This window comes from Hypanus sabinus, chromosome 22, assembly GCF_030144855.1.
Source record: "Hypanus sabinus isolate sHypSab1 chromosome 22, sHypSab1.hap1, whole genome shotgun sequence".
Classification (NCBI taxonomy): Eukaryota; Metazoa; Chordata; class Chondrichthyes; order Myliobatiformes; family Dasyatidae; genus Hypanus; species Hypanus sabinus.
Genome location: NC_082727.1, coordinates 66,047,272 through 66,321,968, shown reverse-complemented (window position 1 = coordinate 66,321,968; position 274,697 = coordinate 66,047,272). Strand labels below are relative to the sequence as shown.

At 45.4% G+C, this 274,697-nt stretch overlaps 1 protein-coding gene across 1 annotated transcript; it reads right to left on the bottom strand.

Annotated features, from left to right (window-relative positions):
• Positions 1-118,489: 118,489 nt before the first annotated feature.
• On the bottom strand, positions 118,490-271,081 carry LOC132379723 (uncharacterized). Its single transcript, XM_059948011.1, has 10 exons — positions 271,025-271,081; positions 208,661-208,753; positions 182,897-183,004; positions 181,793-181,942; positions 168,741-168,866; positions 160,842-161,019; positions 156,880-156,948; positions 156,720-156,772; positions 134,276-134,409; positions 118,490-118,529 (listed from the first exon to the last, which is right to left on the bottom strand). Exons 3-10 carry the CDS (start codon positions 182,897-182,899, stop codon positions 118,490-118,492), a joined length of 753 nt encoding a protein of 250 aa, XP_059803994.1. The 5' UTR covers positions 182,900-183,004; positions 208,661-208,753; positions 271,025-271,081.
• Positions 271,082-274,697: the final 3,616 nt, after the last annotated feature.

Sequence of the window (274,697 nt, the reverse complement as noted above, 5' to 3'; positions counted from 1 at the left end):
TTAATTGGCTAATGTAAATTGGCCCTAAGGTAGGTGGGTGATAAAGGAGATATGGGTTTTAATTTTGAGATTAATCAGAGATGCGACAGGCCATTCAGCCTATGTTGTTAAAATTATGGGAAGTGATACAGATGGACAAATAAAAATAGCTGCTACATTTTATTAATTACAATGTAATTATACATCAGTAGAGTACTCTCATGAAAAAAAACCTGAAATCTTTTACTTCTATTTCCACAAAATTGATATGACCAGTAAATATTTCCAATATATTTTATTTTATTTCACTTTAGTTTACATGGAAGAAAGTCTTCATTCTATTTGAATCCGGTTCTTGGAGGTGAAAAGCAAGTGTCAGTATTAACCAATCGCTGTGTCTATTTCTAAATGCAGCTGGGATATTGATCCGCAAACCTGTGGTGTTTACACCTTGGCATTGCCTATTCTGGGCACTGTGGGACTTTAATGATAAGAAATGCAAATATTATGAATCATATGACACTGTGGTCCTGGTAAGGAATTGATTATTTTCCCACTTTGTTTTGAGGTAGAACATACAACTGTTACACTTTGTCATCCAGTCTAATGATTGGTCACTGGAAGTTACCAGAAGTTCAAGTTCAAGTTGAATTGTCATTCACCATACATAAATATAACAAAATGAAGCAATGTTCCTCTGGGACCAAGGTGCAAAACACATTACCAACAGTACATAGCACACTACAAATAACACATGTGGTTACAATTTCAGAACAACATACAAAGAAAAAATATATACAGTCGGCCCTCCTTATCCGCGAGTTCTGCATGCACGAATTCAACCAACTGCGAATCGAAAAAACCCAGAAGTGCTCTTCCAGCACTTGTTGTTCAAGCATGTACAGACTTTTTTTACTTGTCATTATTCCCTAAACGATGCAGTATAACAACTATTTTACAAAGCACTTACATTGTATTAGGTATTATAAGTATTCTAGAGGTGATTTAAAGTATACGGGAGGATGTGCGTAGGTTATCGTGGATCGGGATCATAAAAAACAAAAGTTCTCATACTAAGTAAGTCGGAACAGGTACATCCGGTATTATTTAGCGTCAGTTAGTCAAACGTTTGTCTTAGTATATAGTATATATTTTACCTTTCTATGCATATAAAACACTTACGTAAGTTTCAGCGCCGGGCTCGGGAAGTTCCCGAGTTCGATCCAGTGACAGATCGCTCCTGAGCACGCTGTCCATCCATGCCGGACTGATGTGGAGGATCAAAAACCCAAAACCCCAAAGCCCAATAACTAAACCACTGCGTCGCTTAGTAATAATTGTAGCTTTCCTCGGGGCAGGGCCTTTCTCACTTTATCCTTTAAAATTGTTCCGATCGTTGACCGACTGTAGCCTAATGCTTTTCCAATGACCGATGGTGTTTCACCTCTTTCCAATCACCTTATTATTTCCACTTTATTTTCAATCATGATCGTGATTATTTTCGTGAACAGAAACACTGTGGATTCAGAGCTCTGCTGCTGGGTCCTAATGACCACCGCACTGAGACAGGTTAAATAAGGTCTGGGGTTCTGCTGGATCCTAAGGTCCATCGCATTGAGATAGGTTGAATAAGAGACTTGAACATCCGTGTTTTTTGGTATCCACGAGGGGTCCCAGAACCAATTCCTCGCGGATTAGGACTGTAGTCTCAAGTCCCTGAATGTCCAGCTTGTTCTTCCACCACATGAACACCAGAGGGCGGCACCAAGCAAGCACCGGAGAGCAGTCTGTAGAATTGACTCCCCTTCTGAGTGCAGCAAACCTTTCTATTGCCTTCAGGGCAAGGTTCATGGGGTAATGGAATACTATTCCCCTGCTGGGATAAATGCAGCTTCAATAGTCGTGAGACCTGGTACCATCCAGGACAAAGCAACTCCACACATTTAAACATTCACTTCCTCCACTTCTGCCACAACAACTTCTTCCACTCTGCCATCCGATTCCTAAATGGACGTTGAACCCTTGAACACTACCTCACTTTTTTAATATAATTTCTGTTTTTGACTGAATTTTAATCTATTCAATATACATATACTGTAATTGATTTACTTATTTATTTATTATTATTTTTTTTTCTTCTATATTATGTGTTGCATTTGCTGCTAAGTTAGCAAATTTCTTGACATGCCGGTAATTGATTCTGAATAGCTGCAGTGTATACTAGAGAGTGAGCTACAGAAGCTTGCCTTGGCTTTTTTGAGAGCTCCTCCAAAGTTAGAGACTTGTTCTATCCAGTTGGACAATGGCCGCAGTGAATCGGAATCGTCATCTGACTTCCTTTCAAGTTGGTTACCACACTGTATTTGAAATGTGTAAGTTTCCTAACCTGTCAATGGGTCAGCTCAGGTCTCAGCCCAAAATGGCAACTATTCGCTTCCCTCCATAGATGCTGCCTGACCTCCTCCAGTATTTTGTGTCTATTGTTTTCTACTTAACAACAGTTTCTATTTTTCAACCAGCGCACAAAGGAATTTAATGTGCACACAAAAGGTTAGTTACTTAAAATAATGTAGTAATTAATAATTATACTTATTGAAAATCCTCTTTTAGCTAAATGTTTCTGTTAACTGAGTGACTTAAATATGTATATTATTTTGTTCTGTGCAGTTTTATGTAAAGTATTTTGTAAACCTACTCATACTGTGTCATGTGTGCATTCAGTGCGCACATACTTTTGTCACAGGAAAAAAATTTGCACAACATAAGATTTTTGCGCACACTGACTACTAAAAATTAGAGGCAACATTGTTTGGGAGTACTTCCACTATAAGGACTTCAGTGTTCAGGGAAGTCACAGGTCACTACTTAAAGGGTAATTAAAAATTGTCATTTAATTTAATGGTTACATTTCATGTCTATAATAAAGCATCATTTGATTTTATGGATGCCAGTCTTTTTAGGGACCAACCTACATAGAATTATTGTGTTCACCTTGTGCAATGCTTTCTCATTCCCCAAAACATCCTTCCTATCCAGCTCAAAGAGACAGAATTTAATACAAACCTGCTATTCAGTTTACGGGAAAATAAGATGCTTTGGATCACAGTAACTTAAAGTTCTACGGGGTGATGTATGAAATGTAACCCACATATAACCTGTTCATGAAGCTTTGTGATTGATGATAAAATACATCGTTACCACTTGCTGTTGTATCTAAATTTATTGCTCTGGAGTCTAAACCTTATTGCTGTAAATCTATCAGTGACCCATGATCATTTTGACTGTTATGAGGGGTCACAGTTTAAGAATAAAGGGAAAGCCTTGTAGGACCGAGATAAGGAAAAACTTCTTCACACAGAGAGTGGTGAATCTGTGGAATTATCTGCCACAAGAAACAGTTGAGGCCAGTTCATTGGCTATATTTAAGAGGGAGTTAGATATGGCCCTTGTGGCTAAAGGGATCGGGAGTATGGAGAGAAAGCAGGTACAGGGTTCTGAGTTGGACGATCAGCCATGATCATACTGAATGGTGGTGCAGGCTCGAAGGGCCGAATGGCCTACTCCTGCACCTGTTTTCTATGTTTCTATGTCAATGAGGTAGTTATTAAGTTTTTTTATGTAACACAAAATGCTGGAGGAACTCAGCAGATCAGGCAGCATCTATGGAAAAGAGTAAATAGTCAACATTTTGTCCCAAGACCCTTCATCAAAACCTGCAGAAACTCTTGTGTTTATTTATTTTTCCTTATGTAATTGCTGGTACATGTTTTTTTCCATATTTGGAATGGAGAGAGAATTGTTTTCATTCTTGATCAGACTGTCAGACCTTCTGCAAAAGTGTTCCATCTGGAAACAGAAAGAATTGCAGTTTTCTGGCTTTTATTTGCATAATACAGCCTTGTTAGTTATCAAATATCAGCCTCAGTGGCAGCTGCGAAAAGGGTTTGTGGCCTTGTGTTAGAACCACCTACAGGGCAGTTTCAAATGGGAGAAAATGAGATGAAAAACTTTCGGATAAATACCCTTTACTGCAAGGATCTAGTTGAAGGGATTACACATTTCATTTTCTTCCAGATAACGGAAGACCAAGTAATCTCAATGTTAGCAACTTGTCTTCAGAAGGTGGTGTATTTTCTTATAGCGACATCCGTGCAAAACCACCGTGATTATTTCTTACAGCGACCTCCACACAAAACCACCCCGATTATTTCATACAGAAATCCGCACAAAACCACCCTAATTATTTCTTATAGCGGCAAATACACCAAACCACCATGATTATTTCTTATAGCGACATCCACACAAAACCACTGTGATTCTTGGGAACTCACCTCTTTGCTGATAATCTTATAAATGGTAAAGTAATTACTGAAAAATATTTTTGAAGTAATTCTTAATTAAGAGTCAAGAACAATGTCATATTTGCATGCTGAAGTCAGATTAATAACTAGATATATAACATGGTACTTCAAATCTCAAATATTGTACAAAATCAGTCAATTATATTTTACTTAAATTATGATAGAACCCTCAAAAAAGGGGGATATAAGTCCTATTAATGATTAACATTACAGATTCTGGTACATTTTATCCAGTGTGAATGATGACTTATGTTACAGGTGATAATGGTGCCACAAACAGGATAGACTGAGTTTGCAGTGCAGTGGTTGAGTAGTGCATGGTAATAAGAAGAGGGCATGTCCCGGATGGTGAGGTCCTTAGTGATGGATGCCTCCTTGGGCACCATCTCCTGAAGATGTCCTCAACTGTGGAGAGGATCGTGCTCATAGTGGATTAGGAGCTGAAGTGCATGCTCTTTACACTGCTTGCTCATGGGCTCTATGTTAGAGAAAATCAATGCTTTCCTGCCATTTACAGCTATGGTGAGCAAGCAATTCCTGAGTCAGGATGGAAGTCTCTATTTTTTAACTGAGGTTTTGAGGACACCTGTGAAGCATTTTGTCTGTCCTTTTGAAATTTGCTGATGACACCACTCTTGAAAAATCTCAGATGTCAATGAGGATGCGCACAGGAGTGAGATCGATCAGCTGATTGAGTGATGCAGCAACGACCTCGCACAGTATCAGCTAGATCAGGCAATTGATTGTGTACTTCAGGAAGGAGAAGTCAGGAGAACACACACACCGGTCCTCTTTAAGGGGGTCAGTGGTGGCAAGGTGAGCAGCTTCAGGTTACTGGGTGTCAACATTCCAAAGGATATGGTCTTGGCCCAAATATTAAAAGCTCTGCGCCTGTATTCTGGAATTCAGAAAAATGAGGGGTGACAGAATTGAAACCTATTGTAAGGTGACAGGCCTTGTTAGTGTGGATATGGAGAGGATCTTTCCTATGGTGGGAGAGTCACAGTGTCAGAATAGAGGCATTCCTTTTAGAATTAATGTGAGGAGGAACTTCTTTAGCCAGAGAATGGTGAATCTGTGGATTTCATTGCCATAGACAGATGTGGGGCTAAGTCTTTATCTATATTTAAGGCAGAGGTTGATAGATTCTTGCTTGGTCAAAGCATGAAGGGATACAGGAAGAAGGCAGGAGACCGGGGCTGAGGGGAACATTGGATCAGCCTTGATGATATGGCAGAGCAGACTCGATGGGCCATATCGCTTAATTTTACTCCTATGTCATAGAGGCTGCAGAGGGTTGTAAACTCAGCCGGCCCCATCGTGACCACAATCCACCATCAAAGACTTCTTTAGGAGATGGTGCCTGAAGAAGGCAGCATTCATCACTGGGAACATGCCTTCTTCTCAATGTTACCATCACAGCCTAAAGTCCCAAACTACATGATTCAGAAACATCTCCTTTCTCTCTTCCCTCAGATTTCTGAATGGACCATGACGTATGAACACTACCGCATTGTCCCTTTTCTTTTGCACTATTTACTTATTTTGTAATTTCAAGTAATTTTGCATCTTTGCAATGTACTCCTGCTGCAAAAACAACACATTTCTTGACATATAAGATGGTAATATTAAACCAAATTCTGCTTCACTGGCCAAGACAGAGTACAAAAGTTCTTCAGACGTCTGGTGCAAGGGATGTAGATAATGTGGCCCATCATGAAAGCTGATAGTCCTCAATATCAGGAATATTAACCCAGTAGAGAAGAAGCTATCATGATTGACCTAATGACATAGCAGATCAAAACCAGTCCTATTAAATTTGCACTTTAAATAAAGAGAGAACTTGACTATTTGCATAGAACATAAATTCTAATTACTGTTACACATGATTTCCTTTTAATGTAAGATTCATGCCAGGGTATGCATAGGTAAGATTGCAGTTTTGTTGATGTAGGATAATATGTTGAATGCCATGTGGGGTTAATTGATTAACTTGAGAAAAATTTTATTCCATTGATTTACACCTGCAAGTTTTACAGAGTAAAATAATGTACGAGTGGATATAATGTTCGGGTGTTACAGCACTCCAAGTTTTGACAGCTCCAGTTTATAGTGCAGTCTGTGGCAAATTACATGGTGGAATTACATCTTCTAAATACCCCAGGCATTTTTCAGTTTCTCAACACACTGCTATATTTCTCTGACAATACTGACAGCCTGCTAAATTACAGTAGAAATGAATAATATTTTTTTTCACAAGGAAAGTGCAATCAATCTTACATAATTCTGGAATAAAGGAGGGGTTCATACAATTTTAAATGGAGTCTTCCAAATGTTCTAATAGAATTGTATGTTTTTGAGGTAAGTAATGTGTGGATATATATTTAATGTTCACATTTAACAGTTTGTAAATTTTCATGTTGCAGACTGTGCCTGCAATGATATCACTCCTCACTCTGTCAATCAGCATGCTTGCGCTCTTCCCCATGAAGGAAAATAGTCGGTGAAACAAATCAATATATAATCCAAAACAAAATTACTGTAATTGCTAGAAATGCTTGGCTTTCCAGGCAGCATCTATACAGAAGGTTCCAATTTGATAGATCCACCATCAGAACTGGGAAAAGATTAGAAATCAGAGAAGTTTTATATTACAGAAAATGTGGAGCACAGAGAACAAATAGAGAGGTCTATGAACTAACACACTGATCTGTGAACAACCAGAGAGGTCATTGGCTGTTTGATGGGAGGCAGGGAGTGGGAATAAAAGGATCTGTTTCTAGTTGGCTGCCAGTGACTAGTGTTGTTCTCCAAGGGTCGGTGTTGGGACCGCTTCTTTTTATGCTCTCTATCAATTATTTAGATGATGGCTTTGTGCCAAGATTGCAGATGATATGAAAATTGGTGGAAAGGCAGATAGTGTTGAGGAAACAGGTAAGCTGCAGAAGGATTTAGATTAGGATAATGGACAAGAAAGTGCAAATGAAATATAATATTAGAAAATGAATGGTCATGCACTTTGGTAGAAGAAGTAAATGTGCAGCCTACTTTCTAAATGGGGAGAAAACCCAAAACTCAGATGGTTCACAAGGATGATTCTGGGAATAAAAGGATTGTGATATGAGGAATGCTTGATAGCACTAGGTCTGTACTCACTGGAATTTAGAAGGATGAGGGGGGATCTCATTGAAACCTTCTGAATGTTGAAAAGTTAGGCATGGTAGATGTGGAAAGGATTTTTCCCATGGTGGGGTGTTTAGGACAAGAGGGTACATTTAGGATATAAAGGCATCCATTTAAAACAGATATGTAGAGTAATTTCTTTAGCCAGAGGGTGGTGAATTTGGGGAATTAGTTATCATAGGCACCTGTGGAAGCCAGGCCATGGGGTGTACTTAAAGCAGAGCTTCATAGTTCTTGTTTGGTCATGACATCAAAAGTTATGGGAAGAAGGCTGAGGGGAGGGGCTGAAAATGAGAAAAAAAAGATCAGCCGTGATTGAATGTGGGAGCACACCTCAATGCACCAAATCACCTAATACTGCTCCTATGTCTTAAAGTCTATGATCAAATGCACCAATCTATAAACAAACGGAGAGGTCTATGAACAAACGGAGACATCTATGAACAATTGGAGAGGCCTATGAACACACAGATCTATGAACAAACAGGGAGTGCTATGAACAAGTGGAGAGGTCTGTGAGAGAAGAAACGGAGAGGTCTATGAACAGTCAGAGGTCTGTGAACAAACAGAAATCTATGAACAATCAAAAAGGTCATAGGACACATGGAGAGGTCTGTGAACATGGAGAGATCTGTGAGAGAACAGAGAGGGCTATGAACAAACAGAAGTCTGAAAATTTAAAGAGTAGGAGATATCTGGCACAAATGATGAATTTACTTGCTGAAAGAATTGACTTTCAGGCCTATCTGATGAGGGTGCCAAACGGAGGAAATAGATATTGTAGAGTTTAGCACAAGCGATTGGAGTTCAATTCCTGCTGTTGTCTGTAAGGAGTGTGTACATTCTTCCCTTCACCACAGCAGTTTCTTCGGGATGTTACAGTTTTCTCCCACATTTCAAAGACATACAAGTTAGGGTTTGACTGTGAGCATGCTGTATTGGCATTGGAAGCATGAGGACACTGCAGGCTGCTGCCAACATCCTCACAATGCATTGATGGTTGATGCTAAACAACATTTCATTGCATGTTTTGATGTACATGTGACAAATGAAGCTGATCTTTAAAACTTGAAATGCAGGGAGAGGGGGAAAAGGTGGAGACAGAATCAGATAAGGAAGGAAGGAACGTGATAATGGAGAAGTGAATCCAAAGGAAGAAAATGTGTTGTTAAGTAGGTGGATGGAAGCAGTAATTTTGATACAGAGGAAGCCATCCATCTTGTAGAGGATTGGTGCATTTCCAACAACGCGATTGGAGCTGTAAAGCAGCAGTTCTACCTGCTGCACCACCGTGTTGCACTCAGTACAAGATCAGAGAGACAGAAGCCTATACAATACTAAGCTGGTTAAGGGACGTTGACATTGAACAATAATTTTTGAGGTGCATATACAGGGATAATCCCTGAGAACAGTAATAAGACTAGTGATCCTTTTGAAGTAATAAGCTAAACATGTGCATGGGCTGTAATTTCAAAGTTTGCAGAAGTAGTAAACATCAAAGATGATATTACAAGCCTCATGAAGGCACAGACTGGTGAAAAGGCAGATGAAACATGGCAAATTAAATTTAAGACTGGCAAGCTTGGATTCATTTTGACTGAATGAGAGAAGGTGCAACTTTTAAGAGAGTTTCAGAAATGGAGACCAGTATAAACACATAAATCTTTGATGGAACATGTCAGATTGAAAAAGCTGTTATAAAAACAAACATACAGAAACTCTGATTTTATATAGGGATGTAGATTACAAAAACAAAGTAATTATTCCATATTTTTGTAATGGCTGGCTAGACCTCAAATGGAATATTAAGTTCATTTCTGCAATTTGAACTTTATGAAGAGTGAAGTGCAGTCAAATTTACCAGGAATGATGACTATGGGGAAACCAGTGAAGCTGAGTTTATTCAGCTTGGATGAGAGAATGTAAAGCGGTGATTTCATAAAATTGTTAAAAAGTAGAAAGAATTTTGTTTGAGAGAGGGAGTGATAGGTTACAAATTTAACATTATAGGTGTGTGGGAATAAAGGGGGCCTTTTCTGGTTGGCTGCCAGTGACTAGTAGTGTTCTGCAGGGGTCAGTATTGGGACCGCTACTTTTCACATTGTCAGTGATTTAGTTAATGGAATTGATGGCTTCTTGGCAAAGCTTGCAAATAATACAAAGATAGGCGGAGGGCTAGGTAGTGCTGAGAAAGCAATGTGATTCCAGGAATTTGACAAATTGGAAGAATGGGCAAAAAAGTGGTAGATGGAATACAGTGTTGGGAAATGTATGATAATGCATTTTGTTAAAAGGAACAATAGTGCAGACTATTATCTAAATGGGGAGAAGGTTAAAGCAACAGAGGTGCAGGGGGACTTAGGAGTCCTCGTGCAAGACTCCCAGAAGGTTAATTTTCAGGTGAGTCTATGCTAAAGAAGCCAAATGCAATGCGTGCATTTATTTCAAAGGGATTAGAATATAAAAGCAAGGAGCTAATGCTGAGCCATTATAAGACACTAGTCAGGCCAATAGTCACACTTGGACTATTGTCAACCGTTTTGGGCCCCATATCTCAGAAAGGATGTGTTGTCATTGGAGCGAGTCCAGAGGTTGTTCACAAGGATGATTCGGAAATGAAGGGGTTTACATGTGACGAGTGTTTGGTAACTTTGGGCCTGTACTCACTGGAATTTAGAAGAACATGAGGGAATCTTATTGAAACCTACTGAATGTTGAAAGGACTAGATAGGGTGGATGTGGAGGGGTTATCCAGAACTAGAGGGCACAGCCTTAAAATTGAGGGGTGAGCTTTTAGAACTGAGATAAGGAGGAATTTTTTTAGCCAGAGAGTGGTGAATCTGTGGAATGCTCAGACACAGCCTTTGGTGGAGGCCAAGTCAATGCGTATATTTAAAGCAGAAGTTGATGGTTTCCTGATTGGTCAGGACATCGAAAGATATAGTGAGAAGGTGGGAATATGCGGTTGAGTGGGATCTGGGATCAGCCATGGTGGAATGATGGAGCAGGCTTGATGGGCTGAATGATTTAAATCTGCTCCTCTGACTTATGATCTTACGGACAAGCATAGAAAATACTTTTTTATGGGGCGGAACAGTAGTTCATTAAAACCTGTGTGGATGAGTGTGTGCCTACAGAGACTTACTGTACATTTCCAAACCAAAAGCTGTGGATGAACCAGGAGGTACGTCATCTGCTGAAGGCTAGATCTGTGGCATTCAAGTCTGGTGACCCAGGTCTGTACCAGAAAACCAGGTATGATTTAGAGGGCTATTTCAAGGGCGAAAAGACAATTGTGACCGTGGTTGGAGGTGACATCAGATGTACGACAACTCTTACTTCCTTCAAAGCAAAACCCAACAATGTGAATGGCAGCGATGCTTCACTACCAAATAAATTCAATGCCTTCTATGCCTATAACCACAAATAAAGACAGTGACTATACTTCATTAGGAGCTTGAAGTGATTTCATATGTCAAGAAATACACTCAAAAACTTCTATGGATGTACCATGTACTGTTTTGTGCACTTTATGTAATCCCGTGTAGGTCTGAAGTCTAATGTAGGTTTGTATTGTTTCATGTAGCACCATGGTCCTGGAGGAACGTCGTTTCATTTGTTCTGTGTACTGTACCAACAGTTATGGTTGAAATGACAATAATAGCGACTTGACTTGACTGCATCACTGTCTGGTATGGTGGGGGGGGGGGCACTACTGCACAGGACTGAAAGAAGCTGCAGGGGGTTGTAAATTTAGTTGGCTCCATCTTGAGCACTAGCCTACAAAGTACGCAGGACATCTTCAAGGAGCGGTGTCTCATTATTAAGGACCTCCAGCACCCAGGGCATGCCCTTTTTTCACTGTTACCATCAGGTAGGAGATACAGAAGCCTAAAGGTACATGCTCAGAGATTCAGGAACAGCTTCTTCCCTCCTGCCATCGATTCCTAAATGGACATTGAACCCTTTTACACTACCTCACTTTTTTGCACAATTTTAATCTATTCAATATATGTATACTGTAATCGATCTACTTATTTATTTATTATTATTATTATTTTTCTTTCTGACATAAATAAGAGCAGGAGTAGACCATTTGGCCCTCCAAGCCTGCTCCACCATTGAATAAGATCATGGCTGATCTGGCCATGGACTTATTTCCACCTCCCTGATTTTTCCCTATAACCCGTAATTCCCCTACTATGCAACAAATATCCTACCTTGTCTTAAATATATTTACTGACGTAGCCTCCATTACTTCATTGGGTCGAGAATTCCACAGATTCACCACTCTTTAGGAAAAGCAATTCCTCCTCATCTCCATCCTAAATCTTCTCCCCCGAATCTTAAGGCTATGTCTCATAGTTCTAAACTCACCTGCCAGAAGAAACAACTTTACTGCCTCTATCTTATCTATCCCTTTCATAATTTTATATATTTCCATAAGATCTCTCATTCTTCTGAATTCCAGCAAGTATAGTCTAAGGCGACTCAATCTCTCCTCATAGTCCAACCACCTCATCTCTGGAATCAACCTGGTGAACCTCCTCTGCACCACCTCCAAAACCAGTACCCTGTACAGTGGAAGCATAGTCTACCTGCTCTTAAATTCAATTCCTCTAGCAATGAAGGCCATCATTCCGTTTGCCTTCTTGATAGCCTGCTGCACCTGAAAACCAACCTTTTGTGATTTCTGCACAAGCATTCCCAAGTCCCTCTGCACAGCAGCATGCTTCCATTTTTTACAATTTAAATAATAATCTGCTCTTCCACTTTTCCTTCCAAAGTGGATGACCTCACGTTTATCAACATTGTACTCCATCTACCAGACCCTTGCCCACTCACTTAACCTATTTATATCTCTCTTCAGACTCTCTGTATCTTCTGCACAATTTCCTTTTCCACTCAGTTTAATATCATCAGCAAACTTAGATACACTACACTCAGTCCCCTCTTCCAGATCATTAATGTATATCATGAACAGTTGCGGGCCCAGCACTGACCCCTGCGGCATACCTCTCACCACTGATTGCCAACCCAAGAAACACCCATGTATCTCAACTCTCTGCTTTCTATTAGTTAACCAAACCATGCTAATATATCACCCCCAACTCTATGCATCCTTAACTTAAGGATGTCTTTTATCCAGCACCTTATTGAATGCCCTCTGGAAATCCAAGTAAATAATGCCCATCTATTCCCCTCTATCCACTGCATTCATTATGTCCTCAAAGAACTCCATTAAGTTTGTCAAACAGGACCTGCCCTTTCTGAATCCAAGATGTGTCTTCCTGATGGATCCATTTCTTTCCAGATGCCTCGTTATTTCTTCTTTAACAATAGCTTGATGAGACCTATCATAAACATTGATGAGACCCATCATAAATTGGGGGACTGCTTCATCAAGCACCTCTGTTCCATCTGCCAAAAGCTGAACTTCCCGGTGGCCAAACATTTTACATCTGATTTCCATTCCCATTCTGAGATGTCAGCCCGTGTCCTACTTTTGACCCACAATGAAGCCACCCTTGAGGTGGAAGCGCAACAACTTATATTCCATCTAGGTAGCCTCCAACCTGATGGCATGAATATTGATTTCTCCTTCAGGTAAAAAAAAATCCCACTTCTATTCCGCACACTTGCCTCATATCTTTTCTCACCTGCCTATCACCTCCCTCTGGATCCCTTCTTCCTTCCTTTTCACTATGATCCACTGCCCTCTCCTATTAGATTCCTTCCTCTCCAGCCCTTGACCTTTCTCACACACCTGGCTTCACCTATCACTTTCTAGTTATCCTTCCCCTTTCCCACCTTTTTATTCTTGTGTTTTCTCTTTTCTATTTCAGTCCTGAAGAAGGGTGTTGGCCGGAATTGTAGTTATTCATATCCATAGATGCTGCCTGACCTGCTGACTTCCTCCAGCATTTTATGTGCAGACACCAGGATTGGAGGCATGGTGGACAGTGAGGCTTTCATGGCTTGCAGAGGAATCTGCATCAGCTGGAAAAGTGGCTGAAAAATGGCAGATGGAATTTAATGCAAACAGGGGATGTCAGGGGTAAGTTTTTTATGCAGTGAGTGCTTGGAATGGGCTGCCAGTAACGGTGGTGGAGGCAGATACAATAGGGTCTTTTAAGAGATTCATTGAAAACCTACTGCACAATACAGGCCCTTTGGCCCACGATTCTGTGCCAAACGTACTTACTTTAGAGATTACCTAGGGTTATCCATAGCCCTGTATTTTACTAAGCTCCATGTACCGACCCAAGAGTCTCTTAAAAGACCCTATCGTATCCGCCTCCACCACCGTCGCCAGCAGCCCATTCCACACACTCACCACTCTCTGCATAAAAAACTTACCCTTAACATCTCATCTATATCTACTTGCAAGCACCTTAAAACCGTGCTCTCTCCTGTTAACCATTTCAGCCCTGGGAAAAAGCCTCTGACTATCCACATGATTAATGCCTCTCATAATCTTTCCACCTTATAAGGAAAGATTAAACAGGATAGGACTGTATTCTTTATAGTATAGAAGACTGAGAGGATATTTGATAGAGGTATACAAAATGAAGAGGGGTATATATAGGGTAAATGCAAGCAGACTTTTTTTCCATTGATGTTGGATGGGACTATAATGAGAGGTCATAGGTTAAGGGTGAAAAGTTAGAAGTTTAAACAGAACATGAGGAGAAACTTCTTCACTCAGTAGGTTGTGAGAGTGTGGAATAAGCTAACAGCACAAGTGTCCATGTGAGCTCGGTTTCATCATTTAAGAAGTTTGGATAGGTACATGGAGAGTAGGGATATGAAGGGAAGTGGTCTTGGTGCAGGTCGATGGTAGTAGGGAGTTTAAATGGTTTTGGCATGGATTAGATGGGCTGATAAGAACCTAAGAACAGAAGAAATAGGAGCAGGAGTAGGCCATCTGGTCCATCAAGCCTGCTCCTCCTCATCTCCATCCTAAATCTACTCTGCCGAATCTTGGGGCTATGTCCAACTGGCCCGTTTCTGTGCTGTACTTCTCTATGACTCTGTGGGTTACAGAGTAATAACTGGTTATTCCTTCTCACTGCTTCCTGTTTGCCAGCTCTTTCCAATTCATGGCAGCATTTTATTCTCAGCTTCTTGTTTATGCCTGTATTAGACCTTCAGAACATTCAATTAATCACATCTTTTATCCAATTTGCCAGTAATATTTCCAAAAAAGTTGCAGCTTTGATAACCATGATTTCCTTTTACTAACTCTATTTTTAGACTATAAGACCTAGAAGGAATATTAGGCCATTTGGCCCAACTGCTCCGCCATTCCATCACAGCTAATGTATTATGCCTCTCAACCACATCCTCCTACCATCCCCCTGTAGCCTTTGACACCCTGATTCATCAGGAGCCTATCAACCTCTGCTTTAAGTATATCCAATAACTTGGCTTCCACAACTGACTGTGGCAATAAATGGACGTCCCTCTATTCTGAGGCTGTGTCCTCTGGTCCTAGACTTCCTCGCTATAGGAAACACTCTCCCCAGATCCACCCTATCTAGGCCTTTCAATATTCAATAGGTTTCAATGACATTTCCCCTCATTCTAAACTCCACCAAGATCAGGCCCTGAGCCATGAAACGCTCATCGTATGTTAACACTTTCATTCCTTGGATCATTCTGAACCTCCTCTGGACCTTCTCTGATGCTCATATATTCTTTCTTAGATAAGTGGTCCAAAATTGCTCACAATACTCCAAGCACTGTCTAAGAATTTCTAATATTTCAGTAGAGAATCTAACATTTTCCCTACTTCTGATGTTAAGCTGAACAGTTTGTGGTTCCCTGCTTTCTCTCCTGAAAATTAATGAAAACTGTTTCGTCAATGATGGACTGTTATACAAGTAGAGATCTGATGGACCAGGCCTCTATTGAGAGATAGAAGATGCCAGCAAAAGTTACAAAATTATGACAAGTTGTTGTAGGGAGGATATTTCCCCTGATTCAGGGGTTGGATGTGGTTAGAAGCAGTGCCCTCCATTCAAGACTCAAGATTATTCATTGACATTCTTCAGTACATGAGTGTAAAGGAGAACAAAATTATTGTTTTATTATGCGGCATAAAAACACAGTGAGCATGAAGAACACAATCAAAAACAATAAATAGAAATATAAAAACAATCCTGTAAAACACACTGTACAAGTAACTTATACACTGTTCATAAAGCGGCACTAGGTGATGTGTATGTAGTGGTGGTTGGAGTGGGTTAAAGGGTGGAGATGTTGATCAGCCTGATAGCTTGGGGAATGTAACTATTTTTGAGTCTGGTGATCCTGGTGTGGATGCTGCATAACCTCCTCCCTGATGGGAGTGGACAAACAGTCAATGAGCAGGATGGGTGGAATCCTTTATGATATTGCTGGCCTTTTTGTGATTATTGTAATTCTGCAAGGTGATACCTAATCCATGTTCACCTTGGCAAAAGAGTGAGAGATGAGATGAGGTTTTATGTAACAGTGATCTAACATGCACCAACTATAAGGCTTAATGTCTTCTACACCCAGTGTGATGCGCAGAACAGAGTGCACCCTCCCCGCAGGGGAGCAGACACTTCGTCTAGCTGAGGCTGAGGTGGGGAAGACCCAGGCAGAGTCAGCCCACCAAAGCTGCAGGGCCCAATAATATACCAAGCCAGGTTCTGAAAAGCCATGCAGCAGAGCTGACAGATATACTTAACATCTCTGTGGAGCAATCCATTGTCCCCTCAGTTTTCAAGGTGGCAACCATCATTGCAGGGCCAAAGAAAGCAACAGTATCTGGCCTAGTAACTATTGTTCGGTGGCATTAACATCAACCATTTTGAAATGCTTTAAGCAACTGGTCATGGAGCACATTAAAACCTTTCTCCTGGATACACTGGACCCTTTCCAGTTCACTTATCGCTCAAATTGATCCACTGAAGATGCAAAAGCCTTTGCCCTCCACTCTGTCTGTCTCACCTGGAAAATGAGGAATCAAATGCCATTTATAGACTTCAGTTTTGCATTCAACACCATCAATTGTATGGGACTGTTATGCAATTGGGTCCTGGACTTCTTAACAGTAAGGCCACAGTCAGTCCGTGTGGGCAGCAATTCCTCCCATTATGCTATCACTGGTGCTCCCAAGGCTGTGTGCTCAGCCCGCTGCTGTTCACACTGCTGATGCATGACCGTGTCACAGGATCCAGCTCAAACCATGTCATCAAGTTTGTAGATGACACAACAGTGGTTGGCTTTATCAAGAACGATGATGAGATGGAGTATAGAGAGGAAGTGGAGTGGCTGGTGGATTGGTGTGAGAAGAACAACCTAAGCCTGAACATGGAGAAGACAAAGGGAATCATTTGGACATCCCACTCTGCGAATACATGGCTCTTCTGTGGAGAGAGTGAAGTGAACCAGGTTCCTGAAAGTTCTCATCATGGATAACCTCACCTGGTTCCTTAATATCACCTCCCTGAGATGAACAAGAAGGTACAGCAACACCTTCTTAAGAAGATTGAGGCAAACAAGACTCCCCCCACCCCATCTTAACTGTGTTTTACAGGAGCACCATTGGGAGCATCCTGACAAGTTGCATCTCTTTGACTTTCTACCTTCAGGCAGGAGACGACGATGCATTAAAACAGGAATGGTCAGGATAAGAAACAGTTTCTTCCCATTAGGCTTCTGAACACCCAGCTGCATTGTAATTGAAGAGTCACTAGTTAATCTTTTTTCTTCCTTGCAATATTTAATATTAATGCAGTTTTTTGTTATTTATTGGGTACAAATGCAGACAGCAAAGAGTTAAATTGTACCACAGAGGCAAAATTTAAAAGGGCAAAAAATGCGGGATTGAAGATGCTGTACTTAAATGTGTGCAGCATTCAGAATAAGGTGGATGAATTCATGGTACAATTTAAGATTGGTCAGTATGACGTTGTGGGCATCACTGAGTCATGGCTGAAAGAAGGCCATAGTTGGGAGCTTAACATCAAAGCATATACTTTGTATTGGAAAAGAGCGGTCAATGTTTCAGTCTGAGACCATTGATCAGGCAAGCCTGTAGCAAGCTATACCCATCTACATCCAGGATACATCCCATGTCCTCCACCTCTTCAATAACTTCCAGTTCCCCGGTCTCGACTGCTTCATATTCAATATGGATGTCCAATCCTTATACACTTCCATTCCCCATCAAGAAGGCCTCAAAGCCCTTCGCTACTTTCTTGACAATAGACCTCACCAGTTCCCCACCACCACCACACTCCTCCAGTTGGCAGAACTGGTACTCACACTTAATAACTTCTCTTTTGGCTCTTCCCACTTTCTTCAGACCAAGGGTGTAGCTATGGGCACTCGCATGGGCCCTAGCTATGCTTGCCTCTTCGTTGGTTATGTGGAACAGTCTATGCTCCAAATCTATACTGGTACTGCTCCCCAACTTATCCTTCACTACATTGACGACTCCATTGGTGCTGCTTCCTGCACCCATGCTGAGCTCGTCAATTTCATCGACTTTTCCTCTAACTTCCACCCAGCCCTCAAATTCACTTGGTCCATCTTGGGCACTTCTCTCCCCTTTCTTGATCACTCAGTCTCCAACTCTGGAGACAGACTGTCCACTGCCATTTCTATAAACCCACTGACTTTCATGACTACCTCAACTATACCTCTTCCTACCCTGCCAAATGCAAAATTGCTATTCCCTATTCCCAGTTCCTCCATCTCCGCCGCATCTGTTCCCAGGATGAGACTTTCCATTCTACGACATCTCAAATGTCCTCTTTCTTTAAGGATCGTGGTTTCCCCCTGACGAAGGTTCTCGGCCTGAAACATTTCCATGGATGCTGCCCGACATGCTGAGTTCCTCCAGCTTGTTGAACATGTTGCTTTGACCCCATCATCTGCAGTGTACTTTGTGTATATTTTGTATTGAAAGGACGGGCAGGAAGGCATAGATGGTTGTGTGGCTGTGTTGGTAAGAGATGGAATTACATCTTTAGAAAGAGGTGACATAGGGTCAGAGAATGTTGAATCTTTGTGGGTGGAGTTATGAAACTGCAAGGAAGAGAAAACTATTAAGGGAAACATATTGGCCTCCAAATAGTAGGCAAGATGTCAAAGGGAGCTGGAAAAGACATGTAATAAGGGTAATAAGGGTAATAATACAGTTGTAATGGGGGACTTCAAAATACAAGGGGATTGGGAAAATTAGGTTAGTGTTGGATCGCAAGAGAGGGAATTTGTTGAATGCCTACAAGATGGCTTTTTAAACCAGCTTGTACTTGAACCGACTAGAGGAAGGCTATCTTAGATTGGATGTTGTGTAATAACCCAGATCTCATTAGAAAGCTTAATGTAAAGGAATCTTTAGGAGACAGTGATCATAATATGATTGAATTCAAACTGCAATTTGAGAGGGAGAAGCACAAGTCACATGTATCAGTATCACAATGGAATAAAGGGAATTACAGAGGCATGAGAGAGGAGCTTGCCCAGGTGGATTGGAGGGGGATACTGGTGGGGATGATGGCAGAGCAGAGATGGCTAAAGTTTCTGGAAATATGTAGTTCACAAGTCGCAGGATAGATATGTCCCACAGAGAAAGAAGTTTTCAAATGGCAGGGGTGGACAACCATAGCTGACAAGGGAAGTTAAGAACTACATAAAAGTCAAGGAAAGGGCATAGCAGGTAGCAAAAGTGATTGGAAGTTGAATGATTGGGAAACTTTTAAAATCCACCAAAAGGCAACTAAAAAAGCTGTAAGGAGGGAAAAGATGAAATATGAGGGCAAACCAGCCAATAATATAAAGCAGGATACCAGAAGTTGTAAACACGAGGAAATCTGCAGATGCTGGAAATTCAAACAACAACACACACAAAATGCTGGTGGAACACAGCAGGCCAGGCAGTATCCATAGGGAGAAGCGCTGTCGACGTTTCGGGCCGAGACCCTTCGTCAGGACTAACCGAAAGGAAAGGTAGTAAGAGATTTGAAAGTAGTGGGGGGAGGGGGAAATGCAAAATGGTAGGAGAAGACTGGAGGGGGTGGGATGAAGCTAAGAGCTGAAAAGGTGATTGGCGAAAGTGATACAGAGCTGGAGAAGGGAAAGGATCGTGGGACAGGAGGCCTCGGGAGAAAGAAAGGAGGTGAGGGGGAACACCAGTGGGAGATGGAGAACAGGCAAACAACTAAATATGTCAGGGAATGGGAATGGGACGTGGAATTAAAATGTGTGGCCACTGGAAGATCCTGCTTTTTCTGGCGGACACGTTCCATTCCCATTCTGATATGTCTGTCTATGGCCTCCTCTACTGTCAAAATGAATCCAAACTCAGGTTGGAGGATCAATTCCTTATATACCGGCTGGGTAGCCTCCAACCTGATGGCGTGAACATAGACTTCTCTAACTTTCGTTAATGCCCCTCCTCCCCTTCTTACCAGCATTTTGTGTGTGTTGTTGTTTACCAAAAGTTGTTTTCAGTAATATAAAGAGTAAAAGGGCAGTGAGGGTTAATATTAGACCACTGGAAAATAATGCTGGTGAGGTTGTAATGGGGATACAAAGAAACAGCAGATGAACTTGATGGGTACTTTGCTTCAGCCTTCACTGTGGAAGACACTAGCAGTGTGTCAGATGTCCGTCAGGGAGCAGGAGTGAGTGCCATTGCTATTACAAAGGAAAATGTGCTAGGCAAACTCAAAGGTGTTAAGCTGGATAAGTCACCTGGACCAGAAGGACTACATCCCAGTGTCCTGAAAGAGGTTGCTTAAGAGATAACAGATGCATTAGTCATGATCTTTCAAGAATCCCTTGATTCTGGCATGGTCCCAGAGGAATGGAAGACTGCAAAAGTCACTCCACTCCTTAAGAAGGGAGGAAGGCACAAGAAAGGAAATTATAGGCCATTTAGCCTAACCTCAGTGGTTGGGAAATTGTTGGAGTCTATTATTGAGGTGACTTTTCAAGCTCCTTGGCAACTAATGATAAAATAAGTCAAAGTCAGCATAGTTTCTATAAAGAGAAATCTTGCCTGACAAATCCATTAGAGTTCTTTGAGGAAGTAACAAGTAGGATACACAAAGGAGAGGTAGTGGATGTCATTTACTTGGATTTTCAGAAGGCATTTAATAAGGTCCCACACATGAGCCTGCTTAACAAGATAAAATGCTATTGTGATACAGGAAAGATACTGGCATGGATAAAGGAATGGCTGACAGGCAGGAGGCAGTGAGTGGGAATAAAGGGGCCTTCTCTGGTTGGCAGCCAGTGATAGTGGTGTTCCTCAGGGATCAATATTGGGACTACTTTTCACATTGTTTGTCAATTATTTGGATAATTGAATTGATGGCTTTGTGACGAAGTTTACAGATGAAACAAAGATAGATGGAGGGGTAGGTAGTGCTGAGGAAGCAATGCGATTGTGGCAGGACTTTGAAAGAATTAGCAAAAAAGGTGGCAGATGGAATACAGTGTTGGGAAATGTATGATAATACAGTTTGGTAAAAGGAACAATAGTGTGGACTGTTATCTGAATGGGGAGAAGGTTCAAACATCAGAAGGGCAGAGGGACTCGTGCAAGACTCACAGAAGGTTAATTTACAGGCAGAGGTTGGGGTAAAGAAGGCAAATGCAGTGTTGGCATTTATTTCAAGGGGAATAGAACATAAAAGCAAGTAAATAATGTTCAGCCTTTATAAGACACTAGTCAGGCCACACTTAAAGTATTGTCAACAGTTTTGGGCCCCATATCTCAGAAAGTATGCTTTGTCATTGAAGAGACTTCAGAGGAGGTTCATGACGATGGTTCCAGAAATGAAGAGGTTAGCATATGAGGAGCGTTTGGCAGCTTTGGGCCTGTACTCACTGGAATTTAGAAGAATGTGATGAGGTCTCATTGAAACCTATCAAATACTGATGGGACTAGATAGGATGGATGTGAAGAGGATGTTTCCTATAGTGGGGGTATCAAGAAATAGAGGGCACAGCCTCAAGATTGAGGGGAAACCTTATTGAATAAATCTATGGAATGCTCTGCTGCAGACTGCGGTGGAGGCAAAGTCTGTGCACATATTTAAGGCAGAAGTTGGTGACTTCCTGTTTAGTCAGGGCATCAAAGGATATGGTGAGGTGTATGGGGTTGAGTGGGATCCAGGATCAGCCTTGATGAAATGTTAGAGCAGACTCAATGGGCTGAACGGCCTAATTCTGCTTCTATGTCTCATAGTCTTATGGTCTTATTTAGGTGTGATTCATCTATATATTTTATCTTTACCTTGTCTTAATGTGTATGCCTGTGCTTTACACCTTGGTTTGTAGAAATGTTGGCTATGTTTCTATATGTATTATATGGTTCTGTATGTTACATACATGTATGCAGTTAAATGACAATAAACTTCACTTTTTCTGGGATCATTCCTTAATTAATGTAATTCTGTAAGATGACAGCCAATCCATGTTCACCTTGCCAAAAAAATGAGAGATGAGATGTGTAACAGTGATCTAACATGCATCAATTGGAAGAATGGTGAAAAGAGAGAAATAGCTTACAAAAACTATTTTGATAAATAGCAAAGAGGTGAAGCCTTGGGGAAGAGTGAGGAAGAGCAATGGATGAGGGAACTCTTTGGAAATGTGGAGATCTGAACAAACCAGCTGTGCAGCACAATCCAATGATAATAAGGATTACTTCAGAATCTGAGCAGAGCCTGTCATGATTTCTTGATTGGACATTTTGATAGATGTCTGTATGTCCAGATATTGGCTTATTATTGTCACTTGTACCAAAATGCAGTGAAAAGCTTGTCTTGCATAATGTTTATACAGATCAAATCATTACACAGTGCATGAAGTCCCTGAGACCAACATGCAAGCAGCCTTCAGAAGGGTGAACCCACGAAAAGCATCTGGCCCAGACGAGGTACCTGGCCAAGTACTAAAAACCTGTGCAGATTAGCTGGCTGGAGCTTCCACTGAGATCTTTAACCTCAGTGAGGTACACCCCTGCTTCAGGCAGACTTCAATTAGACCAGCACCCGCCTCAATGACTATCATCCAGTAGCACTTACATCCACACTGATTAAGTGTTTTGAGAGAAAACCCAAGAAAAGAGAAGTTCTCAGTTAAGGTGTTTTTTTCTTTCCCTTCTTTATGTCTGCTCAGTTAGGACAGAAGAGATGCCAGGCAGGATAGTGGAATGTTCATCCTGCAGGATGTGGGAAAACAGGGACCTTCAGTGTCCCTGACAACTATGACTGTGACAATACACATTAAGGAGTTGTCGATGGAGCTGGTTGAACTCTGGATCTTTGGAGATGTTGAAGAGCTGAAAGATAGGACATATAGAGAGGTAATTACACACAAAGTGCAGGTCACAGGAAACTGTAACAGTCAGGAAAGGGAAAGGGGTTATGGAGCCAGTGCAGAGTATCTCAGTGGCTGTCCCCCTCAACAACAGGTACTGTGTATCACTTTGAATACTGACACGGGGATGACTTAACAGAGGAAAGTCACAGTGGTCGGGGCTCTGGAATTGAATCTGGCTTTGTGACTCAGAAGGGAAGGGGGTAGAAAAGAGCAATGCTCTGGTGATAAGCATTTCGTTAGTTAAGGGAATGGACAGAAGGTTCTGTGGGCGAGAACAAAATTTCCGGATGGTATGTAGCCTTCCAAGTGCCAGTGCCCAGGAGATCTCAGACAGAGTCCTCAGCAACTGGGAAGATGAACAGTCCGAAGTCGTGGCCCATGTCGATGCCAATGATATGGGTAGGAGGAGTGACAAGGTTCTGCATAGAGAGTACAGAGAGTTTGGTGCTAGGCTAAAGGGCAGGAGCTCCAGGGCTGTGATCTCAGGATTGCTACCCATACCACATGCTAATTAGGCTAGAACGAGAAAGATTACACAATTTAATACATGGCTAAGGGTGTAGGAGGGAAAGCATAAGCTCTCTTCCAGGGAAGATGGGACCCGTACAGAAAGGACAGTTTGCACCTGAACTAGAGGCAGACTAATATCCTAAATGGAAGGTTTGTTAAAGCTGCACAGTGGGGTTTAAACTAGAGTTACAGGGGGGTGGGAACCAGAGTGCCGGAACAGTTAGCAGAGAGATTGTGGAGGCAGATGTTGGTAAGACCCCAAAGTCAGGAATAAAAGGTTGACCATAGTGTGACTGGTATTCTGAGCTGCCAATATTTCACTGCAAGAAGTATCGTAGGAACAGTGGATGAGCTCAGGGTATGGATCAACATTTGGAATTATGATGCTGTAGCCACCAGTGAGACTTGGTTGCACGAGGGGCAGGACTGGCAGCTCAATATTCCGGGGTTCTGTTGATTTAGACATGACAGAGCAGGAGGGATTAAAGAAGCAGGGTGGTGTTATAAATTGGGGAAAATGTCATGGCAGAGCTCTGTTAGAACAGACTGAAGAACTCAACTATGAAGACATTATGGGTAGAACTGAGAAAGGCATGACCACATTAATGGGGCTATATTACCAACAACTCAAGTCTGAAAGATTTAGAAGAACAAATTTGTAAAGAGATCGCAGACTACTACAAGAAACATAAGTTGTTATAGTAGGTGAATTTCCACATATTGACTGGGAATCCCATTCTGTAGAAGTACTATGTGGGATAGAGTTTGTCAAATGTGTTCAGAGAAGTTTCCTTTATCAGTATGTAGAAATCCCAATGAGAGAGAGTGAGATACTTGATCTGCTGTTAAGGGAATGAGACAGGGCAGGTGACAGAAGTGTGTGTCGGAGAACACTTTGCATCCAGTAACCACCATGTCATCAGCTTCAAAGTAAATAATGCAAAAATATAGGTCTGGTCCACAGGTTGAGATTCTAGATTGGGGAAAGGCCAATTTTAATGGTATCAGAAATGATCTGGCAAGTGTGAATTGGGACAAACTCTTTTCTGACAAAGGTCTACTTTGAAAGTGGGAGGCCTTCAAAAATGAAATTTCGAGTGTACAAAACTTACATGTGCCTGTCAGAATAAAAGGTAAAGTTAACAAGTGTAGGGAGCCTCAGTTTTCAAGAAGTATTGAGGCCCTGCTTAAGAGAAAAAAGAAGGTACATAACAGGTATAAGCAAGTAGGAACAAATTATGTGCTTATGGAGTATAAGAAATGCAAGAGATCACTTAATAAATAAATTAGTATGGCTAAAAGAAGGCATTAAGTTGCTCTAGAAGACAAGTTGAAGAAGAATCCTAAGGGATATTTTAAGAGCAAAAGGATTGCTGGGGCCAAAATTGGTCCTCTGGAAGACCAGAATGATAATCTATGTGTGGAGCCAAATCAGATGAGGGAAATCTTAAATTAATTCTTTGCATCTGTATTTTCTCGGGAGATGGATACAGAGTCTGTAGAATTGAGACAAAGTAGCATCAACTGCGTGGACCCTGGTGTTCCCTGGGATCCTTTGGGAGGTAAGTGCAGAAATTGCTGAGGCCTGAGCAGAGATATTTAAATCATCCTAGGGACAGGAGAGGTACCAGAGGATAGCCAGTGTTGTTCCACTGTTTAAAAAAATGCTCTTACCAGAAACCAGGAAATTATAAGCCAGTGAGTCTAACATCAGTAGCAGAAAAGCTATTGGAAGGTATACTGGTTATATAAGTATTTGGATAGACATGGACTGATTAAGGATAGTCAGCATGGCTTCATGAGTGGTAGGTCATGTCTAACCAATCTAATGGAGCTTCTCAAGGAAGTTACCAGGAAAGTTAATGAAGAGAAGTCCTGGTCGCCTCACTACAGGAAGGACATGGAACCCATCGAAAGGATTCAGAGGAGATTTACAAGGATGTTGCCTGGATTGTGGAGCATGCCTTATGAGAATAGGTTGAGTGAACTCGGCCATTTTTCCTTGGAGCGACAAAGGATGAGAGGTAACCTGATAGAGGTGTATAAGTTGATGCGAGGCATTGATCGTGTGGATAGCCAGAGGCTTTTTCCCAGGGTGGAAATGGCTAGCACAAGAGGGCACAGTTTTAAGGTTCTTGGAAATAGGCACAGAGAAGATATCAGGGGTAAGTTTTTTAGGCAGAGAGTGGTGAGTGCGTGGAATGGGCTGCCGGTGATGGTGGTGGAGCTGGATACGATCGGGTCTTTTAAGAGACTCATGGACAGGTACATGGAGCTCAGAAAAATAGAGGGCTACAGGTAAATCTAGGCAATTTCTCAGGTAAGGTCATGTTCGGCACAGCTTTGAGGGCCAAAGCACCTATATTGTGCTGTAGGTTTTCTATGTTTCTAAGGTAAGGCAGTGGATGTCGTCTACATGGACTTATCAGGCATTTGACAAGATCCTGCATGGGAGGCTGGTCAAGAAGCTTCAGTCGCTCGACTTTCAGGATGAGGTAAGAAGTTGGATTAAACATTGGCTTTGTGGCAGAAGCCAGAGTGGTAGTAGAGGGTTGCTTCTCTGTCTGGAGGCCTGTGACTAGTGGTGGGCCACAGGGATCGGTACTGGGTCCATTGCTGTCATCTATATCCACAATCTGGATGATAATGTGGTTAACTGGATCACCATATTTGTGGATGACACCAAGATTGGGAGTGTAGTGGACAGTAAGGAAAGCTATTGTGGCTAACAGAGGGATCTGCATCAAATTGTAAAATGGGCTAAAAAATGGCAGATGAAATTTAATGCAGACAAGTGTGATGTTTTGCATATCAGTAGGACCTACCAGAGTAAGTCTTCCACAGTGAACAGTAGGGCACTGAGGAGTTCAGGTAGAATAAAGGGATTTGGGAAAACAGGTCCATAATTCATTGAAAGTGGTGTCACAGGCAAATAGGGCCCTAAAGAAAGCTTTTGTTACATTGACCTTCATAAATCAATATATTGAGTACAGAATGTGGAATGTTATGTTGAAGTTGTATAAGATGTTGGTGAGGCCTAATTTGGAGCTTTGTGTGCAATTTTGGTCACCTACCTACAGGAAAGATATAAACAAGGTTGAAAGAGTACAGAGAAAATTTACAAGGATGTTTCCAGATCTGGAGGACCTGAGTTATAAGGAAAGAATGAATGGGTTAGAAATATATTCTTTAGAAGGTAGAAGATTGAGAGGAGATTTGATAGAGGTGTACAAAATTAGGAGGGGTGTAGATAGGGTAAATGCAAACAAGAGAAAATCTGCAGTTGCTGGAAATCCAAGCAACACCACAAAATGCTGGAGGAAATCAGCAGGCCAGGCAACATCTACGGAAAAGAGTCCAGTTGATGTTTCAAGCTAAGACCCTTCAGGAGTGCTGGAGAAAAGAAGATGAAGAGTAGATTTAAAAGGTGGGGGGAAGGGAGAGAGAAACACCAGGTGATATGTGAAACTGGGAGGGGAATGAGTGAAGTAAGGACTGGGAAATTGTTTGGCGAAAGAGATACAGGGCTGAAGAAAGGGGGGCCCTAATAGGGGAGGACAAAGGCCATGGAAGAAAGAAAAAGAGGGAAGATGACCAGATGGAGGTGATGGGCAGGCAAGGAGGTAAGGTGAGAGAAGGAAAAGAAGAGGGAATGGTGAAGGGGGGGCATTACCAGAAGAAATTGATGTTCATGCCATCAGCTTGGAGGATACCCAGACAAAATATAAGGTGTTGCTCCTCCAACCTGTGTGTGGCCTCTTTGTGGCAGTAGAGGAGGCCATGAATTGACATATCGGAATGGGAATGGGAAGTGGAATTAAAATGGGAGGCCACAGGGAAATTCCTCTTCTTCTGGACTGTAGGTACTTGGGAAAGCAGTTTCCCAATCTATGTCGGATCTCATTGATATACAGGAGGTCACCCTGGGACCACCAGACACAGTATATGACCCCAACAGACTCACAGATGAAGTGTTGCTTCACCTGGAAAGACCGATTGGGGCCTTGAATGGTAGTGAGAGAGGAGGTGAAGGGGCAGGCATAGCACTTGTTCCGCTTGCAAGGATAAGTGCCAGGAGGGAGATCAGTGGGGAGAGACGAATGGTCAAGGGAGTTGCGTAGGGAGCAATCTCTGTGGAAAGCAGTAAGTGGGGTGGGGGGAGGGAAAGATGTGCTTGCTGATGGGATCCCGTTGGAGATGGCAGACGTTCCAGAGAATTACATGCTGAGCGTGGAGGCTGGTGGAGTGGTAGGTGAGGACAAGAGGAACCTTATTGCTGGCAGAGGTGGTGGGAAGATAGGGTGAGAGCAGACATGCGTGAAATGGAAGAGATGCGTTTGCGGGCAGCATTGATGGTGGAGGAAGGTAAGCCCCTATCTTTGAAAAAGGAAGACATCTCCATCATTTTGCAATGAAAAGCCTGATCCTGAGAGCAGATGCAGCAGAAATGGAGGAATTGAGAGAAGAATAAATGTAGACTTTTTCCACAGAAGTTGGATGGGAATACAACCAGAGGTCATGGGTTAAGGATGAAAGGTGTTAAGTTTAAGGGGAACATGAGGGGAAATTTCTTCATTCAGTGGGTTGTGACAGTGTGGAATGAACTGCCAGCACACGATACATGCAAGCTCGATTTCAAGTCTGGGGAGGTACATGGATTGTAGGGATATGGAGGGCTATGGTCCCAGTGCAGGTTGTTGGGAGTCGGCAGTGTGAATGGTTTTGGCATGGACTAGATGGGCCAAAGTGCTTTTTTCAGTGTTGTACCTCTCTACGACTGTATGAGAGGTCGGTGATGAAACATGTCAACTGCCTGAGAAGCAGCTTGGATTCTCTCCAATATGGCCACCGGAGCAACAGACCTGCCGCAGATGCCATGTCACTGGCTCTTCACTCAACCCTCAAACATCTAGGCAGCAAAGATGCTCTTTATTGATTAAACCTCAGCATCCAATACCATAATCCCCTGAAAACTAATCAATTGGAATTGTTGCCTTTTGCACACTGGTTGAATGCCCAAGTTGGTGCGGTCTTTCTTTGATTCTATTATGGTTGCTGTTCTATAATGGATTTATTGAATATGCCCACAAGAAAATGAGTCTCAGGGTTGTATATTCTGTTATAGACAATAGACAATAGGTGCAGAAGTAGACCATTCAGCCCTTCGAGCCTGCACTGCCATTCTGAGATCATGGCTGATCATCCACTATCAATACCCGGTTCCTGCCTTGTCCCCATATCCCTCGATTCCCCTATCCATAAGATACCTATCTAGCTCCTTCTTGAAAACATCCAGAGAATTGACCTCCACTACCTTCCGAGGCAGTGTATTCCAGATCCCCACAACTCTCTGGGAGAAGAAGTTTTTCCTTAACTCTGTCCTAAATGACCTACTCCTTATTCTCAAACCATGCCCTCTGGTACTGGACTCCCCCAGCATCTGGAACATATTTCCTGCCTCTATCTTGTCCAATCCCTTAATAATCTTATATGTTGCAATCAGATCCACTCTCAATCTCCTTAATTCCAGCGTGTACAAGCCCAGTCTCTCTAACCTCTCTGCGTAAGACAGTCTGGACATCCCAGGAATTAACCTGGTGAATCTACGCTACACTTCCTCTACAGCCAGGATGTCCTTCCTTAACCCTGGAGACCAAAACTGTACACAATACTCCAGGTGTGGTCTCACCAGGGCCCTGTACAAATGAAAAAGGATTTCCTTGCTCTTGTACTCAATTCCCTTTGTGATAAAGGCTAACATTCCATTAGCCTTCTTCACTGCCTGCTGCACTTGCTCATTCACCTTCAGTGACTGATGAACAAGGACTCCTAGATCGCTTTGTTTTTCTCCCTTACCTAACTTCACACCATTCAGATAATAATCTGCCTTCCTGTTCTTACTCCCAAAGTGGATATTCTCACACTTATTGACATTAAACACCATCTGCCAAGTATCTGCTCACTCACTCAGCCTATCCAAGTCACCCTGAATTCTCCTAACATCCTCATCACATGTCACACTGCCACCCAGCTTAGTATCATCAGCAAACTTGCTGATGTTATTCTCAATGCCTTCATCTAAATCATTGACTTAAATCGTAAACGGCTGTGGTCCCAATACTGAGCCCTGTGGCACCCCACTAGTCACCACCTGCCATTCCGAGAAACACCCATTCACCATTACCCTTTGCTTTCTATCTGCCAACCAGTTTTCTATCCATGTCAATGTCTTCCCCCCCAATGCAATGAGCTCTGATTTTACCCACCAATCTCCTATGTGGGACCTTATCAAATGCCTTCTGAAAATTGAGGTACACTACATCCACTGGATCTCCCTCGTCTAACTTCCTGGTTACATCCTCGAAAAACTCCAATAGATTAGTCAAACATGATTTGCCCTTGGTAAATCCATGCTGGCTCGGCCCAATCCTATCACTGCTATCTAGATATGCCACTATTTCATCTTTAGTAATGGACTCTAGCGTCTTCCCCACCACCGATGTTAGGCTGACAGGATGATAGTTCTGTTTTCTCCCTCCCTCCTTTCTTAAAAAGTGGGATAACATTAGCCATTCTCCAATCATCAGGAACTGATCCTGAATCTAAGGAACATTGGAAAATGATTACCAATGCATCCACAATTTCCAGGGCTACCTCCTTTAGTACCCTAGGATGCAGACCATCTGGACCTGGGGATTTGTCAGCCTTCAGTCCCATCAGTCTACTCATCACCGTTTCCTTCCTAATGTCAATCTGTTTCATTTCCTCTGTTACCCTATGTTATGTATGTAATTTGATAATAAGTTTTCTTTAAACTTTGAACCTTGAGCTAGAACAAGGTGAAGAATAACAATGTAGATTAAAGTGCAAAAGCTACTGAAAAGTGCAGTGCAGGTAAACAATAAAGTGCAAGATCATAACGAGGTACATAATGAAGCCAAGACTCCCTCTTAGCATAATTTTAGAATAGTACGTTCACAACACAAGTAAGACATTTTGTCTTAACGACCTCTAAGTCTGAAGTCTCAGTCTGTTGATGAATTATTTTGCAATCCAGATGAGTTTGTTCTCAACTGATGGGCATCATATAATTTTTATTGAAATGCTAGCTAACATTTTTTGCTAGTTCTCAAAGGTAAGTAGAATTTTTATCTAGGATCAACAGTTTGTGATTCCTGAACTAGCAGAGATTAGCACAACGTTTTACAGTAAAAGCGAACCATGTTCAATTCCTGTTGCTGCCTATAAGAAGCTTGTACGTTCTCCTCGTGGGTTTCCTCCAGATGTTCCAGTTTTCTCCTGCAGTGCAAAGATGTACCAGTTGGTAGGTTAATTTGTCACTGTAAATTGTCCTGTGATTACACTAGGATTAAATCGGGGGTGGGGGGGAGGTCGCTGGGTGGCTGGTTCGACGCAGTATCTCAGTAAATAAAACTATTAATAATCAAGCTCATTTAGTGTAAGAGCTGAAGAAACAGAATCAGAAATAGACTATTTGGTCAATTGCACTTATTCCATAATTCAATAAGATTAATGCCGCATAACTGCACCAAACCCATGTCACTTGATTCCCTCAATGCCAAAACATCTTCTGACCTTAGTCTTAAAAAGTGCCATGGCAGCTTAGCTTGTTAGCTCAACACTATTACAGGTTAGGGCATTGGAGTTTTGAGTTCAATTCCAGCATCATCCTCCCCGTGGGATGCATAGGTTTTCTGTGGATGCTCCAGTTTCCTCCTACAATCCAAAGATGTACCAGTTAGTCAGTTCCAGAGGATTGGAGGGTAGCTAATGTTATCCCACTTTTTAAGAAAGGAGGGAGAGAGAAAACAGGGAATTATAGACCAGTTAGCCTGACATTAGTGGTGGGGAAGATGCTGGAGTCAATTACAAAAGATGAAATAGTGGCACATTTGGATAACAGTAACAGGATCGGTCTGAGTCAGCATGGATTTACAAAGGGGGAATCTTGCTTGACTAATCTTCTGGAATTTTTTGAGGATGTAACTATGAAAATGGATAACGCAGAGCCAGTGGATGTAGTGTACCTGGACTTTCAGAAAGCCTTTGATAAGGTCCCACACAGGAGATTAGTGGGCAAAATTAGGGCACATGGTATTGGGGGAAGGGTACTGACACGGATAGAAAATTGGTTGGCAGACAGCAAACTAACAGTAGGGATTAAAGGGTCCTTTTCAGAATGGCAGGCAGTGACTAGTGGGGTACCGCAAGGCTCGGTGCTGGGACTGAAGCTATTTACAATATACATTAATGATTTAGATGAAGGGATTAAAAGTAACATTAGCAAATTTGCAGATGACACAAAGCTGGGTGGCAGTGTGAAATATGAGGAGGATGTTAGGAGAATGCAGGGTGGCTTGGACAGGTTGGGTGAGTGGGCAGATGCATGGCAGATGCAGTTTAATGTAGATAAATGTGAGGTTATCCACTTTGGTGGCAAGAACAGGAAGGTAGATTACTATCTGAATGGTGTCAAGTTAGGAAAAGGGGAAGTACAACGAGATCTAGGTGTCCTTGTTCATCAGTCACTGAAAGTAAGCATGCAGGTACAGCAGATGGTGAAGAAAGCTGATGGTATGTTGGCCTTCATAACAAGGGGAGTTGAGTATAGGAGCAAAGAAACATAGAAACATAGAAAATAGGTGCAGGAGTAGGCCATTCGGCCCTTCGAGCCTGTACCACCATTCAGTATGATCATGGCTGATCATCCAACTCAGAACCCTGTACCTGTTTTCTTTCCATACCCCCTGATCCCTTTAGCCACAAGGGCCATATCTAACTTCCTCTTAAATATAGCCAATGAACTGGCCTCAACTGTTTCCTGTGGCAGAGAATTCCACAGATTGAGTATAGGAGTAAAGAGGTCCTTCTGCAGTTGTACAGGACCCTGGTTAGACCACACCTTGAGTATTGTGTTCAGTTTTGGTCTCCAAATTTGAGGAAGGAAATTCTTGCTATTGGGGGAGTGCAGCGTAGGTTCACGAGGTTAATTCCCGGAATGGCCGGACTGTCATATGTTGAAAGATTGGAGCAACTGGGCTTGTGTACACCAGAATTTAGAAGGATGAGAGGGGATCTGATTGAAATGTTTAAAATTATTAAGGGATTGGACATGCTAGAGGCATGTTGGGGGAGTCCAGAACCAGAGGCCACAGTTTAAGAATAAGGGGTAGGCCATTTAGAACGGAGTTGAGGAAAAACTTTTTCACCCAGAGAGTTGTGGATCTATGGAATGCTCTGCCTCAGAAGGCAGTGGAGGCCAATTCTCTGGATGCTTTCAAGAAAGAGTTAGATAGAGCTCTTATAGATAGTGGGGTCAAGGGATATGGGGAGAAGGCAGGTACTGATTGTGGATGATCAGCCATGATCACAGTGAATGGCAGTGCTGGCTCGAAGAGCCAAATGGCCTACTCCTACACCTATTGTCTATAGGTGAATTGGCAATTGTAAATTGTCCTGTGATTAGCTAAGCATTAAATCAGTGATTGTGAATCAAGTGACTTTGACTGTGGAATGATCAGTGGAGCCAGATGAGGTGGTTTGAGTAGCTCAGAAACTATTGATCTTCTTGAGATTTTCAAGCACAACAGTCTCTAGAGTTTACAGAGAATGGTGGGAAAAATGTTTAAAACTCCAGTGAGCGACAGTTCTGCGGGAGAAAAGGCCTTTTTAATGAGAGGGGTCAGAGGAAGATGGCCAGACTGGCTCAAGCTGACAGAAAGGCAACAGCAACTCAAATAACCACACGTTACAACAGCGGTGCATAGCAGAGCATCTCTGAATGCACAACATGTTAAACCTTGAAGTGGATGGGCTTTATCGCAGAGCACGTTTTACAATGAGTTCTCCTCTTCCCTGGTCCCTCCACACCAGCTCCATAGCAAAGAAAGCCCAGCAGCGTCTCTACTTTCTACGAAGGCTGAGGAAAGTCCATCTCCCACCCCTCATCCTCATCACATTCTACAGGGCTTGTATTGAGAGTGTCCTGAGCAACTGCATCACTGCCTGGTTTGGAAATTGTACCATCTCGATCGCAAGACCCTGCAGCAGATAGTGAGGTCAGCTGAGATCATCGGGGTCTCTCTTCGTGCCATCACGGACATTTACACTACACGCTGCATCCGCAAAGGAAACAGCATTATGAAGGACCCCATGCACCCCTCATACAATCTCTTCTCCTTCCTGCCGTCTGGGAAAAGGCTCCGAAGCATTTGGGCTCTCACGGCCAGACTATGTAACAGTTTCTTCCCCCAAGGTATCAGACTTCTCAATACACAAAGCCTTGACACCTTGCCCTTTTGTCCTGTTTATTATTTATTGTAATGGCTGCACTGTTTTTGTGCACTTTACGCAGTCCGGAGTAGGTCTGTAGTCTAGTGTAGCTTTCTCTGTCTTGTTTTTTTTTACGTAGTTCAGTCTAGTTTTTGCACTGTGTCATGTAACACCATGGTCCTGAAAAACGTTGTCTCATTTTTACTATGTACTGTACCAGCAGTTATGGTCATAATGACAAGAAAAGTGACTTGACTTGAGGTGGAGATGAGTCCACGGCCAGATCAGCCATGATCTTAATGAATGGGGGAGCAGGCTTGACAGGCCAGATGGCCTACTCCTGCTCCTATTTCTTTTGGTCTTATGTTCTTATTGATGGAAGTGGTACAGCTTCAGAGGCAAGAGTGATCTATCCCTGCACCCCTTATATTTTCTGATATCTCTGACAGGATAGACAGAGGCTGTTTCGCCTGCCAAGTCCATCCTGGTTCTCAGAGCAGTCTTATGTACCGTGGAGAGCTCTCTATCTGGCTGCATCACCATCTGGTATTGGGGGGGTGGGGGGGGGGCGCTACTGTACAGAATCAAAAGAAACTGCAGAAAGTTGTAAACTCAGCTGTCTCCATCATGGGCACCAGGCTCCCAACATCCAAGGCATCTTCAAGGAGCAAAGCCTCAAAAAGGCAACATCTATTATTAGGGACCCCCCAACACCCTCTTGTCATCCCTACCATCAGGGAGGGGGCACAGGAGCCTGAAGGCACACACTCAATGATTCAGGAATAGCTTCTTCTTCTCTGCCATCCGAATTCTGAATGGACATTCAACCCATGAACACTACCTCACCACATTTCTTCTCCTTTTGCGCTATTTACTAGATTTAACTTTTTAAAATATATATATACTTACTGTAATTTACAGTTTCTATTATGCATTGCAATGCACTGTTGCCACCTAACAGCAAATTATTCAAAATATGCCAGTGATATTAAACCTGATTTTGATCAGATATTTCCTTGTAATCCATTACCTCTGATAAGGCCATCAACTCCACCCGAACACTTGGCTTGCTTTACTGTAGCGAAATGATTGTTAGAAATGATCAGCCTTGTTTGTTTCACCACCACTACAATTCAGAAATGTGATATCGACATCTCTGCTAAAGCTTATAATCCTTTCATTAAATAGTAATTTCAGAATGATTTATGAAAATACATATCTTAGTAAAGGTCTAATTGTCCTCAGTCACTCTGTCACAGCTGTAAGCAGTAAGTAGTCTAGGGCACAGTACGACACTTGTGTCAAATAACTGTGTTTTGTAGCTTCCTATTGCTAATCAAGTGCCACTTTTTACTTCAAAATACTTCAGTAGTCACACATCATTTATTGTATGATGAAAGCATGAAAAATTGCATTGCCATGGAAACGGGATTCAAAACATTCATATACATGTCGCTGCAAATGTTTCATTTAATTTCCTTGCACTTTCCTTAAGACAGTGAAGAAATTCATGCAGCAGATGTAAAGAGTGCACTTACAATGACAAAATGGAGCATTTTCTCATTGCCAGAAACAAAAAAGGCTGGAATAACGAGCTCAAGCAAAGAAATGTCCACTGACATTTTAAATGAAGGTGTAGACTAGAAATGACATTCTGTGTGTAACTCTTCAGCTTGCCTTTGCTGAGACTATTTGCCATGTCTGGTCCCTGTCTCCACCTCGCCCTTTATGGTTTGGACCCACAAATAAATAGAAAGGCAAGTATTCTATTTTGATTTTGTTCCAGGGTCAGCATGCACATCAAGTACACTTTCAAAAGGTGATGCTTCAACAAAGCAGCATCCATCACTAAGGATGCCCATCTCACAGAACATGCCCATTTGTTTCCCTTTTTCTGCTCACTGTCTGCACGACTTATTCAATTCAATATTTATTTATTTCTATAATTTATTGCTTTTTAAAAATTATTTGTATTGCAATATACTGCGGCCGCATAAGGACAAATTTCACAATGTATGCCAGTGATATTAAACCTGATTCTGATTCACATTCTGATTTTGACTCTGACCCTGATTCTCACTACTATTCAGAAGCACCGCATATTAGCTTGAGAAGTCATTGCCAATAAACCTTAGCAATGGTTAATTCACCTTTCAAACAAAATCAACAGAGAAAGATTATTTGAATATTATAATTGCACAAGTGAAGTAGAATAATGCTCTTTTGCCAAAGAAAACATAAAGATGCAAATAATGCTAAGCACTAGGTTGTAAAATCAACATACTAAAATACAGCCAGTTTCTTACATTTCTAAATGGTGAGAATGTCCTTTGAATCATGTCATTATTGGTATACAGAATCCATATTATTTTCCTACAAGAACATATTTGGTCTGCAAAAATCATTCATCTTGAGTCAGTCATGCTTGTTTAAAGGTTTGTCTGTGTTAATTCTTCTCTCCATCAGCCCAAAAACTTCCCAACTACAGAGTCCCCACCAACCCACCAACTCCCCCAGTACAGAGTCCCCACCAACTCACCAAATCCCCAGTACAGAATCACCACCAACTCCCCCAGGACAGAGTCTCCACCAACCCACCAACTCCCCCAGTAAAGAGACCCCACCAACTCACCAAATCCCCCAGGACAGAGTCTCCACCAACCCACCAACTCCCCCAGGACAGAGTCCCCAACAACCCACCAACTCCCCCAGTAATGAGTCCCCACCAACTCACCAACTCACACAGTACAGAGTCTCACCAACTCACCAACTCCCCCAGTACTGAGTCCCCACCAACTTACCAACTTCCCCAGTACAGAGTCTCCACAAACCCACCAACTCCCCAAGTACAGAGTCTCCACCAACCAACCAACGCCCCCAGTACAGAGTTCCCACCAACTCCCCCAGTACAGAGTTCCCACCAACTCCCCCAGGACAGAGTCTCCACCAACCCACCAACTACCACAGTACAGAGTCCCCACCAACTCCTCCAGTACAGAGTCACCACCAACTCCCCCAGGACAGAGCCTCCACCAACTCCCCCAGGACAGAGTCTCCACCAACTCCCCCAGGACAGAGTCTCCACCAACTCCCCCAGGACAGAGTCTCCACCAACCCACCAACTCCCACAGTACAGAGTTCCCACCAACCCACCAAGTCCCCCAGTACAGAGTCTCCACCAACTCACCAACACCCCCAGTACAGAGTCTCCAACATCACACTAACACCCCCAGTGTAGAGTCTCCACCAACTCCCCCAGTACAGAGTCTCCACCAACTCACCATCTCCCCCATTGCAGAGTCTCCACCAACCCATCAACTCCACCAGTACAGATTCTCCACAAACTCCCTAGTACAGTGTCCCCACCAACCCACCTACTCCCCAGGTACAGAGTCTCACCAACTCACCAAGTCCCCTAGTACAGAGACTCCACCAACTCACCCCAGTACAGACGACCAACCTACTCACCAACTCCCCCAGGACAGAGTCTCCGCCAACTCCCCCTGCACAGACTCCCCACCAATCCACCAAGTCCCCCAGTACACTGTCTCCACCAACTCACCACCTCCCCCAGTGCAGAGTCTCCACCAAACCAACAACTCCCCCAGTACAGACTCCACCAACCTACCCCAGTACAGATGACCAACCTACGCACCAACTCCCCCAGGACAGAGTCCCCACCAATCCACCAACTCAGCCAGTACACTGTCTCCGCCAACTCACCATCTCCCCCAGTGCAGAGTCCCCACCAATCCACCAACTGCCCCAGTGCAGACTCCCCACCAACTCACCAACTCCCCCAGGACAGAGTCTCCACCAACTCACCACCTCCCCCAATACAGAGTCCCCACCAACTCACCAACTCCCCCAGGTACAGAGTCCCCACCAACTCTCCAACTCCCCCAGTACGGAGTCCCCACCAACCCACCTAATCCCCCAGTACTGAGTCTCACCAACGCCCCCAGTACAGAGTCTCCTCCAACTCATGAACTCAACCAGTACAGAGTCTCACCAACCCACCAACTCCCCCAGTACAGAGTCTCCACCAACTCACTATCTCCCTCAGTACAGAGACTCCAACAACTCACCAACTCCCCAGGTACAGATACTCACCAACTCCCCCAGTACAGAGTCACCACAAATACACCAACTCACCAAAGGCAGAGTCACCACCAACACACCAACTCCCCCAGTACAGAGTCCCCGCCAACCCACCAACTCCCCCAGTACAGAGTCCCACCAACTCCCCCAGTACAGAGACTCACCAACCCACCAACTCCCCCAGTACAGAGTCCCCACCAACTCACCAACTCCCCCAGGACAGAGTCCCCAACAACTCACCAACTCCCCAGGTACAGAGTCCCCACCAAGTCTCCAACTCCCCCAGTACAGAGTCTCACCAACTCACCAATTCCCCCAGTCCAGAGTCACCACCAACCCACCAAATCCCACAGTAGAGAGTCCCCACCAACCCACCAACTCCCCCAGGATAGAGTCTCCACCAACTCACCATCTCCCCCAATACAGAGTCTCCACCAACTCACCAACTCCTCCAATACAGAGTCCCCACCAACTCACCAACACCCCAGGTACAGAGTCCCCACCAAGTCTCCAACTCCCCCAGTACTGAGTCTCAACCGACTCACCATCTCCCCCAGTGCAGAGTCTCCTCCAACCTACCAACTCCCCCAGTACAGAGTCTCAACCAACTAACCATCTCCACCAGTACAGAGTCCCACCAACTCCCCCAGTACAGAGACTCACCAACCCACCAACTCCCCCAGTACAGAGTCCCCACCAACTCACCAACTCCCTCAGGACAGAGTCCCCACCAACTCACCAAATACCCCAGTACAGTGTCTCCAACAAATCAACAACTCCCTCAGGACAGAGTCTCCACCAACTCACCAACTCCCCCAGTACAGAGTCTCCAACATCACACTAACACCCCCAGTGTAGAGTCTCCACCAACTCCCCCAGTACAGAGTCTCCACCAACTCACCATCTCCCCCATTGCAGAGTCTCCACCAACCCATCAACTCCACCAGTACAGATTCTCCACAAACTCCCTAGTACAGTGTCCCCACCAACCCACCTACTCCCCAGGTACAGAGTCTCACCAACTCACCAAGTCCCCTAGTACAGAGACTCCACCAACTCACCCCAGTACAGACGACCAACCTACTCACCAACTCCCCCAGGACAGAGTCTCCGCCAACTCCCCCTGCACAGACTCCCCACCAATCCACCAAGTCCCCCAGTACACTGTCTCCACCAACTCACCACCTCCCACAGTGCAGAGTCCCCAACAACCCACCAACTCCCCCAGGACAGAGTCCACGCCAACTCACCAACTCCCCCAGTGCAGAGTCTCCACCAAACCACCAACTCCCCCAGTACAGACTCCACCAACCTACCCCAGTACAGATGACCAACCTACGCACCAACTCCCCCAGGACAGAGTCCCCACCAATCCAGCAACTCCCCCAGTGCAGAGTCCCCGCCAACTCACCAACTCCCACAGGGCAGAGTCTCCACCAAACCACCAACTCCCCCAGGACAGAGTCTCCACCAACCCACCAACTCCCCCAGTGCAGAGTCCCCGCCAACTCACCAACTCCCACAGGGCAGAGTCTCCACCAAACCACCAACTCCCCCAGGACAGAGTCTCCACCAACTCACCAACTCCCCCAATACAGAGTCCCCACCAACTCTCCAACTCCCCCAGTACGGAGTCCCCACCAACCCACCTAATCCCCCAGTACTGAGTCTCACCAACGCCCCCAGTACAGAGTCTCCTCCAACTCATGAACTCAACCAGTACAGAGTCTCACCAACCCACCAACTCCCCCAGTACAGAGTCTCCACCAACTCACTATCTCCCTCAGTACAGAGACTCCAACAACTCACCAACTCCCCAGGTACAGATACTCACCAACTCCCCCAGTACAGAGTCACCACAAATACACCAACTCACCAAAGGCAGAGTCACCACCAACACACCAACTCCCCCAGTACAGAGTTCCCGCCAACCCACCTACTCCCCCAGTACAGAGTCCCACCAACTCCCCCAGTACAGAGACTCACCAACCCACCAACTCCCCCAGTACAGAGTCCCCACCAACTCACCAACTCCCCCAGGACAGAGTCCCCAACAACTCACCAACTCCCCAGGTACAGAGTCCCCACCAAGTCTCCAACTCCCCCAGTACAGAGTCTCACCAACTCACCAATTCCCCCAGTCCAGAGTCACCACCAACCCACCAAATCCCACAGTAGAGAGTCCCCACCAACCCACCAACTCCCCCAGGATAGAGTCTCCACCAACTCACCATCTCCCCCAATACAGAGTCTCCACCAACTCACCAACTCCTCCAATACAGAGTCCCCACCAACTCACCAACACACCAGGTACAGAGTCCCCACCAAGTCTCCAACTCCCCCAGTACTGAGTCTCAACCGACTCACCATCTCCCCCAGTGCAGAGTCTCCTCCAACCCACCAACTCCCCCAGTACAGAGTCTCAACCAACTAACCATCTCCACCAGTACAGAGTCCCACCAACTCCCCCAGTACAGAGACTCACCAACCCACCAACTCCCCCAGTACAGAGTCCCCACCAACTCACCAACTCCCTCAGGACAGAGTCCCCACCAACTCACCAAATACCCCAGTACAGTGTCTCCAACAAATCAACAACTCCCTCAGGACAGAGTCTCCACCAACTCACCAACTCCCCCAGTACAGAGTCTCCAACATCACACTAACACCCCCAGTGTAGAGTCTCCACCAACTCCCCCAGTACAGAGTCTCCACCAACTCACCATCTCCCCCATTGCAGAGTCTCCACCAACCCATCAACTCCACCAGTACAGATTCTCCACAAACTCCCTAGTACAGTGTCCCCACCAACCCACCTACTCCCCAGGTACAGAGTCTCACCAACTCACCAAGTCCCCTAGTACAGAGACTCCACCAACTCACCCCAGTACAGACGACCAACCTACTCACCAACTCCCCCAGGACAGAGTCTCCGCCAACTCCCCCTGCACAGACTCCCCACCAATCCACCAAGTCCCCCAGTACACTGTCTCCACCAACTCACCACCTCCCACAGTGCAGAGTCCCCAACAACCCACCAACTCCCCCAGGACAGAGTCCACGCCAACTCACCAACTCCCCCAGTGCAGAGTCCACCAAACCACCAACTCCCCCAGTACAGACTCCACCAACCTACCCCAGTACAGATGACCAACCTACGCACCAACTCCCCCAGGACAGAGTCCCCACCAATCCACCAACTCAGCCAGTACTCTGTCTCCGCCAACTCACCATCTCCCCCAGTGCAGAGTCCCCACCAATCCACCAACTGCCCCAGTGCAGACTCCCCACCAACTCACCAACTCCCCCAGGACAGAGTCTCCACCAACTCACCACCTCCCCCAATACAGAGTCCCCACCAACTCACCAACTCCCCCAGGTACAGAGTCCCCACCAACTCTCCAACTCCCCCAGTACGGAGTCCCCACCAACCCACCTAATCCCCCAGTACTGAGTCTCACCAACCCACCAACTCCCCCAGTACAGAGTCTCCACCAACTCACTATCTCCCTCAGTACAGAGACTCCAACATCTCACCAACTCCCCAGGTACAGATACTCACCAACTCCCCCAGTAAAGAGTCACCACAAATACACCAACTCACCAAAGGCAGAGTCACCACCAACACACCAGCTCCCCCAGTACAGAGTCCCCGCCAACCCACCAACTCCCCCAGTACAGAGTCCCACCAACTCCCCCAGTACAGAGACTCACCAACCCACCAACTCCCCCAGTACAGAGTCCCCACCAACTCACCAACTCTCCCAGGACAGAGTCCCCAACAACTCACCAACTCCCCAGGTACAGAGTCCCCACCAAGTCTCCAACTCCCCCAGTACAGAGTCTCACCAACTCACCAATTCCCCCAGTCCAGAGTCACCAACAACCCACCAAATCCCACAGTAGAGAGTCCCCACCAACCCACCAACTCCCCCAGGATAGAGTCTCCACCAACTCACCATCTCCCCCAATACAGAGTCCCCACCAACTTACCAACACCCCAGGTACAGAGTCCCCACCAAGTCTCCAACTCCCCCAGTACTGAGTCCCCACCAACCCACCAACTCCCCCAGTACAGAGTCTCAACCGACTCACCATCTCCCCCAGTGCAGAGTCTCCTCCAACCCACCAACTTCCCCAGTACAGAGTCTCAACCAACTAACCATCTCCACCAGTACAGAGTCCCACCAACTCCCCCAGTACAGAGACTCACCAACCCACCAACTCCCCCAGTACAGAGTCCCCACCAACTCACCAACTCCCCCAGGACAGAGTCCCCAACAACTCACCAACTCCCCCAGTATAGAGACCCCACCAAATCACCAACTCCCCCAGTACAGAGTCTCTACCAACCCACCAACTCCCCCAGTACTGAGTCAACACGAACTCACCAACTCCCCACCAACTCACCAACTCCCTCAGGACAGAGTCCCCACCAACTCACCAAATACCCCAGTACAGTGTCTCCACCAAATCAACAACTCCCTCAGGACAGAGTCTCCACCAACTCACCAACTCACCCAGTACAGAGTCTCCAACAAATCACCATCTCCCCCAGCGCAGAGTCTCCACCAACCCACCAACTCCCCAGTACAGTGTCCCCACCAAACCACCTACACCCCAGGTACAGAGTCTCACCAACTCACCCAGTACAGAGACTCCACCAACTCACCCCAGTACAGACGACCAACCTACTCACCAACTCCCCCAGGACAGAGTCTCCACCAACTCCCCCTGCACAGAGTCCCCACCAATCCACCAACTCCCCAAGTACAGAGACTCCACCAACTCACCCCAGTACAGATGACCAACCTACGCACCAACTCCCCCAGGACAGAGTCCCCACCAATCCACTAACTCCCCCAGTGCAGAGTCCTGCCAACTCACCAACTCCCCCAGGACAGAGTCTCCACCAAACCACCAACTCCCCCAGGACAGAGTCTCCACCAACTCCCCCTGCACAGAGTCCCCACCAATCCACCAACTCCCCCAGGACAGAGTCTCCACCAAACCACCAACTCCCACAGGACAGAGTCTCCACCAACCCACCAACTCCCCCAGTGCAGAGTCCCCGCCAACTCACCAACTCCCACAGGACAGAGTCTCCACCAACTCACCATCTGCACTAGTACAGAGTCACCACCAACCCACCAAATCCCCCAGTATAGAGTCCCCACCAACCCACCAACTCCCCCAGTACAGAGACCCCACTAACCCACCAACTCCCCCAGTACAGAGTCCCACCAACTCCCCCAGTACAGAGACTCACCAACCCACCAACTCCCCCAGAACAGAGTCCCCACCAACTCACCAACTCCCCCAGGACAGAGTCCCCAACAACTCACCAACTCCCCCAGTATAGAGACCCCACCAACTCACCAACTCCCCCAGTACAGTGTCCCCAACAACCCACCAACTCCCCCAGTAGAGAGTCCCCTCTAACCCACCAACTTCCCCAGTACAGTGTCTCCACCAACTCACCAACTCCCTCAGGACAGAGTCCCCACCAACTCACCAAATACCCCAGTACAGTGTCTCCACCAAACCACCAACTCCCCCAGGACAGAGTCTCACCAATCCACCAACTCCCCCAGTACAGAGTCTCCACCACCTCACATTCTCCCCCAGTACAGAGTCCACACCAACTCCCCCAGTACAGAGTCTCACCAAACCACCAACTCCCCCAGTACAGAGTCTCACCAACTCACCCATTCCCCCAGTACAGAGTCACCAACAACCCACCAAATCCCCCGGAACAGAGTCCCTACCAACCCACCAACTCCCCCAGTACAGAGACCCCACTAACCCACCAACTCCCCCAGTACAGAGTCCCACCAACTCCCCCAGTACAGAGACTCACCAACCCACCAACTCCCCCAGAACAGAGTCCCCACCAACTCACCAACTCCCCCAGTACAGACTCCACCAACCTACCCCAGTACAGATGACCAACCTACGCACCAACTCCCCCAGGACAGAGTCCCCACCAATCCACCAACTCAGCCAGTACACTGTCTCCGCCAACTCACCATCTCCCCCAGTGCAGAGTCCCCACCAATCCACCAACTGCCCCAGTGCAGACTCCCCACCAACTCACCAACTCCCCCAGGACAGAGTCTCCACCAACTCACCACCTCCCCCAATACAGAGTCCCCACCAACTCACCAACTCCCCCAGGTACAGAGTCCCCACCAACTCTCCAACTCCCCCAGTACGGAGTCCCCACCAACCCACCTAATCCCCCAGTACTGAGTCTCACCAACTCCCCCAGTACAGAGTCTCCTCCAACTCATGAACTCAACCAGTACAGAGTCTCACCAACCCACCAACTCCCCCAGTACCGAGACCCCACTAACCCACCAACTCCCCCAGTACAGAGTCCCACCAACTCCCCCAGTACAGAGACACACCAACCCACCAACTCCCCCAGTACAGAGACACACCAACCCACCAACTCCCCCAGAACAGAGTCCCCACCAACTCACCAACTCCCCCAGGACAGAGTCCCCAATAACTCACCAACTCCCCCAGTATAGAGACCCCACCCACTCACCAACTCCCCCAGTACAGTGTCCCCAACAACCCACCAACTCCCCCAGTACAGAGTCCCCTCTAACCCACCAACTCCCCCAGTACAGTGTCTCCACCAACTCACCAACTCCCTCAGGACAGAGTCCCCACCAACTCACCAAATACCCCAGTACAGTGTCTCCACCAAATCAACAACTCCCTCAGGACAGAGTCTCCACCAACTCACCAACTCCCCCAGTACAGAGTCTCCACCAACTCACCATCTCCCCCAGCGCAGAGTCTCCACCAACCCACCAACTCCCCAGTATATTGTCCCCACCAAACCACCTACACCCCAGGTACAGAGTCTCACCAACTCACCCAGTACAGAGACTCCACCAACTCACCCCAGTACAGACGACCAACCTACTCACCAACTCCCCCAGGACAGAGTCTCCACCAACTCCCCCTGCACAGAGTCCCCACCAATCCACCAACTCCCCAAGTACAGAGACTCCACCAACTCACCCCAGTACAGATGACCAACCTACGCACCAACTCCCCCAGGACAGAGTCCCCACCAATCCACCAACTCCCCCAGTGCAGAGTCCCCGCCAACTCACCAACTCCCCCAGGACAGAGTCTCCACCAAACCACCAACTCCCCCAGGACAGAGTCTCCACCAACCCACCAACTCCCCCAGTGCAGAGTCCCCGCCAACTCAACAACTCCCCCAGGACAGAGTCTCCACCAACTCACCATCTCCACTAGTACAGAGTCACCACCAACCCACCAAATCCCCCAGTATAGAGTCCCCACCAACCCACCAACTCCCCCAGTACAGAGACCCCACTAACTCACCAACTCCCCCAGTACAGAGTCCCACCAACTCCCCCAGTACAGAGACTCACCAACCCACCAACTCCCCCAGAACAGAGTCCCCACCAACTCACCAACTCCCCCAGGACAGAGTCCCCAACAACTCACCAACTCCCCCAGTATAGAGACCCCACCAACTCACCAACTCCCCCAGTACAGTGTCCCCAACAACCCACCAACTCCCCCAGTAGAGAGTCCCCTCTAACCCACCAACTCCCCCAGTACGGTGTCTCCACCAACTCACTAACTCCCTCAGGACAGAGTCCCCACCAACTCACCAAATACCCCAGTACAGTGTCTCCACCAAATCAACAACTCCCTCAGGACAGAGTCTCCACCAACTCACCAACTCCCCCAGTACAGAGTCTCCACCAACTCAACATCTCCCCCAGCGCAGAGTCTCCACCAACCCACCAACTCCCCAGTACAGAGTCTCCACCAACTCCCTAGTACAGTGTCCCCACCAAACCACCTACACCCCAGGTACAGAGTCTCACCAACTCCCCCAGTACAGACGACCAACCTACTCACCAACTCCCCCAGGACAGAGTCTCCACCAATCCACCAACTCCCCCAGTGCAGAGTCCCCGCCAACTCACCAACTCCCCCAGGACAGAGTCTCCACCAAACCACCAACTCCCCCAGGACAGAGTCTCCACCAACCCACCAACTCCCCCAGTGCAGAGTCCCCAACAACTCACCAACTCCCCCAGTATAGAGACCCCACCAAATCACCAACTCCCCCAGTACAGTGTCCCCAACAACCCACCAACTCCCCCAGTACAGAGTCCCCTCTAACCCACCAACTCCCCCAGTACAGTGTCTCCACCAACTCACCAACTCCCTCAGGACAGAGTCCCCACCAACTCACCAAATACCCCAGTACAGTGTCTCCACCAAATCAACAACTCCCTCAGGACAGAGTCTCCACCAACTCACCAACTCCCCCAGTACAGAGTCTCCACCAACTCACCATCTCCCCCAGCGCAGAGTCTCCACCAACCCACCAACTCCCCAGTATATTGTCCCCACCAAACCACCTACACCCCAGGTACAGAGTCTCACCAACTCACCCAGTACAGAGACTCCACCAACTCACCCCAGTACAGACGACCAACCTACTCACCAACTCCCCCAGGACAGAGTCTCCACCAACTCCCCCTGCACAGAGTCCCCACCAATCCACCAACTCCCCAAGTACAGAGACTCCACCAACTCACCCCAGTACAGATGACCAACCTACGCACCAACTCCCCCAGGACAGAGTCCCCACCAATCCACCAACTCCCCCAGTGCAGAGTCCCCGCCAACTCACCAACTCCCCCAGGACAGAGTCTCCACCAAACCACCAACTCCCCCAGGACAGAGTCTCCACCAACCCACCAACTCCCCCAGTGCAGAGTCCCCGCCAACTCAACAACTCCCCCAGGACAGAGTCTCCACCAACTCACCATCTCCACTAGTACAGAGTCACCACCAACCCACCAAATCCCCCAGTATAGAGTCCCCACCAACCCACCAACTCCCCCAGTACAGAGACCCCACTAACTCACCAACTCCCCCAGTACAGAGTCCCACCAACTCCCCCAGTACAGAGACTCACCAACCCACCAACTCCCCCAGAACAGAGTCCCCACCAACTCACCAACTCCCCCAGGACAGAGTCCCCAACAACTCACCAACTCCCCCAGTATAGAGACCCCACCAACTCACCAACTCCCCCAGTACAGTGTCCCCAACAACCCACCAACTCCCCCAGTAGAGAGTCCCCTCTAACCCACCAACTCCCCCAGTACGGTGTCTCCACCAACTCACTAACTCCCTCAGGACAGAGTCCCCACCAACTCACCAAATACCCCAGTACAGTGTCTCCACCAAATCAACAACTCCCTCAGGACAGAGTCTCCACCAACTCACCAACTCCCCCAGTACAGAGTCTCCACCAACTCAACATCTCCCCCAGCGCAGAGTCTCCACCAACCCACCAACTCCCCAGTACAGAGTCTCCACCAACTCCCTAGTACAGTGTCCCCACCAAACCACCTACACCCCAGGTACAGAGTCTCACCAACTCCCCCAGTACAGACGACCAACCTACTCACCAACTCCCCCAGGACAGAGTCTCCACCAATCCACCAACTCCCCCAGTGCAGAGTCCCCGCCAACTCACCAACTCCCCCAGGACAGAGTCTCCACCAAACCACCAACTCCCCCAGGACAGAGTCTCCACCAACCCACCAACTCCCCCAGTGCAGAGTCCCCAACAACTCACCAACTCCCCCAGTATAGAGACCCCACCAAATCACCAACTCCCCCAGTACAGAGTCTCTACCAACCCACCAACTCCCCCAGTACTGAGTCCACACGAACTCACCAACTCCCCACTAACCCACCAACTCCCCCAGTACTGAGTCCACACAAACTCACCAAGTCCCCCATTACAGTGTCCCCAACAACCCACCAACTCCCCCAGTACAGAGTCCCCTCTAACCCACCAACTCCCCCAGTACAGTGTCTCCACCAACTCACTAACTCCCTCAGGACAGAGTCCCCACCAACTCACCAAATACCCCAGTACAGTGTCTCCAACAAATCAACAACTCCCTCAGGACAGAGTCTCCACCAACTCACCAACTCCCCCAGTACAGAGTCTCCACCAACTCACCATCTCCCCCAGCGCAGAGTCTCCACCAACCCACCAACTCCCCAGTACAGAGTCTCCACCAACTCCCTAGTACAGTGTCCCCACCAAACCACCTACACCCCAGGTACAGAGTCTCACCAACTCACCCAGTACAGAGACTCCACCAACTCACCCCAGTACAGACGACCAACCTACTCACCAACTCCCCCAGGACAGAGTCTCCACCAACTCCCCCTGCACAGAGTCCCCACCAATCCACCAACTCCCCAAGTACAGAGACTCCACCAACTCACCCCAGTACAGATGACCAACCTACGCACCAACTCCCCCAGGACAGAGTCCCCACCAATCCACTAACTCCCCCAGTGCAGAGTCCTGCCAACTCACCAACTCCCCCAGGACAGAGTCTCCACCAAACCACCAACTCCCACAGGACAGAGTCTCCACCAACCCACCAACTCCCCCAGTGCAGAGTCCCCGCCAACTCACCAACTCCCACAGGACAGAGTCTCCACCAACTCACCATCTGCACTAGTACAGAGTCACCACCAACCCACCAAATCCCCCAGTATAGAGTCCCCACCAACCCACCAACTCCCCCAGTACGGAGACCCCACTAACCCACCAACTCCCCCAGTACAGAGTCCCACCAACTCCCCCAGTACAGAGACTCACCAACCCACCAACTCCCCCAGAACAGAGTCCCCACCAACTCACCAACTCCCCCAGGACAGAGTCCCCAACAACTCACCAACTCCCCCAGTATAGTGACCCCACCAACTCACCAACTCCCCCAGTACAGTGTCCCCAACAACCCACCAACTCCCCCAGTAGAGAGTCCCCTCTAACCCACCAACTTCCCCAGTACAGTGTCTCCACCAACTCACCAACTCCCTCAGGACAGAGTCCCCACCAACTCACCAAATACCCCAGTACAGTGTCTCCACCAAACCACCAACTCCCCCAGGACAGAGTCTCACCAATCCACCAACTCCCCCAGTACAGAGTCTCCACCACCTCACATTCTCCCCCAGTACAGAGTCCACACCAACTACCCCAGTACAGAGTCTCCACCAAATCACCAACTCCCCCAGTACAGAGTCCCACCAACTCACCAATTCCCCCAGTACAGAGTCACCAACAACCCACCAAATCCCCCGGAACAGAGTCCCTACCAACCCACCAACTCCCCCAGTACAGAGACCCCACTAACCCACCAACTCCCCCAGTACAGAGTCCCACCAACTCCCCCAGTACAGAGTCTCACCAAACCACCAACTCCCCCAGTACAGAGTCTCACCAACTCACCAATTCCCCCAGTACAGAGTCACCAACAACCCACCAAATCCCCCGGAACAGAGTCCCTACCAACCCACCAACTCCCCCAGTACAGAGACCCCACTAACCCACCAACTCCCCCAGTACAGAGTCCCACCAACTCCCCCAGTACAGAGACTCACCAACCCACCAACTCCCCCAGAACAGAGTCCCCACCAACTCACCAACTCCCCCAGGACAGAGTCCTCAACAACTCACCAACTCCCCCAGTATAGAGACCCCACCAACTCACCAACTCCCCCAGTACTGAGTCCACACGAACGCACCAACTCCCCACCAACCCACCAACTCCCACAGTACAGAGTCTCACAAACTCACCAATTCCCCCAGTACAGAGTCACCAACAACCCACCAAATCCCCCGGAACAGAGTCCCTACCAACCCACCAACTCCCCCAGTACAGAGTCTCAACCAACTCACAATCTCCACTAGTACAGAGTCACCACCAAACCACCAAATCCCCCAGTATAGAGTCCCCTCCAACCCACCAACTCCCCCAGTACCGAGACCCCACTAACCCACCAACTCCCCCAGTACAGATTCCCACCAACTCCCCCAGTACAGAGACACACCAACCCACCAACTCCCCCAGAACAGAGTCCCCACCAACTCACCAACTCCCCCAGGACAGAGTGCCCAATAACTCACCAACTCCCCCAGTATAGAGACCCCACCCACTCACCAACTCCCCCAGTACAGTGTCCCCAACAACCCACCAACTCGCCCAGTACAGAGTCCCCTCTAACCCACCAACTCCCCCAGTACAGTGTCTCCACCAACTCACCAACTCCCTCAGGACAGAGTCCCCACCAACTCACCAGATACCCCAGTACAGTGTCTCCACCAAATCAACAACTCCCTCAGGACAGAGTCTGCACCAACTCACCAACTCCCCCAGTACAGAGTCTCCACCAACTCACCATCTCCCCCAGCGCAGAGTCTCCACCAACCCACCAACTCCCCAGTACAGAGTCTCCACCAACTCCCTAGTACAGTGTCCCCACCAAACCACCTACACCCCAGGTACAGAGTCTCACCAACTCACCATCTGCACTAGTACAGAGTCACCACCAACCCACCAAATCCCCCAGTATAGAGTCCCCACCAACCCACCAACTCCCCCAGTACGGAGACCCCACTAACCCACCAACTCCCCCAGTACAGAGTCCCACCAACTCCCCCAGTACAGAGACTCACCAACCCACCAACTCCCCCAGAACAGAGTCCCCACCAACTCACCAACTCCCCCAGGACAGAGTCCCCAACAACTCACCAACTCCCCCAGTATAGTGACCCCACCAACTCACCAACTCCCCCAGTACAGTGTCCCCAACAACCCACCAACTCCCCCAGTAGAGAGTCCCCTCTAACCCACCAACTTCCCCAGTACAGTGTCTCCACCAACTCACCAACTCCCTCAGGACAGAGTCCCCACCAACTCACCAAATACCCCAGTACAGTGACTCCACCAAACCAACAACTCCCCCAGGACAGAGTCTCACCAATCCACCAACTCCCCCAGTACAGAGTCTCCACCACCTCACATTCTCCCCCAGTACAGAGTCCACACCAACTACCCCAGTACAGAGTCTCCACCAACTCACCAACTCCCCCAGTACAGAGTCCCACCAACTCACCAATTCCCCCAGTACAGAGTCACCAACAACCCACCAAATCCCCCGGAACAGAGTCCCTACCAACCCACCAACTCCCCCAGTACAGAGACCCCACTAACCCACAAACTCCCCCAGTACAGAGTCCCACCAACTCCCCCAGTACAGAGTCTCACCAAACCACCAACTCCCCCAGTACAGAGTCTCACCAACTCACCAATTCCCCCAGTACAAAGTCACCAACAACCCACCAAATCCCCCGGAACAGAGTCCCTACCAACCCACCAACTCCCCCAGTACAGAGACCCCACTAACCGACCAACTCCCCCAGTACAGAGTCCCACCAACTCCCCCAGTACAGAGACTCACCAACCCACCAACTCCCCCGGAACAGAGTCCCCACCAACTCACCAACTCCCCCAGGACAGAGTCCCCAACAACTCACCAACTCCCCCAGTATAGAGACCCCACCAACTCACCAACTCCCCCAGTACTGAGTCCACACGAACTCACCAACTCACCACCAACCCACCAACTCCCACAGTACAGAGTCTCACCAACTCACCAATTCCCCCAGTACAGAGTCACCAACAACCCACCAAATCCCCCGGAACAGAGTCCCTACCAACCCACCAACTCCCCCAGTACAGAGTCTCAACCAACTCACAATCTCCACTAGTACAGAGTCACCACCAACCCACCAAATCCCCCAGTACTGAGTCCCCACCAATCCGCCAACTCCCCCAGTGCAGAGTCCCCGCCAACTCACCAACTCCCCCAGGACAGAGTCTCCACCAAACCACCAACTCCCCCAGGACAGAGTCTCCACCAACCCACCAACTCCCCCAGTGCAGAGTCCCCAACAACTCACCAACTCCCCCAGTATAGAGACCCCACCAAATCACCAACTCCCCCAGTACAGAGTCTCTACCAACCCACCAACTCCCCCAGTACTGAGTCCACACGAACTCACCAACTCCCCACCAACCCACCAACTCCCCCAGTACTGAGTCCACACGAACTCACCTAGTCCCCCATTACAGTGTCCCCAACAACCCACCAACTCCCCCAGTACAGAGTCCCCTCTAACCCACCAACTCCCCCAGTACAGTGTCTCCACCAACTCACTAACTCCCTCAGGACAGAGTCCCCACCAACTCACCAAATACCCCAGTACAGTGTCTCCAACAAACCACCAACTCCCTCAGGACAGAGTCTCCAACAACTCACCAACTCCCCCAGTACAGAGTCTCCACCAACTCACCATCTCCCCCAGCGCAGAGTCTCCACCAACCCACCAACTCCCCAGTACAGTGTCCCCACCAAACCACCTACACCCCAGGTACAGAGTCTCACCAACTCACCCAGTACAGAGACTCCACCAACTCACCCCAGTACAGACGACCAACCTACTCACCAACTTCCCCAGGACAGAGTCTCCACCAACTCCCCCTGCACAGAGTCCCCACCAATCCACCAACTCCCCAAGTACAGAGACTCCACCAACTCACCCCAGTACAGATGACCAACCTACGCACCAACTCCCCCAGGACAGAGTCCCCACCAATCCACTAACTCCCCCAGTGCAGAGTCCTGCCAACTCACCAACTCCCCCAGGACAGTGTCTCCACCAAACCACCAACTCCCACAGGACAGAGTCTCCACCAACCCACCAACTCCCCCAGTGCAGAGTCCCCGCCAACTCACCAACTCCCACAGGACAGAGTCTCCACCAACTCACCATCAGCACTACTACAGAGTCACCACCAACCCACCAAATCCCCCAGTATAGAGTCCCCACCAACCCACCAACTCCCCCAGTACAGAGACCCCACTAACCCACCAACTCCCCCAGTACAGAGTCCCACCAACTCCCCCAGTACAGAGACTCACCAACCCACCAACTCCCCCAGAACAGAGTCCCCACCAACTCACCAACTCCCCCAGGACAGAGTCCCCAACAACTCACCAACTCCCCCAGTATAGAGACCCCACCAACTCACCAACTCCCCCAGTACAGTGTCCCCAACAACCCACCAACTCCCCCAGTAGAGAGTCCCCTCTAACCCACCAACTTCCCCAGTACAGTGTCTCCACCAACTCACCAACTCCCTCAGGACAGAGTCCCCACCAACTCACCAAATACCCCAGTACAGTGTCTCCACCAAACCACCAACTCCCCCAGGACAGAGTCTCACCAATCCACCAATTCCCCCAGTACAGAGTCACCAACAACCCACCAAATCCCCCAGTACAGAGTCCCACCAACTCCCCCAGTACAGAGTCTCACCAAACCACCAACTCCCCCAGTACAGAGTCTCACCAACTCACCAATTCCCCCAGTACAGAGTCACCAACAACCCACCAAATCCCCCGGAACAGAGTCCCTACCAACCCACCAACTCCCCCAGTACAGAGACCCCACTAACCCACCAACTCCCCCAGTACAGAGTCCCACCAACTCCCCCAGTACAGAGACTCACCAACCCACCAACTCCCCCAGAACAGAGTCCCCACCAACTCACCAACTCCCCCAGGACAGAGTCCCCAACAACTCACCAACTCCCCCAGTATAGAGACCCCACCAACTCACCAACTCCCCCAGTACTGAGTCCACACGAACTCACCAACTCCCCACCAACCCACCAACTCCCCCAGTACAGAGTCTCACCAACTCACCAATTCCCCCAGTACAGAGTCACCAACAACCCACCAAATCCCCCGGAACAGAGTCCCTACCAACCCACCAACTCCCCCAGTACAGAGTCTCAACCAACTCACCATCTCCACTAGTACAGAGTCACCACCAACCCACCAAATCCCCCAGTATAGAGTCCCCTCCAACCCACCAACTCCCCCAGTACCGAGACCCCACTAACCCACCAACTCCCCCAGTACAGAGTCCCACCAACTCCCCCAGTACAGAGACACACCAACCCACCAACTCCCCCAGAACAGAGTCCCCACCAACTCACCAACTCCCCCAGGACAGAGTCCCCAATAACTCACCAACTCCCCCAGTATAGAGACCCCACCCACTCACCAACTCCCCCAGTACAGTGTCCCCAACAACCCACCAACTCCCCCAGTACAGTGTCTCCACCAACTCACCAACTCCCTCAGGACAGAGTCCCCACCAACTCACCAAATACCCCAGTACAGTGTCTCCACCAAATCAACAACTCCCTCAGGACAGAGTCTCCACCAACTCACCAACTCCCCCAGTACAGAGTCTCCACCAACTCACCATCTCCCCCAGCGCAGAGTCTCCACCAACCCACCAACTCCCCAGTACAGAGTCTCCACCAACTCCCTAGTACAGTGTCCCCACCAAACCACCTACACCCCAGGTACAGAGTCTCACCAACTCACCCAGTACAGAGACTCCACCAACTCACCCCAGTACAGACGACCAACCTACTCACCAACTCCCCCAGTACTGAGTCCACACCAACTCCCCCTGCACAGAGTCCCCACCAATCCACCAACTCCCCAAGTACAGAGACTCCACCAACTCACCCCAGTACAGATGACCAACCTACGCACCAACTCCCCCAGGACAGAGTCCCCACCAATCCACCAACTCCCCCAGTGCAGAGTCCCCGCCAACTCACCAACTCCCCCAGGACAGAGTCTCCACCAAACCACCAACTCCCCCAGGACAGAGTCTCCACCAACCCACCAACTCCCCCAGTGCAGAGTCCCCGCCAACTCACCAACTCACACAGGGCAGAGTCTCCACCAAACCACCAACTCCCCCAGGACAGAGTCACCACCAACCCACCAAATCCCCCAGTATAGAGTCCCCACCAACCCACCAACTCCCCCAGTACAGAGCCCCACTAGCCCACCAACTCCCACAGTACAGAGTCTCACCAACTCACCAATTCCCCCAGTACAGAGTCACCAACAACCCACCAAATCCCCCGGAACAGAGTCCCTACCAACCCACCAACTCCCCCAGTACAGAGTCTCAACCAACTCACCATCCCCACTAGTACAGAGTCACCACCAACCCACCAAATCCCCCAGTATAGAGTCCCCTCCAACCCACCAACTCCCCCAGTACCGAGACCCCACTAACCCACCAACTCCCCCAGTACAGAGTCCCACCAACTCCCCCAGTACAGAGACACACCAACCCACCAACTCCCCCAGAACAGAGTCCCCACCAACTCACCAACTCCCCCAGGACAGAGTCCCCAATAACTCACCAACTCCCCCAGTATAGAGACCCCACCCACTCACCAACTCCCCCAGTACAGTGTCTCCACCAACTCACCATCTCCCCCAGCGCAGAGTCTCCACCAACCCACCAACTCCCCAGTACAGAGTCTCCACCAACTCCCTAGTACAGTGTCCCCACCAAACCACCTACACCCCAGGTACAGAGTCTCACCAACTCACCCAGTACAGAGACTCCACCAACTCACCCCAGTACAGACGACCAACCTACTCACCAACTCCCCCAGTACTGAGTCCACACCAACTCCCCCTGCACAGAGTCCCCACCAATCCACCAACTCCCCAAGTACAGAGACTCCACCAACTCACCCCAGTACAGATGACCAACCTACGCACCAACTCCCCCAGGACAGAGTCCCCACCAATCCACCAACTCCCCCAGTGCAGAGTCCCCGCCAACTCACCAACTCCCCCAGGACAGAGTCTCCACCAAACCACCAACTCCCCCAGGACAGAGTCTCCACCAACCCACCAACTCCCCCAGTGCAGAGTCCCCGCCAACTCACCAACTCACACAGGGCAGAGTCTCCACCAAACCACCAACTCCCCCAGGACAGAGTCACCACCAACCCACCAAATCCCCCAGTATAGAGTCCCCACCAACCCACCAACTCCCCCAGTACAGAGCCCCACTAGCCCACCAACTCCCACAGTACAGAGTCTCACCAACTCACCAATTCCCCCAGTACAGAGTCACCAACAACCCACCAAATCCCCCGGAACAGAGTCCCTACCAACCCACCAACTCCCCCAGTACAGAGTCTCAACCAACTCACCATCCCCACTAGTACAGAGTCACCACCAACCCACCAAATCCCCCAGTATAGAGTCCCCTCCAACCCACCAACTCCCCCAGTACCGAGACCCCACTAACCCACCAACTCCCCCAGTACAGAGTCCCACCAACTCCCCCAGTACAGAGACACACCAACCCACCAACTCCCCCAGAACAGAGTCCCCACCAACTCACCAACTCCCCCAGGACAGAGTCCCCAATAACTCACCAACTCCCCCAGTATAGAGACCCCACCCACTCACCAACTCCCCCAGTACAGTGTCCCCAACAACCCACCAACTCCCCCAGTACAGTGTCTCCACCAACTCACCAACTCCCTCAGGACAGAGTCCCCACCAACTCACCAAATACCCCAGTACAGTGTCTCCACCAAATCAACAACTCCCTCAGGACAGAGTCTCCACCAACTCACCAACTCCCCCAGTACAGAGTCTCCACCAACTAACCATCTCCCCCAGCGCAGAGTCTCCACCAACCCACCAACTCCCCAGTACAGAGTCTCCACCAACTCCCTAGTACAGTGTCCCCACCAAACCACCTACACCCCAGGTCCAGAGTCTCACCAACTCACCCAGTACAGAGACTCCACCAACTCACCCCAGTACAGACGACCAACCTACTCACCAACTCCCCCAGTACTGAGTCCACACCAACTCCCCCTGCACAGAGTCCCCACCAATCCACCAACTCCCCAAGTACAGAGACTCCACCAACTCACCCCAGTACAGATGACCAACCTACGCACCAACTCCCCCAGGACAGAGTCCCCACCAATCCACCAACTCCCACAGTGCAGAGTCCCCGCCAACTCACCAACTCCCCCAGGACAGAGTCTCCACCAAACCACCAACTCCCCCAGGACAGAGTCTCCACCAACCCACCAACTCCCCCAGTGCAGAGTCCCCGCCAACTCACCAACTCACACAGGGCAGAGTCTCCACCAAACCACCAACTCCCCCAGGACAGAGTCACCACCAACCCACCAAATCCCCCAGTATAGAGTCCCCACCAACCCACCAACTCCCCCAGTACAGAGACCCCACTAGCCCACCAACTCCCCCAGTACAGAGTCCCACCAACTCCCCCAGTACCGAGACTCACCAACCCACCAACTCCCCCAGAACAGAGTCCCCACCAACTCACCAACTCCCCCAGGACAGAGTCCCCAACAACTCACCAACTCCCCCAGTATAGAGAACCCACCAGCTCACCAACTCCCCCTGTACTGAGTCCACACGAACTCACCAACTCCCCACCAACCCACCAACTCCCCCAGTACAGAGTCTCACCAACTCACCAATTCCCCCAGTACAGAGTCACCAACAACCCACCAAATCACCCGGAACAGAGTCCCTACCAACCCACCAACTCCCCCAGTACAGAGTCTCAACCAACTCACCATCTCCACTAGTACAGAGTCACCACCAACCCACCAAATCCCCCAGTATAGAGTCCCCTCCAACCCACCAACTCCCCCAGTACAGAAACCCCACTAACCCACCAACTCCCCCAGTACAGAGTCCCACCAACTCCCCCAGTACAGAGACACACCAACCCACCAACTCCCCCAGAACAGAGTCCCCACCAACTCACCAACTCCCCCAGGACAGAGTCCCCAATAACTCACCAACTCCCCCAGTATAGAGACCCCACCAACTCACCAACTCCCCCAATACAGTGTCCCCAACAACCCACCAACTCCCCCAGTACAGAGTCCCCTCTAACCCACCAACTCCCCCAGTACAGTGTCTCCACCAACTCACCAACTCCCTCAGGACAGAGTCTCCACCAACTCACCAACTCCCCCAGTACAGAGTCTCCACCAACTCCCTAGTACAGTGTCCCCACCAAACCACCTACACCCCAGGTACAGTGTCTCACCAACTCCCCCAGTACAGTGACTCCACCAACTCACCCCAGTACAGACGACCAACCTACTCACCAACTCCCCCAGGACAGAGTCTCCACCAACTCCCCCTGCACAGAGTCCCCACCAATCCACCAACTCCTCAAGTACAGAGACTCCACCACTCACCCCAGTACAGATGACCAACCTACGCACCAACTACCCCAGGACAGAGTCCCCACCAATCCACCAACTCCCCCAGTGCAGAGTCCCCGCCAACTCACCAACTCCCCCAGGACAGAGTCTCCACCAAACCACCAACTCCCCCAGGACAGAGTCTCCACCAACCCACCAACTCCCCCAGTGCAGAGTCCCCGCCAACTCACCAACTCCCACAGGGCAGAGTCTCCACCAAACCACCAACTCCCCCAGGACAGAGTCACCACCAACCCACCAAATCCCCCAGCATAGAGTCCCCACCATCCCACCAACTCCCCCAGTACAGAGACCCCAATAACCCACCATGTCCCCCAGTACAGAGTCCCACCAACTCCCCCAGTACAGAGACTCACCAACCCACCAACTCCCCCAGAACAGAGTCCCCACCAACTCACCAACTCCCCCAGGACAGAGTCCCCAACAACTCACCAACTCCCCCAGTATAGAGACCCCACCAACTCACCAACTCCCCCAGTACAGAGTCTCTACCAACCCACCAACTCCCCCAGTACTGAGTCCACACGAACTCACCAACTCCCCACCAACCCACCAACTCCCCCAGTACAGAGTCTCACCAACTCACCAACTCCCCCAGGACAGAGTCCCCAACAACTCACCAACTCCCCCAGTATAGAGAACCCACCAGCTCACCAACTCCCCCTGTACTGAGTCCACACGAACTCACCAACTCCCCACCAACCCACCAACTCCCCCAGTACAGAGTCTCACCAACTCACCAATTCCCCCAGTACAGAGTCACCAACAACCCACCAAATCACCCGGAACAGAGTCCCTACCAACCCACCAACTCCCCCAGTACAGAGTCTCAACCAACTCACCATCTCCACTAGTACAGAGTCACCACCAACCCACCAAATCCCCCAGTATAGAGTCCCCTCCAACCCACCAACTCCCCCAGTACAGAAACCCCACTAACCCACCAACTCCCCCAGTACAGAGTCCCACCAACTCCCCCAGTACAGAGACACACCAACCCACCAACTCCCCCAGAACAGAGTCCCCACCAACTCACCAACTCCCCCAGGACAGAGTCCCCAATAACTCAACAACTCCCCCAGTATAGAGACCCCACCAACTCACCAACTCCCCCAGTACAGTGTCCCCAACAACCCACCAACTCCCCCAGTACAGAGTCCCCTCTAACCCACCAACTCCCCCAGTACAGTGTCTCCACCAACTCACCAACTCCCTCAGGACAGAGTCTCCACCAACTCACCAACTCCCCCAGTACAGAGTCTCCACCAACTCCCTAGTACAGTGTCCCCACCAAACCACCTACACCCCAGGTACAGTGTCTCACCAACTCCCCCAGTACAGTGACTCCACCAACTCACCCCAGTACAGACGACCAACCTACTCACCAACTCCCCCAGGACAGAGTCTCCACCAACTCCCCCTGCACAGAGTCCCCACCAATCCACCAACTCCTCAAGTACAGAGACTCCACCACTCACCCCAGTACAGATGACCAACCTACGCACCAACTCCCCCAGGACAGAGTCCCCACCAATCCACCAACTCCCCCAGTGCAGAGTCCCCGCCAACTCACCAACTCCCCCAGGACAGAGTCTCCACCAAACCACCAACTCCCCCAGGACAGAGTCTCCACCAACCCACCAACTCCCCCAGTGCAGAGTCCCCGCCAACTCACCAACTCCCACAGGGCAGAGTCTCCACCAAACCACCAACTCCCCCAGGACAGAGTCACCACCAACCCACCAAATCCCCCAGCATAGAGTCCCCACCATCCCACCAACTCCCCCAGTACAGAGACCCCAATAACCCACCATGTCCCCCAGTACAGAGTCCCACCAACTCCCCCAGTACAGAGACTCACCAACCCACCAACTCCCCCAGAACAGAGTCCCCACCAACTCACCAACTCCCCCAGGACAGAGTCCCCAACAACTCACCAACTCCCCCAGTATAGAGACCCCACCAACTCACCAACTCCCCCAGTACAGAGTCTCTACCAACCCACCAACTCCCCCAGTACTGAGTCCACACGAACTCACCAACTCCCCACCAACCCACCAACTCCCCCAGTACAGAGTCTCACCAACTCACCAATTCCCCCAGTACAGAGTCACCAACAACCCACCAAATCCCCCGGAACAGAGTCCCTACCAACCCACCAACTCCCCCAGTATAGAGTCCCCACCAACCCTCCAACTTCCCCAGTACAGAGACCCCACTAACCCACCAACTCCCCCAGTACAGAGTCCCACCAACTCCCCCAGTACAGAGACTCACCAACCCACCAACTCCCCCAGAACAGAGTCCCCACCAACTCACGAACTCCCCCAGGACAGAGTCCCCAACAACTCACCAACTCCCCCAGTATAGAGACCCCACCAACTCACCAACTCCCCCAGTACTGAGTCCACACGAACTCACCAACTCCTCACCAACCCACCAACCTCCCCCAGTACAGAGTCTCACCAACTAACCAATTCCCCCAGTACAGCGTCACCAACAACCCCCCAAATCCCCCAGAACAGAGTCCCTACCAACCCACCAACTCCCCCAGTACAGAGTCTCCACCAACTCCCTAGTACAGTGTCCCCACCAAACCACCTACACCCCAGGTACAGAGTCTCACCAACTCACCCAGTACAGAGACTCCACCAACTCACCCCAGTACAGACGACCAACCTGCTCACCAACTCCCCCAGGACAGAGTCTCCACCAACTCCCCCTGCACAGAGTCCCCACCAATCCACCAACTCCCCAAATACAGAGACTCCACCAACTCACCCCAGTACAGATGACCAACCTACGCACCAACTCCCCCAGGACAGAGTCCCCACCAATCCAGCAACTCCCCCAGTGCAGAGTCCCCGCCAACTCACCAACTCCCACAGGGCAGAGTCTCCACCAAACCACCAACTCCCCCAGGACAGAGTCTCCACCAACCCACCAACTGCCCCAGTGCAGAGTCTCCACCAACTCACCAACTCCCCCAATACAGAATCCCCACCAACTCTCCAACACCCCCAGTACGGAGTCCCCACCAACCCACCTACTCCCCCAGTACAGAGTCTCACCAACTCCCGCAGTACAGAGTCTCCTCCAACTCATGAACTCACCCAGTACAGAGTCTCCACCAACCCACCAACTCCCCCAGTACTTAGTCCCCACCAAACCCCCAACTGCCCAGGTACAGAGTCTCACCATCCCACCAACTCCCCCAGTAAAAAGTCTCCACCTACTCACCCCAGTACAGATCCCAAACAAATCACCAACTCCCCCAGTACAGAGTCTCACGAACTCACCAATTCCCCCAGTACAGAGTCACCACCAACCCACCAAATTCCCCAATATAGAGTCCACACCAACTCCCCCAGTATAGAGTCCCCGCCAACTCACCAACTCCCACAGGGCAGAGTCTCCACCAAACCACCAACTCCCCCAGGACAGAGTCTCCACCAACTCACCAACTCCCCCAGGGGAGAGTCCCCACCAACTCACCAACTCCCCCAATAAAAAGTCCCCACCAACTCACCATCTCCCCCAGTACAGAGACCCCACCAACTCACCAACTGCCCCAGTACAGAGTCTCTACCAATTCACCAACTCTCCCAGGGGAGAATCCCCAGCAACTTACCAACTCCCCCAGTACTGAGTCCAGACGAACTCACCAAGTCCCCCATTACAGTGTCCACACCAACTCACGAACTCCCCCAGTCCAGACTCCGCACCAACTCACCAATTTCCCCCAGTACAGAGTCTCCACCAACTCACCAACTCCACCAGTACAGAGTCCCCACCAACACCCCAGGTACAGAGTCTCACCAACTCCCCCCGTACAGAGTCTCACCAACTTCCCCAGTACACGGTCCCCACCAACCCACAAACTCCCCCAGAACAGAGTCCCCACCAACTCAGCCCAGTACAGACTCCCCAAAAACTCACCACAGTACAGACTCCCCACCAACTCACCAACTCCGCCAGTACAGAGTCTCAGTAACTCACCAACTCCCCCAGTACAGAGTCCCCACCAACGCACCAACTCCCGCAGTACAGAGTCCCCACCAACACACATACTCCCCCCAGTACAGAGTCCCCACTAACCCTCCAACTCCCCCAGTACAGAGTCTCCACCAACCAACCAACTCCCCCAGTACAGAGTCTCACCAACCCACCAACTCCCCCAGGAGAGTTTCCCCACCAACGCACCAACTCCCGCAGTACAGAGTACCCACCAACCCACATACTCCCCCAGTACAGAGTATCCACCAACTAACCAAATCCCCCAGTACAGAGACTCCACCAACTCACCATCTCCCCCAGGACAGTGTCCCCACCAACCCACCAACTCCCCAGTACAGAGTCTCCACCAACTCACCCCAGTACAGACGACCAACCTACTCACCAACTACCCCAGGACAGAGTCTCCACCAACACCCCCTGCACAGAGTCACCACCAATCCTCCAACTCACCAACTCCCCCAGGACAGAGTCTCCACCAAACCACCAACTCCCCCAGGACAGAGTCTCCACCAACTCCCCAGGTACAGAGTCCCCACCAAGTCTCCAACTCCCCCAGTACTGAGTCCCCACCAACCCACCAACTCCCCCAGTACAGAGTCTCCACCGACTCACCATCTCCCCCAGTGCAGAGTCTCCACCAACCCACCAACTCCCCCACTACAGAGTCTCCACCAACCCCCAACTGCCCAGGTACAGAGTGTCACCATCCCACAAACTCCCCCAGTAAAAAGTCTCCACCAACTCACCCCAGTACAGATCCCCAACAAATCACCAACTCCCCCAGTACAGAGTCTCACCAAGTCACCAATTCCCCCAGTACAGAGTCACCAACAACCCACCAAATCCCCCAGAACAGAGTCCCTACCAACCCACCAACTCCCCCAGTACAGAGTCTCAACCAACTCACCATCTCCACTAGTACAGAGTCACCACCAACCCACCAAATCCCCCAGTACAGAGTCCACACCAACTCACCCAGTACAGAGTCTCCACCAACTCACCATCTCCCCCAGCGCAGAGTCTCCACCAACCCACCAACTCCCCAGTACAGAGTCTCCACCAACTCCCTAGTACAGTGTCCACACCAAACCACCTAAACCCCAGGTACAGAGTCTCACCAACTCACCCAGTACAGAGACTCCACCAACTCACCCCAGTACAGACGACCAACCTACTCACCAACTCCCCCAGGACAGAGTCTCCACCAACTCCCCCTGCACAGAGTCCCCACCAATCCACCAACTCCCCAAGTACAGAGACTCCACCAACTCACCCCAGTACAGATGACCAACCTACGCACCAACACCCCCAGGACAGAGTCCCCACCAATCCACCAACTCCCCCAGTGCAGAGTCCCCGCCAACTCACCAACTCCCCCAGGACAGAGTCTCCACCAACCCACCAACTCCCCCAGTGCAGAGTCCCCAACAACTCACCAACTCCCCCAGTACAGAGTCTCTACCAACCCACCAACTCCCCCAGTACTGAGTCCACACGAACTCACCAACTCCCCACCAACCCACCAACTCCCCCAGTACTGAGTCCACACGAACTCACCAAGTCCCCCATTACAGTGTCCCCAACAACCCACCAACTCCCCCAGTACAGAGTCCCTTCTAACCCACCAACTCCCCCAGTACAGTGTCTCCACCAACTCACTAACTCCCTCGGGACAGAGTCCCCACCAACTCACCAAATACCCCAGTACAGTGTCTCCAACAAATCAACAACTCCCTCAGGACAGAGTCTCCACCAACTCACCAACTCCCCCAGTACAGAGTCTCCACCAACTCACCATCTCCCCCAGCGCAGAGTCTCCACCAACCCACCAACTCCCCAGTACAGAGTCTCCACCAACTCCCTAGTACAGTGTCCCCACCAAACCACCTACACCCCAGGTACAGAGTCTCACCAACTCACCCAGTACAGAGACTCCACCAACTCACCCCAGTACAGACGACCAACCTACTCACCAACTCCCCCAGGACAGAGTCTCCACCAACTCCCCCTGCACAGAGTCCCCACCAATCCACCAACTCCCCAAGTACAGAGACTCCACCAACTCACCCCAGTACAGATGACCAACCTACGCACCAACTCCCCCAGGACAGAGTCCCCACCAATCCACTAACTCCCCCAGTGCAGAGTCCTGCCAACTCACCAACTCCCCCAGGACAGAGTCTCCACCAAACCACCAACTCCCACAGGACAGAGTCTCCACCAACCCACCAACTCCCCCAGTGCAGAGTCCCCGCCAACTCACCATCTGCACTAGTACAGAGTCACCACCAACCCACCAAATCCCCCAGTATAGAGTCCCCACCAACCCACCAACTCCCCCAGTACAGAGACCCCACTAACCCACCAACTCCCCCAGTACAGAGTTCCACCAACTCCCCCAGTACAGAGACTCACCAACCCACCAACTCCCCCAGAACAGAATCCCCACCAACTCACCAACTCCCCCAGGACAGAGTCCCCAACAACTCACCAACTCCCCCAGTATAGAGACCCCACCAACTCACCAACTCCCCCAGTACAGTGTCCCCAACAACCCACCAACTCCCCCAGTAGAGAGTCCCCTCTAACCCACCAACTTCCCCAGTACAGTGTCTCCACCAACTCACCAACTCCCTCAGGACAGAGTCCCCACCAACTCACCAAATACCCCAGTACAGTGTCTCCACCAAACCACCAACTCCCCCAGGACAGAGTCTCACCAATCCACCAACTCCCCCAGTACAGAGTCTCCACCACCTCACATTCTCCCCCAGTACAGAGTCCACACCAACTACCCCAGTACAGAGTCTCCACCAACTCACCAACTCCCCCAGTACAGAGTCCCACCAACTCACCAATTCCCCCAGTACAGAGTCACCAACAACTCACCAACTCCCCCAGTATAGAGACCCCACCAACTCACCAACTCCCCCAGTACAGTGTCCCCAACAACCGACCAACTCCCCCAGAACAGAGTCCCCACCAACTCACCAACTCCCCCAGGACAGAGTCCCCAACAACTCACCAACTCCCCCAGTATAGAGACCCCACCAACTCACCAACTCCCCCAGTACTGAGTCCACACGAACTCACCAACTCCCCACCAACCCACCAACTCCCCCAGTACAGAGTCTCCACCAACTCACCATCTCCCCCAGCGCAGAGTCTCCACCAACCCACCAACTCCCCAGGTACAGAGTCTCACCAACTCACCCAGTACAGAGACTCCACCAACTCACCCCAGTACAGACGACCAACCTACTCACCAACTCCCCCAGGACAGAGTCTCCACCAACTCCCCCTGCACAGAGTCCCCACCAATCCACCAACTCCCCCAGTGCAGAGTCCCCGCCAACTCACCAACTCCCCCAGGACAGAGTCTCCACCAAACCACCAACTCCCCCAGGACAGAGTCTCCACCAACCCACCAACTCCCCCAGTGCAGAGTCCCCGCCAACTCACCAACTCCCACAGGGCAGAGTCTCCACCAAACCACCAACTCCCCCAGGACAGAGTCACCACCAACCCACCAAATCCCCCAGTATAGAGTCCCCACCAACCCACCAACTCCCCCAGTACAGAGACCCCACTAACCCACCAACTCCCCCAGTACAGAGTCTCACCAACTCACCAATTCCCCCAGTACAGAGTCACCAACAACCCACCAAATCCCCCGGAACAGAGTCCCTACCAACCCACCAACTCCCCCAGTACAGAGACCCCACTAACCCACCAACTCCCCCAGTACAGAGTCCCACCAACTCCCCCAGTACAGAGACTCACCAACCCACCAACTCCCCCAGAACAGAGTCCCCACCAACTCACCAACTCCCCCAGGACAGAGTCCCCAACAACTCACCAACTCCCCCAGTATAGAGACCCCACCAACTTACCAACTCCCCCAGTACAGTGTCCCCAACAACCCACCAACTCCCCCAGTAGAGAGTCCCCTCTAACCCACCAACTTCCCCAGTACAGTGTCTCCACCAACTCACCAACTCCCTCAGGACAGAGTCCCCACCAACTCACCAAATACCCCAGTACAGTGTCTCCACCAAACCACCAACTCCCCCAGGACAGAGTCTCACCAATCCACCAACTCCCCCAGTACAGAGTCTCCACCACCTCACATTCTCCCCCAGTACAGAGTCCACACCAACTACCCCAGTACAGAGTCTCCACCAACTCACCAACTCCCCCAGTACAGAGTCCCACCAACTCACCAATTCCCCCAGTACAGAGTCACCAACAACTCACCAACTCCCCCAGTATAGAGACCCCACCAACTCACCAACTCCCCCAGTACAGTGTCCCCAACAACCCACCAACTCCCCCAGAACAGAGTCCCCACCAACTCACCAACTCCCCCAGGACAGAGTCCCCAACAACTCACCAACTCCCCCAGTATAGAGACCCCACCAACTCACCAACTCCCCCAGTACTGAGTCCACACGAACTCACCAACTCCCCACCAACCCACCAACTCCCCCAGTACAGAGTCTCCACCAACTCACCATCTCCCCCAGCGCAGAGTCTCCACCAACCCACCAACTCCCCAGGTACAGAGTCTCACCAACTCACCCAGTACAGAGACTCCACCAACTCACCCCAGTACAGACGACCAACCTACTCACCAACTCCCCCAGGACAGAGTCTCCACCAACTCCCCCTGCACAGAGTCCCCACCAATCCACCAACTCCCCAAGTACAGAGAGTCCACCAACTCACCCCAGTACAGATGACCAACCTACGCACCAACTCCCCCAGGACAGAGTCCCCACCAATCCACCAACTCCCCCAGTGCAGAGTCCCCGCCAACTCACCAACTCCCCCAGGACAGAGTCTCCACCAAACCACCAACTCCCCCAGGACAGAGTCTCCACCAACCCACCAACTCCCCCAGTGCAGAGTCCCCGCCAACTCACCAACTCCCACAGGGCAGAGTCTCCACCAAACCACCAACTCCCCCAGGACAGAGTCACCACCAACCCACCAAATCCCCCAGTATAGAGTCCCCACCAACCCACCAACTCCCCCAGTACAGAGACCCCACTAACCCACCAACTCCCCCAGTACAGAGTCCCACCAACTCCCCCAGTACAGAGACTCACCAACCCACCAACTCCCCCAGAACAGAGTCCCCACCAACTCACCAACTCCCCCAGTACAGTGTCCCCAACAACCCACCAACTCCCCCAGTAGAGAGTCCCCTCTAACCCACCAACTTCCCCAGTACAGTGTCTCCACCAACTCACCAACTCCCTCAGGACAGAGTCCCCACCAACTCACCAAATACCCCAGTACAGAGTCTCCACCAACTCACCATCTCCCCCAGCGCAGAGTCTCCACCAACCCACCAACTCCCCAGTACAGAGTCTCCACCAACTCCCTAGTACGGTGTCCCCACCAAACCACCTAAACCCCAGGTACAGAGTCTCACCAACTCACCCAGTACAGAGACTCCACCAACTCACCCCAGTACAGACGACCAACCTACTCACCAACTCCCCCAGGACAGAGTCTCCTCCAACTCCCCCTGCACAGTGTCCCCACCAATCCACCAACTCCCCAAGTACAGAGACTCCACCAACTCACCCCAGTACAGATGACCAACCTATGCACCAACACCCCCAGGACAGAGTCCCCACCAATCCACCAACTCCCCCAGTGCAGAGTCCCCGCCAACTCACCAACTCCCCCAGGACAGAGTCTCCACCAAACCACCAACTCCCTCAGGACAGAGTCTCCACCAACCCACCAACTGCCCCAGTGCAGAGTCCCCAACAACTCACCAACTCCCCCAGTATAGAGACCCCACCAAATCACCAACTCCCCCAGTACAGAGTCTCTACCAAACCACCAACTCCCCCAGTACTGAGTCCACACGAACTCACCAACTCCCCACCAACCCACCAACTCCCCCAGTACTGAGTCCACACGAACTCACCTAGTCCCCCATTACAGTGTCCCCAACAACCCACCAACTCCCCCAGTACAGAGTCCCCTCTAACCCACCAACTCCCCCAGTACAGTGTCTCCACCAACTCACTAACTCCCTCAGGACAGAGTCCCCACCAACTCACCAAATACCCCAGTACAGTGTCTCCAACAAATCAACAACTCCCTCAGGACAGAGTCTCCACCAACTCACCAACTCCCCCAGTACAGAGTCTCCACCAACTCACCATCTCCCCCAGCGCAGAGTCTCCACCAACCCACCAACTCCCCAGTACAGAGTCCACACGAACTCACCAACTCCCCCAGTACTGAGTCCACACGAACTCACCAACTCCCCACCAACCCACCAACTCCCCCAGTACAGAGTCTCACCAACTCACCAACTCCCCCAGTACAGAGTCTCCACCAACTCACCATCTCCCCCAGCGCAGAGTCTCCACCAACCCACCAACTCCCCAGTACAGAGTCTCCACCAACTCCCTAGTACAGTGTCCCCACCAAACCACCTACACCCCAGGTACAGAGTCTCACCAACTCACCCAGTACAGAGACTCCACCAACTCACCCCAGTACAGACGACCAACCTACTCACCAACTCCCCCAGGACAGAGTCTCCACCAACTCCCCCTGCACAGAGTCCCCACCAATCCACCAACTCCCCAAGTACAGAGACTCCACCAACTCACCCCAGTACAGATGACCAACCTACGCACCAACTCCCCCAGGACAGAGTCCCCACCAATCCACTAACTCCCCCAGTGCAGAGTCCTGCCAACTCACCAACTCCCCCAGGACAGAGTCTCCACCAAACCACCAACTCCCACAGGACAGAGTCTCCACCAACCCACCAACTCCCCCAGTGCAGAGTCCCCGCCAACTCACCAACTCCCACAGGGCAGAGTCTCCACCAACTCACCATCTGCACTAGTACAGAGTCACCACCAACCCACCAAATCCCCCAGTATAGAGTCCCCACCAACCCACCAACTCCCCCAGTACAGAGACCCCACTAACCCACCAACTCCCCCAGTACAGAGTCCCACCAACTCCCCCAGTACAGAGACTCACCAACCCACCAACTCCCCCAGAACAGAGTCCCCACCAACTCACCAACTCCCCCAGGACAGAGTCCCCAACAACTCACCAACTCCCCCAGTATAGAGACCCCACCAACTCACCAACTCCCCCAGTACAGTGTCCCCAACAACCCACCAACTCCCCCAGTAGAGAGTCCCCTCTAACCCACCAACTTCCCCAGTACAGTGTCTCCACCAACTCACCAACTCCCTCAGGACAGAGTCCCCACCAACTCACCAAATACCCCAGTACAGTGTCTCCACCAAACCACCAACTCCCCCAGGACAGAGTCTCACCAATCCACCAATTCCCCCAGTACAGAGACCCCACTAACCCACCAACTCCCCCAGTACAGAGTCCCACCAACTCCCCCAGTACAGAGACTCACCAACCCACCAACTCCCCCAGAACAGAGTCCCCACCAACTCACTAACTCCCCCAGGACAGAGTCCCCAACAACTCACCAACTCCCCCAGTATAGTGACCCCACCAACTCACCAACTCCCCCAGTACTGAGTCCACACGAACTCACCAACTCCCCACCAACCCACCAACTCCCCCAGTACAGAGTCTCACCAACTCACCAATTCCCCCAGTACAGAGTCACCAACAACCCACCAAATCCCCCAGTATAGAGACCCCACCCACTCACCAACTCCCCCAGTACAGTGTCCCCGACAACCCACCAACTCCCCCAGTACAGTGTCTCCACCAACTCACCAACTCCCTCAGGACAGAGTCCCCACCAACTCACCAAATACCCCAGTACAGTGTCTCCACCAAATCAACAACTCCCTCAGGAGAGCGTCTCCACCAACTCACCAACTCCCCCAGTACAGAGTCTCCACCAACTCACCATCTCCCCCAGCGTAGAGTTTCCACCAACCCACCAACTCCCCAGTACAGAGTCTCCACCAACTCCCTAGTACAGTGTCCCCACCAAACCACCTACACCCCAGGTACAGAGTCTCACCAACTCACCCAGTACAGAGACTCCACCAACTCACCCCAGTACAGATGACCAACCTACGCACCAACTCCCCCAGGACAGAGTCCCCACCAATCCACCAACTCCCCCAATGCAGAGTCCCCGCCAACTCACCAACTCCCCCAGGACAGAGTCTCCACCAAACCACCAACTCCCCCAGGACAGAGTCTCCACCAACCCACCAACTCCCACAGTGCAGAGTCCCCGCCAACTCACCAACTCCCACAGGGCAGAGTCTCCACCAAACCACCAACTCCCCCAGGACAGAGTCACCACCAACCCACCAAATCCCCCAGTATAGAGTCCCCACCAACCCACCAACTCCCCCAGTACAGAGACCCCACGAGCCCACCAACTCCCCCAGTACAGAGTCCCACCAACTCCCCCAGTACAGAGACTCACCAACCCTCCAACTCCCCCAGAACAGAGTCCCCACCAACTCACCAACTCCCCCAGGACAGAGTCCCCAACAACTCACCAACTCCCCCAGTATAGAGACCCCACCAGCTCACCAACTCCCCCTGTACTGAGTCCACACGAACTCACCAACTCCCCACCAACCCACCAACTCCCCCAGTACAGAGTCTCACCAACTCACCAATTCCCCCAGTACAGAGTCACCAACAACCCACCAAATCACCCGGAACAGAGTCCCTACCAACCCACCAACTCCCCCAGTACAGAGTCTCAACCAACTCACCATCTCCACTAGTACAGAGTCACCACCAACCCACCAAATCCCCCAGTATAGAGTCCCCTCCAACCCACCAACTCCCCCAGTACAGAAACCCCACTAACCCACCAACTCCCCCAGTACAGAGTCCCACCAACTCCCCCAGTACAGAGACACACCAACCCACCAACTCCCCCAGAACAGAGTCCCCACCAACTCACCAACTCCCCCAGGACAGAGTCCCCAATAACTCACCAACTCCCCCAGTATAGAGACCCCACCAACTCACCAACTCCCCCAATACAGTGTCCCCAACAACCCACCAACTCCCCCAGTACAGAGTCCCCTCTAACCCACCAACTCCCCCAGTACAGTGTCTCCACCAACTCACCAACTCCCTCAGGACAGAGTCCCCACCAACTCACCAAATTCCCCAGTACAGTGTCTCCACCAAATCAACAACTCCCTCAGGACAGAGTCTCCACCAACTCACCAACTCCCCCAGTACAGAGTCTCCACCAACTCCCTAGTACAGTGTCCCCACCAAACCACCTACACCCCAGGTACAGTGTCTCACCAACTCACCCAGTACAGAGACTCCACCAACTCACCCCAGTACAGACGACCAACCTACTCACCAACTCCCCCAGGACAGAGTCTCCACCAACTCCCCCTGCACAGAGTCCCCACCAATCCACCAACTCCCCAAGGACAGAGACTCCACCACTCACCCCAGTACAGATGACCAACCTACGCACCAACTCCCCCAGGACAGAGTCCCCACCAATCCAACAACTCCCCCAGTGCAGAGTCTCCACCAATCCACCAACTCCCCCAGTGCAGAGTCCCCGCCAACTCACCAACTCCCCCAGGACAGAGTCTCCACCAAACCACCAACTCCCACAGGACAGAGTCCCCACCAATCCACCAACTCCCCCAGTGCAGAGTCCCCGCCAACTCACCAACTCCCCCAGGACAGAGTCTCCACCAAAGCACCAACTTCCCCAGGACAGAGTCTCCACCAACCCACCAACTCCCCCAGTGCAGAGTCCCCGCCAAATCACCAACTCCCACAGGGCAGAGTCTCCACCAAACCACCAACTCCCCCAGGACAGAGTCACCACCAACCCACCAAATCCCCCAGCATAGAGTCCCCACCAACCCACCAACTCCCCCAGTACAGAGACCCCACTAACCCACCAAGTCCCCCAGTACAGAGTCCCACCAACTCCCCCAGTACAGAGACTCACCAACCCACCAACTCCCCCAGAACAGAGACCCCACCAACTCACCAACTCCCCCAGGACAGAGTCCCCAACAACTCACCAACTCCCCCAGTATAGAGACCCCACCAACTCACCAACTCCCCCAGTACAGAGTCTCTACCAACCCACCAACTCCCCCAGTACTGGGTCCACACGAACTCACCAACTCCCCACCAACCCACCAACTCCCCCAGTACAGAGTCTCACCAACTCACCAATTCCCCCAGTACAGAGTCACCAACAACCCACCAAATCCCCCGGAACAGAGTCCCTACCAACCCACCAACTCCCCCAGTATAGAGTCCCCACCAACGCTCCAACTCCCCCAGTACAGAGACCCCACTAACCCACCAACTCCCCCAGTACAGAGTCCCACCAACTCCCCCAGTACAGAGACTCACCAACCCACCAACTCCCCCGGAACAGAGTCCCCACCAACTCACCAACTCCCCCAGGACAGAGTCCCCAACAACTCACCAACTCCCCCAGTATAGAGACCCCACCAACTCACCAACTCCCCCAGTACTGAGTCCACACGAACTCACCAACTCCCCACCAACCCACCAACCTCCCCCAGTACAGAGTCTCACCAACTCACCAATTCCCCCAGTACAGCGTCACCAACAACCCACCAAATCCCCCAGAACAGAGTCCCTACCAACCCACCAACTCCCCCAGTACAGAGTCTCCACCAACTCCCTAGTACAGTGTCCCCACCAAACCACCTACACCCCAGGTACAGAGTCTCACCAACTCACCCAGTACAGAGACTCCACCAACTCACCCCAGTACAGACGACCAACCTGCTCACCAACTCCCCCAGGACAGAGTCTCCACCAACTCCCCCTGCACAGAGTCCCCACCAATCCACCAACTCCCCAAGTACAGAGACTCCACCAACTCACCCCAGTACAGATGACCAACCTACGCAACAACTCCCCCAGGACAGAGGCCCCACCAATCCACCAACTCCCCCAGTGCAGAGTCCCCGCCAACTCACCAACTCCCCCAGGACAGAGTCTCCACCAAACCACCAACTCCCCCAGGACAGAGTCTCCACCAACCCACCAACTCCCACAGTGCAGAGTCCCCGCCAACTCACCAAATCCCACAGGGCAGAGTCTCCACCAAACCACCAACTCCCCCAGGACAGAGTCTCCACCAACTCACCAACTCCCCCAATACAGAGTCCCCACCAACTCTCCAACTCCCCCAGTACGGAGTCCCCACCAACCCACCTACTCCCCCAGTACAGAGTCTCACCAACTCCCGCAGTACAGAGTCTCCTCCAACTCATGAACTCACCCAGTACAGAGTCTCCACCAACCCACCAACTCCCCCAGTACTTAGTCCCCACCAAACCCCCAACTGCCCAGGTACAGAGTCTCACCATCCCACCAACTCCCCCAGTAAAAAGTCTCCACCAACTCACCCCAGTACAGATCCCAAACAAATCACCAACTCCCCCAGTACAGAGTCTCACGAACTCACCAATTCCCCCAGTACAGAGTCACCACCAACCCACCAAATTCCCCAATATAGAGTCCACACCAACTCCCCCAGTATAGAGTCCCCGCCAACTCACCAACTCCCACAGGGCAGAGTCTCCACCAACTCACCAACTCCCCCAGTACAGAGTCTCCACCAACTCACCATCTCCCCCAGCGCAGAGTCTCCACCAACCCACCAACTCCCCAGGTACAGAGTCTCACCAACTCACCCAGTACAGAGACTCCACCAACTCACCCCAGTACAGACGACCAACCTACTCACCAACTCCCCCAGGACAGAGTCTCCACCAACTCCCCTTGCACAGAGTCCCCACCAATCCACCAACTCCCCAAGTACAGAGACTCCACCAACTCACCCCAGTACAGATGACCAACCTACGCACCAACTCCCCCAGGACAGAGTCCCCACCAATCCACCAACTCCCCCAGTGCAGAGTCCCCGCCAACTCACCAACTCCCCCAGGACAGAGTCTCCACCAACCCAGCAACTCCCCCAGTGCAGAGTCCCCGCCAACTCACCAACTCCCACAGGACAGAGTCACCACCAACCCACCAAATCCCCCAGTATAGAGTCCCCACCAACCCACCAACTCCCCCAGTACAGAGACCCCACTAACCCACCAACTCCCCCAGTACAGAGTCCCACCAACTCCCCCAGTACAGAGACTCACCAACCCACCAACTCCCCCAGAACAGAGACCCCACCAACTCACCAACTCCCCCAGTACAGAGTCTCCACCAACTCACCATCTCCCCCAGCGCAGAGTCTCCACCAACCCACCAACTCCCCAGTACAGAGTCTCCACCAACTCCCTAGTACAGTGTCCCCACCAAACCACCTAAACCCCAGGTACAGAGTCTCACCAACTCACCCAGTACAGAGACTCCACCAACTCACCCCAGTACAGACGACCAACCTACTCACCAACTCCCCCAGGACAGAGTCTCCTCCAACTCCCCCTGCACAGTGTCCCCACCAATCCACCAACTCCCCAAGTACAGAGACTCCACCAACTCACCCCAGTACAGATGACCAACCTATGCACCAACACCCCCAGGACAGAGTCCCCACCAATCCACCAACTCCCCCAGTGCAGAGTCCCCGCCAACTCACCAACTCCCCCAGGACAGAGTCTCCACCAAACCACCAACTCCCTCAGGACAGAGTCTCCACCAACCCACCAACTCCCCCAGTGCAGAGTCCCCAACAACTCACCAACTCCCCCAGTATAGAGACCCCACCAAATCACCAACTCCCCCAGTACAGAGTCTCTACCAACCCACCAACTCCCCCAGTACTGAGTCCACACGAACTCACCAACTCCCCACCAACCCACCAACTCCCCCAGTACTGAGTCCACACGAACTCACCTAGTCCCCCATTACAGTGTCCCCAACAACCCACCAACTCCCCCAGTACAGAGTCCCCTCTAACCCACCAACTCCCCCAGTACAGTGTCTCCACCAACTCACTAACTCCCTCAGGACAGAGTCCCCACCAACTCACCAAATACCCCAGTACAGTGTCTCCAACAAATCAACAACTCCCTCAGGACAGAGTCTCCACCAACTCACCAACTCCCCCAGTACAGAGTCTCCACCAACTCACCATCTCCCCCAGCGCAGAGTCTCCACCAACCCACCAACTCCCCAGTACAGAGTCTCCACCAACTCCCTAGTACAGTGTCCCCACCAAACCACCTACACCCCAGGTACAGAGTCTCACCAACTCACCCAGTACAGAGACTCCACCAACTCACCCCAGTACAGACGACCAACCTACTCACCAACTCCCCCAGGACAGAGTCTCCACCAACTCCCCCTGCACAGAGTCCCCACCAATCCACCAACTCCCCAAGTACAGAGACTCCACCAACTCACCCCAGTACAGATGACCAACCTACGCACCAACTCCCCCAGGACAGAGTCCCCACCAATCCACTAACTCCCCCAGTGCAGAGTCCTGCCAACTCACCAACTCCCCCAGGACAGAGTCTCCACCAAACCACCAACTCCCACAGGACAGAGTCTCCACCAACCCACCAACTCCCCCAGTGCAGAGTCCCCGCCAACTCACCAACTCCCACAGGGCAGAGTCTCCACCAAACCACCAACTCCCCCAGGACAGAGTCACCACCAACCCACCAAATCCCCCAGCATAGAGTCCCCACCAACCCACCAACTCCCCAAGTACAGAGACTCCACCAACTCACCCCAGTACAGATGACCAACCTATGCACCAACACCCCCAGGACAGAGTCCCCACCAATCCACCAACTCCCCCAGTGCAGAGTCCCCGCCAACTCACCAACTCCCCCAGGACAGAGTCTCCACCAAACCACCAACTCCCCCAGGACAGAGTCTCTACCAACCCACCAACTCCCCCAGTACTGAGTCCACACGAACTCACCAACTCCCCACCAACCCACCAACTCCCCCAGTACTGAGTCCACACGAACTCACCTAGTCCCCCATTACAGTGTCCCCAACAACCCACCAACTCCCCCAGTACAGAGTCCCCTCTAACCCACCAACTCCCCCAGTACAGTGTCTCCACCAACTCACTAACTCCCTCAGGACAGAGTCTCCACCAACTCACCAACTCCCCCAGTACAGAGTCTCCACCAACTCACCATCTCCCCCAGCGCAGAGTCTCCACCAACCCACCAACTCCCCAGTACAGAGTCTCCACCAACTCCCTAGTACAGTGTCCCCACCAAACCACCTACACCCCAGGTACAGAGTCTCACCAACTCACCCAGTACAGAGACTCCACCAACTCACCCCAGTACAGACGACCAACCTACTCACCAACTCCCCCAGGACAGAGTCTCCACCAACTCCCCCTGCACAGAGTCCCCACCAATCCACCAACTCCCCAAGTACAGAGACTCCACCAACTCACCCCAGTACAGATGACCAACCTACGCACCAACTCCCCCAGGACAGAGTCCCCACCAATCCACTAACTCCCCCAGTGCAGAGTCCTGCCAACTCACCAACTCCCCCAGTACAGAGTCTCCACCAACTCACCAACTCCCCCAGTACAGAGTCTCCACCAACTCACCATCTCCCCCAGCGCAGAGTCTCCACCAACCCACCAACTCCCCAGTACAGAGTCTCCACCAACTCCCTAGTACAGTGTCCCCACCAAACCACCTACACCCCAGGTACAGAGTCTCACCAACTCACCCAGTACAGAGACTCCACCAACTCACCCCAGTACAGACGACCAACCTACTCACCAACTCCCCCAGGACAGAGTCTCCACCAACTCCCCCTGCACAGAGTCCCCACCAATCCACCAACTCCCCAAGTACAGAGACTCCACCAACTCACCCCAGTACAGATGACCAACCTACGCACCAACTCCCCCAGGACAGAGTCCCCACCAATCCACTAACTCCCCCAGTGCAGAGTCCTGCCAACTCACCAACTCCCCCAGTACAGAGTCTCCACCAACTCACCATCTCCCCCAGCGCAGAGTCTCCACCAACCCACCAACTCCCCCAGTGCAGAGTCCCCGCAAACTCACCAACTCCCACAGGACAGAGTCTCCACCAACTCAACATCTGCACTAGTACAGAGTCACCACCAACCCACCAAATCCCCCAGTATAGAGTCCCCACCAACCCACCAACTCCCCCAGTACAGAGACCCCACTAACCCACCAACTCCCCCAGTACAGAGTCCCACCAACTCCCCCAGTACAGAGACTCACCAACCCACCAACTCCCCCAGAACAGAGTCCCCACCAACTCACCAACTCCCCCAGGACAGAGTCCCCAACAACTCACCAACTCCCCCAGTATAGAGACCCCACCAACTCACCAACTCCCCCAGTACAGTGTCCCCAACAACCCACCAACTCCCCCAGTAGAGAGTCCCCTCTAACCCACCAACTTCCCCAGTACAGTGTCTCCACCAACTCACCAACTCCCTCAGGACAGAGTCCCCACCAACTCACCAAATACCCCAGTACAGTGTCTCCACCAAACCACCAACTCCCCCAGGACAGAGTCTCACCAATCCACCAATTCCCCCAGTACAGAGTCACCAACAACCCACCAAATCCCCCAGTACAGAGTCCCACCAACTCTCCAGTACAGAGTCTCACCAAACCACCAACTCCCCCAGTACAGAGTCTCACCAACTCACCAATTCCCCCAGTACAGAGTCACCAACAACCCACCAAATCCCCCGGAACAGAGTCCCTACCAACCCACCAACTCCCCCAGTACAGAGACCCCACTAACCCACCAACTCCCCCAGGACAGAGTCCCACCAACTCCCCCAGTACAGAGACTCACCAACCCACCAACTCCCCCAGAACAGAGTCCCCACCAACTCACCAACTCCCCCAGTACTGAGTCCACACGAACTCACCAACTCCCCACCAACCCACCAACTCCCCCAGTACAGAGTCTCACCAACTCACCAATTCCCCCAGTACAGAGTCACCAACAACCCACCAAATCCCCCGGAACAGAGTCCCTACCAACCCACCAACTCCCCCAGTACAGAGTCTCAACCAACTCACCATCTCCACTAGTACAGAGTCACCACCAACCCAGCAAATCCCCCAGTATAGAGTCCCCTCCAACCCACCAACTCCCCCAGTACCGAGACCCCACTAACCCACCAACTCCCCCAGTACTGAGTCCCAACAACTCCCCCAGTACAGATCCCAAACAAATCACCAACTCCCCCAGTACAGAGTCTCACGAACTCACCAATTCCCCCAGTACAGAGTCACCACCAACCCACCAAATTCCCCAATATAGAGTCCACACCAACTCCCCCAGTATAGAGTCCCCGCCAACTCACCAACTCCCACAGGGCAGAGTCTCCACCAAACCACCAACTCCCCCAGTACAGAAACCCCACTAACCCACCAACTCCCCCAGTACAGAGACACACCAACCCACCAACTCCCCCAGAACAGAGTCCCCACCAACTCACCAACTCCCCCAGGACAGAGTCCCCAATAACTCACCAACTCCCCCAGTATAGAGACCCCACCAACTCACCAACTCCCCCAGTACGGTGTCCCCTCTAACCCACCAACTCCCCCAGTACAGTGTCTCCACCAAATCAACAACTCCCTCAGGACAGAGTCTCCACCAACTCACCAACTCCCCCAGTACAGAGTCTCCACCAACTCCCTAGTACAGTGTCCCCACCAAACCACCTACACCCCAGGTACAGTGTCTCACCAACTCACCCAGTACAGAGACTCCACCAACTCACCCCAGTACAGACGACCAACCTACTCACCAACTCCCCCAGGACAGAGTCTCCACCAACTACCCCTGCACAGAGTCCCCACCAATCCACCAACTCCCCAAGTACAGAGACTCCACCACTCACCCCAGTACAGATGACCAACCTACGCACCAACTCCCCCAGGACAGAGTCCCCACCAATCCACCAACTCCCCCAGTGCAGAGTCCCTGCCAACTCACCAACTCCCCCAGGACAGAGTCTCCACCAACTCACCAACTCCCCCAATACAGAGTCCCCACCAACTCTCCAACTCCCCCAGTACGGAGTCCCCACCAACCCACCTACTCCCCCAGTACAGAGTCTCACCAACTCCCGCAGTACAGAGTCTCCTCCAACTCATGAACTCACCCAGTACAGAGTCTCCACCAACCCACCAACTCCCCCAGGACAGAGTCCCCACCAATCCACCAACTCCCCCAGTGCAGAGTCCCTGCCAACTCACCAACTCCCCCAGGACAGAGTCTCCACCAACTCACCAACTCCCCCAATACTGAGTCCCCACCAACTCTCCAACTCCCCCAGTACGGAGTCCCCACCAACCCACCTACTCCCCCAGTACAGAGTCTCACCAACTCCCGCAGTACAGAGTCTCCTCCAACTCATGAACTCACCCAGTACAGAGTCTCCACCAACCCACCAACTCCCCCAGTACTTAGTCCCCACCAAACCCCCAACTGCCCAGGTACAGAGTCTCACCATCCCACCAACTCCCCCAGTAAAAAGTCTCCACCAACTCACCCCAGTACAGATCCCAAACAAATCACCAACTCCCCCAGTACAGAGTCTCACGAACTCACCAATTCCCCCAGTACAGAGTCACCACCAACCCACCAAATTCCCCAATATAGAGTCCACACCAACTCCCCCAGTATAGAGTCCCCGCCAACTCACCAACTCCCACAGGGCAGAGTCTCCACCAAACCACCAACTCCCCCAGGACAGAGTCTCCACCAACTCACCAACTCCCCCAGGGGAGAGTCCCCACCAACTCACCAACTCCCCCAATAAAAAGTCCCCACCAACTCACCATCTCCCCCAGTACAGAGACCCCACCAACTCACCAACTGCCCCAGTACAGAGTCTCTACCAATTCACCAACTCTCCCAGGGGAGAATCCCCAGCAACTTACCAACTCCCCCAGTACTGAGTCCAGACGAACTCACCAAGTCCCCCATTACAGTGTCCACACCAACTCACGAACTCCCCCAGTCCAGACTCCGCACCAACTCACCAATTTCCCCCAGGTACAGAGTCTCACCAACTCCCCCCGTACAGAGTCTCACCAACTCCCCCAGTACACGGTCCCCACCAACCCACAAACTCCCCCAGAACAGAGTCCCCACCAACTCAGCCCAGTACAGACTCCCCAAAAACTCACCACAGTACAGACTCCCCACCAACTCACCAACTCCGCCAGTACAGAGTCTCAGTAACTCACCAACTCCCCCAGTACAGAGTCCCCACCAACGCACCAACTCCCGCAGTACAGAGTCCCCACCAACCCACATACTCCCCCCAGTACAGAGTCCCCACTAACCCTCCAACTCCCCCAGTACAGAGTCTCCACCAACCAACCAACTCCCCCAGTACAGAGTCTCACCAACCCACCAACTCCCCCAGGAGAGTTTCCCCACCAACGCACCAACTCCCGCAGTACAGAGTACCCACCAACCCACATTCTCCCCCAGTACAGAGTATCCACCAACCAACCAACTCCCCCAGTACAGAGACTCCACCAACTCACCCCAGTACAGACGACCAACCTACTCACCAACTACCCCAGGACAGATTCTCCACCAACACCCCCTGCACAGAGTCCCCACCAATCCTCCAACTCACCAACTCCCCCAGGACAGAGTCTCCACCAAACCACCAACTTCCCCAGGACAGAGTCTCCACCAACTCCCCAGGTACAGAGTCCCCACCAAGTCTCCAACTCCCCCAGTACTGAGTCCCCACCAACCCACCAACTCCCCCAGTACAGAGTCTCCACCGACTCACCATCTCCCCCAGTGCAGAGTCTCCACCAACCCACCAACTCCCCCACTACAGAGTCGCCACCAACCCCCAACTGCCCAGGTACAGAGTGTCACCATCCCACAAACTCCCCCAGTAAAAAGTCTCCACCAACTCACCCCAGTACAGATCCCCAACAAATCACCAACTCCCCCAGTACAGAGTCTCACCAACTCACCAATTCCCCCAGTACAGAGTCACCAACAACCCACCAAATCCCCCAGAACAGAGTCCCTACCAACCCACCAACTCCCCCAGTACAGAGTCTCAACCAACTCACCATCTCCACTAGTACAGAGTCACCACCAACCCACCAAATCCCCCAGTACAGAGTCCACACCAACTCACCCAGTACAGAGTCTCACCAATCCACCAACTCCCCCAGTACAGAGTCTCCACCACCTCACATTCTCTCCCAGTACAGAGTCCCCACCAACTACCCCAGTACAGAGTCTCCACCAACTTACCATCTCCCCAGGTACAGAGTCTCACCAACTCACCAACTCCCCCAGTACAGAGTCCCACCAACTCACCAATTCCCCCAGTACAGAGTCACCAACAACCCACCAAATCCCCCAGTACAGAGTCCCACCAACTCCCCCAGTACAGAGTCTCACCAACTCACCAACTCCCCCAGGATAGAGTCTCCACCAACTCACCATCTCCCCCAGTACAGAGTCCACACCAACTCACCCAGTACAGAGTCTCACCAATCCACCAACTCCCCCAGTACAGAGTCTCCACCACCTCACATTCTCCCCCAGTACAGAGTCCCCACCAACTACCCCAGTACAGAGTCTCCACCAACCCACCAACTCCCCCAGTACTTAGTCCCCACCAAACCCCCAACTGCCCAGGTACAGAGTCTCACCATCCCATCAACTCCCCCAGTAAAAAGTCTCCACCAACTCACCCCAGTACAGATCCCAAACAAATCACCAACTCCCCCAGTACAGAGTCTCACGAACTCACCAATTCCCCCAGTACAGAGTCACCACCTACCCACCAAATTCCCCAATATAGAGTCCACACCAACTCCCCCAGTATAGAGTCCCCACCAACTCACCAACTCCCACAGGGCAGAGTCTCCACCAAACCACCAACTCCCCCAGGACAGAGTCTCCACCAACTCACCAACTCCCCCAGGGGAGAGTCCCCACCAACTCACCAACTCCCCCAATAAAAAGTCCCCACCAACTCACCATCTCCCCCAGTACAGAGACTCCACCAACTCACCAACTGCCCCAGTACAGAGTCTCTACCAACTCACCAACTCTCCCAGGGGAGAATCCCCAGCAACTTACCAACTCCCCCAGTACTGAGTCCAGACGAACTCAACAAGTCCCCCATTACAGTGTCCACACCAACTCACGAACTCCCCCAGTCCAGACTCCGCACCAACTCACCAATTTCCCCCAGTACAGAGTCTCCACCAACTCACCAACTCCCTCAGGACAGTGTCCCCACCAACTCACCAAATTCCCCAGTACAGTGTCTCCACCAAATCAACAACTCCCTCAGGACAGAGTCTCCACCAACTATCCAACTCCCCCAGTACAGAGTCTCCACCAACTCCCTAGTACAGTGTCCCCACCAAACCACCTACACCCCAGGTACAGTGTCTCACCAACTCACCCAGTACAGAGACTCCACCAACTCACCCCAGTACAGACGACCAACCTACTCACCAACTCCCCCAGGACAGAGTCTCCACCAACTACCCTTGCACAGAGTCCCCACCAATCCACCAACTCCCCAAGTACAGAGACTCCACCACTCACCCCAGTACAGATGACCAACCTACGCACCAACTCCCCCAGGACAGAGTCCCCACCAATCCACCAACTCCCCCAGTGCAGAGTCCCCGCCAACTCACCAACTCCCCCAGGACAGAGTCTCCACCAACTCACCAACTCCCCCAATACAGAGTCCCCACCAACTCTCCAACTCCCCCAGTACGGAGTCCCCACCAACCCACCTACTCCCCTAGTACAGAGTCTCACCAACTCCCGCAGTACAGAGTCTCCTCCAACTCATGAACTCACCCAGTACAGAGTCTCCACCAACCCACCAACTCCCCCAGTACTTAGTCCCCACCAAACCCCCAACTGCCCAGGTACAGAGTCTCACCATCCCACCAACTCCCCCAGTAAAAAGTCTCCACCAACTCACCCCAGTACAGATCCCAAACAAATCACCAACTCCCCCAGTACAGAGTCTCACGAACTCACCAATTCCCCCAGTACAGAGTCACCACCAACCCACCAAATTCCCCAATATAGAGTCCACACCAACTCCCCCAGTATAGAGTCCCCGCCAACTCACCAACTCCCACAGGGCAGAGTCTCCACCAAACCACCAACTCCCCCAGGACAGAGTCTCCACCAACTCACCAACTCCCCCAGGGGAGAGTCCCCACCAACTCACCAACTCCCCCAATAAAAAGTCCCCACCAACTCACCATCTCCCCCAGTACAGAGACCCCACCAACTCACCAACTGCCCCAGTACAGAGTCTCTACCAATTCACCAACTCTCCCAGGGGAGAATCCCCAGCAACTTACCAACTCCCCCAGTACTGAGTCCAGACGAACTCACCAAGTCCCCCATTACAGTGTCCACCAACTCACGAACTCCCCCAGTCCAGACTCCGCACCAACTCACCAATTTCCCCCAGGTACAGAGTCTCACCAACTCCCCCCGTACAGAGTCTCACCAACTCCCCCAGTACACGGTCCCCCCCAACCCACAAACTCCCCCAGAACAGAGTCCCCACCAACTCAGCCCAGTACAGACTCCCCAAAAACTCACCACAGTACAGACTCCCCACCAACTCACCAACTCCGCCAGTACAGAGTCTCAGTAACTCACCAACTCCCCCAGTACAGAGTCCCCACCAACGCACCAACTCCCGCAGTACAGAGTCCCCACCAACCCACATACTCCCCCCAGTACAGAGTCCCCACTAACCCTCCAACTCCCCCAGTACAGAGTCTCCACCAACCAACCAACTCCCCCAGTACAGAGTCTCACCAACCCACCAACTCCCCCAGGAGAGTTTCCCCACCAACGCACCAACTCCCGCAGTACAGAGTACCCACCAACCCACATACTCCCCCAGTACAGAGTATCCACCAACTAACCAACTCCCCCAGTACAGAGACTCCACCAACTCACCCCAGTACAGACGACCAACCTACTCACCAACTACCCCAGGACAGATTCTCCACCAACACCCCCTGCACAGAGTCCCCACCAATCCTCCAACTCACCAACTCCCCCAGGACAGAGTCTCCACCAAACCACCAACTCCCCCAGGACAGAGTCTCCACCAACTCCCCAGGTACAGAGTCCCCACCAAGTCTCCAACTCCCCCAGTACTGAGTCCCCACCAACCCACCAACTCCCCCAGTACAGAGTCTCCACCGACTCACCATCTCCCCCAGTGCAGAGTCTCCACCAACCCACCAACTCCCCCACTACAGAGTCGCCACCAACCCCCAACTGCCCAGGTACAGAGTGTCACCATCCCACAAACTCCCCCAGTAAAAAGTCTCCACCAACTCACCCCAGTACAGATCCCCAACAAATCACCAACTCCCCCAGTACAGAGTCTCACCAACTCACCAATTCCCCCAGTACAGAGTCACCAACAACCCACCAAATCCCCCAGAACAGAGTCCCTACCAACCCACCAACTCCCCCAGTACAGAGTCTCAACCAACTCACCATCTCCACTAGTACAGAGTCACCACCAACCCACCAAATCCCCCAGTACAGAGTCCACACCAACTCACCCAGTACAGAGTCTCACCAATCCACCAACTCCCCCAGTACAGAGTCTCCACCACCTCACATTCTCTCCCAGTACAGAGTCCCCACCAACTACCCCAGTACAGAGTCTCCACCAACTTACCATCTCCCCAGGTACAGAGTCTCACCAACTCACCAACTCCCCCAGTACAGAGTCCCACCAACTCACCAATTCCCCCAGTACAGAGTCACCAACAACCCACCAAATCCCCCAGTACAGAGTCCCACCAACTCCCCCAGTACAGAGTCTCACCAACTCACCAACTCCCCCAGGATAGAGTCTCCACCAACTCACCATCTCCCCCAGTACAGAGTCCACACCAACTCACCCAGTACAGAGTCTCACCAATCCACCAACTCCCCCAGTACAGAGTCTCCACCACCTCACATTCTCCCCCAGTACAGAGTCCCCACCAACTACCCCAGTACAGAGTCTCCACCAACCCACCAACTCCCCCAGTACTTAGTCCCCACCAAACCCCCAACTGCCCAGGTACAGAGTCTCACCATCCCATCAACTCCCCCAGTAAAAAGTCTCCACCAACTCACCCCAGTACAGATCCCAAACAAATCACCAACTCCCCCAGTACAGAGTCTCACGAACTCACCAATTCCCCCAGTACAGAGTCACCACCTACCCACCAAATTCCCCAATATAGAGTCCACACCAACTCCCCCAGTATAGAGTCCCCACCAACTCACCAACTCCCACAGGGCAGAGTCTCCACCAAACCACCAACTCCCCCAGGACAGAGTCTCCACCAACTCACCAACTCCCCCAGGGGAGAGTCCCCACCAACTCACCAACTCCCCCAATAAAAAGTCCCCACCAACTCACCATCTCCCCCAGTACAGAGACTCCACCAACTCACCAACTGCCCCAGTACAGAGTCTCTACCAACTCACCAACTCTCCCAGGGGAGAATCCCCAGCAACTTACCAACTCCCCCAGTACTGAGTCCAGACGAACTCAACAAGTCCCCCATTACAGTGTCCACACCAACTCACGAACTCCCCCAGTCCAGACTCCGCACCAACTCACCAATTTCCCCCAGTACAGAGTCTCCACCAACTCACCAACTCCCCCAGTACAGAGTCCCCACCAACACCCCAGGTACAGAGTCTCACCAACTCCCCCCGTACAGAGTCTCACCAACTCCCCCAGTACACGGTCCCCACCAACCCACAAACTCCCCCAGAACAGAGTCCCCACCAACTCAGCCCAGTACAGACTCCCCAAAAACTCACCACAGTACAGACTCCCCACCAACTCACCAACTCCGCCAGTACAGAGTCTCAGTAACTCACCAACTCCCCCAGTACAGAGTCCCCACCAACGCACCAACTCCCGCAGTACAGAGTCCCCACCAACCCACATACTCCCCCCAGTACAGAGTCCCCACTAACCCTCCAACTCCCCCAGTACAGAGTCTCCACCAACCAACCAACTCCCCCAGTACAGAGTCTCACCAACCCACCAACTCCCCCAGGAGAGTGTCCCCACCAACGCACCAACTCCCGCAGTACAGAGTACCCACCAACCCACATACTCCCCCAGTACAGAGTATCCACCAACCAACCAACTCCCCCAGTACAGAGTCTCACCAACCCACCAACTCCCCCAGGACAGTGTCCCCACCAACCCACCTACTCCCCCAGTACAGAGACTCCACCAACTCACCCCAGTACAGACGACCAACCTACTCACCAACTACCCCAGGACAGAGTCTCCACCAACACCCCCTGCACAGAGTCCCCACCAATCCTCCAACTCACCAACTCCCCCAGGACAGAGTCTCCACCAAACCACCAACTCCCCCAGGACAGAGTCTCCACCAACTCCCCAGGTACAGAGTCCCCACCAAGTCGCCAACTCCCCCAGTACTCAGTCCCCACCAACCCACCAACTCCCCCAGTACAGAGTCTCCACCGACTCACCATCTCCCCCAGTGCAGAGTCTCCACCAACCCACCAACTCCCCCACTACAGAGTCGCCACCAACCCCCAACTGCCCAGGTACAGAGTGTCACCATCCCACAAACTCCCCCAGTAAAAAGTCTCCACCAACTCACCCCAGTACAGATCCCCAACAAATCACCAACTCCCCCAGTACAGAGTCTCACCAACTCACCAATTCCCCCAGTACAGAGTCACCAACAACCCACCAAATCCCCCAGAACAGAGTCCCTACCAACCCACCAACTCCCCCAGTACAGAGTCTCATCCAACTCACCATCTCCACTAGTACAGAGTCACCACCAACCCACCAAATCCCCCAGTATAGAGTCCACACCAACTCCCCCAGGAAAGAGTCTCCACCAACTCACCATCTCCCCCAGTACAGAGTCCACACCAACTCACCCAGTACAGAGTCTCACCAATCCACCAACTCCCCCAGTACAGAGTCTCCACCACCTCACATTCTCTCCCAGTACAGAGTCCCCACCAGCTACCCCTGTACAGAGTCTCCACCAACTTACCATCTCCCCAGGTACAGAGTCTCACCAACTCACCAACTCCCCCAGTATAGAGTCCCACCAACTCACCAATTCCCCCAGTACAGAGTCACCAACAACCCACCAAATCCTCCAGTACAGAGTCCCACCAACTCCCCCAGTACAGAGTCTCACCAACCCACCAACTCCCCCAGTACAGAGTCTCACCAACTCACCAATTCCCCCAGTCCAGAGTCACCACCAACCCACCAAATCCCCCAGTAGAGAGTCCCCACCAACCCACCAACTCCCCCAGGATAGAGTCTCCACCAACTCACCATCTCCCCCAGGATAGAGTCTCCACCAACTCACCAACTCTCTCCAATACAGAGTCCCCACCAACTCACCAACTCCCCAGGTACAGAGTCGCCACCAACCCACCAACTCCCCTAGTACAGAGTCGCCACCAACCCCCAACTGCCCAGGTACAGAGTGTCACCATCCCACAAACTCCCCCAGTAAAAAGTCTCCACCAACTCACCCCAGTACAGATCCCCAACAAATCACCAACTCCCCCAGTACAGAGTCTCACGAACTCACCAATTCCCCCAGTACAGAGTCACCACCTACCCACCAAATTCCCCAATATAGAGTCCACACCAACTCCCCCAGTATAGAGTCCCCGCCAACTCACCAACTCCCACAGGGCAGAGTCTCCACCAAACCTCCAACTCCCCCAGGACAGAGTCTCCACCAACTCACCAACTCCCCCAGGGGAGAGTCCCCACCAACTCACCAACTCCCCCAATAAAAAGTCCCCACCAACTCACCATCTCCCCCAGTACAGAGACCCCACCAACTCACCAACTGCCCCAGTACAGAGTCTCTACCAATTCACCAACTCTCCCAGGGGAGAATCCCCAGCAACTTACCAACTCCCCCAGTACTGAGTCCAGACGAACTCACCAAGTCCCCCATTACAGTGTCCACCAACTCACGAACTCCCCCAGTCCAGACTCCGCACCAACTCACCAATTTCCCCCAGGTACAGAGTCTCACCAACTCCCCCCGTACAGAGTCTCACCAACTCCCCCAGTACACGGTCCCCACCAACCCACAAACTCCCCCAGAACAGAGTCCCCACCAACTCAGCCCAGTACAGACTCCCCAAAAACTCACCACAGTACAGACTCCCCACCAACTCACCAACTCCGCCAGTACAGAGTCTCAGTAACTCACCAACTCCCCCAGTACAGAGTCCCCACCAACGCACCAACTCCCGCAGTACAGAGTCCCCACCAACCCACATACTCCCCCCAGTACAGAGTCCCCACTAACCCTCCAACTCCCCCAGTACAGAGTCTCCACCAACCAACCAACTCCCCCAGTACAGAGTCTCACCAACCCACCAACTCCCCCAGGAGAGTTTCCCCACCAACGCACCAACTCCCGCAGTACAGAGTACCCACCAACCCACATACTCCCCCAGTACAGAGTATCCACCAACTAACCAACTCCCCCAGTACAGAGACTCCACCAACTCACCCCAGTACAGACGACCAACCTACTCACCAACTACCCCAGGACAGATTCTCCACCAACACCCCCTGCACAGAGTCCCCACCAATCCTCCAACTCACCAACTCCCCCAGGACAGAGTCTCCACCAAACCACCAACTCCCCCAGGACAGAGTCTCCACCAACTCCCCAGGTACAGAGTCCCCACCAAGTCTCCAACTCCCCCAGTACTGAGTCCCCACCAACCCACCAACTCCCCCAGTACAGAGTCTCCACCGACTCACCATCTCCCCCAGTGCAGAGTCTCCACCAACCCACCAACTCCCCCACTACAGAGTCGCCACCAACCCCCAACTGCCCAGGTACAGAGTGTCACCATCCCACAAACTCCCCCAGTAAAAAGTCTCCACCAACTCACCCCAGTACAGATCCCCAACAAATCACCAACTCCCCCAGTACAGAGTCTCACCAACTCACCAATTCCCCCAGTACAGAGTCACCAACAACCCACCAAATCCCCCAGAACAGAGTCCCTACCAACCCACCAACTCCCCCAGTACAGAGTCTCAACCAACTCACCATCTCCACTAGTACAGAGTCACCACCAACCCACCAAATCCCCCAGTACAGAGTCCACACCAACTCACCCAGTACAGAGTCTCACCAATCCACCAACTCCCCCAGTACAGAGTCTCCACCACCTCACATTCTCTCCCAGTACAGAGTCCCCACCAACTACCCCAGTACAGAGTCTCCACCAACTTACCATCTCCCCAGGTACAGAGTCTCACCAACTCACCAACTCCCCCAGTACAGAGTCCCACCAACTCACCAATTCCCCCAGTACAGAGTCACCAACAACCCACCAAATCCCCCAGTACAGAGTCCCACCAACTCCCCCAGTACAGAGTCTCACCAACTCACCAACTCCCCCAGGATAGAGTCTCCACCAACTCACCATCTCCCCCAGTACAGAGTCCACACCAACTCACCCAGTACAGAGTCTCACCAATCCACCAACTCCCCCAGTACAGAGTCTCCACCACCTCACATTCTCCCCCAGTACAGAGTCCCCACCAACTACCCCAGTACAGAGTCTCCACCAACCCACCAACTCCCCCAGTACTTAGTCCCCACCAAACCCCCAACTGCCCAGGTACAGAGTCTCACCATCCCATCAACTCCCCCAGTAAAAAGTCTCCACCAACTCACCCCAGTACAGATCCCAAACAAATCACCAACTCCCCCAGTACAGAGTCTCACGAACTCACCAATTCCCCCAGTACAGAGTCACCACCTACCCACCAAATTCCCCAATATAGAGTCCACACCAACTCCCCCAGTATAGAGTCCCCACCAACTCACCAACTCCCACAGGGCAGAGTCTCCACCAAACCACCAACTCCCCCAGGACAGAGTCTCCACCAACTCACCAACTCCCCCAGGGGAGAGTCCCCACCAACTCACCAACTCCCCCAATAAAAAGTCCCCACCAACTCACCATCTCCCCCAGTACAGAGACTCCACCAACTCACCAACTGCCCCAGTACAGAGTCTCTACCAACTCACCAACTCTCCCAGGGGAGAATCCCCAGCAACTTACCAACTCCCCCAGTACTGAGTCCAGACGAACTCAACAAGTCCCCCATTACAGTGTCCACACCAACTCACGAACTCCCCCAGTCCAGACTCCGCACCAACTCACCAATTTCCCCCAGTACAGAGTCTCCACCAACTCACCAACTCCCCCAGTACAGAGTCCCCACCAACGCACCAACTCCCGCAGTACAGAGTCCCCACCAACCGACATACTCCCCCCAGTACAGAGTCCCCACTAACCCTCCAACTCCCCCAGTACAGAGTCTCCACCAACCAACCAACTCCCCCAGTACAGAGTCTCACCAACCCACCAACTCCCCCAGGAGAGTGTCCCCACCAACGCACCAACTCCCGCAGTACAGAGTACCCACCAACCCACATACTCCCCCAGTACAGAGTATCCACCAACCAACCAACTCCCCCAGTACAGAGTCTCACCAACCCACCAACTCCCCCAGGACAGTGTCCCCACCAACCCACCTACTCCCCCAGTACAGAGACTCCACCAACTCACCCCAGTACAGACGACCAACCTACTCACCAACTACCCCAGGACAGAGTCTCCACCAACACCCCCTGCACAGAGTCCCCACCAATCCTCCAACTCACCAACTCCCCCAGGACAGAGTCTCCACCAAACCACCAACTCCCCCAGGACAGAGTCTCCACCAACTCCCCAGGTACAGAGTCCCCACCAAGTCGCCAACTCCCCCAGTACTCAGTCCCCACCAACCCACCAACTCCCCCAGTACAGAGTCTCCACCGACTCACCATCTCCCCCAGTGCAGAGTCTCCACCAACCCACCAACTCCCCCACTACAGAGTCGCCACCAACCCCCAACTGCCCAGGTACAGAGTGTCACCATCCCACAAACTCCCCCAGTAAAAAGTCTCCACCAACCCACCAACTCCCCCAGTGCAGAGTCTCCACCAACCCACCAACTCCCCCACTACAGAGTCGCCACCAACCCCCAACTGCCCAGGTACAGAGTGTCACCATCCCACAAACTCCCCCAGTAAAAAGTCTCCACCAACTCACCCCAGTACAGATCCCCAACAAATCACCAACTCCCCCAGTACAGAGTCTCACCAACTCACCAATTCCCCCAGTACAGAGTCACCAACAACCCACCAAATCCCCCAGAACAGAGTCCCTACCAACCCACCAACTCCCCCAGTACAGAGTCTCATCCAACTCACCATCTCCACTAGTACAGAGTCACCACCAACCCACCAAATCCCCCAGTATAGAGTCCACACCAACTCCCCCAGGAAAGAGTCTCCACCAACTCACCATCTCCCCCAGTACAGAGTCCACACCAACTCACCCAGTACAGAGTCTCACCAATCCACCAACTCCCCCAGTACAGAGTCTCCACCACCTCACATTCTCTCCCAGTACAGAGTCCCCACCAGCTACCCCTGTACAGAGTCTCCACCAACTTACCATCTCCCCAGGTACAGAGTCTCACCAACTCACCAACTCCCCCAGTATAGAGTCCCACCAACTCACCAATTCCCCCAGTACAGAGTCACCAACAACCCACCAAATCCTCCAGTACAGAGTCCCACCAACTCCCCCAGTACAGAGTCTCACCAACCCACCAACTCCCCCAGTACAGAGTCTCACCAACTCACCAATTCCCCCAGTCCAGAGTCACCACCAACCCACCAAATCCCCCAGTAGAGAGTCCCCACCAACCCACCAACTCCCCCAGGATAGAGTCTCCACCAACTCACCATCTCCCCCAGGATAGAGTCTCCACCAACTCACCAACTCTCTCCAATACAGAGTCCCCACCAACTCACCAACTCCCCAGGTACAGAGTCGCCACCAACCCACCAACTCCCCTAGTACAGAGTCGCCACCAACCCCCAACTGCCCAGGTACAGAGTGTCACCATCCCACAAACTCCCCCAGTAAAAAGTCTCCACCAACTCACCCCAGTACAGATCCCCAACAAATCACCAACTCCCCCAGTACAGAGTCTCACGAACTCACCAATTCCCCCAGTACAGAGTCACCACCTACCCACCAAATTCCCCAATATAGAGTCCACACCAACTCCCCCAGTATAGAGTCCCCGCCAACTCACCAACTCCCACAGGGCAGAGTCTCCACCAAACCACCAACTCCCCCAGGACAGAGTCTCCACCAACTCACCAACTCCCCCAGGGGAGAGTCCCCACCAACTCACCAACTCCCCCAATAAAAAGTCCCCACCAACTCACCATCTCCCCCAGTACAGAGACCCCACCAACTCACCAACTGCCCCAGTACAGAGTCTCTACCAATTCACCAATTCCCCCAGTACAGAGTCTCCACCAACTCACCATCTCCCCCAGTACAGAGTCCACACCAACTCACCCAGTACAGAGTCTCACCAATCCACCAACTCCCCCAGTACAGAGTCTCCACCACCTCACATTCTCCCCCAGTACAGAATCCCCACCAACTACCCCAGTACAGAGTCTCCACCAACTCACCAACTCCCCCAGTACAGAGTCTCACCAACTCACCATCTCCACTAGTACAGAGTCACCAACAACCCACCAAATCCCCCGGAACAGAGTCCCTACCAACCCACCAACTCCCCCAGTACAGAGTCTCAACCAACTCACCATCTCCACTAGTACAGAGTCACCACCAACCCACCAAATCCCCCAGTATAGAGACCCCACCAACCCACCAACTCCCCCAGTACAGAGACCCCACTAAACCACCAACTCCCCCAGTACAGAGTCCCACCAACTCCCCCAGTACAGAGACTCACCAACCCACCAACTCCCCCAGAACAGAGTCCCCACCAACTCACCAACTCCCCCAGTACAGAGTCTCTCCAACTCACCAATTCCCCCAGTACAGAGTCACCAACAACCCACCAAATCCCCCAGCACAGAGTCACCACCAACCCACCAACTCCCCCAGTACAGAGTCTCAACCAACTCACCATCTCCACCAGTACAGAGTCACCACCAACCCACCAAATCCCCCAGTATAGAGTCCACACCAACTCCCCCAGGATAGAGTCTCCACCAACTCACCATCTCCCCCAGTACAGAGTCCACACCAACTCACCCAGTACAGAGTCTCACCAATCCACCAACTCCCCCAGTACAGAGTCTCCACCACCTCACATTCTCCCCCAGTACAGAGTCCACACCAACTACCCCAGTACAGAGTCTCCACCAACTTACCATCTCCCCAGGTACAGAGTCTCACCAACTCACCAACTCCCCCATTACAGAGTCCCACCAACTCACCAATTCCCCCAGTACAGTCACCAACAACCCACCAAATCCCCCAGAACAGAGTCCCTACCATCCCACCAACTCCCCCAGTACAGAGTCTCAACCAACTCACCATCTCCACCAGTACAGAGTCACCACCAATACACCAAATACCCCAGTATAGAGTCCCCACCAACTCACCATCTCCCCTAATACAGAGTCCACACCAACTCACCATCTCCCCCAGTACAGAGTCCCCACCAACACCCCAGGTACAGAGTCTCACCAACTCCGCCCGTACAGAGTCTCACCAACTCCCCCAGTACAGACTCCCCAAAAACTCACCACAAAAAGACTCCCCACCAACTCACCAACTCCGCCAGTACAGAGTCTCAGTAACTCACCAACTCCCCCAGTACAGAGTCCCCACCAACGCACCAACTCCCGCAGTACAGAGTCCCCACCAACCCACATACTCCCCCAGTACAGAGTCCCCACTAACCCTCCAACTCCCCCAGTACAGAGTCTCCACCAACCAGCCAACTCCCCCAGTACAGAGTCTCACCAACCCACCAACTCCCCCAGGAGAGTGTCCCCACCAATGCACCAACTCCCGCAGTACAGAGTACCCACCAAGCCACATACTCCCCCAGTACAGAGTATCCACCAACCAACCAACTCCCCCAGTACAGAGTCTCACCAACCCACCAACTCCCCCAGGACAGTGTCCCCACCAACCCACCTACTCCCCCAGTACAGAGACTCCACCAACTCACCCCAGTACAGACGACCAACCTACTCACCAACTACCCCAGGACAGAGTCTCCACCAACACCCCCTGCACAGAGTCCCCACCAATCCTCCAACTCACCAACTCCCCCAGGACAGAGTCTCCACCAACCCACCAACTCCCCCAGTGCAGAGTCTCCACCAACCCACCAACTCCCCCACTACAGAGTCGCCACCAACCCCCAACTGCCCAGGCACAGAGTGTCACCATCCCACAAACACCCCCAGTAAAAAGTCTCCACCAACTCACCCCAGTACAGATCCCCAACAAATCACCAACTCCCCCAGTACAGAGTCTCACCAACTCACCAATTCCCCCAGTACAGAGTCACCAACAACCCACCAAATCCCCCAGAACAGAGTCCCTACCAACCCACCAACTCCCCCAGTACAGAGTCTCCACCAACCAGCCAACTCCCCCAGTACAGAGTCTCACCAACTCACCAATTCCCCCAGTACAGAGTCACCAACAACCCACCAAATTCCCCAGAACAGAGTCCCTACCAACCCACCAACTCCCCCAGTACAGAGTCTCAACCAACTCACCATCTCCACTAGTACAGAGTCACCACCAACCCACCAAATCCCCCAGTATAGAGTCCCCACCAACCCACCAACTCCCCCAGTACAGAGACCCCACTAACCCACCAACTCCCCCAGTACAGAGTCCCACCAACTCCCCCAGTACAGAGACTCACCAACCCACCAACTCCCCCAGTACAGAGTCTCAACCAACTCACCATCTCCACCAGTACAGAGTCACCACCAACCCACCAAATCCCCCAGAATAGAGTCCACACCAACTCCCCCAGGATAGAGTCTCCACCAACTCACCATCTCCCCCAGTACAGAGTCCACACCAACTCACCCAGTACAGAGTCTCACCAATCCACCAACTCCCCCAGTACAGAGTCTCCACCACCTCACATTCTCCCCCAGTACAGAGTCCCCACCAACTACCCCAGTACAGAGTCTCCACCAACCCACCAACTCCCCCTGTACTTAGTCCCCACCAAACCCCCAACTGCCCCAGTACAGAGTCTCTACCAACTCACCAACTCTCCCAGGGGAGAATCCCCAGCAACTTACCAACTCCCCCAATACTGAGTCCAGACGAACTCACCAAGTCCCCGATTACAGTGTCCACACCAACTCACGAACTCCCCCAGTCCAGACACCGCACCAACTCACCAATTTCCCCCAGTACAGAGTCTCCACCAAATCACCAACTCCCCCAGTACAGAGTCCCCACCAACACCCCAGGTACAGAGTCTCACCAACTCCCCCTGTACAGAGTCTCACCAACTCCCCCAGTACACAGTCCCCACCAACCCACAAACTCCCCCAGTACAGAGTCCCCACCAACACCCCAGGTACAGAGTCTCACCAACTCCCCCTGTACAGAGTCTCACCAACTCCCCCAGTACACAGTCCCCACCAACCCACAAACTCCCCCAGAACAGAGTCCCCACCAACTCAGCCCAGAACAGACTCCCCAAAAACTCACCACAGTACAGACTCCCCACCAACTCACCAGCTCCGCCAGTACAGAGTCTCAGTAACTCACCAACTCCCCCAGTACAGAGTCCCCACCAACGCACCAACTCCCGCAGTACAGAGTCCCCACCAACCCACATACTCCCCCCAGTACAGAGTCCCCACTAACCCTCCAACTCCCCCAGTACAGAGTCTCCACCAACCAACCAACTCCCCCAGTACAGAGTCTCACCAACCCACCAACTCCCCCAGGAGAGTGTCCCCACCAACGCACCAACTCCCCCAGTACAGAGTCCCCACCAACACCCCAGGTACAGAGTCTCACCAACTCCCCCTGTACAGAGTCTCACCAACTCCCCCAGTACACAGTCCCCACCAACCCACAAACTCCCCCAGAACAGAGTCCCCACCAACTCAGCCCAGAACAGACTCCCCAAAAACTCACCACAGTACAGACTCCCCACCAACTCACCAGCTCCGCCAGTACAGAGTCTCAGTAACTCACCAACTCCCCCAGTACAGAGTCCCCACCAACGCACCAACTCCCGCAGTACAGAGTCCCCACCAACCCACATACTCCCCCCAGTACAGAGTCCCCACTAACCCTCCAACTCCCCCAGTACAGAGTCTCACCAACCCACCAACTCCCCCAGGACAGTGTCCCCACCAACCCACCTACTCCCCCAGTACAGAGACTCCACCAACTCACCCCAGTACAGACGACCAAACTACTCACCAACTACCCCAGGACAGAGTCTCCACCAACACCCCCTGCACAGAGTCCCCACCAATCCTCCAACTCACCAACTCCCCCAGGACAGAGTCTCCACCAAACCACCAACTCCCCCAGGACAGAGTCTCCACCAACTCCCCAGGTACAGAGTCCCCACCAAGTCTCCAACTCCCCCAGTACTGAGTCTCAACCAACCCACCAACTCCCCCAGTACAGAGTCTCCACCGACTCACCATCTCCCCCAGTGCAGAGTCTCCACCAACCCACCAACTCCCCCACTACAGAGTCGCCACCAACCCACCAACTCCCCCAGTACAGAGTCTCAACCAACTCACCATCTCCACTAGTACAGAGTCACCACCAACCCACCAAATCCCCCAGTATAGAGTCCCCACCAACCCACCAACTCCCCCAGTACAGAGACCCCACTAACCCACCAACTCCCCCAGTACAGAGTCCCACCAACTCCCCCAGTACAGAGACTCACCAACCCACCAACTCCCCCAGAACAGAGTCCCCACCAACTCACCAACTCCCCCAGTACAGAGTCTCACCAACTCACCAATTCCCCCAGTACAGAGTCACCAACAACCCACCAAATCCCCCAGCACAGAGTCACCACCAACCCACCAAATCCCCCAGTATAGAGTCCACACCAACTCCCCCAGGATAGAGTCTCCACCAACTCACCATCTCCCCCAGTACAGAGTCCACACCAACTCACCCAGTACAGAGTCTCACCAATCCACCAACTCCCCCAGTACAGAGTCTCCACCACCTCACATTCTCCCCCAGCACAGAGTCCCCACCAACTACCCCAGTACAGAGTCTCCACCAACTTACCATCTCCCCAGGTACAGAGTCTCACCAACTCACCAACTCCCCCAGTACAGAGTCCCACCAACTCACCAATTCCCCCAGTACAGTCACCAACCACCCACCAAATCCCCCAGAACAGAGTCCCTACCAACCCACCAACTCCCCCAGTACAGAGTCTCAACCAACTCACCATCTCCACCAGTACAGAGTCACCACCAATCCACCAAATACCCCAGTATAGAGTCCCCACCAACTCACCATCTCCCCTAATACAGAGTCCACACCAACTCACCATCTCCCCCAGTACAGAGTCCCCACCAACACCCCAGGTACAGAGTCTCACCAACTCCCCCCGTACAGAGTCTCACCAACTCCCCCAGTACACGGTCCCCACCAACCCACAAACTCCCCCAGAACAGAGTCCCCACCAACTCAGCCCAGTACAGACTCCCCAAAAACTCACCACAGTACAGACTCCCCACCAACCAACCAACTCCCCCAGTACAGAGTCTCACCAACCCACCAACTCCCCCAGGACAGTGTCCCCACCAACCCACCTACTCCCCCAGTACAGAGACTCCACCAACTCACCCCAGTACAGACGACCAACCTACTCACCAACTACCCCAGGACAGAGTCTCCACCAACACCCCCTGCACAGAGTCCCCACCAATCCTCCAACTCACCAACTCCCCCAGGACAGAGTCTCCACCAAACCACCAACTCCCCCAGGACAGAGTCTCCACCAACTCCCCAGGTACAGAGTCCCCACCAAGTCTCCAACTCCCCCAGTACTGAGTCCCCACCAACCCACCAACTCCCCCAGTACAGAGTCTCCACCGACTCACCATCTCCCCCAGTGCAGAGTCTCCACCAACCCCCAACTGCCCAGGTACAGAGTGTCACCATCCCACAAACTCCCCCAGTAAAAAGTCTCCACCAACTCACCCCAGTACAGATCCCCAACAAATCACCAACTCCCCCAGTACAGAGTCCCACCAACTCACCAACTCCCCCAGTAGAGTCCCCACCAACTCACCAACTCCCCCAGTACAGAGTCCCCACCAACCCACCAACTCCCCCAGGACAGAGTCTCCACCAACTCACCATCTCCCCCAGTACAGAGTCCACACCAACTCACCCAGTACAGAGTCTCACCAACTCACCCACTCCCCCAGGACAGAGTCTCCACCACCTCACATTCTCCCCCAATACAGAGTCCCCACCAACTACCCCAGTACAGAGTCTCACCAATCTACCAACTCCCCCAGTACACTGTCTCCACCAACTCACCATCTCCCCAGGTACAGTGTCTCACCAACTCACCAACTCCCCCAGTATCGAGTCCCACCAACTCCCCCAGTACAGAGTCCCACCAACTCCCCCAGTACAGAGTCTCACCAACCCACCAACTCCCCCAGTACAGAGTCCCCATCAACTCACCAACTCCCCCAGTACAGAGTCCCCACTAACCCACCAACTCCCCCAGTACAGAGTCCCCACCAACTCACGAACTCCCCCAGGGGAGAGTCTCCACCAACTCACCATCTCCCCCAGTACAGAGTCTCACCAACGCACCAACTCCCCCAGTAGAGTCCCCACCAACTCACCAACTCCCCCAGTACAGAGTCCCCACCAACCCACCAACTCCCCCAGGACAGAGTCTCCACCAACTCACCATCTCCCCCAGTACAGAGTCCACACCAACTCACCCAGTACAGAGTCTCACCAATCCACCAACTCCCCCAGTACAGAGTCTCCACCACCTCACATTCTCCCCCAGTACAGAGTCCCCACCAACTACCCCAGTACAGAGTCTCCACCAACTTACCATCTCCCCAGGTACAGAGTCTCACCAACTCACCAACTCCCCCATTACAGAGTCCCACCAACTCACCAATTCCCCCAGTACAGTCACCAACAACCCACCAAATCCCCCAGAACAGAGTCCCTACCAACCCACCAACTCCCCCAGTACAGAGTCTCAACCAACTCACCATCTCCACCAGTACAGAGTCACCACCAATCCACCAAATACCCCAGTATAGAGTCCCCACCAACTCACCATCTCCCCTAATACAGAGTCCACACCAACTCACCATCTCCCCCAGTACAGAGTCCCCACCAACACCCCAGGTACAGAGTCTCACCAACTCCCCCCGTACAGAGTCTCACCAACTCCCCCAGTACACGGTCCCCACCAACCCACAAACTCCCCCAGAACAGAGTCCCCACCAACTCAGCCCAGTACAGACTCCGCAAAAACTCACCACAGTACAGACTCCCCACCAACTCACCACAGTACAGACTCCCCACCAACTCACCACAGTACAGACTCCCCACCAACTCACCAACTCCGCCAGTACAGAGTCTCAGTAACCCACATACTCCCCCAGTACAGAGTCCCCACTAACCCTCCAACTCCCCCAGTACAGAGACTCCACCAACCAGCCAACTCCCCCAGTACAGAGTCTCACAAACCCACCAACTCCCCCAGGAGAGTGTCCCCACCAATGCACCAACTCCCGCAGTACAGAGTACCCACCAACCCACATACTCCCCCAGTACAGAGTATCCACCAACCAACCAACTCCCCCAGGACAGTGTCCCCACCAACCCACCTACTCCCCCAGTACAGAGACTCCACCAACTCACCCCAGTACAGACGACCAACCTACTCACCAACTACCCCAGGACAGAGTCTCCACCAACACCCCCTGCACAGAGTCCCCACCAATCCTCCATCTCACCAACTCCCCCAGGACAGAGTCTCCACCAAACCACCAACTCCCCCAGGACAGAGTCTCCACCAACTCCCCAGGTACAGAGTCCCCACCAAGTCTCCAACTCCCCCAGTACTGAGTCCCCACCAACCCACCAACTCCCCCAGTACAGAGTCTCCACCGACTCACCATCTCCCCCAGTGCAGAGTCTCCACCAACCCACCAACTCCCCCACTAGAGAGTCGCCACCAACCCCCAACTGCCCAGGCACAGAGTGTCACCATCCCACAAACTCCCCCAGTAAAAAGTCTCCACCAACTCAACCCAGTACAGATCCCCAACAAATCACCAACTCCTCCAGTACAGAGTCTCACCAACTCACCAATTCCCCCAGTACAGTCACCAACAACCCACCAAATTCCCCAGAACAGAGTCCCTACCAACCCACCAACTCCCCCAGTACAGAGACTCAACCAACTCACCATCTCCACTAGTACAGAGTCACCACCAACCCACCAAATCCCCCAGTATAGAGTCCCACCAACTCACCAATTCCCCCAGTACAGAGTCACCAACAACCCACCAAATCCCCCAGTACAGAGTCCCACCAACTCCCCCAGTACAGAGTCTCACCAACCCACCAACTCCCCCAGTACAGAGACCCCACTAACCCACCAACTCCCCCAGTACAGAGTCCCACCAACTCCCCCAGTACAGAGACTCACCAACCCACCAACTCCCCCAGAACAGAGACCCCACCAACTCACCAACTCCCCCAGTACAGAGACCCCACTAACCCACCAACTCCCCCAGTACAGAGTCCCACCAACTCCCCCAGTACAGAGACTCACCAACCCACCAACTCCCCCAGTACAGAGTCCACACCAACTCACCCAGTACAGAGTCTCACCAATCCACCAACTCCCCCAGTACAGAGTCTCCACCACCTCACATTCTCTCCCAGTACAGAGTCCCCACCAACTACCCCAGTACAGAGTCTCCACCAACTTACCATCTCCCCAGGTACAGAGTCTCACCAACTCACCAACTCCCCCAGTACAGAGTCCCACCAACTCACCAATTCCCCCAGTACAGAGTCACCAACAACCCACCAAATCCCCCAGTACAGAGTCCCACCAACTCCCCCAGTACAGAGTCTCACCAACCCACCAACTCCCCCAGTACAGAGACCCCACTAACCCACCAACTCCCACAGTACAGAGTCCCACCAACTCCCCCAGTACAGAGACTCACCAACCCACCAACTCCCCCAGAACAGAGACCCCACCAACTCACCAACTCCCCCAGTACAGAGACCCCACTAACCCACCAACTCCCCCAGTACAGAGTCCCACCAACTCACCCAGTACAGAGACTCACCAACTCACCATCTCCCCCAGTACAGAGTCCACACCAACTCACCCAGTACAGAGTCTCACCAATCCACCAACTCCCCCAGTACAGAGTCTCCACCACCTCACATTCTCCCCCAGTACAGAGTCCCCACCAACTACCCCAGTACAGAGTCTCCACCAACTACCCCAGTACAGAGTCTCCACCAACTTACCATCTCCCCAGGTACAGAGTCTCACCAACTCACCAACTCCCCCAGTACGGAGTCCCACCAACTCACCAATTCCCGCAGTACTGTCACCAACAACCCACCAAATCCCCCAGAACAGAGTCCCTACCAACCCACCAACTCCCCCAGTACAGAGTCTCAACCAACTCACCATCTCCACCAGTACAGAGTCACCACCAATCCACCAAATACCCCAGTATAGAGTCCCCACCAACTCACCATCTCCCCTAATACAGAGTCCACACCAACTCACCATCTCCCCCAGTACAGAGTCCACACCAACTCACCCACTCCCCCAGGACAGAGTTTCCACCACCTCACATTCTCCCCCAGTACAGAGTCCCCACCAACTACCCCAGTACAGAGTCTCACCAATCTACCAACTCCCCCAGTACACTGTCTCCACCAACTCACCATCTCCCCAGGTACAGTGTCTCACCAACTCACCAACTCCCCCAGTATCGAGTCCCACCAACTCCCCCAGTACAGAGTCCCACCAACTCCCCCAGTACAGAGTCTCACCAACCCACCAACTCCCCCAGTACAGAGTCCCCATCAACTCAACAACTCCCCCAGTACAGAGTCCCCACTAACCCACCAACTCCCCCAGTACAGAGTCCCCACCAACTCACCAACTCCCCCAGGGGAGAGTCTCCACCAACTCACCATCTCCCCCAGTACAGAGTCTCACCAACGCACCAACTCCCCCAGTAGAGTCCCCACCAACTCACCAACTCCCCCAGTACAGAGTCCCCACCAACCCACCAACTCCCCCAGGACAGAGTCTCCACCAACTCACCATCTCCCCCAGTACAGAGTCCACACCAACTCACCCAGTACAGAGTCTCACCAATCCACCAACTCCCCCAGTACAGAGTCTCCACCACCTCACATTCTCCCCCAGTACAGAGTCCCCACCAACTACCCCAGTACAGAGTCTCCACCAACTTACCATCTCCCCAGGTACAGAGTCTCACCAACTCACCAACTCCCCCATTACAGAGTCCCACCAACTCACCAATTCCCGCAGTACAGTCACCAACAACTCACCAAATCCCCCAGAACAGAGTCCCTACCAACCCACCAACTCCCCCAGTACAGAGTCTCAACCAACTCACCATCTCCACCAGTACAGAGTCACCACCAATCCACCAAATACCCCAGTATAGAGTCCCCACCAACTCACCATCTCCCCTAATACAGAGTCCACACCAACTCACCATCTCCCGCAGTACAGAGTCCCCACCAACACCCCAGGTACAGAGTCTCACCAACTCCCCCCGTACAGAGTCTCACCAACTCCCCCAGTACACGGTCCCCACCAACCCACACACTCCCCCAGAACAGAGTCCCCACCAACTCAGCCCAGTACAGACTCCGCAAAAACTCACCACAGTACAGACTCCCCACCAACTCACCACAGTACAGACACCCCACCAACTCACCACAGTACAGACTCCCCACCAACTCACCAACTCCGCCAGTACAGAGTCTCAGTAACCCACATACTCCCCCAGTACAGAGTCCCCACGAACCCTCCAACTCCCCCAGTACAGAGACTCCACCAACCAGCCAACTCCCCCAGTACAGAGTCTCACAAACCCACCAACTCCCCCAGGAGAGTGTCCCCACCAATGCACCAACTCCCGCAGTACAGAGTACCCACCAACCCACATACTCCCCCAGTACAGAGTATCCACCAACCAACCAACTCCCCCAGTACAGAGTCTCACCAACCCACCAACTCCCCCAGGACAGTGTCCCCACCAACCCACCTACTCCCCCAGTACAGAGACTCCACCAACTCACCCCAGTACAGACGACCAACCTACTCACCAACTACCCCAGGACAGAGTCTCCACCAACACCCCCTGCACAGAGTCCCCACCAATCCTCCAACTCACCAACTCCCCCAGGACAGAGTCTCCACCAAACCACCAACTCCCCCAGGACAGAGTCTCCACCAACTCCCCAGGTACAGAGTCCCCACCAAGTCTCCAACTCCCCCAGTACTGAGTCCCCACCAACCCACCAACTCCCCCAGTACAGAGTCTCCACCGACTCACCATCTCCCCCAGTGCAGAGTCTCCACCAACCCACCAACTCCCCCACTACAGAGTCGCCACCAACCCCCAACTGCCCAGGCACAGAGTGTCACCATCCCACAAACTCCCCCAGTAAAAAGTCTCCACCAACTCACCCCAGTACAGATCCCCAACAAATCACCAACTCCTCCAGTACAGAGTCTCACCAACTCACCATCTCCACTAGTACAGAGTCACCACCAACCCACCAAATCCCCCAGTATAGAGTCCCCACCAACCCACCAACTCCCCCAGTACAGAGACCCCACTAACCCACCAACTCCCCCAGTACAGAGTCCCACCAACTCCCCCAGTACAGAGACTCACCAACCCACCAACTCCCCCAGAACAGAGACCCCACCAACTCACCAACTCCCCCAGTACAGAGACCCCACTAACCCACCAACTCCCCCAGTACAGAGTCCCACCAACTCCCCCAGTACAGAGACTCACCAACCCACCAACTCCCCCAGAACAGAGTCCCCACCAACTCACCAACTCCCCCAGTACAGTCTCACCAACTCACCAATTCCCCCAGTACAGAGTCACCAACAACCCACCAAATCCCCCAGCACAGAGTCACCACCAACCCACCAACTCCCCCAGTACAGAGTCTCAACCAACTCACCATCTCCACCAGTACAGAGTCACCACCAACTCACCATCTCCCCCAGTACAGAGTCCACACCAACTCACCCAGTACAGAGTCTCACCAATCCACCAACTCCCCCAGTACAGAGTCTCCACCACCTCACATTCTCCCCCAGTACAGAGTCCCCACCAACTACCCCAGTACAGGGTCTTAACCAACCCACCAACTCCCCCTGTACTTAGTCCCCACCAAACCCCCAACTGCCCAGGTACAGAGTCTCACCATCCCATCAACTCCCCCAGTAAAAAGTCTCCACCAACTCACCCCAGTACAGATCCCAAACAAATCACCAACTCCCCCAGTACAGAGTCTCACGAACTCACCAATTCCCCCAGTACAGAGTCACCACCAACCCACCAAATTCCCCAATATAGAGTCCACACCAACTCCCCCAGGACAGAGTCTCCACCAAACCACCAACTCCCACAGGACAGAGTCTCCACCAACCCACCAACTCCCCCAGTGCAGAGACCCCGCCAACTCACCAACTCCCACAGGGCAGAGTCTCCACCAAACCACCAACTCCCCCAGGACAGAGTCTCCACCAACCCACCAAATCCCCCAGTATAGAGTCCCCACCAACCCACCAACTCCCCCAGTACCGAGTCCAGACGAACTCACCAAGTCCCCCATTACAGTGTCCACACCAACTCACGAACTCCCCCAGTCCAGACTCCGCACCAACTCACCAATTTCCCCCAGTACAGAGTCTCCACCAACTCACCAACTCCCCCAGTACAGAGTCCCCACCAACACCCCAGGTACAGAGTCTCACCAACTCCCCCCGTACAGAGTCTCACCAACTCCCCCAGTACACGGTCCCCACCAACCCACAAACTCCCCCAGAACAGAGTCCACACCAACTCAGCCCAGTACAGACTCCCCAAAAACTCACCACAGTACAGACTCCCCACCAACTCACCAACTCCGCCAGTACAGAGTCTCAGTAACTCACCAACTCCCCCAGTACAGAGTCCCCACCAACGCACCAACTCCCGCAGTACAGAGTCCCCACCAACCCACATACTCCCCCCAGTACAGAGTCCCCACTAACCCTCCAACTCCCCCAGTACAGAGTCTCCACCAACCAACCAACTCCCCCAGTACAGAGTCTCACCAACCCACCAACTCCCCCAGGAGAGTGTCCCCACCAACGCACCAACTCCCGCAGTACAGAGTACCCACCAACCCACATACTCCCCCAGTACAGAGTCTCACCAACCCACCAACTCCCCCAGGACAGTGTCCCCACCAACCCACCTACTCCCCCAGTACAGAGACTCCACCAACTCACCCCAGTACAGACGACCAACCTACTCACCAACTACCCCAGGACAGAGTCTCCACCAACACCCCCTGCACAGAGTCCCCACCAATCCTCCAACTCACCAACTCCCCCAGGACAGAGTCTCCACCAAACCACCAACTCCCCCAGGACAGAGTCTCCACCAACTCCCCAGGTACAGAGTCCCCACCAAGTCTCCAACTCCCCCAGTACTGAGTCCCCACCAACCCACCAACTCCCCCAGTACAGAGTCTCCACCGACTCACCATCTCCCCCAGTGCAGAGTCTCCACCAACCCACCAACTCCCCCACTACAGAGTCGCCACCAACCCACCAACTCCCCCAGTACAGAGTCTCAACCAACTCACCATCTCCACTAGTACAGAGTCACCACCAACCCACCAAATCCCCCAGTATAGAGTCCCCACCAACCCACCAACTCCCCCAGTACAGAGACCCCACCAACCCACAAACTCCCCCAGAACAGAGTCCCCACCAACTCAGCCCAGTACAGACTCCCCAAAAACTCACCACAGTACAGACTCCCCACCAACTCACCAACTCCGCCAGTACAGAGTCTCAGTAACTCACCAACTCCCCCAGTACAGAGTCCCCACCAACGCACCAACTCCCGCAGTACAGAGTCCCCACCAACCCACATACTCCCCCCAGTACAGAGTCCCCACTAACCCTCCAACTCCCCCAGTACAGAGTCTCCACCAACCAACCAACTCCCCCAGTACAGAGTCTCACCAACCCACCAACTCCACCAGGAGAGTGTCCCCACCAACGCACCAACTCCCGCAGTACAGAGTACCCACCAACCCACATACTCCCCCAGTACAGAGTCTCACCAACCCACCAACTCCCCCAGGACAGTGTCCCCACCAACCCACCTACTCCCCCAGTACAGAGACTCCACCAACTCACCCCAGTACAGACGACCAACCTACTCACCAACTACCCCAGGACAGAGTCTCCACCAACACCCCCTGCACAGAGTCCCCACCAATCCTCCAACTCACCAACTCCCCCAGGACAGAGTCTCCACCAAACCACCAACTCCCCCAGGACAGAGTCTCCACCAACTCCCCAGGTACAGAGTCCCCACCAAGTCTCCAACTCCCCCAGTACTGAGTCCCCACCAACCCACCAACTCCCCCAGTACAGAGTCTCCACCGACTCACCATCTCCCCCAGTGCAGAGTCTCCACCAACCCACCAACTCCCCCACTACAGAGTCGCCACCAACCCCCAACTGCCCAGGTACAGTGTCACCATCCACAAACTCCCCCAGTAAAAAGTCTCCACCAACTCACCCCAGTACAGATCCCCAACAAATCACCAACTCCCCCAGTACAGAGTCTCACCAACTCACCAATTCCCCCAGTACAGAGTCACCAACAACCCACCAAATCCCCCAGAACAGAGTCCCTACCAACCCACCAACTCCCCCAGTACAGAGTCTCCACCAACCAACCAACTCCCCAAGTACAGAGTCACCACCAACCCACCAAATCCCCCAGTATAGAGTCCCCACCAACCCACCAATTCCCCCAGTACAGAGACCCCACTAACCCACCAACTCCCCCAGTACAGAGTCCCACCAACTCCCCCAGTACAGAGACTCACCAACCCACCAACTCCCCCAGAACAGAGTCCCCACCAACTCACCAACTCCCCCAGTACAGAGTCTCACCAACTCACCAATTCCCCCAGTACAGAGTCACCAACAACCCACCAAATCCCCCAGCACAGAGTCACCACCAACCCACCAACTCCCCCAGTACAGAGTCTCAACCAACTCACCATCTCCACCAGTACAGAGTCACCACCAACCCACCAAATCCCCCAGTATAGAGTCCACACCAACTCCCCCAGGATAGAGTCTCCACCAACTCACCATCTCCCCCAGTACAGAGTCCACACCAACTCACCCAGTACAGAGTCTCACCAATCCACCAACTCCCCCAGTACAGAGTCTCCACCACCTCACATTCTCCCCCAGCACAGAGTCCCCACCAACTCCCCAGGTACAGAGTCCCCACCAAGTCTCCAACTCCCCCAGTACTGAGTCCCCACCAACCCACCAACTCCCCCAGTACAGAGTCTCCACCGACTCACCATCTCCCCCAGTGCAGAGTCTCCACCAACCCACCAACTCCCCCACTACAGAGTCGCCACCAACCCACCAACTCCCCCAGTACAGAGTCTCAACCAACTCACCATCTCCACTAGTACAGAGTCACCACCAACCCACCAAATCCCCCAGTATAGAGTCCCCACCAACCCACCAACTCCCCCAGTACAGAGACCCCACCAACCCACAAACTCCCCCAGAACAGAGTCCCCACCAACTCAGCCCAGTACAGACTCCCCAAAAACTCACCACAGTACAGACTCCCCACCAACTCACCAACTCCGCCAGTACAGAGTCTCAGTAACTCACCAACTCCCCCAGTACAGAGTCCCCACCAACGCACCAACTCCCGCAGTACAGAGTCCCCACCAACCCACATACTCCCCCCAGTACAGAGTCCCCACTAACCCTCCAACTCCCCCAGTACAGAGTCTCCACCAACCAACCAACTCCCCCAGTACAGAGTCTCACCAACCCACCAACTCCACCAGGAGAGTGTCCCCACCAACGCACCAACTCCCGCAGTACAGAGTACCCACCAACCCACATACTCCCCCAGTACAGAGTCTCACCAACCCACCAACTCCCCCAGGACAGTGTCCCCACCAACCCACCTACTCCCCCAGTACAGAGACTCCACCAACTCACCCCAGTACAGACGACCAACCTACTCACCAACTACCCCAGGACAGAGTCTCCACCAACACCCCCTGCACAGAGTCCCCACCAATCCTCCAACTCACCAACTCCCCCAGGACAGAGTCTCCACCAAACCACCAACTCCCCCAGGACAGAGTCTCCACCAACTCCCCAGGTACAGAGTCCCCACCAAGTCTCCAACTCCCCCAGTACTGAGTCCCCACCAACCCACCAACTCCCCCAGTACAGAGTCTCCACCGACTCACCATCTCCCCCAGTGCAGAGTCTCCACCAACCCACCAACTCCCCCACTACAGAGTCGCCACCAACCCCCAACTGCCCAGGTACAGTGTCACCATCCACAAACTCCCCCAGTAAAAAGTCTCCACCAACTCACCCCAGTACAGATCCCCAAGAAATCACCAACTCCCCCAGTACAGAGTCTCACCAACTCACCAATTCCCCCAGTACAGAGTCACCAACAACCCACCAAATCCCCCAGAACAGAGTCCCTACCAACCCACCAACTCCCCCAGTACAGAGTCTCCACCAACCAACCAACTCCCCAAGTACAGAGTCACCACCAACCCACCAAATCCCCCAGTATAGAGTCCCCACCAACCCACCAATTCCCCCAGTACAGAGACCCCACTAACCCACCAACTCCCCCAGTACAGAGTCCCACCAACTCCCCGAGTACAGAGACTCACCAACCCACCAACTCCCCCAGAACAGAGTCCCCACCAACTCACCAACTCCCCCAGTACAGAGTCTCACCAACTCACCAATTCCCCCAGTACAGAGTCACCAACAACCCACCAAATCCCCCAGCACAGAGTCACCACCAACCCACCAACTCCCCCAGTACAGAGTCTCAACCAACTCACCATCTCCACCAGTACAGAGTCACCACCAACCCACCAAATCCCCCAGTATAGAGTCCACACCAACTCCCCCAGGATAGAGTCTCCACCAACTCACCATCTCCCCCAGTACAGAGTCCACACCAACTCACCCAGTACAGAGTCTCACCAATCCACCAACTCCCCCAGTACAGAGTCTCCACCACCTCACATTCTCCCCCAGCACAGAGTCCCCACCAACTACCCCAGTACAGAGTCTCCACCAACTTACCATCTCCCCAGGTACAGAGTCTCACCAACTCACCCAGTACAGAGTCCCACCAACTCACCAATTCCCCCAGTACAGTCACCAACCACCCACCAAATCCCCCAGAACAGAGTCCCTACCAACCCACCAACTCCCCCAGTACAGAGTCTCAACCAACTCACCATCTCCCCCAGTACAGAGTCACCACCAATCCACCCCAGGTACAGAGTCTCACCAACTCCCCCCGTACAGAGTCTCACCAACTCCCCCAGTACACGGTCCCCACCAACCCACAAACTCCCCCAGTACAGACTCCCCAAAAACTCACCACAGTACAGACTCCCCACCAACTCACCAACTCCGCCAGTACAGAGTCTCAGTAACTCACCAACTCCCCCAGTACAGAGTCCCCACCAACCCACATACTCCCCCAGTACAGAGTATCCACCAACCAACCAACTCCCCCAGTACAGAGTCTCACCAACCCACCAACTCCCCCAGGACAGTGTCCCCACCAACCCACCTACTCCCCCAGTACAGAGACTCCACCAACTCACCCCAGTACAGACGACCAACCTACTCACCAACTACCCCAGGACAGAGTCTCCACCGACTCACCATCTCCCCCAGTGCGGAGTCTCCACCAACCCACCAACTCCCCCACTACAGAGTCGCCACCAACCCCCAACTGCCCAGGTACAGAGTGTCACCATCCCACAAACTCCCCCAGTAAAAAGTCTCCACCAACTCACCCCAGTACAGATCCCCAACAAATCACCAACTCCCCCAGTACAGAGTCTCACCAACTCACCAATTCCCCCAGTACAGAGTCACCAACAACCCACCAAATCCCCCACAACAGTGTCCCTACCAACCCACCAACTCCCCCAGTACAGAGTCTCAACCAACTCACCATCTCCACTAGTACAGAGTCACCACCAACCCACCAAATCCCCCAGTATAGGGTCCCCACCAACCCACCAACTCCCCCAGTACAGAGACCCCACTAACCCACCAACTCCCCCAGTACAGAGTCCCACCAACTCCCCCAGTACAGAGACTCACCAACCCACCAATTCCCCCAGTACAGAGTCACCAACAACCCACCAAATCCCCCAGCACAGAGTCACCACCAACTCACCAACTCCCCCAGTACAGAGTCTCACCAACTCACCAATTCCCCCAGTACAGAGTCACCAACAACCCACCAAATCCCCCAGCACAGAGTCACCACCAACCCACCAACTCCCCCAGTACAGAGTCTCAACCAACTCACCATCTCCACCAGTACAGAGTCACCACCAACCCACCAAATCCCCCAGTATAGAGTCCACACCAACTCCCCCAGGATAGAGTCTCCACCAACTCACCATCTCCCCCAGTACAGAGTCCACACCAACTCACCCAGTACAGAGTCTCACCAATCCACCAACTCCCCCAGTACAGAGTCTCCACCACCTCACATTCTCCCCCAGCACAGAGTCCCCACCAACTACCCCAGTACAGAGTCTCCACCAACTTACCATCTCCCCAGGTACAGAGTCTCACCAACTCACCAACTCCCCCAGTACAGAGTCCCACCAACTCACCAATTCCCGCAGTACTGTCACCAACAACCCACCAAATCCCCCAGAACAGAGTCCCTACCAACCCACCAACTCCCCCAGTACAGAGTCTCAACCAACTCACCATCTCCACCAGTACAGAGTCACCACCAATCCACCAAATACCCCAGTATAGAGTCCCCACCAACTCACCATCTCCCCTAATACAGAGTCCACACCAACTCACCATCTCCCCCAGTACAGAGTCCACACCAACTCACCCACTCCCCCAGGACAGAGTCTCCACCACCTCACATTCTCCCCCAGTACAGAGTCCCCACCAACTACCCCAGTACAGAGTCTCACCAATCTACCAACTCCCCCAGTACACTGTCTCCACCAACTCACCATCTCCCCAGGTACAGTGTCTCACCAACTCACCAACTCCCCCAGTACAGAGTCCCACCAACTCCCCCAGTACAGAGTCTCACCAACCCACCAACTCCCCCAGTACAGAGTCCCCATCAACTCACCAACTCCCCCAGTACAGAGTCCCCACTAACCCACCAACTCCCCCAGTACAGAGTCCCCACTAACCCACCAACTCCCCCAGTACAGAGTCCCCACCAACTCACCAACTCCCCCAGGGGAGAGTCTCCACCAACTCACCATCTCCCCCAGTACAGAGTCTCACCAACGCACCAACTCCCCCAGTAGAGTCCCCACCAACTCACCAACTCCACCAGTACAGAGTCCCCACCAACCCACCAACTCCCCCAGGACAGAGTCTCCACCAACTCACCAACTCCCCCAGGGGAGAGTCCCCACCAACTCACCAACTCCCCCAATAAAGAGTCCCCACCAACTCATTATCTCCCCCAGTACAGAGACCCCACCAACTTACCAACTCCCCCAGTACCGAGTCCAGACGAACTCACCAAGTCCCCCATTACAGTGTCCACACCAACTCACGAACTCCCCCAGTCCAGACTCCGCACCAACTCACCAATTTCCCCCAGTACAGAGTCTCCACCAACTCACCAACTCCCCCAGTACAGAGTCCCCACCAACACCCCAGGTACAGAGTCTCACCAACTCCCCCCGTACAGAGTCTCACCAACTCCCCCAGTACACGGTCCCCACCAACCCACAAACTCCTCCAGAACAGAGTCCCCACCAACTCAGCCCAGTACAGACTCCCCATCAACTCACCAACTCCGCCAGTACAGAGTCTCAGCAACTCACCAACTCCCCCAGTACAGAGTCCCCACCAACGCACCAACTCCCGCAGTACAGAGTCCCCACCAACCCACATACTCCCCCAGTACAGAGTCCCCACTAACCCTCCAACTCCCCCAGTACAGAGTCTCCACCAACCAACCAACTCCCCCAGTACAGAGTCTCACCAACCCACCAACTCCCCCAGGACAGTGTCCCCACCAACTCACCAAATCCCCCAGTATAGAGTCTCACCAACTCACCAACTCCCCCAGTACAGAGTCCCCACCAACGCACCAACTCCCGCAGTACAGAGTCCCCACCAACCCACATACTCCCCCAGTACAGAGTCCCCACTAACCCTCCAACTCCCCCAGTACAGAGTCTCCACCAACCAACCAACTCCCCCAGTACAGAGTCTCACCAACCCACCAACTCCCCCAGGACAGTGTCCCCACCAACTCACCAAATCCCCCAGTATAGAGTCTCACCAACTCACCAACTCCCCCAGTACAGAGTCCCCACCCACCCACCAACTCCTTCAGGTCAGAGTCTCCACCAACTCACCAACTCCCCCAGGGGAGAGTCTCCACCATCTCACCAACTCCCCCAATAAAGTGTCCCCATCAACTCACCAACTCCCCCAGTACAGAGTCCCCACTAACTCACCAACTCCCCCAGGACAGAGTCCCCACCAACCCACCAACTCCCCCAGTACAGAGACCCCACTAACTCTCCAACTCCCCCAGTACAGAGTCCACACCAACTTACCAAGTCCCCCATTACTGTGTCCACACAACTCACGAACTCCCCCAGGACAGAGTCTCCACCAACTTCCCCAGTACAGGCCCGCCACCAACTCACCAACTCCCCCAGTACAGAGTCCTCGCCTGCCCACTAGCTCCCCTAGTACAGATTCGCTTTGTTTTTAAAAGGATAGCAAAATATCAGTGAGATGTTGTGTTAATGGATCTCCTGTGGTATGCCAGTGGAAAATAGAACTATTGTCTGAACAGACAATGAACCTATGTACAGTACCTCTCGATTTCAATATGCTAGTGATATTAAACCTGATTCTGATTCTGAAAAGATCAATTTGTCAGCGCTGATTTGGAGAGTATTTGGGTGCATTTTCAGGCCCTGCTGCACTTGAATTGAATGATTGCATTTGTTGTCAGATGTGAGCAACATTTGTGACAATTACATAAGTGGCTATTTATTGGGAAAATCTAATTGAGACACCTGCAGGCATGTCAACTTAGAGATTACTTAAGGAGGGATTGGTGTACCTAGAACAGTCATGACAGTTGGAAAACTATGTGGGAAAAATTGTGAGATAATCTGGTTTGGTGAGCAAAAATAGGAAGGTGGAGTAATTTCTAACCAGTGAGAGATTGAAAGCAGCCATGCAGGTTCTACAAGTAAACAGCAACAAATGGTTGAAATGTTTAACTACTCCTCACAGACATCCACGAAAATCACAGGAGATCTGCAATATCTGAGATACTCAAACCACTCCATCTGCCAACATCAATCGTTCCCCCGACAAAGTTGCTGAGATCACATTCCTACCCCATTCTAATGTTTGGTCTGAACAACAACTGAACCTCTTGACCATGCCTGCATGTTTCTCTGCATTGATTGGCTGATTAGATATTTACATGTATGAACAGGTGTATCTAATAGAGTGGCCACTGAGTGTAGATTTCAGCAATTTTCCCATATTGCTAGATTTCCTTCTCATCCAGAAATTTATTCATCTCCATGTTGAATGGACAAAATGATAGTGCCTCCCCAATGGGCAGAAGTGTGGAACTCCTAAGGTCCAGCATTCTCTGACTGAGGGAAATTCTTCTGCCATAAACAGCCTATCCTTTATTCTAAAACTGTGTTGCGTGATTATCAGGTGATGAAATACCTTCCAGTCCAGCCTGTAAGAATACTACAAGTTTCAATGAAACCTCCTCTTATTCTTCTATACTCCAAAGAATACAACATCAGTCTACCCAACCTCTTTTTATAGAGCAAAACAATTATCCCTTGAATAGGCCTGATAAGTCTTCCCTGCACTCCCTCTGTGGTGTGGTAAGCTGTGCACAGTTTTCCAGGTCTGGTCTCACCTATACAGACATTTCCTCTTTCATCAAGCTCAGAAGACAATAGGCCAGCATCCGATAGAGAATTTCTTCCAATCTTAAGATATTGTACCAACATGGTCAGAAATGATCAAGATGTTGGAAATTAGTGCTCAGTTAACTACTGTAACAGATATTTATTGATAGCCTCAAGCCACTGTGACAAATTAGCAATGAATTGGTTATTACACTATTCAGTATTTCAGCCTCAAGATACAAAGACATCCATTTAGAACAGAGATGTGGGGGATCTTTTTAGCCAGAGGGTGGTGAATTCATTGCCACAGATGGCTGTGGAGGCCAAGTCGTTGAGTCAATTTAAAGCAGAGGTTGATAGGTTCTTGATTAATCAGGGCATCAGAGGTCATGGGAAGAAGACAGGGAAATAAGGTTGAGAGGGATAATAAATCAGCCATGATGGAAGGATAGAGCAGACTCGATGGGCCAAATGGCCTAATTCTGTTCCTACATCTCATGATCTTATGGCCTTTTATGAGAATAAATGGCTGCTTTATGTTATTTTCACTTCCATGATGTGTTTTCTCAGTGTTCCTCTACATCGGACTTTGTTCCTAGGTTTGAAAACAATTAACTCATAAACACGAGAGGTTCTGCAGATTCTGGAAATCCAGAGTAACACACACAAAATGCTGGAGGAACCCAGAGAGTCAGGCAGCATCTATGGAAATGAATAAACATATTTGTAGGCTCACTTAATATCAAAGCTTATTATCGAAGTGCATATACCTCACCATATTCTACCCTGAGAATCTTTTTATTGCAGGCATTCACAGCAGAACAGAGATATCCAATAGAATGAATGAAAATATGGCATTATTGCTGCTCACCAGACATAAGGAACAAATTTGATCTGGCTCATGCTAACTGATGGGTTAATTTCACCTTCTAATCATGTCCAACATTCAGGATTCCAGCAGTGAGGGATAACTTCCAAAAATGTAAATGCTGTTCAGTAGTAGGAGTTCTGAATCTCTTCAGCTGATGTGACTAAATTATTCTGTTTCGTTTGTGTTACAGCTTTAACTGATTCGAACAACTATAAACAGTCTGAATCAAGTATCAATGTTATGGAAAATGCAGTAAAATCATGGCAGCTGTATTTGAGATATCTAAATTGGTTGATATTATTTGAAATTGGACACTATTGTTTGTCAAATTCAATAATAACCTTCCAAAATTATCTAAAACCAGAATTTGGATTTGAGGCAGGTGTATGAGGCAATTTTATATCTAAGTTGCATGTAATTGGCAGTAATGGAGACTTCAATATTTTAAATGTTTTGCTAAATATTATAAAAGAGGGGTATGTGAGTTCAGTTTAAAATATTATAACAGATAGCTGATAGTTCATTAAAAAGCATCTTCCTGCATTGTAAAATACTGCCAATATTTCACTCCTTTAAAGATTGGAAGTAAATGCAGGCTATTATCGCTGGATCTAAGCAGACAGTCATAACATTAATTAAGATTCATTACCAAGGTAACAAAATAAAAAATAGAAATGTTCCATTATATATCTTGTTGGCTTTCAATATGTTGAGGAAATCACAAACATGTTGTACAAATTGCAAAGCTTTTTATCAGTTTCATTTCAAGTGCAAGACAAATACTCCACTGCGCCAGTCTCTAGCATTTCATCACATTCCCAAATTCTATTAAAAAGATGAAAGCTATTTTTGAAATTTGTGGTCCCGTCATTGGCGAGTTTAGAGTTTGGGGCCTGGAGTTTGGTGTGCAGTCCTCAACAAGTCCTGAGGTCAAAGATCGGAGCCCAAAGATCAAAGACCGAAGTCTGCAAATCTGCAGTCTGTGGCCCGATGGCCGAAGTCTTGGGTCCAGGGAAGTCAGAAGCCTGATGACTGAAAGTTTGCAAGTGCCCTGGAGGATGGAGGCCAGGAGGCACCTGAGCTGGATTTTGCAGGCTTTTTTTTGTGAGTTTGGAAGGAGGAAAAGGGTTGGTTTTGCTGTTGTTGTTTGATGCTTGGTTGCACAGTAGTGAGCAGTTAGTGAAATTCTTAAACAGTGTCAGCTTTAAGAAGGAATTATTATCAGCCATGATGGAATGGCAGAGAGACTTGATGAGCCAAATGGCCTAATTCTTCTCCTGTGTTTGATGGGACTGAACCCCCACTGCTGTTTGTTAAGAGTTTGATTGTTCTCCCCAGTTTCACCCACAGTCCAGCATACAAAAGTTAGGATTAGTATATGGCTTGCTATTTTGGTGCAGGCAGCATGGTGACACTTGCAACTTCCATCAACACATCTTGGTCAACACAGACAATGATTTTCACTGTACATTTGACAAATAAAGCTAATCTTTATCTTTACTGTTTCTGTTGTCATTGCTGGTGTTCTGCTGAACATGGTGGACATGCTACGTTGGTGCCAGAGTGTTTGATCACACTTGTGGGTTGCCCCCTGCACATCCTTGGGTTGCATTAGCTGTTAACATAAATGACACTTTTCGTTGTATGTTTCAATGTACATGTGACAAATAAATGAATCTGAATTACTTAGTACCATTTCTCTCTCAAAGTCTCAATAACCCCTTATCCCAAAATTGAACAAGGAGACTGCTTAAGCCTTCATTGGCATCATTTTCTGTTGACCTTGTTTTGACAGCATTAGATCTTGCCTGTCTTTTACAGTCCAAGGTGGTGCAGACACAGGTGGAGCATTAGACTTTTAAACTGAGACTCCAGGGTTCAAGTCCCTGTTCAGGCACTAGTTTGAGCAAAGGAATATTAGAAGTGACTTGATAGAGTTGTATAAGATGATAAGAGGCATTGATAGAGTGGACAGTCCAGGGCAGAATTAGCAAATATGAAGTACTTAGTTTTAAAGTGATTAAGGGGAGATGTGGGGACGTCAGAGGAAGGTTTTCTGCACAGGAAGTGGTAAATGTGTGGACCACACTGCAAGGGGCAGTGGTAGAAGCAGATACATTAAGGAGATTCACATCAACACATAGCTGACAGAAAAAGGGGAGACTATGTGGCAGGGGGTAATTAGATTGACCTTAGAGTAGGTTAGAATGTCAGCACAATATCGTGGGTCAAACAGGCTGTACTGTGCTGTAGTGTTCAGTGTTCTTTGTTCTAAATGTCCAATCACACATTAAATGTAATACACAATAGGTAGTTAAAATAATAATTTGCGGCAAATACATAAGTTATATTCAATATCTTACAATGTTCCTGCAGTTGCTGTGGATTGACAAGAACCAACTGGGTAGAACACCCAATGGGAAATCCACTGAATAAAACTTCCACCAATACCAGGAAAATCATGCATCAAATTTACAAAAGGCATTTTAGAAACTCTTAGAAAGGCATATGGATGATAGAAAAATAAAGGGTTAGGAGTAAATGATTAGATTAATCTTAGAGTAAGTTAAAAGGTTAGCACAGCATTGTGGGCTGAAGGGCCTGTGCTGTGCTGTTTTAAATCTTTCCCAGATTTACATTGTTTTTAATAGATTTATTAGTAAATTAATGTTAATAATCAATCTGTATGACTGAAATATTCTTAGACACAATGGAATTAAGCTTCTTTGGAGCCTTTAAGTAGTTGCTTAAGGGTTTTTTTATTTCTGAGATTTTGTATGATTAAAACTATAGTTTGCTCATTTCACTAATAAGTGGTGTAGCCTATGGACAAGATTTACTATCTTTTTGGACAAAAGTTTGCGGGCCTTCACGCCTTGTTGCCAGATTGTGGAGGTTATGCTTGGCTAATGCTATTGGGGATTAAATTTCACCGTTATTGTTTGCCCTTTCTTGGATTGCTTCCAGTTTCTTTGTATGCACCTGTTTAATCTTAAATGTCTGCTCCAGACATGTCCTGATTATGGTTGGAGGGAGATTGTTGGGGGGAGGTAATGGAAAGAGGAGGAAAGGAGATCAATTTTGTTTAGATTGACAAACACAGGGAAACTACTTCAGATGACCAGAAAATGATTGTCCACTGAATTTAGGAATTTATCCCATTCTTCTCCCAGTTCTTTTTGCCTTTGGAATTTATTTAGAACCTAGCAATTTATTGTCCCACTACAGGCATGCTCTGATCCAGAGATTAAGGCAAGAGGTCCTGGACATAGCACAATAGATATTGCTGATAATCCTTGAAACTTTCTGTCAGATTGCCTGTAATTCAGCAAACTCAAGGAGAACTCCTGTGGGATGTTTTTAACTTTGTTAAGCAGATATTTCTTTGTTGTTTATACCCCACAGTGTTAAATACTAGCAAAACCACTTCTGCAGCTGCAATTGCTGATACGGCCTACAGCAAAAATACCACAAAATTAGAGCTGGCTAGCTATCAACTGCAAAAAAAATACTGTTCCGCCTGACATATGCCAACACTAAAATGCATAAAGGAAGATTCAAATATAAATGATGATTATGATAATATTGTCAAAGCATTTTCCTTTTTGCTGTTTTTTTTTAAATACCATCAGCCTGTGTTGTCATTACTAAACTATGTTGGTAAGCACTCCAGTAACAATCTCCGTTGATATTCATTCAGAGTATCACTGCAGATGACAGAGGTTACTTCCACAGGGTCAGTGTTTTCACCTTGTGTAACCATTAGCTAGTTGCAACAGAGGATCTGGGCCAATGTGCGTCAGCAATGTGATGACAGATTCACTATACCTAAGCATCTCATGTTCTCATGCCCTTATGAAATTATAACTTTAGGCTTATATTTGGTTTGCCATAAGCCAATCCAAATTAACCATTGCAAAACAAAGACAAACTTATTAATTCATTTTCATTATGGATACTTTGAGTAAAAAGGCACATTTTCTTGGACACCAATTAACTTCCTATGCCTCTTGTCACCTTTGTATGGTGAAGAAGAGTTTATAAAAGGCATTTTGGTATTATACGGATGGAGTATGTGACATTTCAACAACTAAACTATAACCTCATCTCATATTAGATCTTGGTTGTAGTGGATACCTCCTAAACCAGTCTGAAATAATGATAAAAGTTGATCATTGTACCATATTTTGAGAAAAGGGTGATCAAGTTCCAGTTTAATTATCATTCAACCATACATAAATGTAGCAAAACAAAACAACGTTCCTCTGGGGTCAAGGTGCAAAACACAATACCAACAGCACACAGCACACTGTACATAGCACATGGCACAAGCAGTATGAATGGTTATGATTTCAGAAAAAATATACAGTCAATATGGTATACAATTTTGATAATAAATGCTCTTTGAACTTTGAACATGTATACAGCTAAACGAAATATCATTTCTCTGGGGCCAAAGTACATATAGTCACACACAGCGCATATAGTTACGATAATGCACAATACAGTCACCAAATAATATTAGCATAAGTCCCTGAGTGACATGGCCTGAAGATTGATGGTGCAGGGGCTGTTGTCCTGGAGCCAGGTTTCTGCAAGAACAAGCCCGCAGTATTCTTGTTGCCGTGACTCTGTGCTGGAGGAATAAGCAGGTGGCAGATACTGAGCCCCCTCAACAGACCACCCTGACAGCTTTTGACGGTTTGATCTTTAGAGATGTTAAAAGTCATTCAAGTGGCTTGTTAAAAATTAAAATAAAATAAATGTAAATAAAACAGCCTCAAGTGATATAATTTAATTAATAACATGAAGTAAAAATAAAAAAATATACATATCTTCTCTTAGCTTTTCAATCTAGGTCTTCGAGCTCTTTCCACAGTATAGAGTGAGAGGTTGACATCTGTCGATCTCTTCACATTCTGCACTTCCAGCTAAATATAATTTGAACTGGTCATGTTTAAAGTGGGAAAATTGGAGGAAGCTTCTAAGCAGAGATTTTGTGGCACTTTATGACCTTCCCTTTGCAAACATGCTCTGTAATAGTTGAGAGAAAACATCTACATGCAAGATTAAGTGATGAGATTCATTTCAGTCATATACTTACGTCCAGGTCTTAACTAGAATCATTTTGATAGAACATGTTTGGACAGATGGGAAAAAGCTCACAATCATAAAAAGCATGAGGTAAGTATTAGCAGTGAAAATCTTTCTATTTGCTGTAAAAACAATTATATACGGACTTTATGACACATGTAATTCATAACGTTGCTCCTTTATAGAACTATTCATCCAAAATAACAGATCAGCATCCTTAGCTGTACACCTGACAACCTTGCCAATAACTCCTATGGTAAACTTCTCAGAGGCAGTAGGATGCATTTTTAATGCCACCATATAATATACACTCAATGGCCACTTGCTTATTAATGCAGGTATTGAATCAGAAAATCAAGTGGCAGCAACTCAATGCATAAAAGCATGCAGACATGGTCAGGAGGTTCTGTTGTTCAGATCAAACATCAGAATTGGGAAGAAACACGATCTAAATAACTTGACCATGGAATGATTGTTGGTGCCAGACGGATGGTTTGAGTATCTTGGAAACCGCTGATATCCTGAGATTTTCATGCATAACTGTCTCCGGAGTTTACAGAGATTGGTGTGAAAGGCACAAACATCCAGTGAGCAGCAGTTCTGTGGATGAAAATGCCTTGTAATGAGTGATGTCAGAGGAAAATGGCCAGACTGGTTCAATGTGACAGGAAGGTGACAGTAACTCAAATAACCACGCATAACAAGAGGAGTGAGCCGAAGAGTGTCTCTAATGCACATGTTGAACCTTGAAGTAAATGGGTTACAGCAGCAAAGGACCACAAAGATAAATGCAGTGACCACTCTACTAGCTACAAGATCTTGCTCATAAAGTAGCCACTCAGTATATTTTACATTAATGTTGAAAATTAAATTCTTCTTTACCCAGTTGAAAGAATAACGCTCATATTGTTCCATGTGAGTAAGTAAAACGATATACGCACCCATGTTCCATCATGTAACAATAGTGTCTGAACCTTTATTTGATAGAACATGGTTGTTCAACTTGGTGCTACACTAAAGAGCTTGAAACTCTTGTAGAATGGCAACAATTCTAGGAAGGTATCAACCTATGGATACATATCAGTGCATGGGAATTTCTGTGATGCAGGAGATGAGGGGACTGCACTTAAATAAGAATAAGCTTCGTTCTGTACTGTTAATTTGCTGTATAGCATTGCAATCTTCCTCTTCTGTGTGTTCCAGTTTGTGATTATTAATGCCCTTCTAAATATGCAACATAGTGTGACATAAGACCATAAGACATAGGAACAAAATTAGGCCACTTGGCCCATCGAGTCTTTTCTGTCTTTCCAGCATGCCTGATTCACTATCCTTCTCAAACCCATTCTCCTACTTTTCCCCATAGCCTTTGATACCATAATTAATCTCCATGTTAAGTACCCGCAATGCCTTGGCTTCTCCAGCCACCCATGGCAACAAATTCCACTGATTCAACCCCTCTGGCTAAAGAAATTCCTCTTCATTTCCATTTTAGATGGACATTCCTCGATTCTGAGGCTGTACCCTCTGGTCCTAGATTCACCAACAATGGAAACACTTCACATACTCTCTACCTAGCCCATTCAATGTTTGATAGGTTTTAGTGAGATGCATCCATCCTCCTTCTAAACGTCGGTGGGTACAGGCCCAGAGCTGTCAACTGTTCCTCATACATAAAGCCCTTTGTTCCTGAAATCATCTCATGAACCTCCTCTAGAACCTCTTCAATACTAGCACATCTTTTCTTTGATAAGTGGCACAAAACTGCTTATAATATTCCAAGTGCAGTCTGACCAATGCCTTATGAAGCATCAACTCACATCATTGATATTATATTCTAGTCCTCTCAAAATTCATGCTAACGTTGCATTTGCCTTCCTTACTACTGACTCAACCTGCAAGTTAACCCAAGGGAATCCTGCACAAAGACTCCCAAGTCCCTTTGCAGCTCTGATTTTTAAATGTTCTCCCTGCTTAGAAAATAGTCCATGCTTTTATTCATCACCATACACTGTATTCCATCTTTCACTTCTTTGCCCATTCTCCAAATCTATCCAAACCCTTCTGCAGACTCCCTGCCCCCTCAGTACTACCTGCCCCTCCACCTATCATTATCAAACGTGGCCACAAAGCCATCAATTCTATCATTCAAATTGTTGACATACAATATAAAGTGAAAAGAAGCAGTTGCTATACTGACCCTTGCAGAACACCGCTCGCCACCAGCAGTCGGTCAAAATAGGCCCAGTTTGCTCTGATTCTATCCATGCTAGTACTTTTTCCATAATACCATGGGCTCTTAACTTTTTAAGCAGTCTCATGTGTGGCACTTTCTTAAATGCCTTCTGATCAGAGGGATCTTGGGGTCTGAGTCCATAGGACACTCAAAGCAGCTGCACAGGTTGACTCTGTGGTTAAGAAGGCATACGGTGTATTAGTCATCATTAATCATGGAATTGAATTTAGGAGCCGAGAGGTAATGTTGCAGCTATACAGGACCCTGGTCAGACCCCACTTGGAGTACTGTGCTCAGTTCTGGTCATCTCACTACAGGAAGCATGTGGAAGCCATTGAAAGGGTGCAGAGGAGATTTACAAGGATGTTGCCTGGAGTGGGGAGCATGCCTTATGAGAATAAGTTGAGTGAACTCGGTCTTTTCTCCTTGGAGTGACGGAGGATGAGGGGTGACCTGATAGAGGTGTACAAGATGATGAGAGGCATTGATCATGTAGATAGTCAGAGGCTTTTTCCCAGGGCTGAAATGGTTGCCACAAGAGGACACAGGTTTAAGGTGCTGGGGAGTAGGTACAGAGGAGATGTCAGGGGTTAGTTTTTTACACAGAGAGTGGTGAGTGCGTGGAATGGGCTACCAGAAATGGCATTTGAGGTGGATATGATGGGGTCTTTTAAGAGACTTTTGGATAGGTACATGGAGCTTAGTAAAATAGATGGCTATAGGTAAGCCTAGTAATTTCTGAGGTAGGGATGTGTTTGGCACAACTTTGTGGGCCGAAAGGCCTGTTTTGTGCTGTAGGTTTTCTATGTTTCTATGAAAATCCAAGTAAACAATATCTATTAACTCTCCTTTGATTATCCTGCCTGTTATTTCCTCAAAGATTTCAACAGATTTGTCTGACAATATTTCACCTTAAGGAAATCATGCTGTCTTTGATTTACTTTATCATGCACCTCCAAGTACCCTGAAACTTCATCTTAATTGGGAAGGTTTTTGGGATTGGGAAGTTTTTAAAAAATCTACAGAGAGCAACTAAGACATTTATTAGAAGGGAAAAGATAAAACATGAAAGCAAGTCAGCAAATAATATCAAAATAGATAGTAAAAGGTTTTTCAAGTATATTAAAAATAAAAGAGAAATGAAAATGGATATAGGACTGCTAGAAAATGAGGCAGAAAAATTAATAACAGGGGACAAGGAGATGGCAGATGAACTAAATGAGTATTTTGCATCAGTCTGTACTGTGGAAGACACTAGCAGTGTGCCAGATGTGGTAGTGTGTGAAGGAAGAGAAGTGGGTGTTGTTATTGTTACAAGAGAGAAGGTGCTCAAAAAGCTTAAAGACCTAAAAGTACATAGTCACCTGGACCAGGGGAACTGCACCCTAGGGTTCTGAAAGAGGTAGTATTAGAGATTGTGGTGGCATTAGAAATGATCTTTCAAAAATCTTTGGACCCTGGCATGGTGCCAGAGGACTGGAAAATTGCAAATATTACTCCACTCTTTAAGAAAGGAGGAAGACAACAGAAAGGAAATTATAGACCAGTTAGCCTGACCGCAGTGGTTGAAGATGTTAGAGCCAATTGTTAAGGATGAGGTGATGGAGTACTTTGTGACATAGGACAAGATAGGACAAAGTCATGGTTTCCTTCAGGGAAAATCCCACCTGAAGAACCTGTTGGAATTCTTTGAGGAGATTATAAGTAGGATAGATAAAGGGGATGCAGTGGATATTTTATATTTGGATTTTCAGAAGGCCTTTAACAAGGTGCCACACATGAGGCTGCTTACTGAGTTAAAAACCCATGGTATTACAGGAAAGTTACTAACGTGGCTAGAGCATTGGCTGATTAATAAGAGGCAGTGAGTGGGAATAAAAGGATCTTTTCTGGTTGGCTGCCAGTGACTAGTGATGTTTCACAGGGGTCAGTGTTGGGGCCACTTCTTTTTATGCTGTGTATCAATGATTTTGATGATAGAGTAGATGGCTTTGTTGCCAAGTTTGCAGATGGTACGAAGATTGGTGGAGGGACAGGTAGTGTTGAGGAAATGGGTAGGATGCAGAAGGACTTAGACAAATTAAGAGAATGGGCAAAAAAGTAGCAAATTAAATACAATGTTGGAAAACCATGGTCATGCACTTTGGTAGTAGAAATAAATGTGGAGACTATTTTCTAATCGGGGAGAAATTCTAAAAATCTGAGATGCAGAGGGACTGGGAGACCTTGTGCAGAACACCTGAAAGGCTAACTTGCAGGTTAGGTCAGTGGTGAGGAAGGCAAATGCCAAGTTAGCACTTACTTCAAGAGGTCTAGAATACAAGAGCAGGGATGTGATGCTGAAGCTTTATAAGGCACTGGTGAGGCCTCACCCTAAGTATTGTCGATGGTTTTGTGCCCCTCATCATAGAAAAGATGTGTTGGCATCGAAAAGGGTCCAGAGGGGGTTCACAAGGACGATTCCAGGAATGAAAGGGTTATCATACAAGGAATGTTTGATGGCTCTGGGTCTGTACTCACTGGAATTCAGAAGGATGAGGGGGGATTTATTGAAACCTTTCAAATGTTGAAAGGCCTAGACAGAGTAGATGTGAAAAGGATGTTTCCCATGGTGGGAGAGTCTAGGACAAAAGGTTACAGCCTCAGGATAGTGGGGCATCCTTTCAAAACAGAGATGCAGAGAAATTTCCTTAGCCAAAGGGTGGTGAATTTGTGGAATTTATTACCACAGGCAGCTGTGGAAGCCAGGTCGTTGGGTGTATTCAAAGCAGAGATTGATAGGTTCTTGATTGGACATGGCATCAAAGGTTATGGGGAAAAGGCCGGGAACTGAGGTTGAGGAGGAGATAGAAAAAGTGGATGAGCCATGATTGAATGGCGGAGCAGACTCAATGGGCCAGATGGTCTAATTCTGTTCCTATGTCTTATGATCTTAATAATGGACTCTAACATCTTCCCAACCACTTAAGTCAAGGTGACTGGCCTATAATTTTCTTTCTTTTGCCTCCCTCCTGTCTTAAAGAGTGGAGTTACATTTGCAATCTTCCAGTCCTCCAGAACCATTCCAGAATCTAGTAATTCTTGAAAGATCATTACTAATACCTCCACAATCTCTTCAGCCACCTCTTTCAGAACTCTGGGGTGTAGATCATCTGGTCAAGATGACATATCTACCTTCAGATCTTTCAGCTTCCCAAGCACCTTCTCCTTAGTAATAGTAACTACACTCACTTCTTTCCCCTTAAACTCAAATGTCTGGCACACTACTAGTGTGTTCCACAGTGAAAACTGATGTAAAATATTTATTAAATTCGTCTGCTATTTCTTTTCTTGAGCAGCCTTTCTCAACATTTTTGCCTTGGAAGAACCCTTGAAGTAATTTTCAGGTCTCAGAGATCTCCTGCATAAAAATTATTATATCTACAGCTCATGATATACTAGCATGATCAGTAAGTTGTATATATAATAATCCAGAAATAATTGTCAATGCTCTTTTGAGTAGAGAATGAATTTTTAGCCAACCATTCTTGAAATTAATCACTTTCTTTCCCTTTCATAATTATAAAAACTCATAAGACAAACATAATAAATTTCTATTAAATAACTGGCTTAAGCCAACATGGGATTTAGTTTTTCTAAAGGTAGGCTCAGTAGATTAATTTAAATAAAGGTTGTAAATTGAAGTTAATTAATGCTATTTACAACTTGAAAATTTATTGACAATGTTGAATAGTAAAGTTACTAAAAACTACCACAATATGAAGAAAAATATAGCCTAAGACACAATTTTATGCAAGACTTTGAAAAAACACTTTCTTTCTAAATGATATAATCAAGCTCAAATACAGGCCTGGTGTGTGAAAACTGTGCCTGTTTTTTTTTGCTGCACAAATACTCAATTCTGGATCGAACGTGATAAGTACACATAGGTATCCCCTTCAACTGAAATAAGATTAATTCTATTGTTGCTCTTTATGCTTGTTAAATAAGAAAAAGTTTGCTCACACGTAAGAAGTTGAAATTTGCAGCAAAATGCTCATGGCTTTCCTATGAATGGCAAGATAGTCTTCTTTCACAGAAATGCAGAACTTGTCTAGGGGCAGGTCAGTAAATCTCATCTTGAGTGCATGATCAGACTGCAGCTCCCAAAAGCAGGTAAGCAGAAGTTAGGAGAGGTAATTTGGGTAGGAGAGGATGGTGTCACGGCACAAGTTGGGCAAATATATTCAATGCATGGAAAATGCAGTTCACACTCCTCATCAGCGTTCTATCCTCCCCTCTGTGTAATACAGCACTAGCCAATTACCAACAGCCTCCCCTACCTCACATCAAAAACAGAGAATGGACTGGAACAAATAAACAGGGTCTTGCTGCACACTGTCATGCTGGTCTGAGAGACCACTGAAGGGATTGCTAATGGGTCTGCTCAGTTACCGCTCACCACTGCGAGTGCTTGCATTGTGTGTTGCACGAAGTTCCAAAAATACAAGCCTGATTGAATTTTTTGAGGATGTGACTAAACACATTGATGAAGGTAGAGCAGTAGGTGTAGTGTATATGGATTTCAGCAAGGCATTTGATAAGGTACCCCATGCAAGGCTTATTGAGAAGGTAAGGAGACATGGGATCCAAGGGGACATTTTTGTGGACCCACAAAAGGCAAAGAGCGGTTGTAGATGGGTCATATTCTGCATGGAGGTCAGTGACGAGTGGTGTGCCTCAGGGATCCGTTCTGGGACCCCTACACTTCGTGATTTTTATAAATGACCTGGATGAGGAAATTGAGGGATGGGTTAGTAAATTTGCTGATGACACAAAGGTTAGGGGTGTTGTGAATAATGTGGAGGGCTGTCAGAGGTTACAGCCGGACATTGATAGGATGCAAAACTGAGCTGAGAAGTGGCAGATGGAGTTCAACCCAGCCAAGTGTGAAGTGGCTCATTTTGGTAGGTCAAATATGATGGCAGAATGTAGTATGAATGGTGAGACTCTTGGCAGTGTGGAGGATCAGATGGATCTTGGGGTCTGAGTCCATAGGATACTGAAAGCTGCTGCACAGGTTGACTGTGTGGTTAAGAAGGCACATGGTATATTGGCTTTCATCAACTGTGGAATTGAGTTCAACAGCCGAGAGGCAATGTTACAGCTATATAGGACCCTGGTCTGACCCCACTTGGAGTACTGTGCTCAGTTCTGGTCGCCTCACTAGAGGAAGGATGCAGAAACTATAGAAAGAGTGCAGAGGAGATTTACAAGAATGTTGCCTGGATTAGGGAGCATGCCTTATGAGAATAGGTTGAGTGAACTCAGCCTTTCCTCCTTGGAGCAACGGAGGATGAGAGGTGTCCTGACAGAGATGTATAAGATGATGAGAGGCATTAATCATGTGGATAGCCAGAGGCTTTTTCCCAGGGCTGAAATGGCTAACATGAGAGGGGAGTTTTAAGGTGCTTGGAAGTAGGTACAGAGGAGATGTTGGGGTAAGTTTTTTTACACAGCGGGTTGTGAGTGTGTGGAATGCTCTGCCAGCGAAGGTGGTGGAGGTAAATACGACAGGGTCTTTTAAGAGACTCCTGGATAGGTACATGGATCTTAGAAAGATAGAGGGCTTTGGGTAACCCTAGGTAATTTCTGAAGTAAGTATATGTTCGGCACATCTTTGTGGGCCGAAGGGCCTGTATTGTGCTGTAGGTTTTCTCTGATCTATGTTCCAAATGATGTTTTTTTTTAATCATGATCTCTCGCAGAACCCTGGTTGAGAAACCCTGCTCTCGAGTAATTTTCCAGCAGCTTGATACCCATTCTTTCCTCTTTTTTATTCTTAAATCTCTGAGAAAAACTTATCATATCCTCTTTGATAATTTTGCTAGCCTATTTTTATACTTCATTTTTGCTCTCTTTATGTTTTTAGTTGTCTTCTGTTGGTTTTTGAACTCTTCCCAATCCTCCAACTTCTCACTAATTTTGCTCTATTATATGTCCTCTGTTTTGCATTTATGTTGGCTTTGAATGAATAAATGAATGAATTGAATTAATTGACTTTATTTCTTACATCCTTTACATACATGAGGTGTAAAAATCTTTACGTTACGTCTCCATTTAAATGTGCAATGTGCAATCATAGTAGTTTATAATAATTTATATTAGATAGTGCAGTCAATGAAACATGGAAATACACTCAAATCAATGTGAGTTAATCAGTCTGAAGGAAGAAGCTGTCCCGGAGCCTGTAGGTCCTGGCTTTTATGCTGTGGTACCATTTCCCAGGTGGTAGCAGCTGGAATAGATTGTGATTGGGGTGACTTGGGTCCCCAATGATCCTATGGGCCCTTTTTACACACCTGTCCTTGTAAATGTCCCTTGTCAGCCACAGTTGCTTCATTCTCCCTTTAAAGTACGTCTTCTTCAGTGGAATGTATCAATCCTGCACCTTGCTGTTTGCTCCCAGAAACTCCAGTCATTGCTGCTCTGCCATCATCTCTGTTTGTGCCCTTTGAATCATCTTTGACCAACTCCTCCCTCATGCCTCAGTAATTCCCTTTAGTCCACTATCATACTGATACATCAGATTTAATCTTCTCGGTCTCAAGCTGCAGTGTGAATTCTATCATATTATGATCACTGCCTCTCAAGAGTTCCTTTACCTTAAGTTCCCTATTCAAATCTGGTTTATTACACAACACCCAAATCAGAATTGTCTTTCCCCTAGTGTGCTCAACCACAAGCTGCTCTAATAAGCTATCTCACAGGCATTCTGCAAATTCCCTCTCTTGGATTCAGCACTAGCCTGATATTTTCCCAATCTACTTGTATATTGAAATCCCCTAAGACTGTCATAATATTGCTCTTTTTGCATGCCTTTTCTATCTCCTAATGAAATTTCTAGCCCACGTCCTGGCTACTGTACAGAAGTCTATCTATACCCTGACAGTTTCTTAACTCAATCCACAAGATTCTACATCTTCTGATCCTATGTCACCTCTCTCTAAGGATTTGATTTCATGTTTTACCAAAAGAGGCATGCCACCCCTTCTACCCACCTGCCCACTCTTTTAATACAATGTGTATCCTTGGATGTTCAGCTCCCAACTATAAGTTTCTTTCAACCATGCCTCAATGATGCCCACAATGTTGTACCTGCCAATCTCTAACTACATCTACCTTATTCTGAATACTACGTGCATTCAAATATAACACCTTCAGTCCTTTTCGATTTTGCCTCATTTTACACTTCACCTCATTCTACTGACTGCAATTCGGTCCTATCATCTGCTTGTCCTTCCTAACAGCCATGCTACACACTACCTCTGCTTGTATACCAAGTGCCCCACCCACAGTCCTGTCACTTTGCTTCCCAGTCCGTCTCCAGCAGCTCTAGAAAACCTGCCTGCAAAGATATAGTCCCCCTTGGGTTCAGATGTAACCAGCCATCAATATTTTAATCATCTTTTTATAAAACGCTTTACATTAATTTTAATTCCAAGATACAATATGAAGTGGTACAGTGATGCAGTATGTAGTGCAGAGGTCTCTCAGCTCCTGAGCCTCTGGATCAATTCTGAATAGAAATGCAGTATGGTAGCCAGGTTCCATTCTGAACCTGGTACTATTTGTGTGGAATTTGTACATTCTCCCTGGGACTGCATGCATTTACCTTGGGTCTCCTGATTTCTAATATCACAGAGATGTTATAGTTGGTACCATCTGGCTACTATCTTTCTCTATTAAGCAGGTGGTATGTGAATTAGGGTGGGGATAATGCCCTTTTTTGAGGGCAAATTGTAGGGAGGATGGAATCAGATTGTTGGGATTACTGCGATATCTAGAACTATTCTGATGGATCAAATGGAGTTCTTTTATGCCACTTTAAAAATGAGAATAGTACTAAAATCAGAATCATAATATTAAAATTAGATATGCCTGTACACCTGCTCAGGCAAATATCTAATCAGCCAAAAGAATGCAGATATGGTCAAAACGTTCAGTTTTTGTTTAGATCAAGTATCAGAATGGAGAAGAAATGTGATCTATGTGATTTTGACCATGGAATGATTGTTGGTGCCAGACGGGGTGGTTCAAGTCTCAGAAACTGCTAATCTCTTGGGAATTTCATTCACAACAGTCTTTAGAGTTTATAGAGAATGGTGCAGAAACAAAAAAATACATCCAGTGAGAGCGGTTCTGTGGGCAAAAATATCTTGTTAGTAAGAGAGGTCAGAGGAGAATAGCCAAACTGGTTCAAACTGACAGGAAGGTGTCAGTAACTCAAATAACCACACGTTACAACAGTGGTGTGCAGAAGAGCATTTCTGAACACAGAGCATATTGAATGTTGAAGTGGATGGACTACAGCAGCAGAAGACCACAAATCTACACTCAGTGGTCTCTTTATTAGGTACAGGCCTATCGCCACAATAGGTCAACAGCAGACGCAGTCTCAATAGTTCTTCACTCAGCCTTAGAACACCCAGACAACTCAAACAGCTATGTCAGGATGCTGTTCATCGACTATAGCTCAGCATTTAACACCATCATTTCCACAATCCTGAATGATAATTACAGAACCTGGGCCTCTTACCTCTTTCTGCAATTGAATCCTCAACTTCCTAACCAGAAGACCACAATCTGTGCAGATTGGTGATAATATCTGCTCCTTGCTGATGATCAACACTGGTGCACTTCAAGGGTGCATGCTTAGTCCACTGTTCTATTCTCTCTGTGCCAATGACTGTGTGTTTAGCCACAGCTCAAATACCATCTATAAATTTGCTGATGATACAACCATTGTTGGTAGAGTCTCAGATGGAGACGAGCAGGCATACAGGAGCAAGATATGCCAACTAGTGGAATGGTGCCGCAGCAACAACCTAGCACCCAACTAGGTTGTTGCTGATTGTGGACTTCAGGAAGGATAAGACGAAGGAACACATATCAATCCTCATAAAGGGATCAGAAGTGGAGGGAGTGAAGAGTTTCAAGTTCCTGAGTGTCAAGATCTCTGAGGATCTAATCTGGTCCCAATATATCGATGCAGTTATAAATAAGTCAAGACAACGACTATACCTCATTTAGAGTTTGAAGAGATTTGGTATGTCAACAAAAACACTCAGAAACTTCTATAAATATACCATGGAGAGCATTCTGACAGGCTGCATCACTCTCTGATGTTGTCTGGAGGTGGGGTGCAAGGCACAGGGCTGAAAGAAGCTGTGGAGGGTCATAATTTTAGTCAGCTCCATCTTGGGTATTAGCCTACAAAGTACCTAGAACACCTTCAAGGAGTGGTATCTCAGAAAGGCAACGTCCATTATTAAGGAGCTCCAGCACCCAGGACATGCCCTTTTCTCACTGTTACCATAAGGTAGGAGGTACAGAAGCCTGAAGGCACACACTCAGAGATTCAGGAACAGCTTCTTCCCATCTGCCATCCAATTCCTAAATGAATATTGAACCCGTGAACACTACCTCACTTTTTTAATATATATTATTTCTGTTTTTACATGATTTTTAATCTATTCAATATACATATACTGTAATTTATTTATTATGTATTGCACTGAGCTGCCACCGCTAAGATAACAAAGTTGATGACATATGTTGGTGATAATAAACCTGATTCTGATTCTACAGGAGGTACTACTGAGTACCTATTGGAAGAACATGGACTTTCCCGCTTTACTGGGAGGTGTTCCTCTTTCTTCAGAGGGTGACAACAAGAAACTGGTTATAAATACAAGAGATTCAGGAAATGCAAAGGAACACGCATAAGATACTGGAGGAACTTAGCAAGTCAGGCGGCATCTGTGGAAATGAATAACCAGTCGATGATTTGGGGCTGAGACGTTTCATCAGGACTGAAAATGAAGGAGGAAGATCCAGAATAAAACATTTTGGGAAGGGGAAGAAGGATATCTATCTAGACTCCTTCCCATCTCTCACCTTATTATTCTGCTGTCTTCCCCCTCGCCCTGTAGAATAGTCTCGGCTCGAAACGTCAACCGTGTATTCATTTTCATAGAAACTGATTACCTAGTTTTCTGTTGTGTTGCTGTCTGCCTCTATTGCATACATAACATTAGCTAACAATAATTCCCCATACAAAACATTTGGAAATATCTTGACTAAAGCAGGTAGCAAGGACTGACATTTCTTTCGATTACAGCAAGTTAGCGCTTTTCCCTCTTTGAACTTCCCTAATTATTGTCAGTCTGTTTTTTTTTGCTGACTCGTCTGAACGTCAAGCAGCTTACATATTGAGAATGATAGCAATGAGCTTGCACGGCACTCTATTTTGTTTTTACAACTTTAAATAGATTGACATTTGTAACAGAAGATACACACCCACAAAAGGCTGAAATAGTGTGTTATGTGTCATGTCATTAAACTAATTACCACTTACAAAGTATTAGACCTTTGCGTGCAGAAGCCACCATTGCCAGAGGGTTAAAACAGAGGAATTCATTGTCAACTTGATACAACACATTATTCGAGGGTGTGTGCCAGACTACAATAATTGAACTCTTTGTACACTATTTTTTGCAAGAGGAACAATAAAAAATAAGCAAATAAAATGCTTAATTAGCTATCTATATTTCAAGTGAAAGACATTAAATTGTATCTGTGTCTTTGTCTTTATACACATTGTGAATTAATTCTAAATGCCTGCACAGATTGGATAGATTTAGTCATTTCAATAGGGCTACTGATGAACTGCCTTCACAAGCTAAATATTCCTCAAATTGATATCTAGTGATCAAATGATATGCAAATTCCTAGGTCTTTGTTCCAATGCATAATTGTCCCTTCTGTGTAAATGAATCTTCCATCACACAAAAAAACATTTGAATTTATGCTTGACTTTATTACTTGAGGCATTGAGCTCCAAAGTGGTAATGTTATGCTGCAGCTTTATAAAATTCTAGTTCGGCTGCATCCGGAGTATTGCAAAGAGTTCGGGTCACCCCGTTATAGGAGGAATGTTGAGGCTTTGGAGAGGGTGCAGAAGAGGTTTACCAGGATGCTGCCTGGTTTAGAGCGAATGTTCTGTAATGAGAGTTTGGACAAACTTGGGTTGATTTCTCTGGAATGCTGGAGGCTGAGTGGAGATCTGATGGAGGTTTATAAGATTATTACAGGCATAGTGTTCTGAAGACTGCTCGAATTGACATCACACTTCCACCTCTTTTTAAATTGTGCTGCCAAGTTCACACGAAGCACTTTTCAATACTACTACTCAGAAATGTCAAGTTACGTCTGTGCTTTCAGGCATAATAAACGGCTAGTTCAAACAGACTTTATTTTAAATATTTAGACATACAGCAGGGTCACAGGGCCTTCTGGCCCAGTGTGTCCTTGCCTCCCAACTAAACCCATGTGACCAAGCCACCTATGTGACCCTACCCTAGAACAACTTACAATGACCAATTAATCTACTAGCTGGTGCATCTTTGGAATGTGGGAGGAAACCAACATGGTACAAACTCCTTACAGACAGCAATGGGAAATAACATGGGTCAATGGCACTGTAGTTGCACTAGCTGTTATACTACCACACTATCCCAAGGCAAAACCTTTAATTCTTCTTCAAAATTACTACAATTTCTAGTGAGAATATTCATAAGTGTAACCCTCAGGTTCAGCTAGTGGCTTAATCTAGGGGAAGACAACTGTCAACCCGGCCAAACTTGAGAAATCTTGTTTGGATAGATGCTGTGTGATGTGTCCCCTGTTACAAATACCACGAAATAGCAAACAGTACACAATATGCGATTAAATGATTGAGCTTTCTTCATTTGACTATAGGGTTAGTGAAGAAACAAAAAAGGGACCCATTCTCATGAAACAGTCTAATGAACAACATTGGAGCAAACTGTTTTCCTGTCTGTTCGTTCTCCATCGATGTCCCTCTGGTGGTCAACTCCCGACCCCAGTCCAAGTCCACTCCGTCCTGCAGACTGACATCTTCTCCCTGCATCTTCTGCTGAACAAAAGCCCGTGAAACCTTCTTCCGGGTACACAAGAAAGAAAAACACGCATCTCATTGGATGGCACACGGTCCAAAGCCTCCGTTATCTCTAGTCATAACCCAAGCACTGCTGCTACAGAGAAACCATTTCATTAGCAGTGAAACACTACAGAGCGTTACATAAGCGTAAAGCAAACACTATCTAGAGTAGGTCAGGATCTACACCGGATGCCTTTTGTTTTATAAAGCATTTATCTAATTATTCAAGACATTCTTTTCTCAAAAATATTGATAAAACATATGTAAACAAAAATAAATTAGTTAGTACTGAATTAAACTAAGCTCCCATATCTTGGTAAATTCGTCCCTATTTTATATCCCAGAACTACCATTCACTTAAATCAGCCAAGCATTTTGTTAGGATGTGGGAGTTGAGGGGCTTGTCTGCCGTAGGGAGGGGTGGATTTTGGGATAAAAGTCAGAAGCATTTACTGTAGTTCCAGCACGTTATGTAAGCAGATTATGGAACAGATTCATCAAAATTCCATGGAGAATACAATCCCATAATCATCAACAGCCCATAGTGTGGAATGTTTAAACATTGACAATTAAAATCTCAACACTGACTTCATTTTCTGAACTGTTGGTTAATCTTCATATTTGAAGTTGATACTGTGTGTGTAGTCCTTAACCTAATAATGTACACTCATTATACACCCAAAGCCAACCTGGCAAGCTTCTTCCCTAAAATTAGCCTCAGACTGTCTTAAAAGTTTAGCTCACAACATTACTTCTTCTACTTGTGTGAAAAACTCACTCTGTTGGCCAAAATTATTATATATAATATAATCGGCAGAATACTTTGTATCAACTGTAGACATGTGTTTATGAACAATTAAGTTATTAAATAAAACTATAGAACTGTAGGGCTCCAAATGATTGCAAAGAGTTTCCTAAATCTTCATAGCAGGATCTGGACCATATACATCTGGGAGCACTATATAAAGACACGAGATTTTGCAGATGCTGGAAATCCAAAGCAACACACAAAATGCTGGAGGAATTCAGCAAGGCAGGCAGCATCTATGAGAATGAGTAAACAGTTGAAATTTCAGGTCAAAACCCTTCATCAAGACTGGAAAGGAGAAGGGGAAAATGCCAGAATAAAAAGGTGGGGGGGGGGGAAGGGAAGGAAGATAGCTCGAAGGTGATAGGTGAATCCGATGGGTGGGAAAGGTAAAGGCTGGAGAGGAAGGAATCTGACAGGAGAGGAGAGTGGACCATGGGAGAAAGGGAAGGAGGAGGGGACCCAGGGAGTGGTGATATGCAGGTAAGAAGAAGAGGTTAAAGACCATCACAATAGGTTCTGTGGTGCAAAAAGCAAAGATAATTCTGAAAAATCAAAAACTGCAGATGCTGCAAATCTGAAATAAATACAGAAAATACATAAAATATTCATCATGGCTGCTTTTTGTGGGAGAAGTGCAGAGCTAACATTTTTGAAGAGGAGATTATGAGGTGGCACATTGGCATAGTGAGAGGAGCTGCTGCCTCACAGATACAATAACCTGAATTCAGTTATCACCTCCGGTGCTCCCCGTGAAGTATTCAACTTTTCTCTTTGAATGTCTGGGTTTCCTCTGAGTGCACCATTTTCCACTGACATCGCAGAAGTGTGCAGGTCAGCAGGTTAACTGGAATATATAAATTGCCCGAGTGTGTAGCAAGTGGTGAAATCCGGGGGAGGAGTTAATGGGAATGTGGGAGGAATAAATTGGGATTAGTGTAAGTGGGTGCTTGCCAGTAGTTGTAGCATGTCTCAATGCCTCGTATCGGGACTACAGAAATCACGGCACATGCTAGATTTACTTGCAGCGAATGAGCACCGGAGAAAGGAAAGGTAGAGACCAAAGTGACCCAGGTTTCACCAAGTCTCTGTTTTTCACAAAGATACCCTTTTCACTCTCCAGTGTTCTTCCCCTTTTTCTATTTGTTGTTAAATTCATTCAAAAAAACTTTTTATTCAATGCTGTTTTAATGAAATTCTTTCAAGAAGATGAATGAGGCTTGTTGAAAGAATTTAATAAAAACAAAGAAAAAGACTGGAAGTGTAAGAGATAGAACAAATGGATCATAAACACAAGAGATGCTGGAAATGCAGAGTTACACACACAAAATGCTGGAAGAACTCAGCAGGTCAGGCAGCATATATGGAAGGGAATAAACCCTCAATGTTTCAGGCAGAGATTTTTTTAGCCAGAGAGTGGTGAATCTGTAGAATTCATTGCCACAGGCAGCTGTGGAGAGCAAGCCTTTTTGTATATTTAAGGCAGAGTTTGATAGATTCTTGAATGGTCAGGGCATGAAGGGATACAGGGAGAAGGCAGGAGATTAGGGCTGAGAAGGAAATGGTTCAGCAGTGATGAAATGGAGGAGCAGATTCAATGGGACAAATGACCTAATTCTTCCTATGTCTTATGGTCGTATCAGGACTGTAAAGGAAGGGAAAGACACCAGAAGTAAAGGTGGGGGTGGGAATGAGGACTAGCTAGAAGGTGACAGCAGATGCTGGAACTGTGGAACAACAGATCAGACAGCAACTGTGAAGAAAAAAAAACTGAGCCAAAATGAAAGCTCTAGCAACAAAAATGGCAAGTCCTGACACAAAGAGGAGAAGCTGATTATCTGATACTGTTTAGCTCTGGTGAATCATTATGGTGGCCATATTTTGGGACTCATTGGAAAACTGTAGGAGAACATCTTCAAAAGGTAAGGTGTCAGAGAGTTGTCGGCCATCATTAAGAACCCACATCACCTAAGGTGAGTTCTCTTCTTATTACTGCCATCAAAGAGAAAGTACAGGAGCATGAAGCAACATACTCAATATTTGAAGAACAGCTTCTTCCCCTCTGCCATTACATTTCTGAATGGACAATCAACCCACTCATGAAAACTATCAGACTAATTTTGCTCTCTTTTTGCATTACTGTACTTATTTAATTTAAGTTTTAAATATAGTATTTCCAATTGTATTGTACTTCCACCACATAAGAATAAATTTCACAATGTATGGCAGTTATATTAAACCTGATAGTGATTCTGAAGCTAAAACCATAGGAGTAGAGAGGGAATGTGATGGAGAATTAAAGAGGTAGCTGTTGGAAGAAAAGTGGTTCCTGTATCTGCAGATGGTTTCCCCAATGAATGCCCTTTAGATTGGAAGAAGCACGTGGATTTAATGGTCCCAGTCCATACACTTTCAAAGTTCAATGTAAATTTATTATCAAAGTACATATCTGTCACCATATAACATTCATTTTCTAGCAGGCATTCACAGAAAATACAAGAAACACAACAGAGTGAATGAAAGACGGCACCCAACAGGATGGACAAATAATCAATGTGCAAAAGACAGCAAACAATGCAAATGCAAAAAGAAATAGTAATAGCAAATAAATAAGTAATAAATATCAAGAGCAAGAAACTTCTCCTCATTTCTGGTCTAAATGGACATACTTCTATTCTGAGGCTGTGCTCTCTGATCCAAGACTCGTCTACTATAGGAAGTATCCTCTCCACATCCACTCTGTCTAGGCCTTTTAATATGCTATAGGTTTCAAAAAGACCACCCTCATTCTTCAGAACTCCATGGAGTACAGATCCACAGCCATCAAACACTCCTCACACATTCCTGGATGCAGAAGCTGGGAGAACGGATCCTTACAGGAGGGATGGTGGGTGGATATTTATTTGAAAAGCTGTGGAGATCTGTGGGCTCGACATGAATATTAGTCATGAGCCCTACACATGAGATGGAGGCAGAGAAGTCAAAGGTTGGTTAAAAGTCAGACATGGAACACATGAAAGGTTACGGGGAGAAGGCAGGAGATTGGGGCTGAGAGGGAAATGGTGGAGCAGACTCGATAGATCAAGTGGAGTAATTCTGCTCCTACATCTTATACTCTTAAGGAAAGGGAAAGCAGGATGGAAATTAACAACAAGAGTACTGAAAATAACAAAAGACAGTTATAGCATATGTGTAATGCACACCAGGTTCTTTAGGAGTTAATTCATATTGATTCAAAGCAGACTCCGGGAGAAAAAAATATACAGAAGAGATCATTAATTAAAAGCTAAGGGTATTAACAATTCATACCTTTTTAATTGGCATTATCAGAGATAATTTGTTCTTGTTGAGAACATTATCCTTGAATTTCCAAAGCTTGTGGAACCAACCATTAGCAGGAGAGACAATATCAGCAATATCAGCAAGTTTCTGAGGAGTGGCAAGTTTATGAGTGCATTTGCAGGAGTGGGAATGGGGAGTGGATTGTAACTACCCTGATATTAACCGGGACAGAAACAGTGATGCAGAATTGTTAAAGTGCATACAAGGGAAAATGCTTCAAGCTCAAGTTTCTGGGAATAATCTGATTGGGTTAAAAGAGAGCACTCTGATGTCAATAATAATTATTCAATTAGATCTAGCAGAATTATGAGAAAAGACAAAGATAGACAGTAACAAACATTGTCAATTAGATCAGTTTTATATGGCAGAGATTTGACTTGGCTAGAGAGGATTACAAACAGCTACCTGAAGGTCGATTGTCAGAACAAAAGATAATGAAAAGCAAATTTATTCCCACTAAACAGAAGAGACTGAAATCTGGAGCCTCTTCTAAGCTTCAAATACTGAGAAGCATACAGGCAGATTAATATCAGATCCACCTATTCGCTGTCTCAAAGATGTGCGTGGCGGGTTAATTACCTACTGTAAAATACCAGAGTATAGGAATGGGGCAAGGGAATCAAAGGGGAGTTGGTGGACACATGAGAAAGAATACAATGCAAGGGTACAGGGAAGATAAGGAAAAGGAGGAATGGGACACATTGGATTGTCCTGATGGGAGGAATCGTACCAATGGGCCAAATGGTCTCCTTCTGCATTACATTATGTAGTTGACTTTACTGAAAGGTCAAGACTAGTAAACAAAGAAAAGTGCAAGACTGTGCACTGGTGAGAATAGGAGACTGGTTTGTTGCAAGTGAAAATATATTGTCAGTTAAGATCAAGAAAAAACAAACTTCAAAGTTCAAAATAAATTTTATTATCAGAGTATAATCTAACTATTTAATATGCATATACTTACTGTAACTTATTTATTTTTTCATTTAGTTTCCTTCTATATTATCATGCAAACCAGTGATAACAAATCTGATTCTGATTTACAAACTCTCTCTGCTCCATGTAGACAAATATAGTAGTGTGTAAAAGTCTTAGGCACATTAGTTACTGTATATATATATGTGCCCAAGACTTTTGCGCTGTACTGTATATAAAAAATTAAGAGAGTTATTAATAGACCACACTCAGGAACCTTTTCACCTTATCAAAGGTGAATAAAACTAGAGGATTTAGATTTAAGGTTCGAGGGGATATGATGGGGACTTTATTCACACAGAAAGTGGTGAGTACTTGGAATCCACTGTCGTAAAGAGTAACATAAATAACATTATTTACAATATTTAAGAAGACTAACACTTCATGTGCCTAAGCATAGAAGGCTATGGGCCAAGTGCTAGAAGATGGAATTATTATGGTGGATGTCCACTGGTTAGAATGGGCACAATTGACCAGGTGATCTGATTCCACGAGATTAGGACAAGATAGAGGTGGTTGCAAGTGGAAGAAGACTGGCTATAGGATTGCTTCAAGTCGATGGACTGGACTGTGTTCAAGGAGTCATCAGAGGATTAGACAGAGGATCAGAGGTTGTCACGGCTTTTATAAAAACAGTCATAGATGAGTGTGTCACCACAATATCATTCAGTCTTTCCTAATCAGAAGCCCTGGATGAACACGGAATCTGGAATCTGCTGAGAACCTGGCATTCAGGTTTGGCAACCAAGTTAAATACAAGGGGTCCAGGTACAATCTCTGGAAATCATTCATGGACAGTGGCAATTCTGGATCAAACTTGAGTCACTGGGGGATGCTCAACAACTGTGATAGGGCTTGAATGCCAGTAATATCACCTCTTATAAAGATGAAACCAAGCGACATGGGTGACAACAATACTTCGCTCCCAGATGAGCTCAATGCCTTCTATGCTTGCTTTGACCGTCAAATCATGGAGGTACCTTGGCAAACTTCCACAGCCCCCGATTACCCTGTGATTTCAGTCTCTGAGGCTAATGTAAAGTATCCTTCAGGAGGGTGAACCCACGGAAAGCATCCAGCTCAGTTGGGGTACTTGGCTGAGTACTAAAGACCTGTGCTGATGAACTGACAGAGTGTTCACTGATATCCTTAACCTCTCGCTTCGACAGTCTGTGGTATTCACGTGCTTCGAGCAGGCTGCAGTTATATCAATGCCTAGGAAGAACGTGGTAATCTGCCTCAATGACTATCATCCAGTGACTTTTACTGTACATCCATTCTGATGAAGAGCATTGAGAGGTTGGTGATGAAACGTATCAACTGCTCCCTGAGAAGCAGCTTGGTTCTGCTCCAGTTTGCCTCCTGGAGCAACAGGCCTACCACAGATGCCATTTCATTGTCTCTTCACTCAAGTCTGGAATGCCTGGACAGCAGAGATATATACATCAGGACATTCTTTGTTGATGACAGCTCAGCATTCAATACAATCATCCCATCAAAGTTAATCAATAAGCTTCAGGACCTTGGCCTTAATACCTCCTATGCAACGAGATCTTTGATTTCCCCACTTGCAGAACCCAGTCAGTTCAGACTGGCAACATTTCCTCCACGATCTCCATTAGCACAGATGCACTGCAAGACTGTGTGCTCAGTCTCCTGCTCTACTCATTTTACACTTCTGGCTGTGAGGTTGAGCACATTTAATGCCATATTTAAATTTGCTGATAACACCACTGTCATTGGCCAAATCAAAGGTGGTGATGAATCAGTATATAGGAGGGAGATTGAAAACCTGGCTGAGTGGTGCCGCAACCTCTTACTCAATGCCAGCAAGACCAAGGTGTGTGCCTGTACACCAACATATCAATTAAATAAAAGCATGCGTGTGGGAGGTGGCTTTAATTGCTGTATTCACATTGCAGAGAGAGAAAACAATGCACGTCAGGAGGCAACAGATCAATACGTAGAGCTCGGGGGAGGCATTGTTCTAAAAGAATAAATCCATACATTACACTACTTCCCCTTTAGATTAATGCAACATAAAATTCTTTATGTACAAAACATTCAACTTCCCTTTCATAGAGCATATTCCAAACAAACATGCTTTCACAATAATGAAATCAGTAGTGTTTTCGACAGTCCCTGTCACTTCCTTTAAATGATTTGCCTGTTCTTCCCCAGTACCTTTGATTCCTCCCCATAACTTGTAACATGTTGAGAAACAAAGGACAGTACAGCTTCTCCATTCATCCACCCCTCCCCCAACCAGCTGGCAGCACCCTGCACCTTCTATTCCTTCTTGTTCACTCCTTCATCTTTCCAACTATCACCTCCCAGCTTCTCCATCCATCCCTCTCCCCCAACCACCTTTCACCTCCCAGCTTCTCCATCCATCCCTCTCCCCCAACCACCTATCACCTCCCAGCTTCTACATCCCTCTCCCCCAACCACCTATCGCCTCCCAGCTTCTCCATCCGTCCCTCTCCCCCAACCACCTATCACCTCCCAGCTTCTCCATCCATCCCTCTCCCCCAACCACCTATCACCTCCCAGCTTCTCCATCCATCCCTCTCCCCCAACCACCTATCACCTCCCAGCTTCATCCATCCCTCTCCCCCAACCACCTATCACCTCCCAGCTTCTCCATCCATCCCTCTCCCCCAACCACCTATCACCTCCCAGCTTCTCCATCCATCCCTCTCCCCCAACCACCTATCACCTCCCAGCTTCTCCATCCATCCCTCTCCCCCAACCACCTATCACCTTCTACTCCTTCTTCTTCACCCTTTCCACCCATCCCTCAGCTTCTCACTTCATCCTCCCCCACCCCCTTCACCCACACAGCCTTCCTTCCCCCTCATCTGACTTCACCTATCACCTTCTAGTTTGCCCTCCTTCCCCTCCTCCCACCTTCTTATTCTAGCTTCTTCCCCCTTCATTTTCATTCCTGATGACGGGTCTCTGCCCAAAATGTCAACTGTTTACAGATGTTGCCTGACCTGTTGAGTTCCTGCAGCATTTTGTACATGTTGCTCAGAAAAAAACATCTTGTTTATTTATTTCAACACAACCAGCAATCATTTCATCCATTGGCATCATATAGGAACACAATGAAATGACTATATTTGAAACTTGGCCAGCTGGTCTAACTCCGGATATCTTATTACTACTAGCAATTGAACAGACTGTTCCATGGAAATCGCTTTTATGCTCCAGTGTTAACTCTAACCTTTGTTGCAACAAGACAGCTTTGGAATCTTTCTTTAGATTATCAACTTTTGGAATCTCATTGAAACTACAGTATGAATATTGTCTTCTGTATTTTTTTCACTATACAGGAATAAGCCCTCACAAGTTCACATCAATATTTCCAGTAACCTTGTTATTTTTGGTTACAAACAGCAGTTTGAAAGATCTGTAAGGAGCTTATACATTCTCTTCGCCACTGCAAGGGTTTTCCTCTGAGTGCTCTGATTTTCTTCCATGGTCCAAAGACATACTAGTTAATAGGCTAATTGGTCATTGTAAACTGCCTGTGACTAGGCTAGGGTTAAATAGGTGGGTTGCTAGATGGTGCAGCTTGTTGGGCTGAAGGGCCTGTTCCATGTCGTATCTCTAAATAAGTAACTAAGTAAGATTAAACAACCCTTAATGGTAATCCAACGTGTTACGTTTTGTAACCTCAAAACATTAAACTAATTCAAAGAAAGACTTGGGAGTCCAGGGATCCTCTTCATCTTTCCTTTAAGTGAGGTATGCATAGTAGTGCCATGACATATGCAATGAACGTATTTTACATAATCCATAATTAATTATTTAAATGAACAAGAATGCTTTATCAAACAATATATGTATATAAGATCATTCAAATTTTACAGAAATATTAAATGCACAACACCAGGACCAGGTAATACTTATGGGAATTGACCTTTCACAAAACATAAGTGTTAAAAAAATTTGGTTGCACAGAGCACTTAACCCATATTTACAATATCGATCTGTGATTAGTTATCTTTTTATCTACCCATGCACTTCCACATATATAAACCGTAATTCTTTATTCATTCCATTTATCTGTGAAGCTAGTTTATTTCAGTTATCTTTGATAGATAACTCCCAGAATCTCTGAAAGTCCATTTCCTGCATCTCTGATAGTTCATTCTTATCACCTCCAGTAATTCATTCCCACCATCTCTGATAGTTCCTTCCCCACATCTCTGATAGTTCATTCCCACCATCTCTGATAGTTCCTTCCCCACATCTCTGATAGTTCATTCCCACCATCTCTGATAGTTCCTTCCCCACCATCTCTAATAGCTCCTTCCCCACCATCTCCGATAGCTCCTTCCCCACCATCTCTGATAGTTCATTCCCACCATCTTTGATAGTTCATTCTCACCATCTCTGATAGTTCATTCCCACAATCTCTGATAGTTTATTCCCCATCATCTCCGATAGTTCATTCCCACAATCTCTGATAGTTCATTCCCCATCATCTCTGATAGTTCATTCTCACCATCTCCAGTAGTTCATTCCCACCATCTATAGAATTGTACAACACATTACTGGCCCTTTGGCCCACAATGTTGTGCCAACCCTCAAACCCTGCCTCCCATATAACCCCCCCCCACCTTAAATTCCTCCATATTCCTGTCTAGTAGTCTCTTAAACTTCACTAGTGTATCTGCATCCACCACTGATATAGGCAGTGCATTCCACGCACCAACCACTCTCTGAGTGAAAAACCTTCCTCTAATATCCCCCTTGAACTTCCCTCCCCTTACCTTAAAGCCATGTCCTCTTGTACTGAGCAGTAGCGCCCTGGAGAAGAGGCGCTGGTTGTCCACTCTGTCTATTCCTCTTAATATCTTGTACACCTCTATCATGTCTCCTCTCATCCTCCTTCTCTCCAAAGAATAAAGCCCTGGCTCCCTTAATCTCTGATCATAATCCATACTCTCTAAACCAGGCAGCATCCTGGTAAATCTCCTCTGTACCCTTTCTAATGCTTCCACATCCTTCCTATACTGAGGCGACCAGAACCAGTACTCCAAGTGTGGCCTAACTAGAGTTTTATAGAGCTGCATCATTACTTCGCGTCTCTTAAACTCTATCCCTCGACTTAAGAAACCTAACACTCTATAAGCTTTCTTAACTACCCTATCTACCTGTGAGGCAACTTTCAGGGATCTGTGGACATATACCCCCCAGATCCCTCTGTTCCTCCACACTACCAAGTACCCTGCCATTTACTTTGTACTCTGCCTCAGAGTTTGTCCTTCCAATGTGTACCACCTTACACTTCTCTGGGTTGAACACCATCTGCCACTTCTCAGCCCACTTCTGCATCCTATCAATGTCTCTCTGCCATCTTCGACAATCCTCTACACTATCTACAACACCACCAACCTTTGTGTCGTCTGCAAACTTGCCAACCCACTCTTCTACCCCCTCATCCAGGTCGTTAATAAAAATCACAAAAAGTAGAGGTCCCAGAACAGATCCTTGTGGGACACCACTAGTCACAACCCTCCAATCTGAATGTACTCCCTCCACCACGACCCTCTGCCTTCTGCAGGCAAGCCAATTCTGAATCCACTTGGCCAAAGTTCCTTGGATCCCATGCCTTCTGACTTTCTGAATAAGCCTACCGTGTGGAACCTTGTCAAATGCCTTACTAAAATCCATGTAGATCACATCCACTGCACTACCCTCATCTATATGCCTGGTCACCTCCTCAAAGAACACTATCAGGCTTGTTAGGCACAATCTGCCCTTCACAAAGCCATGCTGACTGTCCCTGATCAGACCATGATTCTCTAAATGTCCATAGATCCTATCTCTAAGAATCTTTTCCAACAGCTTTCCCACCACAGACGTAAGGTTCACTGGTCTATAATTACCTGGACTATCCTTACTAACGTTTTTGAACAAGGGGACAACATTTGCCTTCCTCCAATCCTCCCGTACCATTCCCGTGGACAACGAGGACATAAAGATCCTAGCCAGAGGCTCAGCAATCTCTTCTCTTGCCTCGTGGAGCAGCCTGGGGAATATTCCGTCAGGCCCCGGGGACTTATCCGTCCTAATGTATTTTAACAACTCCAACACCTCCTCTCCGTTAATATCAACATGCTCCAGAACATCAACCTCACTCATATTGTCCTCACCGTCATCAAGTTCCCTCTCAGTGGTGAATACCAAAGAGAAGTATTCATTGAGGACCTCGCTCACTTCCACAGCCTCCAGACACATCTTCCCACTTTTATCTCTAATCGGTCCTATCTTCACTCCTGTCATCCTTTTGTTCTTCACATAATTGAAGAATGCTTTGGGGTTTTCCTTTACCCTACTCGCCAAGGCCTTCTCATGCCCACTTCTTGCTCTTCTCAGCCCCTTCTTAAGCTCCTTTCTTGATACCCTATACTCCTCAATAGACCCATCTGATTCTTGCTTCCTAAACCTCATGTATGCTGCCTTCTTCCTCCTGAGTAGATTTTCCACTTCACTTGTCACCCATGGTTCCTTCACCCTACCATTCTTTATCTTCCTCACCGGGACAAATTTATCCCTAACATCCTGCAAGAGATCCTTAAACATCGACCACATGTCCATAGTACATTTCCTTGCAAAAAACATCATCCCAATTCACACCCACAAGTTCTAGCCTTATAGCCTCATAATTTGTCCTTCCCCAATTAAAAATTTTCCTGTCCTCTCTGATTCTATCCTTTTCCATGATAATGTTAAAGGCCAGGGAGTGGTGGTCACTGTCCCCCAGATGCTCACCCATTGACAGATCTGTGACCTCATCCAGTTTGTTACCTAATACTAGATCTAGTATGGCATTCCCCCTAGTCGGCCTGTCAACATACTGTGACAAGAATCCATCCTGGACACACTTAACAAACTCTGCCCAATCTAAACCCTTGGAACTAATCAAGTGCCAATCAATATTAGGGAAGTTAAAGTCACCCATGATAACAACCCTGTTATTTTTGCAGCTTTCCAAAATCTGCCTCCCAATCTGCTCCTCGTTATCTCTGCTACTGCCAGGGGGCCTCTAAAATACCCCCAGTAGAGTAACTGCTCCCTTCCTGTTCCTGACTTCCACCCATACTGACTCAAAGAGGATCCTGCTACATTACCCACTCTTTCTGCAGCTGCAATAGTATCCCTGACCAGTAATGCCACCCCTCCTCCCCTTCCCCCTCCCTCTCTATCCCTTTTAAAGCACTGAAATCCAGGAACATTGAGAATCCATTCCTGCCCTGGTGGCAGCCAGGTCTCCGTAATGGCCACTACATCATAATTCCATGTATGTATCCAAGCTCTCAGTTCATCACCTTTGTTCCTGATGTTTCTTGCATTGAAATACACACACTTTAGCCCTTCTACCTTACTACCTTTACACCCTTTATTCTGCTGCTCTTTCCTCAAAACCTCTCTATATGTTAGATCTGGCTTTACTCCATGCACTTCTTTCACTGCTCTATCGCTCTGGGTCCCATCCCCCTTGCAAATTAGTTTAAACCCTCCCGAACCATGCTAGCAAACCTACCAGCAAGGATATTGCTCCCCCTCAAGTTCAGGTGCAACCCATCCAATCTGTATAGGTCCCACCTTTCCCAGAAGAGATCCCAATGGTCCAAAAATCTAAAACCTTGCCCCCTGCACCAACTCCTCAGCCATGGATTCAATTGCCATCTCCTCCAATTCTTACCATCACTATCACATAGCAATCCTGAGAACACCACCCTTGAGGTCCTGTTCTTTAGCCTTCTGCCTAGTTCCCAAAACTCACACTTCAGGACCTCATCCCTCTTCCTGCCTATGTCGTTGGTCCCATCATGTATCACGACTTCTGGTTGCTTTCCCTTTCGTACCAGGATGTCATGCACCCGGTCAGAGACATTCCGGACCCTGGCACCCGGGAGGCAACAAACCACGCGTGTTTCCTTCTCACGTCCACAAAATCCCCTGTCTGCTCCCCTGACTATAGAGTCTCTGATGACGACAGCTCTCCTCTTCTCCGTCCCATCCTTCTGCACCACAGGGCCAGACTCAGTGCCAGAGACCCTGCCACCGTGGCTCACACCTGGTCAGTCATCCTCACCAACAACATCCAGGACGGTAAACTTATTATTCAGGGGAATGGCTACAGGGGTGCCCTACACTACCTGTCTACTCCCCTTCTCTTTCCCCCCTCGGACTGTCACCCAACGACCTGCTTCCGGCAGCCTAGGTGTGACTATCTCCCTGTAGCTCTCATCTATGACTGCCTCATTCTCCCTTATGAGTCGAAGGTCATCCAGCTGCTGCTCCAGATTCCTCACACGGTCTTCCAGATCGCCCAGCCGCAAGCACTTCTGGCAGATGTGACTCCCACCATCTCTGATAGTCCATTCCCACTATCTCTCATACTTCATTCCCCACCATCTCTGATAGTTCCTTCCTCACTATCTCTGATAGTTCATCCCACCATCTCTGACAGTTCCTTCTGCACCATCTCTGATAGTTTATTCCCCACTATCTGCAATACTTCATAGCCAACCATGACTGATAGTTCATTTCTGCCATCTTTGAAAGTTGATCCCATCACATCTGATAATTCACTCTCACCTTCTCCAATAGTTCATTCCCACCATCTCTGATAGTTCATTCCCACCATCTCTGATAGTTCCTTCCCCACATCTCTGATAGTTCATTCCCACCATCTCTGATAGTTCCTTCCCCACATCTCTGATAGTTCATTCCCACCATCTCTGATAGTTCTTTCCTCACATCTCTGATAGTTCATTCCCACCATCTCTGATAGTTCCTTCCCCACATCGCTGATAGTTCATTCCCACCATCTCTGATAGTTCCTTCCCCACATCTCTGATAGTTCATTCCCACCATCTCTGATAGTTCCTTCCCCACATCTCTGATAGTTCATTCCCACCATCTCTGATAGTTCCTTCCCCACATCTCTGATAGTTCATTCCCACCATCTCTGATAGTTCCTTCCCCACATCTCTGATAGTTCATTCCCACTATCTCTCATAGTTCATTCTCCACCATTTCTGATAGTTTATTCCTACCATCTCCAAGAGAAAATTCCCTATCTTCTCCAATATTTCATTCCCACCATCTCCTATAGCTCATTCCAATCATCTCCGATAGCTCATCTTCAGTATCTAGAACAGTTTATTCCCCACTCTCTAAGACTGTTCATTCCCCACCATCTCTGGCAATTCATTCTCCACAAGGACAAGACCAACATAAGTATATTGCAGCTCACAGAAGCTTTTGCAGCTGGCTGCTTTTTATAGAAGTAGACTACCTTATCCCAATGTCTGTACATCATCTCCTTCACAGTATATTATAGGTTTTAAAATAAAAGCGTGCTGCAGCATTGGGTTAACCTATAATTATCAGAGCTTTCAATATAAAGGTGAGTAAATGGATCTCAAAATAATGTTATACATTGGCAGATAGGTTTGATCTTCTGTCTAATTTGGTTTAAGTGACCTTTTGAAATGACATTTCATTTATCAGAAAGAGTATATTTAATTTTCATTAGAATGAAAAATGTTAATCATGTCACAGTTTGCCCTATTCACACTGAATACTAAATATTACAACTGAAAAGGCATTCAGTGGATGCAGATATTTATTTAGAGATTCTTATAAATCAGTGTTAATACAGAAATGATTAAGAATGGAAGACTTGAATTGCTTTAGTTTTCTAAGGAATAGTGATTACTTAATTATTAATTAAGAGTCAATTACATCAGCTGTTCTTCATAGAAAAGATATATGCAGCTAATGCTTCTTAAAATCAAGGATATTTTGTTCAAGAAAAAATATATAGGAATTCATGTTCCTAACTCTCCATTTGTTTTTACATATAATTAAAATATAATTAAGAAAAATGTGCCATTGAATATAAAAATTTACCCATTACACAGAAGATTACAGGAATAATGAGTTTCTATACATATTAATGTAACGGTGTTTACTAATGTTCATTGTTATACAATGGCTTATCAGACACAAATCTATGGGAGGACAGGGTTTACTAGTACAGTAAAATTGGGGTTTAGTCTCTTGTTTCACTATTTCTTGTCAGTATGTCAAGACAATTGACCAATTTTCAGAACAGAATTCTGGAGGAATTTCTTTAGCCAGAGGGTGGTCAATTTGGAATTCATCGCCACAGATAGCTGTGAAGCGCAAGCTAATGGGTACATTTAAAGTGGAGGTTGGTAGATTCTTGTTAAGTAAGGACATCAAGGGTTATGGGGAGAAGACAAGAGAAAGGGGATCAGAGGGATAATAAATCAGCTATGATGGAATGGGCGAGCAGACTCGATGGGGTGAAGGGCCTAACTCTGCTCTTATGTCTTATGGTCTTAAATGGGATGCTTGCTACTGATGTGAATTATAACATTTCATGACAATGAGAATCACTTGCCAATGGTTCAATGGTTCCATTTAATATCAGAGAATGTATACAATACACAACCTGGAATTCTTATTCTCTGCAGACATCCACAGGAACAGAAGAGAACCCCAAAGAATGGATGATAGAAAACATAAGAATCCCAAAGCCCCTCTCCCCCTCCTAAGCACAGACAGCAGCAAAGGATCAACCCTCCCCTTCCCCCACTTATTTTAGCAGAAGGCATCCGCACCCACCACCCACCCACCAAGCAAGCAATAGCAAAGCCCCAAAGATACAACTGAGTTGTTACAGAGTTTCTGTGAATGGAACTTAGTTTTGGTTGGTATGGTTTGTGATGAATTATTGAGTTTCCATCCTCAAAAAAGATTAAATTGAAGATCCATCTCTGCCATTCAATTTTAGCACTCACGCTCCAGGATTCATTAGGTTTAAATTGGGGTGGAAAGCAGGCTTAATATGTGAGGAAGGTAAATGCAATGCTTGCATTCATTTCAAGAAGACTGGAATATAAATGCTAGGATATAATATTGAAGCTTAATAAGGTACTGGTGAGGCCTTACTTGGAGTATTGTGAGCAGTTTTGGACCATTTATCTAAGAAAGAGTCTGTTGACATTGGGGAAGGTTCCAACGAGGTTCACAAAAATTATTCCAAGAATGAAAAAGTTATTGTGTGAAAATCGTTTGACAGCTCTGGGCCCATATTCTTTGGAATTTAGAAGAATGAGGGGAGATCTTATTGAGAATTACTGTACAGTGGATGTGGTGAAGATGCTTCCTATAGTGGGGAGTATAAATCCAGAAGACAAAATCTCACAATAAAGGGCCATCCATTTAGAATGGAGGTGAGGAGGAATATCTTTAACCAGAGGGTGGTGAATCTATGGAATTTGTATCTATTAGTAACTGTGGAGGCCAAGTCATTGGGTATACTTAAGGTTGACAGGTTCTTGATAAGTCAGGGCATGAATGATTGCAGGGATAAGGAAGAAGAAATGGATCAGCCATGATCAAATGGTGAAGCTGAGGCCTGTCTGGTTCATACCAACTACGAATCCCTTCTAAAATTGTTCACTTGCCTGCATTTGGCCCAACCTGAAACATCGACAGTTCCTTTCCTTTGTCCAACCCCCCAAACCCACTAGGGTCAAAGAGTCGTAGAAAAGTACAGCCCAGAAACGGGTCCTTCAGCCCATCTAGTCCATGCCAAACCCTTCAAACTGCCTATGGTCTTTACACGTGGTCCAGGAGTGATGATTTTCAAAATATTCATCTTGAGGTCAATGGCGAATGATCTGACAAATGCACATTCCTTCTTCAGTTAGATTTTATTAGATTGTTGTGATTTTATCTTCTCCTCATAACTCATAACTCATCTCCTGCCTTAGGTCACAAACTTATCAATCACCCCGATGAGTTATTAACTTCACGCTTTCTGCATAATCACTCAGAGTTGAACTGCATGTGCATGTAACGAGAGCTGTATAACTCATCTCCTTCTACCTTAGGCCACAAACTTATCAATCACCCCTGCTGTGGACACTTTCTGGAGGTTCAAGATCCGTATGCTCCATGACCGCTGGACCAAGTGTGTAAATGTAGGAGGGGACTATGTTGAAAAATAAATGTAGTAGGTTTTCTAAAATTGACTCCTTCTAGCTTAGGTCACGGACTTATCAATCACCCCTCGTATTATTGGGCACCCCCTGAACCTAATAAAATAGCCACCAAGTGCATAATCATGGTCTTCTGCTGCTGTCGTCCATCCACTTCAAGGTTTGATGTGCTGTATGTTATCTTCTTCCCCATTCTGATGTTTGGTCTGAACAACAACTGAACCCCTTGAACATGTCTGCATGTATGAGCTGCGTCCACATGATTGGCTGATTAGAGATTTGAATTTACGAGCAGGTATATAGGTGTACCGAATAATGTGACCACTGAGTGTAGTACAGAAAAAGTGCAGAGCAGGTCGACAATAAGTGGCAAGGTCACAATGAGGTAGATTGGGAGGTCAAGAGTTCAAGTTATCATACTAGGAGAACATTCAATAGTCTTATAACAGCTACCCTTGATCCTGGTGGGACGTGGTTTCAGATTGCTTTTAAATGTGAAAGAAATCATGTTCTAAATACAGATGTACTGGATGTGATCCAAGAATCTTCCACAATCTTTAATATTCAAATGGGTGTTAATGTACGTCAGTTATCGGTGGTGGGTATAAGGAATGTAAGCACATCTGTTCCATCATTCAAACTCAGCAGAAACCTCAGAATAAATTCCAGTTTCTCACCTGGCTCCCTCAGTCATAATTTCTCCAGAGCCCAAACGTCTATTATTGAATATATTCAACAAACAAACAATCCAGATCTAGGATATTACGGATATTTATTGTTTTTATTTCGGGATAGAACATGGTTAACAGGCCCTTTCGGTCCAATGAGCCAGCGCCTCTCAATTACACACATGCGACCAATTAACTAACTAACCTGCACAAGAAAACTGGAGCACCCAGAGGAGCCCTATGCAGTTACAGGGAGAATGTACAAACTCATTACAGACAGTGGAGGAATCGAACCGGGGTTGCTGGCACTATTACAGCTAACTGCGACACCACCATGCTGCTTTAAATGGTTTCATGATATGGTGTTTTGTCAAACAAATAAAGCCTGCTGAACAAAACTGTCTGATAAATTAAGTAGTTCTTTTCCTATTCCAGTAGGCCCTCATTTCCTTAAATAATTTGAACAGTTTATAACTTAGTGTTGCTACCTGTCAGAAGGACAATTACAAACTGAATAGGCTAAGTAGGAGTTCCACTTTTATCTGTGACTTGAGGGGGATATTCTGCAAGAGTATTCCTCAAACCAGTTTTTCTTAAAAATGGATGATTGAAAAGTGCTGTCAAAGAAACCTTTTCAAGTTGTTGCATTTGTTGAGGATTTAATGTTAAGCTTTTATATACTTTATCTTTGCCATTGAAAACATAATATACACATTTTCTATATTAACTTCAATCTAAGTAATAACTGAAATATCAAATGAATTCTATTTGCTGTAGCATCATACTCTACCTGGCAATGTTACTGGCCAGTAGTTTTAATCTGGACATGGTAAGGAGATGTCCATCCTCTGGCACAACTTCTCTAGTCCATTCCAAGGAGCGTTCTGCAGGCAGGAAAGTAAGTGCTGGTTTCAGAACTTCTTTCAGTCATTCAAAGCATCTGGATTTTTCTGGAAAACTCTTCCAGCAACGTAGAAGTAATTATTGCCAGTTCTAATTTCCCTTGACTGGGTGGTACTGAGCTAGTGCCTTCGGACTATTGTGAATGTGGTGAAGGTATTCTCACTATACTTCTAGTGTTGGATCTGGAGCATTTAATGGCGTGGAGATGTATTTTCTGGAATTTAGAAAAATGAGGAGGGAACTACCAAATATTGAAAAGCCGAGATAGAGTGAACATGGAGAGGATGTTTCTATAGTGGGAGAGTCTAGGACCAGAGGGTACATCCCTTTAAAACAGAAATAAGGAGCAATTTCTTTAGTCAGGGTTTGGTGAATCTGTGGAATTCATTGCCATAGCTGGCCATGGAGGCCATATAGTTGGTTACATTTAAAGGGGAAGTTGATAGGTTCTTGATTAGTAAGGATTTCATTGGTTATGGGGAAAAAGCACGGGAATGGTGCTGAGGAGGAAAATAAATCAGCCACAATCAAATTGTTGAGCAGACTCAGTGTGACAATAGGTGTAATTTGGCTTTTGTCTTATGGTCTAAAAGCCTACTAACAAAGTGGACTATGTTAGTCTTTGGAGATTAAGAATGAGGCATAAATCTTGTGGTTAGGGTTGTTTTATTAGGTGTTTATACCTCAGAAATAACAGTTAACAACTGAAGGAAGAAGACAAAGCAAAGACAAAGAACAGACAATTTATGGTCATCTTATCCTGCAAACTGGTTCAAACTGGGGAACTAAGGAATCCCTTGAGAAGAGCATCCATGAAACAGTTTTATTTATGGCATAGCATATGCTGCAGAGTTACAAAATATACAGAACCACCAGCTTTACTGCAAATGACTAAAAATCTACAGACCACTCACAGGTGAGCAGGTGATTATACAAACATATAAGCAAGCATGAAGAAGGTTAAATGCAAGAAAACAGTCAATATAGACTGTAATTCAACATTTGTGATTAGAATCTTGGTTGAAGGATATTAACTATTCTTGAACCTGATGGTGTGGGATTTCAGGTTTCTGTACGTCCTGCCTGATGGTAGCTGTGAGAAAATGACATGGGCCAAATGGCGGGGACCTGCTTGTGCCAAAATATTGTTCAGGTCTTATTGTACGCAGGCTCAAGCAGCATCATCTCATGAGAAACTGATGAAGGTTCTCAGCCCAAAACATTGACGGTTTATTTCTCTCCATAGACGCTGCCTGGCCTGCTGGGTTTCTCCAACATTTTGTGTAAGTTATTCATGATTTCCAGCATCTGTTTATCATTACATGAGGAGCTGTGAATGGAACTGAATATGTCACAATCATCAATGACAATTTCTACTGCTGATCTTCCAACAGAGGGAAGATGTTCAAGTGGATTGGACCTAGACTTCTATCTGCAGTGATACTATAATCTATGGTAATGCTTTAGAACAAAGAACTGCAGGCCTTAATTGCTGGGTAAGTATTTAAGCTTTCTGAATGAAATATTAATGAGATGAACTATTTTGTTTGTGTTGTTTGAAAACCCATTTGCAGCTCATTGCTTAAATCTGTAGTCAGGGAAGGTAACATGTTATATTGCAAATTTTTATAAGTGATAGAAGGAAGCCACTCTGCCTATTGAGTCAATGCTAGCTTTCTGAACAATCCCATCAATCCTGCTACCCATTTATTTCCTTATAATTTATTTGGTCACACATGTCCTTTAAGCCCCTTCCAATTCTCCTGCCAACATTCTAGACTATGGGCAATTAACCCACACATTCTGGGACGTGGGAGAAAACCGGAGAAGCCAGGACTAATTCCAGCTGTCACCAGGAGAATGTGCAAATCCCACATAGACTGCATTAGAAGGCAGAGTCCATCTTGGGTTGCTGGGTAGCTGCACTACCAGCAGCAGCTCTGCAAAACAGAGACACATGTTTACCTGGAGATAGTCCACATTGAATGAAGCTGAGTTATCACCTGCTCTCCTTGTACCTGATTTGGAAGATTCATATTGGTGAGCCTGAATAGCTCTTGTTTAACCTTGGGTCATTAGAAGTGTGTTTACTGATATAAATTTTAAAATTTGAGGTTCAGTATTGAACTGAAGCTAAAAATGTATAATATTTATAGGTAATCCTATGTTAATATATACATAATTATTGAAATCTCTCATTGTGCACATTGACTAAAACCTTAAAATCTAATAACTCTGTCCCAATTTACATAAACCAATCAAATTAATTGTGGTGTCAATCGGTGAAAAACATTAAATATGTGCTGCCACTTTAAAGAATTTTCTCTACTGAACTTTTATTCTTGTTATCCAATTTGTTTCAAGCATTCTTAACTCGATGGACAAAGGAAATTGAGGATATTAATGTGTGTCTGTCCACCTAATTCAAGCTCTGTGTGAAATGACATTGGGAAGTCAGCAATATCGTATCATCTCTTGGGTTTAAACAGTGACAGCAATCTTTTGTAAATGGACACATGTGACATATTGATAAGAATAGTGAAAGCATGTTTAACAGGCATAGAGATAGTGTGAGAATATGTCATGTTAATCTGAAGCAGCGTCTCTTGGTCATATTTTTCCGTGCTTGTTTGAGGCTAAAGTTTTGTGTTCCAACTGGGATTAACAGTTCCGCAAACCCAGCAGAAGAATCCACATTTTATCTTACTCTGGACCATCTCCAGGCCAGTAGTGATTACCCATTCTAATTGTTACCTGGCATGTGCCTATGTTGTACTAGTTCTTTGTGTTATTTCTAACTCTAGTCTATAAAAGAATTCTCTTTAAGCAGTCTAGATTCTTTGTATCATTAAAATGAAATATTCTTCTTGTTTAAAATCTAGTATTTATTATTAACATTTCTAGTTTAAGAATTTAACTTGTTATCTTTTAGGATGACAAGTATGCATTTCTCATTATAACATTTTCCTGATTTATCTCATGACCTGGTTAAGTGCAGAACTAATTGCTACATGGTAGCAGAGTAGTTAGTATGACACAGTTACAGCTTGGGGCGTCACAGTTTGGAGTTCAATTCCAATGCAGTTTGTAAGGAGACTATACATCCTCCTCTTGCAATGTGTAGGTTTACTCTGGGTGCCCTGGTTTCCTCCCACAGTCCAAAGACGTACCAGTTGGTAGGTTAATTAGTCATTGCAAAATGTTAGAGTTAAATTATGGGTTGCTGGGCAGCACAGCTTTAAGGGCTGGAAAGGCCAATTCTGTACTGTATCTTAATTAATAAAAATAATGAATTGAGATGGTGATTACTGGCTGGCAATGGTAATAATGTTTAGTCAATATCCAGAGTCACACAAATGATTTTGAGTCCATGAGAATCTGTGAAACTGAGTGTCAATCAAATCTCGTGTTAATAGCTTTAAAACCGAGTTACAGCATAAAAGGATGCCATCTATTCAACTACTAATGATCTCTTCTGATATCATTCAATTAATATCACCTACTTCAAACTATTTATTACCCAAAGTCACACAGCACAATCATGTCTCTTACCTGCTCAAGGAAGCCATTGTTTCCCTTCTCAAACCTGAGCAATTCGGCAGATGCTGGAAATCCAAAGCAACACAAACAAAGCACTGGAGGAACTCAGCAGGTCAGGCAGAATGTATAGAAAAAAGTCCAGGGACCTGAACCATTACATTGTTTCCCTTACCTGGTTGAGCATGGAGATGTTCTAGATGCAGTTTTAGTTGCTGTAGCAGAATCAGATATGAAGTAATCTCTGGTAGATCATTGTTAAGAAAATTATATATGCACTAATAAAAATTAATATTAGCACAATTCCTTATTAAATATATACAGAAAGTCTCTGGACAAATGTAAGTTATTGTTTCTTACAAGGAGATTCTAAATGCATCTTCTGAAAGTAACAATCATAGCTATAGTACTACTATACCTGATTTTTGTTCTTGCATCTTGACTATTCTAGTCCAAGTTTAGACATCTTGCTAAAACACTGTGAATTTTTAACATACATTTGTACATGTTCTTCAAACTACAGCTCTCCATTGGCTATGCACATTTGCTAAGCTTCTGATTATAACACTTGTGCAGATCAAGATGTCAATGCCCGCACTGAATCCAAGGCTGTTTAGGTGTCAAATGAATATTTAAGGAATCAGAATCAGGATTTTTCAAATATATTTTCTCAGAGCAACACACACAAAATATTGGAGGAACTCAGCAGGTCGGGCAGCATCTATGGAAATGAATAAACAGTTAACTTTTCATGACTGGAAAGGAAGGAATCTGATAGGAGAGGAGAGTAGACCATAGGAGAAAGGGAAGGAGGAGAGGCACCAGGGGGAGGTGATAGGCAGGTGAGAAGAGGTAGGAGGCTAGAGTGGAGAATAGAAAAAGAGGTTAGGGGGAGGGAAATTTCTTTTATTGAAACAATAAATCAATATTCATGCCATCTGGTTGGAGGCCACCCAGAAGAAATGTAAGGTTTTCATCTTCCGCCTTAACATTGGCCTTGGCACAAGAAGAGGTCATGGACTAACATGTCAGAACTGGAATGCGAATCAGAATTAAAATGTTTGGTCACTAGGAAGTTCCACTATTGACAGATGGAGCAGAGGCGATTGACAAAGTGGTCCCCCAATTTACCACAGGGTCTTACAAATGTAGAGGAGGCCACATCAGAAGCACCAGAACTCCAGCAGATTTTAAGTTGAAGTGTTGCCTCACCTTGGAGGACTGTTGTCTCAGAAGTATTTTACCAAAGATGAATTCAGATCATAAAGTATCCTAATTGGCTCACTTTCTGTACATACTTGAGTTTGTATTTATTAAACATCTGTCGCACGGATGTAATCAGGCTGAATGGGTTCATGGACCATGTTGTACTTCAAATTAAAAAAAAATAATTTACATAAAAATGGATATAATACTGCAGGTGAGGCCTCACCAACATTTGTTTGCAACTGCAACATAACCTCCTAACCCCCTTACTCAGTAACCTGACAGATGAAGATTGATGTGTCAAATACCTTCTTCACCAGCATGTGAGGCCTGCTGTGTTCGGGAGTCTAACATCCTGACAACCATACATGCAGCCAAATTGACAGGTGAAGTTAAGGGTAGACTAGCAGTCTAGAAAATTGAAAATGGCAGGTGGTTTGGTGGTGGATTTGGTGGCAGTCAGGAGGCAGGATGGATTGCATTTGAAGCCATCATCTTCATTTGTCTTGGTTGGAGCTGGTGTCTCTTAAGAAAATTGGTTGTTACTGATAGGGAGAGATGTTAACGTATCTAGGTTGAAGCCATTTTCCAACTTCATCGTCTACAAAGCTCATCAACAATGAAAACCGATGCCAACTTTACAAGCTGACCTCAGAATTAGCAGAAGTTTTTTTTATGTATTCTTTTAAAAGATGTAGACATCATTTGCAACAGAAGCATTTATGTCCATGCTTAACTGCTCCTGAGTTGTAGAGGCAATTATGGGTTAACCAGCTGTGTTGGTCTAGATTTCATGACCATAAGACATAGGAGCAGAATTAGGCCATTCATCCCATCGTCCGTTCTGCCATTTCATCATGGCTGAACCATTTTCCTCTTAACCCCAATCTCCTGCCTAATCTCCATAACCTTTCATGCTCTGACTAATCAACAACCTATTAAACTCTGCCTAAAATGTATCCAGTCACTTGGCCTCCACAGTTGCCTGTAGCATCAAATTTCACAGATTCACCACCCTTTGGGTAAAGAAATTCCTCCGCATCCCAGGACCAATCTGATGGGCAAACATGAGGAAATCTGCAGATGCTGGAAATTCAAACAACAACACACAAAATGCTGGTAGAACACAGCAGGCTAGGCAGCATCCCTATGTACCAATCTGATGGGTTTTGTGGTGACTATTACTGATACTTTCCAATTCCAGATGTATTTCTAATCATCTTAATTTAAATATTCCAACTACTATGGTTGGAAACACACTTTGATCAATGGTCAAGCCACTTCATGCAAGGTCTTTAACTAAAGCATACAGTACAACTATTGATAGCATTGGTGACACAAGTGGGTAGGGTGGTGAAGAAGATATTAGACATACTCACCTTCATCTGACAAGGCCATGACTTAAGTTGGGGCATGAAGTTACATCTGTGCAAGATGTTGGTGAGTTTGAGTACCTACTGTGTGCAGATCTAGTCAGAGAGATTTTGGAATGATATCATTAAGCTGAAGGAAGGTGAAGGAAAAGTTCATCAGGAGGTTACTGGGAAAGGAAGGCTTGAGTTGTATCAAGAGACTGGGCAGGCTGAGACCTTTTCCCCTGGAGCATAGGAGGCTAGGAAGCTGAGGAGTAATGTTATAGTTATAAAATCTTGAGGTATGTAGGTAGGATGATGGTTACAATCTTTTTTCCAGGGTAGGGCACGAAAGGGCATAGATTCAAGCAGAGAAGGGAAAGGGACCTGAAAGACAGCTTTTCACACAAAGGGTGGTGGATATGTGGAACAGAACAAGCTGCCAGAGAAGATGGTAGAGACAGGGTTGGAACAAATGTAACTTGCAAAGTGACTTAGGCTTTTGGCTGGTACAGGGACAGGCAGGGTGAAGATACATCTCTACCAAATGAAGTGTAAGGCATTCCTTCCCTACACTGGCCTTCAAGTCACCCTTGGGCAAGGTGTAGCATCTGCTTAGCCACCTGATCAAGGTCACGTGAAACCATAGGAGCAGGTGGTGGATGGTTGTATGAGCAGCTGGTGCATATCACAAGTCCTGGTTATGCGACCACTGATGCCAGGCAGACAATTCTGAAGAGTATTGATAATGGCTGGGGTCACTCATCTTGTAAAGACACTGCCCAGGAGAAGGCAATGGCAAACCACTTCCACAGAAAAATTTGCCAAGAACAATCACGATTGTGGAACAACCACGATCATTCACCTCATATGACCCAATAAATAATGGATGAATGCACAGCGGCAGGAAAGGTTCAGTAGGATATGGAGCTAATACTGGTAAATAAGATTAGCCCAGCTGGGCAACTTGGTCAGAATGGAAGAGTTGGGCTGAAGGGCCTTTTTCTGTGCTGTATGACTCTGACTCACTACTGGTCTACACAGGAGATTTTGACCAATGACAGCAACTCTTACTGGAAAGCAGATTTGAGCTTGCCACCAGATATAAACAGATTTTAAATTAAATAACTAAACAATACTCAACTCATTATTCACTGGCCTTCTCTCAGATTCAGAGTTTCTTTTAATTGTATTCCTAAGTGGTGTTGTAAAGGAACATTAACATATTTCTCAAAATATACATGCATTTCCAAGCAAAATCATTTAAGAAAATCCATTAGGGCTTCTGGGAGCTATAATTATTGTTGTACTTCAGAACTATTTCCCAGTAGTAAGACAGTTGTATATTAATTAATCTGAATACCAAAACCCCATTTACAAGACAATGATTAGGAAGCTGGCAGTCAACCATCTTTGTGCTGAGAATTGAGACCAATTAATATTTCTCTTGAACTGCTTTGTTTTATTTCTGAAGGACACATGTAAAGATGAAAGATTTATAAAGTTAACAACTAACATCAGTGATAATTTTATGAGTTAGTGATTGCAGGAGAGCAATAAAATTGATTCTGTAGGATACGCGCAGCACTTGACAGAGAGATGGAAACACTTTGCTTGGTGGCAATGGATTGTTCAACCAAGACATGGCTTACTTTTGTATTGCAGACTGGTGCTATTGTCTCAATAGCCAGTTCAAATTCTGCACTTGATAGATAACCAGGCTCAGTTCCAGAAAGCTGCAGAAGATTGGCTTCACACTGAGGAATGCACAGGTAGTATTCAAAAAATAATGAAATCTCATTAATTGTGCTTTAAAGTGTAAATTAAAACAAAAATTACTCTATTCATTTAAGGTGTTAAAATATCTAAATAGTATTTAATCTCCAGATTTTTTTGTTTCAATTCAAATGATCTTGGCTTCAGAACACATATTCTTTCTGAATGCGCTGAAATTCTTTGATATGCCTGGGCTAATTATTAAATGAAGCTGAACAAAATGATGTAGGGTAGTCTGGTAACTCTGTTTTTAAGAAAGGCTTTTCATAATCCTCTGCCCTGCCTGACCTTTGAAATCTGACAGTCCTATTTCTGATAAGTCTTTGCTAAATTTGTTTCATTTTAAACAGGTTCCCTTTCCTTCTAAAAATTAACATTTTCCCTTATCTAACTAATTATACTAACATAACTTTTTTAATGATCGAGGTGGTTGTGGTTTGAGATCTGCACCTGTTTGGAGGGATATTAATCTGGCATATTCAAATTATACTGCTGACTCTGTAACAGTCCCCAGTCAAGGAAAACAGAATAGACAAAGGAGGGAGGAAGGCAGAAGAAAGGAAATTATAGACCAGTTAGTCTGACCTCAGAGGTTGGGAAGATGTTGGAGTCCATTGTTAAAGATGTGGTTTCGGGGTACTTGGAAGGACATGATAAAATAGGGTGAAGTCAGCATGGTTTCCTCATGGGAAAATCTTGTCTGGCAAATCTGTTGGAATTCTTTGAAGAAATTACAAGCAGGATAGACGAAGGAGATTCGATTGTGCACTTGGATTTTCAAAAGGCCTTTGACAAGGTGCCACACATGGGGCTGCTTAACAAGATAAGAGCCCATAGTATTACAGAAAAGATACCAGCATGGATAGAGCATTGGCTGATTGGTAGGAGGAAAAGGGGAGGGGGGGAATGAAGGGAGCCTTTTCTGATTGGCTGCCGGTCACTAGTTCTGCAGGGGTCTGTGGTCAGTGTTGGCTCCACTTCTTTTTATGTTACATGTCAATAATATGGATGATGGAATTGATGGCTTCCTGGCCAAGTTTACAGATGAAACAAAGATAGGTGGAGGGGTAGGTTATGTTGAGGAAGCAGGAAGGCTGCATATGTACTTACATAGATTAGGAGAATGGGTGAAGAAGTGGCAGTTAAAATTACAGTGCAGGGAAGTTGTGCATGCACTTTGGTAAAAGGAATAAAAGCATAGACTATTTTCTAAATAGGGAGAAAATTCAAAACTCTGAGGTGCAAAGGGACTTGGGAATCCTCATACAGGAGTCCTTGAAGTTTAATTTGCAGGTTAAGTCAGTGATGAGGAAGGCAAGTGCAAAATGAGAATTCTTTGCAAGAGGACTAGAATATATAAGCAAGGATATAATGCTAAGGTTTTATAAGGCACTGGTGAAGTTTCATTTGGAGTATTGTGAACAGTTTTCAGCCGCTTATCTAAGAAAGGAATTTGCTAAGATTGGAGAGGGTTCAGAGGAGTTTACGAGAATGATTCCAGGAATGAAAGGGTTATCATATGAGGAGCATTTGATGGCTCTGGGCCTGTGCTCACTGCATTAGGGTTAGGGTTAGGGTTCAGAAGAATGAGGGGAATCTCATTGAAATCTATCAAAAGTTGAAAGGTATAGATAGAGTAGATCTGGTGAGGATTTCCTATATTGGGGGAGCCTCAGAATAGAGTGGTGTCCATTTAGAACGGAAATGAGGAGTAAGTTCTTTAGCCAGAGGGTGGTAAATCTGCAGAATTCATTACCACAGGCAGCTGTGGAGGCCGTCATTGGGTGTGTTTAAGGTGGTGTTTGATAGGTTCTTGATTAGTCAGGGTGTGAAAGCTTACAGATAGATTGGGGTTGAGACTGAAAATGTATCATGAAAAGGTGGAGCAGACTCGATGAGCCAAATAGAAACATAGAAAACCTACACCACAATACAGGCCCTTCAGCCCACAATGCTTTGCTGAACATGTACTTACTTTAGAAATTACCTCGGGTTACCCATAGCCGTCTATTTTCCTAAGCTCCATGTACCTATCCAGGAGTCTCTTTAAAGACCCTATCATATCCACCTCCACCACCGTCACCGGCAGCCAAATGGCCTAATCCTGCTCCTAGATCTTATTATCTAATGGAAAGCAGTGCGTTAAACGTGCCCAAGCATATTTGCAAAGCCTTTAATTCATAAACAACTGCTTTTATTTAACATTCTCAAGAATGCAACTGAGCATTAAGGGTTAGCTGGGCTTGAGAGTTCACTTTGAATTGAAGGTTAAAGTTACCGGTTCTGGGCCCACTTGAGACATTTAAATCACAGTCCTAAAATATTGTTTGTACAATGTTGTAGTTTTCAATATCTGAACATTGAAAATGACCAGAGGAAATGCTTGCATTTCACGTTAATGCAGAAATTCAATTTGGTGCAAATTACCCTTACTCCTTGATTTGATATCTTGCAGCTAGAGCATGAGAAATAATATTATTCATCTGTACTGTGCTTTTTTGTGGAGCACTTGGACAATATTGTCCTGCATCATCTGTGAATGGCCATTCCTGGGACAATCTCAGTGCAGTGCCAGACTATGATGTTTGCCAGATAGATAAACTGCAGAGCTTCATCTTCCAAGTCACAACTCAAGTTCACTTCTGATCCCTGATTCCTCAAGTTCAAATCCTTGATCAGCCAGGGTAGAGTGCACTAGAATTTCCAGTCCAAGTTGGCTTTGAGTGAGAATTACATCTTCACTCACCCATTTCTCACATGAACCATTACAACAGGAGCCTATAAAGTATCTTTTCAAGTAACATAGAAGGTCCCAAGGCAGCATTAGTAGAAGGACTTAGGAGCTCAATGGAACAATAAGTATTCTTGTATCAAAGAGAAAAGCAACGCCAATGACTGTGTTCACATAAGTGACGTGCAATATTTGTCTCATCCATACCTACTGCACAACTGACATAAAGACAGTAAATTGTTTATTAATGCCATACCTGTAATGGGGAGATCAGAAGACCATGAGGTATAGGAGCAGAATTAGGCCATTTGGCCCATTGAGTCTACTTAGCCAATTCATCATGGCAGAACCTGTAATCTTTGATGCCCTGACTAATCATGTACCTATCAACCTTCACTTTATATATACCCTTGACTTGGCCTTCACAGTGTCTGTGGCAATGAACTCCATAGATTCAATACCCTTTGGCTAAAGAAATTCTTCCTCAGCTTTGTTTTAAATGGACATCCCTCTATTCTGAGGCTATACCCTCTTACACTCCCCCATGAAAGGAAATATCCTCTTCATGTCTATTGTGTCTGGGCCTTCCAGTGACACACTTCTGATCCCCTCTCTCAGTGCCCTGATTCTCTTTCCATTAGCTCTTCATTTCATGGAATGAGTGATTATATTGGAACAGCTCAATCAGCGGTAGGAGCAGGCCATAGCAACGAGATTGCTTACAGGTCGGCAATGCTTGTTTAAAAATAGAGAAGGGACAAGCGGGATGGCCATTGTTGGAAGTAGGCCAGTGGTGAGAGTAGGAGTGTCAGCTCAAAGGAGGCTTCAGCTCAAAAGAGGCGTTGGCCCTGGTTAAGCTTCTGTTAAGGTTCAGTTTTTTTCTTTTTTACTGTACCTAGTGTAGCAAATGGCTGTTGTGTGTTCCTTATGACAGATGTTGGAGTCCTGGGAGACCCAGAGTCTCCCGGGGAACTACATCTGCCTCCAGTACATCCAGCTGCAGCTACTTGAAGATTGTGTTAAGGATCTGGGCAGCAGGTAGATGGTCTTTGGTTTATATACGAGGGCAAGGAGATCATCGTTTGGAGTTACAGGGAAGTAGTCACCCCTAAGTTTCAGGACGCAGGTAGCCGGGTGACTGTCAGGGGAAATGGAAATATGAATAGGCAGTTAATGCAGAGCACCCCTGTGGCCATTCCTTTCAATAATAAGTATACAGGTTTGGATACTGATGTGGGGGGAATGACCTCCCGGGGAATGCCACGGAGACTGGGTTACTGGCACCGAACAAGATCCATGGTGCATAAGGGAAAGAGGGAGAAGAGGAGAATGGTAGTGATAGTCAGAAGAACAGACAGGAGATTCTGTGGAGATGGTATGTTGCCTCCCGGGTAGGGATGTCATGGATCATGTCGACAGCATTTTGGAGAGCGAGGGAGAGCTGCCCGATACCTTGGTACATGTTGGTACCAATGACATAGGAAGGAAAAGCAAAGCGGTCCTGATAAGAGAATTTAGAAACCTGGCAGAAGGTTGAGAAGCACACCCTCGAGGATAGTAATTACTTGATTGTTGCTAGTGTCATGCACCAGTAAGAGTAGAAACAGGATGATTTTGTAGATAAATGTGTTGCTGAGAAGCTGGTGCAGGGGGCAGGCTTCAGGTTCTTGGATAATCGGGATCTCTTATGGGGGAGGTATGACCTATTGAAAAGTAATAGGTTACACATGAACCTGAGGGGGACCAATACTCTTGCAGGAAGGTTTGTTAGAGCTGCTGGGGAGGGTTTAAGGTAATTTGGCAGGGGGTGGGAACTGGAGAGAAGGGACTCAGGATAGGACGGATGGTAAAAAACAAAGATAGCATGCAGTCAGACTGTCAGGAAGATCAGGCAAATGATAGGACAAAATTGCAGCCAGCAGGGTAAGTATTAGTGCATTGGGGGTGCAGAATCAAAAAGGGTCGCAAATATAGTACTCAAAGTGTTATATCTCAAAGTACCGAGTATAAGAAATAAGGTGGATGATCTTGTTGCACTATTACAGATTATTAGCTTTGATGTTGTGGCCATCACTGAAACATGGCTGAAGGATAGTTGTAGTTGGGAGCTGAATGTCAAGGTTATACATTGTATCAGAGGGATAGGACGGTAGGCAGAGGGGATAGTGTGGCTTCATTGGTATAGCATAGCATCAGATCAATAGAAAGATATGACATAGGATCAGAAGATGTTGAATCTTTGTGGGCTGAGTTAAGAAACTGCAAGGATAAAAGCATCCTGAATGGCAGTTATATACAGCCTCCCAACAGGAGCTGGAATGTGGACCACAGATTACAATGGGAAATAGAAAAGGCATGTTAAAAAGCAATGTTATGGTAGTCACGGGAGATTTCAACATACAGGTCAATTAGGAAAATCAGGTTGGAAATGTATCTCAAGAGAGTGAGTTTGTTGAATGCCTATGGGATGGCTTTTTACAGCAGTTTGTCATTGAGCCTACTAGGAGATCAGCTATACTGGTTTGAATTATGTGTAATGAACTGGAGGTGATTAGGGAGTTTAAGGTAGAAGAGCCCTTAGGAGGCAGGATCACAAAATGATTGAGTTAAACTTGAAATTTGATAGGGAGAAACTAAAATCTGATGTAACAGTATTTCGGTGGAGTAAAGGAAATTACAGTGGTATGAGAGAGGAGTTGGCCAAAGCAAATTGGAAAGAGATGCTGGCAGGGTGCAGGATAGATGTATTCCAAAAACAAAGAAGTACTCAAATGGCAAAACAGTACAACCATGTCTGACTAGGGAAGTCAAAGCTAATGTAAAAGCAAAAGAGAGGGCATACAACAAAGAAATTAGTGGGAAGACAGAGGATTGGGAAGCTTTTAAAGCCCTCCAAAGTGACAGGTACCCCGCCTTTGTCCCTCCTCCTGTCAGTAGAAACAGGCTTAGTAGCTAAGCCACACGTGAAGGCCAGGTGCCGGACTTAGTGGTCAGAGGCTATTTGAGACGCACACCATTGGAAGCATTTAATAGTAGTGTGAACTTATCCCCACTACCCTCCCCCCACCAGCTTAACAACGTTAGAGAACAGTACAAAACAACAACATCAAAACAGGCCACGTTACTTCTAAACATGGGCAGTCATACAACCCCGGGAAGTGGATGGAAGTGGAGTTAAGTTTACTTAGAGAGTTGCTGGAACCACCAGAAGCCAGGGTTTTGTCCCCTTACCTGTTTTTTAAAACTAATTTTCTAAACTGAATTTTTGATTTGCCTGTTTTTTAAAAAGTACTATTTCTGACAAGTGGCTGAAATACTTGGAGATAATGGGCTCTCAAAGCTCTGTGTTTGATTGACATGGATGAAATGAAGAGGGAAGCACTAGCCACTGAAGAGAGGATTGAGACAGAGATTCAGAAGTGTGGAAGTGAATAGAGAGAGGATGAGCATCACACTGAGCTGGAAATATGGTTTAAACAGTACAGGGGTTGATATATAATGTAGCTAAGGCAGCAGGGATAAAAAGAAGTGGAGCTAGAAATAACCTTGAGTAGGTGTGGTCTTTCATTGAGTCTACTGTGTTTATTGAATGAATCTCAGGGTTGTATATGGTGACATAATGTACTTTGATAATAAATTTACCTTTAACTCTGAACTTTAATAACACATGGAACTGTTATGAAGTGTAACTGAAAGGAAATTCACTACTTTATTCCTCCTCAACCATATCAGAACATTGATGGAATTTCCCAGAGGAAAATGGTGACAAATTGCATGTCAGTGACAGCCATTTCCAACCTCAAATAGAAACACAATCAGAGTTCATTCATTACACATGGTTGTCACAGGCCCAAGATTATCACATGGTTTTCATACTGTTTATTTCAAAGAAACATGCTGATAGATTTGAGTCAGCACTAACATTCTTCCTAAGGCTCCTTTTTACCTCAACCTACCAATAAGGAAAGCACAGTAGTGTAACACTATTATAGTGCCATCCTGTCGCCATCTGTAGGGAGTTAGTACGTTCTCCCTGTGACCGGCAGCACTATATCTCTAAATAAAATCTCTTGCAGTACTTTCTCCGACATTTGGCAATCCTGCTTTCCTTTAGATGTGTTTCTGTTTATTATCTTCAATTTAGCAAGTTCCACTCTCTGATTAACAACATTTTTCCTGAACTTTACACTATTTCAGGTTGTGATTATTGTACTAATGGCTCCAATTTCTGTTCTCCATTCTTAAGTGGAAACATTTTTCCTACATCTAGAAATTCAAGCTCTCTGATAATCCAATCAGTTGACACAAATTCATCCCATCAAGTCAACAGTAACACCTGGCAAAGAACTTTAATTAGACATACTCTCTGCCATTAGCACTACAAATTATTTTTTCTCCAAAGCTTGTCTTTATTTTGAAATCACTGTTTGATTCTGTTTCCTTCCCTCTAACAAGTAACTTTTCTTTTGAAAAAACAAAGCAATATCTGCAATGCAGATGGTAATCTGACTCTCTTTAATGAAGAATTACAGTAAACTAGAGTGTTTGGCAGTAGTGGGATGAGCATGGGTGATGGTGAGACAGGATTCTATAACAGTTGGAAATTATACTTGCAATTTTCAAATGAAGCGATAACAAAAAATATTTTGGCAGCTTGATTTGAAATATGACAAAACAGCGAGCCACCAAATGACTGAACAACACTATAAAACGATGAAGACAGTTGGTGATAATAAGAATAATTCTATCAAGATGCAAACAAATTTGGAATGTGTTGCATCCTGTAAAGAAAAAAAATAAATTGTCTGATCTTCTACACACAATGAGCATATCAGATTTACTGAGAAACAAAATTCCTTGTGATTGTTTTGTACAGTGAATTTGTGAATATGTTTTCTGCTGTTTTGCTGGAGTCAGCTTTATAAGATGGTTCACAAACCATAATAATTAGACATGGCTGACTGTCCTTACCTTCTTAAACAGTGGTTCAGCACCTGTTAAGATGAGATACAGAATATATTCCATCACCAGTGTTTTTGAAATGCATCTCTCATTGAGGCCCAAATATCCCATCATCATAGTCTCCACTTCATCTTCCTATAAACAGCACAAAAGGAAAAACAATTGCCAACATATGGGACTTGCAAAAGCAGAAGCAAATGTAAAGTTACTGCTAAAAAGCTGGTAAATTATCAGTTCTTGTTCTCCACCTTGTAAAAACATCATAGGATCGCAGAAATCTACAACATGTAAAGTTCAAGTAAGAAATTGTCATCAAGAAGATGGTCCATGCTGACCAGAATGTCCTATTTGGGTTAATCCTGCTTGCCAACTCTGTGGGGACTGGAACACACACAAAATGCTGGTGGAACACAGCAGGCCAGGCAGCATCTATAGGGAGAAGCGTTGTCGACGTTTCGGGCTGCCTGGCCTGCTGTGTTCTACCAGCATTTTGTATGTGTTGTTGTTTGAATTTCCAGCATCTGCAGATTTCCTCGTGTTTGCTGTGGAGACTGGTGAGCTTTCTGCAGGATCTGCAGGCTACTGCAGAATGGGGTATTCCCACATTCATGTTTGCTTCCAGGTGTCTCTTTGGCAACCTTTTTGTCCCAGTTTTCCAATACTTGGGTCAGGGGTTTCCAGAAGTCTACAAGGATGTCCAACTGCCGCCAACTGGGCCAACCACCGCCACTGGGCTATAAACGTGCAGGAGCAATGTGTGGTTAAGTGCCTTGCTGAGGCTCGAACTAACAACCTTCAGATCACCAGCCCAAAGGCTTAACCACTTGGCCACATGCCAACACATGGGTAACTCTAGGTAATTTCTAAGGTACATGTTCGGCACAGCTTTGTGGGCTGAGAGCCTGTATTGTGCTGTAAGTTTTCTATGTTTCTAACTATGTATTTATAATGTAACATGTTTTCTAAATATGCTTCAAGAATATTCTTGAAGTCTTTTCTTTACCTGCCTAGAAGTAGCTTGCCATGATGGAGCTTAGAGTAGAATAATTATGGGTTGTTATCAGGCGGGTAAAATGGGGGGCCAGCCTTTGAGATTTGGCTGAGCCTTGATGCTGCTGTTGTTGACATGGAACAGAAAAAAGACATTCCTCTGCCTATCCTGCCAATGGATTGGAGTAAACGAGGAAACAGCTTCACTAAAACTTCGAAGTGATTTGAGGCATCTACTGCAAGATGTGCATGTCTGTGAAGCACACAAAAGATCAGGGACCTCAGTGCTCAATAGACCATAGGTTTGGTATCAAGTTGGAAGCTTTGGTCTTCCACCATCTTTTCCTCTGGTAATGAAAATGGTACTGGGGTACTTGAGCTAGTCATAGATTTCATCAGAAAGTCTGCCCTCACTGAAGGTGGCCACTGAAGTAAAGAAAGTGATTCAGAGAGCAAATACAAAAAAAAATTGAGGCACAAAGGAACTTGGGAGTCCTTGTGCTGGATTCCCTAAAGGTTACTTTGGAGGTTGAGTCAGCGATGATAAAGGCAAATGCAATGTTAGCACTCATTTCAAGAGAACCGGAATAAAAAAGCAAGGATGTAATGTTGAAACTTTATAAAGCACTGGTAAGGCCTCACTTGGAGTATTGTGAACAGTTTTGGGCCCCTTATCTTGGAAAAGATGTGCTGAAACTGGAGAGGGTTCAAAGGAGGTTCATGAAAATAATTCCAGGATTGAATGGCTTGTCATATGAAGAATGCTTGATGGTTCTGGGTCTGTATTCGCTGGAATTCAGAAGAATGAGGGGTGACCTCACTAAGACCTCTAGAATCGTGAAAGGCCTTGATAGAGTGGATGTGGAGGAGATGTTTCCTGTGGTGGGAGAACTTAAGACCAGAGGACACAGCCATAGAATAGAGAGGTGTCCTTTTAGAATGGAGATGAGGAGAAATTTCTTTAGCCAGAGCAAGGTGAATCTGTGGAATTCCTTGCCACAGGCAGCTGTTGAGGCCAAGTCTTTATGTATATTTAAGGCAAAGGTTGATGGATTCCTGACTGGTCAGAGCATGAAGGGATATGGGGAGAAGGCAGGGGATTGGTGCTGACAGGGAAAATAGATTAGCCATGATGAAATGGCAGAGCAGACTCGATGGGCCAAATGGCCTGATTCTTCTCTTACATCTTATGGCCTTATGGTCATTATTTTGTTATGGATTTATTGAGTATATCCACAAGAAAAGGAATCTCAGGGTTGTATATGGTGACATATATGAACTTTGATAATAAATTTTCTTTGAATTTTGAACTTCGTAGCATGTGGCCCAGAAACGTGGCCATACATATCCATGCAAGGATGCAGTAAAAAATTGTCATCAATTAGATTTATATCTAATGTTGAATTGCTGGTGGTAATCAGATAGCCTCTGAGTTAAAACTGGTGGGACTCCATGGGGCAGGACTACATCGGCGAAGTACTTCTGTTTACATCTTCATCCTACTGTGGCACCATATTCAGTTTCTTTCAGTGACCCTGGTTTGATTCCCCTGCCTTGTTACAGTCTGTCTGGAGTTTGCATGCTCTCTCTGTGACTTTGTGAGTTTCACCTGGTTCTATGGCCTCCTTTCAATGCTATCTGATAGGTTAATTGAAAACAGTAAGTTGTGGATAGGAGAATGATAGACATGTTAATGAAACAACACACACAAAATGCTGGTGGAACACAGCAGGCCAGGCAGCATCTATAAGGCGAGGCATTGTCAGGGTCTCGGCCCAAAATGTCGACAGTGCTTCTCCTTATAGATGCTGCCTGGCCTGCTGTGTTCCACCAGCATTTTGTGTGTGTTGTTTGAATTTCCAGCATCTACAGATTTCCTCATGTCTGACATGTTAATGAATGTGCGTGAGAAAAGGTTGTTGGGAAAATACGTGGAGAAAAGAAGAGACTGCTTTGTGAACTGATATAGAGTTGATGGGCTGTATAGTCTCCTTCTGCATTGTAAGGAAATGCGAATAGTTCATTCCCACCCTCATTCACATTGTATCCTGTCTGCTTTGGCTGCTTTGTTTTTCCTTCTTGAGGACTATAGAGATTCTAAAGAAAGCTGACATCCAGAGATTGAAACTGTTTCCAAAAACAAGCACATCAGAATGCAGGGAGAAAATGGCTCCAACAGACATCAACTCATCATGGGCATGGGCACATACTAAAGTTTGTCACTTATGCAATGAGGAAGGTAAATCAAAGATATCTGTGTCTCTGTGGTATGATCAACTGGCCAAGTTTCTGGAAGAGAAGTGCATCCTGACCAGTGTAGCGCTTCAGTTTGGTAGACTGTACCAGGATGACAAGAATGGTTGCCTTTCAGATCTCCTCTCATAACATCGAGATGAAATGAACTGCATCAGTGCTCTTCAATAGAAGCCAGTTTTCCCTGATAATCAGTGCACAACTCATTGATGGGCCCAACGTATTTTAATATTCTTAGATATTAACAGAGCAACCAACCTGTCTACTCATATGAAATAAAACTCCTTAAGTGCAGTATGTTCAGTTTTACTACAGAGAACCACTCTGTTCTGAGCTTACAAGAATATGATGAGGTTGTAGAATTGAATGAATTAGTATATTGGTGTGCTCCTCCTGATGCTGCCATCAGGAAGAAGATACAGGAGCCTCAGGGCTCACACCACCAGGTTCAGAAACACAATCCGCAACCATCAGGCTCTTGAACCAGAGTGGATAACTTCACTCACCCCATCATTGAACTGTTCCCACAACCTATGGACTTACTTCAAGGACTCTTCATCTCATGTTCTTGATATATAGTGCTTATTTGTATTATTTTTATCTAGTGTCTTTCTTTCCGTATTTGCATGGTCCAGCTCCTGGAGTTGAGAGGCTATTTGAGACGGACACCACCGGGAGCATTTAATAGGTAGTAGGAGCTTATCTGCACTGCCACCTCCTGGCTATATCAACATTGAGGAACCTCAAGTCAGGTATACTGTTCTCCTAAATGGTTTTCTATTGGTGGGACCTCAGGTGGCTGTAGAGGGTGATCCAGGCGGTTCTGGTTCAGTAAGTGGTGACTGTGGTCAGTGGTTGGGTGATTTGCTTGTAAGTTTCTCCTTTTGCAGCTGCTGCTTATACTCTGCAGCATGGCTGAGATTTGCTGTCATGTAGCACAGGTCCTTCTCGAGCAGATTTCCTCCAGGTGTATCTATTGAGTGCAATGTCTTCCCAAGTTTTAAATATAATGTTCAATTTCTTCAGGCTAATTTTCATGTTATCTTTGAAGCATTTGCTTTGCACACCAGGGACTCAATGACGTTCCTTCAACTGGGAGTAAGGATCTGCTTGGGGAGACATGAGTTAGGCATCTGAATCACATGGCCACACAGATGTTTAAAATCAGTATGCTATGACAGTGGTGACCCATTGCTTGCATCCAGTGATTCAAGCATTTTGAAAAATCTTGCAGATCCTTGGTTTAGTTACTGAAATTCCTCTCCTAATTACTTGGATGAGGAAGTGAGGAATAGGTTAGTAAGTCTGCTGATGACACAAAGGTTGGAGGTGTTGTGGATAGTGCGGAGGGCTGTCAGAGGTTACAGCGGGACATTGATAGGAAGCAAAACTGGCCTGAGAAGTGGCAGATGGAGTTCAACCCAGGTAAGCATAAAGTGGTTCATTTTGGTAGGTCAAATATGATGGCAGAATATAGCATCAATGGTAAGACTCTTGGCAGTGTGGAGGATCAGAGGGATCTTGGGGTCCGAGTCCATAGGACGCTCAAAGCAACTGCACAGATTGACTCTGTGGTTAAGAAGGCGTATGGTGTATGTATGGCTTTCATCAATCGTTGAGTTGAATTTAGGAGCCAAGAGGTAATGTTGCAGCTATATGGGACCCTGGTCAGACCCCACTTAGAGTACTGTGCTCAGTTCTGGTTGACTCACTACAGGAAGGATGTGGAAACCATAGAAAGGGTGCAGAGGAGATTTACAAGGATGTTGCCTGGATTGGGGAGCATGCCTTATGAGAATAGGATGAGTGAACTCGGCCTTTTCTCCTTGGAGCGACGGAGGATGAGAGGTGACCTGACAGAGGTGTATAAGATGATGAGAGGAATTGATCATGTGGATAGTCAGAGACTTTTTCCCAGGGCTGAAATGGTTGCCACAAGGGGACATAGGTTTAAGGTACCGGGGAGTAGGTACAGAGGAGATGTCAGGGGTACGTTTTTTATGCAGAGAGTGGTGAGTATGTGAAATGGGCTGCCAGCAACAGTGGTGGAGGCGGATAGGATAGGGTCTTTTAAGAGACTTTTGGATAGGTAAATGGAGCTTAGTGAAATAGAGGGCTATGGGTAAACCAAGTAATTTCTAAGGTAAGGACATGTTCGGCACAACTTTGTGGGCCAAAGGGCCTGTATTGTGCTGTAGGTTTTCTATGTTTCTAAGTTTCTGGTGACTGGTTACTGAACATTTATAAAGCCCTGTGACCTAGTCATCAAACTACCTCATGTCACTGAATGTATACAGCACACCTGAATACTACCTGGAATAAAGGGCATGTGAGAGATGGAGATGTTGTTTTCTCTGGAGCGTGGAGGCTGAGTGGATAACCTGATAGACATTTATTACATGTCAGAGGACAAATAGAGTAGACAGAATACTCAACATTAGAGTATCATTTTCCCAAGGTACAGAATCAGAGATATTATCATAGAGATAGGCCATAAAATTCCTTCGTCCCCCTTTCCCCATCCACACACCTTACTCCCCACCAATCATCTGCCAGTTTGTACTCCATCTCTTCCCCCCACTATCTTATTCTGGATTCTACCCATTTTTTTCCAGTCTTGATGAAGTCTCATCCTGAAATATCGACTGTTTATTCCCTACCCTAGAAGCTGCTTGACTTGCTGAGTTCCTCCAGTATTTTGTGTGTGATGCTTTGGATTTCCAGCATCTGCAGAAACTCTTTGTGTCATGAAGTTTCTTGTTTAGTAAATCTGGATCTGGATAAATGGTACTAAGTAAGTTTATTGTCAAAGTACATGTATGTCACCATCAACAATCCTGAGATTCATTTTATTGCGGGCATTCACAGTAAATCCAAGAAACACAATTAAGTCAATGAAAGACCACACCCGACAGAATGGACAGTGTCCAAAAGACAATAAACTGTGCAAATATAAAACAGAGGGGAAAATAATAATATGAATAAGCATAAAATATCAAGAACATGAGGTGAAGACGCTACTTATTTAGAATCATAGAGAAGTACAGCAGATAATCTGGCCATTTGGCCCATCTAGTCCATGCTGAAACCAAGTAAACAGCATACTCCCATCAACCTGCACCAGTACCATAGCCCTGCATATATCTACAATCCATGTACCTCCCCAAACTTCTCTTAAATGTTGAAATCAAGCTTGCATGCACCATTTGTGCTGGCAGCTCATTCCACACTCTCATGACCCTCTGAATGAAAAAGTTTCCCTCATGTTCCCTTAACCTTTTCACCTTTCACCCTTAAGTCTTGACCTCTGGTTGTAGTCCCACCTAACCTCAGTGAAAAAGCCTACTTGCATTTACCCTATCTATACCACTCGTCATTTTGTATACCTCTAACAAATCTTTCCTCAATCTTATATGTTCCAAAGAATACAGCCCTAACCTATTCAATCTTCCCTTATAACTCAGGTCCTCCAGAGCTGGGAACCTCCTTGTAAATTTTCTTCGTACTCTTTCAAACTTTTTTATATCTTTCCTATAGGTAGGTGACGAAAACTGCACATAATATTCCAAATTAGACTTCACCAATATCTTATACAACTTCAACATAACATCACTTCTTCTGTACTCAATACATTGATTTATGAAGGCCAATATGCCAAAAGATCACATTATAACCCTGTCTACCTTTGACACTACTTTTAACAAATTATGGACCTGTATTCCCAGCTCCCTTTATTCCACAACACTCCTTGATGCCCTACCATTCGCTGTGTAAGACCTGCATTGGTTGGTCCTACTGAAATGCAAAACCTCTCACGTGTCTACATTAAATTCCATCTGCCATTTTTCAGCCCATTTTTCTGCTGATACAGATCCCTCTGCAACCCATGATAACCTTCCTCACCACCCACTCATCCCCAATCTTGATGTCATCCACAGTTAACCACATTATCATCCAGATCACTGATATAGATGACAAACAGCAAAGGACGCAGCACTGATCCGTGTAGAACACCACCAGTCACAGACCTCCAGTCCGAGAGGCAACCCTCTACTATCACTCTCTGGCTTCTCCCACAAAGCCAATGTCTTGATCAGCCTCCCATGTGAGACCTTGGCAATTGCCTTGATAAAGTCCATGTAGACAACATTCACTGCTTTGCCTTCATCCAATTTCCTGGTAACTTCCTTGAATAATTCTATAAGGTGTGTTAGACATGACCTACCATGCACGAATGAGTTTAATTTAATTATTTTATATGTGTGTGTATGTATATATATATATATATATATATATATATATATAGTCTTTTAGTATCTAGTATTTTGCACTGTACTGCTGTCACAAAACAACATACATCAGTGATATTAAACTTGATTCTGATCTACCATGTTGCAAAGACTGAATAAATTCACTCAGATTTACTGATGACATACTTCTGCCTGCTGCTCTGAAATAGTTGGGTCTGTCTGGTTTACAATGGCATTCTCTAGCAGTGAGCACTAGTAATTGATTAACTCAGAATATTAAGCTCACACTTCTTACACTGTCTGCATCTGGGCCACTCATGTGCTGATTAGTCACATTTCTGTCATCTAATTTTGTCCCAAATAATTCACTGGCCGATCATCTGGTTTACACATAATAAACTATTAGGTCAATCAGCTAGTGAAAGTGATCATAATATTCACTCCATGCAGTAAGCTCTCTGTGTAATTGACAGGTTAGAAAGATCAGTAAGGGCAAAGTAAAAATTGTGGCTTCGAGGTATAATATGTGTTATTGATGAGCCTGTTTGAAGAATGAGTTTAAATTTCAGCTGAAGTAATGAAGTAACCTATTTTAATTAATTTTCAAGCAACTCTCCTTACTTCTACTCCTGCACGAGTTATACCAGAGTTAATCAGGAGACCCAAAATAGCAGCAAGTGGGGAGACTGTTAAAAGCCTTTTCAATAATCTACAGTCAAGATTAAAGATTCAAGATTTGAGATTGTTCATTGTCATTCATCAATACACAAATGTAAAGGAGAGTGGAGTGGTTGTTACTCCACATGGGGTACCCAACCTGGGGCCCTCGGACCCCTCGGTTGGCTTCATGGTATGAAAAGGGTTGGGAACACCTGCGAGCCATAAGGAAACCTGTCAGTGACAGGATATCTCATATCATCATCATAATCCAAATCACAATCCATTCACAGAATATCAAAGCAACACACACAAAATGCTGGAGGAACTCAGCATCTGTGGAAATGAAAAGACAGTCAACATTTTGGGCTGGGACCCTTCTTCAGGACTGAACTGGAAGATGCCAGAAATCAAGATGCTTTGAACTTAGTTTGTGCATTTTTTAGTGTTTTGTCATTTCAATTTACTTAGAATCTCTAAATCAAAAGAAACAATTTGACTATTAAAACCTTCTGGCCCAGTTAAACTGAAGATTTGTCCTACAGATTTGATTGCACCCATTACAGGGAGGATTGTAAACTGTATGGGCCTGCTTAATTCATCCCAGGCTACATGTGGAAACATGCTGGGGTCTTATTAAAATGACTCCAGCATGCTTGGGGTGGGACGTAAGATCAGATGTTTCTATTGCAGCTCCTGATGCTAGCAAATAGCTCCAACAGAGCAAAGCATACACATTCAGACATTCCTGGGAGCTGTGGCTGATAATGTAACAGCTGTTGCTTGCTATGTATTTCATGACCCTGGAATCTCATTACAGTAATTAGCCACATCAGTTAGTAGCATTCATATCTGTCAGGGAAGGGTACATGTCCAGGAATATACTGTAAAAATCTAAGCTGACACTATAATGTTTAAATATGGATTTATATGAATATGTATACATTTAGTGACCACTTTATTAGGTTCACCTGTTTGTTAATACAAATATCTAATCAGCCAACACATACAAACAAGCTGGATGAACTCAGCAGGTCGGGCAGCATCCGTTGAAATGAGCAGTCAACGTTTCGGGCTGAGACCATTCGTCAGGACTGAAGAAGGAGGGGGCAGGGGCCCCATAAAGAAGGTGGGGGAGAGGGTGGAAAACCAGTCAGAGGAAAGATCAAGGGGTGGGGAGGGGATAGGCAGGAGAGGTGAAGTAGGAATCTCTCTCCCCTTTCTCGATCTCTTGGTCTCCATCTCTGGAGATCGACTATCCACTGACATCTCCTATAAACCCGTTGACTCCCATAACTACCTTGATTATATCTCTTCACACTCTGCTAAGTGTAAAAATGCTATTCTCTATTCCCAGTTCCTCCGTCTCTGTCGCATCTGTTCCAAGGATGAGGCTTTCCATTCCAGGACATCCCAAATGTCCTCTTTCTTAAGAATCGTGGTTTCCCTTCTGTCGTCATCAATGATGCCCTCACCCGCATCTCCTTCATTTCCCGCACTTCGGCCTTCACCCCATCCTCCCGTCACCACAACAGGGACAGTGTTCCCCTTGTCCTCACCTACCACCCCACCAACCTCCAGATCCAGCATATTATCCTCTGCATCTTCCGACACCTTCAACAGGACCCCACCACTAAGCACAACTTTCCCTCTCTACCCCTCTCCGCTTTTCACAGGGATCGTTCCCTCCAAGACTGTCTGGTCCACACGTCCCTCCCCACAGATCTCCCACCTGGTACTTCTCCCTGTAAGAGCAAGTGCTACACCTGTCCCTACACCTCCTCTCTTACCACCATTCAGGGCCCCAAACAGTCCTTCCAGGTGAGGTAACACTTCACTTGTGTGTCTGTTGAGGTCATCTATTGCATCCGGTGCTCCCGGTGCGGCCTCCTCTACATGGGGGACTGCTTCGTCAAGCACCTCTGCTCCGTTTGCAACAACAGACAGGATCTCCCGGTTGTCACCCACTTCAACTCTCCTTCACATTCCCATTCGGATATGTCCATACACGGCCTCCTCTATTGCCATGATGAGGCCAAACTCAGGTTGGAGGAGCAACACCTCATATACCACCTGGGTAGTCTCCAGCCCCTTGGCATGAACATCGAATTCTCCAACTTCTGGTAATTCCCTCCCTCTCCCTTCCCCCATCCCACTTTCACTCTGTCTCCCCTTCTAGCTGCCTATCACCTCTCTCATGATTCTGCCTTCTTATACTACCCGTACTGCTTTCCTCTTAGATTCCTTCTTCACCTCTCCTGCCTATCCCCTCCCTGCTTCCCCTCCCCCACCCCTTGATCTTTCCTCTGATTGGTTTTCCACCCTCCCCCCACATTCTTTATGGGGCCCTTGCCCCCTCCTTCTTCAGTCCTGACGAAGGGTCTCAGCCCGAAACGTTGACTGCTCATTTCAACAGGTGCTGCCCGACCTGCTGAGTTCATCCAGCTTGTTTGTATGTGTTGATTTGACCACAACAACTGCAGTGTATTTTGTGTTTTCTAATCAGCCGGTGTGTGGCAGCAACTTAATGCATCAAAGCATGCAGACATGGTCAAGAGGTTCAGTTATTGTTCAGACCAAATGTCAGAATGAGGAAGAAATCTGATCTAAGTGACTTTGACCATGAAATGATTGCTGGTACCAGACAGGGCAGTTTGAGTATCTCAGGAACTGCTGATCTCCTGGGAGTTTCATGCACAACAGTCACTGGAGTTCACAGATGAGGGTGTACAAAAAACAACATCCAGTGAGCAGCATTAAGTGGGCAAAAACGCCTCCTTAATGAGAAGAGAATGGCTGGACTGGTTCGGGCTGATAGGAAGGTGACAGTAACTCAAGTAACCACATGTTAAAAGAGTGGTGTGCAGCAGAGCATTTCTGAGTGAACAATACCGTGAACCTTGAAGTGGATGGGCTACAGCAGCAGACGGCCATGAACATACACCCATTGACCACTTTATCAGGCACAGGAGGTTCCTAGTAAAGTGGCTACTGGGTGTATATTCAGTCCTGATGATATGTTGCATTGTGTAAGATGTTGTTTATCAGATAATCTGTTTGCTCAGGTGGATATAACAAGGAATTAAAGCACACATTATCACATTACCTGCTGCACTGCCTCAACAGTGACTGCATATAAGACCTAAAGATGCTGGGAATCCAGCATGCTGGAGGAACTCAGCAGATCAGACAGCATATATGGAAATTAATAAACAGTCGACATTTTGGGCCAAGAACCTTCGGCAGGAGTGAAAAAGAAGGGGTAAGGCACCAGAATAAAAAGGTGAGGGGTGGGGAGGAGGACTAGCTAAAATGTGATGTGATGCCAATTGGATGGGAAAGGTAAAGGGCTGGAGAAGAATGAATGTTCTAGGAGAGGAGAGTGGACCATGCGAGAAATGGAAGAGGGGCACCGGAGGGAGGTGATGGGCAGGTGAGAATGGCCAGAGTGGGGAGTAGAGGAGTTTTTTACATACATAACTACAAAAGTGCTCTATATAGCGGGCTGTAGAGCACTTTGAAACAACTTCAGACCATGAAAGATAACTCATATCGTATCTTTATTGATTCTTAAGGGAGAGTTGCAGCTACAGCTGCAAACCATGACATATTTGAAGAAATATTTTTACATGCCTATCCCCAAATTCCATCCTTTTCTGATTGCATATGTTTCTGGATGAGAATGAACCCAATGAACATAGTTCATAACCAGTTCTATTCTCCAGTAATGCCACAGATTGTCAGCTTACTCCATCATTAGAAATACTGTTCTGTAATCATACTAGGCACAATGCCTGGGTGCTACGGTACTGTCGTGGATTTCCCGATGCTATTAAAACTCAGGATGTTGCAGTTCAGAGTTCAATTTTAATGTCCTCTATAAGGAGTCTGTACGTCCTCCCTGTGGCATGTATGTGTTTCCTCCGAATGCTCTAGTTTCCTCCAGTTTCTTTGGTCTATCCCTAACTTTGTGTTGGGGGCTCATTCCATAAGACATACAATAGAAGCAGATTAGGCCATTTGACCCATCGAGTTGTTCTGCAATTCTAAAATGGCTGATTTGTTATCCTCAACCCCATTCTCCTGCATTCTCCCCAGGCTTTTGATGCCCTGACCAATGAAGAAGCCATGTGAATGTAGAGAAGGTGATCCCAAGGATTGCTGAGACTCAGGTCCATTGAATTTATTGCAAACTAGCTGATCAAATGCAGACTAAACCTCTTTCCCATGGTGTGGTTAAAGCAAGAAACTCGATCCCACAAAGGAGTTGATGAGTGGCTGAAGGAGTGCTGAGACTTTATAAGCCATTGGTCAGACTGCATCCGAGCCCAGTGCTTGCAGCTTTTTGTGAATGAAGTTGTATAAAAAATGTACGGGAAAGAGTTTTCTGCTGAGTTCGGACTAACTTGGAAATTATTCTCCCAGAACTTGCAGTGAGGTGCAGACTTATTAGGATCATTCCTGGGAAAATTTCCTTGCTCAGGCAGGGCTGGTAAACACTAAGCATGAAAGTTACTGCTCTGTGTTATCATGGTTTTGTTTTAAACCTTGAAGACTTTAAACTATTACCAAACACACTGATCCTATCAAACAGATGGCTTTTGATGGGTAATTTAACTTGTTGGCTTCTAATGAAGACATTGCAGAAGTTTACTGGGCTAACTTATTATTGGCAATATATCTACTGAATACAGAAAAACTGTAAATAGCAATTTTTATTGTAATTTATTTCTTCTTGTGACATATAGATTCTTAATATTATGTATTGCACTGTACCGCAGCCGCAAAACAATAAATTTCACGACATATGCCAGTGAAGTTAAACCTAATTCTGGTTCTGATTCTCGTGAATATGTATTTCTTTTGTCATTACACATGCACAATCTTTGGAATAAAATATTAACGGCTTACCTGTAGAGAGTAAACGATGGAGATGAACATCTGGAAATCTACAGCCAGTTGCCAGGAGACACAATTCACCAGCTCAGCCATCAAAACAATGTAACGTAACACCACAGGGTCAAACTTCCCAGACAAAATGTGGCCAAATACAGCAATCCACTGTGAACACAACAGAGTTTGCAAAGGATAAAAAACATAGAACACCATGTGGATAGTGTGGAAAAGACACACAAAAATAATGAAAATGGGAACCTTCAAGTGAAGAGCAGTTTTCAACAAAGCTTCTTTTCAATAGGGAACTGCTTCACTGTTATTTTCAAGTTCACATCACTCAATATATCTTTGTCTTACCAACTGATTTCCTCATGGTAAGTTAAGAAACCATGAAATTTTATTTAATAATTATTGAAGAATCATGACATGTAATACAATGTATTATACTAATAATGTACAAGAGTGTATTACAGAGACTTTTAATGCTGCAATATATTACTGCAGTAAATAGCCATGTCCTGAGGTCAGTGAGAGGCTAATTTCTATTGGGAAATTTCAGGTCAATTGGAGGATATTGGTTTTCCTTAGATTGATCACTGTTTGCAATTTCTTAGAGTCTAACCCCAACCCTGCACTCCCCCAAACACATACACGCATAAAGGCATAAAAAAATTCAGGAAATTAAAGGCTTTCATTTTTTCATTAAATAAATTTTTAAGATTGCTTTGTATATGTAACAGATGTGTCGACCACGGTATGATGGATACCAGGTAGATGAAAACATATTGTAGATGTATTGATAGATACATTGGAAACTATCCAGTTGAGAATCAAATATTAAAATATCCATAAGCTAAATGTGACTTCTTTAGTCAAACCATTTAAACAACAAAGATATTTCTGTCCCTGTTACCAGCTGAGAGAAGCCAAAAACAAAGTGTGTGCATGAGGTATGTAATACTTCAAAAATAGATAGACTGATGATAGTTTCTCAGTCCATAGATCCTTTTATATCCTTCCAGGAACAGAAATAATTTGAAAGGCACTAAACTTTAACTACTTCAAAGAAGTTTGTCTTCACTCATTTGAAAGGTAAGTATTTTAACAAACATCATTTACCATGTTATTTGGTGCATTTTCCTCCACAGCAGTCAGAAAGTCAAACAGAGCCAAGTTGCTGGTGTTTTCCACAGTATAGTATTCACTGAAGAGAGCATGGAGGGCATCCTGAGTCAGGAATTATGATAAGAATATTCTCATTAATAAAAATAAATTGAACATTGTAATTTAAAACATTGGATACTGATATTTAAGTGGGAGTTTTTAGTAGGCCAGGATATTGTTTGCATTTAACAAATAAATATTTAGCATGTAACTCTGAGCAGTTTTGGAATTTCTGTGAATACAATCAAAATGAGTGGCCTCATTATGCACAGACACTAGATCTCATTGAATTGACTGAGGGAGATTGAATGGGGATGAAACTGGATTCAATAGCAATAGGACTAGAGGAGACTGAATGGGAATAGGACTGTGGGAGATTGAATGGGATTGGGACTGGGGAGATGGAATAGGAATGGGACTGGGGGAGAGTGAATGGGAATAGGACTATGGGAGATTGAATGAGAATGGGGCAATAGGAAATTGAATGGGAATTAGACAGGATCTGCTATTAGGAAAAGGATAAGGTCAGGTGACAGAAATTTGAGTAGGGGAACACTTTGCAACCAGTGACCATAATGTCACTAGTTCCAAAGTAAATATACAAAAAGATAGGTCTGGTCCATGTGTTGAGATTCTAAACTGGGGAAGACCAATTTTGATGGGATCAAAAGTGATCTGGCAGGTGTGTGATTAGATCTGGTTGTTTCCTTGCAAAGATGTACTTGGAAAGTGGAAGGCCTTCAAAAATGAAATTTTGAGAGTACAATGCTTATATGTGCCTGTCAGAATAAAAGATAAAGATAACAAGTGTGGGGAACCTTGGTTTTCAAGAAATATTGAGCTTAAGAGGAAAAACGAGATGCATAGCAGGTATAGGCAAGTAGGAACAAATAAGATGCTTAGGCAGTACAAGAAATGCAAGAGAACACTTCAGAAAGAAATCAAAGTGTTAAAAAAGGCATGAAGTTGCTCAAGTAGAAAAGGTGAAGAAGAATCCTAGGGGATTCTACAGGCATGTTAAGATCAAAAGGTTTACAATGGATAAAATCTGTCCTCTGGAAGACCAGAATGGAAATCCACGTGTGGAGCCAAAACAGATGAGTGAAATCTTAAATTGATTCTTTGCATCTGTATTTTCTCAGGAGATGGATATAGAGTCTATAGAAGTGAGGCAAAGTGGCAGTAACTTCATAGTCCCAGACAAATTACAGAGGAGGAGGTATTTACTACTGTGAGGCAAATCAGGGTGATAACATCCCCGAGGCCTAACAAGGTGTTCCTTTGGACCCTTTGGGAGGCAATTGCAGAAATTGTCAGGGCCTTAAAAGAGATATTTAAAACATCCTTAAAGACAGGAGAGGTACCAGGGGACTGGAGGATATCCAACATTGTCCTGCTGTTTAAAGAAAGCTCTAAACAGAAACTAGGAAATTATAGGCTGGTGAGTCTGACATCAGTTGTAAGGTACTGGTTATATAAGTATTTGGATAGACATGAGCTGATTAAGGATAGTCAGCATGGCTTCATGCATGGTAGGTGCTGTCTAATCAATCTTATAGTTTTTCAAGGAAGTTGCCTGGAAAGTGAATGCAAGCAAGGCAGTGAATGTTGTCTACATGGACCTTAGCAAGGCACTTGACAAGGTCCTACATGGGAAGCTGGTCAAGAAGGATCAGTCACTTGGCATTCAGGATGAGGTAGCAAATTGGATTGGACATTGGCTTTGTGGGAGAACCTAGAGAGTGGTAGTAGAAGGTTGCCTCTCTGACTGGAGGCCTGTGACTAGTGGTGTACTGTACAGATTAATGCTGGGCCCTTTGTTGTTTGTCATCTATATCAATGATCTTGAAGATAATGTGGTAAACTGGATCAGCAAATTTGCAGAGGACACCTAAATTGGAAGTATAGCGGATAGCGAGGAAGGCTATCGAGGCTTGCAGAGGGATTTGCATCAGTTGAAAAATGGCAGGTGGAATTTAATGCAGACAAGTGTGAGGTTTTGCACTTCGGTAGGACCAACCAGGGGAGGTCTTACACAGTGAACAGTAGGGCACAAAGGGATGTGGTAGAACAAAGGCATCTAGGAATACAGGTCCACAATTTATTGCAATTTATTGAAAGTATTGTCACATGTATATAGGGTTATCAAGAAATCTTTTGTCACATTGGCTTCATAAATCAATGTATTGAGTACAAAGTTAAAGTTGTATAGGACATCGGTGAGGCCTAATTTGGAGTATTATATGCTGTTCTGGTCACCTACCTGCAGATAAGATATTAGCAAGATTGGAAGAGTACAGGGAAATTTTATAAGGATTTTTCATGGTCTGGAGGATCTGTGTTATGAGGAAAGATTGAATAGGTTAGGACTGTATTCTTCAGAACATGGAAGAATTAGAGATTTAATAGAGGAATATAAAATTATGAGAGGTATACATAGGGTAAATGGAAGCAGGCTTTTTCTATTGAGGTTGGGGGGAACTACAACCAGAGGTCATGGGTTAAGGGTGAAAGATGAGGTTTAAGAGGAATTTAGGGGAAACTTCCTCCTTTAGAGGATCGTAAGAGTACAGAATGAGCTGTCAGCACAGGAAGTTTGAATAGGTACATGGATGTTAGGGGTATGGAGGGTTAGTGTCCCAGGGCAGGTTGATGGAAGCAAGAAGTTTAAATGGTTTCAGGATGGACCAGATGGACAGAAAAACCTGTTTCTTTGCTGTCCTTCTCTATGACACGATGAATGAGACTGGACTAAATGGGAATGGGGATGAGACTGGGGAAGACTGAATGGGACTATGAATGGGACTGGACTGAATGGGAATGGGGATGAGACTGGGGGAGACTGAATGGGACTGGACTAAATGGGAATGGGGATGACACTGGGGGAGACTGAATGGGACTATGAATGGGACTGGACTGAATGGGAATGGGGATGAGACTGGGGGAGACTGAATGGGACTGGACTGAATGGGAATGGGGATGAGACTGGGGAAGACTGAATGGGACTATGAATGGGACTGGACTGAATGGGAATGGGGATGAGACTGGGGGAGACTGAATGGGACTGGACTGAATGGGAATGGGGATGACACTGGGGGAGACTGAATGGGACTATGAATGGGACTGGACTGAATGGGAATGGGGATGAGACTGGGGGAGACTGAATGGGACTGGACTGAATGGGAATGGGGATGAGACTGGGGGAGACTGAATGGGAATGGGGATGACACTGGGGGAGACTGAATGGGACTATGAATGGGACTGGACTGAATGGGAATGGGGATGACACTGGGGGAGACTGAATGGGACTATGAATGGGACTGGACTGAATGGGAATGGGGATGAGACTGGGGGAGACTGAATGGGACTGGACTGAATGGGAATGGGGATGAGACTGGGGGAGACTGAATGGGAATGGGGATGACACTGGGGGAGACTGAATGGGACTATGAATGGGACTGGACTGAATGGGAATGGGGATGAGACTGGGGGAGACTGAATGGAAATAGGACAGGGGAGATTGAATTGCTATGGAACTGTGGGAGATTGAATAGGAATGTGGCTGGGGAGATTGAATGGGAATGGGACAGGGGGAGGTTGAATGGGTATGGGACTGGGGGAGATTGAATGGGAATGAAACTACAATGAGAAAATCCTCAGGTGCTGAAATCCAAGCCACACATACAAAATGCTCGAGGGACTCAGCAGGCCAGGCAGTATCTATGGAAAAGCGCAAACAATCATTATTTCAGGTTGAGGCCCTTCATCAGAACTGGAAGAAAAGAGGAGAATTTAGAGCAAGAAGGTGGGGGGAGGAATGGAAGAAGTACAAGGTGGTAGGTGATAGGTGAAACTGGGAGAGGGGGAGGGTGTGAAGTAAAGAGCTGGAAAGTTGGCTGCCAAAAGTTGATGGAGAAAGGAGAATATGATAGGAGAGGGTAGAAGTCCATGGAAGAAAGGGAGAGGGGAGGAGCAACAGAGGGAGGTGATAGGCAGGTAAGGAGATGAGATGAGAGAGGGAAGCAGGAATGGGAACGGAGAAGGGGGTGGGGCAATTACCGGAAGTTTGAGAAATCGATGATCCTGCCATCAGGTTGGAGGCTACTGAGATGGAATGTAAGGTGTTGTTCCTCCAGCCTGAGTGTGACCTCATTTTGGCAGTAGAGAAGGCCATGAATGGACATATCAGAAAGGGAATAGGAAGTAGAATTGAAGTGTGTGGCCAACGGGAGATGCTGCATTTCCTGGCAGATGAAGTGTGACGCTCAGCGAGGCAGAATCCCAATCTACGTCAGGTCTCTCTGATACACAGGAGGCCACACTAGCAACACCAGATATAGTAGATGATCCCAACAGACTCACAGGTGAAGTGTCACCTCACCTGGAAGGATTGTTTGGTGCCCTGAATGGTAGTGAGGAAGGAAGTGAATGGGACTAATCTGCTTGGTCCGTGGTGACTGTACTCCAGAACCAAGGTCAATGTAAGACCAGTCATCGAGTTGTATAAACAGATTCACTTGTACATCTTGGGGCGCAACTTCAGACTACTATTCAGTCACTCATTGAAACATACATCAGGGCCCTGCACTCACTGGGCAAAACAGAGTCCTCTACCAAACTGCCCTTGCTGCTCTGCATTAAGGATACACATGGTGGAAGACTACATATTTTCCCACATCTTGGGAGCCACCTCTCAATCTAAATAATATGAGGATCAGAATCAGGTTTATTGTCACTGATGTTAGTTGTGAACTTGGTTGCTTTCTGGCAGCAGTACAGTACAGGCAAATAAATTACTGGAAGTTACAGTAATTAAATAAATAAAGAGCTTGAAAGAGAAATACTGAGATAGTGTTCATATTTTAATCGACTATTCAGAAAATGATGGCAGAGGGAGAGAAACTTTTCCTAAAACATTGTGTGTTTGGTCTTCAGGCTTCTGTACCTCCTCCCTGATGGTGGTAATGACAAGAGGACAAACCCACATGGTGGGAGTCCTTAATGATGGATGTCAAGTCAAGTCAAGTCACTTTTATTGTCATTTCATCCATAACTGCTGGTACAGTACATAGTGAAAATGAGACAACGTTTTTCAGGACCATGGTGTTACATGACACAGTACAAAAACTAGACTGAACTACATAAAAAAAACAACACAGAGAAAGCTACAGTAAACTATAGACCTGCACAGGACTACATAAAGTGCACAAAAACAGTGCAGGCATTACAATAAATAATAAACAGGACAATAGGGCAAGGTGTCAGTCCGGGCTTTGGGTATTGAGGAGTCTGATAGCTTGGGGTAAGAAACTGTTACAGAGTCTGGCCATGAGAGCCTGAATGTTTTGGAGCCTTTTCCCAGATGGCAGGAGGGAGAAGAGATTGTATGAGGGGTGCATGGGGTCCTTCATAATGCTGTTTCCTTTGTGGATGTAGCATGTAGTGTAAATGTCCGTGATGGAGGGAAGAGAGACCCCAATGATCTTCTCAGCTGACCTCACTATCTGCTGCAGGGTCTTGCGATCTGAGATGGTGCAATTTCCGAACCAGGCAGTGATGCAGCTGCTCAGGATGCTCTCAATACAACCCCTGTAGAATGTGATGAGGATAGGGGATGTTGCCTCCTTTGCAGATGTGCTCAATGGTGGACAGACCTGCACCCGTAAGTGCACACTCACTGCCACTGGTCAAGTGAGGAAAAGGAAAAATTCAAAAGAGGAAACAATGCAGGACTGAAGTTGCTCTATTTTAATGCAAGTAGCATTCGGATTAAGGTGGATGAACTCATGGCACAATTAGAAATTGGTCGATATGACATTATGGGCATCATTGATTCATGGCTGAAAGAAGGCCTTAGTTGGGAGCTTAACATCAAGGGATATACGTTGTCTCAAAAGGACAGACAGGAAGGCACAGACAGTTGTGTGACTCTGTTGGTAAGAGATGGAATTACATCTTCAGAAAGAGGTGACATAGGGTCAGAGAATGTTGAATCTTTGTGGGAGGAAGTAAGAAACTGCAAGGGTGAAAAAAGTATTACAGAAATCATATTTTGACCTCCAAGTAGCAGCCAAGATGTGGGGTTGATACTACAAAGGGAGCTGGAAAAGGCATGTAAATAAGGGAAAAGATACAATTGTAATAGGGGACTTCAATATGCAAGAAGAATAGGAAGATCGGTTTGGTGTCAGATTGCAAGAGAGGGAACTTGTAGAATGGCTACAAGCTGGCTTTACAGAGCAGCTTGTGCTTGAGCCTACTCAGGGAAAGGCTATCTTAGATTGGGTGTTGTGTGATAACCCAGATCGTATTAGGGAGCTTAATGTAAAGGAACCCTAAGGAGGCAGTGATCATAATATGTTTGAATTTATACTGCAATTTGAGAAGCAGAAGCTTAACTCACATGTATCAGTATCACAATGAAATAAAGGAAATTACAGAGGCATGAGAGACAAGTTTACCCAGGTGGATTGGAGGAGGATACTGTTAGGGATGATGACAGACCAGAGATGACTGAAGTTTCTGGGAATAGTTCACAAGGTACAGTATAGATATGTCCCACAGAAGAAAGGGTAGTCAACCATGGCTGACAAAGGAAGTTAGGGACTGCATAAAAGCCAAGGAAAGGGCATATAAGGTAGCAAAAGTGAGTGGAAAGTTGGATTTGAAAGCTTTTAAAATCTAACAACAGGCAACTAATAAAACTACAAGAAGGGAAATGATGAAATATGAGGGCAGACCAGCCAAAAATATAAAGCAGGATACCAAATGTATTTTTTTCAGTTATATAAAGAGTAAAAGTAAAAAAGCCAAAGTAAAAGCAAAGCAGAGGGCATACAAGGAAGTAAGAATTAGTGGGAAGACAGAGGATTTGGAAGTTTCTAAAAGCTTACAAAAGGAAACTAAGAACGTTATTAAGAGGGAAAAGATGAACCATGAAAGGAAGCTAGCAAATAATATCAAAGACGGTACTAAAAGCTTTTTCAAGTATATAAAGAATAAAAGACAGGTGAGAGTAGATAGAGGACCGATAGAAAATGATGCTGGAGAAATTGTAATGGGAGATAAGGAGATGGCGGAGGAATTGAATGAGTATTTTGCATCAGTCTTCACTGAGGAAGACATCAGCAATATAACGGACATTCAAGAGTGTCAGGGAAGAGAAATATGCGCAGTCACAATTACGACAGAGAAAGTACTCAGGAAGCTGAATAGTCTCAGGGTAGATAAATCTCCTGGACCAGATGGAATGTACCCTTGTGCTCTGAAGGAAGTAGCAGTGGAGATTGTGGAGGCATTAGCAATAATCTTTCAAAAGTTGATATATTCTGGCCTGGTTCCAAAGGACTGGAAAATTGCAAATGTCACTCCACTATTTAAGAAGGGGGCAAGGAAGCAAAAGGGAAATTATAGACCTGTTAGCTTGACATTGGTGGTTGGGAAGTTGTTGGAGTCGATTGTCAAGAATGAGGTTACGGAGTACCTGGATGCATATGACAAGATAGGCAGAACTCAGCATGGTTTCCTTAAAGGAAAATCCTGCCTGACAAATCTAGTGCAATTTTTTGAGAAAATTACAAGTAGGCTAGACAACAGAGATGCAATGGATGTTGTGTATTTGGATTTTCAGAAGGCCTTTGACAAGGTGCCACACATGAGGCTGCTGAACAAGATAGGAGCCCATAGAATTACAGGAAAGTTACATATATGGATAGAACATTGGTTGATTGGCAGGAAACAGAGAGTGGGAATAAAGGGATCCCATTCTGGTTGGCTGCCGGTTACCAGTGGTGTTCCACAGGGGTCTGTGTTGGGGCCGCTTCTTTTTACGTTGTATATCAATGATTTGGATTATGGAATAGATGGTTTTGTGGCTAATTTTGCTGATGATACAAAGATAGGTGGAGGGGCCAGTGGTGCTGAGGAAACAGAGAGTCTGCAGAGAGACTTGGATAGATTGGGGGAATGGGCAAAGAAGTGGCAAATGAATTACAATGTTGGAAAGTGTACGGTCATGCACTTTAGTAGAAGAAATAAATGGGCAGACTATTATTTAAATGGGGAGAGAATTCAAAGTTCTTAGATGCAATGGGACTTGGGGTCCTCGTGCAGGATACCCTTAAGGTTAACCTCCAGGTTGAGTCGGTGGTGAAGAAGGCGAATGCAATGTTGGCATTCATTTCTAGAGGAATAGAGTATAGGAGCAGGGATGTGATGTTGAGGCTCTATAAGGCACTGGTAAGACCTCACTTGGAATACTGCGTTCAATATTTAAGAAAGGAAGTGCTGATATTGGAGAGCGTTCAGAGAAGATTCACTAGAATGATTCCGGGAATTAGAGGGTTAACATATGAAGAACATTTGACTGCTCTTGGACTGTATTCCTTGGAGTTTAGAAGAATGAGGGGGAACCTCATAGAAACATTTTGAATGTTGAAAGGCATGGACAGAGTGGATGTGGCAAAGTTGTTTCCCATGGTGGGGGAGTCTAGTACGAGAGGACATGACTTGAGGATTGCAGGGCGCCCATTCAGAACAGAGATGCGAAGAAATCTTTTTAGCCAGAGGGTGGTGAATCTATGGAATTTGTTGCCATGGGCAGCAGTGGAGGCCAAGTCATTGGGTGTATTTAAGGCAGAGATTGATAGGTATCTGAGTAGTCAGGGCATCAAAGGTTATGGTGAGAGGCAGGGGAATGGGACTAAAGGGGAAATTGGATCAATGGTGGAGCAGACTCGATGGGCTGAATGGCTGACTTCTGCTCCTTTGTCTCGTGGACTTATGGTCTTATGGTCTAAAAGGGAGGTGAGAGTTCATATAATGGTCCACTGGAAAATTATGCTGGTGAAGTAGTAATGGGGGACAAAAAAGTAGCAGACGAGCTTAATGGGTACTTTGCATCTGTCTTCACTGTGGAAGACACTAGTAGTGTGCCAGAGGTCTGTGAGTGTCAGGGGGCAGGAGTGTGTGCCATTGGTATCACGAAGGAAGAAGTACAAGGCAAACTCAAAGGTCTTAAGGTGGATAAGTCACCTAGACTAGATGGAATGCATCCCAGAGTCCTGAGAGAAGTTGCTGAAGAGATAATGGATGCAGTGGTCATGATCTTTCAAGAATCCCTTGATTCTGGCATGGTCCCAGAGGACAGGAAGATTGCAAATGTCACTGCACTCTTTAAGAAGGGAGGAAGGCAAAAAAAAAGGAAATTATAGGCCAGTTAGCCTAACCTCAGTGGTTGGGAAAATGTTGGAGTCCATTATTAAGGACGATGTTTCAAGTGAGTCCTGACGAAGGGTCTCGACCTGAAACATTGACTGCTCATTTCAATGGATGCTGCCCGACCTGCTGAGTTCATCCAGCTTTTGTACGTGTTGATTTGACTACAGCATCTGCAGTGTACTTTGTGTTGAGGTTTCAAGGTAATTGGAGAATAATGATAAAATATGTCAAAGTCAGCATGATTTCTGCAAAAGGAAATCTTGCCTGACGAATGACACAACCAATTTTCTGAGGAAGTTAGCAGTGAGCACAAGTGGCCAGCCATTGATTATCACTGGTTTTACCGATCAGCATTGCAGCCCTAAATAATGTGCAAAGGGGAAAGCTGACATTCAAAATCACCCCTTCTGATACAGCTCTGAACTGTGGAGAAAACAACTAATTGATATGAAAAGACAAGAAATCTTAAGAATACCACCTCATATTCTGCCTGGGAACTTGAATGGGTGCTCAATTATTACACAAATTTTCTTCAGTTTTCACACCAGTGGTGTACCTCATCTTTGCACTCTGCCTCCACTAATGAATGTCTGTTCAGCTGAATTCCAGTAATAAATTAAGTCTATATTTTACATTATCTTCCTATCATAGTGATTGTTAATAACATTGAGGGTTTGGTGAACAGCTACACGATCATGGAACTGGAGCGTTTTCTCATTTGATTTGTACTGCTAACATGCCCTTCACTTGGAATATCCCACACTTGGAGTATTGTGTTCAGTTCTGGTTGCTCATTGTAGGAGGAAGATGGAAGCTTTAGAGAGGGTGCAGAGGAGATTTACCAGGATGCTGCTTGGACTAAAGGACTATGAAGATACATTGAGTGAGCTATAGGGCTGTTCACTTTGGAGCGAAGGAGTATGAGAGGAGACTTAACAGAGATGTACAAGATGATAACAGGCATAGATAGAATGAATAGTCAGAGACTTTTTCCCAGGATAGAAATGTTACACAAACAGTGTAGAATGTCTGCCAGTGGTAAGGGTGCAGGCAGGTACAGTAGGGACATATATGATTAAAAAAATGGAGGGTTTGCTATGCATGAGTGAAGGACTGGACTCATCTTAGCTAAGGTTAAAGGTTGGCACAACATTGCTGGGTGAAGGGCCTGTCCTGTGCTGTAGTGTTCTACGTTCTATGGAGTTTACACTGTGTGATTTTAGTTTAGTTTATACGTTCCATATCAAACTTCACAAACTGCTATTTTAAGAGATGCTACATCATATAATAGAAACAAATTTGCACCCAGGTCAGAGTAGTTCACAAAGTGATTTGACATGAATGCTTTCAGCATCTGTGTGATATCATCTCAAACAATAATTTCTTATACCTGACTACCATTTCAACTTGATACAGTAAATCAGCTACTTAAAATGAGAGGAAGTTATAACGTTATCTAAAATGATTATCATGATAAATTATAACAATCTGCCTTTCCCATTCTTCCTGTAATTGTTGTTTCAGAAATTGTAATCCTAACAATAGAGAATGCATTAATCCCTTTGGTTAGAGTCTAGCACTTGAGCTCTAAGTCACATCTGATCAGATACAAGAGATTTAATTAGAGTTAAATCTCTTGAAAAATTCATGACTTTCTCCTCCCCTTCTTTCAAGAGAACACACAAGCAATTAAGCAACATTGTGATCCTTGCAATGAACAGTAAAAGACACAAGAAAACAAATAAACTGTTTGTGTAGATTATAGACCATTGTTTACTGACAAGAAAATAAAGGGTTTAAATGCCCATCAGTTTAGCAAGATGAGACGTAGGGATCTCTTACAACGTCAGAGTTTTTTCACTGATTACCAACCACAATTAATTAAATAGAACTTTTTCTTCATATGCAAAGTAGGAGAGCTGTTATGTCCAATGGCCGAAGCAGAAGATTTCATTCCTGCTCTGCTTAAAAAAAGGGGATGGTATTTATTGCTTCAACTAGACCAGCAGAAAGGAAGGACATACATTAAATATCTTAAGCAAACAAGAAAGTTAGTCTGGAATTGGCAGTGCAAATTTCTGTTCGTGAGGAGAATGGGGAGATTTGCTTTGAATATACTACCCTGCATGTATACAAGAGTAAAACATTATGAATATCAATTAACTAATAAATAACTAATATGATTTGCTGATATATCTCACTCTACTGACTCTCTGTTCTATTGTAATTTCTAATATATACGAGTATGGCCTTTAACTTCTCCACCCCTTAACCTACTGTGATGTTTTCACACGTAAATCAAAGGAAAATGTGAAACATTACATTTAGAAAGTAAGATCCCAAGGAAAGGAACTCCAGATGAACTGAGGCATTTATAAGTGTCACTCAGGTTAATAAAATCGTAAAGAAAAGTGGTCTGCTTGGTTTGTGTCTACAGACAGCAAGTGCAACAGCAATACTACTTAATGATGAAAAGTGGCCTGAGGTACTTCTAATAAAAGGAGATCTTGGGTCAAAGAAATGTATTGGGAGAGGAAGGTTTGATCAAAGAAATATATTGGTAGAGGAAGGTTTGACAAAAATACATTTTAAGTGGAGTAAGTAAGGCAGTAGGGCTTAGGGGAAAAAGCATTCCAGGGGGTCAGAGCAGAAGCTGGTGCTAAAGGTTAACTAAAAGGAGTAAGGAATATATGAGAGAGGAGGGTAAAATAGCATCAGACAAGAACAAACACCAAAGGCGTTAGTTATACGGTACAATATGGAAAAAACATCAAAGAAATTATATCTACTTTGATTTATGAGGAAGTTACCAAGGATAATAGGTCATTGTTACAAAGAGAACTCGAGAAATTTAAAAACTGCATGTTGACAATATTTAAGTGTTTCAGGAGAAATCTGTTGACACCCAAAGGATATTTTCATGTCTCTAATCTCTTGTTTTAAAAAAATTCAATTCACTAAAACTGAACACTAGTTCGAACAACAACACACACAAAATGCTGGTGGAACACAGGAGGCCAGGCAGCATCTATAGGAGAAGCCCTGTCGACGTTTCGGGCCGAGACCCTTCGTCAGGACTAACCAAAAGGAAAGATAGTAAGAGATTTGAAAGTAGTGGGGGGAGGGGGAAATGCAAAATGATAGGAGAAGATCGGAGGGGGTGGGATGAAGCTAAGAGCTGGAAAGGTGATTGCTGAAAGTGATACCGAGCTGGAGAAGGGAAAGGATCGTGGGACAAGAGGCCTCAGGAGAAAGAAAGGAGTGGGGGGGAAGCACCAGAGGGAGATGGAGAACAGGCAAACAACTAAATATGTCAGGGATGGGGTAAGAAGGAGAGGAGGGGCATTAACGGAAGTTAGAGAAGTCAATGTTCATGCCATCAGTTTGGAAGCTACCCAGCTGGTATATAAGGTGTTGTTCCTCCAACCTGAGTTTGGATTCATTTTGACAATAGAGGAGGCTATGGATAGACATATCAGAATGTGAACGGGACGTGGAATTAAAATGTGTGGCCACTGGGAGATCCTGCTTTTTCTGGCGGACCGAGCGTAGGTGTTCAGCGAAGCGGTCTCCCAGTCTGCGTCGGGTCTCACCAATATATAAATTATACGTTGGACCTGGAGACTGGTGGGGTGGTAGGTGAGGACAAGGGGAACCCTATCCCGAGTGGGGTGGCGGGCGGATGGGGTGAGGGCAGATGTGCGGGAAATGGGAGAGATGCGTTTGAGAGCAGAGTTGAAATATAAGGTGCTCCCGGTGTGGCCTTTAATATATTGGTGAGACCCAACGCAGACTGGGAGACCGTTTCGCTGAACACCTACGCTCGGTCCACCAGAAAAAACAGGATTTCCCAATGGCCATACATTTTAATTTCACGTCCCATTCACATTCTGATATGTCTATCCATGGCCTCCTCTACTGTTAAAATGAATCCAAACTCAGGTTGGAGGAACAACACCTTATATACTGGCTGGGTAGCCTCTAACCTGATGGCATGAACATTGACTTCTCTAACTTCTGTTAATGCCCCTCCTCCCCTTCTTACCCCATCCCTGACATATTTAGTTGTTTGCCTGTTCTCCATCTCCCTCTGGTGGTTCCCTCCCTCCTTTCTTTCTCCTGAGGCCTCCTGTCCCATGATCCTTTCCTTTCTCCAGCTCGGTATCACTTTCAGCAATCACCTTTCCAGCTCTTAGCTTCATCCCACCCCCTCCAGTTTTCTCCTATCATTTCGCATTTCCCCCTCCTCCCACTACTTTCAAATCTCTTACTATCGTTCCTTTTGGTTAGTCCTGACGAAGGGTCTCAGCCCGAAACGTCAACAGTGCTTCTCCTATAGATGCTGCCTGGCCTGCTGTGTTCCACCAGCATTTTGTGTGTGTTGTTGTTTGAATTTCCAGCATCTGCAGATTTCCTCGTGTTTGCACTAGAAGTTTGATCACACCACAGGAATACTTACCAAATGAATAATCTTTTGAATTAATGCTACAATAACTTAAGGGAGTGGCTTCTTTAAATTCCACAGATGGGGACCAAGTTATTAAACCAAATATCCATTATCAGAAATCTTCTAAGTAGGAATATGTTTTAAAATATTTTAAAATGTTCATCCTCATCACATGCTGACCAATTAACTTGATTAAAGTAAATGAAAGGTAGCAATCTGATCTACACTCAGTAGCCACTTTATTAGGAACAGGGGGACACTGAGTGTTTATCTCCGCTTGGTTTGCTTTATACTTAATGATCACATCAAGTGGCACAGCCACCACCCAGGCCAGGCTCTTTTCTCACTGCTGCCATCAGGTAGAATGTACAAGAACCTCAGAACTCACACCACCAGGTTCAAGAACAGCTACTACCCCTCAACCATCAGGCCTCTGAACAAAAGGGGATAATTGTATCAATTGCCCATCCATTGTAGTGTTCCCACAACCATTCATCTCAATTTACGGATTCTTTATCTTTTTATTTAATGTTCTTTTTATTTATTGCTATTTATTTATATTTGCATTTGCACAGTTTGTTGACTTCTGGTTGATCTTTCATTGATCCTGTTATAGTTTTGTAATGCCCTGGTTAAGATTTCCACTGCTATGCTGTGAGCAGCTTTCTGTAAATGCAGTGTGCCTTTCTGGAAAATGTGTTTTTGCTTCGGCTAATAACATAAGATCAGCCAATCAGGATTGTGGGCTGTGAGAGAAGGCTCCAGAGAGCTGTGGGAAAGAGTTTTCTGGAGGATAATAGTCTGGTTTGGGGTTTTTTTGGTGGGAGCTGTGGAGCAGGACAAATAGGAAGATGCTGCAGAATGCAGTGGGAGGGAGAGTCCCCGTTGCCAAAAGGGCTTCGTGCCGATGAATGACTTCAAGGAGGAAGGCCAATACTCCTGAAAGAGAGCCAGTTTGTTTGAGATAGTCCTCAAGGGGAGTATTTTGAAAACGTGGCAGGGGTATTTTCATGCAGACTGTAGGTTCAGTGCTGTGAGAAATGATCATATCCAGCTTTGGTGGAGACGAGCTCCAACGGTCATGTGCATGTTTAGACTGGTTTAACATAATGGATCCTTTTATTCTTTTCTTTTCTTTCACTTAATATCTGTTTGGTAAAACTGAAATCAGTAAATATACTTTCTTTACAATTTTATGTGGTGTTATTTCTTGCCGACTGATAACTGGGTATGGGCAGTATTAACACAGCATTCACTCTAATCGAGGTTTCTTTAATTAGAACATCACAACGTTCCTGCTTGGTTGATCCCCAAATCATACCAACCCTAGGTGTACAGTGTATTGTTTATGAAAGGGGGCCTTCTCACCGTGGAGTTATGTGGTTGTTAGAGTTAGCTAATGAGCTTAGGTTTGTATACAAGCCTGGTGAGAGGGCTACATTTTTGGAGCATTCAGGGATTTCTCAGATACTGTGTAGAGAAACATAGAGAACATACAGCACAGTACAGGCCCTTCAGCCCACAAAGCTGTGCTAAACATGTCCGAACCTTAGAACTACCTAGGCTTTACCCATAGCCCTCTATTTTTCTAAGCTCCATATAGCCATCCAAGGGTCTCTTAAAAGACCCTATCATTTCTGCCTCCACGACCACCACCGGCAGCCCATTCCATGCATTCACCACTCTCTGCATAAAAAACTTACCCCTGACATCTCCCCTGTATCTACTTCCAAGCACCTTAAAACTATGTCCTCTCGTGCTAACCATTTCAGCCCTGGGGAAAAGCCTCTGACTATCCACACAATCAATGCCTATCATTATCTTATACACCTCTGTCAGGTCACCTCTCATCATCTGTCGCTCCAAGGAGAAAAGGCCGAGTTCACTCAACCTATTCTCATAAGGCATGCTCTCCAATCCAGGCAACATCCTTGTAAATCTCCTTTACACCCTTTCTATGGCTTCCACATCCTTCCTGTAGTGAGATGACCAGAACTAAGCACGGTACTCCAAATGGGATCTGACCAGGGTCCTATATAGCTGTAACGTTACCTCTCGGCCCTTAAACTCAATCCCATGATTGATGAAGGCCAATGCATCGTATGCCTTCTTAACCACAGAGTTAATCTGCGTAACAGTTTTGAGTGTCCTATGGACATGGACCCCAAGATCCCTCTGATCTTCCACACTGCCAAGAGTCTGACCATTAATACTATATTCTGCCATTATATTTGACCTACCAAAATGAACCACCTCATACTTATCTGGGTTGAACTCCATCTGCCTGCTGATTTAGAATTGATTTAGAAAAAATTGATGAAGCAGGTTGTGTGTTTAAGCCTGTGTTTAAACTACCATTGGGGAAAGTGATTTATTATGATGCCACAGGGATTAAGGCTTGGTGCGATTCAAAAAATTTCCCAAAAACAAGAGAAACTCTGCAGATGTTGGAAATCCAGGCAACACACACAAAATACTGGAGGAACTCAGCAGGCCAGGCAACATCTATGGAAAAAAGTACTTACAGCAATTTTTGGGATTTTTGCAGAGGAAGCAAGCAAAGTGTCTGCTTCCGCCCAACATGTGATAGCTTTTTCAACTTTACTGGCTAGGAGAGCTATTTTGCTACACTGGAAAGAATCTAACCCACCCACTGTTTTCTATTGGCTCTCCTCCATTATGTCATGTTTAAGTTTGGAGAAAATTAGAAGCCGGACATTTGATTTTGAACAAGTCTGGTGACCCTTTATTCAATATTTTCACATGATTTAATTTATCTTTATTTATTTATTTTTCTTTATTCTCTTTGGAGAATATCCTTATCCAAGGAGGATTGGAGATGACTGGAAGGATGTGTTTTTTTCTCTCTCTTTTAAAAAAAGTTTATCCTCAATTGGACTGCCCAATCTTTCTTTTTCTTTCTTTTTTTTCTATCTCCTTTTTTTTGTTCCAGTTGAGTTAGTGGGGTTTTTCTTTCTCTATCAATAAAATTTCCAATCTTTTTTTATGATTGCTATGAGGAGTTGTAATTTCTTTCTGACCATTGTATATATAACAGCATACTATATTACCTATTTGATTTTGATATTATATACTTTCTGTTTTTACTATTGCTGTTTATATGTTTTTTTATATTATCTACTTGTTAAACTCTTCTTTCGATTTGTATATTCTTTATTTGAAAATCAATAAGAAAGATTGAAAAATGAAAAAAGAAAAAAAAGTACAATTAAATCCACAAATTCTGAGCAGGATGGATATCAGAAGTTGCGATGAACTGTTTCTCAGAATGTCGAGTTCTGTAAATGTGTGAGGAAAACTATGCTGATTGAATGGTGTTTTGACCAGCCAGCTGATAAGGATGTCATGTTAGTTTAGTCTAGCAGTGATGTGACTAAAGTTGCGCTGGTTGATACGTTAGAAGATTCTGGAGAGGTGGGACCATGGGCAGGCCATATTTTTAAAGAGGGGAAGATAGCTGAGGGTGAAGACTTTAGAGACAAGTTGTTCTCTTTTCTGCAAAGTAAAGGATAAGAATTGTACGATATGGAAGGTCTAATGAGTCCTTCAGTGGCTGATTTAAATTCTGAGCTGGTTTCTAACAGGATAGCACTGGTTGATAAATGCCAAAGTGTACCTGACGTGAGCCAAAGTGATTTTAGACCGGGGATGTTCTCTGGAAGAAGAATATGAGGCTTGGGCTGAGCCCAGAACTGCACACAATACTCCAAATTTGGCCTTACCAATGCCTTGTACAATTTTAACATTACATCCCAACTCCTATACTCAATGCTCTGATTTATAAAGGCCAACATACCAAAAGTTTCTTCACCACCCTATCCACATGAGATTCCACCTTCAGGGAACTATGCACCATTATTCCTAGATCACTCTGTTCTACTGCATTCTTCAATGCCTTACCATTTACCATGTATGTCCTATTTGGATTATTCCTACCAAAATGTAGCACCTCACACTTATCAGCATTAAACTCCATCTGCCATCACTCAGCCCACTCTTCTAACTGGCCTAAATCTCTCTGCATACTTTGAAAACCTACTTCATTATCCACAATGCCACCTACCTTAGTATCATTTGCATACTTACTAATCCAATTTACTACCCCATAATCCAGATCATTAATGTATATGATATTCAACATTGCACCCAGTACAGATCCCTGAGGCACACCACTAGTCACCGGCCTCCAACCTGACAAACAGTTATCCACCACTACTCTCTGGTATCTCCCATCCAAACACTGTTGAATCCATTTTACTACTTCAATATTAATACCTAACGATTGAACCTTGATAACTAACCTTCCATGTGGAACCTTGTCAAAGGCCTTACTGGTCCATATAGACAACATCCACTGCTTTACCCTTGTCAACTTTCCTCATAACCTCTTCAAAAAATTCAATAAGATTTGTCAAACATGACCTTCCATGCACAAATCCATGCTGACTGTTCCTAATCAGACCCTGTCTATCCAGACAATTATATATACCATCTCTAAGAATACTTTCCATTAATTTACCCACCACTGACATCAAACTGACAGGCCTATAATTGCTAGGTTTATTCTTAGAACTCTTTTTAAACAATGGAACCACATGAGCAATTTGCGAATCCTCTGGCACCATCCCCATTTCTAATGACATTTGAAATATTTCTGTCAGAGACCCTGCTATTTCTACACTAACCTCCCTCATGGTCCTGGGGAATATCCTGTCAGGACCCAGAGATTTATCCACTTTTATATTCCTTAAAAGTGCCAGTACTTCCTCCTCTTTAATCGTCATAGTTTACATAACTTCCTTACTTGTTTCCCTTACCTTACACAATTCAATATCCTTCTCCTTAGTAAATACTGAAGAAAAGAAATGGTTCAAAATCTCCCCCATCTCTTTTGGCTCCACACATAGCTGTCCACTCTGATTCTCTTAAGGGACCAATTTTATCCCTCACTATCCTTTTGCTATTAATATATCTGTAGAAACCCTTTGGATTTATTTTCACCTTACTTGCCAAAACAACTTTGTATCTTCTTTTAGCTTTTCTAATTTTTTTTCTTAAGACTCTTCTTACATTCTTTATATTCCTCGAGCACCTCATTTACTCCATGCTGCCTATATTTATTGTAGATATCTCTCTTTTTCCTAACCAACTTTCCAATATCCCTTGAAAACCATGGCTCTCTCAAACTTTTAACCTTTCCTTTCAACCTAATAGGAACAGAAAGATTTTGTACCCTCAAAATTTCACCTTTAAATGACCTCCATTTCTCTATTACATCCTTCCTATAAAACAAATTGTCCCAATCCACTCCTCCTAAATCCTTTCACATGTCCTCAAAGTTAGCCTTTCTCCAATCAAAAATCTCAACCCTGGGTCCAGTCCTATCCTTCTCCATAATTATATTGAAACTAATGGCATTGAAACACTGGACCCAATGTGCTCCCCAACACATACCTCTGTCACCTGACCTATTTCATTCCCTAACAGATGATCCAACACTGCCCCTTCTCTAGTTGGTACCTCTATGTATTGCTGCAAAAAACTATCCTGCACACATTTTACAAATTCCAAACCATCTATCCCTTTTATAGTATGGGCTTCCCAGTCTATGTGTGGAAAATTAAAATCTCCCACAATCACAACCTCGTGCTTACTACAAATATCTGCTATCTCCTTACAAATTTGTTCCTCCAATTCTCACTCCCCATTAGGTGGTCTATAATACACCCCTAAAAGTGTTACTGCACCTTTCCCATTCCTCAATTCCACCCAAATAGTCTCCCTAGACGAGCCCTCTAATCTATCCTGCCAGAGCACTGCTGTAATATTTTCTCTGACAAGCAACGCAACACCTCCCCCTCTTGTCCCTCCGATTCTATCACACCTGAAGCATTGAAAACCAGGAATATTTAGTTGACAGTCACACCCCTCCTGCAACCATGTTTCACTAATAGCTGCAACATCATATTTTCAGGTATCAATCCATGCTCTAAGCTCATCCACCTTTCTTACAATGCTCCTAGCATTAAAATAAATGCATTTAAGAAATTCTCCACCTCTTCCTCTCTGTTTATCTCTAATAGTACAAAGAACTTTACTGTCTTCTTTTTCTTCCTTCTCCCATACATCTGTTCCTACACTCTGGTTCCCCTCCCCCCCTCATATCTAGTTTAAATCCACTGGAGCCTCTCTAGCAAACCTACCTGCAAGAATATTTGTCCCCCTTCGGTTCAGATGTAAACCGTCCCACCAGAACAGGTCCCACCTTCCCTGGAAAACTGCCCAATTATCTGTAAATCTGAATCCCTCTGTCCTGCACTATGTCTTCAGCCACATGTTGATCTGCACTATCTTACTATTTCTAAACCCACCTGCATGTGGCTCTGGTAGCAATCCTGAGATTGCTATCCTGAAGGTCATGTCCTTTAACTTGGCACCTAGCTCCCTAAACTCACCTTTCAGGACCTCCTCACTCTTCCTATCCAAGTCATTGGTCCCTACATGGACCACAACATCCAGCTGCTCACCCTCCCTCCTGAGAATACTGAGAACTCGATCCGAGATATCGCAGACCCTGGCACCAGGGAGGCAACAGACCATTCGGGATTCTTGATCTCTTCTACAGAACCTCCTGTCTGTCCCCCTAACTATTGAATCTCCTATCACTACTGCTCTCTTCTTTTCCCTCCTTCCCTTCTGAGCTGAGGGTCCAGTCTCGGTGCCAGAGACACAACCACTGCAACTTGACAAAGAAAAAAATATTGGGAAGATAGAGGATTGGGAAGCTTTTAAAAACCTACAGAGAGCAACTAAAAGAATCATCAGAAGGGAAAAGATGAAATATGAAAGCAAGCTAACAAACAATATCAAAGTGGATAGCAAAAGCTTTATCAACAATGTAAAAAATAAAAGAGAGAAAAGTGGATAAAGGGCCATTACAAAATCAGGCTGGAGAAATAATAATGGGGGCAAGTTGATGACAGATGAACTGAATGAGTATTTTGCATCAGTCTTTACTGGAAGACACTAGTAGTGTGCCAGATGTTGAAGGGCGTGAGGAAAGAGAAGTGAGGGCAGTTACTATTCCAAGGGAGAAGGTGCTTGAAAAGCTGAAAGACCTAAGGGTATATAAGTCACCTGGACCAGATGAACTGCACCCTAGAGTTCTGAAAGAGGTAGCATTACAGATAGTGGAGGCATTAGTAATGATAATTCAAAAATTATTGGACTCTGGCACGGTGCCTGAGGACTGGAAAATTGCAAATGTCACTCTGCACTTTAAGAAAGGGGGAAGGTAGCAGAAAGGGAATTATAGACCTGTTAGCCTGATCTCAGTGGTTGGGAAGATGTTAGAGTCAATTGTTAAGGATGAGGTGATGGTGACATAGGACAAAGTCAGCATGGTTATCTTAAGGGAAAATCTTACCTGATGAACCTGTTGGAATTCTTTGAGGAGATTACAAGTAGGATAGATAAAGGGGATGTAGTAGATGTTATATATTTGGACTTTCAGAAGGACTTTGATTAGGTGCCACATGTGAGGCTGTTTACCAAATTAAGAGCCCATTGTATTACAGGAAAGTTACTAACATGGTTAGAGCATTGCCTGATTGGTAGAAGGCAGCGAGTGAGAATAAAAGGATTCTTTTCTGGTTGGCTGCCACTGACTAGTGGTGTTCCACGTGGGTCAGTGTTGGGACCACTTCTTTTTATGCTGTATGTAAATGATTTAGATGATAGACTAGTTGGCTTTGTTGCCATGTTTGCAGCTGATTGGTGAAGGAGCGGTTAGTGTTGAGGCAACAGGTAGGATGCAGAAGGACTTAGACTGATTAGGAGAATAGGCAAGAAAGTGGCAAATGAAATATAATGTTGGAAAATGCATGGCCATGTACTTTAGTTGAAGAAATAAATGTGCAGACTATTTTCTAACTGGGGAGAAAATCCTGGAATCTATGATACAAAGGGACTTGGGAGTCCTTGTGCAGAACACCCTGAAGGTTAACTTGCAGGTCAAGTCAGTGATGAGGAAGGAAAATGCAATGTTAGCATTCATTTCAAGAGGTCTAGAATACAAGAGCAGGGATGTGATACTGAGGCTTTATAAGGCACTGGTGAGGCCTCACCTTGAGTATTTTGAATGGTTTTGGGCTCCTTATCTAAGAAAAGATGTGTTGCCATTGGAGACACAGAGCAGGTTGACAATAATGATTCTGGGACTGAAAGGGTTATTATACAAGGAATGTTTGATGGCTGTGGGTCTGGAATTTAGAAGGATGAGGGAGATCTCATTGAAACCTTTCGAATGTTGAAAGGCTGAGACCGAGTAGATGTGCAAAGTCCTTCTTCCATGGTGGGGAAGTCTAGGACAAGAGGGCACAGCTTCAGGATAGAGTGGTGTTCATTTAAAATAGAGATATGCAGAAATTTATTTAGCCAGAGGGTGGTGAATTTGTTACCACTTGCAACTGTGGAGGCCAGGTCATCGGGTGTATTTAAGGCAGAGATTGATAGGTTCTTGATTGGACATGGCATTAAAGGTTAGAGGGAGAAGGCTGAGAAATGTGGTTGAGGGGAAAAAAGAATCAGCCACTATTGAATGGCAGAGTAAACTTGATGGGTCAAATGGCCTAATTCTGCTGCTATGTCTTATTATCTATGGTCTTCACTAACTGTGCAAAGATTTGGGAGCCTTCTCCAAGCATGTGCATACTCAGATTTCTAAACTTCCTTGCAACTGATCGCAATTATCAATCCAAATGGAATTAGCTGCTGAAGTCCCTGCAGAAGGGATTGAAAGAGAAAAGAAATGAAATACAAGATAAAAGGGGGATCCATACAACAAGTACAAAGACAAAAGAGGTGTACAGCAAAGATGTAAAAGAGAATTCAAGTGTTACTATAATGTTGATTATGTAAATAATGGATGAGTAAAACTGTGATCTCAAACCTCCACTGCCTTGCATGTATACCCACTCATGGGGAAGCCTTGGGGAGTAAATTTTAATGAATAATCCAAAGCAGGAGTACTTAAGGCAGTTCTACATTGAGTTCAACACTGACTGACAACTCCTGTGATACCAAATGGTTCTAAACTGTATCGGTCATTGCCGTTCCTTTTGGTCAATAATGGGCAACAGTTTGCTCTCCATATCATACTTCCCTGGCTTGTGTATCAATCTAGCCAGCTGGGCCACAAGATCCATGGTTGACCCCAACTAACAGAGGACCTTTCTAATTATATTAAATTGCTTAACCCAATGCAGAAGATTGTAATCATGTCTAACAGAATTGAGATGCTATTGTTTGTTGTAAACTTCATAGGAATAATTTTTGAGAACGGAGAAAGTGCGCTCGTAGGGTGAATGTGTTGAAGGATTGAAGTGATAAAACCATGGTGTGTTTTTATTTTATGAGGGGTGATTGATAAGTTTGCAGCCTAAGGTAGACGGAGTCAATTTTAGAAAATCTACCACATTTATTTTTCAACATAGTCCCCTCCTACATGTACACACTTAGTCCAGCGGTTGTGGAGCATACGGATCCAGAGATGAACTGCACATGCATGTAACGAGAGCGTCTTGGACCTCCAAGTGGTCCAATGGTGATTGATAAGTTTGTGGCCTGAGGTAGAAGGAGATGAGTTATACCCCTCTTGTTACGTGCATGTGCAGTTCAATTCCTTGAGTGAAAATGCAGAAAGTTTGAAGTGAATATCTTATCCGTCTACCTTAGGCCACAAACTTATCAATCACCCCTGCTGTGGATCACTTCTGGAGGAACAAGACGCCGACTTCTACAAAGAAGGGATCTGTGTGCTCCACGACTGCTGGACTAAGTGTGTAAATGTAGGAAAAATAAATGTGCCTAGGTTTTCTAAAATTGACTCCTTTTACCTTAGGACATGAACTTAACAATCACCCCTCGTATTTATTTAGAGATACACTAAGATTAGGCCCTTCCTGTCCTTCGAGTCGCACCACCAGTAACCCTGAGCAACACCTGATTTAATCATTGGACAATTTCCAGTGACCAAGTAAATGTGGGAGGAAACCAGAGCACCCAGATAAAATCCACACATACCATTGGGAGTACGTATAAACTCCTTACAGAGGATGCCGTTAACTCCGAACTCTGGCACTCAGAGCTGTAATAGCATCTTGCTATCGTGGCACTCTAAGTTGTGTAGGTAGCGTCAATATTAGCTACACAATGTTTGAACTGAACCTTGCCATAAAACAAATCACCACTGCAATCTCAATGTAATTCCAATTTTGAAAATATAATGGACAGATTGAATAAAACAGACTTTCAGAATCTTAGCAATCTCACCAATCAGTTCCTCATATTATAGATAGCGTTGATAGACTGATAAATGTAAATTATTTAAGTTGTAACTAATACACACCAACTTATTTTTAGAATTTCCTTCTGAGGGGCAAGATTCATAATTTTCTTCATTAAAAATAAAGCTTGACATTATTGGATATGTTTTTAGTTGTACACTTTTCAGTAAGTGCTGACTGCCTTATCATCAAGTTTGGTTAAAAGAAAACACCATTTTCCTTAAGGGAGAAGGTGATGATTCTTCTAAAACGAATATGCCTTATGGATTAAGTGCTCCTAATTATGCATAGAATGATGATTAACATAAGGCTCGGGAGGTACGTTATTGACTTTGAGTAAAAATAATTGAAGTGACATTGAAAATGATGGGAGCAAGCAATTTTTTTCTTTCCCAGTATTTTTTAAATACACAACTTAGAGTCCAATAACAAGACTTACTGTAGAGAAATAATCAAAGTATTGATTATAAACTGCAATTATTTAAAGATATCAGTTTTAAAAATTTGTTGTTATACTTGTAATCAGCACATCTACAGTATTTAATCACCCATACCTCATCACAAGTGCTAATTTTCTCAACAAATCATATTTCATATCTACAAGGAGGGAAAATGGTGGGCAATTTCAGAAACTTCCCATTAACCGATGACCATCAAGTCCTGATGAAGTATATTTATTAAACCATGTTTTATATTAATAAGCAAGAAATCTGTTCATCAATATTAATGTCCCTTGTCCATGTGTTCAATAAATTATCAATAAATTAAATGAAAACTACCAAACAACACACACAAATTGCTGGTGGAACACAGCAGGCCAGGCAGCATCTATAAGGAGAAGCACTGTCGACGATTTGGGCTGAGACCCTTCGTCAGGACTACCAGTTAAAACTACTAGTTAGGTTTTTATGATAAATTGTTCTCAATTTATTTTGCCCCTCTCCTGGGTAAGTTTCTGTATCTCAGCAAAGTGCCATTTGGAAGGATGGATTGCAAGTTCTGCTAGACTAAACCTTTAGAATAATTTCACAATCAAGCCAAATGTTTATGATACCTAGTAGTACTGCAGCTCACTGTTATGAGTATACTAGCTGACTGTGAACAAGATTCATAGTAGAACGATCACTTGAATCACGTATGGTGTTCTCCTAAGGGTTGCCAGTGGATTCCCTTAATGGAGAATGTCTATGCATGACTTTGCTTAATGTGGGGAGGCTGATGCACGGGCAGTCACCACAAGGTCCTGATGGAGGGTCTCGGCCCAAAACATTGACTGCTCATTTCAACGGATGCTGCCTGACCTGCTGAGTTCATCCAGCTTGTTTGTATGTGTTGATTTGACCACAAGATCTCTGACAGATCAGGGTCAGGGTCCAGAGGCATGAAATGCAAGACGATTGGGGACCCTTCACTGTCACAGCATTCCTCAGCCTTCACTGCCATTGCAATGTGCCAGCATTTTCTGCTAGGTCCACCTTTGAGGTCTTTGACTGGAACCTGCCCTTGACCTTGCTGCCTTGGGTGACTTTACAAAGGGTGAAGTGACAGTTGGCTAAACTCTAGATGGCATTGTGCTTGGGATCTCAGAAACTCAAAGATCTCTCCACCATGACAAGGTGATGTTCCTCAAAGAAGGGACAAGATTAGGATAAATACATCCACACAAATAAAACGCAGTTCAAGTACCTGAATAGAAAGAACTGGTTCACCAATCAGTTTGGTTTCATCTTTACACACAAGATTAGCTGCAAGGTCTTCAATAATGGACAGACTGTGATTCTATAATAAAGAATAAAATTCCAATGAAAATCACAGGCATAATTAGTTAGAATAAGAACAAAATATCTGCACATTTTGGCTGAATATTGAAGATTAATGGAGCATTTTTGGCAGGTAGCTTTTGGTTTCCATTAGAAATAGATTCAAAGACATTGTACAAGTTCAAATTTAATTGTCATTAAACCATACATGAATACTCATGAATACAGCCAAATTAAAGTGTTCCTCTGGGGCTAAGGTGCAAAACACAGGACCAACAGTCACACACAGCACAAGGCACATATAGCACATATAAGAGAGTAGTAAAATACAGTCATACTGAAAACATAATAACATAGGCCTAGGACTGCCCTTGGATAGGAGCAGCTGTCCAAGGGCTAATCAGTTTTGTGGGCTAGTATTTTTTTTTACTGTGTTTCTGTTAAAGCTATAGCACTGATTGAGCTCAGTGTTTCATCTTACCAATGGCAGAAGTTGAGAAGTGTCAGTTGATACAATGGGTTTGTATGGTCACATCTGCTTTGCGCTAAGTTTGGTAGCATGCGTTCGTCCTGGTGCTGAAGTGCTTTTGAACAAGCTGTTTAGTTTAGGAAACATCAGGATACATTGGTTGTCTTCAGTTTCTTCTAAAAGATTACATTCCCTTGCGTATTTTGTGAGTCAATTCTAAGTACTTGATGGATGTGCAGAGAGTCTGTAAAACTCCACAGGTCCGACAAATGATGTGGACACCAAACCACAAATCCAGAGAGTCATAAAGTCACACATCACATGGACAGACCCTTCTGCCCACTACATCCATGCTGACCCTTAGATACCTATCTACACGAATATTATCTATTTGACTGACTGAGAATCTTCCTCTGACAGCTGAAATATCAGTAGACATGCATTAAACGAGTGTGGTAATGTTCAAAGGAAATGTGCGCAGTACATCTTTTACACAGAGAGTAGTGGGTGACTGGAATGCACTGCTCAGGGTAGTGCTGGAAGCAAATACAATAGAGGTATTTAAGAGGCTCTTATATCGGCAGATGAATATGCAGAGAAGGGAGAGACATAGATATTGTGCAGGCCGAAGGGATTAGTTTGGTTGGGAATTTAATTACCAGTTTAATAAGTTTGGCGTGACACTGTGGGCTGAGGGGCCTGGTCTTGTCCTCTACTGTTGTATGATCAATGCTCTAATGCTAATCCCATTTACAATTTCTAGGTGTTGACAACTCAAATGCTCATCTAGGTACTGTTTAAATTTGTGAGGATACCTGACTCCATCATCACCCACTCAAGCGGTGTGCTTCTTATTCCAACCCGTTCCTACCTCGGTGATAAAGATTTTTCTCAGATCCTCTCTAAAGTTTTTATTCCTTACGCTAAGGGAAAATCTTCTTATCAATCTCTCTAATCATTTTGCATACTTTAATCAGGCTCCTACTCAGCCTACTTGGCTCCAAGGAACTCAAACACAGTCTGGTCCACCTCTCTTCATAATTGAAGGGCTCCAAACAAAGCAACAATCTGGTGAATCTCCTCTCACCCTCCTCAGTGCCTTTCATGCCCTTCCTACAGCGCGCTGACCAGAACTACACACAATATCCTTCTACGGCATGACCCATGCTTTATGAAGTTGAGTCATCCACGCAAAACGCTGGAGGAACTTGGCAGGTCAGGTAGCATCTATGGAGAGGACTAAACAGCTGACGACTGACGTGTGGGGTCAAGACTGGAAAGGAAGATGGCAGAAGCCAGAATAAAAATGTTGGGGGGGGGGAGGACTACAAGCAGGCGAGAGGGGCTGGTAGGTGGGTGGGGCAGGAGGTATGAAAAGTAATGCTGGGAGAAGCTGGGAGGTGTTAGATGGAAAAGTTAAATTCTAATCTCACTGGTCATATATTCTATTTCCCAGGAGCTCTCTTTCAAATTTATGCTTTTTGGACATACTGTACTATCTACTTATGGGAATCTAAAAAAAAGATTGGATAAGACGCTCTGATTTCCTGTTGCTAACTACATATTTCTCAATGAGAATTTGCTCCTCATAGTTGAAAATCATCCTTTTTTATTATTGCTGCCATCGTTGTAAGAAACGAGCCTGCGGCATTGTATTGAAACAGCAATAATGTATAGAGCTATACATCTAAAGCTGCAATTGGGTACAATCTGACAAAACCAATCACTTTACTTCATGAATTTTGTGACCAAGTGCAGTCTAACATGGTAACATGAAAGAATGGCTGCACAGAATTCCTAATAAGGCTGTTTAAGTAGTTGAGGTCTCCAAGTTGAAAGACAGTGCGTAGACTGGTTGTTTACCACTCATAATCTTTTGCTGATTAACTTCCAGCCCATTGAAAGATGGTCATAAGACCATGAGAACATAAAATATAGGAGCAGAACTAGGTCATTTGACCCATTGAGTCTGCTCCACCATTCCATCATGATGATTTATTACTCCTCTCCCCAGAACCTTAGACACCCTTACTAATCAAGAAGCTATCAACCTTCATTTTAAACATACCCAATGTCTTGGCTTCCACAGCCATCTGTAACAATGAATTCCACAGATTCTCCAACATCTGACTAAAGAAATTCCTCATCTTTGTTCTAAAGTGATGCCCCTGAATTCTGAGGCTGTGCCCTCTGGTCCCAGACTCTCCGACCATTGGAAACATCTTCTACACGTCCACTCTATCTAGGCCTTTCAATATTCAACAGGATGCATTGAGATTTTCCCTCATTCCCCTTATCTCCAGCAAGTATAGACACAGTGTCAATAACCACTTCTCATACATTAACCTTTTCAGTCTCTGGATCATTCTCATGAAGCTCCTGTGGACTCTCTGCAACACCAGCACATCCCTCCTGAGATAAAGGGCCCAAACCGGCTCACAATCCACGACATGTGGATTGACTGATGCCTTATAAAGCCTCATCATTACATGTCAGTTGTGCACTTTGCTTCAAGTATTTAGTATATTTGGAACCAATTAAAAAAAGATACCTGGTAGTAATAATTCCTTATCTTTAAAAACACAAAATGCTGTCTGGCCTGCTGAGTTCTGCCAGCATTTTGGGTTTTTATTTATCTCCAGCATCTGCAGATTCACTCGTGTTGCCTTTGAATTCCTTATCTTTGATGTGTTATAACTTTACACCAGCTATATTAGAAATGATACATCATTATAATGATGAAACTACTGCTATCTGTAAATAATACTCCAGTGGTTTTCTTCCTTGTACCCAGGTGTTTATTTGATCTCCTTTTAATGAAACTGGTTAGTGATTTCCAACATAATCATTAAAATTGTTTACATTTCTTCTTTATTGTTTATGTAAGCTCTGCACAATTGTGGTATCTACCCGGGAATCTATTCAGCAGTGGTATCTAGAATGAATCTAGGCTGCAGTGGTATCTAGAATTAACCCACACAAGTGTTGGTACCTAGAATGAATCTAGACTGCAGTGGTATCTAGAATTAACCCACACAAGTGTTGGTACCTAGAATGAATCTAGGCTGCAGTGGTATCTAGAATTAACCCACACAAGTGTTGGTACCTAGAATGAATCTAGACTGCAGTGGTATCTAGAATTAACCTACACTATTGTTGGTATCTAGAATGAATCTAGACTGTAGTGGTATCTAGCTGGGAATCTTGACTGTAATGGCTGGAAATCTACAGCTGAAAATGTTAAATAACCCACTGGCTTGTCTGTGTTATGAAAAATACACATGCAGTTTTTTTTTCTTGTCTTCCTCTTAGAATATTACATGTTGGACCTTGGTCATTGTTTTAAAAGAGCTGCATGCAGACTATGGGAGATCTGATTGCAAAATTCAAATCATACATAAGAACATAAGAAATAGGAGCAGGAATAGGCCATATGGTCCGTTGAGAATGCTGCACCATTTTCATAAGGTCATGGCTGCTCTGGCCATGGACTCATCTCCACCTACCCGCCTTTTCCCCATAACCCGTAATTCCCCTACTACACAAAAACCTATCTAACCTGGACTTAAATATATTTACTGAGGTAGCCTCCATTGCTTCATTGGGCAGAGAATTCCACAGATTCACCACTCTCTGGGAAAAGCAGTTCTTCCTCATCTCCATCCTAAATCTATTCCCCCAAATCTTGAGGCTATGTCCCCTAGTTTTAGTCTCACCTACCAGTGGAAACAACTTTCTTGCCTCTATCTTATCTATCCCTTTCACAATTTTATAGGTTTCTACAAGATCCCCTCTCAATCTTCTGAATTCCAACAAGTACAGTCCCAGGCGACTCAATCTTTCCTCATAGTCTAACCCCCTCATCTCTGGAATCAACCTGGTGAACCTGATCTGCACCACCTCCAAAGCTAGTATATCCTTCCTCAAGTAAGGAGACCAGAACTGCACACAGTACTCCATGTGTGACCTCACCAGTACCCTGTACAGTTGCAGCATAACTTCCCTGTTCTTAAATTCAATTCCTCTAGCAATGAAGGCCATCATTCCATTTGCCTTCTTGATAGCCTGCTGTACCTGAAAACCAACCTTTTGTGATTCATGCACAAGCACTCCCAAGTCCCTCTGCACAGCAGCATGCTGCAATTTTTTTACCATTTAAACAATAATTTACTCATTCATTTTCCTTCCAAAGTAGATGACCTCACATTTACCAACGTTGTATTTCATCTGCCAGACCCTTGCCCACTCACTTAACCTATCTATATCTCTCTGCAGACTCTCCATATCTTCTGCACAGTTTGCTTTTCCACTCAATTTAGTGTCATCAGCAAACTTAGATACACTACACTCGGTCACTTCTTCCAGATCATTAATGTATTCCAGTACTGACCCCTGCGGCACATCACTCACCAGTGATTTCCAACCAGAGTAACAGCCATGTATCCCAACTCTCTGCTTTCTATTAGTTAACCAAACCTCTATCCATGCTAATACATCACCCCCAACTTTATGCATCCTTATCTTATCCATAAGTGTTTTATGCGCCTTCTGGAAGTCCAAGTACATAACGTCCACCTGTTCCCCTCTATCCACTGCACTCATTATGTCCTCAAAGAACTCCAGTAACTTTGTCAAACAGGCCCTGCCTTTGCTGAATCCATGCTGAGTCTGTCTGATGGATCCATTTCTTTCCAGGTGCTTCACTATTTTGTTTTTAATGATGGCTTCAAGTATTTTCCCAGCTACAGATGTGAAACTAACTAGCCTATCTATAGTTACATACCTTTTGCCTACATCCTTATTTGAACAGTGGCGTGACGTTCTCCTTCTTCCAATCTGCTGGGACCTGCCCAGAGTCCAGAGAGTTTTGGTAATTCATCACCAAAGCCACTACTGTAACTTCTGTCATTTCTTTCAGTACCCTGGGATGCATTCTATCAGGTCCAGGGGACTTATTTATCTTCAGGCCCACAAGTTTTTTCAGCACTACCTCTTTATTGATTGCTATTGTATTGAGGTCCTCATCTCACATCACATCCATAACATCTCTCTTTGGCATGTTAGATGTGTCCTCCAATATGAAGACCAACACAAAATAGTTATTCAAAGCCTCTGCCATTTCCTTATTACCCAATATCAATTCCCCCTTTTTGTCCTACAAGGGATCTACTTTCACTTTAGCCACTCTTTTCTGCTTTATATAATTATAAATACTTTTAATATCCATTTTATATTGTGTGCTAGTTTATTTTCATAATCTATATTCCCTTTCTTTATTACTCACTTTGTGGATCTTTGGTACTTTCTAAAGTCCTCCCAATCTTCCAGTTTCCCACTACTCTTGCCAAATTGTTACACACAAGCTTTTAGTTTGATACCTTCTTTGATTTCCTTACTTATTCAAAGCTGGCTCTCCCCACCCCTACTGTCCTTGCTTTTAACTGGAATATAATTTTCTTGAGCACCATGAAAAATTTCTTTGAAAGTCTTACACTTTCAACATATAGCTTGTGTTCCCAGTCTACAATAGCCAAATTCCCCCTCATTCCGTTGTAGTCTCCATTGTTTAGGTTTTAGATTAAACTATTGCACCTTCAATTTGTATGAGAAACTCAATCATACAGTGTTCACCCATTCCAAGAGGATTCCTAACTACAAGATCACTAATTTTACCTGTCTCATCACACAGGGCCAGATCTCAGATAGCATGTTCCCTTGTAGGTTCAGTAACATGCTGTTCAAGAAAACCATCACAGATGCATTCTATGAAGTCCACCTCAAGACTGCCTCGACCAACTTGGTTCACTCAATTTACGGTGGCATGCAAAAGTTTGGGCACCTGTGGTCAAAATTTCTGTTACCGTGAATAGCTACGCGAGTAAAAGATGACCTGATTTCCAAAAGGCACAAAGTTAAAGATGACACATTTCTTTAATATTTTAAGCATGCCTAGGTTTAAAAGAAAGACCGCCATATACAGCGGCCATCGTTGGAGTGGACTGAGGCAGAGTGGGACAGCTTTGGCTCAATCAGGCTTCGGCGAGAAACAGGCAGAGGTGAGGGTAGGTTCCGGTAAGTTTCTGGTTTTCTTTTGTTTTGTTCATTTAGAGTAGAGAGGATGCCAGGCAGGATGTTGGAATGCTCCTCTTGCAGGATGTGGGAAGTCAGGGAGACCTCTGGTGTCCCTGACAATACCTGCAAGAAGTGCATCCAGCTGCAGCTCCTACAGACTGCGTTAAGGAACTGGAGCAGGAGCTGGATGTCCTCCGGATCATTCGGGAGACTGAGCAGTTTATAGATAGTAGCTTCTGGGAGGTAGTTACACCTAAGGAACAGGGCACAGGTGACCGTCAGGCGAAGGAAAAGGAAAGGGCAGGTAGTGCAGGATTCCCCTGTGGCCATTCCCCTCCAAAACAGGTTACCGATTTGGATACTGTTGGGGGGGATAGCTTACCTGGGACAAGCTGCAGCAGCCAGATCTCTGGCACTGAGTCTGGTTCTGCAGTGCAGAAGGGAGGGGGGAAGAAGAGGAGAGTGGTAGTGATAGGGAACTCCATAGTCAGGGGTACAGACAGGAGATTCTGTGGTTGTGACTGAGACTCCCGGATGGTTTGTTGCCTCCTGGGTGCCAGGGTCAGGGATGTCTCTGATCGCGTGCACAGCATTCTGAAGTGGGAGGGTGATCAGCCAGATGTCGTGGTACACATCGGTACCAATGACGTAGGTAGAAAGAGTCAAGAGGTCCTAAAGAGTGAGTACAGAGAGCTTGGTAGGAAGTTGAAAAACAGGACCTCGAGGGTAGTAATCTCCGGATTGCTGCCTGTGCCACGTGCCAGTGAGGGTAAGAGTAGGATGCTCTGGCAGATGAACACGTGGCTGAGAAACTGGTGTAGGGGGCAGGGTTTCAGATTCCTAGATCATTGGGACCTCTTCTGGGGCAGGTGGGACCTGTACAAGAGAGACAGGTTGCACCTGAACTACAGGGGGACCAATATCCTATATTGGTTTATTGGTATACCAATATACCAATAAACCAATATAGCAGGGAGGTTTGCTATCGTTAGTGGGGACGGTTTAAAATAGATATACAGGAGGATGGGAACCAGAGTGCCAGAGTAGATAGTGGAACAGGGGTAAAAATAAATGATGTTAGTAGTTCATGCACAGTCACAAATAGTAAGGTTGTGTGTGGTGGTAATAATCTTCTGAGGAGTGTATATTTCAATGTGAGGAGTATTGTGGGAAAGGCAGATGAGCTGAGGGCCTGGATTGACACATAGAATTATGACATCATAGCCATTACTGAAACTTGGCTACAGGAGGGGCAGGACTGGCAGTTCCAGGGTTCTGATGTTTCAGACATGATAGAGGCAGAGGGATGAAGGGGTGGGGGGGGGGTGGCTTTGCTAGTCAGTGAAGATATTACAGCAGTGCTTCGGCAGGACAGATTAGAGGGCTTGTCTACTGAGGCCATATGGGTGGAGCTGAGAAACAGGAAAGGTATGACCACATTAATAGGATTGTATTATAGACCACCCAATAGTCAGCGAGAATTGGAGGAGCAAATCTGCAGAGAGATAACAGACAACTGCAGGAGACAGAAAGTTGTAATTGTAGGGGATTTTAATCTTCCACACATTGATTGGGACTCCCATACTGTTAAAGGTCTAGATGGGTTAGAGTTTGTGAAATGTGTTTAGGGAAGTTTTCTAAATCAATATATTGTGGCGACCCATTTCCTGGCGCATCCGAACCGACTCACAATTAGATAGCCTATGGGGGTTTGCGAGCACAGAGCTTTGGAGCCTCTGCGCCATGGGGAGCCGGTTGACAGAGGCTTAAAAGTGAGGCTGAAGTTTTCGAATAAGGTTTTTTCCTTCGACTGCAGTTACCGACTCCGTGTCGTAATTTTAGCGCTGCGTGTAGCACACCGCTACAATATAGAGGTACCCACTAGGGAGGATGCAATATTAGATCTCCTATTAGGAAATGAGTTAGGGCAGGTGACAGAAGTGTGTGTAGGGGAACACTGGTTCCAGTGATCATAACGTCATTAGTTTCAACTTGATCATGGATAAAGATAGATCTGGTCCTTGGGTTGAAGTTCTAAACTGGAAAAAGGCCAAATTTGAAGAAATGAGAAAGGATCTAAAAAGCCTAGATTGGGACAGGTTGTTCTCAAGGATGTGATTGGTAAGTGGGAGGCCTTCAAAGGAGAAATTTTGAGAGTGCAGAGTTTGTATGTTCCTGTCAGGGTTAAAGACAAAATGAATAAGAATAAGGAACCTTGGTTCTTGAGGGATATTGGAACTCTGATAAAGAAGAAGAGAGAGATGTATAACATGTATAGGCAACAGGGAAGAAATAAGATGCTTGAGGAGTATAAAAAGAGTAAGAAAATACTGTTGTATAAAAAAATCACTCCCAACTTGTACATAGTTCTTTCCTTTTGCTTGTTTTTTCTTTCCACTCTTTTCTATAAGTGTATACCTCAGATAAATACTTTGTGGAGATTTGTGATATATATGATTATATGATATATATGTACAATGTCTGAAATACATCTTATGGAAATGTTTGTTTGATGATGAACTTCAATAAAAAATAAAATTACAATAAAAAAGAAAAGAAAAAAAGAAAATACTTAAGAAACAAATCAGGAAAGCTAAAAGAAGGCATGAGCTTGCTTTGGCGGTGTGGTAAACTACATATACCTGTCTGGACACGCCCCCTGCTGACTGCTCCTGTGGCTCCTCCCACAGACCGTGGCTCCTCCCACACTCTCCCTGTGGTGAACTACGTATACCTGTCTGGACACGCCCCCTGCTGACTGCTCCTGTGGCTCCTCCCACAGACCGTGGCTCCTCCCACACGCTCCCTGTGGTGAACTACGTATACCTGTCTGGACACGCCCCCTGCTGACTGCTCCTGTGGATCCTCCCACAGGCCCCTGTATAAAGGCTATTGGAGGCACCGCTCCTCCCTCAGTCTCCGAGATGCCGTGCTCCCTTTTGCTGCTAATAAAAGCCTATCATTCACCTCCCGTCTCCGAGAGTTATTGATGCTGCATCAGGCAGTCAGGGTGAAGGATAATCCTAAGAGCTTCTACAGGTATGTTAAAAGCAAAAGGATAGTAAGGGATAAAATTGGTCCTCTTGAAGATCAGAGTGGTTGGCTATGTATGGAACCAAAAGAAATGGGAGAAATATTAAATGGGTTTTTTGCATCTGTATTTACTAAGGAAACTGGAACGGAGTCTATGGAAACAAGGCAAAAAAGTAGGGAGGTCATGGAACTTGTACAGATTAAAGAGGAGGAAGTGCTTGCTGTCTTGAGGCAAATCAGAGTAGATAAATCCCCAGGACCTGACAGGGTATTCCCTCGGACCTTGAAGGAGACTAGTGTTGAAATTGCAGGGGCCCTGGCAGAAATATTTAAAATGTTGATATCCATGGGTCAGGTGCCAGAGGATTGGAGGATAGCTCATGCAGTTCCGTTGTTTAAAAAAGGCTCAAAAAGTAAGCCGGGAAATTATAGACCGGTGAGCTTGACATTGGTAGCAGGTAAATTATTGGAAGGAATACTAAGAGATAGGATCTACAAGTATTTGGATAGACAGGTAACTATTAGAAAATGTCAGCATGGCTTTGTGCATGGTAGGTCATGTTTAACCAATCTATTAGAGTTTTTCGAGGAAGTTACCACAGGAAAGTGGATGAAGGGAAGGCAGTGGATGTTGTATACGTGGACTTTAGTAAGGCCTTTGACAAGGTCCCGCATGGGAGGTTAGTTAGGAAGATTCAGTCACTAGGTGTACATGGAGAGGTAGTAAATCGGATTAGACATTGGCTCAATGGAAGAAGCCAGAGAGTGGTAATGGAGGATTGCTACTCTGAGTGGAGGCCTGTGACTAGTGGTGTGCCACAGGGATCAGTGCTGGATCCATTGTTATTTGACATCTATATCAATGATCTCGATGATAATGTGGCAAATTGGATCAGCAAATTTGCTGATGATACAAAGATTGGAGGTGTAGTGGACAGTGAGGAAGGTTTTTGAAGCTTGCAGAGGGATTTACAGAGTCTGCTAAATCTTCCTGAAGGTCTTTTGCAGTCAAATGGGGGTTTTCCATTCGGATATGTCCATAAATGGCCTCCTCTACTGCCATGATGAGGCCAAACTCCTCCATATGAAGTTGGAGGAGCAACACCTCATATACCGTCTGGTTGGAGGAATGGGCTGAAAAATGGCAGATGGAGTTTAATGCGGACAAGTGTGAGGCATTGGAAGATCAAACCAAGGTAGAACATACAAGGTAAATGGTAGGACACTGAGGAGTGCAGTAGAACAGAGGGATCTGGGAGTACAGATATATAATTCCCTAAAAGTGGTGTCACAGGTGGATAGGGTCGTAAAGAGAGCTTTTGGTATATTGGCCTTTATAAATCAAAGTATTGAGTATAAGAGTTGGAATGTAATAGTCAGGTTGTATAAGACATTGGTGAGACCGAATTTGGAGTATTGTGTGCAGTTTTGGTCACCGAATTACAGGAGGGATATTAATAAGGTTGAAAGAGTGCAGAGAAGGTTTACAAGGATGTTACCGGGACTTGAGAAACTGAGTTACAGAGAAAAGTTGAATAGGTTAGCACTTTATTCCCTGGAGCATAGGAGAATGAGGGGTGATTTGATAGAGGTGTATAAAATTAAGATGGGTATAGATAGAGTGAATGCAAGCAGGCTTTTTCCACTGAGGCTAGGGGAGAAAAAAACCAGAGGTCATGGGTTAAGGGTGAAGGGCGAAAAGTTTAAAGGGAACATTGGGGGGGGCTTCTTCACACAGAGAGTGGTGGGAGTGTGGAATGAGCTGCCAGATGAAGTGGTGAATGTGGGCTCACTTTTGACATTTAAGAGAAACTTGGACAGGTATATTGTTGAGAGGGGTTTGGAGGGATATGGCCCAGGTGTAGGTCAGTGGGACTAGGTAGAAAATGGGTCAGCACAGCCAAGAAGGGCCAAAAGGCCTGTTTCTGTGCTGTAATGTTCTATAGTTCTTTAACTTTTTTATTTCCATCGTTTACAGTTTCAAAATAACAAAAAAGTAAAAGGGCCCGAAGCAAAAGTTTGTGCACCCTGCATGGTCAGTACTTAGTAACACCATCTTTGGCAAGTATCGCAGCTTGTAAATGCTTTCTGTAGCCAGCTAAGAATCTTTCAATTCTTGTTTAGGGGATTTTCACCCATCCTTCCTTGCAAAAGGCCTCTAGTTCTGTGAGATTCTTGGGCCGTCTTGCATGTACTACTCTTTTGAGGTCATTCAATGATGTTTAGGTCGGGGAACTGTGAGGGCCATGGCACCTCTTGAGGTAGTCCATACTTGACTTTGAGGTGTATTTAGGATCATTATCCTGTTGTAGAAGCCATCCTCTTTTCATCTTCACCTTTTTTACAGACAGTGTGATTTTTGCTTCCAGAATTTGCTGGTATTTAATTGAACTCATTCTTCCCTCTACCAGTGAAATGTTCCCTGTGCCTCTAGCTGCAACACAAGCCCAAAGCATGATTGATCCAGCCCCATGCTTAACAGTTGGAGAGGTGTTCTTTTCATGAAATTCTGCGCCCTTTTTTCTCCAAACATACTTTTGCTCATTGTGGCCAAAAAGTTCTATTTTAACTTCATCAGTCCACAGGACTTGTTTCCAAAATGCATCAGGCTTGTTTTAGATGTTCCTTTGCAAATTTCTGACACTAAATTTCATGGTGAGGATGCAGGAAATGTTTTCTTCCGATGACTCTTCCATTAAGGTCATATTTGTGCAGGTGTCGCTGCACAGTAGAACAGTGCACCTCCATTCCAGAGTCTGCTAAATCTTCCTGAAGGTCTTTTGCAGTCAAATGGGGGTTTTCCATTCGGATATGTCCATAAATGGCCTCCTCTACTGCCATGATGAGGCCAAACTCCTCCATATGAAGTTGGAGGAGCAACACCTCATATACCGTCTGGGTAGCCTCCAGCCCTTTGGTATGAACATCGAATTCTCCAACTTCCGGTAATTCCCTCCCTCTCCCTTCCACCATTCCACTTTCACTCTGCCTCCTCTTCTAGCTGCCTATCACCTCTCTCATGATTCTGCCTTCTTCTACTACCCATAGTGCTTTCCCCTTTCATTCCTTCTTCACCTCTCCAGCCTATCCCCTCCCTGCTTCCCCTCCCCCACCCCTTGATCTTTCCTCTAATTGGTTTTTCACCTGGCACCTTCCACCCTCCCCCCACCTTCTTTATAGGGCCCTTGCCCCCTCCTTCTTCAGTCCTGACGAAGGGTCTTGGCCCGAAACGTTGACTGCTCATTTCAACGGATGCTGCCTGACCTGCTGAGTTCATCCAGCTTGTTTGTATGTTTTGAAATGGGGGTTTTGATTTGCCTTTCAAGCAATCCTATGAGCAGTTCTATTGGAAAGTTTTCTTGGTCTTCCAGGCCTCAAGTTGACCCCCACCATTTCTGTTAACTGCAATTTCTTAATTACATTACGAACTGCTTACAAAATGCTTTGAGATCTTATTGCCTTCTCCTGCTTTGTGGGCATCATTTATTTTAATTTTCAGAGTGCTAGGCAGCTGCTTAAAGGAGCCCATGGCTGCTGATTGTTGGGATAAGGTTTGAGGAGTCAGGGTATTTATAAAGCTTTGAAATTTGCATCACCTGGCCTTTTCTAATGATCACTGTGAACAAGCCATAGCTCTAATAAGTAATTAAGGTCTGAGATCTTGGTAAAAGTTATCTGAGAGCTCAAATTTCTTGGGGTGGCCAAACTTTTGCATGGTGCTCCTTTCCTTTTTTTTTCACTTTAAAATTGGATAAAACAAAAATAATATACTAATCTTGCTTAAAATGTTGAAAAGAATGTTTCATCTTTAACTTTATGACTTTTGGAGATCAGTTCATCTTCTACTCACTTAACTATTCACAATAACAGAAATTTTGACGAGGGGTGCCCAAACTTTTGCATGCCACTGTATGTTGAAGTTAAAGTCCCCCACAATAACTGGTGTTCCATTTACATGTGTCAGATATTTCTCTGTTTATTGCCTGTGCCACAGTAATTTTATTATTTGGTGGTCAATAGACAACTCCCATCAGTGATTTTTTTCCTTTACTATTCCTAATCTCTGCCCAGATGGATTCAACATTCTGCTCCTTAGATCTCATATTGTCTCTCACTATCGCCTTCTAATCTCATCTTTAATTAAGAGCGCTACCCCAGCTCTCTTACCTTCCTGCCTATCCTGAATGACCTGATATCCTTGGATATTTAGTTCCCCCTACTATTTAGTTTAAAGCCCTATCCTCAGCCTTAGTTATCCGATTTGCTATAATCCAGGTCCCATCACAGTTCAGGTGGAGTCCATCCCATTGGAACAGCTTCCTCCTTCCCAAGAATTCAAACCCACTTCTCCCACACCAGTCCTTGAGCCACGCATTTAACTCTCTAATCTTCTTGACCCTATCCCAATATATCCCAACTAGTAATCCAGAGATTACTACCTTTTTGGTTCTGCTTTTTAATTAGTCCCTAGCAGCTCAAATTCTCTCAGCAGAACCTCATTCCTCGTTCAACCTATGTTGTTGGTACCCACGACAACTGGATCTTTCCCCTCCCACTGCAAATTGTTCTGCAGGTCAGATAAGATGTCCTGAACCAGGGCACCATGCAGGCAACACGGCCTTTGTGACACTCTATCCTCATGACAGAGACTCTCTATTCCCCTGACTAGACTATCCCCAATTACCACTACATTTCTCTTCTCTCCCCCCTCTTGAATGGCTCTCTGAACTACAGTGCCACAGTTAGGTTGCTCATCCTTCCTACAGCCCCCATTCTCATCCACACAGGGAACAAGAGTCTCAGACTTGTTGGACAGGCTCGAGGCCTGAGGCTCCTCCAGCACTGTCTCTTGGATCCCACTACCTGCCTCACTCACAGTCACACCCTCTTGTCCCTGACCACAGACTGAATTTGAGGCAGCTGATCTAATGGGTGTGACTACCCTCTGAAACATCCCTTCCAGATGTGCTGCAGTGTTTGAAGCTCAGATTCCAGGTCATCAACTTTGAGTTTGAGTTCCGGGAGCAACCAACACTTGTTGCAGATGTGGTCACCAGTAACCACAATAGGGTCCACCAGCTCCCACATCATGCAGCTACAGCACATCACCTGATCCTGCATCACCCCTACTTTATTTAATTAGCTGTAATGTAGCAACTTTTGATTCAACCACTACAACAGCTTTACCTGCTACTTACCTGTGCCTCTCCACCAAAGCCTCAAGTTCCCACTCCTACTGGTCCACTCACACAATGGCCACCCAGCTTTGGCCCTGCTTTACTTTTACAGTATTTGCTCCTGCTCATGAATCGTGAATTGATTGGTCTGCCGCTAATGCTGGAATTAGACTAATTATCACTGAGACATGATGCAAAATTTGTTGATTTGTGAACAGTACAATGAAAGAAAAAAATACTTTAAAATATATAAATAAGTAAATAATAGTCACAGAGGGAATAATGAGGTGATGTTCATGTGTGACGGACCATTCAGAAATCTGATGGTGGAGGGAAGAAGCCATTTATGAAACATTGAACAAAATCTTCTGGCTCCTGTGCTGATGCCCCAATGGTAGTGATGAGAAAAAACTGCGAAGAGGTGTCCCTTTACAAAATAAACAATATAAATTGGATTTGACTGTGTCTTTTGTCAACATGAGACAGTTGATGAAGATGATCATTCATTTCTCTAGTTTCTTTACTGCTGTTGGTATCGATGTAATAAGGCACAAAGTGGCCTTTGCCAATGGATCCCTTTAGCCTTCACACAACACTTTTGTAGTTGGTTAAGAGATACCTAAAAATTGGTTTACTTACTAACTTGAACCTTTGCAAATCAAACCTTTAGGTGCAGGTGACTACAGCATGACGCTACAGTGATTGTTTTGAAATGTATGTAAGAAAGACTAGCATTAACATTACACCCTTCATATCTCTTTGAGGCAGCCGAAATGGGCTGATTGGCCGCCCTTAGAACAGGAGTTCACAACCTGGGGTCTACGGACCCTTTGCTTCATGGTATTGGTCTGTGGCATAAAAAGGGTAGTGAACCCCTGCCTTAGAGATTGGCAGATGGACTATCTATAAATTTCCAATATCCAATTCTGTGAGTAAGGCTCTCACACTTTCAGCACATGAGTACATGTTTGTAAACTCATTAATTATGATTCCATATTCTTGGAGCATTCTGTGCATTAAAGTTTGAAGCATATCACCATTCACTGGTATCATTGACTATTCAAGAAGAATTCTAAATTTCTGTTAGGGGTAATACAGTATCTAACTTTCTATTCAATCAATCGATGTTGAGACTAATCGTAATGAGAAAATCACTGCCTTCTCTGAGGTCAGCGACCACAATGCAGACCAAGAATTCATAGCCTTACAAATCTTGGCCTTTGCTATTACCCACTCAACCAATTACATGCTACAAATTATAGATGGCAGGAACAATGGGAACTCAATGCATTTGTTTGACATTTCTCTGTCAGTGTCTAACACGATGTTAGCTGACTTGAATTAAATTGGTTAACATCACTATGAAAGAAGTGCAGAGAACATTATGTGAATGAATTCAGCCTTTGTTCATTGAAATCGTCAGCAGCATTTGATACCTCAGTAATTAGAGCCATCATACTGACTTAACACAAAAAGTAAAATGAATGTGTCACTTTCAAATTAAAGATCTATGTAAACAAAGAATAGTTATGTGGTTTACAATATTTATGATTGAATAATTTGTGGGAAAAATTTAGTAATTCTTTTCTCTCATCAGTGAGTCTTACATGATGGTAACATTGGTAGAACTGAAGTTACAACAACACAGACAGGCCAATTCTCCAGATCAGGTTTGTTACTTATTAAGTAGCTGCCGCTGAGATTGTGATGTTGCTCACACAACCTTTGTATGAAATTTGATTTTAATTTAAGAAATAAAAATAAATTTTCAAAAAAGAAGAGTAACTTGATGTTGTCTAGTTACATCTTTTCTTACTTGTTCCTGGAATGTGTAGAATTGATAATATCTGCTCATTTAGAGAGCTTTTGATACTAGTTATGACCTTGTCACTATTTCAGGGTCTAGTACTTTTTAGAAATAGATACACAATTTCAATATTTGTGAATTAGTGTGAGACAAATCTTGGACATCAATATTTATTAATCCGTGTGTGTGTTTAGGACAGAGAAATAAACCAATGGCATCCTTCTCAGTTCTTGATAATTACATCAATCTCAATAATTGTTCAGCTTTTTCACAAAGAGTGAGAGTTTGTAGAACAAATTGAAAATGAAGCCATTACAACAAATTTTTCAAGTAAATTTATTCAGCAAGGCAATATTTTTTTGAGGGGAAATGTGTCTCAGCACAAATTAAAAAGTCAATTAGCAGAATGAGGGCTGATTAGAAAATAGTTAATCTACCAGAATCTACCTACCTCTGTAGGTCATTGACTTGCCAATTGCTACCAACAATTCTCCTTGCTGAGTGCCTGGTGCCTTGGCCTGAAAGTAGCACTGATTATCCCACTTCAGCACCCTCTCAAGAGGTCCAGCAGATTCCTCTCTGTCTCTCCTCCCTCCTTACCACTTAACTGAAGCTGGGACCTTTGTACACTCTTTCTGCTGCGTGACTGTCACATCCCTGATCCATGTGACCCATCAACCACCACTTGAGTTCTTCCACTAGATTGAAAATGCATAGATTCTGATAGTTTTGATCCAAGGTTCTTTGAGAAGTCAGGACAGAGGCACAAAACTTGTTGCTTCATGATCAATTTATTAAAAGTAAATAGAACAAAGGAAAGTTGAAAACATAGTGACAGTGGTCTACTATGCAAAGACAGAGATAAAGGAACTAAGATGGTGCCTAGCTCATTTTTATTGCCATATAAATCCTGTTTGTAACAGATATAAGTCTGAGGTAGCTTCCTTGACACATATGCTCTGGTCTTGCCCTCTTTTAGAAATATATTGGAAAGATATTTTTGATATTATTTCAGCAGTTTTGCATATTAACTTACAACCTCATCCTATTACTGCAATTTTTGGATTACCAGTGATGGACTCTAGTCAATTATCCCCTTCAGCTTGCCATTTGATTGCATTTGTTACATTAATAGCCAGAAGATCCATTGTATTTAAATGGAAAGATTCTAATCCCCCTACTATATTTCAATGGTTTTCCCAAACTATAACATGTTTAAACTTGGAAAAAATTAGGAGTGGCACTATCGACCCTTTGGTTAAATTTGAAGAAGCTTGGAGGCCATTTATTCAACATTTTCATATGATGTAAGTTGACATTTTCCGAATCCTTCTCAATAACTTTTTGTTCGTGTTTAGAGGAGCGGAGTTAATGGCTGAGTTTTGTTTTGTTTTTATTCTGTTTTTTTTTTTTAGTTTGGGGGACTTCTTTTTCTCTTGTAAAAAACTTTTTTCTTTGAATCTTTTTCATGTTTAGTTAATAACAGATTAGGTGCTTTAGATTACCCCAGTCTGTTTCTGTATCTGTTAACCGTTAATTAATGTAATCCCGATCTCTTTGTATCATTATCATTGTTATGTTTATCTACTCAAAACTCAATAAAAAAGATTGATAAAGAAAGATGGTGCCTAGCATAGAACAGCTGTTTTATACCACAGAGATAGGGAACATTCCATACTTATAGGTAAGAAATAACCAATTAGAAAGCTACTATTCAAATTATGCAAAACAAAGAAATTTACAAAGTTTTCCAGAGTTATACTTTAAATAACCATGAGAGGTATATTACACTTACATATACATACAATTGAGTGGTGGGGTGAACATCCAAAGGAGGTGTAAGGCACTTCTTCCCTCTACTAGCCTGCAAGTCACCCTTGGGCAAGGTGTAGCACCTGCTTAGCCCCTGATCAGGGTCATGTGAAGCCAAGGGAGCAGCTGGTGTGTATCACAGGTCCTGGTTATGTGACCACTGACATCAGGCAGACAAACTTTGAGAGTACTGATAATGGCTGGGGTCATTGCCTTGATCAAACACTGCCCAGAAGAATGCAATGGCAAACTACTTCTGTAGAAAAATTTGTAAATTAACTTCTATAGATGTGTGGTGGAAAGTGTGCTGACTGGCAGCGTTATGGCCTGGTATAGGAATACTAATGCCCTCAAGCAGAAAATCCTATAAAAGGTAGTGGATTCAGCCACGCACATCACTGGTAAACCTCCCAACCATTGAGCACATGACATGAAACATTGTCACAGAAAAGCAGCATCCATTATCTAAGATTCTCACCACCCAGGCCATGCACTTCTGTCGCTGCTGCCATCAGATAGAAGGCGCAAGTGCCTCAAGACTCACAGCACCAGGTTCAGGAACAGTTACTACCCTTCAGCCATCAGGCTCTTGAACAAAAGGGGATAACTACATTCATTCTATTTCTGGCATTCCCACGACCAATAGTCTCACTTTAAGGACACTACCTTGTTATTTCATACTTGTTATTTATTTATATTTGCATTTGCACAGTTTGTTGTTCATTGATGCTGTTTACAGTTATTGTTCTGTAGACTTACTAAGTATGCCCACAGGAAAAAGAATCTCAGGGTTGTAATTGGTGACATGCATGTAGTCCGATAATACATTTTACTTCGTACTTTCGTGTTGTTATTCTTTCTCAAGAGGAGAAAGAATATGGGAACATGAGAGGAAATTTTCTCACTCAGCAGGTGGTGAGGGTGTGGAATGAGCTATTAGTTGAAGTAATGGATATGGAGTCGATTTCAACATTTAAGAGAAATACATAGATGGAGTGGGTATGGAGGGCTCTGGTCCAGGTGCAGGTCAATGAGAGTAGGCAGATTATTGGTTCGGCACAGACTGGATGGTGTGAAGGCCCTGTTTCCGTGCTGTAGCGTTGTAGCGTTGGATGACCCAGCCATCCAATTGTATTGCAATCAGGTTGAACTCTGTGGCAATTGGTTTAGATAACATATGACATGAACATCATGTCATGAAACAGAATGTAAATATCATATAGAAGAAAATGAATTACCAGAGAGATTTTTCTGGGAAGTGCTCTCTTGAATTGTGTACATATTCTGAAATTATCCCACATTGATGCAAAATTATTGCCCTAAAACCTAAGAGAGATATCATTAAATAAATATTCATAGAAAGGGTACATTAGTTCATGATTATCATTAAAGCCTTGAAGTCGAAATTATTAATTTATTTATTGTTAATTAGTTAATTCTCCTGCACCAAAAACATTATTAATGTGATCACATTTTACAAGGTTATTGGACTTAGCACTCTGCTTAACAAGCAGAGGGCTAGAATACCAATAATTAGTGTAAATTGCCTTTCTGAACTTTGGGATTGGAACACATTTGAACATAATGCTACATAATGCCACTGCTATACAATATGAGATGTCATTAAGGAAACTTTAAAATTAAGAATCCCATAAAACAGGGAACTGAAGCCATTCTCATACAATGTGAGGGTGTGACATTTGAATAGAATGGTTAACACTCCTCTCTTGCTGAGTGTGAATGATTAGTATGTTGTGGGAGTTTCTCACCATTATTTCACACTGATGTAAGTGGGAGGGGAAAGCTGAGGTGCAGATTTTTAAACCATTCCTAATTCAAGAGATAGTTGGGTAGATTAAAGTATATATGCAACACACAGCCAACATGAAGATATCTGAGAAATTATTGCTTTCCCTGGTAATCGTAAAAGATAAATAAATATTTTGATGGATTAACAAACTTATTCAATAAAATAACTTTTTTTTCTTTAAAGCCTCCATTTTTATGTAAATTTAAAAAATATCTGCATGAAAATGTTATTGTGTAAAACTTTCACTGGCATTACAAAATTGGAAATAGTTTTTTTCCCAGATCGTAATACATTACTCTGTAAATTGAAATTGGCCGTGTTGGTGGGACTCACCCCGTGTACTGACAATGTTTGCATTTCAGTTGTGCAAAGGGGTAATATCATTCCCTACCCAACGTCTCTTCTGGAGCCCTGTAGGAGAGGTTAGACCAAAGTAATGCTCCTAGTTCCTTACTGCACTGTGATCCCAGTCAAACTGGTCTTTAAATTACCCTTGTTCCTGATGTCTTCCGCAGATGATTTTACTTGCAAACCCACTAAAGGAACAGCACTCCGTAATTGTGGCCCCTGACTTTCCCTCTCTCCTCACCCACATGTGAAGCTCTGATTGCTATATTCACCTACCCTAACCCCAATCCATCTTACAGATGTACATCTATCCACCTCCCAGTGTCAGTCCTCGATCCAAATCTTGCCTTAGAGTGGGGGTTCCAAACCTGGGGGCTACGGACCCAATGGTTCAGTGTAGGGGTGCATGGCATAAAAAGAGGGTGGGAACCCCTGCCTTAGAGATTCCCTTTTCGAGCTTTCCTCTACTCCCTCCCACCACTATCCAGTCTACTATTACTCCACCACTATTCAGCCAACACAGTCTACTATTACCCGCTCCGTGCTCCCCAGCTGCTTATGAACTTATTTATCCAACTCTGGAACTTGAACCTTGGTCCATATCTCCCATCATATTCTCCCAAATGTAGGCAGCATAGTACAAGAAAGAACTTACACACCTCTTTCAACTGTTCCAGAATTATAATGGTCACTGGTATGTCATTGCGACAACCACCTGGAATATTCAACCGTGTGTACTAGAATTTGCTGGCCATATTCCACAAGGTCATGAAGATTAGCAGTTGGCTTTCACTATCTCAATTTAACATATTGTACAACACTGGTTCACAGCATTTAGGATTATACAGAACTACAGAAGAGAAACAGACCCTTTGACCCATCTAGTCTATGCTGAACCATTAATCTGCCCAGTTCTATTGACCTGCAACCGTACCATAACCCCAGCCCTCCCCCATATCCTTCCCATCCATGTAGCTATCCAAGTTTCTCTTAAATGTTGAAATCAAACCTCTAATCAAAACCACTTCAGCTGGCAGCTCATTTCACACTCTCACCACCCTCTCAGCAAAGAAGCTCCCCCTCAGGTTTCCCTTAAACATTTCACCTTTCAACCTTAACCCATGACCACTAGTTCCTGTCTCACCCAACCTCAGTGGGAAGAGCCTGCATGCAATTACCCTATCTACATCCCTCATAATTTTATATACTTTTATCATACACTGTACCTCAACTATATAAAGTCCCTGTAAAAAGTGTTTACCCCCTCTTGGAAGTTTTCATGTTTTATCGTTTTACAACATTGAATCTCAGTGGATTTAATTTGGCTTTTTCTGGCACTGATCAACAGAAAAAGACTTAAGTCAAAGTGAAAACAGATCTCCACAAAGTGATCTAAATTAATTACAAATATAAAACACAAAATAGTGATTGCATTCAATCCTCCCCCCCCCCTTAATTTGACACACTGAATCATCACTAGTGCAGCCGAATGGTTTTAGAAGTCACATAATTAGTTAAATGGAGACCTGTGTACAGTTAAGGTGTTCTAATTGATTGTAGTAAAAATACACCTATATCTGGAAGGTCCAAATGTTGGTGGCAAAACCTACACCATGAAGACAAAAGAACACCCCAATCAACTCTGCTAAAAGGTGATTGAAAAGCATGAGTCAGGAGAAGGATTCAAGAAAATCTCCAAGTCACTGAATATCCCTTGGAGGACAGTTAAGTCAATCATCAATAAATGGAAAGAATATGGCACTGCTATAAATCTGCCTAGAGCAGGCCGTCCTCAAAAACAGAGTGATCAATGCAAGAAGAAGACTAGTGAGGGGGGCACCAAGAGACCAATGTCAACTCTAGAGGATTTACAAACTTCAGTGGTCGAGATGGGAGAGACTGCGCATACAACAACTGTTGCCCAGGTGCTTCACCAGGCAGAGCACCAAAGAGAAAGCCACTGTTGAAAAAAATGCATATAAAATCTCAGATAAAGTTTGCCAGAAGGTAAGTGAGAGACTGAAATCAGCTGGAAGAAGGTTCTATAGTCTGACGAAACCAATATTGAGCTTTTTTGGGCATCAGACTGAACACCATTTTTGGCATAAGCTGAACACGGCACATCATCAAAAACGCACCATCCTACCATGAAGTGAGCTGGTGGCTGCATCACGCTGTGGGGATGCATCACTGCAGCAGGTCTGGAAGGCTTGTGAAGGTAGAAGGTAAAATGAATTCAGCAAAGCACAGGCAAATTCTGGAGGAAAACCTGATGCAGTCTGCAAGAGAACTGCAACTTGGGAGAAGATCTGTTTTTCAGTAAGACAATGACCCCAAGCATAAAGCCAAAGTTGCATAGGAATGGCTTAAAAACAACAAAATTAATGTCCTCAAGCAACACACAAAATGCTGGTGGAACGCAGCAGGCCAGGCAGCACCTATAGGGAGGAGCACTGTCGACGTTTCGGACGACGAAGTCCTGACGAAGGGTCTTGGCCAGAAACGTCGACAGCGCTTCTCTCTATAGATGTTGGCTGGCCTGCTGTGTTCCACCAGCATTTTCTGTGTGTTGCTTGAATTTCCAGTATCTGCAGATTTCCTCGTGTTTGAAAGTTAATGTCCTGTTGTGACTAAGTCAGAGTCCAGACTTCAATCCATTTGAAAGTTTGTGGCTGGACTTGAAAAGGGCTGTTCATTCACGATCCCCATGTAATCTGACTGAGCTTGAGTTGTTTTGTAAAGGAGAATGGGCAAAAAATGAGGTGTCCAGATGTGCAAAGCTGATAGAGACCTATCCACACAGACTCAACGCTGTAATTGCTGCCAAAGCTGCATCTACTAAATATTGACTTGAACAAAGTGAATACTTATGCATTCAATTATTTTGTGTTTTATATTTGTAATTAATTTAGATCATTTTGTAGAGTTGTCTTTTCACTTTGACCTGAAAGAGATTTTTACTGTTGATAAGAGTCAAAAAAGCCAAATTAAATCCATTGTGATTCAATGTTGTAAAACAATAAAACATGGTAATTTCCACGGTGAATACTTTTTATAGGCACTGTACCTCTACCTTCAAGGAGCTGTGCCTCAGAAAGGCAGTGTCCATTACTAAGGACACGCATCACCCAGGATCTGCTTTCTTCTCACTGTTACCACCAGGAGGGAGGCACAGAAGCCTGAAGGCACACACTCAGTGATTCAGGAACAACTTCTTCCCCTCTGCCATCCGATTCCTAAATTGACATTGAACCCATGAACACTACTTCACTTTTATTATTATTTCTGTCCGCACTATTTTTAATTTAACTATTTAATATACATATATGCTTATGATAATTTATTTACTTATTTTTTCTATATTATTCTGTATTGCATTGTACTGCTCCCACTAAGTTAACAAATTTCACAACACATACTGGTAATATTAAACCTGATTCTGATTCTGTTTCAAATCTCCCCATTCTCCCAAACTCCAGGGAATTGGGCCCTAACCTATTCTATCTTTCCCTATAACTCAGGTCCTCAAGTTCTGGCCACTCCCTTCTAAATTTCACTGCACTCATTTCATTTTATTGATATCTTTCCTGTAGGTGGGTGACCAGAACTGCACACAATACTCCAGATTAGGTCTTACCAACATCTTTATTTTTGCCAAACCCTGCTCCTTGAAAATCTGTGCAGTAAATCTTCCTCTTTCATAACACATGCTACAATGTAGTCAGGAGTTTGGTGATGAATTTAATATAAAATGCTTTTGGCACTTTCAGAGAAAGCAGCAAGTAAGATTAATTAGAAAACTAATAATTAGAATGAAGGCAATTTAAAGCCATTTTTCAAATTTCTGATAATTCTGCAAAACCCACTTAACAGATAAAACCTGTCAATCTATCAGCCAGTATAACTGCTGTGCAACAGTACAATTTCTTTGCTCTTTTGATCTTCCATTTCCCTTGTGAGAGTGCCTGCTTGTCCTAGAATACAATTTCTTGAGAAACACTCTGTTCTTTGCCAATCCACCCGCTTTTCCAGATGAACACAGTGAAGTTAGCTACTGAATATAGGGAAATCCCATCATGTGCTCACTCTGCATCATGCATTGACTACAGTACACTGCCCAAGGCAGAGTACACTGCTGAATACACTTGGGCCTTTTTGTCACTTTATGGAGCATTCAAAAAAATTTAGATAAGCCCAGGACACAGGTGGCGGAGTGGAGATAAGTCTCTCCCAAAGGAGGTGAAGAGTGCTCCTTCTCTACACTTGCCTGCAGGTCACTTGGACAAGATGCAGCATCTGCTTAGACCCCGATCAGGGTCACGTGAAGCCTTAAGAGCAGGTGGTGGACGGTCGTATGAGCAGCTGGTGCATATCACAAGTCCTGGTTATGTGACCACTGACACTGGGCAGACAATCTCTGAAGAGTATTGATAATGGCTGGGGTCATCCACCTTGTAAAGACACTGCCCCAAAGAAGTCAATTGCAAACCACTTCTGTAGAAAAAATTACCAAGAACAATCATGGTCCAAAGACCATGACTGACCACGTCATACGACACGGCACATAATGATGATGATGACAGAGATCACATCCGTTTCCAGAAGGTCATACCAGGGAGCTGAAGATGGGTAAATGGGTTAGGACAACAGTTGGCTGGTGGATAATCATTTAGGCTCAGGGCAGTCAACTGAAAGGCAAAGCTGCTGGACATAGACAGTGATCTGTAGTTGTGAGTTATTGGGATGGGAGCAACGTTGGATAAAGTTAGGTAATGAAGTTGGCTTGAATTGGCTTTTTTTGGCAGGTAGGAAAGAGATTGAACAATGGTCACAAATATGTATGGGGAGGCGGTACGACTCTGAAGTTCAAAGAAACAGGTACTTGTGCTGCAGTCAAAGTGGTCCAGGCAGCCTCGTCTGACTGGAGCACAAATGCATCAGAAAAACTACAACAATCCAAAGTTAAGAGTTATTGACATCATAAAGATATTTATCAGTTCCAATTGTGCATTTTGCATAATTCACTGAACTGCACTACAATACATAATGTTATAATTAACTTATCTGACGAGGTTTGGAGGATGTTGGATTACTTGCATCCTGATGCTTCTTACTTGATACTCGTTGCTTGTTTACCTTGCAATGAGTTAAAAATTTTTACACTTTCTTTAGAGTTATCTTTGGAAGGATGAATGTAAATGAATCATAACATTTATTTTTACCACAAGCATTTTCATGCTATTAATATTACAATTTAGATACAGGTGGGATCTTGCAACTAGTAATCCATTTCAAAAGATGTCTTTCAAAACTTGAGAACTACACCCGCACTTTCCCTTTATCCCTGGAAAATGCACCTTATTTCAAAGATAATAATCACCCTGAAACAGTCTGCAGCCGATTTATCTGCCTGTCAAATACCTCTTAAAGTTGATGATTACACCAGACTCCACCAGCTCTTCTGGCAGTGAGTTCCAGATTTCAAACTTCCTCTCACCTTAACCCTATCGTTTTTTGATGCCCAACCATGGGGAGAACATCCTGTCTCCCCTTCTCTGTCTCTTATGATATTATACACACATAGAGACATAGAAAAGTACAGCACAGAAGCAGGCCCTAGCTCATTTAGTCCACCCTGCACTATTTAAACTGCCTACTCCTATTGACCTGCACTGGGATGACAGCCATCCATACCCCTACCATATGTACCTATCCAAACTTCTCGTAAAATTGAAATCGACCATCCATCAGGTCACCCCTCAGTCTCTGTCTTTCCAGGAAAAACAAATGCAGCTTATCAAATCTCTCCCCATAACGAAAGTCTTCCAATGCAGCCAACATCACAACGGATTGAGAGACAGTTTTGCCGAGCACCACACTTTGTCCAGCAGAAGAAGCGGGATCTCCCAGTGATCACCCATTTTAATTTCACTTCCCATTCCAATATGTCCATCCATGGCTTCCTCCACTGTTGCGATGAGGCCACATTCAGGTTGGAGGAACAACACCTTATATTCCATCTGGGTATATATCCAACCTGATGGCTTGAACATCGATTTCTCAAACTTCCAGTAATGGCCCCCAGACACCCCTTCACTATTTCCCATTCCCTTTTCCCTCTCTCACCTTATCTCCTTGCCTGCCCATCGTCTCCCTCTAGTGCTCCTTCCATTTTTCTTTCTTCCATGACCTTCTGTTCTCTCCTATCACACTGCCCATTCTTCAGCCCTGTATCTTTTTCACTAATCAACTTTCCAGCTCTTTACTTCATCCCTCCCCTTCAGGTTTCAATTATCTCCTTGTGTTTATCTCTCCCCTTCCCCACCTTTCAAACCTACTCCTTATCTTTTTTTTCTAGTCCTGTCGAAGGCCTAAAACGTCGACTGTACTCTTTGCCAGAGATGCTGCCTGGCCTGCTGAGTTCCTTCAGCATTTTGTGTGTGTTGTGATGATTGAAGGAGCCAGAATCTCAGAAACTGATGATCTTCTGGGAATTTCACACGCAACAATCTCTAGAGTTGACAGAGAATGGTATGAAAAACAAAAAAAGCATCCAGAGAGCGGAGTCCTGTGAGCAAAAAATGTCTTGTTAATGAGAGGTCAGAGGAAAATTGCTGGATTGGTTCAAGCTGACTGCAAGTAATAAAATGGCCACTGAGTGTTTATTGACTATTGACTCTGTCCTGATTCAGCGTCTTGACCTGAAATATCAACAATTCCTCTCCCCCATGACTCTAACCCATCAAATTCTGCTAAAAGATTGTTTGTTGCAATATTCATGTGAGTTGTTCTTGTAACAGGTACAAAATAGATACTGTTGTGTAATTAATATTTTCATAATATTTGAGTACTCTTCTATATATATATACTGCTTGTTTAAGTGTTCTTGTTTGTTTAATTAATTTATTATGGGTGAAAAGTAAAAATCCATGAATTGCATATGTCATCACACTACCACATGAAATGTTCATGTCCCACTCAAAGAAAACCCATAGTAAGACTCACATTTTGGACTCCCTTTGAATTAGTTTAATGTTTTGAAGTTACAAAACATAACAGTGGTGATGAGGTACTTTTAAAATGAACCCAAGACAGCTACCAACCAATTCCAGCACAGTGAGACATTTGAACTAAAAAAAAATACAGCGAGAGACGGTTGAGTTACAAAAGGCAGCATGACATGTGTTCTTTGGAAGTGAAGACATGATCAAGTTTCTATAAAAGAAGTCAGAAAACAGAAGAATTCACGGGTTCATAAAGAGTGAGTATTGGGTGATAATAATCATTAAAAAAAATGGCTAGCTAAATCCGAAAGAGTGAGACATTTGATTTCACAACAGATAATTGAATTTTACATACTAAGCAAATTGAGCAGTATTTTGAAGCAAATGGAAGAGCAAATGAGAAACAAGTACCAATTTCTCTAAATTCATTGGGTTTAAAGGCATACAGTTTGCTTCAAAGTTTGACTGCTATAACCAAACTAACAGATATAAGCTTTGCTGATATTGTAAAAATGATGCAGTAACTTTTAGAAGTAAAGCCATTGTTGATTGCAGAATGCTTTATGTTTCATAAGTGGAATCAAAAGGAAAGGGGTCCATTTCAGTGTATGTGGCTGATTTAAAGATATCGTCTGAGCATTGTCAGTTTGGTAATGGGCTTAATGATACACTAAGAGATCATTTGGTTTGTAGAATCTTAAAAGAACACATTCAAAAATGACTCTTAACTGTAGCACAACTTACATTTAAAAGAGCAGTTCAATTTGCTGTTTCAATGGAAACTACAGAAAGAGATGCTTGAGTTGCAGTCAGCTATGAAAGCGAGCATGAACAAAATTGCAACACCTAAACAGAAACCTGCCTGGCTGAACAAACTGTGTTACTGTTGTAGCAGGGGCTCACATACACCAAATAAGTGCAGATTTAAAGGGGAAACTTGCAGAAACTAGGGTACATACAGAGACAAGTTGAGCAGACCAAAACAAATGGTCTGCACAAAGAAGGGAATGCACTAAAAAGTTGCACTTTCAAGAAGAACACTAATCTGCATGTTGTTGATGAGAAATATGATAATGAGGAGAGTGACACAGGATTGTGTGGCCTTGTGATTTACAGTGTGAAAACTAACAAGAGACAAGCAATATGGCTTATGCCAGAAATAAATAGCAAATCAATTAAAATGGAATTGGTCACTGGCTCAACTGTTTAAGTCATTCCACAAAATGAGTTTGAATGGCATTTCAAAGATACCAAACTGAAGCCTGCAGATATCCAACTAAGAACTTATACTGGAGAAAAGATAACTCCTGTGGGAATGATGTTTGTAACAATGAAATACAATAACCAACAAACCAAATTAAGCTTGTAGGTGGTAAAAAGAGGAGGACCAGTATTGTGGGGATGCGATTAGCTGAGACCACTACAACTTGATCGGAGATCTATCCATAATTTGTGTAACACATCCCCTGTAAGAAAGCCATATGAAAGCAAATTAAGAAAGGTGCTGAATAATAACACAACTGCTTCCAGACTGAACATCATGAAGTATTGCCTAGGTGTTGGGGCCTCTGGTTGGAAAGCATATTAGACCGAGGAAGGTCCAACCATGCTGAACAGAGGAAGTATGTAAGTAACAAAAGCAGTGGTCCGGTTACAATTGCTTTTGTAGTTAATATATCTGAGAAAGCTTCTGATACATTAATCAGGCATTGTGAAATATGGCTTGGTTTTAAGCTGAGAGAGAGTTCAAGGAGCTTCAGGAAAGTTGCAAGCATTCAGTTTTTGTGAGTATAAAGAACTAGAATCTACTCTGTGTGCATTCAGGTTACTTCATGAACTTCAAATGGGAGACAAAACACTGCTTATCAAAACAGATGCAAAGACCAAAACCCAGCTAGATGAATGGAAGGGCAAAAGTCAATGGATATACGAAAACAGATGATTTGTCAGATGATGTTTATTTGCTCATTTGTTTGTTTGTTTATTTATTTATTTATTACATCCAAGGGAGTAAAAATCTTTATGTTGCTTCTCTCTTGCAATGTACATGCAATAGGAAGGGAAATGCGGAGGGACTTTACCCAAACACTAAAATTGTACACACAATTGTTTGGTATACATGTATGTACAATCCGATACACAATCAGATCACTGTACAGCCAGACAGGCAATCACGTCAATGTGTATTGACAAATTTGATGGCCCAGTGAAAGAAGCTGTCCCAGTGCCTATTCGTCCTGGCCTTAAGGCTGCTGTACCATTTGTCAGATGGTAGCAACTAAAACAATTTGTGGTTGGGGTCATTGGAGTCCCTGATGATCCTCCAGGCCCTTTTTACGTATCTGTTGGTATATGTGTCCTGAATAGAGGAAAGTTCACATCCACAGATGAGCTGGGCTGTCCGCACCATTCTCTGCCCTACGATTGAGGGTAGTACGATTCCTATACCAAGTGATGACACAGCCAGTAAGGATGCTCTCAATGATGCCCCTGTAGAAAGTCCTCAAGATTTGGAAACTCTTTTTGTGGATGAGGAAACCGAAGTGGGGGGGGGGGGGATCAGATCATAAAGGGAACAATAGAAGGATAAATAAGACAACATTCCAATGAACTAAATGCATGTTCCCAAGATCAAGATGCACAAACTAGAAGAAGAAAAAGGAAGAAAAAGAAAGATGGCTACCACTGCCAGAACCACTTCTTGCAGTCTCAGAGTCAACTCCTACAACCATCATGGAGGAGGCCCTAGAACCTGGGATTGTTTCACAGCCACAAGTCTCACCTGCCAAGCAGTGATTCCCCTTGTCAGGAAAGATGTTATCCCAAAACAGTAAAAATCTCCACAGCAATTAAATCTTTAGGTCTGAATGGGACAATTAAAAATTTACTATCCTGTGGATGTTGGTATATAGTAGTTGTATTATATAATATACTGTGTGTATGGTTGACATGCATTCTATACTGAGTTGGAGTTGGAAAAGCGGCCAGTAACGGAGTGGAGCTTTGCGGCTTTGACTCGGGGAGCAGCCTTGTCGAGGGAAGGGCCTTGTGAGGAAAGTGCGACTCTGGCTCGAGAGCCTTCGGCGAGGAGGCTGAGGGAGGAGACTATGCCACAGCTGGAGAGGGTGAGAGGTGGTGAAGAGATGACAGGTAGACTAATTCAGTGTGACTCTTGCCTGATGTGGGAGGTCAGGGACACTGATGGTGCCTCCGGCTGCTACTTCTGTGAAAAATGTCTCCAGGTTCAGCTCCTGAAGGAATGTGTTGGGGCATTGGAGAGGCAACTGGATGACCTCAGGTTCATCAGGGAAAATGAGTTTTCTGGACAGGACCTACAGTGAGATCGTTACACCGAAGATACCGGAGGAGAGAACAGGGGCGAAGATGAGGAAGGGATGGATGCTTGAAGTACAGAAGACCCAGGGGATGTGCCACTTGAAAACAGGTTCACCCTCTTGGAAGCTGTTGAGACAGAAGACACTGCCAATCTTAGAGGCGAACAGGTCTGCGAGTCAAAAATTGGCACTGAAGCAAAGCCGAAGAGTCAGACGACAGGCAGAGCCGTGGTAGTAGGGGACTCCATAGTGAGAGGTACAGAAAGGGGTTTCTGCAGCAACAGGCGGGATTGGTGTGTTGCCTCACTGGAGCCAGGATCCAGGACGTCATGGACCGATTGCAGAGCATCCTCAAGGGTGAAGGTGAACAGCCGGAAGTGATAGTGCATGTTGGCACAAATGACATCGAAAAGAAGAGGAAAGAAATTCTGCAGCGTGACTTCAGAGAACTCGGTAGAAGTCTGAAAAGCAGGACCTCCAAGGTAGTTATCACCGGTTTGCTTCCAGTTCCTCGTGCTGGTGAGGGCAGGAACAGGGAGATATGGGATCTCAATGTGTGGCTGAGGAGCTGGTGCGGCAAGCAGGGTTTTAGATTCTTAGACCACTGGGATCTGTTTTGGGGTAAGGATGAATTGTACAAAAGGGACGGGTTGCACTTTAACAGGCGGGGTATCAGCATTCTAGCAGGCAGGTTTGCCACTGCTACACGAGTGTGTTTAAATTAATAAGTAGGGAGGAGGAGACAAACTGGAAATATAAGGATGGAGTTAAAGGGAAAGAGAAATTAAGAAAAATTAAGAAAGACGACAGAATTGATGGGGCAGAAAGCTCAGGAAGGGATCGGAGAGTATGACCAAGTGCAATAGGGACCGATGTGAGAAGCGAGAGGAGTAATGGATTAGAAGTGTTATATATGAATGCATGAAGTATAAGAAGTAAAGTGGATGAGCTTGAAGCTCAGTTGGAAGTTGGTAAGTATGATATTGTAGGAATAACACAGACATGGCTGCAAGAGGACCAGGGCTGGGAAATGAATATTTAAGGGTATACGTCCTATCAAAAAGGACAGACAGGTGGGCAGAGGGGGTGGGGTGGCTCTGCTGGTGAGGAATGAAATTTAGTCCCTTGCAAGGGGTCATAGAGAATCTGGGGATGTAGAGTCAGTATGGATAGAACTGAGAAATTGTAAGGGCAAAAAGACCCTAATGGGAGTTATTTGCAGGCCCCCAAATAGTAGCCTGGATATAGGGTGTAAGTTGAATCAACAGCTATAATTAGCATGTCGCAAAGGTAATACTATGGTTGTAATGGGGGATTTCAACATGCAGGTAGACTGGGAAAATCAGGTTGGTACTGGACCACAAGAAAGGGAGTTTGTGGAGTGCCTCTGAGATGGATTCTTAGGGCAGCTTGTCCTGGAGCCTACCAGGGAGAAGGCAATTCTGGATCTAGTATTGTGTAATGAACTGGATTTGATAAGGGAACTCAAGGTAAAGGAGCCATTAGGAGGTAGTGAACACAATATGTTAAGTTTTAATCTACAATTTGAGAGGGAGAAGGGAAAATCAGAAGTGTCAGTATTACAGTTGAACAAAGGGGACTATGGAGCCATGAGGGAGGAGTTAGCCAAAGTTGACTGGAAGGATACCCTCGCAGGGATGACAGTGGAACAACAATGGCAGGTATTTCTGGGAATGATTCAGAAGGTGCAGGATCTGTTCATTCCAAAGAGGAAGAAAGATTCTAAGGGGAGTAGGCGGTGACCATGGCTGACAAGGGAAGTCAAGGACAGTATAAAAATAAAAGAGAAGAAGTATAACATAGCAAAGATGAGCGGGAAGCCAGAGGATTGGGAAACTTTTAAAGAGCAACAGAAGATTACTAAAAAGGCAATACAGGGAGAAAAGATGAGGTACGAAGGTAAGCTAGCCAAGAATATAAAGGAGGATAGTAAAAGCTTCTTTAGGTATGTGAAGAGGAAAAAGTTAGTTAAGACCAAAGTTGGGTCCTTGAAGGCAGAAACGGGTGAATTTATTATGGGGAACAAGGAAATGGCAGACGAGTTGAACAGGTACTTTGGATCTGTCTTCACTAGGGAGGACACAGACAACCTCCCAGATGTAATAGTGGCCAGAGGACCTAGAGTAACGGAAGAACTGAAGGAAATTCACATTAGGCAGAAAATGGTGTTGGGTAGACTGATGGGACTGAAGGCCGATAAATCCCCAAGGCCTGATGGTCCACATCCCAGGGTACTTAAGGAGGTGGCTCTAGAAATCGTGGAAGCATTGGTAATCATTTTCCAATGTTCTATAGATTCAAGATCAGTTCCTGAGGATTGGAGGATAGCTAATGTTATCCCACTTTTTAAGAAAGGAGGGAGGTTTCCAGTGACATCATCGTCGAGAATGGCAGCTTAAGTCACTAGTTCCTCCAGAAAAATGCGTATTAAACGCCGTTAACCCATCAAATATAATATTTTTCAAAAAATATTGGAACTGAAAAGAGGGGCAAGAATGGGGGGAAAAAAGGGAAATTTAAAAAGTGACACTGCAGAGCCTGCAGCCGAGAGGAGTGCAGAAATTGTAGGGACAGAAATGTGGGCAGAGGGGGTGGGGTGACCCTGTTGGTGAGGAATGAGATTCAGTCCTTTGCAAGGGGGGACATAGGGTCAGGAGAAGTAGAGTCTGTGTGGATAGAACTGAGGAACAGTAAGGGCAAAAGGACCCAAATGGGTGTTGTCTACAAGCCACCAAACAGTAGCATGGATATTGGGTGCAAGTTGAATAGGGAGTTAACATTGGCATGTGGCAAAGGTAATGTCGCAGTAGTTATGGGGGATTTCAACACGCAAGTGAACTGGGAGAATCAGGTTGGTGCTGATTCTCAGGATAGGGAGTTTGTAGAGTGCCTACGGGATGCATTCTTGGAACAGCTTGTACGAGAGCCGACCAGGGACAAGACTATTCTGGATTTAGTGTTATGTAATGAACAGGATTTGATAAGCGATCTTGCAGTAAGGGAACCATTAGGAGGTACTGATCATAATATGATAAGTTTTTATCTGCAATTTGAGAAGGATAAGGGCAGCTTGGAGGTGTCAGTGTTGCAGATGAACAGGGGAAACTATGGAGGCATGAGGGAGGAGCTGGCCAAAGTTGACTGGACGGATAGCCTAGCAGAAAAGACAGTGGAACAACAACGGCAGGTATTCTTGGGAATAATGCACAAGGTGCAAAATCAGTTCATCCCCCAGAGAAGGAAGAATTCAAAGGGGGGAAAGGGGCCATAATGGTTGACAAAGGAAGTCAGAGATTGCATAGCATTAAAAAAAAGGAAGTATGACAGAGCTAAGGTGAGTTGGAGGACAGGTGATTGGGAAGTTTTTAAGGAACAACAGAACTCAACTAAAAAGACAATATGGGGAGAAAAAATGAGGTACAAACGCAAGCTAGCCAGGACTATAAAGGAAGATAGCAAAAGCTTTTTTAGGTATGTGAAGAGAAAGAAGATAGTTAAGAACAATGTTAGGCCCTTGATGAAATTGTTATGGGAAACAGAGAAATGCAGAAGAATTTAATGAGTACTTTAGATCTGTTTTCACTAAGGAAGACACAAGCAATCTCCCAGATGTATGGATGGGCCAAGGACATAGGGTAACTGAGGAAATGAAACATTGACATTAGAAAGGAAACGGTGATGAGAAGACTGATGGGACTGAAGGCTGACAAATCCCCAGGTCCAGATGGTCTGCATCCTAGGGTACTAAAGGAGGTGGCCCTGGAAATTGTGGATGCATTGGTAATCATTTTCCAATGTTCCTTAGATTCAGGATCAGTTCCTGAGGATTGGAGAACGGCTAATGTTATCCCACTTTTTAAGAAAGGAGGGAGGGAGAAAACAGAGAACTATCATCCTGTCAGCCTAACATCGGTGGTGGGGAAGACGCTAGAGTCCATTATTAAAGATGAAATAGCGGCATATGTAAATAGCAGTGATAGGATTGGGCCGAGCCAGCATGGATTTACCAAGGGCAAATCATGTTTGACTAATCTATTGGAGTTTTTCGAGGATGTAACCAGGAAGTTAGACGGGGGAGATCCAGTGGATGTAGTGTACCTCAATTTTCAGAAGGCATTTGATAAGGTCCCACATAGGAGATTGGTGGGTAAAATCAAAGCTCAGGGCATCGGGGGGAAGACATTGACATGGATAGAAAACTGGTTGGCAGATAGAAAGCAAAGGGTAGCGGTGAATGGGTGTTCCTCGGAATGGCAGGTGGTGACTAGTGGGGTGCCACAGGGCTCGGTATTGGGACCACAGCTGTTTACAATTTACGTCAATGATTTGGATGAAGGCATTGAAAATAACATCAGCAAATTTGCTGATGATACTAAGCTGGGTGGCTGTGTGACGTGATGAGGATGTTAGGAGAATTCAGGGTGACTTGGATAGGCTGTGGGCAGATACTTGGCAGATGACGTTTAGTGTGAATAAGTGTGAGGTTATCCACTTTGGGAGTAAGAACAGGAAGGCAGATTATTATCTGAACGGTGTAGAGATAGGTAAGGGAGAAATACAAAGAGATCTAGGAGTCCTTGTTCATCAGTCACTGAAGGCGAATGAGCAAGTGCAGCAGGCAGTGAAGAAGGCTAATGGAATGTTGGCCTTTATTACAAAGGGAATTGAGTACAAGAGCAAGGAAATCCTCTTGCATTTGTACAGGGCCCTGGTGAGACCACACCTGGAGTATTGTGTACAGTTTTGGTCTCCAGGGTTAAGGAAGGACATTCTGGCTGTAGAGGAAGTGCAGTGTAGATTCACAAGGTTAATTCCTGGGATGTTTGGACTGTCTTACGCAGAGAGGTTAGAGTGACTGGGCTTGTACATGCTGGAATTAAGGAGATTGAGAGGGGATCTGATTGAAACATATAAGATTATTAAGGGATTGGACAAAATAGAGGCAGGAAATATGTTCCAGATGCTGGGAGAGTCCAGTACCAGAGGGCATGGTTTGAGAATAAGGAGTAGGTCATTTAGGACAGAGTTACGGAAAAACTTCTTCTCCCAGAGGGTTGTGGGGGTCTGGAATGCAATGCCTCGGAAGGTAGTGGAGGCCAATTCTCTGGATGCTTTCAAGAAGGAGCTAGATAGGTATCTTATGGATAGGGGAATCAAGGGATATGGGGACAAGGCAGGAACAGGGTATTGATAGTAATTGATCAGCCATGATCTCAAAATGGCGGTGCAGGCTCGAAGGGCCAAATGGTCTACTTCTGCACCTATTGTCTATTGTGTATTGTCTATTGAGTGCAGCGAGCGGCTCTCCTATCCGACCACATGCTAGCGAGGCGGACGCCGGGCCTTGTTCAGGCGAAGCGGTGAATGTGATCGAAATTCTGAAAGAAATAATGGAGTTCCAGAAAGATATAAAACAGCAGCTCTGTGATATTAAGTCAGAGCTTGCCAGCGTCAATCAAAAAATAGCGGTGGCAGATACTCGAATTGAGAAGGTGGAAAATCGCGTTCAAAATGTGGAACAGATACTGAGTAAGACAATAAAAATATTACATCACCAAGAAGGCAAACTGCTTGACCTGGAGGGAAGATCACGGCGGAAAAATATCAGAATCTACAACATTCCCGAAGGAGCGGAGGGCTCGTCTATGACGGAGTTTGTTGCAAAGTTACTGTGCAATGCGCTGGATCTTCCCTCGGACATGGAGCTGGAAGTCGAAAGAGCCCACCGTGTATTAGTCCGGAAACCTACCCAGGATAGAGAGCCACGCTCAATAATAATTAAATTCCTTCGGTACAGCACCAAGGCAGAGATTCTACGAAGGGCCTGCGGTAAGAAAAGAGTGCTTTTCGATGATAAATTAATATATTTTGACCAAGATTACCCCCCCCCCCCTGCGGCCCTGCAGAAATGCAAAGAAAACTCTGAAGTAAAGCGAGTACTAAAGCAAAATAATTAGATTTCAAACTCCATACCCTGCTAAACTTCGAGTGTTTTACGATAACGGGACGTGGTTGTACCAGACAGTGGAAGAGGCGACTACAGACATGAAGGCCAGAGGGTTGCCTGTCAGCGTGACCAAAATGAGGGAAAGCCTGGCTGAGGAATTATCCCGTTCCATTTGGGAAAAAGTGCAAGAATCAAGAAGGCAGGAGAGGGGAGGTGGCTGAGAGAAATATATCAGGAAGAGACCAGGACTTTCCCACAGACAGTCCTCACCCCCTTCAGAAGAGCCATAAGGTTTGGCTAACTTTAAAAATGTTGAGAAATTAAACAGAAGCAAAAGTAGACGGTGATATACCTATCTCGAGAAATACTTATTATAATGTGGATTTTATATTACTTAGTTGTTATTCTTTATTTGATCACTTACTCCTTTTTCCCCACCAAAATGAGAATATATATATGTGTGCATATATGTGCATGTATGTAATATATATATGTGTGTGTGTGTGTGTGTGTGTGTGTGTGTGTGTGTGAGTGTGTGTGTGTGTGTATATATATATATATATATATATAGCAGGAGTACACAGGAAAATCTTTTCTGTGTAATGGATTTGTTCACTGACTTTTATGAATACCACAATGGGGGCCCTCAACTCACAAGTAGGAGGGGTTATCCTCCACAGCTAGACAATTTTTCTAGCTCAACGCAGGGTCATCGACTAGAGACCTCAGCCTTGGAATCACACGTTCATTGCCATTTTTGTTATTATTTGCGTTTCTTGGTTCTTATTTGTTCAGGGAGTAGATCGATTAAGTTTTATTCTAATTTCAATGATACATTGACAGATAAATACAGATGGCTAAGGACAAGGTAAAATTCATTTCTTTTAATGTCAATGGGCTATTAAATCCAATCAAACATAAGAGAATTTTATCCAAAATGAAAAAAGAACAAGCCCATGTAGTATATTTACAGGAAACTCATTTAAGTGATAATGAGCATATAAAACTAAAGAGAATGGGCTTCACTAATCTGTTTTTCTCCTCATATAAATCAGGACATAGGACAGGAGTTGCTATTCTTATCTCAAGTAAGCTAAATTTTGAAAAAGTATTCGAAATGGGAGATAAAGAGGGCAGATATATTCTGGTAAGGGGGAATATAGACGGAGATTCATTTACTCTATTGAATATATATGCACCCCTGAGAAGTGATATTGGCTTCTTTCAGAAAATTACTGATATTATGGTAACAGAAACAGAAGGTCTCCTGATATGTGGGGAGGCTTAAATTTACAATTACAACCAAACTTAGAATCTTCCAATAGAAAAACCTATGAAACAAAATCTTTACATAAGAAAGTTAATACACTTTTTGAGGATGTTGGTTTAATTGATATATGGAGGGACCTTTTTCCTGACAGAAGGGATTACACTCATTATTCTGCTCCCCATTCTGTATATACAAGAATAGACTATTTCATAACATTTGGAAAAGAGAAAGACAAAATAAACACCTGTGGAATTGGGACAATAGATGTAAGTGACCATGCACCTATATATTTATCTGTTGATTTCGACCTACAACCAAAGAATACTATTTGGAAACTAAATTCAAGTTTACTCAATGATCCATGCTTTAAGGAACAAATTAAAAAATAAATTGGTCTCTACTTAGAATTGAATGATAATGGAGAGGTTTCACCTCCCATTTTATGGGATACTCTGAAGGCGGTCTTAAGAGGGAAAATTATAGGCATATTTTCATATAAGAAAAAAATAAGAAATAAAACATTAGAGGAATTACAAAGTAGGCTGAAGGAACTTGAGAAAAAAACACAAATTGAATTTGGCACAAGATACATTAAGGGAAATTAAAAGAATTAGGAATGAAATAAATAGTTTGGCTATGCAAGAAATCAGGAAAAACTTAATGTTTCTGAAGCAGAGACATTATGAAAGTGGATCAAAATCTATGAAAATACTGGCGTGGAAACTGAAACAAAAGATAGCGGAAAGTACAATTCATAGAATTAGGGACCCAAGAACAAAACAATAAAAAATAAGCTAAGTGAAATTCAAGAAGCTTTTGAAGTGTTTTACAAAACTCTATATTCCAAAGTTCCAGGGGGTAGCATAACCCAAATTGACACCTTCTTGAATTCTCTAGAGTTACCCACTTTAAGCGAAGAACAAAATAGAACAATGACTGCTGACATAACTGAAGTTGAATTAAAAGCTGCAATTAGTAGGCTTAAATTAAGCAAGTCACCAGGATCAGATGAGTATACGGCAGAGTGGTACAAAGAATTTAAAAATGAATTAATTCCTGTTTTACTCCCCACGCTGAACTGGGCTCTAAAAAAGGCACAAATGCCACCCAGTTGGAAGGAAGCCATAATTTCAGCTATACGGAAAGAAGGCAAGGATAAAATGGAATGCGGATCATTTAGACCAATATCCGTTCTTAATGTAGATTATAGATTATTTACCTCCATCATGGCCAAACGGTTAGAGGAGTTTCTACCCATACTGATACATAACGATCAGACAGGTTTTATACGACAACGCCAGACACAATCCAATATACGAAGGACACTTCACATTATGGATCATATACAAAAAATAAAATCGAAGCAATAGTGATAAGCATGGATGCTGAAAAAGCATTTGATTCAGTTCATTGTACTTTTCTTTACAGAGTTTTACATAGATTTGATTTCCAAGACACAATTATTAAAACTATACAGACACTATATGACAATCCTACTGCTAGGATTAAAATCAATGGATATTTATCAAATAGTCTTACCCTAGAAAGGGGCACGAGACAGGGTTGTGCATGGTCACCGCTACTCTTCGCGTTTTATCTGGGACCATTAGCTCAATACATCAGACAAAATGAAGATATCAGGGGAATTACTATTAAAGGGGCAGAGTATAAATTGGCTTGTTATGCAGATGACATTTTGATCTTTCTAGGGCAACCAACATACTCTTTATGATTGATTGCAATCCTTTGAACAATATGGTCAATTATCAGGATACAAGATCAACATAGAGAAAACCCAATTACTTTCATATTACTATAGCCTACCAAGAGAAATTGAACGTCAATACCCCTGGGCATGGCACACAGAGTCTTTCAAATATTTGGCCATCATTGTCATTATCATTATCATCATTATCATTACATCAGAATATAATTATCAGCCTTTATATAAAAACATTAAGGAAGATGTGACAAGATGGAACCTGATTCCTTTTCTCATTCGCAGTTCAAAGACTGAGTGCATTAAAATGAATATACAGCCCAGACTGTTATATCTTTTTTAGACACTACCAATAGAGACTAATCAAAATCAATTCAATGAGTGGAACAAGATGCTATCAAGGTATATTTGGCATGGTAAAAGGCCTAGAGTTCGTCTCAAAACTTTGCAATTAGCAAAGGAAAAGGGGGGATGGGGCCTACCTTCTCTTAGAGATTATTATTTTGCAGCACATTTGAGAGCTGTGATATGTTGGTGCAACCCATCATATGATGCTCAATGGAAAAACATTGAGGAGCGGGTACTTCCCATCTCCATACAAGCAATTTTTGCTGATAACAACCTGCAAAGGTACATAAATATTATTGATAACCCATGGATGAAATTGACTCTTAAAATATGGAAAACTACTATAAAAGAATATAATCTAGAGGGAGATATTGTAATTCTTAAATGGAGTGCATATGACTCGGATTTTACACCAAATAAATTAGATGCTAGATTTAAGGACTGGACAGCTAAAGGAATAACAGTTCTTTGCAACATAATGAAAGAAGGAACACTGTTCAGTTTTGAAATGCTTAAAGAGAAACACTTAATAGAAAAACAAGATTTTTATCGCTATTTACAGATGTGACAATATGTTAATAAGACGCTTAAAAATGTAACCAAGGCAAGTACATGCTTGATAGAACTCCTTAGAAAAGCATATAATTCAGATAATGGTAGTAGAATCATTTCAAGCATGTATAAGGGATTGTCAATTCTAAAAACACATTTGACTTCATACATTAAAACAAAATGGGAGAAGGAAGGAGGGATAATTATATCTGAGGAAGAATGGACAACAATATGGAGATATCAATGGAAGTGTACCAATTCACAGAAATGGAGGGAGTTTGGATAGAAAAACTTGATAAGATATTTTATTACACCCTCTCACAAATCCCATTATGATAGTAACCTCCCTGTTTGCTGGAAAAATTGTGGAAATCAAAATGCAAATCATTATCATATTTTTTGGGACTGCCCTGTTATCAAAACTATTGGGGGGGGGATGCACAATGCCCTACAAGACATCTTTAAATGTGAAATACCCTTGGAGAGTAAGATCATATATTTTGGATATATACCTCAAGAATGATTGAAAAGAGATAAATATTTAATTAATATTCTGTTGGTGGCTAGTAAAAAGACTCTTACTAGGAAATGGTTATCACAGGTGAGCCCAACTTTAAATACATGGATGGAAATTACAATGGACATTTACAAAATGGAGGAAATAACAGCATCTGTTAATCATAAGCTGGAACAATTTGATTCATACTGGGAAAAATGGTTTAACTACATAATGCCTCATAGGCCTGATTTTATTCTCACAAATCAATGAATCTGTTGTAAAGAAAAGATCACTCCCTACTTGTACATAGTTCTTTCCTTTTGCTTGTTTTTTTCTTTCCACTGTATTCTATATGTGTATACCTCAAATAAATACTTTGTGGAGATTTGTGATATATATGATTATTTGATATATATGCATAATGTCTGAGATACATCTTATGGAAATGTTTGTTTGATGATGAACTTCAATAAAAAATAAATTACAAAAAAGGAGGGAGAGATAAAACAGGGAATTATAGACCAGTTAGCCTGACATCAGTGGTGGGGAAGATGCTGGACTCAATTATAAAAGATGAAATAACGGCACATTTGGATAGCAGTAACAGGATCGGTCTGAGTCAGCATGGATTTACGAAGGGGAAATCATGCTTGACTAATCTTCTGGAATTTTTTGAGGATGTAACTATGAAAATGGATAAGGGAGAGCCAGTGGATGTAGTGTACCTGGACTTTCAGAAGGATAAGGTCCCACACAGGAGATTAGTGGGCAAAATTAAAGCACATGGTACTGGGGGTAGGGTACTCACATGGATTGAAAATTGGTTGGCAGACAGGAAACAAAGAGTAGGGATTAACGGGTCCTTTTCAGAATGGCAGGCAGTGACTGGTGGGGTACTGCAAGACTCAGTGCTGGGACCGCAGCTATTTACAATATACATTAATGATTTAGATGAAGGGATTAAAAGTAACATTAGCAAATTTGCTGATGACACAAAGCTGGGTGGCAGTGTGAAATGTGAGGAGGATGTTATGAGAATGCAGGGTGACTTGGACAGGTTGGGTGAGTGGGCAGATGCATGGCAGATGCAGTTTAATGTAGATAAATGTGAGGTTATCCACTTTGGTGGCAAGAACAGGAAGGCAGATTACTATCTGAATGATGTCCAGTTAGGAAAAGGGGAAGTACAAACGTTTGTACAACGAGATCTAAGTGTTCTTGTACATCAGTCAATGAAAGCAAGCATGCAGGTACAGCAGGCAGTGAAGAAAGCTAATGGCATGTTGGCCTTCATAACAAGGGGAGTTGAGTATAGGAGCAAAGAGGTCCTTCTGCAGTTGTACAGGGCCCTAGTGAGACCGCACCTGGAGTATTGTGTTCAGTTTTGGTCTCCAAATTTGAGGAAAGACATTCTTGCTATTGAGAGAGTGCAGCGCAGGTTCACAAGGTTAATTCCCAGAATGGCAGGACTGTCATATGTTGAAAGATTGGAGCGAATGGGCTTGTATACACTGGAATTTAGAAGGATGAGAGGGGATCTGATTGAAACATGTAAGATTATTAAGGGATTGGACACGCTAGAGGCAGGAAAAATGTTCCCGATGTTGGGAGAGTCCAGAACCAACGCCACAGTTTAAGAATAAGGGGTAGGCTATTTAGAACAGAGTTGAGGAAAAACTTTTTAACCCAGAGAGTTGTGGATCTATGGAATGCACTGCCTTAGAAGGCAGTGGAGGCCAATTCTCTGGATGCTTTCAAGAAGGAGTTAGAGCTGTTAAAGATAGCGAAGTCAAGGGATATGGGGAGAAGGCAGGAACGGGTTACTGATTGTGGATGAGCAGCCATGATCACAGTGAATGGCGGTGCTGGCTCGAAGGGCTGAATGGCCTACTCCTGCACCTATTGTCTATTGGCGTTTATAGATAAGCAGGGAGGAGTGTTGTGTATTTAATATTTTAGCAATATTTGAGTAATTTTGTGTATGTATATATACTGTATATTGTTTGATTGAGCATTTAAATAATTCACGATGGGTTATTTGTATAAATACGTAAATTGTTTATGTCATCACGCTGCCACGTGATACTTGTGCACCTTGCTTAAAGTGAATCTCAGTTAGACCTGAATTTTGGACTACCATGTCCTTGCTTGAATTAGTGTAACGTTTTGAAGTTACAAAACATAACAGATAAGGAATTCCCAAACACATTCAAAACTATGTAAATTTCTGAACTACTAAGGCAAAGGATAAAGACGAGTATTAGTTGTTATATCTACATCAAAACATGCAGTGAAATGCATCTTTACATCAGAGCAAATCAGCAAAGACTGTGCTGGGCAACCCGTCGCCAAGGTCCGATACCAATGTAGCATGCTCACAACTCACTAACCTTAACCATATGTGTGAGGAAATCGGAGCATTCAGAGGAAACCCATGTGGTCACAGGGAGATTTTTTGAATCTGTATTTATTCATGAGCGGACACAGAGTCTATAGAAGTGAGGCAAAGCAGCATCAATTTCATGGACCTTATCCAGGTTACAGAAGAAGAGCTGTTTGCTGTCTTGAGGCAAATTAGGGTGGATAAATCACGATGGCCTGACAAAATGTTCCCTGGGACCCTGTGGGAGGCAAGTACAGAAATTGCTGGGCTCTGGCAGAGATATTTAAATCATCTTTAGCAACAGAGGATAAGAGGATAGTTAATGTTGTTCTGCTGTTTAACAAACTGTCTAAAAATAAACCATGGAATTATAGGCCAGTGAGCCTGACATCAGTAGTAGGAAAGTTATTGGAAGGTATTCTAAGGGACTGGATATATGAGTATTTGGATAGACATGAACTGATTAAGGATCGTCAGCATGGCTTCATCCATGGTAGTTCATGCCTAACTAATCTTATAGAGTTTTTCTAGGAAGTTGCCAGGAAAGTGGATGAAGGCAAGTCAGTGGATGTCGTCTAGATGGATTTTAGCAAGGAACTTGACAAGGTTCCGCATGGGAGGTTGGTCAAGAAGGTTAAATCGCTTGGTATTCAAGAGGAAGTAGTAAACTGGATCAGACGTTGCCTTTGAGGGAGAAACCAGAGAGTGGAAGTAGGTAGCTGCCTCTCCGACTAGAGGCTGTGGCTAGTGGATTGCCACGAGAGTCAGTAATGGGTCCATTGTTGTTGCTTATCTATATTAACAATCTGGATGATAATGTGGTTAATTGGATCAGCAAATTTGCAAGATGGGGTGCTGTGGACAGCGAGAAAGACTATCATGGCTTGCAGTGGATCTGGTCCAGCTGGAAAAGTGGGCTGAGAAGTAGCAGATGGAATTTAATGCAGACAAGCGTGAGGTTTTGCACTTCAGTAGGACCCCAGTGTAGGTATTCCACAGTGAACAGTAGGGTACTGTAGAATAAAGGGATCTGGGAATACAGGTTCATAATGAATTGAAGTGGTGTCACAGATAGATAGGGCCATAATGAAAGTTTTTGGCACATTCACCTTCATAAATCAAAGTTATTTGGTCCAAGTAATCAAGGCCTAATTTGGAGTATTGTGTGCAGTTTTGGTCACCTCCCTACAGGAAAGATGGAAATAAGGTTGAAAGCGTACAAAGAAAATTTATAAGGATGTTGCCGGGTCTGGAAAAACCAAGTTATAAGGAAAGATTGAATAGGTTAGGACTTTATTTCTTATAACATAGCAGATTAAGAAGTCATTTGATAGAGGTATACAAAATTATGAGGGGAATAGATTTGTAAACGCAAGCAGGCTTTTTCCACTGAGGTTGGGTGAGACTACAACCAGAAGACTTGGTTAAGGGTGAAAGGTGAAAAGTTTAAAGGGAACATGAGGGAAAATTTCTTCACTCAGAGGGTTGTGAGAGTGTGGAATGAACTGCCAGCATAAGTGGTGCATGCGAGCTTAATTTCAGCATTTAAGAGAAGTTTAAGGTACATGGAGTTTAAGGTAGGGCTATGGAGGGCTATTGTCCTGGTGCAGGTCAATAGGAGTAGGCAGTTAAAATGGTTTGGTACAGATTAGATGGGCTGAAAGGCCTGTCTCTGTGCTGGACTTTTCGATGACTCTATAACATACAAACTCCTTATAGGCAGTAATGGGAATTGAACCATAATCGGTGATCACTGGCCCTGTAAAGTGATGGTGTACAGACTAACCTTTTGCAAATACTTGGATGTTGACTTGCTGTTATCCCACTGCAGTTGTAAATGATGGAGATCTATGTGGAGGTACGGTCTCATGTGACATGATATGCTGTCACATGGGTGGACCAGAACAAATACTAGCTTAAAACAGCTGCAGTAATTTTTGACAGCCATTAAAGTTTATTTGGTATTCAGAGGAACCTAGGAATCATTACACATGAATCACTGAAAGTTAACATACAAGTTCAGCAAGCAATTAAGAAGACAAACAGTATGCTGCTATTTATTGTAGCAGGCGTTGAGTGAAAGAGACATCTTGCTCCAGTTATATGGAGGGCCCCTGTGAGACCACACTCTTATTTAGATCTGGATCTCCAAATCTGAAATCTGGAATGGAGGGGTCATCATTTCAAGGAGTTGGTCCTCCCTTGGGTTTGAGAAAATGAGAGTAGATCTCATTGGAATGTGTGGAATTCACAAGATGCTTGACTGGGTGGACAGGGAGTTGATGTCTCCCTTAACTGAAGTGCCTACAACCATCAGTCATCTCAAAATGAGTGGTCACTCCTGTTTAGAATTAACTGCCCAAGTGCACTGTGGAGGTCCAGTTGTTGAGTATATTCAAAGCAGAGAGTGATAGAGTTTTTAATATATTAAGGGATTTAGGATGAATGCAGGAAAGTGCCAATAAAATAAATGACCAGCCATGATCACAGAGACAAATAACTTCCTCTAATTTCTATTGTTCATGTCTTTTTATTATACAACTCCCACTGGTTCTGAGTATCGATATATGGTTGCATGTTGACATTCAAATATATGCAAAAATATTTGAAAACTGTTAAACACCAATTAAACTTTTTAAAAAGTTAAAAATATCAAAAACTGTTAAATAGGTCAGATAAAAGACATGGATTATCTTCTATTCCAACAAGATTTTCCTGCACTAGTCCTACTCTTCCTGATTGACAGAAGATAGAACCTTAAACAGCACAGCAGAGGACCAGGCCCTTTGGTCCACAACGTTGTGTCGAACTAATTAAATTTGTAATCAAATGACCAACTAAACTAATCCCTTCTGTCTCAACAACGTACAAACCCTTCCTTCCATTTTTCTCACATTCATGTGCCTATCTAAAGATCCCTAATGCATTTGCTTCCACCACCACTCCAGGCAGTGCATTCGCCACAAATGCCTCATCCAACACTCTGTAAAAACCTTGCCCCTCGCATCCCCTTTGAACTTACCTCCTCTTACATTCAATGCATGCCCTCTGGTATTAGCCATTTCAACCTTGGAGAAAAAATATTGTCTGTCTACTCTAGTTTTGTCACTGATGATCTTATAAACTCTCTCAGATCTCCCCTCAGCCTCCACAGCTCCAGAGAAAACAACCCAGGTTTGTCCAACCGCTCATTATAGCACATGGTCTTTAATCCAGGCAGCATCCTGCTGAAGCTCTTCTGTACCTTCTCCAAAGCCTCGACATCCTTCCTAAGCTGGGGTGACCAGAACTGTATGCAATACTCCATATGTGGCCAAACAAGACTTTTATAAAGCTGCAATATAACTTCCTGACTTTTGCACTCAATACCTTGATAATAAAGACAAACAGGTTGTATGGCTTCTAAGCTACCCTGTCAACATGTGTAGCCACTTTCAGGGAGCTATGGCCTTTGACCCCAAGATTCACTTAATATCCAAAAAGCTATCTTCTGCTCTGCTCTGCTCAGCCGGTAAACACAGTAGAAGTGTTCCCATGCATTTCCGGAGCAGAGCTGCCAGTTTTCTGTAATTTATTTTTTTATTGAAGTTCATCAAACAAAAATTTCCATAAGATGTATTTCAGACATTGTACATATACATCATATAATCATATATATCACAAAATCTCGACGAAGTATTTATCTAGGGTATACACTTATAGAAAAGAGTGGAAAGAAAAAACAAGCAAAAGGAAAGAACTATGTACAAGTAGGGAGTGATCTTTTTTTTACAACAGATTCATTGATTTGTGAGAATAAAATCAGGCCTATGAGGCATTATGTAGTTAAACCATTTTTCCCAGTATGAATCAAATTGTTCCAGCTTATGATTAACAGATGCTGTTATCTTCTCCATTTTGTAAATGTCCATTGTAATTTCCATCCATGTATTTAAAGTTGGGCTCTCCTGTGATAACCATTTCCTAATAAGAGTCTTTTTACCAGCCACCAACAGTATATTCACTAAATATTTATCTCTTTTCAACCATTCTTGAGGTATGTATCCAAAATATATGGTCTTATTCTCCAAGGGTATTTCACATTTAAAGATGTCTTGTAGGGCATTATGTATCCCCCTCCAATAGTTTTTGATAACAGGGCAGTCCCAAAAAATACGATAATGATTTGCATTTTGATTTGCACAATTTCTCCAGTAAACAGGGAGGTTACTATCATAATGGGATTCGTGAGAGGGTGTAATAAAATATCTTATCAAGTTTTTCCATCCAAACTCCCTCCATTTCTGTGAATTGGTACACTTCCATTGATATCTCCATATTGTTGTCCATTCTTCCTCAGATATAATTATCCCTCCTTCCTTCTCCCATTTTGTTTTAATGTATGAAGTCGAATGTGCAGGAGACTTTGATTGGACAGCAGTGCAGACACAGCAGAAGCACTCCCACACCAGATGGGAGCTTGAAAAACCCAGTCTCCATAAAAGAGAGGTATCTTCTAGCAGAGCGGTCATTGCGGTAGTGACCTGAGTCAGAATGGTAAGGCTTGGGCTCAACGGGCTTTGGCAAAAACAGGCAGAGGCAAAGTAAGTTTATTTCTCACTTTTTTAATTTAACTCTTGAAAGAACAGAGGGGCACCAGTGTTCTGTCCTGGGTGTGGGATTTCCAGGAAACCTCCAGACTCCCCAATGGCCAAATCTGCACCAGGTACATCAAGATGCAGCTACTCAGAGACCGTGTTAGGGAACTGGAATTGCAGCTCGATGATCTTTGACTTGTTAGGGAAAGTGAACGACTTCAACTACTGCACAGAGTCTTGCCATCTTCAGAAGTTTTCTGATGACTCTGCCATAGTTGGATGCATCAGCAAGGGAGATGAGGCTGAGTACAGGGCTACGGTGGGAAACTTTGTCACAAGGTGCAAGCAGAATCATCTGCAGCTTAATGTGAAAAAGACTAAGGAGCTGGTGGTGGACCTGAGGAGGGCTAAGGCATCGGTGACCCCTGTTTCCATCCAAGGGGTCAGTGTGGACATGGTGGAGGATTATAATTACCTGGGGATACGAATTGACAATAAACTGGACTGGTCAAAGAACACTGAGGCTGTCTACAAGAAGGGTCAGAGCTGTCTCTATTTCCTGAGGAGACTGAGGTCTTTTAACATCTGCTGGAAGATGCTGAGGATGTTCTATGAGGTTGTGGTGGCCAGTGCTATCATGTTTGCTGTTGTGTGCTGGGGCAGCAGGCTGAGGGTAGCAGACACCAACAGAATCAACAAACTCATTCATAAGGCCAGTGATGTTGTGGGGGTGGAACTGGACTCTCTGACGGTGGTGTCTGAAAAGAGGATGCTGTCCAAGTTGCATGCCATCTTGGACAATGTCTCCCATCCACTCCATAATGTACTGGTTAGGCACAGGAATACATTCAGCCAGAGACTCATTCCACTGAGATGTAACACTGAGCATCATAGGAAGTCATTCCTACCTGTGGCTATCAAACTTTACAACTCCTCCCTCGGTGTGTCAGACACCCTGAGCCAATAGGCTGGTCCTGGACTTATTTCCACTTGGCATGATTAACTTATTATTATTTAATTATTTATGGTTTTATATTGCTATATTTCTTCAGTATTTTTGGTTGGTGCAGCTGTAATGAAACCCAATTTCCCCTTGGGATCAATAAAGTATGTCTGTCTGTCTGTCTGAAAGCAGTGATAGGCAGGAGCTACAGGGAGGTAGAAACCCCAAAGTTCCAGAAAACTGATAAATGGGTGACTGTCAGGAGAGGGAAGGGAGAATGTCAGATAGCGGAGAACACCCCTGTGGCCGCCCTCCTCAACAATAAGTACTCCACTTTGAGTACTGCTGGGGGGAGGGGACCTACCTGGGGAAAGCAACAGTGGCTGCGTCTTTGGCACTGAGTCTGGCCCTGTGGTTCAGAAGGGTAGGGAACTGAAAAGGATGGCAGAAATAATAGGGGACTCTGTAGTTAGGGGGACAGATAGGGGAATCTGTGGACATTAGCAGTGTGCCAGAGGTTCATGAGTGTCAGGGAGCAGAGGTGAGTGCCACTGCTAATAAAAAGGAAATAATGCTAGGCAAACTGAAAGGACTTAAGGTGGATAGAAACATAGAACATAGAAAACCTACAGCACAATACAGCACAATAGGGACATGTTTGGCCCACAAGGTTGTGCCGAACATGTCCCTACCCTAGAAATTACTAGGCTTACCTATAGCCCTCTATTTTTCTAAGCTCCATGTACCTATCCAAAAGTCTCTTAAAAGACCCTATCGTATCTGCCTCCACCACCGTTGCCAGCAGCCCATTCCTCGCACTCACCCCTCTCTTGAGTAAAAAATTTACCCCTGACATCTCCTCTGTACCTACTCCCCAGCACCTTAAAACTGTGTCCTCTTGTGACAACCATTTCAGCCCTGGGAAAAAGCCTCTGATAAGTCACCTGGATCAAATGGACTACATCCCAGAGTTCTGAATGAGGTTGCTGAAGAGATAGCAGATGCATTGGTTATGATCTTTCAAGAATCACTTGATTCTGGCATGGTTGCAGAGGACTGGAAAATTGCAAATATCACTCCACTCTTTAAGAAGGGAGGAAAGCAAAAGACAGGAAACTATAGGCCAGTTAGCCTAACCTCAATGGTTGGGAAAATGTTGGAATCTATTATTAAGGATGAGGTATCGGGGTACTTGGAGACTAAGGATAAAATAAGTCAAAGAATTTCAGGATATGTTTTGTAAACCTACTGAAGTCAATGTGGTTTCTGTGAAGCGAATCTTGCTTGACAATTCTATTGGAGTTCTTTGAGGAAGTAATAAGAGGATGGACAAAGGAGAGGTAGTGGATGTCATTTACTTGGATTTTCAGAAGGCTTTGGATCAGGTGCCACACATGAGGCTGCTTAACAAGATAAAATCCTAAGGCGTTACAGGAAAGGCACTGGCATAGGTAGTGGAATGGCAGGAGGCAACAAGTGAGAATAAAGGGGGCCTTTTCTGGTTGGCTGCCAGTATCAGGTGGTGTTCCTCAGGTATCAGTTGTGCTATTTTTCACATTGTTTGTCAGTGATTTAGATAATGGAATTGATGGCCATGTGGCAAAGTCTGGAGATAACATGATGATAGGTGGAGGGGTAGGTAGTGCTGAGGAAGCAATGCGATTGCAGAAGGTCAGACAAATTGGAAACATAGGCAAAGTAGTGGCAGATGGAATTCATTGTTGATAAGTGTATGATAATGCACTTTGGTAAAAGGAACAAAAGTGCAGACTATTATCTAAACAGGGAGAAAATTCAAACATCAGATGTACAAAGGGACTCAGCCTTGATGGAATAGCGAAGGAGACTTGATGGGCTGAATGGCCTAATTCTGCTTCTGTGTCTAATGGTCTAAATACTTTCCTGCACCCAGTCTGTCAAACTCTGTAAAGAAGTTCAAAAGTTTCAATGTGGTTTCCTCCAATTGTTTTAAATTTTAGAGACTGTAAGCCTAGTTTGCTCAATATGTCAAACCCAACAACTCCAGACACAGCCACATCATGACTGAGCAGATAAATGTACCCACAGCACCACAGTACAGCAGCAGTTTGTGCAATGCTGCTACCGCTTTTGCAGTTCAGAATTCAATTCCGGGTCATCTGTAAGGAATCTGTATGTCCACCCCAGCATTCCAGTTCCCCTGACGACCCTGTCCAAAGCACCAGCTGGCAGGTTCATTGGTTAACTGGTCAATGTAAATTGTCTCATGATTAGGCTAGGGTTAAATTGGAGGTTGCTGGGCAGCTTGAAGGGCTGGAGGGGCCTATTCTGCACTGTATAGCTCTTCATAAATTCTATTGTATTCTATTTTTTCCTGTAAATACCTGCAAGAAAATGGATCTCAAGATAGTACAGTACATGGTGACATATATATATTTTGATAATAAATTTACTTTGAACTTTGAGGAAAAGATTAACATTTCCATTTTAGGCTGAGTTTGTACCTGTTGCACAACAGCTTCTATTTCTGTGTAAAGAAAAATAATTTGCATGCATAGGAGCTATTTACTATTTCCAGCATCTGCAGAATTTTTTGTGTTTAAAATTACTACTGCTTTTTTGAATTACCCTTCACCATTGTAAAATAGCCTCAAATTTTTGCAAAGATTTTCAAAGCGTACCATATCATGCAGGTTTCATGCACCACTATTTCAGCAGGCTTATACCACAGCAAGCCCAATGTTGTGATAGTTGATTTATTGTTACTGTGCTAATATCAAGATGACACATCAGCACTATCATATCAAACACTTTGTAAAATTGATATGAAACCATGCTCTCAGTAGTAACTGCATGAATAGGTTGAGTGAACTCGGCCTTTTCTCCTTGGAGGGACGGAGGATGAGATGTGAGCTTATAGAGGTGTACAAGATAATGAGAGGCATTGATTGTGTGGATAGTCAGAGGCTTTTTCCCAGGGCTGAAATGACTAGCATGAGAGGGCAGAGTTTTAAGGTGCTTGAAAATAGGTACAGAGGAGATGTAAGGGGTAAGTTTTTTACGCAGAGAGTGGTGAGTGCGTGGAACGGGCTGCTGGCAGCAGTGGTGGAGGTGGATACGATAGGGTCTTTTAAGAGACTCCTGGATGGATACATAGAGTTTAGAAAAATAGAGGGCTATAGGTAAGCCTAGGTAGTTCTAAGGTAATTACGTGTTCGGCACAACTTTGTGGGCCGAAGGACTTGTATTGTGCAGTAGGTTTTCTAGGTTTCTATGTTTCTAACCATGCACTCAGGTAAAAATAATAGATTGATAAATAATAAATAATAGAAATAATGGATTATCACAACTGATTAGCAACACTAATGTTAGCTAATGAGTGAACACATACAGGTATAAAAACTGACATTTTATGGACAAAATCTAAAAAGTACCAAATGGATTTGTCTTGTCATATTCAAAATAATCTTTTAAAGTATGTAAACTTTTGAATAAAGACCAGAAGAGCATAAGATTAAAGATATAAAGGTTGAATTTGGCCATTTGACCCATTGAATCTTAATATGTTCCATCATGGCTGATTTATTATCTCCACCCAACCCCATTCTCCTGCCTTCTCCCCATAACCTTTGATGCCCTGACTAACCAAGAACTTACAGACCTCCGCTTTAAATAGACACAATGACTTGGCCTCTGCAGCATCTGTGGCAATGAATTTCACAGATTCACCACACTCTAGCTAAAGAAATTCCGTCTCATCCCTGTTCTAAACTTTTTAAAATAAACACGTGAGCTGGCTGGCACATCCTTGGGTAGTGTTGGTCATAAACACAGACAATGCGTTTCACTGTATGCTTTGATGTACACGTGATTAATAAACAAAGCTGAATCAGAAAGCAAATATCTGAAATGCACAAGCATTCATGAAATATTATTTCCATGATCCACAGGATTTACATAGCATCGAGGACACATCCCTCTAATTAAACAGCATTTAAAAAGCATTTAAATTGCCAACACTGTTCTGAGGAGTAGTTAAAGGCTCTGGAAATTCCTCAGCTTCAGCCTGGCCCTTGAAATGGAAAGGAATTCTGCCCACATGAGCTTTAACAATTATGTGTGGTGGTCAGGTCAGTTCAGGCTGAATTGTTCCAGAGTTCTGGATGTGTCCTGAAGGTATCCAAATGATCCATTTAACACGCCGTAAGCCAGGTTTATGCGATGGGAAATGCATATGAAGGAAGAAAACACACAGAGGGCTGGATTATAAACCAATCCTACAATAAATGCACTGTAATCTCCAAAATATAGTTGGCATGGAGTTTCTTTAAATCCTGAAACCTTCACCAGTCATTATTTCCAGAGCATAGGTATGTTACAGTCTTTGGCTAATAAAGCATCAGATAATGGTATCAAGGGCCTCTGACATCATCCACCTTATCCAAAATCCAATCTTTATTAACTTGACCAGGAGCTTTGGATGATATCCCTTGGGAAAGCCATTATGACATAAATACAGTTATTGGAAATAAAACAACATCACAACTGACACCAATAATCCTAAAACTCTAATGAGGATAAAAGAAAACAGAGAAAAATAATTATGTCACCTTTGAAAAATTGTCCATTTGATCTTTGACTGGACTTTAAAAGAGTTAGCACATCTGAATTTGAGTGAACTCCTTGTTACTTTGCTCATTTTCATATAGGAAGATAGATGATGCATCATAATATAACCACAAACACTGACAAATTACATGCACATCAAAACTACTTTGTTGTAACATTATAATTGTTATAAAAACAGCCTTTTGAGCACGTGCAGATTCAGCAGTGATATACTATAGCAATCCTTGTTTCTGCTCAATATCCACTTTATTACAGGGATCAGGCTTTCTGAATGCAAAAGAAAACGTTACATCTTCAATACAGGAGTAGGGCAAGTTCAGGAATTTAAAAAAATGTTTCTGGCATAAATAAGCGTTTCAATAAAGAAGAGTTGAGTTTCCAAGATTCAGCTGTCAAAGAATACTGCTATAGTTCTCTTGGCTAAAAAAAAACCCTTTCCCTACAACTCGATTGCTGCTATAAAATTGTTTCCATATTGCTTAATTTCACTGATGCTTCAACCTGTCCTTTCTATAATCCAGTCATGGAGTTTGCGCTGCTGCTATTGCTGGACTGGACAGAGAACTAAATCTTAACAGAATGTACTAATATAAATAAATCATGTCACTCAAATAGATGGAGGGATTTTTTTCCATTAATGAATCTAATGATGAATGAGAAAATTAATTGATTTCACACTGTCTATTCTAAGTTCCTGTAAGAAAAATATAAGACTTTTAATACTTGGCTTGAGTTTGTTCCAGTGCTTTGCTTATAATGGCATTTTATTAAATAAAGGTACGAGACATATGTGGAGAGATTTCAAGAATTAATCCAAATTGATAGGCTTTGTTGCAGACAAGTGAAAATACATATGCATTCTTGGTCTATGTTGCATGAACTGCTTGATGTCTGGGCTGTACAATGAATCATGGTAGCAGTGTAAGCTGCAAATACACTCAGTGGCCACTTTATAATGTACAGGAGTGGAACCAGGTGTTGTCTTCTGCTGCTGTCAACTATCTCCAAGGTTTGATGTGATGTGTTGTGCATACAGAGATTCATTACTGCAAACCACTGTAGTAACGCATGGTTATTTGAGTTACTGTCACCTTCAACCGGTCTAGACATTCTCCTCTGACCTCTCTAATTAATAAGGTAGTTTTGCCCATAGAACTGCTGCTCACTGGATGTCTTTTGTTTTTCATACAATTCCTCTGTAAACTCTAAAGATTGTTGTGTGGGAAAATCCCAGGAGATCATCAGTTTCTGAGATACTCAAACCACTCTGTCTGTTGTTACTCTACCCTCTATTTCCCAACTTGTCTATGTTACTCTACCCTTCTAACAAAAGTCAATTCCACATGTTGTTTGGTCTTTTGAGAAAAAATTGTTTTTTTTTGCCAGAAGCACACTAGGTAGAAACACTTTTCATGTTGTGCTCCGTCTTCATTGCATTGACAGAATGCCCTGTAAAGTGGTTTGGTGATTCACCATGAGTTCATTTTGTGAATCACCCATGGACATATTGTTCCTTCTGATGTAAAGAAATGCTTCTCCATATCAGACAGAAATTTCTCTTCAGTTTGGTTAGAACACATATTCTCTTGTTAAATCATATCTTTTGTAACCCGATTGACAGCAATCTGTGTCAATATTTTGCTCCTGGGATTGGAACATTAAAATTCTAGGTGAGCATACCAATGCAGGACTGAGGAAGATTTGTGCTGTTAGAAATGCCTATTTTTTAAAAAGATGTTAAACTGTGGTTTTGGTTGCTCTTTTCAGTTGTATCTACCTTCCACATCTCCATTATTTGATTCCATGCTCGACAATCCTTCCCCATTAGCCCTGATCACCTTCCTGCCTCTGTCCCTTGTCATCTGGATCTATCACTGGCCAACCCTTGTCCCATCCCTTATCCTCACGTCCTTATACTGGCTACCTCCTGGCCAACTCCTTCAGTACAGATGAAGGGTCTCTGCCTGAAGTGCCAACTGGCAATTTCTCACAGATGCTGTCTAACCCAGTGAGTTTTTCCAGCAATTTTTTTTTCGCCAGGTTCCACCCTCTGCAGTCTCTTGTGTTCTCATTAAATCCCATGGCACGTTTTTGAGTGGAGAGCTATCCAGACTGGTATTCAGGCTTCAATCAATATTATAATGGCGGATTAGTAATGCTTGTGGGAGTATGCTGTAAGCAATTAAATGTTGTGGTTCCTAGATTTTAACAGTCACTCAGCTTCAAATTATCCAATAGCTGTTGGGCATCTTGAGATCATGAAATGTGCCTTATGAATGCAAGTTGTTTCCTTACTAAAAATGAAAATATATTTCAATGGCAAAACAAGACCATATGGTAATAATAGCAGAGTTAGGCTATTTGTCCCATTGAGCCTGTTCCGCCATTTGATCATGGCTGATTTATTTTCCTTCTCAACCCCATTCACCAGCCTTCACCGCGTAAACCTTTAATGCCTTAAGTAATTATGAATATGCATGCTGGAGATAAATTTGGGAAAGTTGTTGATGATGAGATATTCTAACAACTGCTCTTCATCACCAAGGATGAAAGGCATAGGCACAATGGTATCGTAGCTGTTAGCAAGACACTATTATAGCTCAGTGTTCAGTTCAGCTGTCAACTGTCAGGCATCTGTACATCCCCCCCCCCCCATGGAATACGTGGGTTTTCTCTGGGTAATCTGGTTTCTTCCCACAGTCCAATGGCATACCGGTTCACAGGTTGATTGATTATTGTGAATTGTCCTGTGATTAGGTTAGGGTTGTCAGGGGTTGCTGGGCAGTGTGGATCAAAGGCCCAAAAGGGCCTATTCTCTGCTGTATCTCAATAAATAAATAAGATTTGTATTTAGCCATCAGTATCAGATAAATGAATTTCAATATCTAGAATACTTTTTTCTCTCAGTTTTAGGATCAAGCCAAGTATACTATTTAAATCTAATGTCAAAGCAAGTATGAAAAGATCTTTCTTATACAATTATTCACCAATTGGCCTGTTAAATGAAAAATAGCTTGTTATCTGACACAGCTGATATTTACCATTTAACATAATTTCCTTAATATAAGATCCAGTTGTCCAAAATGTCTAGGCAGCTGTTCTACTGAGGTCATACACAGAGTCTGACAAAGTGGATTTAAAATCTATTGTGTGTTCTTTCATATCCTGATGGTACCCTGTGGGCCAAATACCATATAGACAATCATTCTTCAAAAAAAATATCAAGCTAGATATAACGTTTTATGCTAAAACCAGCACCCACCCCATACATCGTTTTGAAACATTTACTGAAAATAGCTGCAAATTCAAAACAGATGTAAATGTGCAGTTACATTATAAATGTATGATACTCAATGGGGGCCTGTTGGAATTGATCATTCCCCAGAGTAAAATTCACAGATGAGTTATTAAGATCTTCCTCACAAATGGAATAAATTCAGTATTCAACATTTCTCCATTGGGTATTCTGTTTGTACCATTATGTATAATTATTTTTATATTTCAATTTGAATTAGCTATCGGCCTAGAAAACTACTAAATATGTCAGGTACCTATATTAGGGTTACTACTGATTTTATTTACGTAACGATGATAGGGCCACACAATATATGCTACTAATTCATTCTCAAATTAAACATAGCTTTTTTATCAAGAATTTTATGTCCAAAAAATTCAGTAAACAAAAGCTGATATCAAAAGGAGATTTACAGATGTTTAATTTTTTGAATACAGTGGTTGCATCTAATAATCAGTGGATTGGAAGAAGAAACAAAAAACAATTCAATAACTGTACAGCAAAAAATAGCTTCCTACAATTCATTGGATGATCAAAACAAGATGAAAAGTTTATTGCCTTACACAAAAATTGTCTGTCTGGGGCTTCCTCATCTTGATCCATTGATTTCTCTTTGGAATTGGGACAAGCAGAGGTCAGAAATCGATCAGGGTGTGCATTGACATCTCTCTTCCCTTTAAACATCCCTTACTTTGCAGAAGTGCTTGGCTGGTATACTTTGCCAAGGTATAGAGAAGCAAAGTGAAAATATGTCCAATATTTTGTCAATTGACCTAGAGTGATCCTCACTAACGAGTGGTGTAAGTGAGGGGTTCAACCAAACTGTGCTGGAAAATGCTTCACTTTATCAAAATCAGAATACCTGATCTTGATTTGCATGCAAGGGTACATATTTCTAAGAGTCCATAAGCAGAGCTGGCTAAGGGGTGCTGGGGATAGGTTACTTGTAACTACCTGAAAGTAGAAACTAGACTCTCAGAATAAAGACTCAAGGTCGTTTAATGTCATTTCCTGAACAGAAATGTAAAGGAGAACAAAATAATTGTTACTCCAGATGTGATGCAGCACAAAGAAATATGAAAGATAAAGAATGCAATAATAATAATAATTTAAAAAACATACAATAGATATAAATATATAAGATAGCTTATACATATAGATTGATGTATGTCCATAAAGTGATACTAGGTTGTGCATTAGGATAACAAGATGATGAGTACAGGGCACTGGTTGGGGACTTTGTTGAGTGATGCAAGCTGAATCATCTGCAGCTCAACATCAGTAAGACAAAGGAGATGATTATGGACTTTAGGAAGACCAAGCCTGCACTGCTCCCTGTTCCTATTGATGGTGAGGATGTGGATGTGGTGAAGACCTACAAGTACCTGGGGGTGTACCTGGACTTGAGTGGAACACCAACACAGATAAGGGCTAGAGTCAGCTCTACTTCCTGAGGAGATTGAGGTCCTTTGGAGTATGCAGGCCTCTCCTTCACATGTTCTACCAGTCTGTTGACACCAGTACAATCTTCTATGTGGTGGTGTGCTGGGACAATGGCATCAATGCAGGTGATGCCAACAGGCTCAATAAACTGATTAGAAAAGCTGGCTCAGTTACACAAAATCAAACTGGACATAAGGTCTCTCCAGAAAATCCTGGCAATTCTGGACAATACTTCTCACCAACTGCATGATGATCTAGATCATTAGCTTCTATAATGAGTCAACCTATAGCCGGGGAAGTGATGAGCCCCTCCTGTTAGACTGGTTATTAACCAGTTTACCAGAATTCTGTTTAAGCTCTGTTTATCACACCCTGTTATCATGGAAACCCTCATTCAATACTGCCATCACTTCTTATCTGGACGGTGTAAATGTGCACCCATTACTGTATAATATTACAGTAATTCTTGCACTACCATCTTATCAGTGTGACCTTGGAAATCTTCTAAATCTTGTAATCTTGACTTGTAAATCTTGTACACCTTACTTTTTAAGGTAACTTACATTTCTAAAATTCTCTCCTACTTCTCTTCTAATATTTGCAATGTTAATGTGACACTGTAATTTCCTTTGGAATCAATGAAGTATCTATCTATTTATCAACTTACTTATCTATAAGATGACAGATGATTCATTAAGGCTGTTATAGGCAGGAGTGGTAATGGGGACAAGCTCCCACTACCTATTAAATGCTCCCAATGATGTGTGACTCAAATAGCCTCTGACAACCAAGTCCAGCTCCTGGCCTTCACATGTGGATTAGCTACTAAGCCTGGCAAAACTGTTTCTACTGACTGGAGAAGTGGCAAAGTCGAGTTTTGGCACCTTAAAACCACTCACTTCAGGCACATGGGGCTCATCAGCCGTGGTTGGTAGCTCATAGGTGGATGAAAACTCTGATCTCAAACCTCCGCTGCCTTGCGGCTCTACCCACTCACGGGGAAGGTTTCAGGAGTAAACTCGAAGGGAAAACTCCGGAGCTGGAGTTCTTAAGGCAGTCCAACAGTGAGTTCAATGCTGACTGGTAACTGCTACATTGCTGTTGGTACCAAACTGTATCAGTCTCTACCATTCCTTTGGGTTCACCAGATGCGTGGAGAGGGGAGCTTGCTACCTGGGTAGAAGCTTGCTCTCCATATCATACTGCCCTGGTTTGCATATCTAGACAGCTAAGACACTATATCCATGGTCAAGTTTGACTGATGGAGGCCCTATCCTCAAGGTGACTAATGGGAAATAACAAAGTTGTGAAGGAGTTAGTGGGTGGAGGTGTTCACCAGCTTTACTGCTTGGGGAAAGTAACTGTTTTGTCAGCAGATCAGGCAGCATCTTTGGAAAAGGCTGAACAGTCGATCTTTCAGGCCAAGACCTTCATCAGGAATGAGTTCTTCCAACATTTTGTGTTTGTTGCTTCAATTTCAGAGTGTGGTGAACTACGTGTGCCTGTCTGGACACGCCCCCTGCTGACTGCTCCTGTGGCTCCTCCCACAGACCCCTGTATAAAGGCGATCAAGGCCTGAACCCGGCCTCTCAGTCTCCAGGATGTAGTATGGTGGTCATTCCTGCTGGTTCCTTCTTCCAGTCAATAAAAGCCGATATCTCACCTTTACATCTCAGAGTGAGTTATTGATGGTGCATCACAGAGCATCTGCAGATTTTCTCTTGTTTAAATTTATTTACTTAGAGATATAGTGCAGATTCGGCACTTTCAGCCACACCACCTAGCAATCCCCAATTTAACCCTAGCCTAATCACGGGACAATTTACTATTTCCAATCAATCTCCTAACCAGCACATCTTTAAGCTGTGGGAGTGCACTGGAGTACCCGGAGAAAATGCATGTATTCCATAGGGAGAATGTACAGATTCCTTACAGATGGCGCTAGAATTGAACTGCAAACACAGATGCCCCAAGCTGGAATAGTGTTGTGTTACCACTATGTTACCGAAGTGTCCTAAGTTATCTCACACTGAGCACTGAATGGCACTCAAAAGGATATTTTCTGAAGAAGGGACAATAGTTTGAATTTGCTTTCACTATAACCAGATGTTGGAAATAGGAGATGATTGTATTGACCCCAGTAATAATTTACAATCTGAAGAAGTAATGAAAATTTAACAGTATCCCCCACATATCTGCAGAGGCTCTAGAAAACCAACAGTAATAAGAAAACCAATTAGAAAAGAATCCTCTGATGCAAGCTAGGATTTGTGTTGTAAATGAATCATACCTGCTCCTGATTTATAGCTGGGCATATACACTCAATGCATTTGACATAAGATTAAAAGGAGAGCTCATTAAAACTTTAAAGAAGAATTAATCCCGGTTAAATCAACTTCAATATCTTTCTCTATAATCCTTCATTACCCAGTTACTCTTCAATTTACGTTGCCCGTTCTGACCTCAAAATGACTTGTGCAAGATGAGAAACCCACGTACATTATAGTTTACTGAGACTGTCACCTTAGAATTAGAACTTTCATGGACAGTACATATTCTTAAACTATTTTCCTCCTTGTGTTTTTCATTGCATGAAAATTTCAGAAAAAGAAAATTAATCTCAGGTTTGTATTTGGTGACATATATGTACTTTGATAATAAATTTACTTTGAACTTTCATATGTCTGTCATTCAATTTATTTTATTTTTTCTCAATTCTCTTAACAGCTGTTCTCATTTCTTTAAATGTGTGAAGTCACTCTTTAAGACATGGTAGGATGGTTTACTTATGTTTATCAATATGGATGACAGTAATTACCCATCCCTTTTTATCGATCCTTGATGGCAGATGTTTAATTGTTGAGAGAACTCATTCATGCCAAAGACCCCTACCGAAGCAATACTAGCTACCAATGAGAAATGTTGACATTTGGTTCCAACAACCCTGTCCCTGATTGATTAACTCTGGCTTCACCTCATTGCCTTCCAAATCCTTCAATCCATTTTAACTCAAAACAAAAAACTAATAAATTATTTATTAAACTTTTCCATTGTCTGTTTCAATGGCATCACTGGTAACTATTTTATACAAAACATAATCGTATTGAAGAGAAGTTCAGTCTGACTTAATCCTATTGTACTTATTTTAAATTCTGTTCCTGACACATGCATTCTTCACACTCTGGAACAACCTTCTAAAATTAATTCTGAGAACTTCAATAGAGTATCAAACATTTCAATTACATCAGATCCATCTTGACCTTGAACTCCAGCTACTGGAGCTGAACAAAACTGGTAGCATCAGAGGCCTCAAGACCTGTGCAGCAGCATATAGCACATTGTTGCTTTTCAACACACAATATACAACATGGCAGACTTTATCATTTATTTATACATAGGGATGAATCTTACAAAAAATAATAAAGACTGCTTTAATGCTGGGAGTTTGGTTCAAAAAAATCTCTATTATTTGGAAGACTGAATCTTAAAAAGCAGATATTATTCATTGAGACTATTGAGTTCATACACAAGAATGCCTACTGAGCTACAAAGACAGGTGTGGTTTAAAGAACATTAATATAAATAATTAGTATAAAAAGTCAGAGAAAACATGTGACCTAAACACTGAGACTTTAGTAACTGCGCTCAGAAAATAACTCATAGAAAGATGCTTCCTTAAATGCCAGTTCAAACACAATATAAATCCCCTTTTTTAAATGCAAGGGACCACTACAGGCATCTTAACTCAATCTTAAGAATTGCACAATCTTAATCATTAGCGTGAAACTTTTGCAGCATCTTCAAAGAGTGCACTCACAGAACAGTGTGTTGCCTCAGTGGCAGCAACAAGACACGCAGCCCACAGGATAGCAGGCTGTTCTCTGAACCATGTTTGGTTGACTGATCTTAGCCATACAAGAACTTGGGATACCAGTGCAGGGGTCAATGTCCCAAGGCAAGGAGAGGCTAAAAGTTAACCTGAATTTCTACTTCAGATCATTATCCAGTAATTGGAACATATGTGGGTGTGTGTGGAGTCCTGCATTTGAATTGGCTATGAAGTCTTTGAACAGACTGCTGAAACATACAGTTATGGTTCAGGTGCAAAGTTTGAATGTTACAAAACAAGGCCTACAATAAGCATGTTTTCAATTCCATTGAAGATAGTTTTTGGAAAAAAATATCAATTCATTAGTAAGGATAGTGTATGAATTTTGAAGGTGTGGACTGCTTTAATATTAAAGAAATGACAATACTGACCTGTTTGTTCTAGACATTCCTTACTCATCCATTTAAAAGACAGGCTTGTCCTGTAAGTGTGTCAACTTTCTAAGCTATGATTTGTGTCAACTGTGCCTGTGGCAGGTGAGTTCTTCAGTGAAAAAAAACAGGTGTTCACCCATCATTATTTACTTCTTGGCAGATTTGATTGCTGAAACATCCGTTGTTTCTATTTAACAATGATTTACTCACCAGGGCAATTTTCTCCTCCCTCTGCCAGCTGCTCTCTGCCTGTGGTGATTGGAGTTTACATGCTCCAGGGGCTGTAAGTGGTTGTATGATGTTGTTTTTTGAAGTTTTGCGCTGATCTGCAGAGACTGCACTTGCAGAATCTTCCAAAATTTGACAGAGAGATGGTGATTCACCCAATACGACAGTTCCTGAGTCACAGATTGGGACATGTGTCTGCAATTTTGCCTTTGGCCTTTGGATGTGAGAAAAAATGAGAGAAGAAAGAAGATGAATCAGCCAAATGGTGTTAGCTTTTAAGGTTTAAATAATTGGAAATACTGGTAAAGCTACATTTTATTAAAACAATACCATTCACATGATCAAAATCCATTTGTATGTTTATGTCAATCAAACAATCAATGAATTAGTGCCAAGATAACATCATAAAATAATTTTTCACTTATTACACAACACCAGAACATCTCACCTCTCAAGGCAACACACTCTCAAATGAAGCTTCAAAACCTATAGGAACTATCTATGTATTCTCTAAAGAGTTGCCAACTCAATTGCACATTGTAATGTGCCTCCCCACAAAACACAGCTAATGCACAGTTGATTTCCTGCCTCAAGTTCAGGCTTGTTGCCTGTTACCTGACAGGCCTAGCACAGGATTCAAACGAAACATATGGTAATTTAATTAACTCCTTCTTTCCCACAAGGCACTTCTCAACATGTTGTTTGCCTTGGGGCTAAATAACCAACATGATGAAATTATTTCCTGCTCTACGGAACACCTTGCCTGTGACTTATTGTGTGAACATTAGATAAGAACTATTCACCTAAGTCTTACATTTGACCCCCTTTGTAATCAGAAGATTAATTCTCTATTGTATGCAAAGGTTTTATTTTGACTTGTATAGGTAAAACTGACATTAAAAATATTTTTGCTGGCAGCTAAAAGCACTAGCTAGTAGATCAGTAGCCAAAAGTGCAATCTTACAAAGAACAAATAGCGATTTCAACATTTTAGTCAAAGTTACGGGTGGAAATTTTAGCTTTCACAAGACAATGGTGACTCTATTTACTGTTTTTAAACTGGAAGTAATAAACCATTCTAACAAATTCCATCATGTGAATATCATCCAGTAATCTGTGAGGAACAACTTTTGCTAAGAAATAGGCAGGGGGTGCGGGAGAGATTATACCAGTCTGCTGGATGCTCAATCTCCTGAGGTCTGCATAACTGTTTAAAATGTTACCTCAAGGAAAGATTTACCCTCCAGCAACAATTTTCAAATCAGCCTGGAATGCTGCAAAACTTTCAAATATACCATACTAATTACTCAGATGGGCTCCAGGATATACTTTGCAGCAAGCCAGTGAGCCTGACATCGGGAGTGGGACAGTTACTGGAAGATATTCCAAGAGACCGGATATATAAGTGTTTGGATAGACATAGACTGATTAAGGATAGGCAGTGTGGCTTCATGCATGGTAGGTTATGTCCAACTAATCTTATAGAGTTTTTGAGGAAGTTACCAGGAAAGTTGATGAAGACGAGGTAGTGGATGCTGTCTCAAGGACTTTAGCATGGCATTTAACAAGGTCCCGCATGGGTGATTGGTCAAGAAGGTTCAATCGCTCGAGATGAGGTAGTAAATTGGATTAGACATTGGCTATGTGGGAGAAGCCAGAGAGTGGTACTAGATGGTTGCCTTGCTGACTGGAGGCCTGTGACTAGTGGTATGCCACAAGGATCAGTGCTGGGTCTGCTGAGGCTGGACATCTATAACAATGATCTGGATGATAGTGCAGTTAAATGGATCAGCGTATTTGTGGATGACACTGAGATTGGGGGTGTAGTGGACAGCAAGAAAGACTATCATAAATTGCAATGGGATCTGGACCAGCTGGAAAAGAGGGCTGAAAAATGTCAGATGGAACTTAATGTGGACAAGTGCGAGGTGTTGCACTTCGATAGGACCAAATAGGGCAGGTCTTAACAATGAATGGCAAAGCATTGAGGAGTGTGGTAGTACAAAGGGATTTGGGAAAATAGATCCATAATTCAATGAAAATGACACCACAGGTAAACAGGGTCTACCTATCCATGGATACAATTAAATAATCTCGTTTCAGCCTGTTAATAGCTACAAAGCACAACTGCTTTTAAAGTCAGTACAGTCAAGGAGGATGTCTCAATACATTTAAACAAACTATCGCTGCTTAAAACAGACATAAACAATACTGATGGTGGATGGATGCTTCCTCGTAGGAAACGTGGTTGCAGGTCAGGGATACAAGTGCGCTTAAGGAAATGGGGTTTTAAACTCCCAATACCAAATATTGTGCTGGCGAACGTGCAGTCTCTGGTGAATAAAATCGATGATCTCAGAGCCAGGGTACTGAATCAGAGGGACGTTAGGACCATGTGTATCCTTTGTTTCACAGATTCCTGGTTAACCCCTTCCACACCGGATGCACCAATTCAGATCGACAGGTTTACTATACATCATCAGGATAGATCTATAGAGTTTCTCAAAAGCAGAGGTGGAGGAGTATGCCTCATGATCAACTCTTCTTGGTGCACAAATATATCAGTGCTGCCCCAGTTCTGCTCACTAGACCTGGAATGTCTAGCAGTTAAGTGCCGTCCTTTTCACCTACCACTGGAGTCCTCCAGGATCATTTTGTTAGCAGTATTCATTCCACCTCAGGCCAATGTCAGTCAGGCTTTAGATGATCTGAGCAATGGGAGCAACATGCATGAAACAATGCACCCTAACACCTTCACCATCGTTTCAAGAGATTTAAACCAGGCCAGTCTGAAAAAAATCACTAAGCAATGACCATCAACAGATCACTTGCAATACCAGAGGAAACAACACAATGGACCATTATTACACCACTATCAAGAATGCCTAAACTTTACACCCTCACTTCAGGAAGTCTGATCACCCCGCTGTACTTCTACTGCCTGAGTACAGGCAGAGACTGAAGACTGCAGCACCAGCAGTGAGGACCAAGAAGGTATG

Coding starts and splice junctions, on each gene's coding strand:
- LOC132379723 (XM_059948011.1), bottom strand. Junction 168,867..181,792: donor CCATCGTTTACTCTCTACAG/GTAAGCCGTTAA, acceptor TGCTGTTTATAG/GAAGATGAAGTGGAGACTAT. Junction 161,020..168,740: donor CTGAACCACTGTTTAAGAAG/GTAAGGACAGTC, acceptor TGCATTCCTCAG/TGTGAAGCCAATCTTCTGCA.